Genomic DNA, 253,549 nt, shown 5'->3' on the forward strand with positions numbered 1-253,549 from the left:
GCAGCTCTTCTCTTGAAAAGCCAAAAGCAAATTAGACCATAGCTCGGTACACAGCGTGTTCTATTCCCCGTGCCGTCCCCGTAGCACAAAGTCACCCCTGTCTGTCACTACTGTCCTCCTCCACCAGACTGAATCAGGCTCCTCCAGGGCCTCCGGCGGAGCGCACAGTCAGATGACGGAGCTTCGTCTGCCTCTGACCCCTCGGCTGCCAGCACCCCCGGTTGGACAGTGGTGAGGGTGCCGGCCTGCCTGGCAGCCATAGGGACCGTACGGCTGTATTCAGGCCTTACAGGGTATGAGCTTTTACTTGGCCGTAGCTGGAGGTACCCTGGTGCCCAGCGGATATCTAAGGAAACCACAGCAGGAAACAGATTTGTGCCCAGCTCCCTGCACAGAGGATGGTTCAGGATAGTCAGAAGGCCCCTAAGCCATGGCTGTGTGTGCCCATGGGGTCCCGGAGCTCAGTGTGTGTGTTCTCTGCTCCGGCTGTCCTGGCCTTCTCGAGACTGGGGCTGGCCAGGGGAACATTCCACAAGAACATTCCAGAGCTGCCTCCACAGTGAGGGAAAGCAGATAACACCACGGGGAATGGTGTGGTGACACGTTGAGAAACGGATCAGGCCCTAAAGCTGCTTTGGGTTCTGATGTTCCTGAGGCCAGCTGGGGGGTGGCCTGGTGTTCTCCCAGGGGCTACAGGCTGGCCTTGCCTCCCACACTTCTCAGAGCTGTGCTCAGGGGTGCTGGAGGTGGTCTGCGTTGGGGTGAGGCTTCCTACTTATTGAGCAGACAGCGTCCAGGCCGTGGTCCTCCTGGTCAACATCAAAGGCCCCAGGAACTGAGGTTTCACTGCCCTGATGGACAGTGAGGCTGTGTCCTGCAGCCCTGAGTCCCAGCTGCCTGGGAGCCAGCAGAGGGGGCCCGGGTTTAGGGGTCCCCTTATGCTATAAGCAGATACATGCATCCACCCTGGCTGCAGACTGAGAGTGGGGAAGCCCACAGCGCTGTGGGAGAAGGCCCTTCCCCTAGGACCTTGGCTGGAGATGGACAGCTCATGAGGACGTAATCGGTCAGAGCTGCCCAGGGACAGCCCAGCATGTGCTCTCTGGGGACATGGCTTCCCTGCGTACCCTGCTTCTCCTGCACCAGCCTGGAAAACCACCTGAAGAACCTCTTAGACTAGTTTTCTCAAGGCCCAAGTCAATAGAACTTCCATCCAGATGCTGCCACACATCTCGGAAGACGATAGAAAGGACACAGCTGGGCAGGCGATGGTAGTGTCTGTGGGCAGGCCAGGGAGTGCTTGAGGGCCTGGTGAATGTGCCAGGGACCCCGGGTCGGCCTCAATGGCCAGGCCCGTGAGAGCCTGTGGGCCTTCCTGTTTCCATGCCCCAGCACCTGCCATCTGCAGCCATCATCCCCATGATGAGCTGGCCAGGGAGGGGTCCCTCCTGGTGGGTGTCTGTGGTGGGCGGCCCCTCCAGAATCCTAGAGACCCCTTCAAGGGTGGGCCAGCTGTGGCTGAGGAGGGGTACTCATCTGCTCCCACCGGGGCACATTTGGGGCCCACGTCCTTGAAGCCACAGGCTGCTTTCTAGAAACCTGAAGGGGGTCTTTCCTCCTCTGTGCTGCCCGGCTCACTCTGCTTCCTGCCCTGTAGCTGTGGGTGGGCTCCTCGGTTTCTGTCCTTCCTTCTGCACCTGCTTGTCTGCAGGTCAGTACGTGACTTCTGGACTCACGGTCTGCTGTCAGGCACCAAAATCCACGCTGCTCCGTGCTTGGCTGACGCTGCTTTCACAGGTCACTCTGTACTGAGAAAGGACAGGGCTGGGGGATGCTTTGCCGCCCTCCTTGGGGCAACCCAGACCTGCCCCACAGCCTCAGGACATTCGAGGTTTGGAATCTAAGAACATCTCAGTTTTGGAGGAGCTTTCCGGTCATCAAGCGTGGTCTCCAGCGGGTGCCAGAAACTTGTCTGGTGTGTTATGCATGACCGTGACGGTGACCGCCGGCCATCCCGTGACCGTCGCCGCCCCGATGGTGACTGCCGGCCATCCCATGACTGTCACATCAGGCAGACAGACCTGCCCTGCCAGAGCTCCAACCTCAACACTGGCCTCCCCACCAACCCACCCCCGGGCCTCTGCGACCTGTGTGTGCTGGTGGCCCTGGGGCCCCAGTGCATTTTCCTTTTGTGTCCTCTTGGGGTCAGAGCGGCGTCTGCACCCCCCACCTCACAAAGCGGCAGGTGTACCCGCGTAACCAGATTCCAGCCGCTCCAGCCATTAGAGCTGCTCTGAGGAGAGAAAATGGGAGTCCGAGAGGGGAATGGGTTTGTGTAGGGAGAAGGCAGACAGGTGCGAACCTGCCCTGTGTCAGGAGGGGTGACAGGGCCCTCGCCTCCATCGGAGTTGTGTCTATGGCACAGAGAGCAGGGCAGCAGCGCCCAGAGCTGGGAGCTGGGAAGGGGTGCTGGGGAGGGGCTGGAGGGGGGCCGACCCGCTGCTGGGCACGAACGAGCAAGGAGCAGAACCCGCAGCACAGTTAAAAAGGGTTCTCTAAATATTTTATTTTTCCATACTTTTAGGCCAGAAAGAAGCATCGGTAATAAAATAACAGAATTATTTTCCTGGGTCCGCTCTGGCGTGTGCAGCCCTGGTCTCCGCTGGGGCTGGGACCGTGGCTTCGTGCAGCCGACATCAGCTCCTCGGCCATGTACACGTATGTTACAGGCACTGAACAGTCTCGGAGGAACCTCGGCCCGCGGGGGGCACAATGTCCACAGCTGCTCTCGCTGGGGGCAGGGGGACCAGCCATCCCTCCTCCTGCCGGCCTAGGGGGTGGCCTGCTCGACGGGGGGGCAGGAGTGGGATGTGATATCGCTGTGCTTGTAGACGGCCTCGTCCGGGTCCAGCGCCTTCCGGTTGACCTCTAGTGTCATGCAGCCGCGGTAAAAGGCCGTGACTGGTGCTGCGGTCACGGGCACATCTGGGCCAGTGGGGAGAGGACAACACTGTTTCACAGGCGAGCGGCCCGTCCGTCTGGACACCGGGCTCCCCGTCCTGCACGTCCCCCAGCACTGCGCTCCCGGGCACCCGAGGGCCCCATCAGTGCCCGGCCTTTCTCCTCAGGGGCATGGGTCCCTGTATGCCCAGACCAGCAGCAGCTCAGCTGCGGGCCTGCAGGGACACCTGCCTGCGCCCAGGAAGTGCACTTGGATAGTTAGATCAGTAAATCGCCCTGATCTCCTTCTTGGCCCAAAGGAGTCATTCACCCTGCAGGGCTCCTCACACCCCAGCCCCCCTTCTTCAAAGGTTTGTCTATGAAAACTAAATGGAGTGTGTGTCTGCTGGCCAAGGCAGGCGTCCGGGCGGCCAAGGGCAGACCTGCACTGAACCCTGGGGGCCGTGGGGTCGGGAGGGCTCACAATAGCAGCTGCCCTGGAACGCTTTCGGCCGCTCTGCCCTGATCACTCACGGCCACTGGCCAGCTCCCCTTTCGCAGTCAGACACGAGTCCCCAGTCTGTAGGAGGCAGCTGTCTGCTGCCCCTTCCTGGGCAGCACGGAGGCTGGAGGGGACTCTGGCCTCATAGGCTGAACATCGGGACCAGGGCACCCAGACTCTGGCACGGTCCCTGGTGGCCAGCCCTGCCCCACCGGCTCAGCGGAGCCTCTGCCTGAAGCATGCTTGGGGGAGCTCTTGGAGGATGCAGGGACAGCAGCTTCGGGCCGAGGCCTGTCCTCAGCAGGTGTGGTCTCAGCCTCAAGCCTGGAACTGCTAGGCAGGCACGATGGGCACTAAGGCAGCATCAGGCCAGCCAGGAAGTTCAGCCTACAGGGAACGCCCAGGCTCCATGGGGGGCGAGCACCCTGATGGTCAGAGCTGCGGACGTCCCACCCCGAGGGCATAGCCGCGGGACCCCTACCTGGCAGTCCGCCCATGAAGGTGAGCACAGAGCCCTGCAGGTGCGTCGCGAGCGCGGCCAGGAGCTCCCGCAGGTGTGCCGCACTCACTTCGCTCTGGCCCTTGGTGCCGTCGACCTCCAGGGTGGCCTCATCCTTCCGCACGGAGATGGCCACACGGTGCTCCTGGCCGTCACAGACCTTGATCTCCATCAGGGCCAGGGTGACGCTCTCCACGGCCAGGATGACCAGCTGCGGGGAGACGCGCATCTGAGCACGAGGGCCTCCTGCCCTGTCTTCCTGCCCCCTGAGCCCTCTGTGGGGGCAGGGCCTCCTAGGGCCGGGTCTCTGCATCCCATGGTGCACAGGGGTGGGGCTCAGTTTCCACGTGTGCAAGGTGGACAGAGAACAGCGGGGAGAGCAGTGTCATCCCAGGCGCCAGGGGCACCGCACTCTGCAGCCATCTCAGTGGACATGCCGCCCACCCATCTGTGATCCGGAACACAGGACACGGCCACTTCTCCACGTCAAAATGCTACCAAGCCAGAACAGAGGGGCTGGCGGTGCGGGGCCAGAAAGGCCAACATCCCAGGAGATAGCCGGCCACACGCACTTGGTGTTCATGTCAGACAGAACTTACCTCTGATAACGTGGGCCAGAAACACAGGACGGACACACAGTCTGACAGCAGGGGACGGACACACAGTCTGACAGCAGGGGACGGACACACAGCCCGACAGCAGGGGACGGACACACAGCCCGACAGCAGGGGACGGACACACAGCCCGACAGCAGGGGACGGACACACAGCTTGACAGCAGGGGACGGACACACAGCCCGACAGCAGGGGACGGACACACAGCCCGACAGCAGGGGACGGACACACAGTCGGACAGCAGGGGACGGACACACAGTCTGACAGCAGGGGACGGACACACAGTCTGACAGCAGGGGACAGACACAGCAGGGGATGAACAGACAGCCCGACAGCCTGGGATGGACACAGCAGGGCAGCTGACCCAGCGCCCTTCACTCTCCGTGCCCTGGGAGGGCTGGCAGTGCCCTTCGCGAGCTCCGTTTGCCCACATGTGCACATGGTGTGTGGACCGGTGCTCCGTGGAGGAGCGTCTGCTGCGGTCTTGGGGACCAGACCAGTCTGGGGAGCCTCGAGCAGCACCAGCTGGGGGCAGGCTGGCCGCTGTCCACACACACTCCCAGCCAGCAGGCCTGCCCACTTCGGACAGAGGCCAGTGCGTACAAGCTCCTTCCTCTGCCCCTTGGCTGTCCCCGAGCAAACTGTGGGTTCCACACAGGGGGTGTTGGCTTGGCTGGGTGTGCGGGGCCGGGGGTATGTGGGCCCCTGGCTCAGGGCTCAGCCTGAATCTCCCAGGGGCGTGGGCCAGGCAGGCACATCTGGACGCAGGAAAACCAGAAGCATTTGCCGGGGAGACAGTCTGACACACGTGGTTCTAAATTGTCCAGCAGGACCCCCCTTGGAACGGCCCAGGCCACCATCCACACGGCTCTGCCCCTAGGCTGTCAGGTGACCTCGGGCCAACGGTGTCCTCAGCCACGTGGCTGTGGGACCCTTGAGGGCCGCGCCACAGGGGACAGAGCTTCCCGAGGTAGGAGCGGGGACCCGCCCGGGACGGCTACCTGCTGTTTGAGCTTCTTGGTGGAGTGGTAGTCAACGAGGGCTACGGAGAGGGCCACCGTGTGGTCACCACCCACCAGCGCGAGCAGCACGCCTGTGTCCGTGGCAGGGCGGATCCGAGCCGTGACCTCTATCTGCCAGGTTGTGTCCGTGCCGGCGTCCGCGGGGTTCCGAGCTGCAGTGAGGGCGGCACGTCAGGAGGCGGGGCCGGCCGTGGTGAGTGGGGAGGCAGCCCCCGGGAGGACACGCCTGAGTGCCAGGGGCCTATCCCCAGGGAGCCGATCGTGGGGGAACATGTGGGCCCTGGGGACGACAGCCCTGCCACAAGCCCCTGGCATGGCCCCCGGGCCACACAGGCCTGCCAGGACTGAAGGCAGGCGTGTCCCGTGGGCCGCAGGCACCCTTCCCTGGCATCCCCTCTTCCTCTCCCACAGGACACACTGGAGCGCACGGCCCCCTGCCCCGCCGCGTCTCCCGGGTGCCCTTCGGGCGGCTCGACCAAGTCGCACGTGGTTGGAAGCCCTCAGAACGCGCCCTTCTCGGACCGCATGGCTCCATGCCCCACTGAGCAGCTCCGTGCTTAGGCGCCTCGTCTACGTATGTGACGTGGGTTTATGATGCGCGGACGTCCGAGGGACAGACACGCAGGCTTTCCCCACGGCTCCTGCATGGACAGGTCCAGAGAGCATACTGTGTGGGAGCATCGTGGTTCTCTGGGGGTCGCTACAACACCCATTTCCTCTGGACATGTGAATTGTCTGCTGACGGTGAGGCCCGAGGACCCCCTCGGCCCCACGGCCCAGGGGCTTCTGTCTCAGAGACCGTCGAGTCTTGAAGGAGCCGCATCCGCTGGAGCTCAGATGCCCTCGCGGCAGGGGGGTCAGCGCCGAGGTGAGCCACGGCCTGGGTTCCCGAAGGTTTCCAGTGGACCGTGAGCACCGGAATCATCTGTGGGGGCCCCGGACCTAAGAGGGTCTGCTATAGTCCATTTCCAACAGCCGTCCAGTGACTCGAATGCACGCGAAACTGGAAAAAGCCCAAAAGCCAAGAACAAAAGCCAAAAAAACATGGCCAGTGCAGCCTCCTGTGTCTCCTGGCCCTGAGTTTTCCTGTGACGGGATCGTCGGCCCCGGCTGTGCTGGGCGGTCCGTCAGCGGGGAGGGGTCTCCCAGCTCCAGATGCTGCTGGGGGCTGACTCGGGGACGTCCCGAAGACGCTTCTCTGAGTTCGGGAACGGTGTCGTCGGAGCTCTGTGAGAAACGCAGAGACTTGAGCAAACACCCAGTGGGCTTCACGACCGAGGCAGTCCACAGACACGTTCGCAGACCGTGGAGTGTGCAGTAGGGGACAGGGCCACCATGGCTTCTGCCCAGGCCTGTGTCCCCACACAGGAAGTGTGGATGCTGTTTGAAGGAAAGGTCAGGAAGTGTTTTTTACGACGAGACTTTATAGGAAACATCATGATGACGTTTAGACTTTCCCGTGTAACCATGAAGACTAAAGGAATAACATGTGTGTTATACCGGTGGTTCTCCTCCCAGAAATCCCTCTTGTGGCACAGGGATGCTTTGACAGTTTTTGCAAAGATAGAAGGGGCGGTGATCCCAGGGCTTGAGAGGATAGCCGCCTCACAAGGAAGGAGGAGTGGGCCCTGTGTCCTCCGCGTGGGGGGCCCATACGGGCTGGAGGGGATACATGGCTGTGGGGCCTATGGCGGGGGGTGTGGCCCCAGCCCTCAAGGCCAACGAGCCCAAGGAGAGGGAGTGTGGGTGCTTAACCAGCTCGCCATCTGGAAGAGAGGGGCTGCGAGTGTCACCTGGAGACAGACCAAGCCAGAGATGGTCCTGGGGGGCTGCGGCAGCCCCCCAAGCCTACCTGCCGCAGGGTGCTGGCCAGAGGAGAGGCAGGGAGGCCCCCGGAAGCCAGCACACAGGCAGGCGCCTGGGCCTGCACACCTGCCAGAGACCCTGCAGGGCCGTGGGCCTGGGCGCTTTGCTGGGCCAGGTACCAGCCCTCCCCGGACTGCAGGCAGAGTGGCCAGTAAGGGCTCCAGTGTGAGGGAGGATGAGGGAAACCAGTGGAGCCCAGAGTCGAACAACAGAACCACTGAGCCATTGCCATGACCCGCGTCGCTCACGCCGGCATCCCAGAGCCGTGCTCCCACAACCTGGCCGTTTCTGACGTGAATGCGTGTCACGTGAAGGGTGACCGCTCCTTGACCAGCATATTAGGGCTCTTTGTTTTTACTGGAAAGTGAATTTGATAATAAAAGGAAAGAGACGTGTGCTCTGTGTGAAGGGAGGGTGGGCCCTATGTTCCAGGGTCGGGAGGGCCGCCCCCTGCACCCTGTGACTCCCCTCGCTACACCGACGGCCTGACAGCTGCGTGGCCAGACATCTGCCGCACGTGGACGTCAGGGGAGCTTCGGGAAGGGCTGGTCCCGCAGGCCTCGCTTCTTCCTCCTGTGCGGCCGTCAGTGCTGGTGTGGCCGGACCCAGCTCTGTGGAGAGCCCCGCGTCCCGGCAACGTGGCCGGCCAGCCCCGTCCTGCTCCTCTGGGTCTGCTCTTCCCGCCAAACGTAAGCTCTAGAGCCCCGGAGCCAGCCACCCACCGTCTCTGGACGCCGCCCTGCTCCACGCCTCGCCAGGCTCCGGGAAACGCAGTGTCGCGCTCGTTCTCCACGGGTGCTCCGCCAACTGCTCGTCCTGTCCGAGGACGTCCCGCAGGTGTCCCCTTGGACCCTCCCCGTAGCTCCTGCTCCCCCCACCCCGCCGCCGTCCCGGCGTAGGCACGGTGGACGTTTCCTTGCTGGCTCACCCCACGCGGTGGCCCCAGAGCTGTGGGGTCATCGGCTTATCCTGGACACCACCATCCGAGGAAGTGGCTTCCTGCTCTGTCCGCAAGTGCGGCCACAGCCGTGCCCACGCCGGGGCCGAGACTCACCGAAGTCCAGGCTGTAGAAGGCAAACCCGGTCCCAGGGAAGAAGGACCCTCTCGTGGTCGTGGAGAAGCACTGCATCTTGGGGTTGGCCTTCACTGTCTCCTGGATGGTGGTGTCCTCGCCGTTCAGCCAGTTCCAGCTCCTCACGCAGCCGTCCAGACGGGGGTTTATCTGGGAGGACAGAGAAATCCCAGTGGCTTCTTGGGACCACATGGCCACGTCATGGGCTCCCAGACAGCACGGCGGGAGGCCACATGGCTGCTGCCACGCTGGTCAGAGGAAGGGATGCGTGGCTCAGGTAGTGGAGATCTCCTGGAAAAGGGACAAGTCGTGGATGCTGTTTCCTGAAAGGGCTCCTCAGGGATAGAACGAGTCCTTGCAGGGTCCCCAGTGGCCACACTGGGTCTGCCCACTCACTCCCAGAGCAGAATGTGGACTGTACACCGGAAGGACATGGACGAAGGCGCACATGGTGCCTGGTATCCCCCCGAAATGTGAGTCTGGGGGCCGGGTGGCACACCTAGCACCATGCTCTGGTCTGCAGCAAATCAGGTCTCCCCTGCCTGGATTTATAAAATGGAGAGATGTGAACAGCACCTGTGGGACCCATGGGGTCTGACGCCCCAGGTCATCTGCAAGACACCGCCCTCCACCCCTGCAGGGAGGACCGGGCCAACACCTCCCACGGGGACCTCCACATGCCCAGGATCCTCTTCTCCCACTTGTGTGGGAGTCACCACAGATGGAGGGCTCTGGCCTTGCCATCACACGCTGGATGACGGAGGGACCTGAGGAGGGCAGGGCCGAGGCCACGCAGGGCTTCGAGGGACGACGAGTACTGACCTCCCCGTTAGTCTTTCTCCCCTGTGGAAATCCCGGCAGGGTTAACAACCCAATTGTTCTCGGGAATGGTCCAAAAAACTTGACTGTTCCTTTTGTTAAGAATAATTTCATTGTGTTTTATCTCCACTGCAAAACAGGCGCTTTTGTTATCGCTTCCGATGAAAACTCAAGTGAATCTCACAGGGACATGGTGTGTTGGGGAAACGGCCACCGACCCGCGGCGAGTGCTCAGCACGGCAGCTGGCGGCCAGGCCTGTCCTCTGCGGGAGCCCGGGCTCCGACGGTACTCACAGGCTGCACCAGGTCTCTCTCCTTGAAGGGAATGCCTCCCACGGTCAGGTTCAGGTGGTACAGCCCCCTGTCCAGCTGAAACAGATCCCCGGCCACTGCGATCTTCATGACCGCATCTTTGTTCACCTTGACGACCAGATTCCGATCGAGCTCCTCCACAGAGATCTGGAGAAGACCAGCGCCGTGAGGGGAGGCCTTTCCGAAAGGACCCTGTCGCCCCCATGGGCCAAGCCACCCCCGACCGCGGGGAATGTTCATGCCCTACACACCTCGTGGTCCCCCTCTGTGACACAACCTCCCTCCAGGCCCTGACGGTCCCCCCGGCACAGGCTTCTCCCTTCACTCTGCCTCCTCCAAGTGGGGCCACTTGGGGCCACTACTCTAGCCCCATCCTGGAGCTTCTCTAAGCCCCCAGGAGCTGCTTCCAGGGGCCGGGAATCCCACTGACGTCACCGCCTCCCACTTGGTGCTCCACTTCCCCAAGCACAGCCGCGGCCCTGCGAAGGCAGGAGGGCACACTGTCACCAGGTGCCTGGCACAGACGGGACGCTGCACGCACTGACTCCGGAGGTCTGCGCTCTTCCCTCCTCTCCACGCAGGAGAATTAAAAAACCCATCTCTCTGCCCTTTGTGCGTCCTGCCGCCCTCCAGAAGTCCGTCGGTTTCCCTTCCGGTTCACATGGGAAACATGGAGGTGCTCAGGTCAGGTGTGGCCAGGAGAAGAGAAGGAGGGGTCAGGAGAGGGAGGACAGAGGGGCTGCCTCTGGGCTGACCCCGCCTTGGGGCACCCGTTCATGCCTCGGGTGGGGCAGCTGTGCTGACCGCAGGTTCTGGGTCCCCGGGTTCCTCACCTGGACACTGCCCCCCCGGCCCCGCCCAGGACCCCTCCTGCTGCTGGTGCAGAGCGCGTGCCCCGGACCGTGAGCGCGGCCACTCTGGGAATATTCGTGCTTTAGGGGCTGAGGAAAGTAGCGTGCCTGAGTTCACAGGAGGGAGATTTGCAAACGTCCATGCTGTTTTCATTTCCCCTCTTCTCTGAACTTCCAGAAGGAAAAAGAATGCTTTTCTCTCTCAAGGGCTTACTTCTAAAAGCCCACTTCCTACCAGGGGCCCCTGAGCTTCTGGAGGTTCCTGTGTGCCCCAAGCTGCCGTGTTCTGGGCCTGGGGTACAGGTCTCATCAGGACCGACAGGTCAGGCTCTGGGTGACTAGGGTGTTCTCCCAAAGAAGACGCCCACATGTGAGCACAACTGCGGGAACAGCGCCAGCCCCAGGAGCCGGGTCCCGGGATGGTATGGACACACGGAGATGTGAGCCTGGCCCAGACCTCAGCCCAGGGGCCCCAGCCCCGTCATGGACCTTCTGAACTGGGCAGTTTCTGCGGCAGGCCATCCTGTGTGCTCCAGGGTGACCAGCAGCCCCCACAGCTCCTGGCAGCTGTGACCAACAACCATTTCGGGACAGACCACAGCCCTCGCCCCATCGACTATGAATGTCCTGGAGCAGGGCCTCGTGCAGTGGCCACTCACAGCTGCGTGTGCAAATGCACGGGGAAATGCCAGGGCCCCCCCCAGGAGCCCCCAACCCTGCCAGCCTGGGGGTCAGTGGGGGCCACACTCACCGTCTGCCACATGCCGTGGTTGATGACAGGCCCACTGCTGGTGACGCGGCCGACACCATGGTAGCGGAGCTGCAGCTCCAGCCGGCCGGCCCGCAGGCCCAGCACAATCCAGGAGCTGTCCTGATGGCCTCCAGCAAAGAAGAGGACGCCTTCAGGGTCAAAGGTCCTGAAGTCAAATTCGGCGACCAGCCTAAGTGCCAGCACGAGAAACAGGTGACACACGGGCAGGTTCCTCGTGGCCTCCCGCCCCAGGGGACCCAGGGCAGCAGGTGCACAGACAGCCTGGGACTCTGTCCTCGATGCCAGAGGCAGCACCCTGCGGAGGCCCAGAGCCAGAGACCGGCTGCCGTCACTGGGCAGGGACGGGGCCGGCCACCAGGCCAGGGATCTGCAGTCCCGGGGAGCTTCAGGCTGGCCCTTGGGCCCCCGTGCACCCGGTTTCGCTCCCAGCCCTTACCTGGTGGGCTGTAGCCTTTTGAAGCGCAGCCTGATCACGGGCGTCCCACTGAACATGCGGCCCAGGTACAAGGACTTCACGCTTTTGGCCACATTGAAAGGCACGCAGGGCAAAATATCCTGTGGAAAGGGAGCGAGGGCTGTCAGGCAGGGCGTACCTGGGTGCAGCCCCCCAGGCACACAGGGTCAGAACACAGTGGAGCCTCCCTCCCTGCTCACCGGCCAGGCTCTGACCGAAACCCGAGGCTGTGACAGCTCGGAGAGACCACAGTAGCGTGCCGAGCCGGGGTCAGGCTGGCCGTGTCTTGGAGCCTGAGCCAGCCGAAAGGGAGGGCAGCACGTGCTGCGGGCACAGGCCACCCGCTCCGCTGTGGGTGCGGAGCTGCCCTCAAGATGTCATGCAGGGGACAGACACGCCTCCTGTCCTGCATTCCCACCAGCTCCGTGGGTACTGGGCCCTCTCGCAGCCCCGTTAGGGACTGTTGCCCTGTGGTCACACCTCACAGGTGTTCATGTCCGGGGACAGCTTGAGGCCTCCGCGTCCGTCACAGTGGCAGGCGTAGCCCCCCGGGGAGTTGACGCAGGCCTGCTCACAGCGGCCCTCTGCACACTCGTCCACATCTGTCACCACAGGGGAGACGGGAAAGCTCAGCACACGCGGCACCTCCGAATCTCTCCGAGCACAGTGTGCTCACCCTGAGAACGAGCTCCAGAGCATGTGACCAGGAGGCACCCAGCCCAGGCCGCACCCCACGCTCCCCGTGCTCCCTGCAGGGCTGGTTAGTGGTCTCTTCCTCTCCTCCTTCTTGGGTTAGAGGAGGAGGTGGGAATAGCCACTAGGTTAGGGCACAAAGCCCGTCTATGAGGGTCTGAAGGGTCTGCAACCATTGGCAGGTGTCCCTGGGGCTGCTTCGGGGGCCCAAGAGACACACCACAGCGGGTATGGAGGAGGGCATGGAGGGTGTGCAGGCGGGGGCCACCCAGCTTCCTCATAGAAGCGCGGGGCAGGAAGGCTGAGGAGAAAACCCGCCCTCTCTGTGCCCCCCGACACAGGGCGTGCTCGTCACCTGCCCCCAAGCACAGCAGGTTGACCTGAAGATGGGCTAGGGGTCCCTGTGTCTGTGGCATGGGGCCCCCCCCTCAAATCTGTGCTGCGTCCTGGGCAGTTGGGGGAAGTGGCCCTGTTGCATGAAGAGACACCTGGGATGCGCGAGTGCGGTATGCACGCGTGGGTGCTGTATGTGCACACGCAAAGACATGCACACACACATGCACTCGTGTATGTGCCCACGGCTGTGTGCACACGTATGTGTCACCCACATGTGCGACGCGTACACGGATGTTCACACGAGCACACGTGTTCACAAGGGTGTGTGCATGTTACCCACGTGTGCCGTGTGCACAGCTGTGAGTGCAGCTCACGGTGTGCGTGCTGGTGACAGTGGGCAGCGGGGGCGGGTACCTCGGCAGGCCTTGTCTGGGGAGCTGAACACGTAACCCTCGTCGCACACGCAGGAGTAGGAGCCCGGCAAGTTCTTGCAGTGAGCCTCCCCACAGGCGCCTCCATCTGCACACTCATCCACATCTGCGAGAGAAAGCAAAGCCCTTGACCAGGGCTGCGTCTGCCGGTCGCCAGCCCATGGTTGGTCACGGAGCAGCAGCAGCCCGAGCCACTGCAGTGGCTGAGCCTGAGCAGTGCTGAGAGTGGCTCTCGGGCTGCCGGGACCCTCCTCCCCTCCTCCCACCCACCGTGCTCTGCAGCCCCAGGCTCAGGCGTGGGGGCATTTCTGACCAGGGTCCCAGGTGACAAGGGTGATCTCTGAGCACTGGACAGAGCCATGTTTATCCAGGGGTGAGCACCGGTGCACGGGAAGGTGGAGGAGGAACCCCTGGGAGCCTTCCAGATGGAGGCGCCCCGTGCCGATGGCTGCCTGGGCTCCGCTTCCACCACACTCATACCCCCGGTCTTCCCGATGACAATCAGACGCCACAAGGGTCAACTGTCGAGGCTCTTCCTGAGGTGCCAAGCACCCTCTCCCCTCGGCGAGCGAGCAGCCCAACCTCTGCAGTTACGAACCCGTCTCCTCCAGGACAGAAGGGGTGTCTGGCACATGCACTGATGACTTCCAACACCAGGGATTCCTCACGGGGCCTCACAACTGCCCCCAACTTGTGATGACGGCAGCACACAGGCCCTCAAACACGGAATCCATAAGGCACCCCTCAGGACCGTGGGAAAAAGCCAGGGTATCACACGCATCCCTCCAGAGGCAGTGTGAATGCCACGGGGTCCACGGGTCCGTCGGCCTCTGAGTGAGTGCTACCGATCCCATAGTACAGCCCGACACCCGGGCTGAGCCTGCCCCAAGTCCAGGAGCTCAGGAACTTCATTCCCCTTGGCAGTGGGGTGCTGGGGGGCCCAGGACGGCACTGGCCACACCATGGGGACACTGCATTTCTGGGCAGGTGGACACGGGCCGCCCCACACAAAGGATGCCTAGTTGGGGCAAAGCTTTTTTTTTTTTTTGGTGCAAAGCTGTCTTAGCACAGCCTTCGAGGCACTGCCGTGACAGCAGGCCACCCGCAGCAGCTCACCGAAGCCCCGTGGCACTCGTGATGGCCAAGGGACAGCATGGCCAGGGCCTGAGAACCCACATCTCCCCAGATCTGGGGCCCTGCGAGAGGGCCCATGGCATCACCGGGGAGGGCCTCCTGTCCTTGGCTGCTTCTAGCACATCAGGCATCCCAGGCCCCCACAGGAAACGGTGCACTGAGCTCTGCACCCCACTCTCCCACTTGGCCCCATGCCACCCTGCCTTCTCCCACGCCAGCCATCAGCCACGGCCGCAGAGCCACGGGGGGTGGGGCTGGGGTCCATATAGCCAAGCGCCGTCCGAGGGTCCTGTGACCCCAGCCAGCACCTCGCCAACTGAAAATGCTGCTCGTCACAGCACGGAGACGGGACGGCCATGAAGCAGGCGGGGTGGGGTGCTGGCACCGGCCACGGGGCCCAGGGAGTCCACACCCAATCCTACTGGGTACACTGTGGCCACAAGGCCCTGTCCCCCACCCACCCTGAGGCCCTCATCAGCTCTCCTCCAGGAGAGGGCCCCACCCGGCCCACCTTTCTGCCACGTGGCATGGAGCTCCCTCCTGCAGCCACGCAGAGATGACGGAGGCCTGACGCTGGGGGCGCAGGGGTGCGGCACGACCCCACTCCCTCCTTCCCAGCATCTCAACGGACGGAAAGGCTGGTCTCTTCCGTACCATAGTGACAGACCTCATACAGCACAGCCTCCCTCGGCTGGGTCTGGGGTAACCAGGTCCCCAGAGAAAGAGGTGGCGGTTAAGAGAGGGTGTGTGTGCGTGGGTACAGGCAGGAACAGCCGGACTCCCGGCAGCGCAGGTGGGGCACCCGCCCATCACACTCACGGGGTGTCAGTCATGCTACGGGAGCAGTGGCCCATGGTCCCCCCGAAGCAGTGGGTGCAGGCCCTGCCCTATCGTCTGTCACGCGGTGCTGGGGGCAAGGGCAGCGGGACGCAGAGAGCCCTCTGGCTGTCTCATGCCTCACGACTCGGTGAGTGGGCGGGAGGTGGGCTCCCGTCACTCGGGCTCGCAGGGAGGCTAAGCAGACCTTCCTGTGCGGCACTGTCGGCCCGTGGCCCCGAGGCCTCTCCCGGCAGCCACAGGCACACACGCCAAGGGCTGAGAGAACGGGGAGGGGATCCTGGTGCGGCTACACGCTGTACTCAGCGATCGCACCCGACGTGGGGTGCCCTCGGCTGCTCCCAACACGGCCTTTCCTCAGGCCGTTGCTGCGCGGGGTCTGGGAAAGGGACCCCTTGTTCTGTCCAACTCAGAGGTTCACCTGGGGCTCCGGCCACTGTGCGCCCTTGCTCCCAAGGCTGCTTCTCCCTCAGCACCTCTGTCCCATCCCCAGGTAGGTGGGCAGCTCGTCCTCTGCAGCCGGGCTGGCCACAGCCTGCAGACTTTCTGGGGAGGTCAGGGCGGGGGGCCCCAGGGAAGTAAGCAGGGTGGGCGTCAGAGGCCTCATCTGCTCCTGGCCCTGCCCCACTGTCCAATCCCCGTCCCAGGCTGTGGTCACACAGATGCATGGAGCTGCCCCCCTCCCTGGGGCGGCGGGGGAGGTCCCCTCGGTGGGGCTGGCCGGTCCACAGATCCCGGTGAATCATCCTGGGCCGGGGGCTGGGGCAGCTCCCCGTGGCTGCTGACATGCCCAGGCATGTGCTCGGCACGGCGTCCCTCCACCCTCTTCCTGCCCCCCCAGGGCCTCTGCAGAGAACAGCCGGGACTGCCGACCTCAGCAATCTGGCCATCGGGCTGACTCTGGCAGTCTGGCAACTGCACAAACACAACGGGGAGGAGCCGAGGGGAGAGCGCACAGCGGGGGGGGCGCAGCACAGGCCTTACCGTGGCAGGTCCTGCTGTTGGGGGCGAGCGTGTAGCCACTGTAGCAGGCGCAGTAGAAACTGCCTGGCTTGTTGGAGCAGATCTGGCCGCAGCCTCCGTTCTGCTGGCTGCACTCGTTGACATCTGGGCACAGGACACAGAGACCCTGGGGAGTGCCCAGAGCCGACACAGGACCCCCAGCGAGTGCACGGGGGCGAATGCAGACCTCAAGGCACTGTGGGTGGTGATGGTCCGTGGTGCCAGCTCCTTGGCTGCTAGCGCACCCGGGAGGAGGGTGAGGGCTGACAGGGGACAGACCTGGGCAGAGAGCCAGGCCAAGACCCACACACACAGCCCCCCTGCCCCGGGGTGGCTTGGCACCGCAGAGAAGGGGTCACCCGAGGTAACTGGGTCCTGGGGCATTTTTCCTGACCTCCCGTCCCCCCACTGCAGACAGGGAGGCTGGCCCTGAAACTCTGTCGTCCCCACAGGCCAAGCCCCAGGGGTGGCCCTACACTGGCTCCTTCCTTCCAGTCCTGCAGGAGCCAGGCCACGGGCACCCGAGGGCTCCCCCAAACGGCCAGCACCCAGTGCTTGGGGACAGGGCCTGGAGGGGCCCAGGGGCCTGCCTGCCCCTCCTCTCCCTCCACCTGAGTGGCCAGGTCACTGGACAGTCCCTGTATCCCCCGAGGTGGGGTGGGCTGGAAAAGAGGGACGGGCCATAGCCACTCCCCCAGGAGCACCCCCAGCCCTCGTCCTGCAGCAGCAGGGCCTCACCTCTGTCACAGAGCCGCCCGCCCCAGCCAGCCCTGCACTGGCAATAGAAGTTGCCCATGAGGTCCTGGCAGACCTGGGTCCCCTCCTTGTTGCAGGGGTTCGGGGAGCACTGGTCAGGCAGGTCTGTGCCGAAAGAAGGAAAAAGAGGGTCAGCTGGGAGGGAGCAGCTTGGGGCGGGCACGAGGGGGCAGGCCCAGGCCGGCGGCCCAGACGGCAGCTCCAGGTGGGAGGGCGGTCATGAACAGCCTGGCCAGACCCTCCTCTGGGGCCGGGAAATCCAGGCTGGCTGGGACTGAGTGGCCCCCTGCCCACCGGGCCCGAGGTAGCTGAGGAGAGGGAGGGGCCTGGCCGCTCAGGGAGTGGGCCCAGACCCCTGGCTGGCCCGAAGGGTTGCATGAGGTAGACGCCCCCACCTTCCCGGCCGGGCGCCCTGTCCCCTCAAACCCTACCATCGACCTTTGCCAACACCTTCCCTGCTGCAGGGACACCGCCACACCATCACTGGGTGGGGGGCTGCCCTGGCCCTTCCAGAGAGGGGCACCCGCCCGCTGGGACCTCCTTGCTCGGTGGGGGAGGGGGGACTGTCTACCCGGCCCAGAGTGTTGATCACCAGACAACTGCCAGCTGCTTCAGGGATGATGGTGGACACCGTCCCAGGGAGCCCTCCCGGGGGCTGGGTGTGGGGAGAGCTGCTCACGGGCCACCGAGGCTCCTGATCTCAGAGACGGTCCCTGACTGCAGAGCCTGACCACGGGCAGCAGCGGGCTCCAGGGTGCTGGCAAGAGAGCAGAGCTCCGAGAACCCTCTCTCAGGCTACAGCTGTACTGGGTGGGCTGGGCAGGAAGGGACGCCTCTGTCCTGGAGCCGCTCGGCCCGGAGCCGCTCGGGCAGAGAACCCAGGCGGGCTGGCATGGTGGGCACTGGAGCGGCAGGTCGCCGGGAGAGGGCCGGCCCTGGCTCTCCGGGGCTCACCCCCCAGGTCTCCAGGGAACCCCAGAGAGGAGCGGATGCCTGACGCCACCAGACGGTCCTCTGCTTCGCCCATCATGCCTGTCACGCCCATCATGCAGAACCACGAGACGGCCTGGCTCCGATCAGCCTGCCGGCTGTCCCTCCAGCCCTCGTGTGGGTGCGCTCGTGCCTCTGTTGCTTGACAAGCCATGGCGGCCTTTCTGCAAGGCCCGTGCGGACTGTAAACATCTCCCGGGGGCTCCACGGGCTCCCGTTCTGTCCTGTGCTCCAGCAGACACGTGCCTGTCCAGACCCTGGGCAGCGTGGGGCCCTGGCTGGGGTCCGAACCGAGGGCCAGCATGAAGGGTAAGGTGACACCAGAGGGCCCAGGGCTGCCTCGCAATCCCTGAGACAGGTGCTCTTTAGAGGCAGTGACGATCGTGGCCGATCTGGCTGCTCTGGGTCATTGTCACCCGAGGGCAACGAGGACGTTTCCCCAGCAGCTTGGTGGATTGTGGGCTCCCAGGCCAACTGGCTGATGTCCATCCCCAGACTCGGCAAGGGCCCACCTGTGGAGGGCAGGTGACACCCGGCCTGCCACCAGGGCCTGGCCCAGACCAGCCACAGGCCAGTCTCACCCTGTGTCCCCTTCTCCAGGGCCGCGCGTCCTTGGGCCCCTCGTCTGGTACAATCGCTTCCGTTGTATTTACGAAGTGATGGGCCCATCGCAAACTGCGTGGTGGACGGGCGGCACTGGAGAGGACCGTCTGGTTCCCAGGTGACCCAGGACGTGACAGCAGCCAGCTTTTCTCTCTGCCCGAACCCATAGGGCCACCGAGAGCCCAGCGCTCAGGCCTGTGTCCATCCTGCTGGCCAGGTGGGCACATGCCACCGACTCATCTCTTCTTTCTTAAAATGACCAACGTTGCCAGCCTGACGCCAGTTTGGTCTCCGCACTGCTGCCCCAGGGCTTGCTCCCGGCCCATGGCCGCAAATCCCCAGATGAGCCGGGTCTCAGCCTCGCTGGCCCTGCCGTCCCCCGGGACTCCTGTCAGCCTGCTGTCTCCACTCTGCCGGCTGCGACCCTCAGCCCCACGGGGCTCTGGGACCTGTCTCTGAGGGTCCCGATGTCAGGGACCTGCATGACGGCCTGCATCTGAAGAACCAGACCGTGTCCGTCCACGGCTCCTCCTGCAGCCGGAGCTGAGGAAACAGGGCGTCCCCGAGGGCTGTGTGACACCCGCATGGTTGTTCTTGGCAGGGCGAGGGAAATGCCTTCTGCCCGTAAGCGTGGAGGAATTGGGTGCAGGAATGAGGAAACCGGGTATGGGAACCGCGCGTCCCCCAGCTGCTGGGGACGGGTGGGTCAGCCCTGTGGTTGCCCATGCCGCCGGACTGGCTGCGCGCGGTGACACTCAGGGGTGCAGAGGGGCCAGGGAGGGTCAGGTCGACACCACAGACAAAGGGCCCTGCGGGGGCGGGGTGGCCGCCAGCTCACAGCAGGAGCCCAGAGGGGCCCCGGGGGAAGGGCCTGCGTCTCCACTGGCCGTATTTGGTTCAAGAGCTGGTTGTTTGAGAAACGCATAACCGTGCATTCGGCATGAGGGTGGGTTAACTCTAGAATCTGCCTAGAACTCCCAACCCCCTCAGTAAAACCTCAGGGTCCCCACGTTCAGGGGCCCAGACTAGCTCCCGCGGGCGGCACTCCCGTGGGCTCCCGTAGAACACACAGCCCAGAAGACTCCACTGCGTCTGGTCCCTGCGTCCTGCCCAGTCTTCACCTCTGGCACCGGAGGAGGGGGGAAGGGCTGCATCGGGGTATCTGGCCCTTGGCAGGGGCCCCGCAAACTCGACAGAAAGAGCTGACATCCTCGGTGGGTACGGATGAGAACAGACCTCTGTAGCTGAGGGCACCGGCTCCCTGCCCGGAGGACACGGGGCTCCCCTTGCCCTGAGGCGGCCGTGCTGCCTGTTGCGGGCACATGGATCCCACAGGGAGCCTCTCTCAGTGGCTGCTGATCCCCAACCTCGAAGTCCGAGGGTGACGACCAGTTCTAACCTGGATGACAGCTCCAGGTGGTGCCCAAGGTACCACGGGGAAGGGGCCAGCGCCCTGAGGTCTGCCCGCGAAGGTGGGACGGGAGCAGGAAGAGAGCCCCGGGCCCTGGAGCCCATCGGGGTGAACACTGAGAGGCTGTTGCGTCGATCTGAACGATAATGTACAGTCAAGCACTCAGCTGCACCGCACTGTCTTTTGGCCCCCAAATCAGAGGGTTTTCAGGACGGAAGTGATGAAAACAGCGTGACGTTGCCAGCGCTGTCCCGCGTGCACTGAGGCCGGGGGGTCTGGCTCCGGGGGTAGGGGGCGGGCAGGGCGTGCATCCTTCCTGAGCCACGGGCCTCTGGCTCTGTCCCCCGTGAGGATGGCGCTGCATGTGGGGGTGCCTCAGGCTCCGGAGAACTGACCGGCATAGACAGCATGCGGTCACACAGCGGTGCGGGACCATGTGCCCGCCCCCGGAGCGGACAGCTTGAACTCATTCAGAGTCAGTCCTCGCTGGTCACACAACTGGAACCCCTCTAAGGCCACACGATCCGTCTCACGGCACAATGTGGGCCGGGATGGCTGCAGCCTCCCTCGGAGGCAGACCTCGGTGATTCCCCGTGAGCGCCGTTACGACAGGGGCTGCCGTCTGGCGCGGGCGCTGTCAGGAGGCATGAAGCACCACGTAGCTTTTTATGATCTTTGGGATCAGCTACAACTGTCTAATCCACGTGGCCACATGATGTAAAAGAAGGAACTGGTTTAGCAAACTGACACCTTAAAAAAATTGCTAAAAACAGAAAGCCGAAATGACACGAACCTAAACTGTTATGACCCCCCTCCCCCGCCCAATGTCTGCTTCAGGCCCCAGTGAGGTCGCCAGGCCCTTGGAGAGGCCAAGGTCACAAGCTGACCCCAGGGAGACCAAGGTCACGGGTTGACCCCACGGAGGCCGAGGTCACAAGCTGACCCCAGGGAGGCCGAGGGAGGGGGCCTGCTCCGGGTTGCCCAGAAGCACGGGCACGGGTTCTGGCCACCCTGACTCAAGAGGTACTTCTGCCCCAAATCAGAGAGGCCGGTCTGCTCTGTACCTGTGTGGGGCTGCCCTGGGTCAGAGGGGAGCGGGGGCCTGAATGGTGGAACCACTTCCCTCTCCTCTTCCTGCGCTAAATCAATCATTTCCCCTGCTCGTCCGGGACGGGGCTTGGGCCTGTGACCAGCGCGGGGATGGGTGGGTGTCCGGATGCAGGGGCACTGCCCAGCCAGGCCAGCCGGGCCCTGTGAGCAGCGCCGGGGGCCCCTGACTTCTTGGTACCCCAGAGGGAGCAGGCCCCACGCGAAATGCAGGAAGGGCCCACCCCGCGGCGGGGCCGTGTGCTCGGAGCCTGCCTGCGACATGGGGGGAGCACGCGGACACCTGGCTCGGGGCCGCCGGCAGCTCCGCGCTCAGACCCCAGCCAGGCCCACAGTCCGGCCCGGCGGCCGTGCTCGCAGCTGGCTCAGACGCGACAGGACAGCGGCAGAGAGTCCGCTCTCCTGCGGGACATGTTAAGTGACGTTACCACCAGCACGAAAGATGCGTGAGGGGCTGAGGGAGAACCGCGCTACCTTTAGGACAAACAGCGAATCAAGAACTACGAACTGAGAGAAACGGGCAGAGCCCAGACACGGGTCACTTGCGGGGAAAGAACACAAGGTTCTAAGCACGTGACTGTCCGCCTCACTCGCTAGTGAGAAGAACAAACAGAAAGGCCAGCTTCACGCCTCACCGTTGACATTGAAGGAGACCGAAACGGAGAAACACACGTGAGCCCGCAGACACGGGGGCGGGGCTGGTCACCCGGCCGGTGACTGGTCTGCATGGAAGTGAAGGACGGCGCAGGCCAGGGCCCGTCCCGCAGACACCCTCCACCACGTGAGATTTGTTTGTGAAAATAAGAAACCGGGAGGAGCCTGGAAGACACACGCCAGCTCCCGTGGGTGCGCCGTGAACCGGCAGGCGCTCTGAACGCGCCGAGGGGAGGATGCCCTGCTCGGGGGGGCGCGGCAGAGTGGGGTCGGAGCACGTCTGCGGTAAGCCGGCGTTTGCAAAACCAAGAGACTGTGCGTATGAGGTGACAGGTCTAGGACTCTTCCGGCAGCCCGGCTGCTTGACAAGGAGGCACACCCAGAGACGTGGTCGGCCCCACAGCCCTGACCGGGGTTAGCCGTCACAGGGCTTGCGTTTCTTGCCTATTTAAAAAACCAAACCTCACTTGCTTAAGGGAGAAAGTCCAGTGGAAAGGGAGCAGGGCTCAGGCCAGTGCTCCACCCCCCCACACCCAAGACCCCACAGCAAAGCCTGAGGTTACCCCGACCCACAGGGCTTTGGGGCACAGGAAGGACACACTTACTTTGAACGCATGAAACGAAGTCGGGGCTCTTTGTGTACGGAGATCCGTATTTACTAATGCAGTCTGCAAGAGAGAGAGGGAAGCCCGTCACTCTTGTCGCCGGAGACAGGACAGACCTTAGAACTCGCATGTCGGGTCTGAGACCCTCTGGAAAAGGGTATTATTCGCGCTTACTCGGGCTGAAGCAACAACACAGTCCCGATCCCTTGAACACTGGCAAGCAAGAAGATGCCTTCACGAAAGGGCGGTACTCTGTGTGCCAAGGTCTGTCTGCAGCCTCTCCACAGACGCCTTCAGCTACGGCCCCAAAGGATCACTGGTCAGATTCAGGGAGTTTTCTGACCACAACCAGAGGGTTAAGCTTCAGTTTCAAGTGGACCCTCATTTGGAAACACTGCCCTTCATCCGAAAGTCATTCTGCTTCGGAGTGTCCCCCCCGCCCCACCCATCTAACGAGCGGGGTGTACACACGGGAGCAAGGGAAGGTGCCCGGAAACTTGAACCTGAGCACAACAGTGTTGAGCCACGTCCCACCTTCAGCAGGGTCCCCGGTACTACACCACGCCCAGGAGGACAAGGGCCCAGGCCGCCTGGAGGGGGCTCCTGGGATAGCTGGTCACTCTTCGCCTCTGAAGCAAACCCCAGTACCCGGGAGCCAGGCCTCTGAGGCCGACAGGGAGCCCGGGAGCCAGAAGGTTCCTGGCTTTTTAGGGCCAATTATAGGTCTACCTGGCTTCTTGCCAGATACCAACCCCAAGAAGGAACCCTAAGAGGATATAAGGCCAATGGAAAATTTACCAAAATGCACTTTACAAAAATAAAAAGGGAGACCCTGGATTAGATGTATCTTGTTACAAGTGATATGCATCCCAAAACTTCTTAAAATGAAAGTCAGGGCCTCTTTCCGATTGTCATTTGTCCTTTCACTTTCTCTCCCCAAGTGCACAGGGGAGCTGCCCAGAGGCTACCCGCATGGTGACATCCCTACTCGGTAGCCCGGGTGTCCGCTCATACATTCCTCTTGTTCCAATAAAACAAAAACGTTGTTTACTGTTCTCAGTTCTGACTGGTGACATGGCCGATACCAACGCGTGCAGCCCCCACGAACAGGAGTTCTCTGGGATCTTCAGTCATTTTGGGAGTGCCAAGACCCAGAGACCAAAATGTCACAGACCCACTAAGTCAATCCCAGCCCCAAACAGGAAGTGAAGCCTGGAGTCTGAGCAGAGAAGCCGTTTGCCAACAATGGCGCTGGACGGAGGCTAACACGGACCCTGGGGCGTGAAAGGCACAACAGGTGTCCAGCAGGTGAGCTCCGGGAGCTGATGCAGGACGCGTGTCCCCCTCTATTCCCTTACGACGACCACAGAGGCAGGGACTCAACTTACCTAAGTATCTTGGATAAAAATAGTCCTGCAGAAGAAGAAGAAGGGGTAACAGTTACTGGCACAGCACAAGGCTCCCCAAACAGCCTCACCTTCCTCCCCAGCGGGCAGGAACAGATGTCTGCAGAGGCAGGTGTCTGAGGAAGGTGGGCAATCCCCACAGCTGGCCCCGTAACGGCCAGAGAGAACCACCCAGAAAGCCACTTTCTGCCAGAAGACCACAGCGTGAGGAGGGCAAGTGGCAGGGCCCAGGCTGCTCACGCGGCCTCTACAGGATGTTCTGCATATGACCGCAGACGTGATCGGACCTTCTGGAAGCAGCACAGTGATGTCATTTACGGGACCTTGGTGGAGCCGTGTAACGTGTCTCACAGGACAAGGCGCGTCCCGGGTACCATCATCCAGACCCTCCCTGACGCCAGGCCCCTCCCAGAGCTGAGCAGACCTCGATGGGACAGTCGCTGCATGGGCTCTGATTTGCATCTGCTCTATTTGTAAAAGAAATGGGTGCTGGATGAGGCACGGAGGGTGTAAACGGGGCCCTTCTGTCTGCGGGCGCGAAGGAAGAGATCTGCAGGGCGCAAGCTGGCTGTCCAGCGCTAGGACCACCTGACCCTCGCTGGCCAGCAGCAGGGAGCAGCTGGGACTGGGCCAGGGTCCATGGCCCCAGCCACAGATGCCAGGCCATGGGCCACTCAAGGCAGCCTCCACCCGTCCACTGTCATCTCCCACGTAGGGTCCGTCGTGGAGCGGCTTGGCCCCGGACACCCCCACCCCCATGGAACCGAGTGACGAGGGAGCAGCCCCCACCAGCTGCTGGGCCGGCTGCACATGAGTGTCCGCCGCTCTGTCCAACCCGTGCCATCATGGTGAGGTCGGTTAAGTGAGCCCCGCTAGCGGAGATGAGGAGACGGGCGTTCACGACATGCTGTGGCCCGTGCCTGAGGTCAGGACGCCAGGACGAGCTCTGGACAGTACACGGTCACCCAAAACCATGCTGACGAGAGCTGGCTTGTGTTTGTAGTGACAGGCAGAGGGGATCCCGGGGCTGCCCATGCACTGGCCCAGCTCAACCCACGTGTCCCCTCCCCCACCACTTCCCGCAGCCTGGGCCAAGGTGCCAGGCACACTGTTTTCAGAAAGTAATGTTTTAGTAAAGATGTGGTTTAAACAGACATGTAACTGCTTTAAGAGAGAAGCAATGGTCAGAGCACGTTTGTTTTTCAGCCTGTGTGACAGTGAAGGGGCCATTCAGGCAGTTGTGACAGAGGCCAGGACTGGCCAGGCAGGGACGTCCCTCCACACCAGTGTTCGGAGGCCCCTGACCTTCTGGCCTCACTTCTTTGTGCTGCTTTTAGTCATGGACTGGCAGCTCCCAGACAGGAAGGCCAGGTGAGGAGGGATGCTCTAACAAAGACCCCAGAGCTGAGGTCAAGTGAGCCGTGACATCTTCTGGGTCTTAAGGGATAACTCAGGCCACAGACTTTGTAACAAAGGGAATGGCTCTGGTTCTGAAGGAAAGATTTAGGGTGGAAGCGTGACATACCCACTCAGGAGACCAAGAATCAGACTGGAAACAACGGGGAACCATGAACAGAGTACCCCAAGTCATCATAAATGGTGGCATTATCACAGTTTTCCAGAAAGCTCTATCATAGTTTCCAAACCATGACTGCTGCTAGTTACGTGTCGTATGTTTTGATAACGAGGTCTACCATGGAAAAGCATCACTGACCGGAAAACCGCACGCACCCCCTGCAGGCAACCACATCCGCGGGAATGCGGGTTCTGAGACCATGGGCCGTAACCTGGTGAGTTTATCCTACTTTGTGCGCTTGATTTACTTGGGGTGGGGAGAATGCTGACCTGATTGCCCATCTGGGGACAGGATGGACAACCTAAAACCCCCGGGCACTCCCCCTGGAGAAAGAGACATTTCCAGCTGTCCTCTGATGTTCTCACCAGAGAGGAGGAAATAAATCTCCACGCGCTAAGGGCACCAAACACAGAATGCGCGCGGGTCCCACCTGCACCACACACCGGCCCCAGAAGCCACAGCCTGAGGTTCAGGAGCTGGGCTGGCTCTTAGGAGCATCCCCCACAGGGATCCACGGGGCCTGGCCACAGTTCAGAGAGCCAAATTCGAAACCAGGCATCAGTGGCCTACAAACTTACCCTCTTTCTTTCTGACCACATGAGCAAGGCCTGTTTGTGGGGCTGCATGTGGGCTGGGGTGGGGTCAGGAGCAGGGAGTAGCCAGGACCACTGGGCTTGGAAATGGGGCCATTTGTCATCTGGCAATCATTTTTCTCACGGGTTTGCTTCTGCTTTAAACAACTAAAGATAGAAGAAGGGAGTGAGCAAAACTGTAGGCCACTGAACTCTAAGCTGAAGCTCCAGAGGGGAAGGACATGTGTGTGCCCAGTGCCTGGCCTGGTGCTGACTGTTCCCCTGAAGGTCCTCAGGAGCCACTGCCCAACAGGTGAATGAATGATACATGAATGGAAGAGTGAGTGAATGGATGGATGGATGGATGAACGGATGGACAGATGGATGGGCGGGTAAGTGGGTGAATGGATGGATGGATGGGTGGGTGGGTGAGTGAATGGATGGATGGATGGATGGGTGGGTGGACGGATGGATGGTGGGTGGACGGATGGATGGATGGATGGTGGGTGGACGGATGGATGGATGGATGGGTGGGTGGACGGATGGGTAGGAGGATGAATGAACAGGCAACCAGAGTCCTACAATTTTCACTGACTTGAACAAAGCACCGAATTCTTAATTTTATTTATAACATCAATAAGCACACTGGGGAAAAAAATCTCAATCAATGCTCTTAGCTTGTCTCTTTCCACACTTGGAAGTAGCCGTACTATCATTCCTTCAGCTTCTAAACTGCCAGTACGTTTTTAAAACTCAGAGGCTTAGATTAACAGCCATTTGCCTAGCTTTCCTTCTGCTGGTCCCTCCAAGGGCCCACCCTCCCAGGGGGTGATGAGCCAACGAGCATGTGAGACTTAACAGCTGAGCTGTCCCCACTCCTGGCAGGACGACCCATGGGCGGAGCAGCCGTGTAGGGAGCTCACACCCCATCCGGGGAGAGGGCTGGTTCCAGGAGGCTCAGCGCGTTGGTTTTGGCCAAAAGCCACCTGCCAGAGCTCATCCCGTGTAAACAGAGCCAAGCGCTCCAACGAACAGCTTTTCCAGCAGACGCCACTCTCCCCTGCTCCTGTTCCCTGGGGGCTCATCAACACAGGAACTTGTGCCCAGGGACAGGCTCTGCCCACCTCTGTCTGCTGTGAGCTGAAACCACAGTGTTTCCGTGACAGGACCTCCCCGTCTCTGCTCCCTAATTATGCTGTCACCCACATCGCCCCTTCACTAAGAAAGGGACCACAGGAAAGGGCATACCAGGTGGCTGGTGAAATCCTTGAGAATTCCCATTTGTGGATAGAAAATCCCGTCAGCCTCTGCCCTGCATGACCACTGCATCCCCAGTCTGCCTGGCAGGGTCTGCGCCCCCAGAGTCCCCCATGGGGCCAAAGTCAAGAGCAGCAGGGAGCTGCCCACCCTCCCCACATGGCAGTCACCTGCCACCCACCTCCTTCCCTGGACGGTCCCTTCCGGAATTCTAGCCGAAGTGGCACTGGTGACCTAGGCAAGCTCGCTCGCCCAGCAGCCTGCCCAGCCCATCACTCCGGATTCCCTCCAGGGGCCACCCTGCACACTTCTTCCCCTGGGCCTCCTTCAAGGCTTGGTAGGGTCTGTGGTCGTCTCCCCACAGCTGGACTGTGCAAGCAGATCTGTCTTCCAAAAATGGCCGGGAACCACACAAGCCTTGTCGGTCCACATGTGCATTATCAAGACAGAAATACGACCTGGCCTCAGCATGTGGACAGAGCATGGCCACCCCGGTGCAGGTTACAAATGGGACCACGTGCTGATGGGAAGGGACAGCTCATAAGGACCTTCCTGTCCAAACTTCCTTTAACCCTCTGAGCTCCTCAGAGGCCAGTGAGGTCCTTGCAGGGATGCGGTGAACCAGGGGAACTGAGGCAGCATCTAGCACTGAGGGTATGTCTCCCCGTGGACACCGCTGTCCGAGAGTCCTCCCCTGACACATCTGGGGACTCACGGGACACTCACGGCCAGCCTGGCTGAGACGCGTCCCCCTCAGCCGTGCGTCACACGTACCGAGGACTTCTGGTGTGCCACTGCAATTACACGCTGCAGGCCAACATGGGCCACTGTTTCTCAGTAAATTAAGAATGTGTCACTTCCTTTAATAAGTAACAGCCTGAAATTTTGCTTCCCCAAATTTTAAACTATTTAACAAAGCTGGCTGGGACTTGTGTGTCACAATAACTCGGCTTTTTTACATGATACAAATATAGGGCATTTTCCATGAGAAAGAGTCAAAAAAGCCTGAATAACCCTTTGACCTTAGTCTTGTCCTGTTGGCGAACTCGACGTCTTACTTGTCAAACTCACGACAACTTGAGTTGCTTGTCCAGAGGCTTTTGCTTCCAGCTCCTGCCCTGACTGGAGGAACTCTCGGCCAAGGTCTCGCTGTTACTGCGATGGCTCTCCAGGAGAGTCCCTGCTCTGGGCAGGCGAGCTCAGGCCCCTCAGCCTGCACGGAGGCTCCGTCCCCAAGGCCAGCATCACTCAGTCTCTGCATGTTTTTCTAAGCTCGGTTCACACAAACCCCTTCCTTTCTTCTGTCCCAATCCATCTCTTGAGTCTCCAAACTGAGCGCCAGCTTATGCATGTTCCCTAAGACAGAAGGAAAGTCGACACCCCTACCCTTGCTGGGCAGCTCCCCAACCCCTGTCGAGCTCAGAGCTCCTCCGGGCCAGCCCTGCAAGGGGGGCAGGTCCCAGAAACACCCCCCAAGGCCGCGGTGCCCCTCCTCTTTCCCCAGACACTCATGGGCACGTTTGTTGTTGGGAAATCCTGTGGGGACAAAATCCTGGGCATCATCACCCAGCAGCAGGGCCGAAAAATGAAGGTTAGGGTTAGGGTTAGGCAGTCCGCCACAGTCCCGGGAGCAGCGCCTGGTGTCCGGCACACGCTGGTGTGACAGGGCCTGAGGCAGCGGGGCCCCAGGGAGCGGCTGAGGCCCACCAGGGAGCTGCAGCCTTGGGGCACTTTCCATAACCAGTTTCAGGATGAAACGTAACCATGTGGGAGTCACCGCAACAGGTGGTGTAGATGCTTCTCACCTCCAGAGGTCAACCGCTTCGGTGCTAACATGCTGACCTTGGGGCCCCGGGAACCCGAGTCTTCATCTGCGTCCGCCCACTGAAGAACTAACCTAGACAAGTCACCCCATAAATTCCTGGGCCTCTGTCTCCCGAGCGTCTGGAGCGAGGGCCCGCCACATCCTACGACGCTGTGACAAACACCCTGCAGAGCCTGTTTGCTCCTGGCCGAGGAAGGAAGTTCAGCTGCGTTTCGGTGCCTTTCCAGGTTCATGCGAGATCACGGCGTGCACGCAAGGGCTTTCCCCGCACAGGCGAGGCGCGGCTGGACGCGGAGCTGCCCCCAGCGCGCATCTGGGGAACGCGACTGTGCGGGCGCTTGGCGCAGACCCAAGATGGTCCTGGGGTCCGCCACATGATGGTGTGGGGGGAGGCACGAACTCCCACCCCAGCCCCTGACAACTGCCAACAGCAACGTCCTAACGGGCTCCTCCCTCTTGGCCGGAAGCATCGCGCCCCAGAGACGCACGTCCAAATCAGACGGCTGCTCAGGGGCCACACCTGCTGCGGCCAGCCATGCCCGCCATGCCGAGGGACGTGTCAGCCCAGCCTCGGTGGCCCCCATGTGGACGCGCCCAGCTGCAGCGGTGACCCCCGCGGGCCCGTCCCCAGGGGCTGCCTGCGTTCAGCTGCATGATTTCCCCGCGGAGCTCAGTGTCCCAAGAAGGGGCCCTCACCAACCGGGTCTAGATGGCAGGTCTGGGGGACACATGTGGACAAAATGTGTGTTATTAGCATGGGCGCTAACACCAGGAACAAACAATTCTCAAGTTTGGAGAACAAAGTCTGAGAAAGCAAACGCTAGCCGCACACGTCTCTGTCTCATCCGGACGACACGCTCGTACTTGGTGGATCACTTGCAGCCTGATGTGGCTCCCAGATTCCTCCACTTCCAACTGCTCCTGAAAAGTCATACAACGTCCAACAAGCTGCACCCTGTGGGGTCAAAACTTAGGTGCACACGCCCCGGGTTTGCAGGGGCTCCCGGACATGCGCTGTGGAGGCCCCAAGCTCTGCCGATGTCCTGCACCGCGCCTGAACCCCGGTAACTGCTGCGCACAGAAACAGCCCCCACCTCCAGCCCCAGGGACAAGCAGAGGGTGGGGCACCTGCCGGCGGTGCCAGAGCAAAGGGACGGCCGGGGAGTGCTCGGAACGGCCTGGCCCCAGCTACCCTCGATCTCAAGAAACGGGCCGTAAGCCTCCAATTCTTCAAAGGCTGTTTTGTTCCTAAATAACGAGGGCAGACGTTCCGTGTTTTCCAGGACTGTCTGTAATGGCCTTCCTGCAGATGCCGGGCCTGCTGGCAAGGGTGACGTGCCATCCACAGGGCCTGTAGGCCGGAGAGCCCAGGGTCCCTACAGACTCCTGGGAGAGAACACGTGTGGGGGCAACAAAGTGGGGCAGGAGGCCTGCTGGGGCCGGTCCCGCTCTCACCAGCCCGACGACAGGCCTCCGAGCCACGCGGGAGCCCACTCAGGCAAAGCAAAACCAGCCCCTGGGATGGGCACGGTCTTCTGGGGGCGGAAGCCCATGAAGGAGAGGGTCCAGGAGGGGGGCTCCGTACACAGGGATTGGTGGGGCAGGAGTTCCTTCCCTGAGAACCCAAGGAAGGAGATGGGCTGGGCCTGTGCAGGGTGGGGTATGCCCATACCCCAAGGTCACACAGGGAAGAATGTGTGTGTGGCTGTTCTCAGGGCAGTTGGGGGGGGGGTCGTGAGGGGCAAGGAGGCAGCTAGAGGCTCTCCTGGAGGTCACAGCCAGGGTGTCACCTCCCCAGCCAAGGCACCCGCATCCCAGAGGCAAGTCACTGGGGGTAACGAGGTCCCCGTCCTTCCTCTCCACCCTCTTGCCAGGGCCCTCCTGAGACCCTTCCGGGCCACCCCAACAAGAGACGACCTGCAGGAGAGGCTTTCCTCTCCACAGGGATGACTGTCCCCACCCTGTCCCCAGGGGAGGGGGGGGTCTCAGGAAGACAGGTGTGCTTGGAGGCTGGTGCGCAGCACTCTGAAGCCGACTGGACCCCTAAAGGCCCCCCTGCCACCACTGGGTCCCCCCATACCTGAGGACAGAGATGGAGGGAGACTGGGCAGAGTGGGCTCCTGTGAGCGCACGCACAGCCCAGGGGTCGCACACCTACACCGTGAGGCCCTCCAAGTGTGCTCTGGCCTGTGCCCTGAGAGCTGTGAGTGCTGTCTGCAGCCCCAGTGAATCCAGGTGAAGAACCCGGCCTGGAATTTTCCCTGTACCACAGGCTGCAGCTGGCCTCGAGGGCCAGACACCCTGGCGCTGGGAAGCGGAGACACGGCTCTGCGCAGCAGGCCAGGCGGGGCGGGCTGTGTCTTTTGTCCAGAACCCTTTCCGGAAGCAAAGCCTGATTATCGAGATGGCATCCGGCGTCTGGAACCCGCCTGCCTTCAAGGATTTAAGTGGAAGGTGACTCCGCTGGGCTGGCCTCCGGGAGTTTAGGAGAATCCCAGCACAGACAGCCAGGGACCGTGTGGGACGCGGGACCGAAGACAAGCAAAGGAGAGGGAAATGCCACGCAGGGGAGTAACCGCGTGAGAGGAAACAGATAAGGGGAGAATCGAACTCGCCAGAGCCCTGCAGAGGAGGCCTTGTGGTGGCAACAATGGGGAGCCGGGCCCCAGGGGAGTGTCGGGGGAAGGCCATCTGCCCCCAAGAGGGAAGCAGGTGGGTGGCCAGGATGCCGGGGAGTCAGAAAGGCGCCCCAGGTCCCCTTCCTTTCCAGCATAGGTGTGTGATGACCCCTGGAACCAGGAAGGAGCCACTGTGCCCGTAGCTACCTGCTGTGAAGGGCACTTCCCCTCCCCAAGAGAAAGAGAGCCCGGTCTGGAACAAGCCAGACCAAGCAGGAACGCTCAGCCAGCAATCCCAGCTCCAGCAGAAGCCTCCAACACCAGAAAGTACTCAGCTGGGGGGAGCTGGCTCCCGGTGCTCCCGCCCACCCAGCCTGGGGGGCAGGGCCGAGCTCTCCCCTGCGTTCTGTCCCGGGGCTCGCTCACCAAGGTGCCCCCAGAACCCAGGAATAGGCCAGGAGGGCAGCACTGCCTTCTGCATCAGCAAGAAATCAGGAGGAAAGAGCAGCGTTGCCAGAGCCGGAGCCAGGCTGGAGGTCGTGTGGGGCTCCCGCCGAGCCACGGGAGACAGGCTGCTTCCAGAGTCCCCCCGGATGGTGGGGAGGGTGACCGCCGTCCCTAGTCTGGCTGCTCCTGCCTTCCACACGCCAAAGGCCAAGTCCAGACCACGGAGCAAACATCCACACGAGAACAGGTTAAAATGAGGGGTGTGCAACCCAGCTGACCTCCACAGAAGATGCTGAGGGGTCTAACCTGGGAAGCCGGTAACTGAAGGGAAAGACGGGCTCCTGCAGCTGGGGCTGGTAAGGAGGACGGAACCTTGGGAAGGTAGGGATGGCTTTGCTAGGAGCAAATGACAAATCCCCACTAGGGATAAAGGCCTGGGAGGCAAGGGCGGCCATGACCTCCCGGGCAGGAACGCACCCAGAGGGCACTGCTTTGCGTTAAAATCCGGTATCTTAAGCAGGCTTTCCTTTTCTTGCCTTTGTAGCAGACATTTGTAAATAAAGTTATAACTAAAACATAAAAGCCATTAAAACCAGGGAGGGGATTAAAGCTCTGGGAAGGAGGACACTATGGTTAAAGCATAGTGTGTCCAGGCAACAAGGAAAAGCCAGGCCAGGGCCTTGGCGAGTGCAACCTGACTGGGCAGGGACTGGTTGGGGGTGGGGTAGCCCTGTCTCCCCGAACTCCTGTCACCGTAAGCCCTATCCCATGGTCTGTGGACGCCAGCACCTGTCACACAATTCTACAGCTGCCTGGTGGCCAGCCTCACGGCCCTGCCTCCGGGCCCTCAGCAAGCCTCTGCCGGGAATGACTCATGGGGCCACCAGGATTCATCAGTCCAGAAACCGGAAGACAGGCCAGAGAAGACCAGCAACGCTGTTCCTTACAGCAACAGTGAAACTGTGCTGCTGTGCGAGGGCAGTGGCCCTGGGGAAAGCAGCCTTCCCAGAGCAGCCCCATGGCAAGGACCGGCCCAAGGAGAACCATTGGTGGCTGGCCATCCTGGGAAGGCTGTCTTCAGAAGGGGCCGCAAAGGGGTTGTCATGCCAATGGATGAGAAATACAAGTGAAAACAGAAACCTGTACGGGCCACACACGCCGTCCATGTATCGCAAGGTTTCTTCCAATCCCAGAATTCCCAAGAAGAACCATTCCGGGAGAACCAAACCCCGCTGTGCCATCACCCTGACCTCACGGTACAAAGTGCATCCAGTTTCCACACTCCCAGCTTCCAAAGGCATTTGCCCCGGAACAGATAATGCACACAGGGTCCCGTGGGTCCCCTCCAGCAAGACGGCAGACTCCTAAGCCGATGCCCAGTCCACACTCGGGCTGTTCCCCGCAGCCGGCTGCTTGCCGCCCAACAGTCCCCAAGGACATTATTAATAGAAATGTGTCCTGAGCCAGCGCAGCCCAGCTCCTGAAGTCACCAGCTGCTTCGAGAGAGCACCTCGCTGAGAGGTGTCCCACGCAGGTCGCCCTGGCCGGGCCCCCTGACCCCAGCCCTCCTGCCCAGCCCTCCCACATATGTTCTGGTCCTATTCCTGTGGGGTATTTTGGGACCTGCTGTAGCAAGCAGTTCCAGGCTCCGTATCTCTCAGTTCCCCTTTCAAGCACACACTCTCCCCCCGCCCCAGGCGGCTGGGGGCTGTGGGCAGCCCACACCTCACTTCCAGTCCAGCTGGGGTGCAGGAGCAGGAACCGGTTTGGCTTTTTAAACATCGCAGTTGTTTCACGTCTTAAAGCCCAGAGGGGCTGTGTGCCTCTCTTTCCCTCAAAGGACTGCCTTCAGGGGTGCTGTGGCCCAGCCGCTGTGATCACTGCCTCTTGTTTCTGTTAGGGTGGTGACTTCAGGGTCCTGAGATCACGCCCTGGCAGGGCCTGGGGCTCAGCCGGAGTCTGCCTGACATTCTTTTTCTCTCTTTCTCACTCAAATAAGTAAATCTTTGAATAAATAAAGTGGCTGCCTCCAGAGGCCTGCTGGGGGAGATAACAGGGGACCCACTTACACATCCGCCAACAGCTGTGGGAGCACCCGGAGTCACCAGGAGGCCTGGGGCTTAGAAGCCACGGAGGAGGCTGGAGGGTGGGGCTGGGGGACCCCTCTGACCCTGCGCGCCCACCATTCCTGAAGGCTTCTGGGTGGTAGCCTTTCCTGCGGCGCGGTCCCCCCACCCCGACATAAACGGCTCCCTGCGCAGTCGGGGAAGGGAAGCCTGCGTGGGGAGCGGCCCCGAGGCTCCCCGGCTGCGCGCACGGTCCCTGCGTTCCCGGGGCGGCGCGGCGGGGCCCAAACCGAACCGACCCCCAGGCGCCCGCGCGCTCACCGTCTCGGGGTCGTTCTCGAACACCTCGCGGGCCTCCTCCTGGCTGCACAGCTCCTCGATGCATTCCCTCTCCAGGTGGCCCTGCTTGGCCTCCTCGAAGACCTGGTAGGCGCGTCGCTGCCGGGGCCGCAGGAACTGCGCCGCCTCGCGCGCCCGCAGCATCACGGCTGCCGGGACGCGGGCGGGAGGACGGCGCCGGGAGAGAGCGGGGGACGGAACGGGGGACACGCCGTCAAGCCCGCCCCGCACGCGCCGGCCTCCCTCCCGGCCGCCTGCCCCGGGGATGCTGCTGCAGCGCGCGGGCCGGGGGGTGCGGGCGCGAGGCCGGGACGCGGGATGCGGGGGGCCGGGACGCGGGCTGCGGGGGACGAGGGGGGGCGGGACGCGGGGTGCGGAGCCCAGTGTGCGGGGGCGCGGGGCCGGGACGCGGGGTGCCGGGGGCCGGAGGGCGCGGGGAGCGGGCACCGGCGCTGCCCGGGCACTGGGGGCGGTGGGTCCTTGGCGGGCGGGGAAGGGGACTCCCGGGCCGGCCGGCGCCGCGGCCCCGCTGGGAACTCACTGTGCGCGGACTCCGAGGCCAGCAGGAGCAGCAGCAGCGCGGTGCCCAGGGCGGCGGCGGGCCCGGGCGGCGGCGGCATGGCGGGGCCGGGCCGGGCCGGGGCGAGCGCGGGGCGAGGGCCGCGGGGGACGAGGGCCGGGCCGGGAGCGCGCGCTCAGAGCACCCGGGAGGCCGTGGCGAGCCGCGGGCGCCGCGGGGCGGTGGCTCCGGTCATCCCGTGCGGGCGGCTCTGAAGGTCACATCGCGGCGGCGGCGGCGGCGGCGGCACCTCTGCGCTCGCGGCCGGGGCTGGGGCGGGGCGCGCGGGCAGGACCGGCCTCGGGGCCGCGCGGGGGCGGGGCGCGCCGGTTTCCACCCGCGCCGGGCGCGGGAGCGGGTTTTCGCGGCGGAGACCCCGGGGCAGCCGGGCCCCCGGACGGGGCTGCTTCGAGCGGGGCGTCCCGGGGACAGAGCTGCCCCCAGATCGCGGCGCAGGTCATTGGCTCGGGGCGGGGGCCTGCGGGGCGAAGTAAGAGCGAAGTGCGGGGGGGACCGGCCGCGCTCGCCCCCAGCGCTCGCCGGCGCAGCCCGAATGCTCCGCATCGTTTCTGGGGTCTCGAGACTAGAAACCTCCGAAGAAGAGGGAAGCTGAGGTCACGCCGAATCCCCGCGAGGTCGGGGCGTGAGATGGAAGGAGCCCCTTTTGGGACCTGTTTCCCATAGCGACGACACTGAAAACCTTGAGGTTTCCCAGTACGTAGTTCAGCCGAAAGCAGCGCCGTGCCGGGACTCCGCGGCGTCAAGGGCGACACACGCGCGCGCACACGGGGTCGGAGCGTCGTGGGGCCCAGCAGGCAGGGAGCCCAGCGGCGCGGGAGCGGAGGCCTGGACACCGCCCTCCCAGGGCCGCGCTGCGCACCTGCCCCACCCCCCAAATGCGGGGTCATTGTACTTGAGGGCTCAACACTGAGAGTCCAGACCTCAGTTTCTCCTCACCTCCGGTAATGGGGGAACGAAAGGTCATCGCTGTGGAGGCTTTGAGGTCAAGGTCTGAAGGTGGGGTCAATGAGCATTAATATGTTAAATTCCGGGAGGCGAACTTTGATGAGAGGCTCTCCAAAGCGCATTAACAATTTAATAGGTAGGTCGTGGGCGCCCGTGATCCGCAGCTACAAAGCTCTCCCTCCTCGGCCCGCCGGTGATGAAAGGGTCCCGCGTTGCCCTGGCCGAGAATGAACAGCGCGTTAATTTTCCGGCTTGTTGTTCTTAAGGAGAAGCGCTGGTTTCAAGAATCAGGGTGGGGCCCTACATTCTGCAGTGCGTATTTACGCAGATCTTTGATTAGTGCATGGCACTTCTGTTATTTCCCAGAGTTCCAGAACCCCGGCCCATGGGTAGATTTCAGGAAGTGTGTGCAATTACTTCTTCCTGGTGTGTGTTTGGTGAAGAGAGTTTGTAGAGTCTGAGTCTCTGAGTCTGATCCCAGTGAGAGTGTGTCCCTCTGTGTCCCTCTGGGAGGGCCACTGGGTGTGGACTCACCGCTTCAGGTGACCACGCATCAGCATGATACCTATGGGAAGGGGCCTTTACCTGTTGGCCTGGACCGCAAGCCCCTCCTGCCCTTTCCTATTCACCCCTTGTACCGAGCTGGTATCTCCAGCTCCGACACCTCCCGTTACGCAGAGACTGGGTTTAATAAAATGCCTTCACAGTCACCCATTTTGGTCACAGCAGAAAGCAAATGCAGGGAACAAGGGAAGAGTGTCTGGCCCAAGCTAACCCTGTTACTAATGTAGAAAATTCGCTCTAAGGCAGAAATAGAAAATAGTTAAGAAACCGTTTGGATAATGATTTCCAAAACTGGAAGGAGCTGTCAGGCGCTCTGCGACATAGCCTGAAATAGCAAAGACGTCGCGGCCAGCTTGCCTCCACAAGGGGCAGGTGACGCACCTGGTAACAGACCTGCCGTATGGACCATCGGCCGGTGTGTGGTCAGAGATGGAAAGCCAGTGGTCCTCTAGCCAGGGATAAAGTGGGGTCAAAGTGGGGGTTTAGGAAACGACGTATTGGTGGGGAAATAAAAGTTGCTCCCTCCCCTTTCCACCATCACATCTGTGGGTGGCGATGACTTCGGGGCGCTAAGACCATTCACTTACGTATCTGTCAATAAATCGAGTTGGGTCCTTGCCATTTTGTCTTAAAAGGCAGCGAGCGGGCCGATGACCAAACCAATCATACTGGGTTTTCTTGGCTCTTCAATCAGCCTTATTGAGGCATACAGAAATATACTGAGCTGCGTAATAAGTTTTGACATCTGTGGTAAACGGGCACATCTGTAAAACACCCCCATGATCAACGTGAGAACAGAGCCGTCACCTCAGAACCTTTCCCAATTCCTCTGAGCCGAGCGTCGCGGCCGTACCTCACCCTGTTCTGGGCCAATCACTGACCCACTTCCTGGCGCTACAGAGCACTTTGCCATCTCCGGACTCTTGCTCAACAGGAATCGGACAGAACCTGCTCTTTTGTCTTGCACGAGGCGTGCTCACTCGCAGACTCCCCCGCGGCGGGCCCGTATCAGTGGTGCACACTCTCTTTCCTTTCTTCGGTCGGGAGTGCTCCGTGGGACGGGTGGGTCAGCGCCCCCCGCTGCTGGCCTTTGGCTCGTGTCCAGTTGTTATGGACAGAGCGGCTGCGAGCGAGCGTGTGTAAGCTGTCGTGGGCGCATAAGCTTTAATTTCTCGGGCGGAAATACCGAGCACGGAACATCGGACTGTACCGTAGGTATTTAACTTTTTAAGAAACTGACAAACTTTTTCAAAGGGAATTACCATTTTGTGTTTCCACCAGAGTCTCTGGGGGTTTCAGGACGTCTCAGCCGCACTTGCCATGGTTGGTCTGTTTAATTTTAGCTGTCCTAGCCGGTCTGCTGTGGTATTCCCTTGTGACGTGAATTTGCATTTTTCTAATAACTAATCATGACCAAATTTTAACGTGCTTACTGCCATCCAAATGTTTTTGGTGAAATGTCCATTTTTATTTCATGATCTTTTGTCTTTTACTTGGGCTCTTTGCTTTTCCAATTATTGACATTGACTTATTTTCTGAGTTTTAAGAGTTCTTTAAATCTTCTGGAAAAAAAAAAAAGAGTTCTTTAAATCTTCTGGACACGAGTCCTGGGTCAGGTTGTGATTTGTAAGTATTTATTCCAGACCGTGACATGGTTTTTCATTCTATTAAACAATCAAGCTCTGCGCGTTCTCTTCTTAATTTTGAAGTACAGTTTATTATTATTTTATTATTTTTAATGCGTTCTCCTCTTCAAATTATATTTGCCTAACCCCAGGTCACTAATATTTTCTTCCAGAAGTTTTATAGATTTATATTTTACATTTAGAACTGTGATCCACTGGGAATTCATTTCCACATATTTCATATTTTACATCCTATTATATATGGAATTTTACAGTTTCCATTTCTGGTAGTTTAAATATTTGCTTTTTCAATATTTATCTTTTATCCCACAACTTTGTTTAATTAAACTACTAGTTTCAATGTTTTTTGGTAGTTTCAATATCAATAGAATTTTTTACATAGATGATCATGTTGTCTGTAAATATAGCAAATCAACTTTCAAATCTGGGCGCTGTTTACGTCTTTTCTTGTCTTATTGACTGTCTAGCGACCTCTGCTATGTTGACTAGAAATGGTGGCAGAGGGCCCTGATGCAAACAATTCAGTCTTTGACCGTCGAGTATGACGTTCACTGTAGCTTTTTATAGATGCTTTTCGTCGAGATGAGGTTCTATCTGTAATGTTCTGAGTTTTTTTTTCGTTAGAAATAGATAGGGTTTTGGCAAATGGTTTTTCTGCATCTGTTGAAACAATCATATTTTTTTTTCTTTTTCCACTCATTAATATGTGAGTCACCTTGATTGATTTTTGAATGTTAAGTGTCATGATGTATTGTTTTGCTAATAGCGGAGCGTTTATGAGTGTATTTTCTTTTCCTGGGTTGTCTTTATCAGGTTTGACCCGAGAAGTTCTGGCCCAACAGGACAAGTTAAGTGCTTCCTCCTCCTCCATTTAAGGGGAAGAGTTTTGTGGAATTTGTGTTATTTATTCCTTAAATGACTGACGAAATTCATCAGTAATGCTATGCAGACCTGGAACTTTCTTTGTGGGAAGGTACGAATTCAGCTTCTCTCACAGACTAATGGGTGTTTGGGTTACCTGTTTCTTCACGAGGGGGTTTGTGTAAACACTTGCTGCTCGCCCAGGTTGTTGACTGCACTGGCATAAAGTTACTCATGATAGTCCGGTTGTATTTGTAGAGCTGCCGTGATGACACCTCTCTCGTTCTCAATAATGATAATTTGTGTCTTTTCTCTTTTTGTCTGCCTCATTCTGGCCAGAGATTCGAGAGTTGTATTGATCGCAAATAACCAGCTTTTGGTTTAATGTTATTTCTCTATTATTTTTCTGTTTTCTATTTTATCATTATCCGATCTCATTTTTATATTTTTTCTTCTGTTTACACCGCATTTCATTTTCTTTTCTTTATCGAGTTTCTTAAGATAGAAGCTGAGGTCATCGATTTGAAACCCTATCTCTTTTCTAATACAAATCTTCTTCAGTTTACAATGGGGTTATGCCCTGATAAACCCAGCATACACTGGAAATATCATAAGTTAAAAATGCTTGTAATACACCTAAACTACTGGCCATCATAGCTGAGTCTGGCCCACCTTCGTCTCCTTGCGATGATTGCCTGAAGACATGGGGGACGGGGTCTGCGCAGGCCGCTGCTTGGCCCTCCCCTTCTCCGGCCGCGGCCGCTCCACACAGGTGGTCTCGCCACGCCCAGCAATCTCACCTGTCTGTCCCGCCAGTGACCTTGGCAATCCCAGGGCGACCTCATTTACTTCCTGTCCCTCCTTCGTTGTCTAATTTCCAGTTGTCCCAGGCAGGGATAAATCTAGTCTCTCTGACTCTATCTTGTCCAGGAACAGAAGTCCCCAGGCATATTTTAATGAAGGGTTTTTTAAAAATCATGTTTTGCAACCCACTGGTTTAGTGGTCTTTGTTTTCGATGTTATTCATTTATTTATTTATTTATGGAGACCGCAAGGGCCGGAGGAGAGGTGGAGAGAGAGGGAGAGAGGCCCCCAGCAGACTGTCCACTGAGCGTGGAGCCCAGCGTGGGACTCAATCCCACGACCCTGAGACCACAACCCAAGTGGAAATAAAGAGTTGGATGCCCCGGCTAACTCAGCCACCCCTAGTGGCGCCCCTGGAGGGTTTTTAACTTAATAGAACTTAGTGTCTTGTTAACCAGTGGTTTTTAATGAGCCCGAAGAGCATAGAGGCTCTCTGAGTTTTACTGGATGTGAGTTCTTGATCTCTGCAACAGCTGATTTTGTGAGTGTGGACTGGATCACGATGTAAAGTGTATTTATTACTGTGGACTATGGTCAGAACGTTTGGAAACACTCCTTCCCGAGGTGGATGAAGGTGGGCAGCCCTCACTAAGATAAAAGTCCTTTCGTGGATAAGTTGTCTGGGCTCTTCCTTGAGGGGGACCAACTTGTTCCAGGTTTTCAAGGATGTTCCCAGTTTTAAAATCAAAAGTCCTAGGTCCCAGACCCCGTCAGCCCGGGGCATCCCAAGATGGTTACTGCCTCCTTGGAGATCCCTTTGCAGCCTGTGACTTAGAAGGGGTTTTGTGGCAAATGTTCCCACAGAAGTGGTTTTATGGAATGCCTCAGAAACAGCGTGTGTCCAGGCAAGGTTGACTGTTCCAGCCCGGTCAGCTCCTTCATCGGAAACATACAGCGTTGGGCTCACCTGAGACCCAGGCCTGGTGCTGGTGAGTGTACAGCAGGACAGGCCGGGAGGAGGTGTGTGCAGGCAAGAGAGGGACCTTGGGCCCAACAGATACACTTACTTCCTCCACGAAGAGAGATCTTGGAAAAGCCACTTTTCTTCTTCACCCCAAATTTCCTTACTTGGGGCACGCCTGGCTGGCTCAGTCTGTAGAGCACATGACTCTTGATCTCGGGGTCATGAGTTTGAGCCGCATGTTGGGTATAGAGACGACTTAAAAAGATTTCCTTATCTACAAAATAGCATAGCTTCCTGAGTCCTGGTCCTCCCTGCGACAATTCGGTGATGGTGGCTGGGGGCTCCCTGTCTGGGCTTCCCTGGCCTGGCTGTGGCCGCGCAGCTCCCACTCCTGACTCCCTGTGCGTCTTAGGAGAGAAGAGTGGAGCGACGGTGTCTCTGCGCTGGAGGGCTCCCGCTAACCTGTCCGGAGACGCTCCTGCCTTCGGGCCGGCACAGAACTGCAACGTTAGCAGCCTGGACAGGGGAGCCTCGTGGAGGCGGAGGACCGCGGCGAGGGCGTGGGTGCTGCTGGGCAGATAGGGCTGCTGTGCCCCAGACAGTCAGGTGGGGTCACCTCTGGGACCTGCAGGTCCTGGAAGGAAGCATTGCAGAGCCTCCTGTCTTGCCGCGGTCACCCCGATGCACTGCCCTCTCTTGTCGCTGCCCAGAGCTGCCCAGAGACTGTGCCTCGTGGGGACGTGTCCCGCCTTACCCGGACCCGGCACAGGTGTGCTGCAGGTGGGGGTGTGCTGTTGGGTCACTGGCCAGCCTGGCTGCGCTGACCTCCGGGTTCTGGCTACACCAGGCCCCAGCCTCTCGCCTTCCCGCGGGTCACGTTGCCTGTGTGAGCGGCAGGGACGGTGCAGCCACCAAGGCTGGCAACGTCCTCGCGCCCGGGGGGCTCCTCGGGCAGGTCTCGGGCTGCTATGGCGGCGGAGTCCCCACTCCCAGCCCGGCCCCGTGAGCACGCACCTCGGGCTGGGACAGTCCTTCAGGGCGGGACAGAGCTCTGAAAAGGGAAAGTGTGAGGCAGGCAGCATGCAGTGGCGCCCCTTACCTAGAAGAAGAGCGTTTGGTGCTGGAGGTGTGCGCCAGTGCACCGTAATATGAAAGCTGGCGTTTTTAGAGCTTCCAGAACAATAACTTTTTCAGAAAAATTTCTCCCCTCTGGTTGATATAAATATTTTTTGGAAAAGTGCAGAAGTTGGCGTAATGACCGGAAATGTGGGCGTGATTCTGTGGGGTTTCTGCTGCTCCTTCCAGTGGAGACCGTCCGGCGGAATGAAGTTTATGCAACTTCCTCGCCTGGCTTCTGCCCTGCCCCACACAACTACGCGTGCGCTTCCCATGTTATTATTGCGACAAAGATACACATTTGCAGAGCCCCCTCGAAAATGTTCATCCTTTTATACCCAGTCAGTGTCTGCAATGACTACGTTAGCAAGTAACTTAACACACTTCACCAGACCTTACATCGGAGTAACGGTCCCCGCTCGGGGGTGCTGCTCGGTCCGGCTCGGTCCCCGGCTGGGACTATACTAGTCAGACTTACGGTCTGACTATAGGAAGGATCCAGGAAGGATCTGCTCTTGTCTCCTCGGGGATCAAGGCAGCTGGGCCTGTAGAAGAAGAGCAGGGAGGGCTGGTGGCAGACCGCAGTGGAGGCCTGTGAAATCAGGGTGTAGGAAAGAAGGGAAGGCCGTGTGGCGGCTCTCGGTGGCTGAGAGCCGCTGTTCACTGTGAGTTGGTGCGGGAGAGAGGAGCGAGCAGGGCTGTGGTCCCGGCCCGTGGGGCAAGCTCGCACACCCGTCTGCACCCGCGCTGGTCTCCCATCCCCTGCTCGTGGCTCCCAGTATTGTTGTGGGATACAACCACCCGTTCTGTTGCTATTTGTTGGACTACTGACGCTTTCAGGACTCTCCAGGGTGCTGGTGTTGGTCCTGCCCCAGGACGTCAGAGACGTGGCTGCTCCCCTCGGCTTCCTGCACTCGGCCCAGCCCTCTGGTCAGTCTGGGGCAGATGCTGGGCGGCAGCAGGCAGGGCCCCCTCAGCCCTGGGAGTGGTTGGGTCCCCAGCAGAGAAGTGACGGCTTACATTTGCTCCGATCTCCACATTCCCCAAGACTGACGTATCCTGCTGTCGGCCGTGGCTCTGTGGACAGGAGGCAGGAAGATGTGGGATTCTCCCCAGCGGACAGATGAGAGACCTGGGGCCCCGGGGCCACACACACATGCACTTCCCTGTGTCATTAGCAACCCTCGAGCTCTGGGACATGCTGGCTTCTTGACCTCCGGCGACCCTGCTCTTTGTGCGGTGACCGGGACAGCTTTCTGCCGTGTGTGTCGTTTTACCTCATGGTCCCATGATGTACGGCCAGACTCCTTCTGCCTCGTCAAGGGCCTGTGTGCTGGTGGGCAGGTGGGACCAGCGGTCCTGTGTCTGTGGGACCCGCCTCTCCCCACCTCGGTGTCTCCGTTTGTAAAAGGGGCCAACAGTGCCGTGCTGGGAATGGGAACAGTGAGTGCAGATGGAGCCCTTGGCCGAGGGCCTGGGTTCAGCACTCACCATGTTACCCGTTCTGGTGACCACTGTTCTGACTGTTATCGTCACACTGACCTGCTGGGCAGGCTGGTTAAAAGTGAGAGTTTTAGGGATTCTGGCCACAGCGATCATAAAGTAAATAATGGGGAAGATAATCCAATGCCGGGTTTCCAGAGTAAACCTCAGTCTCTGGCTCAGGAGAAAGCCTTTTTGTTTTGTTTTGTTTTGTTTTGTTTTGAGAAGAGGAAGGCGAGCTGGGGTGGGGCAGGGAGGGAGGGAGAGAATCCCAGGCAGGCTCCTGGCTCAGTGTCCAGGCCCACACGGGCCGGATCTCACGACCCCAAGATCACGGAGATCACCGCCGCGGTTAGAATCAGGAGTCGGGAGTCTACACGACGGAGCCCCCGGGCGCCAGGAACCGTCCTGCAGCACAGGGCGGGGCCCTCGGGGCAACGGCGCTCTCTCTCCTAGCCCCTCCTGAGCTTGTTCTCTGCAGTGTGGGTGCAGGGATCTCGGTGGGGGGCCTGGGGACCACACGGGGCTGTCTGCAAGGGGCTTTGAGTGTCATGCCTGGGGGATGCTCAAGCTGGGGGGTGGCAGGATGCGCTTCGCACCCTCTAGCCCCCGGGAGGGCCCACCCCAGAGGATGGCCTGGCACCAGGCGGGGTGTGGGTGGGGGCAAGCGATCTGGCCCCCGGCTTCTGGAAGAGGCCCCAGCGGCCCGTCCACACAGGGCCATGGAGGCACTCGTTACTGGGAACTGTGGCCGAGGGGTGTGCTGTGTCCTGAGAGGCTGGGACAGGATTCCTGCCTGCAGAGTAGCACGACCCTGTGGGGCAGGGCTTGCACTGTGGCGTCAGGGACCTTGGCTTGGAATCCCAGCCTTGTCTTAGAGGTGAAGGGGCTGCGGGCCCTGGGGTGGGGACGCAGGGGGTAGGGCCACTTCCCCGTGTCTCTGCGGGTGCAGCACGGGCCCCATTCTGTTTTAATTTCTACCTTAGTTTCAGCACATGTCCGTGACGGTCTCTGCTTGCCTGTCGTGCGGGGTCTTCCCACGAGGGACTGGCTGACGTCCGTCTGTGCTGACGTCCATCAGGAGTGTGTCCCCCCACCTGCCTTTTCCCTGTCCACAGCGGGAGTTCGTTCCGCTCCCTGTGGCACACCCAGGCGCGGCCGGGCCCGCGTCTTCACCTGGCGAGGATGTGTCCGCTCCAACAAGGACGTGCTGGCAGGTGTGACGCAGCAGGAAGGGCCCTGAGGCCAAGAGAACTCCTTGGGGCCGCCCGAGGCCTCCCCACCCACAGATGGGGCGCACTGGCTACCTGCCTGCCTTGCTTCTCCCGGGCCAGCAGCCCGCCAGGGCCGTCCCGAGACCGGAGATGCATCCTGACTGGCTCACGGCTGGGATGTGGGAGCCGAGGAACGTCGGAGAATCAGGTGTCAGGGCAGGAAGCCCAGAGCACTGCCAACCACACCCCCGGGTGACCCAGAGGACTCGGAGTCTGTGCTCATGGGTGGGCTCAGGACGGTTTTGCCCGAGTCCTCCTGGCCTGAGGTGCTGGGAAGAGGACAGTGCTTGTCCCCCGAAGAGGCCACATGCCATCATTCTGGGTGTAGACAGCACACAGGGGCTTCCTGATAATGTCCTGAGGACCAGATGCCCCGCTCCTGTGGATCCTGGAGAGGATGACCTGGGGATGCCCCAGACAAAAGTTGGATCACTGCTCACCCGAGTCTGCAGCCCCAGGGGATGGACTCTGAGCTCGTGCTCCGTTAGTGTTTGGGCGCGTGGCCAGTGACCCGGGCCTCCCAGGCTGGGCAGACCGGAACACACACACACACACAAACAGGAGCTGGATTTGTCTTAAGCCGAGGTTTGCAGGACCTACTGCCCCCAACCCCTGAAGCCCCCTCTTCCCCACCCCTCTGACTGCCCACCCTGCCTCCCCAGGTCCCCCTTCCCATTCCACACAGTTTTCCTCTGGGGTCAGGGCACGATCAGGGAGAGAGGAGAGGAAGGGCATCTGTGCAGGCAGAGGCATTGTGGAGACACCCAGAGGGGACCCCAGGGGTGTCACTTCCCTGTGGCTGTGATTCGATACTCGGAGGACAGAGGCAGGGCACCGGACACCCCGCCTGACACAGACGAGCCCACTCACAAGCCGGCCCATGGAGAGTGGCCCGTCTGCGTCTGCGGCTGAGCTCCGACGAGGAGAAGCAGGGACGGAACACTGAGGGGTGATGTTCCTAGTGGGGGCGTTTGGGCCTTTTGGAGGTATGTGGGACCCCCCAGCCCACCATGGGGACCGGAAGCACTGTGGGGACTGTTTTGGTTTGGACGGAAGATCCTTCCAGCCCCAACCCCACTGTGACAGAGCTCTCCATGCGCAAAACACAGCTGCCATCCCCGCGGGAATTTACCATTCACGTTTCTTTGAGGCGCCACAAGGAAGGAGACAGAACGCCTCCCCGCCCGGGTGGGACAGCCTGTGGGAATTGCTGGAACCAGCCCGAGGGGGCTGTGAAGGCTTGTGCAGTCCACCAAGATGGGCCAGGGCAGGACATGCCTGGACTCCTGTGGGGACTTGGGCTCGCAGGCCTGAGAGAGACGCTGTATTGCAGGGAAAGACCCTCCTGGCAGTTGGCCCTGAGCAGGTGTTTGTGGCAGGGAGTCCGGACGGTGGCCTCAGAATGCAGGACTGGGGCAGAGCAGTAAGAGCCGGAGTCTCGGGACGCACACGTGAGCCCAGAGCACGGGGACCGTGGTCCCCGGGGCCTGCTCGTGGGCTGTAGCTTGGCCTGGGACGGGCAGCCATGTCTGCACCTGCTGCGGTGTGTGGAACGCACACGTCACGGCCACCCCAAGCCCGGCATGTGAGCGTCCGCCAGCCCTCCGAGGCTGAGCACGGGCTGTGGCATGAAGAGGGACATCTGGATGTGGGCAAGGCACAGCTGTGAGGAGGCCCTGTCCCCTTAGCGCTGCGGTGGCCCCATGGAGCGTCTGCCCTGGGCGGTCCCTCCTGAGGTCCCTGGAAGGGAAGCTGCGTGCCCGTCCCGTGTGCGGCACTGGTGACGTGGTGGGCGTCTCGGTCTAAAAAGGCCTAATTGCAAAGGTGATCAGGAATGTTTTCTTGCTGGGAGAATCACTGACTCCTTTTCCATCTTTGGCCATCAGGAGCTTTGAAAGTCACATGACTGACTTTATTCCTCTAGAAAGTCCTGCCGGTAAGCAGACAGCTCTAAAGACACGGACCGTTCATTTACTGTCACAACATTGGGCTGGTTTTCGATTTTTCTGCAGAAAGCACTGCAGCGAGTTCTGAGGCCCAGCCCAGGGCGGGAGGCGGCCTGGGTGGCTGGGGCGCTGTCAGCCTCCAGCATCTCTGGGAGAGTGGGCTCGCGGAGAGGGGGCTGTCTGCTTACCCTGGGAGAGTTAGAGGCTGTGAAGTGCTCCCTCCCAGTTTCCCCAGTAGAAATGAGGGAGAGCAGCAATCACCAGAGACTTACCAAGTCCCCGATACTCTCAAAAGCCTTCTTCTTCTTCTTCTTTTTTTTTTTTAAAGATTTTATTTATTTATTTATTTGTCATAGAGAGAGAGAGAGAGATCACAAGCAGGCAGAGCGGCAGGCAGAGGCAGAGGGAAAAGCAGGCTCCCCATTGAGCAGAGAGCCCGATGCGGAACTCGATCCCAGGACCCTGGGATCATGACCTGAGCCGAAGGCAGCGGCTTAACCCACTGAGCCACCCAGGCGCCCCTTTTTAAAAAAGATTTTATTTACGTATTTGACGGAGAGAGAGAGAGAGAGCACGCGCGAGCATAAGGTAGGGAGAGGGGCAGAGGGAGAGGGAGAAGCAGGCTCCCCACAGAGCAGGGAGCTGACACGGGACTTGATCCCAGGACCCTGAGATCATGACCTGAGCTGAAGGCAGATGCTTCCCCGATGGAGCCCCCCAGGCGCCCCAAAAGCTTTCTTTCTTTGATGAGGGAGGGGAACCAAGTAGGCAGGCCTGTGGCGGGAAGGGGTCAGGGCCCGTCTAGGAAGGAGGTGCAGGTGGCCGGTGGACTGAAATCAGCTTGGGCCTCCCTCCTGCCCATCTCCCCGGCCTGTCCTTCCAGGAGGGAGATTGGCACAGCTCTGCAGGGGCAGCAGCCGTCCCCCCGTGGCTTCAGACCAGCACATCGCGGTGAGCACGCTGCCCGGGAGGGTCAGAGCACTGCCATGACCTCAGATTTGGTCACTTCGCTTCAGCAGAGACCGGGCTAACAGAGGTACGTGTCCCCACAGGGGCTGACACTCCAGAGCCTGATGAGCTTGGCTTTAATTTAAAAACTCCTCTAACATCAGGCTTGAGAAGATCTCAAAGTATCACTTTAGAGAGCACCCAAACACGCTGAACAGCCGTAGGAGGCGTTGACATGGACCTGGCTGTCCCCTCTCGTCTCTGAGGCCGGCCACCTAGCTGGGACTTTCCAGTCTCCTCGGTGACCTGCACCCCTCTCCACATGGCCATCCGGGCTCTGGGAGGTCGTGCACACTGACCTGCCAGCATCTCGGGGCCACCGCAGCCCAGGACCAGAGGCAGGGGCGGGAGGCGGGGTCCTAAAACAGCGGGACTGTGTGCTCTCCTGGTTCTGGAGGCCACCGGTCCAGAATCAAGGGGTTGCAGGGCCGTCTTCCCCCTGGAGCCTTGGGGAGACTTTCCTGGCTCTTACGGCTTGCTGGAGCCCTTGGTTTGGAGGCATGTAACTTCAGTCTCCCTCTGACGTTTCTTCCTTCCTGCAGGACACCCGTCCTGTGGGATCAGAGCCCACCCACTCCCTGCTCTGGCGAGCAGGTCCCCTCAACCCCTGAGCTTCTGGCGGACAGGACTTCAACAAGTCACGTGGGGGCACTTGTAGCCGATGCCAGGGGTGGGTGGGACACAGAGCAGGGAGGGTCCATGCCTTTCCCAGGGACAGCGGAGCGCGAGTGGACCCCTCTCTGGAGGCTGCTGCCCCAAGCTGCCTTCGGGTCATGGTCTGTGTCTCGGGTCTAGGACAAAATATCGCCTTCCAAGTGTCCAAACCTGACGGTCCCACAAATGCGGAATGAAAAGTGTCAAAGATCTATTAACTCACTAAAGTGGGCATCAGGAAGTCGGTCCAGCTCGTTCGAATGTGAGCTGGAGAGGCCCAGGGAGCCCTCATTTCCACAGAGGGTCTGTTTATTTGAGGCTTAACCGCAGAAAATAAGGGGATTCCTGACATTTCCCTTTGGCAGCCAAGAACAGACACTCGGAATGCGGTGTCTAGGAAACAGCGCCAGATGCGACCAAAGAGTCTGGTCCGGTTCTTAGAATTTACCGTGAGAGCCGTCCCTGTGACCCATGACCCTGTCATGGATGAAGGGGATACGGCCAGTGAGTCAGGGTCGGGCAGAGCTGCCAAGCCCTGAGTGGCCAGAGGACAGAGCTGGGGGGCGCTGGGGGCCCGCACCGACGAGTCAGCTAACGACGTCCAGGGACTTCGGGCACTGAGTGGCCAGGCCGATTTGTGACCTTTGAGATGCTCGGTGCGTGTGAGGACAGCAGAGGCCGGAGCCCAGGAGCGAACGCCAGCCTCCCCTCCTCCGGGTGCGGCCAGCTGCCTTCCTACAGCCTCAGGGGTCCCCGGACCCGGACGCCCCTCAGGGTTGCAGGTTGATCAAGGCTGTGAAGATGTGGACGGGGGTCCTGAGAGACATGTGTGCTCCTGCGTCTTCCCACGCCCGCTCACGCACCTTCCCGTCCTTCCACATGTCCCCATGTGCTCGTTTACATGTCTTGTTTTCAGTCCATGGTTAATTTCTTTCCAGAAGCCCATTTTGAAAATATCATGGATTTCCACTCCATTAAATCTGATAAAGTTAAACGATTAAAAATTTTCTTTTTGGTATAAATAAAACATTTAAACTTAACCTCCTTTTAAGTCATTCAGTATCTTCTCAAATACTTCAGTGTCCCAGAAAAATGATTGAAAACGTGCATCATGGTGTCCATACGGGTGCACGCTTTTCCTTTGGTCTCAGGTCCCAGCATGGCGACACCTGGCCCTAGTCAGGGCCGGGTGTCGGGGCCCCAGGGTGGGGGGTGTCCGGTGGACCCCCCTGCAGTGAAAAGTCATCACCATCGTAGCGATGGTTGTGATGATATTGTCTGCTAAGGATGGTGTATGTTTCCTCAGCGCCCCGTAAGGAATCGGTGATGGACAGTCCTAAGGACACTTTGCTCCTGTATTTATCTGACCAGGACTGAGCAGACTGCGTGCGAATCTCCAGGCTGATCGCACAGGGCTGTTGCCCTCCCCTGCGGACCTACCTCCCCTCTTTCCTCCCTCCCTCCCAGGTGCTCAGGCCTGTGTCGTCAGAGCAGGTCTGGGGTGGGGACTTGGGGGCTCTTGACTCATCCTGGGTCCCGGACCCTGAGCAGCTGCAGGGAGGAGGGGCAGGGGGCGGGTCCCCGGGGTTCTGACCATCTCTAGACTTGGCCCTAAGCCCACCCAGCGGTGGGGGAGGTGGGGCATCTTTGATGGCAAGGCACAGGGTCCCTCCTCTGGGCCGTGGGGACCCCCGGGCAGCCCCCAGGCCTCTCCCTTAGGCTTGTGGCCTCTGCCCAGGTCCACAGTCCAGAGGCCTTGCCAGGGAAGCTGCTGTGGCGTCACTTGAGGTCAGACCTGCCCACCCGGGCTGCGAACTCTGGGCCACATCCTGGGCGAGACTGTGTCTGAGGCTTCCCTGGCCTGGTCCTGAGATCGGTTCCAAATGCAACTGAAGGCGGTGAATGGAGGACCCACTGCCTGGCTGACACTCGCAGGGGTGCCTGGGACAAAGGCCACACCCACGTTCTAAGGCGGGGCCTGCAGGTGCTGCCCCAGTCTCCTGTCTGCTGATAGTCCTGGAGTCCCCAGGTCGCCCAGGCCAAGCCTCACAGGGGATTGCCGGCGAAGGAAACGCTTCTGTCCAACCTTGCTTATCTGATCTCAGCAGCGGGTCCCACGATCACAAGTCGCTTCCTCTCTCAAACAAGGCAGGGGTGTTCGCAAACACCGCGGGGGCTCCTTCCCCGGGGGTCTCCCTCTCTGCTCGGGAGAGGACTCCGCCAGCTGGTAGGCACCGCGTCCTGTGTCGTTCTGGGGACCTGCGATTCTCTCTGGCCTTTCCCTCAAGGTCGTTTGAAGTGCACGGTGTCCTCATGCGTTCCCAGGCCCCCATGACGGCAGCCTGAAGAGCGACCGGCCTCCAGCACAGCGGGGAGGAAAGTCACCCAGAGCAGTGGACACCGTCGAACGCTCGCGTCCCCTGAAGGCCTGCGGTCTAGACCGTAGCAGTCCCTTCTGTGACCTCCCTGCTCTTCCTGGGGGTGGAGGCTGGGCCCCGGATGCCCGGCTCAGCAGTGGCCCCTGAGAGACCTCCGCAGGGAACTCACGGAGCACCCCAGAATCCCCGTGTCTGCGAGGTTCTCACGGAACCTTCAAGTCCGCAGGGAGCAGTGAGGCCGGTAGAGCGAGTCCTGTTGTCCCGGGGCCCTGGTGGGGATGCCAGCCCGCACCCCGGCCTGATTTGTCTACACCCCACCCATTTCCTCACTGCGTTATTTTAAGGCAGTCCCAGACATGATATTGTTCTATCCCGAACACTCCAGAAAGTCTTCACAAAAGATAAGAGCGCAGCACGACTCCGTATTTGCGCCTAGAGAAACTGTCAGTGACCCCTCCAGGTCACGCTCACTGGGTTTCCACGACGTCCTCCGAGTCTGTTTTAATCTTTCCATCTCCCTTCCCCACCCATTCTTTGTGATTTATTTGTCTGTGGTGGGTGGGGTGGGGTGCTGAGCAGGCCCTCCCTCTGCTCAGCACTCCCTCCTCCCTGGACCCAGGCTGTAGGCCTCTCCTCGCCCTCCCCTGTGCAGCACTCCCTCCCCCCACCCTCCCAGACCTGGGGTTCTGGCCTCTCTGGCTGCCGGCCTGGGGCCCCCCCCGATCTCACTGGAGGGGCTGCACGGGACGTCCTGAATCTCCTTCCTCCATGTCTCATCATTACCTACTACTTCTCTGAGCACAGAGGCCCTTCCTCTGCTGTGTGGCCCCCGGAGGGCAGCCCGTCAGTCCATCAGGAAGCGCGGGGACAGGCTCCCTCCTTCCCCCGCGCTGTACCAACTTTCGGAAGGGCTGCTGAGGGTCTTAGCATGTGCCAAGGGGACTTGGGGGGTTATTTTGAGCATTACCAGGATCAGGGTTTTACCACCGGGATGTGCTTCTGCCTGTCACACAGACCATGGGTGGGGCTCCCGTGCGAGCGTCCACTGTGCCCCCTGTGTCTCTCCAGGCCCAGCCTCCCTCCTCGTCTGTCCTCCATGGCCTTGCTTTGATGAATGACTTGTCAGGTTTAGTGACTTGTCCTGGTTGGGGTTTTTATGGGAGAAATGGAATGAGCAAATGGAATTATCCGGAAAGGGTTCCTCTTCCTGCCTTAATTTCATTCCGCAAAATGTTACTCTGAGAGCAGAACAGAGAAAGCTCTCTTGCCCGCCGCCCGACCGTGGTTTCTTCTCACGTGGAAGTGTCATTCTGCAACTCAACACACTTGCTGAGAGCAGAGGGAGCCAGGACAGAGGCTGGGCGGAGGGGGCGGGTCAGCTTGGGCCCCTCATTGCAAAGCCTCAAATACCGGCCACCTGGGTGTGGGTCCGGGTGGTCAGGCCTGCCCTGCCCCTGCTCTCCCACCGTGGCTGCACCCTGGGGCCTCCCGTACCCCAGCATGGGCACCCAGCCCCACCCATGCCCTACAGGCTTCCTCACAGGTGCCCTGCCCTTGAGCGTGGGACCAGGACGCGCCGGGCAGGCCCCGGAGGCGGGCCTGCGGCTGTGGGCAGGGAGCCCGGGGTCCTCAGGGAGCTGTCAGAGGGTCAGAGGTCGAGCTGTTCTCTGCTCAGGACCTGTGGCACCGGGCGGGAGCTCGTGGTAGGTGGGGGCGCCTGCCGATTTCATCTTCCTCTGCCGTCACAGACCTTCGCCTTCCACCTGGGGAAGAGGCCCTCCGAGCTGTGCTCCCCAAGGCAGAGGAAGGCCCATCCCTGGGCCCCTCCCTGTGCCCTCCTGTCCTGCCCACAGAGGCCTGGGCACAGCGAGGCAGCAGCAGGAGAGGGCTCCCCGGCGCCGCGGGACGGGTGTCTGTGAACATGGGCAGAAGGACAGGAGGGGCCACCAGAGCCTGCCGGCTGGCCCTCCAAATGAGGTGGCATCGGACAAAGAAAGGAGGAACAAGAGGGAAAGGAAAGCGCTTCCCCCCACCCCAGGGATCTGTGTGCAGAGGAGCAAGGCAGCCGCGTGCTCGGTGCAGAGTCTGGAGACGCCTGTGGGGCCACCAGGTGCCGCTACCTGGAAGGTTTCTTCCCAAGGTCTGCGTGTTCCTGCCTCTGGCCCTCGACGCACCTGCTGCCTCCACCCAGCCCCCCACGGAACCCCAAGACCACACGGCTAGCTTGGAATTGAGTCCAGGACAGGCTGTCCTGTCCCCGCTGAAAGGGGTCTGCCTGTGACCCACCTTCCAGGTGCAGGGACCTCCCCGGTGTGGCTCACGTCTCTGGCACTGGCTCCGCGCACCACGGACGTCCAGTCAGCGCTCCTGAAGGCGGGAACAACACAACGCGTCATCTCTCGGTTCTGGAGGCTGGAAGGCTGAAAGAAGGTGTCAGGCAGCTGCTTCCTTCTGGGGGTTCTGAGGGGCCCGTTCCCTTCCTTTTCCAGCCTGGGGGCCCCCGCGTCCTTCAGCCCGCAGCCCCTTCCCTCACTTCCAACCAGCAGCCTCTCTGACCCTCCTGCCTCCCTCCCTCCCTTATAAGGACCCGCTTAGACACCCAGGAGCGTTGCCCATCTTAGAGTCCTCAGTTCTGTCTTGCGGGAGGGTGACGCGGTGGGGACGGGCGTGGAGGTCTCAGGGGTGTGGCTCTGCCGACCACATAAGCCACGCAGAGGCCATCACCTGTGCTCGCACTCTCCGCCTCTCCGTGCCCCTTTCCAGACGGAGCCCGCGAGGACCGTCAACGCAGGCACAGAAAGTGCAAGAACACAGCCGTCCGGGGTGCCGTGCTGTTTCTGGTGTCCGTGGTCTGTTTGCTCAGGGCAGCGCCAGCCGGGAGCAGCCTTGCCTCAGTTCCCAGGTTCTCAGGGCCAGTCTGCTGGGGCTCCAGGCTGGGGTGGGAGGTGGAATCTGGGGTCCGGGGGTCCCAAGGAGGCTGTATCGCCTCTCCCTGAGGGTGGGGAGCACGGTCCCCAGAGAACTGGGGGTTGCCTGGCCTTGTTCCGCACTCAGCCCTCAAGCCGGGACCACCAGCTCGCTGGACCCCTGAGACTGGAGGCCGCATAACCCTCCCACCCCGCACCCTGGGCTCCCTCCACCCAGGACCAGGCAGACCCTGCCCTCAGCCTGAAATCCCTACAGGTTCTCTGGGTCGTCCGTCTGCTCAGTGAGGACCCTGAGGGAGCCGAGGATGACGGTCAGGGTCAGGGTCCCTCTGGGCTCACCCAGCTCGCGTTCCGCAGCCATAGGGCCCTCATGCACCAGATCCGGGACCCGGAGCCACTGTCAGTAGTTTCGGACTTTCCACTGCCCAATCACGTCACCTGCAAACAGAGATAGTCTCACTTCTTCCTTCCCAATTTGTATAATTTTTACTTCCTTTCCTTGTCTTAATTGCAGCCCTGTAGGACCTCCAGTGCCACATTAACTAGGAGTGGAGATGGGGACCTCCTCGCCTTGTTCCTGACCTTAGGACCAAAGCTCTGGTTTCCCAGCGTGAAGTGTGATGTTAGCTAAAGGTTTCTGTAGGTGGCCTTCATCAAGTTGAAAAGTTCTCTTCTGGGGACACCTGGGTAGCTCAGTCGTTAAGCGTCCGCCTCTGGCTCAGGTCATGATCCCGGGATCGTGCCCCGCATCGGGCTCCCTGCTCGGCGGGAGGCTGCTTCTCCCTCACCCACTCCCCATGCTTGTGTTCCCTCTCTCGCCATGTCTCTGTCAAATACATAAATAAAATCTTTAAAAAAAAATTTCTCTTCTATTCCTAGTTTGCTGAGTCTTTTTCTCATAAATGAGATTTGGATTTTTGTGAAATGCCTTATGTCACTGTGGTTGTGATCGTACGATTTTTTTCCTGCTCAGCACACGCGGGTAAGTCCCACTTGGTCCTGGTACACGGTCCGTTTTCGCGTTGTTGGATTCTATTTGCTAATATTTTCTTGGCGATTTTGCACCTATGTTCGCGAGAGATGGTGGTGTGTACTTTTCCTTTTCTTACGTTTACATCAGGGTAGTTTGCCTGATAGGCGAATGGGTTCGAATGTTCTCTGCTCCTAGTTTCTGGGATTGCAAAGTATCAGTATCATTTCTTCCTTAAACATCTGGCACAATTGGCCAGTGGACCTACCTGGTCTGGTGTTATTCTGGAAGATTATTAATTATTGATTCAGTTTCTCTAGGGTATATACACACATACACCACCTGAATCATCTGATTCTCTGCGTGCGTTCCACTGGGCTGTGTCTTGCACAGAACTGGCTCATTTCAGGTGGGCAGGCTCAGACTGATTTATTATTTCTTTTTTTCATTTTCTTTTTTTCTTTTTTCTTATTTATTATTTCTTTTTTCTTCTTACTTTGGGTGTGATTTGCTCATCTCTCTCCAGTTTCACAATGGGGAAATCTAGATCACGCACTCGAGACCTTCCTTCTGGAATCGTTCTCAAGCCCCCAGGCATCACCACTGCGCTCCCCACACACGGGTGTGATAAGGGACATTTTCTTTTCACTTAATCAAGACAATTCCTCATTCCTCTGGAGGCTCCTTCTTGGACCCATTTATCCAAATGTTCTGGGCCCCGACAACCCTTCCCTCATCGCCAGACCGAGGCCACCCGGGTGTGCCTGATTTCCACAATCCCGTGTGTCTTGTCTTGCGTTTCTTCTTTGTTCTTTCTTGGAGTTTCCATCTTTCTGTTTACATTATTCATTTATTGTTGCGTGTTGTAGACATTGTCCGTGAGAGCCCTTGGCTTGTTAATGTAGAGATTCTAAATGACTGGTCCAATCACTCCAGAGTCCCCACTGGGCCCGCACAGCTGGGGCACGTGTTCGAGCTGCCTGTGGCCACCTCGTGACTTTTCGTTGGAAGCTGGACACGATGGATGAGGCAAAGAGAGCCAAGACACTGCGTCCTTCAGGCTTTGGTGTGAGGTACTTGCTTATCTGATGTTCTTTCTGGCTGGGTTTCTTGGACTATAACCTCCAGCACATGCTGGAAATAGTTGGAGCCACAATTCTCCAGTTGTTTCTTTTCTCGGCTGGAAACTGGCGTCTCACTGTTACCATCACACCAGCTGTGTGTTTCTGAGTGACCTTGGTTCTTCTAGTATGCTTGTTTTTAAAATTATGAATATTTGCTGAATTTTGTCAACTGCTTTCTGTACATCTGTTGAGACGATCGTGTGAATCCTTTATTCTGTAATTCTGTAAATTACAAAAATTGATTTTTAAAATTAACTCTTTTTGAATTTTGAGATAATTGAAGATTCACACTCAAATCAGACAGATTTCATGGGCCCTTTCCCAGTGTCCCTGCAATGGAACAGTTTGCAAAACCGTGAAACAGTGCCACGAGTAGGGTGCTGACGTGGCTGGGCCAAAGCACGGACCGCTGCCATGCAGGGACCTTTGTCAGTCACACTCCTCCAGGCAGTGGGTTTCCATACTCTGTCCAGAACGTGTGGCTGTTATCTGTGGGCAGGCTGGCTCTGGGGTCCTCTGCATCCTCTCCATGTGATAAATGTTGCCCGTTTGCCGTGTGCACAGAAAGCTTCCCCAGCTTCTCCTTCATGATCATGTTTACTTCCATGAAGAGTTCCGAGTGTACAGACGTGCTTCCATCAGCCTTTCTCACAGTACCCCCGGATTTTGTATCCGGAAGGTCCAGATCCCCCAGTGCTGCCTTCTTCGTTCTGAGATCACAGAAGTGCGTGCCTGCCTGCTCTCTGCCCAGTTCTGTCGCATGTAAGTCCTTGATCCGTCTGAAATGTATTTTCTACATCTACATTCCTACTACATGGAATGGAGAGTAAAGAGAAGGAATATTTTCTTACCCCAATGGATAACCGGTTGCCTCAGTATCGTTTCCCGAGTAATTTATCACTTACACGTTTTATTTTGAGTCTTCAGTGTTCACCCTTCAACACAAGTATTTCTGTCTTTAGTTCACAGACCAGATTGGTGAAATCAAGTTACGCAAGTGATTCCAGGTCACACAGCAAAAAACTCTGAAAAGCCGGAATCCAATCAATGTCGCAGAGCCCTCGGCCCAGGCTCTTCCGTCCCAGTTGTAAACGCCCTTGTCTAAAGTCAGGGCACTGGGGCCGTGGGGGCCTGTCTTCGGGAAGCCTGTGTCTGGACGAGTTGCCCAGCAGCACAGTCTTTGGTTTGGGGCTAGCGATGCTTTGTGGGAACCATTGTCTAGGTATGTCTCTACAGCACTGAGACAGCCAACCCCTCCCCCTGGCTGATCCGGGCCCCTCTGTCTACACCGCATTGGCCACCGTCTACACCGCACAAACAAGAGTCTCCTGTCTGTTGCAGAGTCACTGCTGCTCTTTGAGATGCACCAGTGGGACTCAGATGGAAAAGCTGAAGAGGAAGATTCTGCTCCGGAGAAAGTCGGCTGGCGGCTGGTCCACTTCCCCCCCGTATCCCTCAGTTTTGTGGGAAAAAGCATGCTTTGCTGAAAGGTAAGCAGGAGGGAAAGCCCTTGGCTGGGAAACCAGGACAGACCCTTCCCAGCCGGGGCCCCTGGGGAGGGCTGGCTCGCCTCATTGCCTGTCACACTCCACAGAGGAACATCAGCAGGGGAACATCTGAACAGTGACACGTCTACGAGCCACTGAACGGTTCCGCGGCTCCTGACCTGGGTGGACACAGGCACAGGTTGTCCTAATGTGGAGCCCGGGCTCCCAGGGTCACCACCACGTCACCCCTCCCTGGAGCGCCCCAGAGCCGGGCACACAAACACATATGTGAACACCTACCAGGTGCCAGAGACCACGGTGGGTCCTTGTCTCAGAAGCGCACACAAGTCGGGCTAAGGATGGAGCATAGCCGGGGCGGGCGGGTGGCACACAGAGCTGTGCAGTTCCTGAGGTGTGGCGTTAGGAGGCCGTACGACACCGGCCGGGGCTCACAGTCTCACTGAGCTGGGTCGGCCTGTGCAGAGGCTGCCGCGAGCCTGTGACCCAGAGGGGGCCCTGCGCGGCCAGGCGGGGAGGTTAGTAGGCAGCGGGGGACGTGTCTGGCGAGCTGAGAGGAAGCCGCAGGAGGCTAAGCGGAAACCAGGTGTCACCCAGGGTGACGGTGACCAATGAAACGCTTGCAGACAGAGAAGGCTCCGCGGCTTGCTGGCAGGACTGCGGGTCCCGACAGAGCTTCCCCACGGCTTCCCGTGGCCCTCGGGCTGGTGGGCTGGGGCCTCTCGTGTGGCCCAGGGGGGCCCCTGGCCAGCATTCCCGGCACACGGCGGAGGAGCGCAAGGGCATGGAAGGACCGATCATGCGGAGCACGGGGTAAGCTGGGAGAAGTTGCCCATTTGGGTGGTACTAAAGCTTCTCCTTGGCTGAAGACCCCTTCCCAGGATAAATGTAAATGAGAGAAAGTATTTGCAAATCATGGTTCTAACACAGGACTTGAATCCAAAATATACTCTACATCCAGCTACCAGAAACAAACAAGCCATCTAGAAAATGAGCAAAAGGTCTGAACTGATGCTTGGCCGCCATCATTGGCCACAAGGGAAACGCCGATCAAAGCCACACGGACAGCAGGGCACACCTGTCGGCACGGTGACGAGGCCACATGCCGTTGGGGAGAGCGGGAAGCTGGTCTCCTACCGGCTGTGGGAGGAGGTCAGGGTGCGCAGGCCACTGGCCCACAGCCCCGCGGCCCTTTCTAGAGTCGAGCACAACCCGTTGGTGTTTATCGGGGAAACAAGATCGTCTGCACAAATGCTGGTAGCAGCGGCGGCTTTACGTGGTGTAACTGTGGGCCTGGAGAAGGCTCAGTGGGGCCCAGAGTTTGAGCAGGGGTTCCCACCCTGGCCTGGTGTGACGGCCGAGCTGGACTTCATTCTTTATGACTTTGTGGGGCGGCAGACTTGTGGGAAATGCGAGTTCCTTGGTTGGCCCGTGGAGCTCAAAGCCTGGGAACGGCGCTGGCAGGTGACTGGACATGGGCCTCTCCGCTCAGACCGCTCCGGCCAGGTGGGCCCCCGGAAGGAAACCAGGGGCTGCCTCCCAGAGGAGGCCGTCTGTGCAGGAGCGTGGGGCACGGGCCACACACACCCCTGTTCCGCCCGCGGCCCGCAGTCCTGTCCGCAGAGCCGGCTTCTAGAACGACACCCGACCCGAGGTGAGCTCGGGTGGGGCTAGAGGGGTTGGCTCTGGGCCTTCAGGGAAAGGCCCACAGAGACCACAGCCTCGGGGGCCGCTTGGATGGTGGAGCCGAGCTCTGCCGCGGGAGGGCTCGGCGCAGACCCGGCCCAGCCGCCCCACACGCTCGCTCTCCCGGCCACGCCCTGCTTGCCCGCCGGCAGCGAAGGTGGAAGGGTCCGGCTCCACCGGCTGCGGAGGCTGTCACACGCCTCCGTTACTAAAAGCTTGGGCCTAAGAAAATAGAGCAAAGCTGAGGAAGGGAGGTGTTTGGCGGAAAATTGTTTCCAAGGAATTCTGACGGTTTGGAGCGTTCAGCAGAGTTTAGTTTTGGTTGAGAGAAGCCACCCAGGAGGAAAGAATCCCAGAAATTCTTCGCGGGCTGAGTCTGGGCATGTCACTTCGGCGCGGTCACAACGCGCTCTCCTGGGCTGTTTGTCCTGGAGGACGTGGGGCTTTGCAGGTGAATGTGCACGCGGAACGACTGACGGAACGACCATCCTGTGTGACCCCCACCTCGATGAGACACAGGAGCTCTCCATCTTGCCGAAGGTCCCCCTCCTGCACGGCCCCCGCTCCTGCCAGAGGCAGCTGCGGTGCTCTCGGCTCCGTCACTGTCACGGATCAGCTTGTCCCCTTTGAGCTCCATGCGGACGGATGCCCCCCGCTGTGGCTCTCTCCGGGTCGCGCGCATCATCCGCCCCTGGAAAAACAGGCTGGTCCATGGCTGTTTGGCAAAATGCAGACGAGTCCCCTCTTCCGTGGGGAGGGGGCTTGGGTCCGGGATGAGGGGCCCCAATTTCCTGACCGCTTGTAGATGGAGAGTGTCTGCCCCCTCCTGCCCGTGACCCTGTCTGTGGCCCTGGGGAGGCCTGCGCCAAAGGCCCCAACCGGGGGGACGGGAGTCACGGACAGAGGGGGCCTGAGGGAAGAGCGGAGTCCAGGAACCCAGGGTTGCAGGGGTTTCTTGCGACGTTCCCAGGCCCTGCCTGTAGTAGGTGCGGACGAGGTGACGAGGTCAGTGAGATTCTCCCCCGCGGGACAGGACACGGGACCGCAGGCGGAGGGCGGGCAGGCGGGCTCCGCAGGGGCAGCCCCACCACCAAACAGCAGCGAGTGCGGCTGGCGCTGGGTGCTTGCTGCTGAGGTTTTGTTTTCCCTCATGGAGAAGCAGGAATTTGGATGCTCCGAACCGCCAGCAAACTGAAGGTTGAGGCCTTGGGGCGGGGGAGGGGCTCGGGGTTCTTATTCCAAACTTCAAAGGCCTGAAATCAGACTAGATGATCACTGGTTGGACCTCGGGCTCCAAGCTGGTGAAGCCCGGCTTCATCGTGGCCACCCAGGGCTGCGGCAGTGAAAGCCAGTCCTCTGCAATGAGGGACCACAGGCCAAGTTGCCCAGGGGTGCAGCCAGCTGGACGCCAGCCCTGCAGATCACAGGATCTCAGTCTGGGGGAGCAGAGAGGTCCCAGTCAGCTCCCACCCGCCTCTGCAGCCCCAGCAACCCCCTCCCTCGTCCCGCTCCCTGGAGCCTGTGTGGTCCGTTCAGGAAACAGATACACGAAGCCGTCCAACCTAGAAGGAATGAAAAATGGAAAATCAGAGCCAATTGTCCGGGAAAAAGATAAGGAATGTGGTCATGCCTCCGGAGAGTCCTGTTTTCTGTGCAGCATGAAGAGGGATGGGAGAGAAACCGCGGTGGGCTTTCAAGGCCTTCTCCGCTGTTCGGCTGCTGAGCAGTAGACACGCTTCGAGCCTTTCCTGCCTCGGGACCCTGGGCTTGCCCATGCGTCCCACTTCGCCCCAGGCCAGCTCTGTGTGACCTGGCGGGGTGGGGGGCTCAGCAGCGGGAGGGTCTCCTCCAGAATGGAGCGCCAGCCTCGCCACCACGGGGCTGGAACTTCTCGGAGAGACCCTGTGGCGCCCGGAGACTTGGGCCCATTCTTTCCTTACGTCGTTCCCTGCTTCGGGTGCGGACAGTAGGTGCTCCTGATTCCCGGGATAAACAACTCTCTTGGCACAGCTCTCGCGAACACCGAGCGCGGTGCCCCTTGGCACCGTTTGCACAGCTCCTTGAAGCGCAGAGCAGACACCTTCCTGCCACTCTGCAACAGAGGCCGGGGTTCTGGCGTTGGACGTGGTAACTGAAAGCACTTGGTGTGAGTTCAGCAGGTAACGTGTGTCAAGAGCCTTAAAGACTTCCATATCCTGTGCCAATATCGTACTTCTGGGAAAGGAATTCAAAGGAAAAAATTCAAAAAATGGAAAAAATCAATATACCCCAAATATGCATCTTGATAGCCTTATCTGTTTGTTTATTTATTTAGGATAGCCTTAACTGTAAGAGCGAAAAATATCAACGCCCCGCGTGCCCAAGAGGGAGGCTGTTGGGTGGGCTGCGTGGCCAGCCCTCAGACCTCTGGGCCCTGAGACAGTGACCCAGTCAGGAGCCGAGAGAGGCGCTGGCCTACCCAGGAGCTACCGTAGCATCTCCGCTCCAGAGCCAGGAAGATCACAGGCACATATGAGAACAGGTGTTTTCCTTACCCTACAAAGATGCTCACCATGGTTTTCTCTGGGTGATGAGACTAAGTGATTTCTTCTTTTTTTTCCGTTTGTTTTTTATTTCCCTGATTTCCTATAACGAGCATGTCATAATGGAAAATTCCCAATACGCTGTTGGCTTCCTGTGTTCATAGCTTCTGCCCGCGTGTGTGTTGACCACCTCCCGTGTGCGTGAGCTCCTCCCACACGGCAAATTGTTGCACAGACCAGTGAGGACCTGGGGTCCCTGGCGGGGCACAGGGCTCTGCACACTGTCACCTCACCTTCCTGTCTTCAGAGCAGGACGGATGACTTACCTGTGTACTTCCCCTCTGCATAGAGGACACAGAAAAGGATGTCAAGTTGCCAAAGTACATGGTGCGGGGGGCCGGGTCACCCCCACATCCCATGGATGAACTTTGGCAGGGGAGTTAATGTTTGGTCTGTTAATATCACTCCTGGTTGGAATGCAAACCATTTCCAACACCTCCATCGCTCCTGTGCATACTTTCCCTATGAGGTCGCCTGTGGTGGCCAAGGGATTTGCATGCTACGACAAAGTCCTCATGAATTTCCAAACAATAGTCTCTGGTGTCTGTCTCTCTGGCTGAAGGACAGACATCGCAGTTTTGGACTCCCTTTCTCCTAACACACATACTCTGGAAGACAGGGCCTGTCAGTCCTCAACAGTCAGGATCTTACTGGAATGGGTCCCTTTGGTAGCATCTAAGAAAAGCAGACTTTCAGGAAGATGGGCAGAAGGACAGCTTTCCTTGGGCTCAGTGCTCAGACAAAGTGAGAGTAATGCCCCAAATAAAGGACAGCAAATAAAGTGCAGCGAGGGGCTCTCTAAAAATAACGGGGAGATTCAGAGGAGAAAGACCATCTCTAGTCCGCTTACCCACACTTGCTCCGTGGGGCGGTGGGGAAGGGAGAGGGAGAGGACCACGGGGCTGGGACGGGAGCGCCAACTAACCTGTTGCTCGAGTGCGTCTGGATTGACACAAACTGTTTTAAAAAGAGCGAAAAATGTAAATGCCTGTAAAGGCAAGACAGGTTACTGGTATTCGAATATGAAGCTTGTCGCCGTACTAGATATTTTAGAAGTTCAAGCGAGACGCCGTGTGGATTGCAGTGCAAAAGCGAGGCAGAAGCCGGAAAGGACGAGAATGCCGAAGGCGCCGGAGACTTGGGGAAAAGGGGTCGCAGAGGTTCCCTTGCCGACTCGAGCCTGGGGCCAGCAGCAACACTGATTGCGGGAAATAACCCCGTTCGTGGTGCGTGTGTAGACATTGTCCCGTGGAATGTTACCAAACCCAGGGAGACGGGCGACGTGTGCCAAGTGCACAAGGAGGGAAACAGGCTTGCAGAGACGCAGTGTTCGCACAAGATCACACCATAGGCAAGCAGGGCCACGTCGCAACCCAGATAGAACTTTCGAACCCTTACAGCAATGTGGAAATGAATAATTCAAAAGCAAATTCCAGAAACTCTCCAGACCAAGAGTGAATGTTGGCGCTGATGCTGCGCGGTAATCCTTTTGCCCAAGAGCAATTTTATTTATTTATTTAAAAAAATTTTTTTGAAGATTTTATTTATTTATTTGACAGACAGAGATCACAAGTAGGCAGAGAGGCAGAGAGAGGGGGAAACAGGGTCCCCACCGAGCAGAGAGCCCGATATGGGACTCGATTCCAGGACCCTGAGATCAGGACCTGAGCCGAAGGCAGAGGCTTTAACCCACTGAGCCACCCAGGCGTCCCGAAATTGTAATGTATTTTATTTTAAAAATTCTGTTGTACTTTTTACAGGAATCAAAAAAATCCTTCATTAATACTAAATCTATTTTCAAAGCATATTTGCGGTCTGAAGGTTACATGCGCTAAAGAATTCCAATGATTCTCATTAGAAAAATTTGACAGGAACAGTTCAGAGCTACCAAATGTGACTTCATTTTCAAAGGTACGAAGATGTACTTTTTTTTCCTGCTAAAGATTTTTTTTATTAACATATAATGTATTATTAGCCCCAGGGGTACAGGTCTGTGAATCATCAGGCTTACACACTTCCCAGCGCTCACCGTAGCACACACCTTCCCCAGTGTCCGTCCATCACACAGCCGCCCCATCTCTCCCACCCGCCTCCATTCCAGCATCCCTGTTTTTTTCCTAAGATTAAGAGTCTGTTATGGTTTCTCCCTTTCTGGTTATGTCTTGTTTCATTTTTCCCTCCTTTCCCCTGTGATGCTCTTGTTTCTCAGATTGCTGTTATCAGGGAGATCATATGATAATTGTCTTTCTCTGATGGACTTATTTCGCTCAGCATAATACCCTCTAGTTCCATCCACATCATCGAAAATGGCAAGATTTCATTCTTTCGATGACTGCATAGTATTCCATTGTATATATGAACCACATCTTCTTTATCCACTCATCTGTTGATGGACATCTAGGTTCTCTCGATAGTTTGGCTGTTGTGGACATCGCTGCTATGAACATTCGGGTGCACGTGCCCCTTCGGATCACTACATTTGTATCTTTAGGGTAAAAACCCAGTAGTGCGATTGCTGGGTCATAGGGTAGCCCTATTTTCAACTTTTTGAGGAACCTCCAGAGTGGCTGTACCAGCTTGCATTCCCCCAACAGTGCAGGAGGCTCCCCTCTCTCCACATCCTCGCCAGCATCTGTCATTTCCTGACTTGTTAATTTTAGCCATTCCAACTGGTGTGAGGTGGGATCTCACTGTGGTTTTGATTTGTATTTCCCTGATGCTGAGTGATGTGGAGCACTTTTTCATGGGTCTGTTGGCCATTTGGATGTCTTCTCTGCAGAAATGTCTGTTCATGTCTTCTGCTCATTTCTTGATTGGATTATTTGTTCTTTCGGTGTTGAGTTTGATAACTATTTTGGATTCTAGCCCTTTATCTGATGTGTTATTTGTGAATATCTTCTCCCATTCTGTCAGTTATCTTTTGGTTTTGTTGACTGTTTCCTTTGCTGTGCAGAAGCTTTTGATCTTGATGAAGTCCCAACAGTTCATTTTTGCCCTTGCTTCCCTTGCCTTTGGCGATGTTTCTAGGAAGAAGTTGCTGTGGCTGAAGTCAAAGAGGTCGCTACCTGTGTTCTCCTCAAGGATGATTCCTGTCTCACGTTGGGGTCTTTCATCCATTTTGAGTCTATTTTTGTGTGTGGTGTAAGGAAATGGTTCAGTTTCATTCTTCTGCAGGTGGTTGTCCCAATTTTTCCAGCACCGTTTATTGAAGAGACTGTCTTTTTTCCATTGGACATTCTTTCCTGCTTTGTCAAAGATTAGTTAACCTTAGAGCTGAGGGTCCATTTCTGGGTTCTCTATTCTGTTCCATTGATCTATGTGTCTGTTTTTGTGCTGGTACCATACTGCCTTGATGATGACAGCGTTGTAATAGAGCTTGAAGTCTGCAGTTGTGATGCCACCAACTTTGACTTTCTTCTTCAATATTTCTCTGGCTATTTGAGGTCTTTTCTGGTTCCATATAAGTTTTAGGATTATTTGTTCCATTTATTTGAAAAAAAATGGATGGGATTTTGATAGGGATTGCATTAAATGTGTAGATTGCTCTAGGTAGCATGGACACTTTCATAATATTTGTTCTTCTAATCCATGAGAATGGAAAGTTTTTCCATTTCTTTGTCTCTTCCTCGATTTCTTTCATGAGTACTTTATAGTTTTCTGAGTACAGATTCTTAGCCTCTTTGGTTAGGTTTATTCCTAGGTATCTTATGGTTTTGGGTGCAATTGTAAATGGGATTGATGCCTTAATTTCTCTTTCTTCTGTCTTGTCAGTGTATAGAAAATGCAACTGATTTCTGTGCATGGATTTTATATCCTGACACTTTACTGAATTCCTGTCTGAGTTCTAGCAGATTTGGAGTGGAGTCTTTTGGGTTTTCCACATAAAGTATCATATCATCTGCAAAGAGTGATAGTTTGACTTCTTCTTTGCCAATTTGGATGCCTTTAATTTCCTTTTGTTGTCTGATTGCTGAGGCTAGGACTTCTAGTACTATGTTGAATAGCAGTGGTGATAATGGACATCCCTGCCGTGTTCCTGACCTTAGCGGAAAAGCTCTCAGTTTTTCTCCATTGAGAATGATATTTGCAGTGGGTTTTTCATAGATGGTTTTGATGATATTGAGGCATGTGCCCTCTATCCCAACACTGTGAAGAGTTTTGATCAGGAAGGGATGCTAGACTTTGTCAGATGCTTTTTCAGCATCTTTTGAGAGTATCATATGGTTCTTGTTCTTTTTTTAATGTATTGTATCACATTTATTTGGGGATGTTAAATCAACCTTGCAGCCCTGGAATAAATCCCACTTGGTCATGGTGAATAATCTTTTTAATGTACTGTTGGATCATACTGGCTAATTTTTTAAAAAAGATTTTATTTATTTATTTGACAGGCAGAGATCACAAGTAGGCAGAGAGAAGGCAGAGAGAGAGAGGTGGAAGCTGGCTCCCTGCTGAGCAGAGAGCCCAATGCGGGACTCGATCCCAGGACCCTGGGATCATGACCTGAGCCTAAGGCAGAGGCTTTAACCAACTGAGCCACCCAGGCACCCCTGGCTAACGTTTTGATGAGAGTTTTTGCATCGTGTTCATCAGGGATATTGGTTTGTAATTCTTTTTGGTGGAGTCTTTGGTATTGGGAGCAAGGTAATGCTGGCCTTATAAAATGAGTTTGGAAGTTTTCCTTCCATTTCTATTTTTTGGAACAGTTTCAGGTGAATAGTTTTAATTTTTCTTTAAATGTTTGGTAGAATTCCCCTGGGAAGCCATCTGGCCCTGGGCTCTTTTTTTGTTGGGAGATTTTTGATGACTGCTTCAATCTCCTTACTGGTTATGGGTCTGTTCACGTTTTCTATGTCTTCCTGGTTCAATTAGTGTGGCTACTTTAAATGGATCATCTATCCTCATCTCTGCTACCAACTGGTTATCGCTAGCATCTGGAAGCACCACTGGCTTCTTGTATTAATTTTATTGTATGTCATTGTAACTTCCTCTCCTAGTTTTACTAATTTGAGTCCATTCTTTGGGTGTTTTAGGTACGTATTGTGTCTCCAGTCTCTGATTCTGAAGTCGAACAGACCTGTGCTTGCATTCTCGATCCACCATCTAGATCTGGGTCTTGGACAAGTCACTATATTCTCTTTTTCCACGTTGTATTGATATATAATTGACAACACTGTGTAAGTCTAAGGTGTACGACTTGATGATTGTGTATATATATTGTGAAATGGCTACATTAAGGTTAGTCAGCACATTTATCATCTCACAGAGCTACCGTGTGTGTGTGTGGGGGGGGGGTGAGAACATTTAAGATCTACTCTCAGCAAATTTCAAGTATGTAATATAGTGTCATGAACCACAGTCACCATGCTATGTGTTAGATCCCTAGAACTTAGTCATCTAATAACTAGAAATTTGCGTGTTTGATCAGCATCTCCCCATTCCTCCCCACCCCTGCCCCCGGCAACCACCAATCTACAGTCTGTCCCAGTGAGCTGGACTTGTTTACACTCCACATACATGTGAGATCATGAAGTATGTGTCTTTCTCTGGCTTACTCCACTTAGCATAATCTCCTCGAGGTTCATCCATGTTGTTGCAAATGCAGGATTTCCTTCTGTTTTTCATGGCTGGATAGTTATCCATTATATATGTATATGTGACTATCCATTACATGTATGGACATGTATATATCCATTATGTATTTGTACATGCATACACATACATTATGTATTGTATGTTGTACGTAGATGCCCGTTATGTATACATATACATATATGTAACTACTTTGGGGTTGATTTTTGTGAGTGGTGTAAGATAAGGGTCCAAATTCATTCCTTTGCATGGACATTCAGTTTTTCCAATGCCATTCACTGTCTTCTTAAAGGTCTCAGGTTTCATTTTTGTAAAATGTACATGTGCATTTTGTAAAATGTGCAATAAGGTGCACTACCTCATTGAAATGGTGTCACAGTGAAATGAGATAATGTGTTTAAGAGTGTATTATATACACACTTATATGTATGTATTACATATGTAAATATGTATTCCCAGACATGTCATGTGCAAAAAGTGGTAGTTTTGTTTTTGGATGTTGTATCTCTTTTTTCTTTTTTTGGTCTTACTACCTTAGGTAGATCTTTTGGAATCCTGAGTAGCAGGAGAGACAGAAGGTCTCCCTGCCATCACCTGTGATGCTGGGAAAGCTCAATGCTTTACCACCAAGGGCACTGGCACCTGCTTCTAGTTCATGGTCCTTGTCAGGAGTTCTGCCAAGTACCAAATTCATGGCTGTCTCCTCTCCCAGATTTTGGGAGCCTGAAGTGCTTCCATGACCAACGTGGTCTGGGAGCACTATTAAGGCAAAGTCAGGGAGTCTTTCAATGTTGCAGGGTTCAGATGTTCACTTTTAAGCACCTTATAATGATCTTGCTTGGCAGAAGTCCAGGGTGGTCTCCAGACCAGCTGGGCCCAGGGCCCGAGACTCCTATGTGGTTCCAACAGTGCAGTCTGCCCCTGCTGGTGCTCTCCGCCTGAGGATGCTTGCCCTTCCTCCCTACCCTCCCAGGAGGAGGGTCTGTTCTGGACAGCTGGCCTAATAACACAGTATGAGTTACCTCCTCCTCTCCCACCTTTCCCTCTCACTTATCTCAGAGTCTAAAGAAGTGTTGAAATGTGTTGAGCAAACACATCTGGGCAGCTTCCAGGTACAGGCATCCTGTCTTCATGAAGAGGATTTATGACTTTAGATGTACAGCCAGGAAAGGAGAATAAACATGGGTGTGTAGAACATATTCAAAATTTCCCACCAACTTAGAAGAGCAAAAACATGAAGGATGTTTCCTTCTTTTTCTGTTTATCAATATTTACTTTTAAAGACCCTATTTGCTTTTTTCAGAGAAGGAAGGAGAGAGAGAGCATGAACAGCAGAGGCAGAGGGAGAAGCAGGGAGCCCAATGCAGGACTCAATCCTACGACCCTGAGGTCACAACCTGAGCTGAAGGCAGTGGTTCAACTGACTGAACCAGCCAGCGTGTCCCTATTTATCAATATTTTTATCAGATATGTTTGCTAAATTATATCAGTGTGTTTTTAGCATAGGTGAAAAAATAAAGAATTGTCCTTTTTTTTTTTTATCTACTTCTTTTTTGTTTTCTTGAGGGTGTCTTTCCAAAAAAGTACAATTTATTAAGTTTTCCTTTTATGGGTCATGCCTTTTGTGTCCTATCTAAGAAATATTTGCCCACTCCTAAGCTTCAAAGGTTTTTCTCCTACAAGTTCTGTAGTTATAATTTTACTCTTAGGGCTATAATCTATTTTGAGTTAATTTTTGTGTATCATGTGAATTAAAGGTCAATGTTGCATTTTCCCCCTCCATATGACTATCTAGTTGTCTTAGCACCATTTGTTGAAAAGACATTCTTTTCTTCATTGAGTTATCTTAGCACCTCTGTTGAAAATGAATTGGCCACATCTATGTAGGTGCATTTCTACAGATAAGATGCAGTTATCTTTTTTATTTTATGCTTGAATCTGCAACACGGCCAAATTCATGTATACTTCAGTTGTCTGATCAAGCATGAATAGGTGTTGATTTCAAGTTTTTTTCTTCTCAATTGATATGATCATGTGATTTTTCTTCTTTGGTCCATTAATATGGCGGATTACACTGTATGATTTTCAGATATTGAACCAGTCTTACATCCCTGGAATAAACCCCATTTAATCATGGCATAGAATTCTTTTTTATGTATTGCTGAATTCTACGTATTAATGTTTTGTTAAGAATTTGAGCATCTAGATTAATGAGAAACATTGATCTGCAGTTTTCTTTTTTGTACTATCTGTCTGGTGTTGATGTAGGCTTAATATGAGCTTCATAAAATGAGTTGGCAAGTTTTTCCTTCTCTTCTATTTTTCAGAAGACATTGTGTAAAACTGGTATTAATTCTTTAAACATTTGGTACAAGTCTCCAGTGAAACCATCTGGGTCTGGAGATTTATTTTTTGGCAGTTTTTAAGTTACAAATTCAATTTCCTTAATAGTTAGGTATAAAGCTATTCCAGTTATCTAATTTCATATTGGGTGAGTTGTGGTACTGTGTGTGTGTGTGTGTGTGTGTGTGTTATGAATTGGTCCATTTCATCCAAGTGGTCATATTTATGTAGAGTTGTTTGCCCTCATTTTGTCTCTTGTTGCTGTCTGCAGGGTCTGTGAAGACAACCCTTGTTATTTTTGATCTTGGTAATCTGTGTCTCTCTCTTTTCTTTGTCAGTCTTGCTAGAGATTTGTCTACTTGTTTTTTATCTTTTCAAAGAACTAGTTCTGTTTCATTGCTTTTCTCTCATTTTCCTGTTTTTAATTTCATTAATTTCTGCTCTTACCTTTGTTATTTCTTTCCTTCTGCTTCTTTGGGTTTATTTTGCTCTTCCTTTTCTGGGTCCTTTGGGTAGGAGTTTCAACTATTGTTATGTTATGAGACACTTCCTCTTTCCTAATGGATGTAGTTAGTACTAATTTCTCTCAACATTTCTCTAATCATATTCCTCAAATTTTGACATGTTGTCATTCAATGTGATGTATTTATAAAATTTCTCTTGAGACTTTGCGACCCATAATCTAGAAATTCAATGTTTAGTTCTCAAGTGTTTAGAGGTTTTCCTGTTATCTTTCTATTATTGATTTCTGTTAATGATTCCATTTGTTCAGAGAACACATTCTGCATAATTCCAATTTTTAAAAATTTGTTGGGATTTGTTTTATGGCCCAGGATGTGGCCTACCTTGATATATTCCCAAGAGCACTTGGAAAGAAAGTATATTTGGTGTTGTTGGCAGGATGTTTGATGAATGTTAATTCTGATGTTGATAATGTTGCTGAGTTCTGTGTTCTTGTGATTTTCTGTCTAGTTGTTTCATCAGTTGCTGAAAGAGGCAGGTTGAAGTCTCCAACTGGAATTCTGGATTTTGCCTGTGTTCCCTTTATTCCATCAGTTTTAGCTTCACTTATTGTGTAGTTCTGTTGTTTTATGCACACACATGTAGGATTCCTATGACTTTTTGGTGGATTGAGATTTTTATCATTATATAATATCTCTTTTTCCAGCAATTTCCCTGCTCTGAAGTCTATTTTATCTGATATAATATAGTTACTTCTGTTTTCTCTTGGATAGTATTTGTGTGATATATCTTATTCCACTTTTAACTTTCAACCTGCCAATAGTGTTATGTTTGAAGTGAGGCTTTTGTTGGATGGCATATAGGTCCCAGTTCTTAATCCATTCTGCCAATCCTTCAGTGTATTTCCTTCCTTAGGCCATTTACATTTAGTGTAATTATTGATTTGTTAGTGCTCCCATCTATATTTTATTTTATTTTATGTTTGTTTGTTCTATTTTTCACTTCTGTTTTCTTTTTTCTGCCTGTGGATTACTTGAACAATTTCAAGAATTCTATTTTGATTTATCTGTAATTTTTAAAGCATATTTCTTTTGTATAGCTATTTTAGTGGTCCCTCTAGATGCTAATTTATACATGATTAGCTTATCACAGCATATTAATGTCACCATTTTACCAGTTCAGGTGAAGCATAGAATCCTTACCTCCCTCTATGTATTTTTACCCTCTTCGGTCTACAGTGTCATTGTCTTATTTCCTCCACATCAGGCAGTGATATAATTTTTGCCTTGCTTGTCAAACACAATCTAGAAAACACAAAAGGACAAGGAAGGCCCATTGTATTCACACATATTTTTGTTTGACATGTTCTTTCTTCCTCCTTGATGTTCAAGTTTCCTCCTTGGATCATTTCCTTTTGGTCTAGGGAAATTAAACATTCTTTTAGGGTAAGTAAGTGACAAATTTTCTAGTTTTTCTTCAGATGAGAATGACTTGATTTTCTCCTTCAAGCCTGAAGGTTATTTTTGCTGGATACAGGCTTCTAGGTTGACAGTTCTTTGGGTGTTTGAAAAATACTGGGCTACTTCCTTCTTTTCACTATGCTTTCTGATGAGAGATATGCTGTAATTTGAATTGTTTTTCCCCTATGGATAAAATATTGGTTTATTTTGTATTTAGTTTTCAGAAGTTTGACAATGCTGATTTTTTGGTGTGGATTTCTTAGTGTTTATCCCGTTTGGGAATTTCTTCAGCTTCTTAATTTTGTAGGTTTAGGCCATTTGCAAATTTGGGGAGTTTTAATCCATTATATATTTATTTACTTGTATTTTTTTCAGCCCCATCCTTTCTCTCCTCTTCTTCTAGGACTCTGATGTCATGAATGTTGGATCTTTTGTTGGAGTCCTATAAGTCTCTGACTTTTTAAAAAGTCTGTTTTCTCTATGTTGTTCAGATGGCATGATTTTGTTTTCCTTTAGTTCACTGATTCTTTCCTCTGTCCCCTCCTTCCTTTTCTCTGTTGAGCCAATCTATTAAGGTTCTTTATTTCCATTCCTCTTGTCAGTAGAGCTATCTGCCTGGCTGGTCGTATGGCCTGCTGAGTGTCACCTGTCTGGGCACAATCTGGAGCTCAGCTTATGCAGCTGGAACAGGTCACAGGAACCAGGTTGTGTGGTTAGATGCCAGAAGGGCAGGACTAGGTTCTGGCTGGCGCAGTGTAGGCCAGAGTCTGGCAAGTCTATCTTCAGCTCTAGAACTAACTAAATGTTCAGACAGAACTGGAGAAATGCAAATTCGAATAACATTCTGGATGTCCCTTCTTTTTTCTGGTCCTTGATTACCACTGGTGGCTGCAGCTTCCCATATAGACCTCAGACATGTGCTGGCCCAGGAACCCACCCACTTGCCCCACCCTCCTTCCCAAAGGGCTACTTCCTAACACGTAGACAAGCCACCTGGGCTAGGGTTGGGCTGTCTGATCTTAAATATCTCATAGGCTCACAAGAACAGTTTCTATGTTCTGTTTTTGGATAAAGGATCTTCTTTGTGTACTGGTCATAACACACACAATCGCAGTGACTACGACTTTGTATTCTGCCGACACAGTTCCTGTATTTTAGAGGCATCAACTCAAGTCCCTGTGCTCAAGTGCCCTGTGAAGTTGTTTCCACAGATGGCAAGGTCAGGTGTCTCACCTGAAATGCTGTGTTGGTATGAGGTGCAGGATCCCCACTGAGCCAGTCTAACGCCAGCCTCAGGCTTGCAGCCATTGTGATCTGTGCTGACCAGTCCAACACCTTGAAGGCACTCAGGTGTGGGACCTGTATGCAGCACCAGCCTCAGCAGGATGGCCAGTCCTGACAGAATGAAGGCTGTCAGGCTGCCATTTACCCACCAGCAGCTTGTGAGCAATACGGTTTCTCCTCCTCCTGTCAAGCATTTGGATTCTTGGCACATCAAAGGGTTAAAGGTGTCTGCTTTTGGATCCACAAAATAAACATAGCATATTTTCCTAATCCCTTTCTCCATGTCTGTACATGGCATTTATGTGCTAATTGTGTTTAATGGAAGCAGAACTCATGCTTGGTTCAAACAAATCCTTAAGTTGGAAAGAATGTTCTCTCCTGTGGTGCATAAGAATGCAGAGTGAGTGCTTGGAGAGTCGGGCAGCCCGGGTGGGAGGATGAACAGGCTGGCACACCACCAGTGTCGACCAGCACAGACTTGCTGTTTGGGTGATCAGCAGCCCTCGCAGCATGGGCTGAGCCTTCTACAGACACACCGTCAAGGGCATTTACTTCCTGGCCGAACGTAAACCAGTTAGTTTTTGTGTTTGCACTTAAAGAACCACCCAAGTGTTCCCCCTTGGTCACAGCCTCTCCTCCTTTGAGAGCACAATCCCGAACATTTCCAGCTCACAGGGCAGCAAGCATGTCCTGATACACTTTCCGTCAAGATGTCTTTCCTGGCGTCACAACAGCCAGTGCTGGCGGCTCAGAGGAATCACGAATGGACTCCCTCGCTGACTGTACCTTCCCAGACCTCCCTCGCTGACTGTACCCTTCCCAGACTGTCTGGATGGCTGCTGAGGTTTTGGCCTGTGACAGGGTTGCAGAAAACTACAAGAGGATTTTGGGAGACCACTATGTCCTTGACTAACAAGTTAGGTAATCCTGCTATGTTTCCGTGACTTTCTTCTTTGCACTTGTGGTTTCAAACCGTAGAGCAGTTTCCTAGGAAACAAAGAGCAGGGAGGAGAAAGAACATGGGAGCCCATCGGCGGGTTGATACGGGGTGGACAGCCCCACTGGGCAGGTTCGCCACACATTCTGATGTCCGAAGCACGGTGTTAAGCCGTCTTCACTGATGTGAAGTTACTGGAGCAGCTACAATGGCAACAGGCCCTCGGAGATGCCACTCTTTCAACATCTTATTTATCATACGGAGAAAGTGCTTGTAAAATCTGGAAACTTCGAAGCAGAGCTTAAAAAGTCTTGCTAATACTCAGAAGTCCCTGCTGAGCAAAGCCCAGGCTTGCAGCAGGGCTCAATTACCCAGTGGAGGGTTTCGGGACAGTTAAACCAGAGGGGACAACGGAGCTTTGTGAATTATGTTTTATATCCTGTCTCTGCTTTTCTCTTTCTCTGGATCCAGCAGTTGAAAATGGTTTCAACTAGCACTTGTGTTTACACAATGGCCTCAGGACCCTGTCATTTCTGAGAGGGGTTACAAAAACGCCTACTAGCCTCCACTGTAGGAAAAGAGAGAAAACTCCTTAATTTTGCTATTTCTAGACATGTCAGGGCCCAGGGGATTGCTATTTTTTTTTTTTTTTTTCAGTTTCTTCTTCACATGGTGAAAAGAAACCTCACACTGTGGGTTTGAAGGGTGGGAATGAAGAGAAAAGGAAAGAAAAGCAGGCCCCACAGAGCCTAGAGGCAGAAGGGACACAATCCCCAGGTTCAGGGCTCCTGTGTGGCCAGGCCCCCACCTGCCACCTGGGGGAGGGGAGCGGCATCTACAGCTGGGCCCAGGGGTCCCACCTGCCTGGAAGGAGGCAGCTGCCAGCCTTCTCAGCAGAGCCCACCTTGGAAGGCACTCTAGAATGGAATGACCTCACTACCCTGAGGTCTGGATGGAGCTAGGGTGGGGGCCCTTTGGAGTAAAAGCAGAGAGCGGGCTCTGTGGAGGCAGAAGTTCCAAAGCCACGGTGATAAGAAGCCTGGTGTCTGGAAGGAATGGCTTGGCCGTGCTGCGCCCGACGCGACAATGTCTGACAGGAAGCGATGGGTGAGGGTCCAGGCTGCCCTCCAGTAAATACAGCCTCAGGGTCCCCAGCAACCACTGGCTCCCAGGCGAGCTTGTTCCCACCGCCTGGGGACAGCTACCCACAGAGCTGCACACACAGGGGTCGGTCGGTCTGTCCTTCCAAGGACTTCCGCTTCTCCCTGCCGCTGCGCTCAGGTTGGTTTGGCTTCGGGACTGGTTTAAGCGGATGAAAGGAGTCGCATCTGAGCAGGTTCCTTGTGGCCAGCGTGTGCCCCACCAGGGGCCCTTCCTCTCTGCTGGGGGCCCCCCTTCCCTGCAGCTGAGGCCCCTTCAGCCTGAGTCTCAGAAAGCAAGCGGGTGGGGACAGAACCCCACAAGCCCGCTCAGATGGCTTTGACTCGAGGCCTGGGTCCAAGGCCACTGCCGCAGCTCGGGACAGGCGCCCGAGGCCCCACAACGAGTGGAGAGAAGGATGGCCGCTGGCCTCTGACCGAAGGAAGCTGTGCGTTAGGGCAGCGACGGCCTGCTCTGGCCTTACTCGGCCCAGCGCTGCATCAGGGAGCCCGCCCCGGACCCCACTCCACACCCCACCGCTCTCCGACCCCAGGGCTGCACCGGGGACACGCTCTCCCGCGTCCACCTCGCGTCCACCCCCGCATCCACCCCCCTCTGCCGGTCTTCTGCAGCCAGATCCTAGCCCCGCAGAGGAGCCCTTCGAAGGACTGGAGCAGCCTGGCCCCTCCCGTCCGTCTTTGGCGCCGAGGTGGGGACGTGGCCTAGCCCTGGCCATCAGGGAGCCCCTTTCCGTGGTCCCAGCAACTGGTGGGCGGGGGGGGGTGCCAATCGGGGCATGGGGGGCTCGGCCCTGCGGGCTCCTGGGTGAGCTTGATCTCACCGCGCCTGCGGCCGCAGGTATGTGCCGTAGTGGTGACAGGTCCACTGCATCTCGGTGGGGGTGGAGTGGGCTGGTCCCCGTCTCGGCTGCGGAGGGTCCCGAGATGATGTTAGCTGCTGAGTCGTCTCACCTGCGAGACCCAGGCCGGCTGTGGGGAAGCCGGTGCAGGGGTGTGGGGCGGGTCCGTGCCAGAAGCGGTGCTGCAGCCCGGCCTGCTGCGGAGGGACAAGGGGCGGCCCCCGGGCCGGGCTCCAGGCTGCTGGTGCTCCTCTGGCGCTCGCTGGGGTCAAGGAGCTGGGTTCCCGAGCGTCCTCGGGGCAGTGCCCTGGCGGGTCCCCGTCCCTCTGGGTATGCGGCATAAGGGCCCTAAGGGTCATGGCCCCAGAGGCCACCTTGGTCAGCATCCCGACCGTTTGCAGCCGCGCCAGCTCGGGTTACCGACCCTCCCATTCATTCCTCCTCCAATGCTACCCCAGGGCCACTGGGCAGGATGTAAAGGGGAGGTCCCGGCAAGGAGCGCTGGGGCTCTTACCTCTCATTGCCACAGTCTTCCAGGGTGGAGGGCCAGACTGCTTCCTGCGCGAGGCCCGGGCAGCTCAGCGGCGCGGTGGAGGGGCCTAACGGAGAGAACTTGTGGAAAGGGCTTGTGTAGTTCCTGGCTCGTGGCAAATACTCAGTAAATGCCAAAGATTACCCCCAAACACTTCTATTGCTGTTGAAGCGTTTGAAAATGCGTCTTGGAGCACCTCCAGCAAATGGCACCCCCCAAACTGGGTTTTAAACTCTGACCTGGGAGCCGGCCCACTGAGGGCTCTTCTGCAGGACATGGCCAGGCTGTCTGGGGGAGGCTTTGGGATATTCTGATCGGTTCCTGGGGCCCGGCCAGGAGCCCTACACCCCGTGTCCCTGGGGCCAGCAGCCCAAAGTGGTGGGTGGGTGCCCAGACAGAAGCCATAGTGCTAGCGAATGTCGACATCCCAGACTCTGCACTGAGGTGATCCTGGTGCCAAAAAGCAGGCATGACTGTTTGTTTGCCGGGAAAACCCGTTTTAAACCCAGCGTGTCGCAATACGCCTTGATTCTCTCACTGCTGCCCGCCCCCCGAGCTTCAAGTAAATAGTCATATGCCCCAGGACAGAGGCTTCTGTTTTTGCTCACTGGAAACGCGACCTCCTGGTAGAGCCCCACCCGCTCTATCCCTCTTCTTTGTTAGAACCCCCAATCCTCCAGGGCCTGCCGTGCCTCAGTGCCTCATCCCAATCTCCAAGAGGGCAAACTACCCAGCAGAGCCTCTTAGGAAGAGGATCTATCTAATTAAACTTTAAAATGCATACATGAGGGGCGCCTGGGTGGCTCAGTGGGTTAAAGCCTCTGCCTTCAGCTCAGGTCATGATCCTGGGGTCTTGGGATCGAGCCCCGCATCGGGCTCTCTGCTCAGCGAGGACCATGCTTCCTCCCTCTCTCTCTGCCTGCCTCTCTGTCTGCTAGTGATTTCTGTCTGTTAAATTAAAAAAAAAAAAAAATGCATACATGAGAGGTTTCATCCTTTAGTTTTTACTGTTTTGTAGAAAACACACATCATTTCCTAAATGGAATGTGAGTGCTCCCCCTCACCTCCTCCGGGAAGCCTGCCAATCCCTCTTCTGCAGCCCTGCCCTGGACAGCCTGCCACTCAGGCCACCACTGTTAAGGTCCCTGTGTGGCCACCTTTATGTTCCTGTCACTGCTCAGGCCCGCCCGTCAGCTGGCCTGCAGGAGGAGCTTAGGGCTTAGGGCAGGAAATCCACTTGAAATTTTGTTGGTGTCTTTGTTTCTGGGTGGCTGTGGGATTTAACTTGATGGATATTTACTAACTGACTACTAGACCCCATAGGAAGGTGCTGGGGTTCATCCTTCTGCAAGGGAGATACAGGGAGATGCAGGGATGCGGCTCCACGGACACAGAGGAAGGAGCAGCCTCCCCCGGCTGGAGCCAGCAACCTCGTCCACCCTGTTTGCCCCAGTCCCCCTAACTGTCCAGCGTCGTCCACCCTACCTACCCCATCCATCCCTTGGACCCCACCATAGAGCGTGGGCAGGGGCAGGGGCGCCAGTGGTGAGAAGAGTCCCCAGATTCGGGATGAGCAGGGCTTTGCCTCACCACTGCCCACATTATCCTGGCCTCCCCCGCCCCCAGAGGAGGCCTCACTCACAAGCAGGGTGGACGACGGGGGCGAAGGAGGGCTAGTGAGGGGGGCATAAAACTCCGGAGGCAGAGACTTCGTCTTCGCAAAGGGTGAGGCCTCGCCCTTCGTGATGATGTGGATGGACATCCACCAAGGTAAGTCACACAGAGCAGACGCCACAGGCTCTCTCTCATGTGGGACGGAGATGCGTCTACAGGCAAAACCCGAGCTCAGAGGGACAGAGAGAGGCAGGGGCTGGGGGGGAGGAGCGTGCCAACTGTTTGTGCTCAGATAAATAGAATAAAAAACAGGACATCTCGGGCACCTGGGGGGCTCACCAGGTGAAGCTTCTGCCTTCGGCTCAGGTCATGATCCTGGGGTCCTGGGATCGATGCCCGTGTCAGGCGCCCTACTCTGCAGAGGACCTGCTTCTCCCTCTGCCCCTGCAGCTCCTCTTCCTCGTGCTCTCTTGCTTGAACTCTCTCTCAGATAAATAAATCTTAAAAAATAAAAACCAGGGCATTTGGAGATGGTTGTAATATTCTGTGCTTGGTGAGTTGGACAGGATTAGAATTACAACTTTGAATTTTTACTCCAGTTAATTCTGTTGTGATCACAAGTTGCCTCTTGTAAGGAATGGAGTTACTATGTGACATGTCAGCTTTAACATTTATAGTTCAATGAACAGGACAATTTTTTTAAAAGATTTTATTTATTTATTTGACAGACAGAGATCACAAGCGGGCAGAGAGGCAGAGAGAGGAGGAAGCAGGCTCCCCGCTGAGCAGAGAGCCCGATGCGGGGCTTGATCCCAGGACCCTGAGACCATGAGCTGAGCCGAAGGCAGAGGCTTAACCCACTGAGCCACCCAGGCGTCCCAGGACAATTTCATTTTACTCTTAAAATATTGGAAACACGGGGTGCCTGGGTGGCTCAGTCGGGGGACATCCAACTCTTGGGTTTGGATCAGGTCATGATCTCAGGGTTGTGGGATTGAGCCGCACGCCGGGATGTGTGCTCATTAGGGTGTCTGCTTGGGATTCTCTCTCCCTCTGCCCCTCCCCCACTCTCTGTCTCTCTGTAAAACAAAACAAAACAAAACAGTGTTCTGTTTTTTTCAGATAAGAAATTTTTATTTGCATCCTGGAGTCATGCCTTCTGCATCTTCCCTTACTGTGGCCGCCTGACCCCGAGTGCGCAGTAGCAGTGCCGTGGGAATGGAGCAGGACAGGCTCTATTTGCATTTCCTCGGTTTCTAGCGATGGGCTCTGTCCCCCGAGTGGCGTGTTTACCGGACCTCTGCTTCCCACATAGGTGACCCCTATTTGGGTGTGATTCTTTGCATTCAAAACCCTCGCTCAGTGACTTTGCACATGAACACCTGGACAGACGTGAAATCTGTAACTACCAACGTTTCGTGTCATATTTACTGCAAATATCTTCTCTGTTCTGCGTCCTGGTTTTTGTTGTGATTTGGGGATGACCCTATGTTTGGGCTAATGCACCGTGGCAGTGCGAGTGACTCTGCCACCTGCCGCGGACCGGGCGCTCCCAGCCTCTTGTCCCCTCCCCATTCTCCTGCTGGAACAGGACGCCTCATTTTATTGTGAATACTTTATCTTACCATACTACATTTTAATTAATGTGACTGCATATATGTAACACAAATCACACTGTAAAATAAAACAGGGTCAAAGAGCACATGTGGAACTGACAATCAGGCGTTTCCACCTAGTCACGTTCTAGTCCTCCTCGTACAACACAGCTCCACGCTTTTAGGGAGTTTCCTCTGGAATTACTTTTATACCAGTGAGCCCTAGGCTTCTGTTTCTATTTCTTGATCGATTCCAGACAATGGCTGCTTATGCCCTGCCATGACAGAGGTTTTAGCTCCATTGTGCTCTCTCCCGTGTCCCCACCGCCACTATGATAGCACGATCTTTAAGTCCGTTAAGTCCGTGAGGAGTGTTACATTTCCACAAGACACCTTTCCCTGCTGAGCCAGGGAAGCACTGGGCTTATTTTTCCTTTTGTGAACACAGTCCCCCTGCTTTGTCCCTCTGACAGTTTTAAATTTTCTCTTGATATGTTCTCATATTTGTTTGTGTGTTCTTAATACAGCCTCTGTTCTCCTTCTGTTGGGCAGCCCACTGACTGGTTTTCCACGAGAACAAGCCCTGTCCCTCTCCCATCAGGACCGCTGCTCCAGACCCAGGGCACTTCCTGCCACAGTTTTTCTGAGTTGGATTCACTATTTGGAACCCAGTCTTCCTCTTTCTTTATTTTCTCCTTCATTTATCTGGAGCATATCCTCCAGTAACTTTCTTTAGAAAGTGTGTGTCTCAGAACACATAGTTTTATCATCACATTTGACCCATCATTTTTTTGGAATCAACTTCAAAGTTGAAAATAACTCCTCAAGAGTTGTGACTTGAACCCAATCTGCCTGATAGAAAAAGGAGAGTCCTTTTTGGCGGTGTACTCTCTGGCTGAGAAAGCAAGTCCAAGGGCATTATTATCACTGGCAATTAACTTGACAGGATTCCTTTGAAATGTAGTCTGTGATTCACAGTCAAAATAGTGTTTTCTTTTTCATTCTTCTTCTTCTTCTTCTTCCTCTTACAGCTTCTTCTTACGATAATCTAAATCTCCCTTTGTAAAATGGAGCCCCTCTTTCAACTGTTTGCTTTGCCTCTGGTCTGTCCTTTGAGGAGAGCAAGGCAGTGTGGCTGAGGGTCTCCAGCTGGGGATGGCAGTATCCTCACTGACACACCTGTTCTGAATCACCAAAACGCCACACTCTGGGCCTTAAACTCTAGGGATTTATTTCTCAGGGTCCTGGAGGCTGGAAGTCTGAGATCACGGTGATGTGAAGAACAAAGGCAAAAGAAACATAGAAAAAAGGTGTAAACTTCCTTATAACTTATAGCCTGTTGACAAGTACTTGGGACGGCAGAGTGATATTCCTCTGGGATCTCAACTGCCTCAATGTTATTACTTTGCTAAGGGTCAAGCTTGGCATTAGCCTGATCAACCAGATCCTGTGAATCTTCTTTAATATTCAGAAATTCTTTTGGAAACTTCCTTTACCTCTACCTCCACAAGATGTATGTCAGCAATCACCCTGTGGCCCACTGATGGACATCTGAAGGGTCTTGTGACTGCGGGTTTGCTGAACAGTAGTAAATGGCCTTTCCCACCAACAGCGAGCCCCCTTGGGGTCCTGGAAACTTTGCTTCCAAAATTCCTTAGAGACTTACACTCTCCCTAACCACCCCCCCAACTTGAGAAGATATAATGGGCCACTCCTCATGACCCCCGTGCAGCCCTTTCTGCCCACAGGTCCTATCCCTGTGCTTTCATGAGACCACCTTTTTGCACCAAAGATGTCTCAAGAATTCTTTCTTGACTGTTTGCTCCCAGACCCCACATTTCACATCAAAGGGGCTGGCAGATTTGCTCCCACCAGGGAAGCCTGTGTCCTCATGGGACAGTGAGTGAGCTCTGGTCTCCCCACTTCCTGTTAGGACATTGGTCCCCCTGGGGCTCCATGCCCTTGGCCTCATCTCAGGCTGTCCTTGAGGCCCCACAGCCCAGCAGCAGCACGCTGGGTGAGGGCTCTAGTGTGTGAACTCGGAGAACACAGTTCGGTCCCCAACAGCAGGCTCTCAAAAGTGGGGCTGGTGTCTCTCTCATTGACTCCTTGTCAAGGTTCTGGGTCCGTGTGACAGCTGACAGTGCTCACACTGTCCGGTGTCTGCCAGCGAATGGCATAGCTCTGGCCTGGGGCCAGATAGTGACAAGAATGGGCCAGGCACTCACAGAGCTCACGCTGAGCCCTGAGCCACCAGGCCCTGGGGCCCTGGGGAAATTCTCCCTCACGTGCCCACACCTCACCCTGCTGTGCAGACACGAGGTCCTGCATGTGTCCTTCTACCAGCAGAAGACTTAAAACGGGCTCAGAGGTTTTTCTTAAGGCTCTTCACAAAGTGGGTATGTAACTTCAGCTTACATTCTGCAGTCAAATTCAGAGCATGCCATTGAACTTGGTCCCATGGTCGGTGACAGAGTTCTCCAAGACAAGCTATTACTTGCTGAGAAACAAATGCATCCTTTCATGGCCTCCCAGCATTCACTCCTTCCTTCGGTGAAAGGACTAATCTCCTGGCAGCTAACTCACCTGAGTCCCCGCAGACACTGCGTCCTTTGCTGATGTGGCTGTGTCCCGCACTAGTACACAACCACCCTGGCTCTAGACTGCTCTGCGGTGAGAACCTGCCTCTCGGTTGGCTGGTCTCACATCTCCAGGCTCTCTCAAGTAACTCAAATAGACAGAAGTTCTCTCCACAATGCTTGCTTGCACCGTGCCTACCGAGCACAAAGGCATTAAAACTGGTTTTTCCCAAACTCTTCCCAAAAATGGAAGAGGGGATGCTTTTTAATACATTTCATGAGGCCAATATTACTGTTATGAATTTAGAGGTAAAACTTCTCAACAAAATATTAGCAAACCAAATCCAACAGTATGTACAAAGGCTTAAACTCCACGACCAAGCGGAATTGATCAGGAACATAAGGGAAGTGCAACGTAAGAAAACCCATCGATGTAAAACACCACGTTAGTAGAATCAGGGGCAAAGACCCACAGTGTCTCCATACAGAAAAGGCATTTGACAAATTCAACACTCTTTCATAATTCTTAAAAAAGCAACACCACTCAAGTTAAAATAGAAGGCAGGATAGAGGGTATTTACCAAAAATCCCCACAGCTAACATTGTATTCAGTGGTAAAAGACTGAAAGTTTTCCCCCGATAATCAGGAACAAGACAAGGCTGGCCACTTCCACCATGGTTAAATGGAAGTATGAGACGGCCCAGCCAGAGCTGCCATGCAAGAGAAAGTCATCAAAATTAGGAAGGAAGAAGTAAAACCATTTCTATTTTCAGATGACATGATTCCATACGTATAATCCACAAATAACCCACAAAAAGCTACTAGAACTAGTAAACAGATTCAGTAAACTTTTAGGGTATAGGATCAACTAAAAAATGAGTTGGGTCTCCATATGCCATCAATGAATAACCCAAAAAGAAAATTAAGAAAAGGATACCACTTGTTGTACAACCCCAAAGAATAAAATACCTAGGAATAAACTTGACCCAGGAACTGAAAGATTTGTAGGCTGAAAACTGAAATGCGTCGCTGAAGGAATTAAAGAGGCCGTCATATCAATGAAGAAACACTGTAAAGAAGGAATACTTCCCAGTGGTTTACAGGCTCAAGACAACCCCATGACACACACAGATTACAAACATTTCCAATGTCCTTTTTTGCAGAAGTAGAAAAATCCTCAAATCCATATGGAATAGTGAGGGATCCCAAATACCCCACACAGTATTGAGAAAGAAGCACAATGTTGCAGTACTTACGCTTCCCAATATCAAAACTGAGACAAACTACAGTTGTTCAAACAGTGTGGTACCAGCATAAGGGCAGACCTATGGCCCAAGGGAGTAGTACCGAGAGCCCAGAAAGAAGCCCGAATGCTGAGGACCGAGAGATGGACAGGGAGGGTGCGAAGACCGTCCAGCTGGGTTAAATGGGCTCTTCGAGCAGTGGTGCTGGGAGAACTGGGTAGTCACATGCCAAAGAATGGCCCCTGTCTGACTCTCTCTAAAAAAGTAACTTGAAAAGGATCGACGACTTAAATGTAAGAGCTAAAACTTACAAAGCTATTAGAAAGAAACAGGAATCAATCTTCATAACCTCCAGTTTGTCTGTGGATTCTTATATTTTACGGGAAAGCAGAGGCAACAAAAAGAAAAATAGATATGCGCCCCTCCTGAAAATTAACACCGCTCGTGCGTCACCATGGACGGGACTGGAGGAGATGATGCTGAATGAAACAAGTCAAGCAGAGAGAGTCAGTTGTCATATGGTTTCCCTTACTTGTGGGCATAACAAACAACATGGAGGACAAGGGGAGATGGAGAGGAGAAGGGAGTTGGGGGAAATCGGAGGGGAGGTGAACCATGAGAGACTGTGGACTCTGAGAAACAATCTGAGGGTTTTGTGGGGGGTGACAGGTTGGGGGAGCCAGGTGGTGGGTATTGTGGATGGCACGGATTGCACGGAGCACTGGGTGTGGGGCATAAACAGTGAATTCTGGAACACTGAAAAGAAATAAAATAAAATTGAAAAAAGAAGAGGCATCATTAAGAAAGTAGAAAGACAACTTATAGAAGAGTGGAAAATATCTGCAAATTGTGGATTTGGTCACGGTCTCGTGTCCAGAGTATAAAGAGCTCTGACGACTCATCAGCAAACAATTTGATTTTTATAAAACAGGCAGAGGACGTGAACAGACCTTTCTCCAAAGAAGATACACAAAAGGCCAACGAGCACATCGTTAGTCATTAAGGAAACAGAACCAAAACCACAACGAGATGCTGCTTCACACCCTTGAGACCCGTGGTAGCTCTTTTCGGTGGGAAAAGCATCCACGTGCGACAGTCCTTTCGGGAACTGCTGAGGCCAGTGGTTTGTGCTCCTCGGAGAAGCCGGGCACTGAGTTCACGGGACCCAGCGGCTCGGGTCCTCAGTGTGTGTCCAGGGCAGACAGGCCCACAGTGTCCTTGCAGAGACCCGAGTGGGCACTGCTCACTGTGGCCAAAGGTGGGGGCCGCCCGAGTGGCCGTGGTCGACGAGTGATGCCAAGTGCTGCGCCGGCCGCCCGGCTGGGAGACGGCAGGGAGCGCCCGAGCAGCGAGTGCGAACCTGGAAGACAGGCCGGGCGGGAGGAGCCCGCAGTGGGGCCAGACCCACAAGGACCGCGTGGACCCGCGGGCGGGGCTGGCCAGAGCCGCTAGGAGGTCTTGAGAATGTTCCAGAAGCAGGGAGAGCTGCTGGAGCCCAGGCGGGGAAGGCGTCCACGCCATGCTAACAGGTGGCTGTCCAGGAGGCCCCTCGGTGAGCCCCTGTCCCCGCAAGGGCCGTGCTGAGTCACTGACATTGTCTCAGGGAACTGCTCACACCTGCTTCCTCACCAGAACCTTCTGCTTCTGCTGCCTCGGGGGGCCCCGGGGACGGGGCCGCCCCGGAGGCTGAGGCTTGTGGAAGAGCGTGTCCTTCCGCACCTGCCGCAACCTCTGAGCAGCCCCGACCTCCTCTGCCCGGGGTCTCTGTGCCTTCAGCCTCAGGGCGAGGTGGGGGTTGGGACCGGGCTGCGGGCCGTCACTGCTGGCTGCCGGAGGCCGGCAGGGTCCTGTGTGGCAGAACACCTTATCACACCTCCCAGGCATCGCTGGGAGGGTGTCACTGCTCTGACCTGAGCCCACGGAGGCGGCTTCGGGCTGCCTGCCATCACCCCCGAGGGGCTTGGAGGGCTAATGGCATGGGCAAGCCGCTGGCCTACTGGAGCAGACCCGAGAGGCCTCTGGGGCGGGAGCGGGTCACGCGTCCGCTCACCTGGGCTCCTCCCACATGGCCTCCCCTGCAGGCCCCCCGGGTCTCAGCCCCAAAGCCCGAGGACTGGGCCTTCTCTCCCTTTCCCTCCCCTCCTCCTCGTGTCCCGTCGAAGGCCTCAAGACACGCACCCCACCCTCGCCCCCACAGGCCACCCCTGTGCGGCAGGACGGGCCCCCACCCCGTGGTGGGGGGCAGCAGTCCTTCCTGCACCAGGGGGACCCAGGCCATGGGTGGTGACGACTCAGTCAGCGGACTCGGTCATGCCTGAGTTTGCCGGAGCGTCCCGTTCCCGAGGCCAAGGGCAGCAGCACACACTGGCGTCAGCCAAACAGGCCCCATGGGCGCCTCCAGGCCCATGTTCCACGGCAGGCTCCATCCGCCTTGGACGGCCACCGCTCTCTGTGTCCAGCTCTGTCAGCATCCCAGGACAGTCCTCTGGCCAGTCTCTGGGAAATGCAAGCACGTGGCCCTCGGAGAAGGGCCATCAGAGCTACGGTCCCCTTGGGTCTGTCTCCTGATAAAAGCTGGTGGGACATGGCACAGTGAGCTGCGGAAACTCTGTGAGGCTCTCGGAAGGAAAACGGCCGAGTTCCTCCAGTTGTTCTGAAACGTGAGCTCTAAACGTGGCCCAGAGTAGTTCAAAGGGGAGTGGAACTCTTGTTTATTCTCTGGAGTGATGACTGCTTCTCACGGCTTTCCAGCCACAAGCACACTCAGAGCTGTCCCAGTGCCCATGAAGCTCGAGGGCCTCTGGCCCGGACCCACCAGAGGTGGAGGGTTTACCATAGGGCTGGTGGTCAAGTTCCCGGCCTGAGAGGCTGGTGTCGTTGTCCTTAGGCCTCATTAAAGGGGCTGAGCTGCGGATGGAGTGACCAGTGGGGACGTTCATCAGCCTCATGGGGTCCAACTCAGGGGCCCAGCTCTCTGTAGCAGCACAGAGGCCACATGGGCCCCCAGGCACCTGTAGGCTCCTGTCCCTCATCAGTGCAGTGGACACGGGATGCCAGCCGGCCCCAGGGGACACTGAGTGAGGCAGCACATTCCTGCCACAGACAGCGTCCCGACATGAGAAGGCACCACTCTCAAGGGAGCCCACGCCCTCGGCCTCCCCCACCCTGTCTCGTGCCTTTGCCCTGTGGTCTGTGTGCTGACACTGAGTGCTGTGTTCTCTGGGTCACCATGCCCGGCTGCTCTGTCTGGGATGGGAAAGGGCTGGTGCCAACGAGAAAGCCAGCATTTGGTCAAGAAGAGGTCTGGGGCCGTACCTTCAGAGGAGTAGAACCGAGAGCCCAGAAGGGAGCTCAAACACTGAGGATGAAGTGACTTACAGGGAGGGTGTGAAGACCATCCAGGGAAGCTGGCCAAGGGCCCGGGTGCCACTGGCAGGGCGGGGCTGCCGGGGGAGCCCACGGCCCTCCTCCCAATGCGGCAGCATGGAGAGCAGGGCTGGCGTCTCCTGGCGATCCTGGGCACGTGTCGCAGCTTTTCCCTGTTGCCCAGAAGGAATGACAGCTCCTATCCAGCTGGATTCATTGACGAATCAGTTTGTTTCTCATTCACCAGACAACGTAAGCCCCCAAGGCTGTATGTCTCTTCCCAAACGCTGGTCATTTCCTTGTGCCCTTGAGGACATGACGATTGTGCCACACGCACCTGTCTCTTTCTGGAGATGCTCTGCTGGGTCCCCGTGGTGCCTGAGGACCAAGGGATTCCATGGTCTCCTGGGGTTGGTGTCCCAGGGCTCTCTGAACCCAGACATAGCAGCCTCCATTTTTGGACTGGATGACCGTGCCTCTCTCCAGGGTAAGTCCCCCAGTTCCTTGTTACTGGGGGATCCTGAGCCCCAGAGCCCCAGACCAGGGTGAGGACTCCTGAGCTGCAGCCCAGTGCCAAGGAGGGGAAGATGCTGGCCGGGCTTTACCCGGGATGATCCCGGGGAGGTGAAGCCCAGGTGGGCCTTGAGGGCTGGCAAGTGGCCACAGACAGCCGATGCCCAGATGCACTGACCAGGCTGGGAGGTCCCCACACACTGGCTGGGGGCCCGTGAGTGCCTCTGGGACACACTGGGCGATCGTGCACTGTGGGTAGGACCCAAGAAGCCTTCTGGGGAGGGACAGACTCAGACATGTGTGTTGTGTACTGATGGACTACACGTGTCTGTTGAAACACACGGCATACGTGTCTGCAAGGCCTCCAGAGACTTACCCCAAGGCCACTGTTTGCAAGTTTCCTTTCAGCTGTCCTGAGCCTTCGTGCAGACTACCCAGCCATGCTCTCCTTGGCTGAGAGGGTCTGACCTCTCCTGTCCTTTACTGCTCCCCATGTGATGAACATTGGTTTGTCTTGCTGGATGGAGTCCTGCTGGGCAGGGGTGACAGACTTCGAGCATCCTGTCCCAGGTCGGGGACTCTCAGAATGGTCCAGAAGTGAGAAGGTGGGACCTTACCTGTGCAAGAGACAATGGAGACTAGACGGGAGATGCTGCCCCTTTTGTGGGGAATCTCTGAGCTGGTGGGCGAGCGTGTCTGTCCCAAGAAACCTACGAGCCCAACCTTCCTACTGACACCGCCTCCCAGCAGTGACATAAAGTGATTCGTGGTTCCGTGGCACAGTCAGTGTTCTCTCACCCTTGTTCAGTCGTACAGAATAGAGCTAAACTGGTGAGTCAACATCGGTCCCCAGAGACATTTTCCCTTAAGGAATTCGTTCTCTGGCCCTGAGCTCCTCTTACTACAGCTGAGTAGGATTTGATGTAGATGTTGTAGGTTTTTAAAATCCATTTTCCAGCTTTATTGAGATGTAGCTGACCAACAAGAAAATGCATAGTTAAGATGGACAGCTGGTAATTTCTGACATGCCCATGTGCCCACAAAATCCTTACTGTAATCAAACAATCATGACCTGTCTGCCACCCCCCATACGTCCGTCCGCCCCATCCTTGCTCCTCTGGCCCAGGCATCCCCGATGGTTCTGCTGCTAGAGATGAGTTTGTATGTTCTGGAAGTTTCTGTAAGTGGAATAACACAGGCACGCCCGGTGCCTCACCTTGTTTGTGCCGCACGACTGTTTTCAGAGGAACCCGACGGTTCCTCTCTTCTTAGTGCCCAGTAGAGTTCTGCTGCATGAACATGTCATCCTTTGTTTTTCTGCTCACCTGCTGGAGGGTAATTGGGTTGATTCTAGAATTTGGCTCTTAAAAGTGAGGCGGTTGCGAACATTCATGTACCAGGAATGTCTGGATCACATGGTCGGAGGTTTAATTCTTACCGAAGTGTCTTCCAGAGTGGCTTTGCGATTTTGCAGTCCTGCCGGCAGCAGCTGGAGGTGTAGGTGCCCGAGCGCTTGCCAGCCCCGGGCCGGCCTGTTCCATTCCAGCCGCTCCCATGGTTGGGCTCAGTGTCCCGTTGTGGGTGTGTTTTGCGTTCTCCACGTGCCTGCTTTGATGAAGGATGCGTTTAAATCATCTGCCTGGTTTTTTAAAAATTTTTTTGAAAAGATATTTTTTATTTTTTTGAGAGAGAGAGAGAGATCACAAGCAGGCAGAGAGTCAGGCGGGGGGTGGGAGGGGAGCAGGCTCCCCGCCGAGCAGAGAGCCTGACGTGGGGCTCGATCCCAGGACCCTGAGACCATGACCTGAGCCGAAGGCAGCGGCTTAACCCACCGAGCCCCCCAGGCGCTCTTCGTCTGCCTGTTTTTAAATTGAATTGTCTTCTGGTTATTGAGTTGTTAGAGTTCTTCATAAATTCTAGGCAAAAGCTTTGTGTTGGATGTAAGTTTGCAAATATTTCCTCCCGCTCTGTTGCTCACCCTTTCATTTTCTTTGGTGTCTTTTGAACGGCAAAAGCTTCCGATCGAAGAAACTTGATTTGTTGATGGTTATCACATAGTTTGAACTTTCGCATTGTATTTAAGAAATCTTTCCCAAACTAAAGATAACTATGCTTTTGTCTTATATTTCTACTATAAGTTTATCGTTATAGTTCATACATTTAGGGTTATGACCTCTTTCAAGTTAATTTTTCTATTTGGTGTGAGGCAAGACTTTTGGGGATTTCTCTTTGTTTTGTTTTATTGCACAGGAGTGTCTAAGTGACAAGCATCATTCGTTGAAAAGGTGTTCTTTCCCCGTGAATTGCCTTCACAGCTTTTTCAAGAATCAGTTGACCCTAACTGAGCAGGTCTGTTCTGGGATCTCTGTTCTGTGCCACTGACCTGCTTGCCCGTTACGGTGAGGGCCTCACAGCTGCCACCTTGCTAATAAGCCTAGAAATCAACCTATATAAATCCTCTGGCTTTGTTCCTTTTCATGTTTGGTTGGGTGACTTTAAATCCTTTACATTTCTGCATAAACCTTAGAATTAGTTTGTCAATTTCTGCTAAAAACATGCAAGGATTCTGATAGGGATTGTGTCGACTCCAGAGATTGATCTGGGGAGACTGGCATTTTAACAATTTTAACAATATCAAATCTTTCCTGCCATGAATTCCATGGTTCCTCATGATAGGTTTCCTTAACTTCTCTTGGCAGTGCTCTGAAATACCAGTATATAGGTTTTGTGTCTATCTTTTGATAAACCTGTTTGTGAGTATCTGTATTTTTAATTCTGAATTTTGAATGAATTATAACTTCACAGGAAGTTACAGAACAGTACAGAACGTGTCCACATAACCTGCATCAGTGGAAACGTGCATGAGATGAGCGTGAATTATGAGCAATGAGAGTGAATTATCAGGCCAGTGACTCGACGTAGGTACGACACAGTTAGTGAGCCGGCGGTGTTGCGTGATTTTAGATGTACGCGTTTATTTGGTTATGTGGCTGTGTGTGGTTCTGTGATGTGCAGATTCCTGAAACCACAGCCCCGCTCAGGACACAAAACCGCCCTTCCCTCGAAGGACTCTGGCATGCTGCCCCTTTGTGACCCCTGGCACCCACCGGTGTCTGCTTCATCGCTGGGACTTGCTGTTTCGGGAACACTGTGTACAGGGAATACAACCATCTTTGAGGTCAGACCGTCCAGCCAGAGCAAGGCCCTTGAGATACACGCCGACTGCAGGCATCAGGGTCGGTTCCTTTTTATCTTGGAGCAATGTTCCCCTCTCTGGGCGGCAGCGGTCCGTGTAGTCACTGTAGGACGCCTGGGACGTTTCCGTGATTTTGCTGCATGAATAAAGCTGCTCGGTGTGCAGTGTCCATTGAGACTTTCATTTCTCTAGGGCAAGTGCCCAGGAGCGTAGTCGCTGGGTCATCCTGTGGGCACACATCTCACTTTTTAGGACACGTGAAGGAAGCAGTGTGGTTGACTAAGCCGTGGAGCAGGGAGGCACGGAGGGGGAGGCGAGGGCGGAGGGGAAGGCGCAGAGAGGATCCTGGACAAAGAGTGGAAGCAGAATTCTATAATTTTCAGTTGAAAAATCACTTTTGAAGAAAGAGGCAGACCTATGTAAACATGGTAAGTTAATTTTCAATATTGATGTCCAAACAACTCTGTGGGAAAAACAGTCTTGTCCCCAAGGTGTTGGACGCCCTGGTATCTCGGTGGGGAGGCAGGCTGGTCCCACGCGACACACGCGCTCAATTAGCTGAACAGGGATCACAGTCCACGTAAATTCCAAAACTATAAAACTCCTGCGAGTAAACAGGCATTGTCTTGTGCTCAGGGTAGGCAACAATTTCTTAGAACACAAAAAGCACGAACAAACATGCAAACGGCTAAATTTGCCTTGACTGAAGTTAAAAAGACGCTCTTCGAAAGACAGAAAGGGACGGCCAAGCACATACACATACACCACTGTGCAATCCAACCATTCCACAGGGAGACCTTTACCCAGAAGAAACAGAAAGGAAGTCAGCACCTGGGCGTGTGCAGGAAACCACGGCAGTGCCCGCGCCCACCGCCCGGCAAACCCACTGTACGGCGGAGTCAATTCTGCGACAAAAAGGAAACACGTGTAATTGCCCGGATGAATCTCAAACGTGAGTCCAAACCGTACAATCCCGATCATATAAAACTTGCAGCGTCCAAACTAATCTCCAGTGACCAGGGCAGATGACCGGCTTCTGGGGACGGCTGGAGACGGGTGATGGGAATGTTCATTGCCTCGTGATGACGTTTTCCTGAGCCTACGCGCTTGTCCAGAAACAACTGAATTACACACCCTAGGTTGGTGCAGCTTCTTGTACTTTAATACAATAAAGTTATGCCAAAGGAAAAAGTCATTTAAGCACCGTGACGGGAGGGCCCAGGTTAACCTCCTCCCAGCCATTCCTCAGATCCCCTGTGCTCCATGCGGGAAGGCCAGCATCCGTCCTGGAGCTGCTCAGTGCTAGGTGTCCTGTGGGTTCTGCCCACAGGTTCCTTCGCGGCACCACCTTCCACCAGAACCCTCCCTGCTGCCAGCTCAGGGTAGAGCCAGCTGTGTGGCCCTCTAGGCCCTTGGCCGCCTGGTGCTAATCTGATGTTTCCACCTGATCTCTGTGCTTCTGGCTGACCTCAGGTGCAGCAAGTGCGACCTTGGGGGCCACTGACCTGCCCCCTCCGGCTGCAGGGTACCTGTCTGAACCCTACCTTCCTTCACACCACTGGACTCAGCCTTCCAGGAGGCCCTTGTGTGGGTCACCTCCTCTGCACAGCACCCCTACCTCAGGTGACCACCTCAGGCCCCAAGGTCCCGCAGAGTCACGCATGAATGAACTCTGAGCTAACTGATCCGTCCTATGGTGGAACTCTCCAGAACCAGCTGGGAGGGGCTGTCACAGGAAGAGGGCCCACATCCTAGCATGGGACCTGAACCTCCACGGCCCTCCAGAGGGAGGATGGGGCATGGTCCCGGGGGGATCGTCTTTGAAGTGAGCTGGCTTCCAGCTCTTCCTTCCTTGCCAGGCCGAGGAACCAGGCCCTTCTCCCCTCTGCCAGAACCCTTCGAGGCTGACCTACAAGAGACCCTACAACCCTTCTCCCAGCCTCACCCAAGGTCCTGGCTCTGTGGTCTCTCCTCCCATCGGGCCTGGTCCTCCCTCCCAAGCCCCGGGGACCATCAGCCACTTGGCCAGAAACAGGAAAATGGCCCTGAAAGTCTCCCTCGGCCCGGGGCCCACTTGGCCAGAGTGTGCGTTTAAGCAGCAACCCTTTGGCTAGGGTGGGCCTGCTGGGAAATAGGGCCCCAGCCGGCCCAGAAGGAGCAGTGCCCGGGCCTGGCCAGCCTCCCCGGCGAGCCGCCTCCCTGATCCCACCAGCCCTTGCTTTTGTTGGATTTCAGATCGTCCGCTAAGTGCCTCTCAGGAAGTTAAGCTCCTCCTCTTCTGTGAGGAAGTCCTGGCGGAGAGGGTCCCCCGACAGCCCTCTCCCCTCCCCGAGAGCTGGCTTCCAGCTTTCCTGTTCCCGTGGCAACCACTGTTTGGGGGTAAACTGTACGTGCAGTGCCCTCCGGGGTTCCTGGTCAGCTGCCGCGGCTGGGAGTGCTGGCTCATCCGGCCTCCTCCCTCTCGGCCCGGGGCCGGCAGAGCCTGGCAGAGCGCCGGGCACTGAGCGGGGGCCGCTCCGCCACCAAGCCGGGCCGTAATCCGCGGCGCCTCCCTGCCCGGCGCTGGGCCGCGTGTCCGGGAAGAGCTCCCACTTCCCAAGCCGCACTCACAGCCAGTGTGCGTGTGACACCACACACCAAATGCTGTTAACTCGGGGCCGTCCTGCGGGCCAGCTGCCTGGGAAAGGCAGGGCCCCCGAGCTCGTGGCTGCTGCCGGCTGGACTCTAGTGCGTCTCAAGTTTAGAGCCTTTTCCAAAAGCTCCGAGTCAGGAAGGGCAGACACACACTTAGGAGCCGAGAGATGGAAGTCACTGGGGGACTGGCCTGCGTGGGCGCCGCTGGTTCCCAGGCGGGAACTCGGCAGGGTGCATGCACGGACCCTGAGCCCGGACTCCCGGACCCCTGCTCACGCCCGTGCAGTGGCTGCAGGACAGGAACAGGCCCACGTCACAGCCACAGGGCTGGTGGGCTCCCTTGTGGTGGGACAGGTGTGTGCCTGAGGCCTGGCTGCTGCTGGAGGCCCAGACTCACTGACCACGGACTCACCCGGAGGCTTCCCCTCGGTCGGGAGTGGGGGACTGCCCACGGCTGCTCAGAGCCATCGCACGGATGTAGACGTGGAAGCCCTGGGCCTCTGTCGTCTAATCAGTCTGGAGGGCAGAGCCGGTGAGCTCGCCGGGCCCCACAGTCCAGCTGCTGGAAGCCCCTCACTGACTCGTGGAGGCCCCACCCTACCTCTCAGCCTACAGGCGGCACCTTCTGTCTCCCTCTGCCTCTTCCCACCCTGCCCCCTGTCACGAGGCCCCTGGGATCATCATCCAGGGCAATCTTCCACCTGAAATTCCTACCCGAACCCCCAGCCCCTCCAAGCCCTTTTACCAGGAAGGGACATGTCCACAGGTCCCTGGACTGGACGTGGGTGTCTTGGGGGAGAGGTGAGCACACAGCCGGTGACACTGGGCTCACGGTCCTCCATGTCCCCAGCTTGGACGACATCTGCCGGAAATCACAAAGCCTCCTGCCTTACATCTGGGCCCAAACATCCCTGCTGCCCAGCACCCCTCCCAGGCTGACCCTACGCCCTCAGAAACTTGGCTTCCCTTATAGCCAGGGAGCCTTCCTGAACCTGCCTGGTGTGCTGATGCCATGATGGGGTCACCTTTTAGAACACGGGGTGTTGGGGTTCACCACCCAGAATGGGGGTGGGGGCAGGTTCAAGGGAATCCTGGGCCTGAAGTCTTGAGTTGGCCTTGGTTCCATTTTCACCTGTGAAGTGCGCACAAACACACGTCTTAGCCCCGGAGAGAGGGGAGTGGCCAGGCCCTGACCTCATGGCCCGGGGCCCCAGGCTCCCTTTATGTGCCATGTGTCTCAGGCCGGGTACCAGGCTCTCGATGTCCTAGCTGTCGTTTGCAAAACAGAGCTGACAGCAACACCTGTTTCTGAGGCTTGACACGGGACCAGGTGGGTCACAGACTGAACCCTGTAGGTGTCAAAGGTGGTTCACTGTGAAAGGGTTGGGCCGCAGCCCTACAGAGCCTGGCGCTGGGCAGAGGGGTCTGGGGGCAGGGCACGCAGACCCCGTGAGCGAGCGGACAACGGGGTCGTGGTTCTGACACTGCAGGGCCAAGCTCCAGATGGGGCTCTTGCCCCGGTCCCCAGGGCCACCTGCACGCTGAGTGGGATCCGCAGCCCTGGGGACACGGCGGCTTCCATGAGTCACCTCTCCCGGGCCCGGCCATGACTGGCGAGGACTCAAGAGTGGGGGGGACGGGCGGGTCTTCGGCGAACCCGAGTAGAACCTGGAGAGGAGGGAAGTAAGAGGGGCCGACTGGCCAGTCCGAGGATCTCTGCTCCCCAGAAACAAAGTGCAGAGCCAGCAGCAGGGCCCTCCCACCCCTCCACCCCCCAAGATAAGTGACCCTGAAGGAGAAGACCCTCCTGTTTTCAGCCTCCCCCGCCTCCCGACCGAAAATGCTGGCTGGGACTATGCCAGTCGTGCATTTCCTTAAGAAGGTTTTTTGGGGCACCAGACGGAAGGACAGCCTCTGCCAAGAGGGAGAGTGTCCGTGTGTCCTGGTCTAGAAGTGTGCCAGGACCTGACCTCCGCTGTCCCCTGTCAGCTGGAAAGGGTGGCTTGCACCTCACAGAGGGGGGCCTTGAGAGCATGTGCGGCTCGGCACCGTCTGCAGTGAAGGACCTGGCCGCGTTCCTTCCAACCGTCTCCCAGCCGTGGGCTTGGCGTCGGTGCCCCTGCGCGGTGACGGCCTGGGCCTGCTGGCCTGCGGAGAGGGGTTTGCCCTCCTCACCAGCATCCTCTCAGGATGTCTTCTCCTGCTGTCTCTGTCTCCTCTTGGGGCTTTGACATGTGACTGGGACCCGGTCCTTGGAGAACTGGCGGCTCACCTCTGGCTGATGCAGGGAGACGGCACGACGAGCTTGTAACATCCTTGGGGACGAAAACCAGGAAATGCTTCCAAATATAATTAATTAGAAAAGTCAGAGCTTGTTGAATGACACAGGGCACAGCCTGAAGGTGCTGTGGTGGCTGTGGGAGGGACCCTGTGAGCAGCCAGCCGTGCAGTGACGGCTCCGGATTCTAGCCCATGGGGTCAAACTCACGTGCTTGCATTCGTGCCGAGGTGACCAGTGAAGACATCAGTGGACACCTCTTTGTTCAGAAGGACATCGGTCAGCTGATAGTTCTGGGCATGGGAGACAGCGAGCCAGCAAAGCCACAGCAGCCACGACCACCGTGGGACACTAATCCCCAGGGGACAGTGTGTGTGGAGACTCGGGGTTTGTGCCCCCAGAGGACAGCTGGCTTCAGCGTGAGACTTGGCAGGCAGTCACCTGGACCCGAGGCCGACCCCTTGGGGCCTCTCTCCCCGGCTCTCCAGTGGTCCAGTCACGATGACAGGCATGACCCCACAGGTGCTAGGACACACGCTGAATGGGTGTCACAGCAGGGGGCGGGGGAGGCGACATGCATGTGGGTCAAGGCACACGCAGCCCTCTGGAGCCATGTGATCTGGACGGCCTCAGGTTTACACAAGATCCAGGAGCCCTCACGTCCATGGTGTGGCCGGACCCTTCTCTGGGCGGGGGGCAGCCTGAGCAGCACAGCACCCCAGGTGACACACAGCACCTTCTCCCAGAGAGCCCCTCCTTTTAAGAGACAGGTCAGGTGGTCAGTAGGATTCAGGAGTCTGCTGGGTGGGTAGTCAGCTGGGTTAGAAGGTCTGCTGGGTGGGTAGTCAGCTGGGTTAGATGGTCTGCTGGGTGGGTAGTCAGCTGGGTTAGATGCTAAACGAGCACTTCAGCCGGGCCAGTCTATGTCTGGGGCTGTTCTGCTGCACCCTGTCTAGGAGGAGGTGGAAGCCAGAGCACGGTTGCTGCAGAAATTCCTAGACCCAGTGGCCACTCTGGAACGAAGGCCACCGGGAAGGGAAGCCTGTGCTGAGAAAGCATCCAGCATCTGGGCCGGGCAGGGCGCGGAGTGACCCGGACGGCACCACGGCTGCCATCGCTGCACCCTCCCCAGTCCTGTCCAGCAGGGCACCTGCTGTCGTGGCCCTGCGCTGTAGGCCAGGCCAGGGCAAAGGCGGGATGGCGGGTAGACAGGGGCCTCCGAGGCCGGGTGGACACAGAAGGGGTCGGGCTGTGTTTGTGCCTGCGTGCCTCATCAGTGCGCGGCGGTGGGTTCTCTGGGGAGCACCAGAGCACGGCCCAGAGGCTGGGTCATCCGAACAGGTGAGGAGGCCACTGGGCATAACGGTCAGATGCAGTGCTCAGAGGAGGGTACAGGGAAACCATGCGCGCCCCTCACTCTGCAGCCCTGGGCAAACAGGAGGCAAGAGGGCTTACGGGGCTGGAGCCGATGACCTGGGGGCACCACCCAGGGCTCAAACAGGGGCTCCTGCATGGGCACGTCGGTGGGGGGGGCAGCCCCTGGGGCCCTGAGAAGCCCAAATCCCCAGCCCGCTGGGGCAGATGCTGCTGTCGCCGGTTGCCATCCGCAGAAGCGGGAGTGAGGGTGGCAGGAGGTTTTCCCTCCTTCGTGTGGTCACCATGGCTTGGGCAGGCGACCCCCTGGGAAGCAGGGAGCTCAGAGTCTAATAGGCCTGATCATTCATCCAAGGCGATGGGACCCAGGACCCGCAAGAGCTTGCCCAGATTCGAGAAGTAGCGCCTGGGGGGCCGAGAGGGTCTGGCAGAGCATGTGTGCAGGGGGACCAGGGGCCAGGACGGGGAAGACTTGACGAACAGACCAGGCATCCCCAGCAGGCGCCCCGGCACACTTGTTGGGCTCCCCGGCTGGCTGTGGCCCTGGGCATCCCTGGTTGAGTCTCAAACTTCCAATGCGTGGGCCTGCCGAGGTTCTCCGGCTGGCAGGGGCAGATCCCTGGACACACTGTCATGTGTGTGAGCAGGCGGGGCGTAGGGGGTAGCAGGCTACAAGAAACCCAGAGCAAGGCCACTTTTGGCACCGTTGGCCATGCTCAGCTTGGGGAGGATCCCGAGTCCTTCCTCCCCCAGCAGGAGGCCCCTCTCCTCCCCAAGCTCATGCAGGACCCAAGGGTTGCGGGCATGACTTGTGCCTTCCTCCCCCGTAATTCTGGACTGTCAGCCCAGACGGCTCGTCCTGCCTTTTCCATGTCGGCATCCCAGAGAACCAGAGCCCCCATGGGGCAAGGCTCAGGCTGGCTTCAGATGTCCCGCCGTGGAACCTGGGGCATTTTCATCACTCCTGGGAGCCGGTGTGAGGTTCTCAAGAACCCGTCCAAGTTACATTCGTCGCTGGAGCGCCACACGGTGACTTAGAGGGACCCCTGCCGGACAGATGGTCCAGACACCACGTGGCTGAAAACGCTCCCTGCTTCTCCAGAGAACGGGCAGCGCCTGCAGGGCCAGCGGGCATCTGCTGTGGGGGAGCGGCCCCGGGACAGTGAGGGTGAGGGCAGGGGCGAGGAAGGACCGAGAAGGTACCGTCTGGGAAGTCACAAGTCGTCGGATACCGAGAGACGAACGCGATGCCGGCATGAGACATGCAAGCGGCGAACCGGACCTCGGCCGAACCAGACCGCGGCTGAACTGGACGACGGCCGAGGGACTTGGCGGAGCCAGGCACGCTGAGGGCTTTGTCCAGACCCGGGCACGGAGCTTGAGGGCCCCCTTCAGGTTCCCGAGGGAGAGGAGCATCATCTGCTGTTCCCAAGGACCCTCTCTACCACACTCGGACTCCTGGCTCCTAGCCAGCTGAGTGTGACCCCTGGCCTCTGACCTCTGGGGAGCCAATCACCAATGGCCAGTGACTGGGTCCATTGTACCCACACAACGGAGATAAAAATGTTTGGACGGTGAGTTTCACCGACGCTGCTTTGTGTGAGCAAAGCCCCGGGGGCCCCCAAGGCAGTCAGCTATGGGCAGAGGGTGCTTGGGGGGTGCTTGGGGGACGGAGCACCCTGACTCCTGGCATTAGGGCCAGAGTGGGATTGTTGGACCGCCGGTGGGTGCCAGAGTCGGCGAGTGCTGCTGGCCCTGTCTGTCCCAGCTCCCCCCAACCCTGGGCAGGGGTGTGTGGGAAGGAGAGGTCTCCACAAAGGGAAGGGGGCTCTGTCCTGACCTCTGACTGGCAGAGCCCAGTCCCTTGTACAGAGGACAGATGTGAGCAAAGCTGGGCCTGAGCCTCCCCCTGACTCCTGCTCCAAGAGAGGGCTTGGGCTGGGTGAGGGGGCAGCCCCTCAGGCTTCTGGGTCCTGGGGAGGTCGTCACAGTCACAGGCTGGCTAGTGACTCTGCTCACCCTACAGTCACCCGCCTTGATCTGCTTTCCCCCCACAGAGAACACCTACTGTGTCTCTGGGCTTCGCCTCAGCCCCCTACCCCCAGCCCTCACTGCCCACTAATGGACCCGTAGCCAGGGTGGGGGGTAAGGCCCTCACTGGGGTAGGGGGGTGAGTGGCCCCTGACCCCACCTTGTGTCTCCAAGCTGGATGTCGGTTTGCAGTTGGCAATTTTGTTCAGTTGCTAAAACAGACCTGTGTGTATCAGAGGGGTCAGGGAAATCACATTTCCCTGTTGTTTAGAAAACCCTGCCAGAGGGGCTCCTGGGGGGCTCAGTCAGTGCGGCGTCTGCCTTCGGCTTGGGTTGTGGTACCCGGGTCCTGGGATTGAGCCCCATATTGGGCTTCCTGTTCAGCGTGGAGCCTGTTTCTCCCTCTCCCTCTGCCGCAGCCTCTGCTCATGCTTCTCTCATAAATAAATAAAATCGAAAGGAAGGAAGGAAGGAAGAAAGAGAGAAAAGAAAACCGTGCCAGAGCCTGGAGCCCAGACTGTAATGGAGGCATCAGGGCCGAGAGGCAGGCCCCGCAGCTGGGAGACTGAGACCCTCAGCCCCGGGTCGAACTTTCGGGCTGCAGAGAGCCGAGCGGGCTGGGACGTCTGAGCCTCTCTCTCAAGCCCGTTTGCAGGGATTGGAATCCCCATTCCGCATCGGGAAGGGAACAGCAGCAGGACCGCGTGTTGATGTCCCTATACTCGTTCTGCGAGGCCCAAAGGGAGGGGACAGCCCCAAATCATCAGGAGCCGGCCGTGCTCTGACCGCCTGCAGGCTTGGTGGCCAGGCCCAGGAAGTTCTGGAAGGGCTCCTCCAAGGCTCTTGTGTGGGGTTGGCTCGAGCAGCACCCCCTCCCAGATATCCGTGGGGTAGGGGGAAGGGGGGGTCCTCCTGGCTGGAATTCTGCTCTCAGCCTGCCCAGACTCTTGGGGCAGTGATTGGGAAACATGCTTTTCAAGGTCACAGTTTGGGGTGTGACTCAAGGCAGGAATGCACACGCCTCCCTCCCTCCCAAGACTCTGCCCCCAGCGGGCCCGTGGGGGGACTCAGGGGTGGGTCCCGGGCTTCGGAGCCACTTGCTGAAGACAGGAAACTGTCTCCTGGTGGCCGGCAGTGAGGTTGTCTGGAAGCCAGTGAGACGGTGAGCGGAGCACACCCAGGAGTGTGTTCAGACAGAGCGAGAGGGGCAGGAAGCAGCTCGCAAACGGCGCGAAGAGCTCCCCCAGTGGACGAATCCAGAAGTGGGGTGCATGCCCGCTGGGGAGGACAAGGCCGGCTCCCCAGGGATCCACCAGCTGTGGGGGCAGAGGATGCAGTGGGGGTGTTGGGGTGTCTGAAGGACCCCGCGAGAGCATTGTGAGAAGCCTGCCTGGGCCAGGTCTCTGCTGAGATGGGACGCCAGGTGACATGGGCCCGGGTTCCTGGCTGTAGGGGCAGAACGAGGGCTGAGAACCTGTGCACCTTAGTTCTATCATCTGTAGAATGGGATTGCCCACCCCCTCCTGGTCTCAGGGCTCTGTCAGAATGGAATCCTTCTAACCTACAGCCAGAGGGCCCACTCCCCAGCTCCCCGCAGAGGCTGTGCTGGTCAGAACCAATAACGGCTTTCCCACAAACTGCCCTGCTGTGGCCAGGGCCTGGGCCAGTTAAGCCCAGCGTGACCCAGAAAGAGTCGCCAGACCGAACCTCCTGCTTGTGCGCATTGTACTCCCCAGAAGCCCTGTCTCCCGAACACAAGCGGGGGGAGACTTTGAGGAAGTCTAGCCAGCCCTGATTAGGGCTCCCGCCCCCAGCCCCTAGCACAGGATTCTCCCTGTCTCTCCTGACCTCCAGGGCTGCCCTGCCCCTTGCCTTTGTCCTGGGGCGTCTGGGGGGGGGGGTTCTCAGGCAGGCTGCGTTTTGGGGCACCAGACAGGGCTACAGGAAGAGTGCCTTTCCCTCTGCCCAGGCTTGGGCTGTTCCCAGACAACCCTCATGGCTTGTGCACTGGTGGTCTTCTATCTCTGGCAAGCTTCTCACCTCCCAAGGCCTCAGCAGCCCCCAGACGCCCATGCCGTGGCCAGGTCATCCTGACTCAGCTCCTGTCCTCCCAAGCAGACCCTCCACAGCCCACATCACTGGAGACTAGGGCACCCAGTGACTGCAGATGGAGTTTTGCCCTCTGTTTTGTGGAGGTCATCGCGGGAAGGATCTATTTGGGGTAAGTTTCCACATGAACCAAGAATTGTCCAGCCCTGGGAGGCACCCGAGATGCTCTAAATGGAAGTGGCAAGGTCTGTCTGCCGGTCTGTCCTACAGAGCTCATGGGGTGATGGGTCATGGGGTCAGAGGGCAAGGAGCGCCAGCACCTGGGAACCTGACCTCTGGGCAGCGGGTGTAAGTCCCCAGCCCTAAACTGGAGGATCGGAGATGCACAGGGTCTGGGTCAAGGCCGTCCTGCCCACGAGCTGGCGGCCAACAAAGCATTCGCATTCCAGCCCCCCCTTAGCAATGACCAGACTCTCAATTCTCAGGAGCTAAGGAAGGGACTCACCATCGCCGCCTCTTGGACAGTGGTGGTGACCTCCCCGCTGGGGAATTGGGTGATGCGCCGCAGCAGGCCCGCCACCAGGAGGCGCACTGGACAAGCGTCTTTGCGCCGCTCGGGGCGCACCTGCCGGGGTCCAGGGCAGGCTGCGGGAGACGCACGTTCCACGCCGAGGGTCATGGAGGCCCGGAGAAGGGCCAGAAGCCAACTGCCCAGGAGCAACAGCATATTTAGGTCAGGGCTTGGGCACGGTGATCTCTGAGGGCAGCAGCCGGTGACCGGCCGCTGAGGGTCCCTCACGCACACACTCTCAGCTACACAGAGGGGCTGGGGCAGAATCTGTAGGTTGTGGAATTAATGACTTCAGATTTTCAAAACACTCTGGACAGCTTCCCGTCCTGGCGCAGAGCCAACGCCTGTTGCCTGCTGTTGCCGCCGCTGTCCCGGGACTCTTGGGGGGCCCGGAACGTTATCCCTGCAGTGCCCTGTGCCCTGGGGTGCAGCTGCCGGAGGTCGCTTCTCAAGGTGATGAAGTTCGTCTCTATGGAACTCCGTGTTCCGCGGACGCCCGCTCTCTGTGCCCCACCGGAATGGAAGCTCTGAGAGGAGCAGCGTTGGTCTCAGTCACCGGCGTGGCCCATGGCAGGTGTCCTGCACACACTCACGGAGGACACTGGGGAAAACGCACGTGACGGTGAAAACTTGTAAACAAAGAAACGGTGCAGCGCGATGCCGAGCTTGTGAAAAAGCTATATATATCCCTCTCTCCACGCATAGCTCCATGTTTATCACATGTACATTTTATTATATATTACATAGAGAGAAGTATATGAAAATTCTAGCACGGAAAATAGGAAAGAGGACAAATTAAACGGTTTTTGTGAGCTCCCGTATTACCCCCAAGGAAGACGCAAGTGGGATTTGGGTGGGGGGATAACGTTACTGGAGAGAAAAGGCTGGAGGCATTGCCAGGGGGTAGGGGGTGTTGGCGGCACAGCAGCAGCGCCCGTACCTGGTGTCGCTCCATGAGCTGTGTGTGGGCGGGACGCTGCCTGTCCTGTCCCTACCCCAGGAGGGCTCTGGTGGCCTCTCCCACTTACTGGTGTCTGAGGAGGTGGGGGCCCCACAGGGCCAAGGGGGGAACCAGGCCTGGGACCGGGGATGATGGGGCCACCACCTGGGACCATGGGTCAAGCCTGTGTGTGACAGAAAATGCCACCAGTGAGCTTCCTCAGGGCCCTTGACAGGTGGAGGTGGGGGAACCCGAGGACGGGGGTGCCTCTGAGCAGGGGGAGGCCAGCAGAGGTCGGAAGGGACCCTGGCACCAGGGCGGCCAGGGGCTCAGGCTGAACACTGTGGCTCCCACTTGCTGTCCAGCCTGCTGTGTTTCCAGCTGCCAGCGAGCGGGCCCTACTGCTCCATGTGAACCCACCTCCTCTAGGCGGCCCGTTCGGTGTCCAAGTTGCCTCCCCCGCCCCCCTCCTTGGGGCTGGTGCACTTTCCAGGCAGGGCAGACAGGCCTACCCACAGGCAGTGCCTGCTCCATGGAAGCCTCAGCAGAGCAAGGTCCAGCCAGGCAGGGCTGGCAACCCTTGACATGCCCAGGATGGGGGGCTTGGCGCTTTCCCCGCGTGTCCCCTCCCGCAAGAGCCCCTGGCTTCCAGGGCCACCCCTGCCCGCAGCTCAGGGACGTGGCATGGAGTAGGAGGCTGGACAAAGCCCCCCCCCTCGCCTGCAAGCCAAGCTCCTCCAGTTACCCCCGAGGCCCTCCCTGGCCCAGGTCCCGGGCAGATGCCCCCAGACGATCCCTGGCCCAGCTTCCTGGAAGACACCCCCAGACCTTGAGGTTCAGAGGCCCAGTGAGAAGTCAGACATGATCTGATTTGGGAGTTTATACCCTAACCCGGTGAAAGGCTCAAGCAAGCTAGCCATACTGTGCACACTGTGGCCTCCCCGCTTTCCAGCCCTGAGAAGCCGGCAGCCACACACCCTGACAAGGGATGGACAACTGACAGAGAGAGGAATGGACGCCAAAGGGCCACCCAGGCCCAGTCACCCTCCTGTCCTGTGGCTGAGCCTGGGCACAAAGGAACCTGCAAAGCCACTGTGGTCAGTGCTGCCCTGAGGAGAGGGCCCTGGGACCCGAGCATGGAGGTCTGCTCCTCCCGTCCCGGCCACAGGGCAGACCGGCTGTGTCTTCATAAGCTTCCTGGAGGCCTCTGTAGTAGGTGGTGTCAGGTAGGAGCTGGGTGGGGACAGGTGCTGCCTGTCTGGGGGCTGGGACAGGGTCCGAGCAGCGACCTGGCCTCCGTGCACAGCACCTCTGAGCCCACGGAGTGCTGGGAGCACTTGGCAAGTGGCCCGCTCTGTGATCCGGTCATGTGACAGCTTGGCCCCGTGCCTGGCCAGGGATGACAGTTCCCGTGGTGGATCTCAGCATTTTCCAGCTGCCTCTGAGCCTCCCTGTTCTCAGACAGACAGCGCTGCCCCGGGGGGATGGTGGGCGTTTGAGGGTTTCACCTATTTGACTGCTCCAAGCTCTGAGCCCAGATACTCTTCACCCCGAGATGCTGCTTCTCATGGGCCAACGTCCCCCTGAGCACGTGTGTGCTGTATGTGCATGCATGTGAGAGGGTATGACTGCCCACGTGTGTGCTGTGTGCAAGCATACACATGCACACGTGTGCGTGGTGTGCATACATGTGTGTGTGTGTGAGTGTGCATGTGCACATGCTCATGGGGGTGACAGTGCGTGCGTGTGCTGCGTTCTCCATCTTCGGTTGGACTGCTGGTTGGCCTGTGGCAGTTGGCGGAGACTCAACTGTTTGAACAAAGATACTGTGAACCCCCGTCATGCCTCCCTTTGCGTGGCCCTCTGCTCCCGCCCCATCGTCCTGTGAGCACCGTCTCCCAGAGCCTTGATGTGTGACACAGTGTCCCTGAGAGCCCCTGGCCCTGACAGCTCCCACACACGGCTGAAGGGCTGGTGCTCTCCCGGTCAGGCTTGCTTTCCAGGGCCTCAGGGAACACACCTGGCCTCCCTCAGGGCTCCTCTCCCTGGGGCTGGGACTCCCCCCAGGTGCACTGGGGGCCAAGTTCATGGGCCATCGCTAAGAGTAGAGCCCTTTCCAGGACCCCAGGGGGATCTGATTTTGTTTCTTGGTGTTCATACGATCTGAAGGGCAGGGCTAGGTGGTCACGGCTGCCGTCTTGCACATGTGACCTGGGAGGCTCCACCTTCTATCCCGGAGCTCACCTCCCTCCCCCCAGTTACACTTCAGGGAACAAGATGCATGGAAGGAAGAGATGGGAACCCCTCAGGGGGGACCAAAGAGGGAGAACAACTTCTGTTCACACTTTATTGTGTAAGATGGCCTCGTCGCTTAGCCGGCAGACCAGTGGGTCACACCTGGGTGGTTCGCAGTGCCCTGAAATGGTGTCAGTGTCACTTCTCAGGGCTGCTTGTCTGCAGCCCCAGTCCCTCCCTGCCAGGTCACTGCAGGACTGAGGAGGCCGGCAGGTCAGGAGAGCAGCTTTCCGTCCCCTCCAGATGCCCCCTTGGCCTCCAGCCCCGTCCCTATGCCAACTACCTTGTCCACGGCGGCTACACGCTCTCCTTCGCCTTCCTTCTGGTGGAGTAGGGGATGCAGCACACCCAGCTGGTCCTGGTCCTACAGCCAGGAGAGACAGGCACGCCCACCCGAGCTCAGGGCCCAGGACTGCAGGCAGCACCCCTTTACCACAACAGCCTGCCCCTCCTCAAGCCCGGGGGCCCAGGGCTTGCCAGTCAGAGGGCGACAGGGCCCTGCACACATGATTGGACTCCGGGGCAGAGCTGGGCTTGCCCTCCCCACAGCAGTCCGAGCTTTCTCCCGCCCACCCCGTGCTGTCCTCTGTGCTGAGAGGTCGAACCAGAAGGGGCTGTTGATCATAAGCTAGCTGTAGACCCAGGCTAGCTGAACAAACCGCTCCTCTTGGCCCCAAAGCAAAGCCTGCTCCAGCCGGCCCCGCTCCCAGCCCTGCCCATTTCCTGAACACCGCGGCCTATGCTGTTCCCTGGTGGGTGGTCTCTGGGGTCTCCACTTCCTACCAAAGCTGCCTCTGGGACAAGTCATCTGTACCCCTTCCCTCTGCAGGGGCCCCACAGCTCAATGTCAAAGCACCCACTGGACGCAAGCAGCAGCTAGCCCATGGGTGCCCAAGCCCACCCTCTGAATGGGCCCAGGGGAGAGCCTGCATGGAGAAGCCTCAGCTCGGAGGAAAACGGAGACGGCAGGTGAGCAGGGCCGTGGGACAGACGGGTGACCCCGAAACTGCCCAGCAGGTGTGAGGGCTGGGCCTGCCCTCCAGAGTCCCCCTTCCCACTGGCCGAGCGGCTTCCAGCAGCCTGGGCTTGGATCTGCGTGCTGGCCCCGGCTGGCTGGTTTGCTGGGGGCAGCAGAGTCATCGAGCTGGCCCTTGGGGCAGAACACAAAGCCGCCAAGCTGTGTCCATTGGAGCCCACGAGCCAGTGCCATCCTCGCTGTTGCCGGGAGGGGCCTGGGTGACTTAGACGTTTTTGTGTTTCCTTACTTAAAAGGACCATGTGTCGGTTTTACAAAGGAATTTACTTTGTATCTAAATATCTCTATTAGAGCTATTTTTCTTTTATGAAGTGTTGCAGCAGATAAGCCGCGCACTAAGGCAGTGCTCGTCCTGGGGCTGGATGAACTCCTACTTTCTTCCTAGCGCTTCGCTATGCTTGAAAGAACAGATCCGGGGGCGCCTGGGGGGCTCCGTGGGTTAAGCGGCTGCCTTCGGCTCAGGTCGTGATCCCGGAGTCCTGGGATCGAGTCCCACATCAGGCTCCTTGCTTGGCGGGGAGCCTGCTTCTCCCTCTGCCTCTGCCTGCCTCTCTGTCTGCCTGTGCTCGCTCTCTCTCCCTCTCTCTCTCTGACAAATAAATAAATAAAATCTTAAAAAAAAAAAAAAAAAAGAAAGAACAGATCCGCAGCCCTTGGGTGACACAGAGGCCTGCTTCCAGTGCCCTTTATGGCCTCAGGACTTCGTGGGACTTGGCTGGCCCTAGCCAGTGCCCACCCTGGCAGGGTGTGGGTGGTCAGAACAAACATTCCTCCCACCCCCGCGCAGAGGCCTGACCCACTTCGCAGAGTCTCTGACCGGTGATGGGTCCTCCCTCCCGGCGAAACCTCAAACCAAGAAGCTGGAATCGTCCCCACAGACACACATCCCTCTCACCTTCTCTGCTTCCTGCCACCTCTCCCATCTCATAGTCTGGCCAATGCATTGGCTGATGGGATGGGGAGAAAGGGTCTGGCTGTCGGGTGAAGGGGACCCAAGCTAAGGGTTGTCCCTGAGTCCCACGGCTCGCCTCTCAGCCCCTCCAGGCTTATCAGAGCTTGGGTCTCTGCGGACCCAGAAGAGGAAGGAAGGCAAGCAGTGGGGTCCTGCCCATTCCACATGAGGCACAGTGGGCCCACCAGACGCCATGGTAGAGGAGAACCCCCAGTCTCTGTGGATAATGCCACAGGCATGACTCACTCATCTTCTGACAAATCCCCCATGTCCATCTGGGACCGCTTCTCTTCTCTCATGGCACCTGTGACCACCTGTGGGAAGTGACAGGAGCAGTTTAGGGAACAAGTAGAGAGAATCAGCCCATCAACCACAGCCACCAAGGCCAGATTTGCTAGACAGGCCCAAGGGCCAGACGGGGCCATAGAGACTGTGCTGGCACTGAGCCCCTTCCCATGAGTTGGGACAGTGTCAAGTGAAGATTTCCAAAAAGGGGGGGGCACCTGGGTGGCTCTGTCAGTCAAGTGTCTGACTCCTGATTTCAGCCTTGTGTTGCGCTCACGTGCTGAGAGCAGAGCCTGCTTACGATTCTCTCCCTGCCCCTCCGCCTGCCCCACACTCTCTCTCATTCCATGTGTCCCTCTCTAAAAAAAAGAAGGGAAGGGAGGGAAGGAGGGGAGGAAACTTCCAATTAGGGGACCCTGACCAAGGAACTCTGCCCTTGAAGTGGGTCACCGTGACCTCTGGAATTTAATCCCAACTCTGCCACTGGATGACCCTCCTTGAGTCCTTAAAACCTATGTTGCCCATGAGACAGCCTTGTGAGGGGTAATAGCCAGCACTCTTCACTGTACCACATGTTCTGAGGGCGAAGAGATAGGAGGTGCAATCTGGAAAAGGACAATCCCCAGGAAGGAGCTTAAATTTAAAACACTTCCAGAGATGGCTGCCCACTACAGCTGAGAAATGGAGGACACCCTAGGACATTTGTGCTGGATGGTCCAGACAGACCATTTGTCAACACCTTCCTTTTACAGAAAATGATGATGCTGTATGATGATGGTGATGGTGATGATGATGATGGTGGTGGTGGTGGTGGTGATGGTGATAATAATGTTATTATCACCATTAATGTTGAGTGTTGAGCTGATGGTGATGGCTAATGGTGATACTGATGGCAATGATGATGGTGATATGATGGTGGTGATGGTGGTGGTGGTGATGGTGACTTGAATGGTGGTAGTTATGGTGATGGTGGTGATGTGATGATAATGGTGGTGATGGTGGTGAGGTGGTGATGTGATGATGGTGATGGTGATAGCAATGGTGGTGACGGTGATAGTGATGGTGACGGTGGTGATGGTGGTGATGGTGGTGACGATGGTGATGGTGGTGATGGTGATGATGGTGATGGTGGTGATGGTGACAGTGGTGATGGTGGTGGTGGTGATGGTGGTATTGATGGTGATGGTGGTGGTGATGGTGGTGATAGTGGTGATCACAGTGATGGTGGGGTCATGGTGGTGATGGTGGTGATGGTGGTGATGGTGGTGTTGATGGTGATGGTGGTGGTCATGGTGCTGGTGATGGTGGTGATGGTGATGGTAATGGTGGTGATGATGGTGATGGTGATGATAGTGGTGAAGGTGGTGATGGTGGTGGTGGTGATGGTGATGGTGGCAATGAGATGATGGTGATGATGGTAATGAAGGTGGTGATCGTGGTGATATAGATGGTGGTGGTGATGGTGATGGTGATGGTGGTAATGAGATGATGGTGATGATGGTAATGAAGGTGGTGATCGTGGTGATGGTGATGGTGGTGGTGGTGGTGGTGTTTATGGTGATGGTGATGGTGGTATTGGTGATGGTGATGATGGTAATGAAGGTGGTGATGGTGGTGATGGTGATGATGGTGATGGTGGTAGTGGTGGTGGTGATGGTGGTGTTGATGGATGGTGGTGGTGGTGTTGATGGTGATGGTGGTGGTGGTGATGGTGGTGTTGATGGTGATGGTGGTGTTGGTGGTGATGGTGGTGATCATACCCAGTATTGAGGCTTTCTGGGTACAGGCACCATTCTGAGTGCTTTACAGAACAACCTGGAATGTAGGTACTACTAAGATCTCCATTGTATGGATGAAATAACAGAGGCACTGAGAGACATGGCGACTTGTGTATCTCTTGGGAGAGCCAGATGTGGAGACCTGGTCTCCAACTCCCAAGTCTATGCCCTTTGTACCACCCCAGTAGGATCCAAGAAGGGTTGACCCTGGCCTGAGAGTCTCAGATGAAGCCAGAACGCATGCAGGGTGGAGGATAAGAAGGAGCCAAGGGTGGATTTCAGATTCCCAGCATCCAGAGTCCTGGAACTCTGGCCCGCCTCTGCCTCAGCCTGCAGTACATTCTTGTGGGACAGGCTCCCAGGACAGGCCATGTGGGCCTGAGCACCAGCATTCCCGGCAGATGGTCTGGCTCTGTGGTCTGAGGGCTTTTACCTCCTCGGCATGGTCTCCCAGATCAATCTCCACAAACACAGATGGTTTCTGTGAATGGAAACCAAAGAGGTGTGGATGGGGTGAGCTGGAAAGGAGAGGAGGCTTCCTGGGAGGGGCTCCCAGCCCTGGGGCAGCCGGGTCTGCACCACCACTGAGACCACCAGACAGTGGCTGTGCTCAGAGGGGGCTCCTGAGGAGCTGGGTAGAAAGCTGCTGGCAGTGTGGATGGCAAGGAGTCCATGGCCAGCTCTGGCAAAGAGAAGGAGAGTCCTTCCTCTTCTCCCTACTCACCCTGACAGGTCCCTGAGACCCCAGGGTCTCCCCGGGCTTCACCCTCTGAGAACCAGGGCTGCGGGTCACAAGCGGATGCCCAGAGCTGGCCCACAGCAGCATGTTGCCCACCAGCCTCCTGGGACCCACTCTGCCCCCGCACTGGTGCGGACTCACACTGAGGCATGAGCGGCTCAAGCAGTTCCAGGGGCTGCTGCCCACCGGGGCTGGTTAGAACACCTACCTGGGGTGAACCCCTGGACCCCCAGCAGGGACTATTTGTTGTAGGTCCTGCTAAAATGGGTCCAGCTCCTTCTCTGTTTCCTCCCACGATCAGGAAGAAAATGAGAGCCTCCTTCCCTCAGAAAGTGCCCAGTGGGAAGTCCTACCACACCTCTGATGGGTCTCTGGCCAGTGCTCCAGGGCACGGGCCAGCGGCACTCCTCTGGGCCACCTCCTGTCAGGTCCCATGTGCCTTTGGCAACTGCACTGTTTGGGAAGCTGGGGCGAGGTTGCCCAGTATCAGCCGGGAGCCCAGGGCTTGACCTAAAGGATCTTGGGTTGAGGCAGCACTGGCCCCAGCCTGTGGCATGGCCCTGCCAGGAGGACTCCAGGACTGTGTGTCCACAGCCTGCTTGTGGTCCTGCAGGACTGTGCCTGCTGGGCTGCCCTATTACGAAAGTCAAGGCTCTTGCCTCTTTTCCGGGACGGTCGTCCACCTTGACAGACTCTGGTTCCTGTTCCTGGGGAGACACCGGCAGGTGAGCACCAGCAGGACCCAAGGGTGGCGGGCGCATGTGCCTGGCCAGCCCTCCCGCCCTTGCCCCTCGTCTCCAGGCAGCTCCTCTTCACCTCTGGCTCTGTCCTTCCACCGTCTGGGTCCAACTTTCCCCGGGCGTCCTGGTGCTTTTCCTGCGTGTCTTCCTCTGGGTCTGCCTGACTGTGGGGGGAGCGGGGCAATGGATGTGGCTTCGGGGTGGCCCTTTCTCCCCTTGGGCGTTGGGAAAGTTCTGGGATGTGTCCCCAGCAGAGCAGGGTGGGACAGGGTGTAGAGGCCCTTCCTCCTGCCTGGCGGTGGGAGGGTGGGGGGCTGGAGGATGAGGCAGAGATGTTCAGCCCCAGGCATCGAGGATTGGGTAGTGCTCCTCGAGGATGGTTCTGTGGCAGTGACGGGGATGCAGGGAGCCCATCGGCCTACCGAGCTGCACACCCAGACCTTCCCAGACGAGATGAGACGTCTGGCCCAGCAGCCTGGAGAGTTGAGTGCAAACGTTTGCCGCAATAGGAGCCGCCCTGGGACTCGGGGCCATGGCCGGCTCCAGGGACTGCCCGGGGAAGCAGGAGCAGGGGGCAGGGCAGGGGGTGGCTCGCATCCCTGAGACCCCCTCCCATCTGAGCCCTCGGGGTCGTCTCAGGGCACCCCTTCCTCCCAGGGTTCCTTCGGGATCCTGGGTGTCGACTTCGGGGCTGGCCCTGCTCCCCGCCCCACTGTCTCCTGTGTCACCCCCCTGTCTCTGCTGGACAAAGACCTCTTACAGCCGGCGTCTTCAGTGTCACTCCGTGGGTCCTTTCCCTGGTCTTCGGACTCTGGGGAGAAAGGAGAAGCATTTGTCATCAGCACTCCCTGGGCCCGTGGCCTGGCCCTGCGAGGGCAGAGAGGAGCACAGCCCAGCCCCTCAGGGAGTGATGGGCCCGCGGCCTGGCCCTACGAGGACGGGCAGGCCTCCCACTGGTGATGGTCCAGGTCCCATTTCTGTGTGGCCACATTTGGGCTCAGGATGGCAGAGGTGGCTGGTTCGCCATAGCTGCTCCCCCCTGCCGCCAGCTTGTCCCTGTCCCCCACCCCAGCACACTTGGGGCCCAAGACGCAAATGCAGTGCAGCCTGGGGAGAAGTGACAAAACCTTCAATCCTGCTCCTGACAGGAGGACTGGGGCGGCGCCCCTGAGCACCCCGATTCTAGGGAAAGGCTCTCCTCACAGACCGGCGCTCGCCTGTCTCAAGCTGGGAGCACCTGCAGGCCTGGGAGGGGGAAGCCAGGCTCCAGGGGGCGGCTTGCACACCAGCCCTGCTTCTCTGCAAGTCAAGTGGCCTGGGTGGCCCTTGAGCTTCCTACGCCATCCCTGCCCTGGGCCTGCTCTCGCAGGAGGCCCTGCCCCATGTCAGGCAGTCAGCCTTGGTGGGAGACGCATCCCAGCCAGGCCTCCCGGGTGCTCAGGGCACGTGGCCTCGGTTGTGTCGTGCGGACCCCCTCTCTGACTCATCTGAGTCCCCTGTGGGTGAGAACAAGGGGTCCTCCATCCTGCTCTTGTCGGCCGCACCCACACAGGCTCAGGGATGCTGAGGCAGAGGCTGGCCACCTCAGAGACAAAGCTCTAAAGGCCATGGGCGGGGGTCTGAGGGAGCAGCGTGCAGCGTGGGGGGTGGGGGCAGCCCTCGGGCCTTCAGATGGTATTCTGGAACTTGGTGGCTCTGGAGACATCCCAGGGAGAAAAGGCAACACCCAGTCTCCAGCTCAGAGAACAGGACCTGAGTGATTGAGAAGCAGTTTTCTAGCAGGAATTTTAAAATCGATTTCTTTGGAAAATCTTCAGCAGGCCCCTACCTGTGGGCACGCGTGCGCACACGTGTGTACGTGCGTGTTTTGAAGACCCGGGGCTGATCTCTAAACCTGCTTCTTCTGTGGTATGTGTCTGGCAAGAAGGAAGAGTCCGTAAAAAGAGACATGATTTCTTTTCTCCAAAGTAGACGCCCCGTGCATCCTCTGACATAAGGCAGGACAGTAATACTAAGCGTCTGCAGGTCTCGCCCCTTTCCTTTCTCCAAGAAAGTGTCTGTGTGTATCAGGACTCTGGCACATGGAGGCAGCGAGGGGCCCCTTAGTGTGAAGGGCTCGGCCAGCCAGCAAGCGGCAGGGGGAGGGCTGAGAGGTCTGAGGACAATGTGGCGGGGTCTCTGGAGGGCTCCCTCTGTTGCCTCCTCTTCCTCAGCCGCAGTGGGTCTCTCCAAACTGCTTACAGATTACTTCTTGGCTGTGAGACAGCCCTGGGCCCAGTGGGGGCAGCGGGTCTGTAGGCGGAGGCTGGGGGTCAGGCCGTGGCCGCATCCTCTGGACAGTTAGTCCACCATCACAAATCACGGAAACGGCGGTGCGGAGCTGGCTGGGGTGGGGAGTGACAGTCATCGAGACCTGCTTCATAACTGGCCTTGATTCTGTGATGGTGTTGCTCCTTGCCCCTTAGCAACACGGTTGAAGACCTCAGCAGTCCCCACACACCTCAGAGGAAGGCCCCTCCTCCTCTCTGGACTCCCCCGCCCAGCGTGCACAGGTGTCGGGGGGAGAGCCGGGTGCCGCTCGAGGGTGGCCTGGTTCGGGACGGGTGGCATGGCAGGCCTGTGTTCCGGGGTCCAGGCCGGGGGGTGGTGGACACAGCTGTGTGAGCCTGGGCTGGTCCCGTGGGGGGCCCTGTGCAGGCCAGGGAGGGGAGCTGGGCTCAGTGTGTGGCCATCCACAGTTCCAGCACACAGACCCCGGGTTCCCGCTGTTCCCTCTGACGCTGGGCTCACCCTGAGGTCCACTGGGACTGCCGGCTGCAGATGTGCTCCGGCCGCCCCTTGTCCCGCCCATCGGATTCAGCAGCCCAGCTCCTGTGTCCTCACTGCCTGTTCCCAGGAGGTGTGTACCGGCAGGGCCCCTCTTCTGGACGTACTTCACCACGTGGACAGTGGGGCTGGCCGGTGAGCCTGCTGCTCCCGCTGGCAGGCTCTGGGGAGACAGCAACACTCTGCTGCGTCCCGTGCGGGCTGTCAGGGCCAGTGCGGCAGGCGAGGCGCCACGGGGATGTGTCTGCCGCTCACCCAGCTTGGGGCAATTCCGCGGTGCTGCTGGGAGTATCCGGCAGTGGGACCGGCACTGTCCTCCTTTGTGGCCGGCCTCGTGGCGGCATTACCAGATCCCCTCCCACCTCACTGTGTGATATTGCCTGCGTGGACTTAGGTGGGTTCTTCTTTGGGAAAAGTTGCTCCTCTTTCATGAGCCTGTGGAAGGCGCCCCCTGCTCCAAGGCTTCAGGGGACGGAGGTGGCCCTGAGCCCAGCCGGCCAGCACCTCCTCTTCTCCCCAAGAGATGTTTACCCTGAGAGAGCAAGTCTTCGTCCCTTGGGCCTGAACAACAAACCATATTTCCCGCTGACCGCGTCTCATTTCCACGGCGTCCCGACACCCTTGTAAAGGGCCCCTTGCTGGGTGAGCTTCCTGGGAGAACCAGGACCGTGGAGGGCCTGGCAAATGACCAAACCAGTCACCAGCAACCCTCAGTCACCTCGGGGTCCAGCCCCTCCAGGGAGAGGACCCTGAGATGTCTGCTGTTGGGGAGCCTGGGGGGGCGAAACTCAAGGTTCACACAAGGATGGAGTGTCCCACCCCTGCCCCTGGGGCAGTGCATTTAGGAAGAGCCTGGGGTGTAGCCCAGCCCTGTGTAAGTTCGTTGGCCCGTACCCCATGTCCACGCCCCACAGGGGCTCACGGGTGGCCCTCCCCTCATGTCTCCTGAGCAGACCGCCTGGAGACGTTCTATGTGGCCACGGCCCTTGGGAGGCACAGCTGGCCTGGCCCCACTCCCGGCCGCAACCCTGCTTCCCGTGGCCCACTCCAAGGGGCCCCAGTCTGGCCATCGGCAGACCCTGGGTCTAGCACACTCTGCCAGGCCTTGCAGATTCTCGGCGGAGGCCATGGGGCCGGGCAGGAGGGAGGGATGCTGCTGGGGACCTACCCGGTTCCTTGGACAGTTTCCTGATGCAGCTTGGAGGGTCCCCCTTCTGGTGCAGGCCACCCATGCTCCTGCTCCTCTGGAGCTCGGCCATCTCGCTGGCTGCCTTGAGGTGTCCAGGGGCCACCCCTGAAGCAGGGACCCCGGGGCCTGGCCGGTGCCTCCTGTGTGCTGCCGCGTCCTTCTCCATCCTTCTCCCCTCTGTTAGGTTTTCGGAAAGAAGAGGGACGCGGGCTCCCCAGCACACTGTCAGATGGAGAGCATGGCTTCCGACCTCCGTCGGATGAGCTGCCCAGTGTGGCCAGGGGGCCCCCGTTGCCAAGTGGCCCCTGTGACATCACTGCACTGTCAGAGGTCAGAAGTCAGCCCAGCGAGGCTCTTCTTCCGAGGCCTGGAGCAGCCGCACGGCCGGGGTGGGGTCTGCCTCAGGCCTGCGGATGAGCTCCTCAGGGCGAGATTCCATCTGTTCTGCTTAGGACAACGTCCCCATGCACCAAACTCAGGCAAAGGGACCCAGGGTCGGACGTGGCCGTGGTGGCACCCCAGGCCTTCATCCATGGCCAGGAGGCCCGAGCGGAGGCGGCTCCAGGTGGCGTCAGGTGTGGCCGTGTGGGCAGGAGCTACACTGATGGAACCAGGCGCTGGTTTGCCGGCGCGACTAGCATGCGGCTCCCACAGTCGGCTCCCACGCGGGTGTAAGGGCCTACTTAATCAGAGGGAGCCATTTTGTTGCAGGAAACTTAGATGATTGACCCGCGCCTCCCAGAGGAACTTCCAAAGCCTAGATACAAGGGCGGGTCAGGCCAGGTGACGACGTCCAACCAGTGGGACGTGCATATATCTACGAGGGTAAATTGAAATTCGACTGGCCGCCCGTGTTACCTGGCAGTTTTTCTGTAGTGGCGGACCTAGCATGACTGAGCAGTGTTCTCTGTGTTGCAGTCTCATTGGCCACCTGTGCATAGCCCAGCTAAACACCTCTATGAAAGTATGTCTGTGAGGCTGGGAGGGGTCGTGTCTCTGCAAGAGACGGCCCTGGCCGGTCAGTTTGATTCTCGATGCTTGGCACGAAATAAAGCTTTGCTTGACCTTTGCTTTGCATCAGTCTCGCTCCTTTGATTACGGACCCTAACAGGGGGCTCCCACAGTCGGAAGGTGGAAAGGCCCAGGTGTGGGTGCCACGAGGGCTGGGGTCTCTGCAGCCGCTCAGCCAGCGTGAGCCTTGACCCCGTGTCCTCCCACGTCGTCTCTCCGCACAGCCCTGCCCTAATCTGCTCTTTCCTCCGAGTCTCGTGACACGCAACAGTGCAGTAGCTTCAGGAGGACATCGCAGCGTCTACACTCCTCTCCCCGGGCAAGTGCAGAGCCGCCCTCTGCTCTCAGGCCACATGCTCCCCGACCGCTCAGCCCCGGGTCGCCCTGTGACCGAGACCCCCTCCCAGAGGCCCCCACTCCGCCCCGCTGAGTCTCTGTATCTGTGGCTCTGGTTCTGGTTCTTGTTTGCTCATTGGGCTCGTCGTCGTCGTTTCGTGCCCACTTCTCTGTGGACTCACGCGGTCGTCCGTCCGTCTTTACTCATCTGATTTCGCTCACTTAGCAGCAGGGCCCCTGGGTCCAATCACGTCACAAGTGGCACGATCTCCTCTTTCTGATGGCCGAGTCGTGGTCCGTTGCGTGTGCACCCCCCAGCCGGCATCCTCTTTCTCCATCCGTCTCCGCCGACACTCGGCTGCTTCCGCATCGTGGCTACTGTAGAGAAGGCCGCTGGCAGCGCAGGGGCCTGGGGCCCTTGCACCCGTGTTTTGTGTCCTCTGAGTTCATACCCAGTATTGCGGTTGCCGGGTCGTAGGGAAGCTCTGGTTTTGACTGTTTGGGGAGCCTCCATGCTGTTGTCCAGAGCGGCTGCGCCAGCCTGCGTCCCCACCAACACATGGGGCTCCCCCTTCTCCGCGTCCTCGCCGACACCCGTGGTTCCCGTGTTGTTGGTTTTAGCCGTTCTGCCGTCTGGCCGGTGGGAAGTGACACCCCCTGTGGTTTGGACTCGTCCTTTCCTGACAATGAGTGATGCTGAGCATCCTCTCCCATGTCCACCGCTGCGCCCCAATCTGAGAAGGACTCCGGTCGTACGGGATTAGGGTGCGCCCTAATGACTTCAGGTGACCTTAATTACCTCTTTAAAGATCCTCTCTCCAAATACTGTCACAGTCTGAGGTGCTGGGCTCAGGACTTTGCCATGAGGTTTTGGGGGACACATAATACAACTTAACAGAAATTGTCTGACTTCATCCCAGCAGACACTTTCTTTAATCTCCAAGCACCCAAGGCCGCAGGACATGACACTTAGGGTCCTCCCGGAGCAGCCAGCCGATTGTACGTATTCAGAACAAAACAAAAGGGACCCGATACCACAGGTACATCCCTCCCTCCGACATGCCTCACAGCACATCCACGGGCGAGCTCTGCACCCAGCCGGGGACTGGCACTGCTGCTGACGTGCAGGTACCTGCGTGCCGAGCTGCTGGTCAGGGAGAGGCCGAGGGGCTATGGCCAGGGCAGGGGGATGCTTGGGCTGTCTGGAGGAAGAGCAAATGGACACACAGAGGCCTGAGAGATACTGTGACCTATCAGGAATCCCAGGAGAGGGACTTCTGGGTCCCACGTTCCCTGAGGCTTTCTCCCTTCTGTCCTTCCATGGGCGCAGAACCTCCCTGGGTCCCGCATGTGTCTGAGTTGGCCAGTACCCCAGGGCCCTGCTGTGGATGCTCCTGTCCTGGCTGACGAGTGCTGGTGGCCTCTGACCTGGAGGCCTCGTGGGCAGGTGTGCCCCCTCTGTACCCATCAGCCCCCCACCTAGCCCTGGGGCCATCCGCTGCTGGGAGGGGCCAGAGGAAAGCAGCGATGGTGCTTCCAAGTCCATGTCCCAGAGGGGCTGACCGCCCCCTCTTCCCCCACCTCCCCCAAGTCCAACTGAGGTCCCAGAGTCAGCTCAATGATCCTTTCCCAACAGCTGACTCGGCTGGAATTAAAACAGCAACATGGAAGGAAGAAGAGGGAAACGATGCGCCCCTGCTCTGGAGTCAGGTCTCCTCCAGGCCCCCTCGGTGCGTGCGGCCCTTCCCTCCGCCCGTCCAGGTGGGGCAGGGCCCTCAGCACCTCCGGCCTCCCCATGGCCTCTCGGAGACAGCAGCACGTGCGGGAGCCCACCTGCCCTTCCTGGGCTGATGCCCGTTTCTACCCCCACCGGAGCTTCCAGCAGACGTGCTTGGACGCGCTTAGAGGGCCCGACCCCACACTTCCCATCCCACAGAGCACTGTGGTTTCCGCTTGATCCAAAGGCTCGCAGCTGAGCCTCCCCACCACGTGGCCTGCCACCCAGCCTCCCACAGGCCCTGCTCTGCCACGCACCCCATCGCCCACGTGCGCTGTTAATCAAACCGTCCTCAGAAAGAATAAAACGTCTGTTTTAATTGGCCAGTAAAATACATTGCAGATCATTAGTATCTTATAAACAGAGACATCAAGTTACAAATCCGAGTTAAAAACGGTAGTCCGGTGTGGCCTGCTAGCTGTGTGTCCCTAAGTGTATTTTCTGCAACATCGTCCTCCACCATTTTTGTGACAAGTCCTATCCATCATGGTTCAGAGTCTGGACAGTATTTGCAAATAAAAGCAGAGACAGGCACAAGGTCCGAGCATCTGAACAGTGTTCTCCAAAGCTCGAAGGCCGGCTGCCCCACGTCGGGACCCCCCACCCCCACAGAAAAGCACCCCCGCTGCCTGGCAGCTTCTAGGGGCCTCACAGAGACACAGCAAAGCCCTGCTCCCTGGGGCTGGGGATCTGCACAGCTCAGGACGCTCGTCCCCTGGGGCGCTCTGGAGGGCCATCCACCGGCCTCCCAGAGAAGCGGCTCGTGCCCGTGTGCCTGCCGTGCACCCTGCCCTTGGCGACAGGCCTAGATGCTCTGAGGTACTTCATCAAACAGCTCGTTAGAAACGGTCCTCTAAAAACATTAAGAAAAACAGCTTGAAAATAATGCACATTTCTATTTTTAAAAACCTTCCCCAAACTCCCAGAAGGGCAGCCGAAGTAGACCCTGCTCTCAGTCCCACCGACAGCAAACGACAATTCTGCTTGAAGGGGGGCGGCTGGACTCTGCACGGTGCGTTGCCCGCTCTGGCAGTGTGGCAGTGGCGGGACACCAGCGTCTGCAGAAGCAGATGGGAACCCCCGGCACTCTCGGCAGAAGGGCCCTGTACCTCCGAGTCGTCAAGGCATTCGCACACAGGGGCCTTCGTGTGGTGACGCTCGAGGAAGCGAAACTGACCTTCCGCAGGAATAACAGCAGGGCTGGAAGCGGAGGGCCAGGGCCGTGGCCGCCGGCAGGCGACAGGACACGAAGCACTCAGCATGCTGGTCCCGCAGGGCATGTGGGGGGAGAGAGCTGGGGGCTCCACCGCACAGGCCGCATAGAACCCAGCAGAGGCCCAAGGGTCCGGGACAGGAAGCACGAGTTCTGCAGTGGGCACGGCGGTCCCGGCCCCTCCTCCCAGAAGGACCAGCCCAGGTCTCCTGCCACCAGTGTGACGATGGGGCCCCAGCAACCACAGACGAGCTCCGGGAGGGTCTCAGCTGCCCAGTAGGCCTGGCGTGGGTCAGAGGTGAGCTGCGAAGTGAAGGCCCCGTGCCCTATTGTCCTTTCTCTGTTCCCTCAAGCCCGAAACTGTGGCTTTCCTGCCGCAGCCCAGGGCACCGTCCTGGGACAGGACATTCTGCTTCAAATGGAATGGGTGGAGGTCTCCGACTGCTGCCTGATATAGCTCTGGAAGCTCTTGTCTCCGATGGGGTGCTCCCTGCAAAGGGGAAACAGGGGAGCAGAGAAAGTGAGGCCGAGTTCCCAACCGCCAGTGCCCATCTGCACGTTTTCTTATCTTTTTGTCTGTCTTTAATGTGATACATGTTCATCGGAATAAATGTGAAAAATACAAACAAAGGAAAAAGACTTAGGCAGAAGTCACCTATAGAAGCGTACTTGTGGCCTAGAGAGAGGCAAAGGGTGTGGGACTTCTGGCCGACTGAAGCCTAATTTTGGAAGCAATGGGTCAGGAGGTGGAAGGTTCTGGAGGAAGGAGGGACCGGGAGGCGGGAAGTTAGGGAGGTGCCGTCCACGGGGCACTGCCCGACAGCTGGAGAGTACAGGAAGGCTGCTCTGAGGAGATGGGGCGGCTGCCCAAGCCTCACGGGTGCGTGCAGGTGGCTTTAGGGTCGGACTCTGCACAGGAAGCTCCTTGCAGTCCCTTCCCGGTCACCTTTGCCAAGGGCTCCCCTACAACCCAGACGCCGTACTCACTGGCTCCCATACTTGGTCTTCTTGAACTTGTCCCTCTTGTACTGGGCGTGCTCCTGCTCCAGGGCCCCGACCCCGGCGATGACCTGCTTCAGTGTCTTGTAGGTCTCCTGGGGGTCGTCGATGATGAACGTCGAGTACTCCTCCTGCTCGGGCCCGTCGTACACAGATCTGCTGCCACAGGCCTCTGCGGCGTTGAGAGGGGCCAGAGGTCAGGGCAGCGTGCATGGCCAGCCTCCTCGGGGAAGGGCTGACCGCTCCCACACAAAAGCACAAAGAAGCAGAAGCCATTCCCAAGAGCCAGGCCGGAGCCGAGCCCCGGAGAAGCCAGGGTCTGACGCCCCGTCTGACCAGCTTGTCTCCTGAGCACCCGCGTCTGTCCACACCCCACTGCTTGCCAGACCAGCGCTGGCAGATGTCGCTTCCTGGACATAGGGCCAGGGGGCTCAAGGGCCTGCGGGGTCACCCAGGGTCAGTCTGGGGAGATGACCTCAAGGAAAGCCCCATCTTAGAAAGAGGGGCCAGGGCGTCACTGACCTGGCGTTTACGTGCACACCCTGTGGCGGGGACACAAGGACACTGTCCTCAAGGGTGTCACCTCTTGGCTGGGCTGCACGAGCAGCTTCCTAGGACCTCTGTCACCCCCACCTGCTGGACACGTGACTTTCTCATTGGACCACCTCACTCCTGCTGAAGACCACGCCGTCTCCTCCAGGCACCCACGAGAAGCACCCAGACACCGCAGCTGGGCCTGGGGCCTCCCAACCTGTTCCCCAAACACCTAGGCTGGGACCAGGTCTACCCACTAGTCCCCAAACACCTGAGCTAGCCCTCCCCCGACCTGTCCTCAAACACCTGAGCTGGACCCTCCACTCCAGGGCCGCGGAGGGTCTGTGTGGGAAGACATGCCATTTGGACAGCACTGGGCTGAGAGCCCAACCTAGGGAGCTCCTCACCCCACCTGCCCTGCTGTTTCATTATCACAGAAGTTCTAGTGTCCATCCCCTGTCTTTATCTCCAACCCGGAAAACTCGAATTCTTACTGAAAAATCACGAGTCTGCACAAAGGAAGACTAAGAAGATTCAGTTAAAGATTCAAAAACAGAGAATCTGACGCGAGAAAGACGAGCAACATGAACGTGAGGGACGAACGGACAGAGGAGGAAAAGGAGGGAGGAGCCCAGTGCGCAGCCAGTCTGAGTTCAGCCTTCCTCTCTCCACGTCACATGCAGGGTCAGGGTCTCGGGAGCCAGACTGCCTGGACCCCTCCCCAAAGTCCCCACTTATGGGAGCTACTGGGCCCAGAGCAGGTTACTTGCGTCTGAGCCTCAACAAACCCTTTGAGAAGCGGGGGCACCGGTCTCCCCGAGAGACTCCTGCCTGGGGGCCTGGCAGGACCTGTGAGCTGTGCTGTCACAGCCAGTGCGGACAGGTCAAGAGACATGACCCCAGAACAAGCACATGTCTGCGACCCTCGCTAACAGCCACCAGACACGAAGACTCACGGTGCTGGCGGAGCATGGCACTGGTGGAGAAGGGACAGATGCAGAGGCCTGCGGAGGGGGAGGTTCGGGGAGGTAGCTCAGATACGCAGCCGGGCAGCCTGCCTTACGGGGGCTGTGTGGCTGGCTCCTGGGCCAACCCAGACAGTTAGCCCGTGTCACGCAAGAGGACATGATGGGCTACCCGGTGGTCTCACGGCAGAGGCCAAAGCTGTCTCTGGATTGAGGCCTGGGACTTGCGGACTCATCCCATGTGGGGTGCTGAGGGGCGCGGCCAGAGGGCCAGAGCGGGTGAGTGCTGGGAGGGACCCAAGAGGCGCAGGCCAGGGAAGAGGCCCGAGGCCAGACGGTACGTCCACGGTTGTGCGGGAGACACGGCTCGGTGCTCCGTGGGAGTCCTCTCTCTAACCTTCCCAGTGCCCTGATAAGTGGGCACTCGTGCCTGTTCTGCAGAGGGGAAAGCATGTCACAATCTCAGGGCTCATCACGGAGCGGGGACCCTGCTGTCACCTGGAAAGTCACCCCTGCGTTACTCTCAGCCCCGTGGCCCCCGTTCCTGCCAAGCCCTGGGCTAACCCTTCCCTGCCTCAAGTCCCGGGTTCCACTGTCAGCAGACTTCAGGGGGCCGGGGGGAAGAGCCAGGGTGGGCCCAAGTGAGAATGGCCAGGCGAGTCCACGCCACATGCGGGAGGTGGAGGGGACCCAGTCTCTCCTCTCGCACACACAGCCCAAGCACAGCCGCCTCCAAGCGCCAAAAGGAAAGGACCGACCACGTCAGGGGGAGACAAGCTCCGTGGTCCTGGCACTCAAGAGAACAGCCGCAGGAGTATAAAGGAAGTGTCTCAAGACCACCAGATGCTCCGAGGACAAGCTCTCGGCCTCAGAGAAGCACCGAGACTCCAGGCAGAGGCCTGAAGACAGCGCTGCGGTGGCCAAACGAGGGACACTGTGAGATCCAGTTCTGCTGACAGTACGGACACTTGCCCAGATGATTCCTACCCTGGGAGGGAGGCTCGCTCATCCATGCACCCTCCGTCTATCTCTCCCTCCACCCATCCTCCACGCATCCACCATCACCCGTACACCCATCACCACCACCCACCATCCACCCACCATCTCTCGATCCATCATCCGCCCATCACCCATCATCCACCCCTCTGCCGTTCACTGCCCATCCATCTGTCATCCAGAAAACAGTATTCGTTCCTCCTTCATGTCAGGCACTGGGGCAAACGACCTGCTTCTGCTCTCAAAAGGTCAAGCCCACCGAACGTGAACAGATCAGAGATGGTCGTCATGGCAATGACAGAGATACACACAAGGTTAGAAAAAGCTCCCCAGAGAAGGACACTCACAAGACAAACAGGTATCAGCCAGATGAAGGGGGCAGAGAGTGGCTCTGAGGGACAGAGGCATGGGGGCCTGTGGTGGTGGGGTGGCCCCAGGCTGGAAGCAAGAGGGAGATGGTGCGTAGAGAGAGGCCGCTGGAAAGTGGCTGACCACGCAAGGCTCAGTCAGCCTCCCTCATGAACCTGGACCTCACAGGGTGGCTTCACCCTAAGTCTCCTGACCATCCTCTGTTCTGGTCACCCTCTCAGTGTGCTGGGGAGGGGCTGCCACCTTGAGGCCGGCTGTAGCCCCAGGACCACTCCCGCACGGCCTCCGGAGGAAACCTCAGGGCCAAGTGCCGGGTGTGCACACTTGCTGGGGGAGGACCCAGTGGGGCGGGGGTGGGTGTGCGCATATGCGCGGGGGTGGGTGTGCGCATATGCACGGTTGTGTGCGGGTCTGCACAGGAGCATATGCTCACGCATGTGCACCACGTGGGATAGTGCCTGGGCCTGGAGCCTGGGCGTGCACCCAGAGGCGGCCCCCAAGGCTGCAGGAAGGGACCCGAGGGCAGGTGCGGTTGAGCTCCCGACAGAGAGCTCAAGGCAGAATGCTTGCAGGGCAGGACTGGAGTCCGTCCTGGGCTGAGGCCCACCCCTGAGCCTGCTGGGTCGGATCAGAACAGGAAGAATAGGACGGTGTATTTCCAGGCCCACTCAGCTTCCTTTTGTATTCAGAGGGGGCTTCCGGGCCCTCCTCCGCGTCCCGACCGCCTCTCGTGAATCTCAACCCAATCACTCCCACGTCACCTACTGTCCACAGAACACAAAGGAGAGGATAATCCACGTGTGCACACATCATGTCGGCCGCTTCTGGGCAGGAACACGGTCCCACGTGCACGCGCACACACGTGTCCACACACCCATGTGCCCCCCCACCCCCCCGGCAGGCAGAACGAGTCCGCGGTCTGGGCTGTGGGAGGTTGTTAAACACAAGATCTTCTCAAGAACTTGGTGGCTTGGAGGTCGTGGCTAAATTCCCTCGTAAGATTATGCAGAGAATCTGTTCCTACAGTCCATGCCCCACATCTGCTGGCCTGCGGGACGCGCTCCCCCTTCAGCCCATGTGTGGGAATACGCACAGACCACAGGGGCTCCGAGGGCTGGGAGTCTCTGAGGGATGCTCCAGGTGTCCCCGGGACCCCGGCAGGTGTCTCCGCAGCCACCTGCCACCTGCAGAGACGGCGCGCCGGCTGCCGGGCCTACCTTGCATCTTCTCTAGTTTGCTCATATACGAGTGGAAGAGGGAGTAGATGCGCTCTGTCTCACGGTCCCCATCGATGTCCAGCTGGATGTTTGCCGGGAGGCCGCTGCCCGAGCACCATGACACAACAGAAAGAATGATGATGTCAGTCATTGCCTTTCCGAAAGCTCACTGGATCACGGAGTGATCTTATGCAGTGAACTTATCCCCGATGGGGCCGGGACCCAGTTCACAAGCACTGAGGGGAGCCTGTCCACAGGCTCGGAGGACCGGAGGCCTATGGACCTGCCGAGACAGCAGCCGACAGGCCATGCTCGTTCTGCTGTGACAAGAAAGGACCTGGAACAGAAAGAGCCGCTCCTGGTGCACGTGGGCGGTGGGCCCTGCAGGGCCACCCCAGGTGAGGATGGCCAGGTGCTAGCTCTTCTCACAGCCTGTGGCGGCTCGGGCTCCAGCCCGAGGGTGTGGCAGGGTCCCAGCCCCCGAACACAGTACTCAGCCTCTCCTGGGTGGAACCGGCGGGGACATGCTCGAGTCCCGGCCTTTTCAGCTACGAAGCCGGACCCTCTGCTCCCACCTCGTGAGCTTTGGGGTATCTCTCACCCCTGCACCAGACGGCATTCGTCACTGTCCTCACAGGTCACAGGGGCACCCTGAACACATCCAGGCCTGCTTCCGGAAGGGGCCGAGTGAGCCTCTCATGACCCCCAGGAGGCCCAGCTCACAGTGGGGCAGGAAGGGAAGGGAGAGGGTGTCAGATGGCAGCTGCGGACACTGAAGGGGGTGTGAGCAGGATGGTGGAAGGCCTCTGGGCTCTTCTGGAAGAAACACGACAGCACCCCACCCCTGGGAGTCCTCCCTCAGCACGGAGCACCCTCCCCACTGCTGTCCACCCCGAAGGACCACTAGGGCCCCTGGGAGACAGAGCACCCATGACGGCTCACGGCCCCTGCCAGTCTACAGGGCCTTCGCAAGGGTGAGCCTGGCCTTTCTGGCATGGAGGCACCTCAAAAATTGCGAGCACAGCCTAGGAGACGCAGCTGTGCGTGTGCAGCTCGCCAAGCCCCAGTGCGGCCCCTCGGCCAAACTTCTCTGTACAGTGCACAAACCGGACAACTGTGCTTGGCCACACAGGGTGGATGTGAGTCAATGACTGAAGGAACCCCATAAAAAAAAAGAACAAAAAATGTTTTTTATTTTTTGCTTCTTTTCCAGCTTCTGTTCTTGCTAGGCACCCACGCCCCACTCCACACATGCTTGAAATGCACGTGGCCTACGTCCTCCTTGTAACAGACAAACGGGCGAGGGTATCTTCGGAGTCTTCCAGCACAACAGAAAAGAGGAGTGAGCAGGCAGGGTTGTCAGAAATGCTAAGACCCCTCACTCCAAACACCTCGAGGCCAAGACCCCCAGCTCAAAGGAATGAGTAACTTACAAAGGACATCTGGACCCTGTCTTTGTGCTGACCAGTTCCTGGACACCTAAGGGGACACATGCCCCAGACCACAATCCCCATGAAAAACCCAGACCCCAAGCAACGAGGAGACTCCCGCTGTTTTCTCTTCTGTGTTTCTTGGATGCTCTGTCCCCATCTCCCCCCACCCCACTGTCTATATTCAATACACTCTGCTCTCCCTTCCTGTTAGTTCAGGGCTGATTTCTGTCCCCTTGGCTGGTCCTGTGGGACCCCCTCTCTGCCTGCATTGGCTGGAGGGCCTCGGGGGAGGGAGGAGGCACAGACCTACCCAGTGCAGGGGAGCAGCCCGGTGCTGTGTCCGAGGAGGCCCTACAGCACAGCCAGTGGCCATTGAGGTAGGCAGACGGGTGGTAGACGGCGAGGCGCTTCTTGTTGCTCTGGCTGACTTTGGTGAGGATGTCGATCCAGGCTTTGGCCTCCACACAGTTGTTGGCCTGGATATACAGCGCTCGCTCCGGCTGGATCACCTGAAACATCTGGGGAGACCGCAGTCAGGGTCAGAAAGGCTGCTGGGCAAGGTGTCCTGCCTAGGCCACGAGGGTCCTCAGTGTGGATGTGGACAGGCCCAGGAGGGACCGGACAGGCCCAGGGGCCGCAGAGGGAGGGACCGGACAGGCCTGGGGGCTGTGGAGCACACAAAGGGCTTCCTGCTGTTCCTGAAACTGAGAGAGCCATAGCCTACCCCCTAGGGGACTTGGGACTAACACGACTCAGCTGGGTCACCCCTGGTCAGCCTGGCCAAGGCACTCTGTGTCCTGGGGTCTCAGGGAGCTCCATTCCAAAAGCAAAGGAGTAGCACTGTTCATCCCCCTGCTGTGGTCACTGTGGTCAGGACAAAATGTTTCTTTGAGTCTCCTGGTTTTTTTAAGCTGGGGCGGTCTTCTGTGCATGGTACATCAGAGCTTATCGTGCCCATGCTCCTACCCTCATCCCACACTGACCTCAGGACCTTTGTATGTGCTGTTGTGTTCATCAGAAAATCCCCACCCACCCCACCTCACCAGGAGGCTCTTCCTCCTCCTTCCAGGTTAGTGTGACTTGCTCTGAGGCTTCTCAGAGCCTCCGCCATCTCTCTCTCATTATTCATTCGACAACCATTCATGAATACCAGGCACTGCCCTAGGTTCTGGGGACAGAGTGTGGCCCAAACAGAGTTTCTCTCACCATGAACTTCCAGCCAGAAGAGGATAAGACCCAACACAAAGTGTAAGGTCTGTGTACGTTGGAGGAAGGGTCAGGCAAGAGCCTTTTAAATCAATGACCCAGCTGAAGTCAGAAAGATGACTAAAGCAGCAGTAGCTGAGTGGGAAAAGCAGAAGATGGAGAGTCCCAGCCAGAAGCACAATAGGTACAGAGGTCCTGGGGTAGTGGGGATGAGAGGTGCGGGGGTCCTGGGCAGTGGAGGTCCTGGGATGGGCATAGCAGTGCAAAGGCCCTGAGCCCAGGGAGGGCTGGGTGCCCCAGGCCCCCATCCTAGAGAGGGCTGAATCCCAGGCCTGGGAACAGATACCCCACGCTACAGCATGCCTCCACACGGGAGATGGCATTCCTCCTGGGGCGGGCACTACATGCGAACATCCCTCAGGCCCAGGGAAAACACCGTCTGCCGTGGGGCCATCTGCCTGCCCCAGAAACCCCCTCCAGTAGTCCAGGTGAAGGGACAGTGCAGGCTGAGTGGGAACTGCTGTGTGTGAGCTGGGCTGTCCAGCCAGGGGCAGCCTTCCCCATCTATCCAGCCAGGGCCACCCACACGGGCCACGATGTCCATCTTTGACCCAGACAGAGACGTGAGCTCATCGGTCTTCCTCCTCAGTGACCCTGGGCCAGAAGCAGCCCCATCATAGCTGAAGCAGACCCGCTGTGTCCCCCCACCACACAGTGCGGCACAGGCACCTACTGGGTACTAGACGACTGAGTTGTGACTGAGTTGTGATGACAAGAGGTGGAAGACAGAGCCCTTGTCAGCTCCTGGGAGGCAGACCCAACTTGGGGACCTTCCTCTAAACCCTGCGCCCAGCATCTGTAGGAGAGCCCGCGGGGTGAGACGCTGTGCAAGGACCGTCCTCCTAGAGGGGTGGCTACTGGGGATGGTTCCCAGCATCTGAAGAAGGTTCTTAGGGAATGCAGGGCTCCAACATCTGAGCTCCCTGAAGCCCGTGGTGTTGGGGGCGATTGGCAACACTCGGGAAGACACAACCAGTGAAGCAAATGACCAGCGACACGGGGAAGGGGGGCTGGGCCTGGGGCCACAGCAGACGGACCATGTGCACAGGCCTTCGGACGCAAGGGCGGGTCTGAGCTCCTGCCCCACAGGAGACACGCGAGCTCCTTCCACCTCCGTGAGCCCATTTGTGCCTCCGGAGACTGGGCCAGAGTTGTAACCCCCTCCCAGGCCACGGCAGCCATGGCGGGCCACAAGCATTGGGCAGCGGCACTTCCTCCCCGACTCCAAGCTCCAAGGTGTGTGGTGTGTGGTGACAAGGAGACCTGGACATGCCTTTGCCTGTGCCACACAGATGGTCCCCGGAGGTCTGTGCTTTTTGAAAAGCGTCAAACAGTAAGCAGACCTGATGTGTGGGCTCCCCCGCAGGACCCTCCGTGGGGACACACAGGAAGTCTCCCCTCCGAGCCTCGCCCCAAATCAGACCAGGTGATGTCCCTGGCGGCTCCCTCGGAAACCCCGCCTGCGCTTGGCCGTGTGTGCTGGTGATGGGTGTTTTGACGACGCGGGCAAGAACGCTGTCACGTCCACACCCACTGGGCAGTGAGGGACGCCCAGCCCTGAAGAAGACGTGGCCCTGACAGACAAGGGTGGAACCTCTGTGGGACGGAGCTCTCCACCGCAGAAAGCCAAGAAGTACTGAACGGACCAGGGACGCCAGGAGCCAGAGGTGGACACAGCTCAGCGTGTGTCCCATGGTCACCGTGAGCTGTCCTGACAAGACACACCCAGGGGACGCGGTCATCTCCACGGATTCCAGGCAGGAGAGGGCACCTGAACCTGCCACCCAAGCTGAGGGACACCCACAACACCTGGCCTCTGTGCTTTAAGAACACCAAGAAAGGCTGAGGAATGTTCCAGGTCCTGAAAAGGATGGAGAATGCACCATGTGGCGCGTGGCTGGCGACACATAGCAGCTACAAAGACGGCCAGGAGCTCAGCTGGCGGAGTCCCAACACGGGCGGTGGTCAGAGGCAACGCTGCACCAGTGTTGGGGTCCTGCCTCTGGACCTGGGGGTCTGCCTCCACACCAGAACGTCCTTGTTTGCAGGGAACACACTTGAGTGTTTATGTGGCTCAGAGAAACACGTGTGTACGGAGAGAGACAAGGAGGCGGGACGTACACGCTCAGCAAACAGACAAAGACAAACCACATGCAATTCTGGGTTCAGGGACACGGGGGTCCTACTGTATTCTCGCCACTTCCCTGTCAGTTCAAAACCAGATCAAAATTTGTTTCAAAGAAACCCAACGGTCCCGGAGCTGGCCCTCTGGCCTCTGGAGCTGCCAGGAAAGCACTTCCAGCAGGTTCTTTGCCTCCGGCCAGCTTGCAAGGACCCCAGTGACGGGGCTGCAGGAGGAGGGCAGTGGCAGCGAGCGCAGAGGAGGGAGAAACCTCCAAGAGCACCGCGGTGGTGCCTCACTCACGTTCTTCATCTTGAAGGACTCCTCCTCCAGTCTCTCCACGGCCAGAATGTTCTCGATGGGAATGCTGCACAGAGGCTGGTCTCCTGCCATAGAAGGGGTTCATGACAGGGTGGGCGAGAGGCTCCCTGCCTTAAGGGGTCTCAGGGGAACCGCAGAACAGCGGGCCTCACGCAGCAGGACCTGGTGCTGCCTCCCGGGAACCCTGACCTTCTGGCCACGTGCCTTCTCGAGGAGCCCTGTCCCCACCCTTTACTTCCCAGTGCCATGTCGCCGAGACCTATGCCCCCTCAGACCCAGAGGACACGGCCCATGCAGGACCCCGACTCCCACGCCAGGAGCCCAGGGGCACAGGCCCACCTGCTCCCCCCCCCACCCAGGCCACCTGGCAGGCGGACGTCTCCCACGCACTCCTGTGACCAGAAACTGCTCACGCCCCGGGATACTTACTCTACGCGCTTCGTTTCATCCAGGAAAGCAGGCAGGAACCCCATCAGGGCCCCAGTCCAGGCTCTGGCCCCTCAGAATAAACTATGGGAATCCAGTAAAAAGCCAGTTTCTCTCGTTACCTTTGCTTCTCTGGTAGGTAAACTCGTGGTTGGTCAGGCGGAACCATCTTTTCTTAAAATTCTTCATCCCAAAGCGTTTTCGCCCCTGTGCCCTCTTGATCATGAACCTGTGTGAACAGGGCACGTCTGTGGGTGAGTGTTGGGGCTCGGGGCACAGCCAACAGCTTCCCACACCACATCTCACTATATTTCCAAGTGATAGGGTAAAACACCAAAAGGCAAAGGTCTCTACTTTTGCAAAGTTTTAAAAAAAGATTTTATTTATCTGATGGACACAGATCACAAGCAGGCAGAGAGGCAGGCGGGGGGGGTGGGGGTGGTGGGGAGGCAGGCCCCCCGCCGAGCAGAGAGCCCGATGCGGGGCTCGATCCCAGGACCCTGAGATCACGACCTGAGCCAGAGGCAGAGGCTTAACCCACTGAGCCACCCAGGCGCCCTGTAAAAGTTTAACTTTAAGTCATAAGTCGGCAAGGACAGCAGGTTCATCAGACCTCCAACAAAGCAGCCGCCCCCTCCCCATCTCCCACACTGGGAATACCAACAAGGGACGCCTATACGAAGGTGGGCAGGCCTGCGGACCCGGGGCAGAGGTGCTCCAGAAAACAGAATAATGGGAGCCAGAGATGTTTCAGGAGTGGGGGGCCTGGTGGAGTGGAACAGGGTCTTGAACTCAGGTGTGAGCCAGCCCACATGCAAGGCTGGGTCAGCCTCCCATTCCCCTCTCCCACGGACAGATGTTTCTCCACTCACACAACCCGCAGGGCAGAGGCACAGAGAAGGCAAGCCAACACCACGTCTCAGACTCGCACTGTGAGCAGTCTTACTGGATCAGACATGTGGACAAAGGCCATGATGTCCCAGGCCAGGACAGCCCCTGAAGGGTCTGGCTGCCTCTGAGTTGGGAGGTCACCAGCCACGTGGGCAGAGATGCCCCAGTTCACGGCAGGGACGGTCAGGAGCGCCGCCCCCGTGTCTCGCTCCTGCTGGCCCAGCAGCAGACGTGGGCCTTACCCTTCTTTAAGCAGGATGGGCTGCTCTATGCTCTTGGGGTCTCTTCTCCCAGAAGATGAGATCAGATCTAAAAACTAAGGTGGGAAAGACAGCAGACAATTAAGGGGGAGATGGCACACTTGGTTAGGTTCCTTCTCACACACAAACAGCAGAACGCGACATCTCTCCTGATGCCGGGAGCGAGGAATCTGGGTCCTTCTGCAAGAGTCAGGGTCCTAGGCGTGTCCCTACCGCGGCCAGGAGGGAAGGGTCCGACCCTGAGCCCGGGCTCCCAGCAGACACCCCCCCCCCCGCCCGAGGAGGTACCCCGCACCCGCAGCCACCGCTCTGCCTGGCTGCCAGGCTTCTGGTGGCCCTGGGAGGCCCACCTGCATGTCAACAGGTGACCCAAGCATGCATCTCTGCAGGAGGGGAAGCAGCAGGGGCTCTCCTCCCGGGACGCCCTCCCCTCCTAGTCCATGACCTGTCTGGATTCCCTCCCCCAACTGTTATGTGCCCCAGCTCCTCTCCCTTCCTCCCCTTCTGGATCCTGGTTTTTATGATTTCCGAGAGGTAAGTAGGTGTGAGTGTTTCTAATCACAACAGAGAAAGTAAAGCTTTAGGATCCAGAAAAGATTCTCTCCATGAGCCATGTCCCTGATTCCGGGTGCCCTGGCTCCATGACTCAGGCATCTGTGGGGGCCCCAGGAGTAGACGGCCAGAAGGGCGAGGAAAGGGATTTGCAAGGAACACAGGGCGGTCTTTGAGAGAAGTACAGCACCCAGCACTGAGGGAGAACTCGTGACAGTTCCAAAGAGGAGAGTCTGGAAGGGGTCCACAGTCCCCAGGGTGTAGGGAGTCTGGGGACCGTAGGGGGTGGTCAGAACAGAAGGAAGTGCAAGGGGATCACAGGGTCTGGGGTGCAGAGAGTCCTGGGATCGTGGGGGGTTTGGGGTGCAGAGTTCGGGGACTGTGGGGGGTGTCACGGACTACCAGGGAATGATGCTCTGAACTCGGGACAGTGGGTAATGGTCGGTTCTACATTCTGCGAATTTTTACTCCATTTTCTGCAACTACAGTAGCATGTCAGGCCAGGGGGCAGTCCGTCCATGTTAACTGATACCCGCACTCACATTTTTTACTGCATCAGCATATTTTTGCTCGTTGAAGAATTCATAAAATGCAGCCATGTAGGATTCCTTGAAACTCGCCTGAAATGAGACAAGTCACTGAACAAAAGCCTATGGGTCTGGGGCACATGGCTCCAAGGGGAACAATCTGGAGGCACGCGTCACGACCGGCTCCGGTGGCGGTCACTCAGCAAGTGCAGATGCCAGTGTAACTACGGCCCCAGGGTCAGCCCGGGCACTGCCCACGGAAACCATGAAAGCAGGCACAGCCACGCAGACGAAACCCCGGAAGCCGGGGTCTGGACCCTGATAACAGGTCGGGGTCCCTCAGCGAGCATGGAGGCTGACATCTGGGTTCCAGGTCTCTGTTGCGGACACGGGTCACAACGAGGCTGCCACACGGGAGCCTCTCCCGGGACCGGGGGCTGGCGAGGGCCCTGACAGGTGGACGTCGGAGCACCCCTCAGGGACACACGGAGGGCAGCCCTCCCGACACCGTGCCTGCAGCGACTGTGTCGCGGAAGGTCGCTCTGCAGTTTCCGGACGCACAGAGGTGGGTCCGCGCGGAACTCACAGCCAGCCCAGACCTGTTCATCCAGGCTCTGGCCGGCAGACCGTGGGGCGGCCACTTGCTGTGGGATGCCACATGCTTGGCTCCGTGGCAATCCACCCAGCATCTCCCACACGGGGGCTGCTTGTCGGCAGCGATGGGACCCCCCAGACAACAGAAGGGGGGGGCTGTGCTGGGCTGGGCTGGGCTGTGCTGGGCTGGGCTGGGCTGGGCTGGGGGCTCCTGCAGGTCCAGGCACAGGGGAGACCTCACTCCACCCCACTGGCCCCATCCCTGTGCAGCCGGCCTTGGCCTTCAGTCCCCAGGGCACATGCCCAGCTGTCCGCATGTTGACATCGCTACACACAGTCCCCAATGTCCTCAAACCTGCATGTCATGACCCGCGTTCTGGGGGCTGTGAGGGCCGGGACAGACCCTCGGGATCCAGGCAGGACATGGCGTGCGGTAGGCGGCCCCCGGAGGAGCCCCTGGCTCGCTCCAGGCTGCAAATCTGCCTCAAGCACAGACAACCTCAGAGGCTCGCAGCTGAGGCCCCCGCAGCCCTGAACCCCCACTTGGGAGTTGGTAACGCACCACGTGCTCCTATGACTCCCTCTGCCATAGGTTGGTCTGACGGGGTTTCAAACCCACTTGTTCATGAGAAAAATGAAGTGAGTTGTGAGGGGAGCATGGCCCCCACCCCATGCAGCTGAGGAGCCCTGTGGCCGAGGGCCCTGCCCTGCTGGGCACGTTGGCCCAAACACAGGAGCTCTGGTCTGGCCAGGGGACTGCTGGGCCCTGGGAGGGGCAACTCCGTGGTACCCCAGGTCACCCTCTTGCCCAGCAAGACCTTGGCGTTCCCTACCAACAGGGACTTTGACTTTTGGCGGGGGCGATGTCATCACTACCCCTTCTCTCCAGGGAAGACTCAGGATTTGAACTCCTCCCCACTGGCCTTGCCTGCAGCATAGCGGGGTGAACCCACCACTGGTCTGGGGATGTTGTGTCTTCACTGCTTGTTAAGAGACATCATCCCGCACGTTGCTGGCTTGTGAAGATTTGTGGTGCGTGGTCATCCCCACAGCAGACCTGAGCGGAGTACAAGCTCAGAAAGCAAGCCCAGTCTCTAAGGCTAATGTGCCCCCAAACAAAACAGTCTTGAAACGCAACGTTTCACGGATCAGGAAGGCAGAGAGGAGCCCGCAAGCCGCTGGAACGTTCTCTCTGCTCAGATGGCGGGTGGGGGCCGTGTGGGTTTTATTGCTTCTTACCCTGTCCCTGTGTTGAGCCCACACTCTCTCCTGGGACAAGCAGACACGGTGAAAGTAAACGACTTACGGATTTCGACTTGGACAAGCTGCCCAGAGTCTGAATAGTCTTGGAGATGAGCGTCAGCGTCCTCGACGTCTGTGGGTCCTGTCAAAGGGGAATGAGAAAGGCAAGTCTCGTTTCGGTTCCACAGAAACGTTGCGATTGAACGCAGAATCGCATGGCCGACGAAACGGCGACAGCACGTAAAAGTCCCCCAGCCCCCGCATACTGCTGGCGAGCAACAGGAGGCTGGCGAGCGCGGGACACGGGACGTCCCTCTAGGCTCCTCCGTGGCGCTCTCGGCCCTGCGGGCTGGACCCCAGCGCTTCCCCAGGGCGCCGGCCAGCGCGCAGGGCAGGGTGAGGAGAGCAGCTGCCCACGGCAGGCACGAGGGCACCTTTAAAGGAGGAGCCTCCCCGCCCTGCCCGGGGTGCCCATGGCGGGGCTCGCTGGCCTGTCCCCTGGCCTGGAGGGTTCATTTGACCCCTTGAGTCCCCTGGCCCCGGGCTTCCTGCCGAGGTCAGTCACTGCCAGGCACGCTCCGCTGGTGCGTCACTCGGAGCCTGACCTGAGGGGCTTGGGCTGCACGTGCTGACCGCGCCTGACTGACTGCACGGCAGACCGACAGCGCTTGCTCTCCCGAAGGTGGGAGTGAGGGGCCCTGGTCACGGCGGCCAACCGTGCTCGACAGACGCAGCTTGGCCAAGGCGCCCCCCTTCTCGTGGATAAAGGAGTTCACGGCTCCCCCGCCTCCCAGCAAGGTGCCACCAGGAGGGCGGGTTGGCCAGTCCACGGGGCAGACGCACACTTACCGTGTGGTGAGGTGTGAGCTGGAAGAGGTTGGGGGACAGGATGGCGGGTGCGAAGAACCTCAGGAAGATGAAGCTGCTCACGGCCGTGTACCTCACGTCCAGGTCATCTGCAGCCAGAACAGGGCGTCCAGTGAGGGCGCGGAGTCCCGGGCCTGGCCCGAGCCAGCGCACCTGCCGGCTTGTTCTCCCCTTCGGCACCACGAATAGCTCGGCGCCTCCTGGGGACGGGGCTGTGACAGGAAGGCCCTGGCTCGCCGACCCTGAGTGACCCCGAGTGTCTGAGGGCCGGGGCGCCCCGAGCTTGAAGCCCATGAGCTTGAAGGCAGCAGGGCCTGTCCACAGAGCTGGATGTGAGGCCCAGCCTCCACGGTGAGACAAGCTAAGAGGCGTCCCCACCGGCGGGCAGGAGGGGCTCCCGGCAGGGTCTGGGGACTGCTCAGGGGGCTCTGCAGTCCCTGGAGACAGCAGGACACATCTGGGTGACCCACGGGCTCCTCAGGAAAGGGTGCGGCAGGGCCATGGTCGGGGCCTGCTGGATGGCGTGGGGACCCAGACACCGCACTGCCCCCTCCTCAGCCTGGACCCCAGGCATCAGTCAACCTAACACTTGCCGCCCAAGGAGGCCACCTTTGTTCCGCCTGTGGGCATGTCTGCACACGATGAATCCCCAACCAACAGGCACGATTCATCCCCGGGACCCCTCCTGTCCCACGTCCACAAAGCGGTCATCCTATCTCTCTTGAAGGTGCAGAAGACAGATGTACACAACGTGGGGTGCTGAGTGCTGCCTTGACCTTCCAGCCAGAACCACGAAGAACCGGGAGGGCGGCTTCTCCGACTGGACAGGCCCAAACGCACAGAAGTTACCGCTGCGTCCTAAACTAACCACTGTGACAAAATCCGGCCAGCCGGCCTTCCCACCTGGGGCCTGGGCCGGGTTCCCCTGGGGGCCACGGCAGGCACGACCTGGAGCCCGGTAGGGCAGGAGAGGGATGCTGTGTGTGCACGGGCGCCCACCCCGCGGCCACAGCTGGAACCACGTCTACATGGACTCTGCAACGTCCCTTCTTGGCTTCGAGGAGCCTGGCAGCGGGGAAAGGGACCTCCCCGTAAGGAGCCGGGGACGTTTTACACACCAAAGACTCACCCTGGAAGCGTTTGGCAGCCGCCTCTCGAAGAGAGAAGAAAATGTCACACATGACGGTGGGGCAGCTCACCCCCGACTTGGTGATGGCGCTGAAGATGTGGTCCACGTACTGCCGCAGGTTCTCCTGCAACGGGTGCAGCCCGGTCACCCCGAGGGCCCCTGTGGCCCAGGCCGCCCTGCCGGCCCCCACGGCAGTTGAGCACACCAGGGAGGGAGCAGCCGTGGAGAGCCGTGGCGGCCACAGACGCACGTCCCCTCAGCAGGCCCACGGGGCCGTAGCGGTCAGCCGTCAGTGGGCGAGCACCAGGCGAGCCCCTGCAGCTCTGTGGGGGGCCAGCCTCGCGGTTCCCTCCCCAACGCTGATCTCACTAACTGGGACAGGGACGAAACCCCCCAGAATGCACCTTCCCGACAGAGAGCCCCGTCTCTTTCCCTCACAGGCATGAAAAAGACTTACTCTGAGGAAACCCTATGGAAGATGACAGCTCCCTGTCCCAACAGAGAGTCTGGTTGTCCTAAAGACAGACCCTCTTCAGGAGAACACAGGGGGACATGGCCAGGGTTTGGGACCCACATCTGCTGCCACAGGAGGACGGACCAGACTGGGAAGAAGCTGGGTCACGGGCCAGCCCGGTGGGGAGGCTCCGGTCACCCCAGGAGAAGGGATGGCACCGGAGTCAGCAGCCAAAGGGCTGGTCTCCCTGCTGCCGGCCCTGGAGGACACGCCGAAAGAGCGTCCCAGTAGGGTCCCACCCCAAACCCGAGAGAGAGGCGGAGCCCCCAAGGTGGCCATGTGCCCAGCTCCTGTGGCTGGGCAGCCAGCTCTGGAGAGTGCTGAGCAGACGAGAACGTCTCACCATGTTGTTCTCCAGGTTCTCCCCATCCTTCAGCTTCACAGGGTCGATCTCACAGGGTCTGTGGTCCTGGCATATCTGGAAAGTGCATTTACAAGGAGTGAATGACCATTGGTCCAGGATCCCAGGTGGGTGGAGGTCAGGGGCCTCGGGCTTGGGAGCGACCTCAGGAGCCACAGCCAGGCCCTCCATGGCAGGGGGAGGAGGGCCTTCAGTGCGGCCACGGGTGCCACCACGGCCTGTGAGGAATTCTGGACCTTCTCGAAGACTGCTCCCCATCAGTGCATGTGACCAGGTTTCATCAGGGTTAAAAACGTGGTTCCTCCCAAGTGCTGGCAGGTCTGTGCCCACGGATCAAACCAGAAGGCGAGTCTAAACTTCCTCACGTTCCTGCACTTGACGAAGCTGCTCTGGGGGAACTGCTACCCCTCAGGGACCCCACAAAGGTCGGGCAAGGCGCTCGGGGCCAGGGGGAGGAAGCATGTGGGGCCTCGGCTGTGCCTGCCCCCACGTGAGCGGTACCAGAAGGCCACGCACAGCCGAGAGGACCCTAGAGAGAACACTGCACGCGGGTTCAGGGGACACACAGCTGAAAGAAAGGGGTGTTCTCCGAAAAACCAGTGTTTCTCTGCGTGTCTTTCTGTCTTGAGTAGAATGAAGAACTTTCTGAAGTAAACTTTTTTTAATTTGAGACAATGAGAAAGATCCTGGAGCACACAGGGCAGGTCCCTGCAGTGAGGCTGGGGAGGAGGTGGCATGAGCCCCTCTGTCAGGGGCTCCTGCGTGCCACCCATTCTGCACGGCTGCCTGCCATCCACGTGCAGTGTCACAGCGGGGAGGGGATCACGGCTGCCTGCCGTCCGTGTGCAGTGTTGTGGGGAGCGTCACGGCTGCCTGCCCATGTGCAATGTCATGGGGAGGTCATGGCTGCCTGCCGTCCACATGCAATGTCATGGGGGGGGTGTCACGGCTGCCTGTCGTCCACGCACAGTGTCATGGGGGGAGGGGGTCTCAGTTGCCTGCTGTCCACGTGCAATGTCTTGGGGGGCAGGGGTCGGAGCTGCCTGCTGTCCACCTGCAATGTCATGGGGGGGCGAGCATCCCTCACGCCCCTACCCAGCAGCACTGGGCCTGCTGGAGACCCAGATGTGCCCAGTCCTTGGGGGCCGCAGGGTGGGACCCCCCCACTCACCTCCTCTATGGCGGGCTTCAGGGTCACGTGCAGGTAGTGCATCCCGGCCAGCTTCATCGTCTCGTCAATGCATTTGGAGGTCAACGAGTTTCCTCGGAAAATGGTGTTGGGGTCCCTGTAAAACAGCGTTGGAGGCAAGTCTGTCTTGGAGAGCAAGGGGATGATGGACACCGAGCGTGTCCTTCGGCACACGCCCAGCGGATGCAGAGACAGACCCAGCTCACCCTGCTCGTCTGCTTCCAGATGTTCTGAGAGGAAAACGAGACCCAGCCAGATGTTTCTCATGGGGACATCCTGAGCCCCTCAGGCGGGCATGTGTGACACACCTACCGTATACGGCCGTTTGACCATTGGACCGTTCAGCAGAACCTCCCCACACCCACAGCCCCGCCCCTTTGTGAGGCCCGTTTTGCACCAAGTTATTGCCTCTAAGGACCAGACCCAAGGTCAGCTGGGAGGTCTAGCAGGATCGAACGTAATAGGACGTGCTTCACACCATCTCTCCACTCGGGTGCAATCTGGATCTGAACCCAGATTCTGAACCCAGAGCTCCAGGGACAGACTCTTCTTGGCAGACCCATCCCCGCAGAGTGGGCACAGGTCCTGGGGCAGCCGTGACCTGGCCCTCTGCTGTGGGCCTAGTACTGAAGCTGCTGCCCTCTGATCACCCCCGGGGCAACCGCGCCCTGTTCACCTCCTTCCTGCACTCACACCTTGGGATTTCCCAGAAAAGGTGCATTTTTAAGAAACAGCGTGTCTCGGACAGAACACCTGAGCCCGTACGGGTCTCTTCTGCTGTCCCAGCTCTGCACTCTCTTTAGCGCTGAGGGCACCACCCCAGGCCGGCCCTCACCACGGGGTGGTCCCTGGCTCAGGCTGCAGCCCTCGGGGAGGTGAGGTCACTCACTGGGTCCTCTGGACCTCGGCGCTGGCGATGGCGCTGATGAAGGGCACCACTCGGCCATAGTGCAGGAAGAACCTCACGAGGGGGACGGCCGCCTCCTGCTTCTCCCTGCAGACCTCTCCCAGGACGTGTGCGGCGGATGCTGACACTGGCTGTGCGACGGGAGAGACCGTGGAACCCCAGCACGAGCCCCCCAGCTCTGGGGGCTGGCTGCAGACCCCCACTCCCCACCGGGCATGGTCAGTGAGTAGGTGGTTCAGGGTCCCCACGCTGGGGGCCCGGACCCCAACTCTGTCCCGTAGTGCCTCTCCCACCAAGCTAAGCAAAGAACCACGTCTTTTCTAGAGCCCACGTCAAACCCTCTGATTTGTACATGAGCTCCAGGTCCGTTCCTCGGGGTCCTTCCACCCGATTCCACCTCTGGAACTAAGGTCGATGACCTCAGGGCCTCATACAAATCTGAAACCATGAGCCTTGCGGGGCCCCCGCAGGGCTCTAACTGCAGGTGGGGTGTGGGGTGGGAGCCTCTATCCCTCCAGCAAAGGGAGACGCAGGTATTTCCGGACACAGAGCAGATATGGGGACAGTAAGCAGGGAAGTCACCCACCAGGAGCCGGCTGCCCAGATGCAGGGCCAGAGGTGGGCTCCGTGCCTTGTGGGGGTGGATGTGGGCGGGGGGAAGCTGGGAGGGGCTACGGGGTGGAGCCGAACAAGGATGAGGGAGCTGAGGGCTGAAGCTGGGGTCTGAGCCGGGGTGAGGGGGGAGCCAGACCGAGGCAGGGGACTCAGAAGTCAGGGGCAGGGTTGGGGTGGGGGGCTGGAGCCGGATAGGACTGGGGGACCAGGGTCCGGAGCTGGGGTCCAGAGCCGGGAAGTGGGCGGGGGGCCGGAGGAGAGGAGCTGGGGTCAGCAGCCAGCCGTGGAGGGCCGTGGGGGTCTGGAGGGCCACGGGGGTCTGGAGGGCTGTGGGGTCTGGCTCACTAGCGGGGGCTGCAGGCAGCCCAGGACACAGCAGGAGCCCGCGCACTCACGCACCTCCATGTCCGCAGACCTCAGCAGCAGGTCCCGCAGCGGGCGGTAGTAGTTGGACGAGAAGACGTGGTCCTCAGTGTACACCACGTTCAGCCGCAGGGACCCCAAGTCCCCCGGCTTCAGGCTCTTGCTGCCGTTGTCTCGGGGCTGAAGGAAGTACCTGGACGTGGGACACAAGGGAAGGGTGGCGTGAGGCGGCAGCACCCTCCAGGGGCCGGTTCCCTCCAGGATGCATTGGTCGCCTGTCGTGGGCTGTGTCGGGGTCTGAGGCAGGAGGGGCTCCAGGAAGTTCTGCTAGACTCCTCTCTGCCCCCTGCGCTGGGCTACTCCCCTGTTGACCCCCCGGCAGGGTGTTTCTTGTGGGAGCCCCCCACCCCGCAGGGTCCGGGTGTGGGGGCATGCTCGGTCGTTCCCCACGGCACCCCCACAACACACAGGGTCCAGGCGCCAGAGCCCTTCTCAGCAAGAGACCCCTGCGGGGTGCGTGTCGTGGGGTGCCCCCCACCTTATCTTCCCTCTGGGGGCTGATTACACAGGAAGGATGGAAGGAGTAGGAGTTTGAGAAGAGGGAAATGAGAAAGGAGCTAAGGGAACCCCGTCTGTGGAGACGGGCCCCGGACAATGGAAGGCAGCGAGAGCAGAGCTGACATTACTCTGGCAAACGAGCGCCGGAGCTCCCAGTGGCAGAGGGGATGCTGACGGCGCTGGGAGCAGGCCGGCCACTGGAGCACAGGGTCCCATGCTCGGGGTTTTCTCACTGGACACTCCTGTCTCAGTCCCACCCTGCAAGGCCGCGTGGGAACCCTGGCTGCTCTGAGCTGATGGGCCACGCAGCCTGCCACGGGACGTGGGCACCCTGCATTGGGCAGGGCACCTGAGGTCCTGGGTGGACATCCACTGGGCTGCCCTGTAACTGTCCCTTCTTGGTGACAGGACTAGGAGTGCTCCCAGCAGGAACAGAACCCGCTGTCCTCACGGAATTGAAGACAAATTCCCGTGTCCCGGTGACTGTAAACTGCCGTGAGGAACAACACACAGAAGCCCGCCCACATGGTGGGTCTGGCCTGTGGCATATGGCCTGTGACCACGCCATGTCCCCATCGTGGGTGTCTGCGGTCATAGTGATGACAGTCGCTGCTGATTTACGAAACGATCAGGAAATGAAACAAAGGCACTAGGTGAGCTTGGAGGCAGAGCGTGGGGAGGTTTGCCTGGAACAACGCCTTTGCCTTGTTCCTCAGCAGGTGACTCGTGGGAGGATGGGCCCTGGGGAAGGCCTCGTGTGGTGGGCCCTCAGGAGCACGTGGCCTGCCCTCCCTGCCCGGGCCTGTCCTCAAAGCTGCAAGGCTCTCATGGCCCTGCCTCTGTGTCTGTAGAGGGCCTCAGCCACCATTCTCGTGACGTTCCCCCCGCCCCTGCCTGCCAAAACGGCAGCCGTGCACCATCTGTTTCTCACCGGCAACCCTGTCACCTTGCCAGAGCAAATAGGGACCATATGCAAAGCCACAGCGTCTGGCCAGTGGGAGCCGACCTGCGCCACCACACTCTGGCTGCTCACGGCAGCTCTGTCTGTTCACCCTCCAGGACGGTGTGGGCCATGCACAGACACCTTACCAGGCCTCGTAGCAGCTGGACTGGCGGAGCACATTCAGTGGAACCCTCAGCTCTCCCAGAAACTCATCTCCAAATTTCAAGTTGCTGGCATTCCAGAGGTCAACTCTGAAAAACAGCCAATGGTTCACAGATCTCCGTATGGGGTGACCTCGGGAGGGCAGGGGACAGCAGCACTCCTCAGCATCCCCAGGGGCGTCTGGGGCAGATCAGAGCCCCTGGTCCCATGGCCCCATCCCTGTGAGGAGTGACACCGACTGGGGATGTCTGAAATGTGTGGTCAGCGCAGGATGTGCCTGGCACGGAGACGGGGGTCTCCCTGGGCCTTGGGAGCAGGGAGAGGAGCTGGGGGCCTGGTGTCAGGTGTCAAGGCCTTCGGTCTTCTCAGCAGCATGGGAAGACGGTGCCCCGGGGCGGCACTCTCGGTGTTCCCTCTGATGTGGGACCACAGCAACTGTGCGTGTGTGAGGATGGGAGCACGGAGGGAGGAACGGCGTCCCTGGTGCGAGGCAGCAAACATCCGCGCACCCCACGGTAAACACCTGCACCAGATTACTCCAGGAGCGGACAGTCCAAGACCAGTCCCCTCTCACCACCCTCGGCAGTCATGGGGAAAGTTCTAGAAGGCCGCGTCAGCCCTCTGTGGCCCCCGAGGTCCAGACGGGAGCCACAGGTGTCTGGAAGGTACAGGGTTTACTAGAGGAGCACGTATGCGTCAGGGACATGAGGAATGGTGGCCCCGTGGCACTTTCAGAATAAGGAAAGCAGAACCTTTAATTCGCCAAGCGACCCCGTAGCAGAGCCACCAGGCTGTCTTTTCTTCTTTTCGATAAGGGCAAGATTCAAGAGCATTTTTGTTCGTCTGCTTAAAATGCAACAGCTAGGACTCCACTCTCAAAGTAAAGCCCAATCTTATACGAACACTTCTGTTTCTGGTCAAGAGAGAGACTTGTGTGTCCGAGGATGGCTGGGGCATGGCCAACCTCCAGCACGGCCTCTGACCGCCACCAGCACTTTCAGACACGCAGCCGGGGCCCCCCTGGCCGCGGGTTCTCTGTAATGGAAGACTTAAAGGGGAAACACCTCAACCCGTGTGTGGAGACTGGCCTCCCTCAGCGCTCGAAGCTGCGAGAGGAACAAAGAGCGAGCCCGAGGGTCCCACACTGGGTGGGGGGAAGGGCCTCCGGCTACGCCCCCTCCCGCCTGAGCCCCATCTTCCCAGTGGGAAGCCTGGGAGCCCACAGGAAACCAGACTGCAAGCCAGCTCAGATCTGCAGGGTCCCTCAGGGTCAGCCCCAGGCCAGAGCGACGGGAAAAGATGCCCGGCTAGGGTGTCTGAGGGCACCAGGTGCTGGGCGTGAGGTGAGACCCCGAGGCTCCCAGGACCGATGGGGCTGGAGCTGCGGTGGGCTCTGCTGCAGACCACACACACCCAGGCCTAGAGCGTGAGGACCTCCGGGCAGCAGGGCCAGGTGCGGGGGGCAGCATGAGGCCGTCGGCCTCCCCTCGTGGAAAGTACGGCACTAAAACCACACCGTCCCTTGCCTGAGTCAATGTCCTCTCAGCCACCCCGCGAGCCCCTGGCAAGTTCCTGGCTCTTCCTTCAAACCAACTCCCCATGTCCTGGTATTGAAATTATCAGAAAACTGAAAATTCCTTTCTTTGCATTCCCTTCCTTTTAAAAGCACAGAAAACCAACAGACGAGGTGGGCTCAGGCTGTAGCCGCCAGGCCAGAGCCCAGAAACCCTGCTTCTCGCTCACCGGATCTCAAGTTTGTCCACGTCCTCCTCCTCGAAGTCAAAGTGGGACTTCCGGCTGTAGCTGCAGGGTCTGGTCACCTGGAGGGGCGGACAGGAGGAAGCCCGTGTGTGCCACGCCCTTGCCCGCAGAGCACCCTGTGTCCTGGCCACCCCAGGCCTGGGAAAAGGCTGCGGGTCCCCCACCCAGAGCAGAGGTGGGGTCTCAGCCTGCAGGCACAGCTGAAGCCTCTTCTCCAGGGGGCTTGGGGCACGGGTGGGGCTCTGCCTCCTCACCCCCCTAACACCACCGCCTCCCCCCTGCAGGCACCCAGCCGGCTCCCTCCCTCTTCAGCCCCACAGCTCCAGGCGGGTCCCTTCCCATCCTCCCCGTGTCCCGAAGTCGCTCCTCCCCAACCTTCCCATCTCAGCACCTCGGCCCTTACGGCTCGGTGGCCGCCCGGGGTGCTGACACCTCGCAAGCAGGGGACCCGTCCAGCCGCCAACCGGCTCAGGCCTCGTCCACTGCCAGCTGAGGCTTCTGAAAGCCCCGTGGAGCCCCCACTAGTTCCCCTCACCCAGCACACAGCCTGCACCCCTGCCCAGTTCACCACCGGCCTCTTCCTTGCTCAGGCCCGTGTTGGGAAGCCTGAAGGTGACTCTGAAATGCCACCTCCTCCAGGAAGCCCCCCAGAGCCTCCACCATCTGACACAGCTCACGGTCTGGCTTCTAGTGAGGCGGTCACAGGGCTTCTGCATGGGTACCTAACGCATCTAGTGAGGGAATGAAGACGGCTTCCGTAGAACCTCAAATAACTTCGTTCAGATACTGAAGAGTTTTTAAGGAAGCCCAGGCATTACCCTGGAAGCAAATGATTCGGACACTACTTCCTTGTGAAACCCCTATAGGAGGCTGCCTATGACCCCAAAGCCAACCACTGGGACTCAGGCTAAGTCAGAACTGTGGGGTTGTTGGCAAGAGAAGAAGAAAGCAGGTGCAGAGAACCCAAAGGGGGATTTAGGTGTTAAGCAGGGCTCAGACCTTTGAGTCTCAGACCATAAACTCCAGAGAGAAGCACATTCCAAGGTCCTATGGTCTGAGGCTGTGAAGGAGGCAGGTGTCAGGGAGGTTCTAGCCACAGCACCAGGGCCCAGCTCTGGACCGTCCCCGGGACCCTGCAGGATGCAGGTCTGTGCTCAGCGGCACGTGGGGCTGGCGAGACTCATCTAGCAAGTGGAGACCCACGCTTTTGCAGAGTAAAAGAGAAGAATATGACACAGAAAGTGTGTGTCGCTGTCCAGGAGGACCACAAGGCAGCGAAAAGCCTGGGCCTTACTGTGTGCAATGCAAGCTTGGGAGGAGCTGACCTCAGCCATTCCAGGCTGCAAGGACGATGCAGGCCGGTGCGGCTCTAGTACAGAATTCAGACCAACAGCTGTCCTTACTCTCTGTCCCAGACCCCTTCCCTGCTGCTGGACCCCACCATGCCCCGCCCGCCCCCCCCGGGAGATAAGGCTGACCGCATCAGCTTCCTGACCAACCCTGAGTCTTTTAACCACTTTCTGCACTGGGTGATGGAATAAGCATGTCTTTCTGGGACAGAGAACAGCGCTGTGCCCTTGGCACTCCGACTCCACGCCCCCCTCACCATGACCCAAGAAGCCTGACCGCAGCCTCCAGTGTTTTAGAAACCTGTGGGCTTCTGGATCTGTCAGAACATGTCCAGGTTCTCCGCACGTGAGCTCCTCGGTTCTGAGCCAAGTCCCCAACTTCCAAAACTCCCCCTTCTCACCCCAACCTCACCCAACGTTTAGAGACGCGCTTCCTTGCAGCCTCATAGTGCCCCCTCCCAGACTGCACCCACGGGTCGCCGTTCCAGGAAGACTCCTTCCAGGCAGGACTGGGGGCTGTTTGCTTGTGGCTCCCCAGGGCCACTGACTTAACAGTCATTTCCCCACGTGCACAACCCACCCTGCGCATGCTTCCCTGCTTGGGGCAAACTCGGGAATGCAGGGGTAGAGGCTCGTTCACTCTCAGCCCCCAGGACCCGGTCCACAGGAGACCCTCGAGAAACCCTCATGGGTGGAAACAACATCACCCCGAATACGCTGCCTCTGGGCCGGGGTCACACTAAAGCAGCCACGTCTGCTACCGTCCTGTCGATGGCCTTCGGCCCGTAGGCCTCCCATCTCACTAACGTCAGCGGTTCCCAGTCCTGAGAGGACACCAGGGGATCTCTGTGTTCAAACGCATTTGCTCTTCTGCTTCAAAACACCTCACTATTTCTGGGGAGACAAGTCTCCCTCCATTGCTCAGGAAAGACCGGGTGAAGCAAGCCAAAGCCAAAAAACCCCAAACAGGCTAACGGTGAAAAACACGCCGATCGTGACAACTTGGGAATTACAACTCGTCAGGATTCAACTCAAAACCAAGGAAGCAACAAATGGCCTTTCACCCCAGGGGCCAGAGGGGAGTTCCTGGGAGCCCGGCTGATGCCGCAGGCTGGGAGGGAGGCCTCGTGCCGGGGTCATTCCAGAACTTGCAGGAGGAAGCTGGGGCCCAGGGCCGGAGACACGCCTTCCCCAAGGGTCTCATGTGACATTCACGGGGCTCAAATACCAACCTCAAAATAAAACACCTCATCAAACTGGGGGTTGTTGGTCTTCTTTTTCACTTTTGTCTTCTTTGCTTCTGATCTGTAACCAAGGAGGAAGGGTTAAGGTTAAAACCAACGCTGTTGACACCGAGTCTTTGCACCTTCAGACTGAGTGATCAAATGCACCAGTAACCTCCTCCTGCTACTTATACATATTTCTGTTTGTCTCCAACCCACACAGTATGCAAATCAGGAAGCTTTCCTGAGCCAAAGGCACCCAGCGTGGAGAAGAGAGGGGCTGTTTCCAGAAAGCAATCTCAGGGCCACAGAGGAGACCAGAGTAAGTCAGAACGCCACATCCCAGCGCACAGTCCCTCCTGTATTTCTGTGGAAGCCCCAGCATCGTCACAGCAGGCGACTTACCCACCTGCCCCATGTGCAGAGTACTTGCCTGCAGGGTCCGGCCAATGTCACAGTCGCGTAAGGATCACACTGCCCGTTCACGATGGGGAGGCCTTGGCACTCGAGGATGCTGAGGAGAGAGACGGGGTGTCAGGAGTGGGGTGGGAGGGGCCCACAGGCAGGTTCCCCAGGTGGCTGTGAGGCCGTGGCATGTGGCTGTCCACAGCCAGGGCCAAGGGCCATGAGCCCTGGGTGGCTTCGGTCACCCGTGGCCCAGACGCTCCTAATAAACACGGACGGGTGCACCGATTTGCAACAGGAAGACATGTGGGGGCAGGAGAGTGTAAGCACTGCCCTCAGGACACGGCTGTCTTATCTGAGGGGCACAGGTTGCTGGGGCCTCCTGGGGGCGAGGCCGCTGCCTTCACGTCCTGAGAGTTCAGCTCCCCTGTGAGCTGATGGACCAGGCGCTGCGACGAGGCCATGTTACAGGTGGGAAAACGGGGGCCCCAACAACGGAGGGGCCTATAGAGCCAGCCTGTGCATGAGCTCCGTGCCACGCACGCCGCTCAGCAGAAGACTCCCCGATCCCTCCCAGAGGTCCCGGCACAACTGTCCTGCTCCCTGGTTCGCTTCAACTTCTGGAGCCCAGCTGGTCACACAAGCTCCGGGACCACCATTTCCCCTCATCCTGTCACCCCTGCCATCCGGCTGTGCTTCTCCCGACTGTCCCTTCTCCAGGCCGTGGGTCCCATCATCCTGTTCCTGGCACGCCGACTGGGAGCACCGGCTGGACGTTAGGAATTTCAGGCTGCTGGTGTCCAGATGCCGTTGCTGTCCAAAGGACAGAGCTGACTGGAGGCTGAGGGTCTCTGGGTGCAGACTGATGACGGAAATTCTTGTCTGAAGCTCTGTCAGGGGAGGCGCCGGCCGCCTCTGTCCAGGGACTATTTGTCCCACCACATAGGTGCGGCCCTCCGAGTCCGCATAGAACCCCCAATGGGAACAAGGATCTCCACCGGGTTGGCAGGGGTTCAAATGCCTCCCAGCCCCACACGGGCCCCTTCACCTCCGCCTGAACCCAGGGCATTACCCCTCTCTATTCTCACAGCTTGCAGGAGTGCTGGCAAGTCCCTTCCTCTCCAGAACCCACCAGCAGCGGCCTCAGACTCCCAACAGCAATCTCTGTCTCCCCTCCCACCTCCAGGCCCCACTTGGGAGCCCTCCCGCCCCTTGCCACCCACACACCTGCAGGACAAAATCAGGACCACTGCGGCTCCTGGGTCTGCTTCCCTTACTTGGGGTCACAAAGCGAAAATGCCGTTTGCCCAACTCCAAACTGTTCCCCTCGCCCAGCATCCAGCTCCTTAGCTGTCTGTGTGGGAGAGGGGGTCCGGGTCCCAGGACTGCATCATGGCAGGACAGTTGTCCTCCCAAAGAGGAATGTCCGTTTGGCTTCACGGACGTACGGTCACTTTCCCTCGCAGAGCTGAGCGTTCCAGCTTCTCCTGGGCACCAGGAAGTCAGGAAACAACTGGGTTCCGCACTCCTTCATAAGCCAAGCGATCCTGTGTCCCTCTTGGGAAGAAGTTCGCTTCTAGCATTTTACCAGAATATTTCTTTCTGGTTGCAGGGTTTTGTTTTCTTCATTTCTCCTTCATGGTGCTTATAGCCCTTCAAGTCACGTCCACGCCAGTCCCACGATGTGAGCCTTCCCTAATTTTTCCAACTCTTTACTCCTACTCTACTTTACGAAGTATTTCTGGGTTTCTTTCCTAGATCACTGACTTGGTCTTCGGTTACCTTCCGCCCTTCATTAACTCATCATTAAAGAAATATTTCTTCATGTGTTAAATCATCGGGAAAGAATGATTTGTTGCGATCTTATCCGTGGCAAGCACGTTTCCGGGAATGGGTGCCGTGGGGCAGCTCGTGCTTACTCGGCTGCGGCTGCAGACTGAAGGGCAAGACAGGTGGGGGAGAAGAGGACCCGACAGGACAGCACCTGTGAGAAGTGGGCAAATGGCTTGCTCAGGGGACGTGCGGGGAGGCTCCTGTGCTGACCCGCAGCAAATGACCCAGCTGAATGCAAACACGCTTCTTCTACATTCACTGGTTCATCAGGAAGGCTTGGACAGTAAGTGTGCCCACATTTCAGATCCTCAAAGACCATGGGTTTCCACGGCCAGAAACTCGATGTCATCGCTAAGCACCAAAGTGAAAGCGAGTTTCCCCACATCTGATGCCCTAGAGAAGCAGCTGCTTCCAGCGCCTGCATGTCCCCGTTGCTCCTTCCTCTGAAGAACGACACGAGAAACACGCTATTCCCTGACTCAAAGCAAAGACTGGGTACTGACTGCACCTGCACGAAGACACCTGGGAGGAAAAAAGGACCCTCCCGCCTGGCAGGCCCAACACGCAAACCGGAGGACGTGGGCCAGACCCCCTCCCGCTCCGGCCCTGGGCAGCTCCAGGAGGGCCACAGCCCAGCGCACGGCCGGTGGGCGCTGTTGGGGGCTGCCCGGGGCACACAAAGCCAAGCCCCCCTGTACTTCACACAAAACGCATCTCTCCAGGCTTACTGTCTTCGGAACAACTTCTAGTGACTCTTTGGAATGTTCTAGATAAATAGCAGAGAGAAGTAAAGTATTTACTCTGCTGGGCATTCCTACCTCCAGGAAAGGACACTGTGACATACGCAGTGACCCAGTCAACTAATCTGGAACCCAAGGCACCACAAGCACAAGGTTTCGTACACATTCTAACATCTACAGGACTTTGTATTCGAACTGACCCATAAAACGTGGTTACGCCTCCCAGCTGGAGTACTGGTCTGCAGCTCCGGGACCTTGTCTCATCCCTCCCCACCAACCCCCACTGTGGCCACAGGCTGGTGCTTCCGCTTCCCGCCCCCATGAGCAGGACACAGCCTGCCTGCAGGACCACTGGCTGCAGAGGACCCGGCCGTGCAGTGACAAATCTCACCGTGGCGACCAGCCACCAGCCGGCCAGCTGCTCTGCCTCCACTCATGCTTGGTCCAACCTCAGACAGAGCCAGGGTTGGTAGCCTGCTGCAATTCCCTAATAATAGAAAACAAGATCTTTATTGGATTTGAGATGCTGACGGAAGTCCGGAAGCAGGTAACCCTCACTTGGATGCACCTCAAGGTGGAGGTACAGGTGGTTGGTGCCTGCTTCCCCGGCCGACAGCCCTGCAGCCTGGGTCTGGGTCCGGGGGACTCCCCAGCAGGTGCCTGCAGGACCCCAGGACCACAACCCCGGTCCCCAGCTGCCTGGCCCCCGTCCCGGTCAGGGAGGCTCCCCAGCGGGTGCCTGTGGGACTCTCAATAGGACTCTTGTGTGGTGGGAGACGGTGGAGCTTAGAGGTGGCAAAGTGCAGGAACCCTAACTTTCTGACGCAGCAGGTGGCCACAGGACACCCGAAAGAGACTGCCCACAGCGCCAGGAAAGGCGGCGAGCCGAGCAGAGGCCAGCGCTCTTGCAACCCTGAGCTCGAGCGAATGAAATCTGGAGATGCTCACAGGCAAACATGTCTCCCCGCGAAGGTGGAGGCCACAGGAGGCCGCGCAGCTGTTGGCAGGGAGCAGGAGCTCAGGACAGATCTGAATGAACGATTAAAAGGTTTATTCACCCTTGTCGGGGATGAAAGAAAAGCATAAGACAGTCCAGCCTGGGGTCTGGCTGGAAAGACGAGCCGCTCCCACGGGAGCAGGCACCTGTCGGAGGTGCGGACTGGTAGATGCCCTCCACTCCAGCAAGAGCAGCAGGATGGTGGGTCCCCGAACCACCTGAGGCTCACGCAGATGTCCCCGCAGCAGACATGGACATACGAGTGAACAGACGGAGAAGTAGGCTTACAGTCGGAAAGGCCACCGCGGAAGGATCGGGGAGGTTTCTGTGAGCCCATCGCGCAGACCCTCTGCCCGCACACCCACCAGAGCGCTCAGCCGACAGCACCGTCTTCCCCAGCTCTCACTCTCCGCCCAGCCCGGGAAGGGAAGGGAGAGATGCTGTCCTGCCTGCCTCGTAGCCGGGAAAGCCCACAGGAAGCGTTCCCTGGCCCATAAGGGCAGGGAGGGAACTTGCAGGGAACGGACGCCCCCGGGAAGAACCAGAACCTCACAGAGGGCGACCTGCCATTTGGGGAAGGTAGACGAGGCCTCGCCTCACTCTTCGGACGGCGGGGACGGGAGCCCCTGGCGGCAGAGAGCAATACGCCGGAAGTAGGGAGAGGGAAGGCCGGGGTGAGAGCTCGGCCTGGCCAGAACACCCCAGGCCCCCCACAAAAGACCACCAGGACAGAGGAGAGGTGAAGAAAGCCCAGAAGGATCTGAGAGTGCATGTAGGTCCTGTAGCCTTTGGGGGGAGGATGGTGAACCAGTAGGAGTCACCTGCTGTGAGGGGCTAGTGGTGGGTCCCCAAGGAGATGTGACCTGGTTTGGAAACAGGTTTCTGCAGATGTCATCAAGCTAAGGCTCTTGAGACGATGAGCTTATTCTGGATTCAGGATGGCTCTAAACCCGATGACTAGTGTCCTTACAGGAGGGAGATCGCTCAGACGCAGGGTGGGGGTGGGGGGTATTGTGAAGAGGGACTGCCTGGGCGAGGAGGAGGGGACCATCCCCTGAAGCCTCCAGACAGAGTGTGGCGTGGCTGGATTGCAGAGCCTTCAGAACTCGGACAGAATCCGTTCCTGTTGTTTTAAGGCACGTGAGACTGTGTGTTTGGCTGGAGCAGCCCTCAGAAAGTCACGCCTGGCAAGGAGGGAAGGACGTGTGTCGGGGGTGCTGAGACAGGTCCCGGCAACAGGTGCAGGCCGAGCCTGGCCCCGGTGCTTACAGTGAGGGCGTGGGAGTATGTCACGGCACTCCCGGGCAGGAGGGAGGGCTGAGGCGATTCTCGGGCAGCAGGGAACCCTACTGGAATGAATCTGCTTTTGCGCAACTGACTTCTCAACGGTCTCGGCCCAGCTCTTAACTTCTGCCGAGCCCTTGACACACCTCGAGGTTGGCCCAAGCCCGTGTAGCCTCTGAGGGGCGAGGGCCTGAGGCAAAGACACAGGCATGAGCACGTGTGATTCCGAACAAGTGCAGGAGAGATGCGGAGACGCAGGTCGGTACAAGGAGACGACATGCGGAGCAAGTCGGGGTTTGCGGCCCACAGCGGGTCTGGGAGAGGTCTGCCAGCTCTGATGCCGGGATTTCAGGTCCAGAGCCTTTCGTATCACAGGCGGAGTGGCCATTGTCTCCTGCTCTGTCCCAAAAGTCCCCGATGCACACAACTGACTTGGCTCTGAGGAAGAAAGTCGTAAAATACAAATGCGACTGCAACATTAGAGGAAAACTTGTAGCTATAAATGCCTACGTTAAAAAGGAATGAAGATCACAAATTAATAACCTACACTTCCACCTTAAGAAACCAGAAAAAGAAAAGCGAAAAGCCTACACAGGCAGAAAGAAGGAAATCACACAGATAACAAAGGAGAAAACTGAGGAGAGGAAAAGCGGGACCTTTGAGAAGAGCCACAAACTCGACACACCTGTAGCGAGACTGACAAGGAGACTCAAGTCTTTAAAATCAGTAACAAAAGAGGGACATTTCTAAGATCTTACAGAAACAGAGCGACTCTTTAAGAAAATTACAGAAGAGATGACCACAAGGACGGACTGTTTTGGGGCTGGCAGGGCTCGAATTGCTAATTCCCCAAACGGATCTGCAGATTCAGTACACTTGCTACCAAAATGCCAGCTGCTACTCTTGCAGAAATTCACACGTTGATCCTGAAACTCATATGGAAATGAAGGAGCTCAGGAGGGCCAGGGAGTCACGAGAAAGGGACCAAGATGGAAGACTCACACTCCCTGACTTCCGAACCTGCTGTGTGCTAAAGCACGGGGATGGGACAGGCACACAGGTCAGTGGAAGAGAACAGGGTCCACAAATAAGTCTGACCATTTACTACGACCCAGCGGCAGCTGGCAGGGGCAGAACGGACCTTTCCCCGAGTGGTGCTGAGACAACTGCATCTTCGAAAGAAAAGGAACCAACGCTGACCCCAACTGGACACCACACATAAGACATTAACTCCACACGTACTGAGGACCAACAGGGTGAGAACGAAACCCTAGAGATATTGGAAGGAAATGCAGCTGTCAATCTTCACGATCTCAGATAGGGAAAAGATCTCTTAGAAATCGACCTAACACAGGGAAACAACAGGTGCGGCTGATGGAGATTTACGATTCTTGTTATCACAAAGGACCTTAAGAAAGTGAAGACGGACAACAGAATGACAGAAAACGTCTTCAAGTTATATATTTGACAACAGTCTGGTACCCAGAATACATGGAAATTCTTACAACTTAATAATAAAATACTAATAACCAATTAAAAAATCATAAAGGACTTGAACAGACACTTCTTTGGAGATCCAGAGCCGGCCAACAAGGACAGAAAAGGACGGTCAACGCCGTTCAGGGAAACATGAGTCAACACCGCTTCACACCACTGGGAGGAGACAAGCAGACAGCTCGGGAGAGGGTCTGGGCTGAGTGAGGACACAGCAGCTGGAGCCCTCACACGCTGTGGCCCCTGCAGATGGGAAGCCTCATGAGAAGCAGCCTGGCACTTTCTCAGAAACTGAAACACAGTTAAGATACAACACACCGATTCTACCCCTCCACTATGTCCCCAAGGGAAATGAGAACTAGTCTCCTACTCACACGCGAATGTCCCAGTAGCAGTATTCACAACAGCCAAAAGGTGGGACCCACCCAATGGGGATCTGTGGGTGACAGACCAGAAAATGTGGTGTACCCACACGGTGGACAGTGCCCAGCCTTTAATAGGGTGGGAGCAGTGACACCCGCGACAGCGGGGATGACCCCTGAAGACCTCCCGCTCGCTGAGGGAAGCCAGTCACTGAGAACCACAGAGCATGTGATTCCATTTACATAAAACATTCAGAATGCGCAAATCCGTAGAAGCAGACCAGTGGTTGTCAGGGGCTGGGGAGGGGGATGGGTGCGACGGGGGATGGGATTTCATTTTCAGGATGATGAAATGTTCTGGAACTGGACAGTGCTTAGGGGTAACCGTTGCACAACCTTGTGAATGTACTCAAAGTGTACCCTTTAAAACGCTGAATTTTATGGTATGTGAAGGGTATTTTTTAGTGAAAGAAAAATTGACGGACGGAGGCGGGATGAAGAAAGAGAAGTCCGTGGTCTCACAGTCACTGATGACTCCCTGACTGGAGGACCTGAGCTGCTATGTGACTGTGGCACCCCCCTTTCCTCCTCACTGCATCCCTGTGGGGGACCCCTCGGCCCTGGGATTCTGAACAAAATGTACTCGTGTGTGTGATCGTATGTACCAAAGGATGTGCCAGCGTGCACCAGTGTGTGTACTAGCAGTGTGCTGGCATATGGATTAGCGTGTGTCCATGTGCACCGGCATGTGCACTAGTGTGTACTAGTGTGTGCTCATGCGCACTAGCCATGTTCGTGTGTGCTAGTACAGGTGCTAGTGTATGGTGGTGTGTACTAGCAAGTGAACTGGGTGTGCTAGTGTATCAATGTTCTGTACCAGCATATACTAGTATGTATATTAGTGTGTAGTCATGTGTGCTAGCATGTACTAATGTGTGTGCTAGCATTATGCTAGTGTGAGTACTAGTGTGTGTTAACATGTGTGCTGGTGTATATGCTAGCATGTATACTAGTGTGTGTAAACATGCCAGTGTGTGTGCTGGTATGCAAATGTGTGTACTAGCATGCATGCTAGCATGTGTACTAATGTGTGTACCAGTGTGTTAGTGTGTTCTAGTGTGTTAGCGTGTCTACTAGCATGAGTAGTAGCATGTGTGGTAGCGTGTGTGCTAGTGTGTATACTAGGTGCGTGCTAACATGCGTGCTAATGTGGGTACTAGTATGGTGCTAGTGTGTGTACCCTGGTGTGTGCTAGCATGTGTGATAATGTGGGTACTAGTGTGTTAGTGTGTTCCAGTGTGTGTGCTAGTGTGTTAGTATTTGTGCTAGGGTGTCCTAGCGTCCGTAGTAGTGTGTGTACTAGCATGCATGTTGGTGTGTGTGTGCTAGCGTGCATAGTAGCATGTGCTACTATGTCCTAGGGTGCATACTAGCATGTGTACTAGTGTGCACTAGGAAGAAGCAAGAGGGATTACACCACAAAGATGCAGGAACCAAGCAAATCCCTGGTGCTTTAACTAAGATGACTCCACAGGGAAGTGTCTGAGGTGCTCCTGTGGTTGGCAGGACAGCGTGGGCGGGGGATCTTGGGGGTGGGCAGGGACAGGTAGGGACAGCGTGGGCGGCAGAGACTCTGGGGGTGGGCAGGGACAGGCACGGACAGTGTGGGCGGGGGGGATTCTGGGGGTGGGTGGGGACAGTGTGGACGGCGGAGACTCTGGGAGTAGGAGGGGACGGCGTGGACAGCGTGGATGGTGGCTGGGGACAGGTGGGGATGGCAGAGTGTGTAGCTGTGATGTATGACTTAGTCTTCTGCTCTGGGTGCCACACCCGTGGTTCTCCGATCAGGACGACAGATACTCCTGGCCAAATGGTTCACAGCCCCCTCCATCAGGCAGATGTGTGGCTGGACGGGGCAGCCCTCAGGACAGGGATCCTGGCCCCCCTCTCCCGCATTCACCCGCCTCAGCTCTCTGCCCAGCCTGGTCCGTTCTGTCCCCGTGCCACTAAAGCACATTCCTTATTCCATGTAAGGCTGCTTTTAAAAACCCTTAAGTTGTTTTGGAAGAAGGGACAGACCAGTAAGTAAACAAGAAAACTGGTGACTCTCTGCTCACTGCTACAGGGTCCTGGAGCAACTACGTTAAGAAGAGTGGGAGGACCTAAAGGTGAAGGCCAAAGCTCGCTGTGTCCCACACGGCACCCCATGCTACACGGCATCCCATACACGTTCCCACGTATGTCCTCCTGCGTGTCCCATGGTGACAGCCCCGTAGCCTCAACGGACCAGAAGCCACCCTCAGCCAACAGATGGTGAATCCGAACAGCACGGTGGGTGGCGGGGCAGAGCCCTCTGAGGGCGGCAGATGACAGTGGGAACCCTTGCACTGCCACCACACCTGTGACGGGATGGAGGGAGCCCAGTGCTAAGGCAGAGCCTGCACTTGAGCCCAAGAAAGGGGCATCACCCAATCTCACTGAAGCCCTTGCTTGCCAGACACGGTGAAGACGGGAAAGCTTCTGTCCAAAAGACGAGGAAAGCTGGAGCGCCTGGGGTCTCATGGGTCCTTAACACCAGAGGACTGGTTTCCGAACACCTTCATGTCCTCTTCTCAGGAGTCCCTCCTGATGGCCCTAGACTTCCGACACCCCAGCAGCCGCCTGCGGGACCCCAGCAGCCGCACGTACTGCCGGCAAAGGCACACGTGGGGCCCGCGGAGGCAGGCAGCATGGGAGCGGGAGCCCGGCGGGGTGTGCACCCTCCGAGGCCTCGCTGGGCTCAGACGGCAAGGACCCTGCACACGTGTGTGAGCTCGCGCACGTGTGACCACCCCGAGAGTCCTCAGCCCCCTCCAGACGATCTACGGGATTGTGGACCGAAAAGTCAAGAGCGCGCCACAAGGTTCGGAGATCAGGTGTAGACCACGCGTAGACACAGGCACAGCCACATGGTTCGGAGACCAGGTGTAGACACGGGCACAGCTGCTAACACTCAGCAAGCGTGACCGGGGGAGGAGCTCCGGATTCTGGGAGGGGGGTCCTGAGTTCAGGCTGCAGGGCTGCCGACCGGCCTCGCACATGCCACCTGACAGTCCCCTTATCAGGATGGCCCAGGTGCACACAGCACCTGTGTATAAACGTCTCCCTGACCACGGCTGTTTGAAGGAGGGTGTGAAGACGATGCACCCGCCCCGCCAGAGAAGCATCTTCGTGGGGGATCCGCGACTCCAGAGTTCTGAGTCATGTGTTTGAAGAACGACAGCCCGCCCACTGCCGGGGCTCAGAGTCACTGGTCCCGAGAAGACTGCTGCCCGTGTCTTACCGCGTGGCCAGCTTGTGGCAGATGGCGCCCGTGTCGGTGATGACCTCGCTCAGCCTCAGCTCCAGGTGGACCTTGCCCTGGAAGACCCAAGAACAGAGGGTCATGAGGGGACGGCCACGCGCTAGGGGCGCTCCCAGCAACTCCGCTCACAAACGTGAAGCTGCCTGACCCCACGTGGCAACCCCAGCACCGCCCCACCCTCACTCAGATCCCAGGGCCGGCCGAGGGCACGGCTCCCCCAGAACGCTGCTTCAGAAGCCAGCGGCCAGACAGTGCGAGGGAAGGTCCTCAGGACACCGCCTCCCAAGCACATTCGCTTGCTTGCTTTACGTTTTGTCCCTGCCTCTGACGCTGAGCCCACGCGCAGGTACACACAGCTGTGGACCATCTCATCCTTCTGTCTGTGTATGAGGCTCGGACCCTAGGCAGGGGGTCTCAGTCCTGGGCCCCAGACAGGAAGTTAGTGCTCACGGATGCTTCTAAGGAGACGGGAGCAGAGGGGACTGGAATTTGGAGAACAAGACCAGTGCTGTGTTTCTGCCTGGTCTGCGTCTGTGCAAAGGGCAGATCAGCTGCAGGATCCAATGAGGTCACCATCAGGGGTCGGGGGGAGTGGGAAGGGGCTTCAAGGAAGAGGAACCTGCTCCCTCAGAAACATCCAACAGCAGCAGGCGTGACGCACTGACGGTTTATAGGAGAACGCACTACAGCGTGAAAATGAGCACTTCTCTTAAATAGGCTCAGACCAGTGTGGAGCCCAGTGTGGGGCAGAACTCACAGCCCCGAGATCAAGACCTGAGCTGTAATCAGGTCAGATGCTCAATGGATTGAGCCGCCTCGGAGCCCAAAACCGTCTTTTTTACTGGACAAGAAGGCTGACTGGGAGCACCTCCAAGGTCCTTTCCGACTAAAACTTCGTGACTCTGCAGCCTGGGGAGGAAAACTGCTTGTCCTAGAAGAATCCAGGCCCAAGATGGTGGGCCAGGCGGCTGGGCCGGAGGAGTGCGGGCAAGACCCCTCAGCAGAGTCCCCTGGCCTCCTGAGTTTGCTCCTCTGAACGTGGCGGCCACGGCCCTGCTCTTCCTGCAGCTTCTGCACCCCTGGACCTCTGGCTCACCCAGGACAGAAACGGGAGACCTGACGCGTGTGGGCGAGACAGGCACTGAGGCCCCGGGGAGCCCACCTCTCCCCTGCTGCAGGCAAGGCTGGGTGCGGCCCTTTCTGGCCCTTCCTTCCACAGCAGGACCAGTAGCCTCAGAGGGTGTGGCAACATCTCCTGGATGGGAGGACTGGACCAGCATCACACCTGTGTGACCCTGGGCAACACCCCGTGTCCAGAGCACAGACTGAGGATCCACTAAGGGCTCTGAGGGGTTCCTGCCCCACGCGGCAGGGCTGCCTTCAGAGGGACGCACTGGCCAGGAGCAGCTGGTGGCCCCAGGGAACCAGGAGCCCGTCGCACACAGCCCAGGGAGTGTTGGCCCCGGAAGGCCCCTCCTGGAATGGGGGTGCCAACGGCAGTCTCCCTGATGCATCACAACCCTCTGGGCCCGCCCAGCCCATGTGAGGGGCCCTCAGCGTCCGTCAACCCTGCCGCAGGAGCACACACAGCCCTGCGGCCCGCAGTACCCCCTCACGCGGCCGGGCCAGGCTCCAGGCTTCCCCAAGCATCACACGGGGCAGGCGCTGCTGTCCTTTGGCTCCGGGGAGGACGCTGCAGCTGGGTGGCAGCCTCCCTCTATCTACAACCCAGTGCCAGTGAAGGCTGCAAATCAAGGAGGACAGCAAAGGCCTGTCCACACGGGCTCCTGGAAAGCCTGTGTCCTCCAGTGGTGTCCTCCCGCGCGCTGGGCCCAGCTCTCTTCTGCCTTCATTTTCAGGCTGGCCACAGCCGTTGCAGGGACAGGGCCCTGTCTATTTTCAGTGGGCTCTGAGAAGCAAGAGAGCCTGTTGGGCCAGACGGACCCCCACTGTGGACGACCCGAGGCGCGTTTCCTGTCCCCCACCGGGAGGAGAAGGCACCCGCAGCAGCGGACCCCATGGCTGCCGCTTCCTCCCGAGGGCAAGCCCTTGCCGGCGGAGGGGCAGACACTCTGCACTCAGGCCCGGGGCCACTACTTTTCACAGATTTGGGAGAGGAGGGTGGGCAATGACCCTAACCACCCAGATGCCGCCTGGCACAGAGAGGACGCCCCCACCCCCACAGGCGCCCCAATACGGCTGCGGCTCAGAAGTTCCCACGAGTCACTGCGCAGCAGCGGACTGGACGGAGTGTCTGGGCGTGCCCCGTGCCCTGTGGGTGACACGCCAGCTTGCTCACAAACAAGCCAGCCACAAACGCGCCGACACCCGACACCCGGGGGGCAGGGTGCTGGGGCCGGGGCCACACCCGCCACCGCAGGGCGGCAGGAAATGCGGGTTTTCCAGCTCAGCCTCTGCACAGCTTCAGAACCCACAGAACTGCCCTCTGCCCTCGAAGGCTCTGGCCCCGCGGTCCCAGCCCCAACGTGCTAAGCTGGGGGGGTTGGGGGGGCGGCACCCAGAGCCCAGGCGTGGCGTCAACACTCAGCTTCTCTGAGGAGAAAACAGTCTTAGGCTGGTGCATTAAAAAAGGCTGATTTGGTAGCTTTTCCCATTTTTACTTAAGGTGAATGACAAGCAACTGGGAGGCGAGCCCCCGCCCGCCCCCGCTCCGGTGGCCGCCTGGGGGCTCCCTGTCTTGCGGCACAGGCAGCGGCCCGCAACGGGAGGTGCATCACATGGCGTCCGCTCTCGGGAGAACGGAAGGGAAGCGGGAAGTCAGGGCAGAAAGACAGCTTCATCATCCCAGTATCTAAAGGTGAACCAGCATACTTCCAAAACGACCAAACCCAAAACGTTTCAGGAGAAATGAGAGATATTTTTAGCTCATTTCTTTTCATAAGTGAAATGAAAATAAAACTCATCACAGCACGTGGGATGCCGCAAAAGCAGTGCTTACGGGGACTTTACAGCAGTGGCCGCGCAGGTCGGAGGAGAGATCTAACCTCACTAATGTAAGGGATGTCAGGGCGCCCGGGGGCTCTGTTGGGGAAGCGTTTGCCTTCAGCTCAGGTCATGATCTCAGCGTCCTGGGATGGAGTCCCGTGTGGGGCTCCCTGCTTGGCGGGGAGTCTGCTTCTCCCTCTGCCCCTGATCCCATTCGTACATTCTCTCTCACTCTACCAAATAAATACGTAAATTCTCTAAAGAAAATAATGTAAGGAGTCTAGAAGGAGACCAAACTAAATCCAAAGTGAGCAGAAAAAAGACGTTACAGAATCATAAAACCGATTAACCTTCTAGACAAGCTAACTAAGAAACAAATAACAGAACGAGAGAGGAGCCATCTCTGGTGACCCCACGGGGCCACCCTGCAGGACTCTGCAGGCAGGACCCCATCCTCTGCCCGACCCAGGGGGTGCACAGCCTCTGACCCGCGTCTGCTCACCAGCTGTAGCAAATGCACCACGGGATGTCAGCCACAGGGGCCAGGTGGGGCAAGGACATGGGAGTTCCTTCCATTTTCTACTCAATTTTCTGCAAACATAAAATTGCTTGAAAAATAGGTTTAGTAACTTAAAGAGAAAAAAGCACCAGTCCTGCTCACTTCGGCAGCACACATACGAGAAAAGCACCGGTGGCTCCCATACATTTTTCTCAGGAAAGCTTCAGATCCTGGCCTGCAGAGAGGGTCTGTGGTCACAGCAGCAGGGCCCACCATCCCTGGCCCATCAAGCCCTGGTCTGCATGGGCCTCAGGGCCAGGGTGGGGGTCAGTGCACAGGGACCCAGACCGCTGAGCACTTGGACCTTGGCTCCAAGAGCAGCAAGACGACCGTGAACACCGAAGATGAGAGAATAGGTCAGAAATGATGCGTGGAGGAGGACAGAGGTCCAGCCGGCCCTTGCCTCCCTCGATCCCCTAAACCCGCAGAAAGGTTCAGAGCTGAGTCCTCGTATATGCAGACAACTACAGATGTAGCCTGTGGGGAAAGACAGGAGGACCGTCAGACACACAGGGCAGACGTGGCTCCCAGAGCTCCCCGTCCCGCTACGGAAGGTTTGCTGTCAGAACTCACGGCCCTTCCCAGCAGGTCTACTAAAACAGAAGAGCTCACAGCAGAGCTCAGCCGGGTGTCCTCGGAGGAGCAGGGGAAGGACCTCAACACAGCAACCGATTCTTTTTAATAAAGTGATTTTCCAGAGACCTTTAAAAATATCGATTACAGAAGGAAGAAGAAGTTCTTTAAATCACATTTTCCCACCGCAGTGACTCCATCTCTCACTGGCCCCAGTTTTGTGACACTTTCTTTCTGACATACGCCTTTCACTGTCAATGACAGAACAGGTGGATTCACGAAACCACATGCCATCCTCTGCCCTTCTGAAACCGTAAATGTAACATTTCAGGATGAAAAGATAGCTGTAGGGAAAGACTGTCATGCACTGTTCAAGGCAGCCTGAACCCAGGGCAGTTCTGCTCCCTCTGTGGGACGGCCACTTCCTCAGGCATCACTCTGAGAAGGAGCCACCCGCACAGGGCCCAGAACTCGGCAGGCCACCCGAGGCCACACTGTCCCTCCTCCTGTCTTCAGAGTCCTGGCAACACCCACTCTCTGTTCATGACTCAGAATTCGTATTCTTAGGACACTGGCTGGAAACAGCAGCCCATCTCAAAGATGGTAGGAATCAGGCTCAGAAGGACAAGGACCTTGTCCACAGGCGCACGAAACACATCAGGTGGATGCAGCCCAAATATCACACAGTGTACGACCAGCACACACCCCGTTCATAAGTTTTGTGGTGGCAGAGTGGTTCTGCATCTTGACTGCGGTGGTGGTTACACAGACCTACACACGTGACAGAACGCACAGGCCATGCATGCACGGTACATGTGCACAGGCGCACACACGTAGTACACATGCAGGAACACGTGCACACGTGTGACAGGCCTGCCCAGGTGCATGCACAACACACGTGTGGTGAGCCCGTGCATGTGTGCACACATGTGGTACACGGGTGCACATGCGTGGTACGTGTCTGACACAGGCACACACGTGGAATACACATGCATCGGTGCACAGCTGTGCACGCTCGCACACTGGCACGTGTGCAAACATGTAAAACTGGAGACCTTCATGAGGTCTGTGGATCACAGGAATGTCCGTGCCCCGGCCATGGCGCGAGCCGGACGCTGCCACAGGGAGAACAGGTGGAGGAACACGGCCTTTCCTCATTGCGCTCTCTTGAGGTAGAAACAGGAGAGCACACGATTTGCTCATCGCTCTTCCCTGTGCACAATGTTTTGCTACTTCCCATGAAACTGAAGCCATTTCAAAATTCCAAGTTAAGTTTACAAACAAGGCGAGAACAAAGACAAGTCACACGTGATGTGACATCCGATTTTGATCAGAGGGGACAGTGTGGCGAGCGTGGTAAGGACACTGGGGCGGGCTGCCGGAGGGCACACCCACATGCTCACCACAGTGCTGGGGCTGTCCCCCTGCAGAACCAAAGGGACGGGAATGGCCGCAGAACAAAAGGCAGGAATGCCTCCTGTCACGGCGCCCACGACCCCCAGCGCCCTCCTCCTGCAGACTGAGCGGGCGCGGCCCACCGTGCCGTCATCGCTACGGCAACTGCTCTTGTCCGGGCACAGGCGCCGATCCCGTGGGAACTGTCACGTCCGCTCATTTCTGCAGCACACGTGGCCCCATGGCCAGAACTCCGTGTGTGGCACGTGACGACGTCTCTGTTTGGCTCAGCTCCTCAACCCTTCCCTAGCGCTGCTTCTCTCTCTGAGTGTGTGGCTTGATCCCAGGAGCCCCACGTGCTCTGCCCTCCCCCCCAGAGCTCTGCTGAGCCCGAGGGTCTCCCAGGAAGCGGAGGGCAAGCAGCTAAACGGGTGTCTGGGAACAGGCGCAGCAGACGGGGTGGAGGCAGGCCTCCTGGGCCACAGACGTCGAGGCTTCTGCTGCATCGAGCACCATTGGTACTCACAGAGGAGGAAACGGGCTTGCTGGGGACCACTGCTGGCGCTCTGAGCCTGGCCTGCCGGTGCCGGGCCCTGGACTGGCTCTCACACCCTGCCCACGCCCTGGCAACTCACAGGACCACGGATGAATATCTCGTGTGATGTCAGGGCACTGTGCTGTGGGTCAGGGCTCCCGTCATGGGCTCTAGACACCAGCAGGGGGTGAGGAGCTCGGTTGGGAGCCACACAACCAGGCTCGCCCTCCCAAGAGGTGTCCCAGATGCTGGGCATGGGCAGTGCCCCCAACACGGGGAAGGGAAGGTGGGAACTGGGGTCTCCCGGTCTCCTCTGCCGGGGGAGGCCCGCTCCGCTGGACGGGGCGGGGTCAGTCCCAGGGGATACACAGCCCAGGGGAGCCCCGGGGATGCTTCAGATGATGGGAGCTCAGGGACTGGTCACTTCTGTTCACTGCAAACGCTCATCCGCTGCGTGCAGGGGCTGGACGTGGGGGCAGGCCCCTCTGCCTCCCGCATCGCTCCCAGCCCAAACCTCACTTCAATTATGGGTAATTATTGTCCTTGTTGTATACTTTTAAAGCCGTTTCCATCACGCATGACAAAGTGTGGCGATAACCAAGAGAACACACAAAGCCAACAGGCCTGTGTCGGTGTCAGAGGACTTGCCAAGTGCCATCCCATGAGGACCGAAGTCCCTCCACCCCACAGGGCCCCGCGGGGCTCACCTGCACTTCCGAGTCGGCGTCCACGTGCTGCAGCTGGAACCAAGTGTCCCTGTTATGGTACTTCGGCAAGTCTTCCTTCTGGATGGCCACCTTCCCTGCAACACAGACGCAGAAGACCAGCGATCACAAGGCAGAAGAGATCCCCCAGAACACGCGGGACTCTCTCCACAACTGGTGCCCGCTGCCCGCTGCCAACACCACTGTCTTCCTTCCAGGAAGACCGCCAGCGGCAATGTCTCATCGGGAAGGCCTCTCGTGGGACCTGGCTGGGGCCAGAGCCCGTTCTGCTCCGTACAAGGTTTTAGGAGAAAAGGCTGCCATTCTGTTGGGTCCTTGGGAGCTCAGCACAGCACACCCCAAAATAGGCCACTTTGAGCTGGGGGCAAATGAGATCCAGCAGGTGCAAAAGAGGCCCTCCCAGAGCTGCCCCCACACGGAACTGGTGAGGATTGAGGGCTGCCGTGGACCCTCTCTTGGGAGGTGTTCCGTGAAGAAGTCAGCTGCCCAAGATGGTCCTGCACGGACGAACCTGACCGCGCTCACCCCCCGTGCTCGCTCCCCACAGCCTTCCGCCCTTGGAAGCCTAAAACCTGTCCCCTTGTCGGGTCGCTTCTCTGGGTGTGGACTGCTCCTCTGCCCAAGTCCGGCCAGCTCTTTGAATCCTGGTCAGGGAGATGTCTCCCGCCTGCCATGACCTGCGGGCGTGAAGAAACTATTCTCTCTTCCTGATGTTATAGGCCCTGCCGGAGAACCTCGGTGGGTAGAAAGCAAGGTTACCTCCCTGATGGGTTTCCATCTTGTTCCAAGAACTCAGCCGGACGACCTCTGCCCTCCAGACCCCGGGAGACCTACCCATGAGGCACAGATGGGCTTCGGATGGCAACATACGTACAGAAAATCCATTCCATGGGCAGAGAGGGCTGAGCCTGGGGAGTTAGGCCGACGGACTGACTCCCACCGTCACTGCTGTCAGCCCCCATGTCCCTGCTGGTGGAGCCACCATTTCCATCCCTCATACTCTCCAACGGAAGAAACCTCACACTTCCCAGCCACCAAACAGCCTTGGGAAGGACCCTGGGATCACCCCACGAGGGCTCGTCGGTAAGGTGAGTACTTCTGTCCCCCCTGGGGTGGATACAGCCCATCAGCAGCCCCAGTCCATACCGCTGCCCACCTGGACCTGCCACTTCGGCTCTCGCCTCCAGGAGCCATCTGGAACCAGAGCCTCCGACGCCACAGACTGCAAGACCCGTTAAAGCCGCTGCTCGAAGCTGGCAGGTGGGCATGCAGGGAGGAGGCAGAGAGCAAGAGAGGCAGGTACAGACAACGTGGCAGGCACAGTCCACGGAGGACACCCCACAGACATGCACAGAGAAGCCCAGCCTACAGGCCACGTGGGATTTCCTCCAGCAGAGCCACGTCACAGGGCCGATGGCTCCCACAGGACCCCTGCTTCTGCCGGGCCCCTGTCCTCCCCGCCCCCAGCCCTGGCCTTCCCAGCGCACCCCCAGCAGAGCACAGACTGTCCTTCCTCTCCTGGCAGCTCCTGTAACCTCCATCCTTTTGCCCCCAGTGGGAATGTGGTTGTTAAGTCTCAAGGGAATAAAGCCACATGAAAAAAATTCTTGGAATTGAATTGGGCAAGATATTTCACTGAAAAAGATAAAGAAATCTTCAGACTGCGATTCGTTCGGCTGGATAAGAGGATTACATTTGAGATTAGAAATGTTAAGTCCCGGGGGGCGCCTGGGTGGCTCAGTGAGTTAAGCCTCTGCCTTCGGCTCAGGTCATGATCTCAGGGTCCTGGGATCGAGCCCCGCGTCGGGCTCTCTGCTCAGCGGGAAGCCTGCTTCCTCTCTCTCTCTGCCTGCCTCTCTGCCTGCTTGTGATCTCTGTCTGTCAACTAAATAAATAAAATCTTTAAAAAAAAAAAAAAAAAGAAATGTTAAGTCACTGAACTGTTTTTATGAGCTTTAGCTGAAATAGAGAGGGACTGCATGTTTAACGTTTATATGAATCCCACAACTTATATATCATTACTTAGTATACAAATGTGTACTTTTTAAACACATATGTTAGTGTTTCTAAATGTTGTTCGGAGAGAACACCTGACCTCTGAACTATAATAACTACTTATATGTATGATGAACTATGATAACTACTTGTCCCAGTCTATCCGAGTGACACCCAAAGGTCACCAAACCGCTCTGGGCCTCACTGTCTCACTTGGACAGAGGTGGTGCCGCCCGCCTTCGCACAGGAAAACCCCCTGCCTTCCAGGTCAGCTCAGAAGAGAGAGTGTGCCAAGGAGCACACCAGAGGCAGGTGACGTGGGGACCAGCCCCAGGGGATGGGGGTGAGAGCTACAGGAAGGCCGGCTAAGGTCAGACTCAATGAGAGACGGACAGATGTCTCCCAAGACAAGAAGGGGTAGAGACGCCTGTAGAACGGGCTCCAGTTCCAGCTGGTGTCCTGTGAGGGCCTGGCCACAAGGAAAGGCCAGGAAGAAAGGAAAGGAAGAAATAGAGTCTTACTCACAGAATCTACAGGAAAATCTACAAGAAAAGCTAGCTCAGGTGTGTTCAGCAGGACGACAAAATACAAAGCCCATACACAAAATCAGTCATTATTTGTGCATACAAGCTATGAAAATAAGGACTGAAATTGAACAACAACAACAACAACTGAAGCTCCACAAAAGGATGCTTTGATGGCTTGTGCCTCTGGTGTGCTAACTTAAGAAATCTTCATCTACCCCATCGAAAACATAACATACATAGGAAAAATGTAAATTACATATGCCAGATGCGTATGCTGAAAACATCACAAACACTGATGAGAGAGATTTAGGAAGACCAAGCACATGCCCCACTGGAGGGTCTGAAGACTCCATTTTGTTAAGACGTTAATTCTCCCTCGAATTAATCTATATACCTGTGTAATCTCAGTGGTTTTGGAAATTGAGAAGCTGATTAAAAAATATAAGTAAAAACCGAAAGAACCTAGAATAGCAAAACAAGCTTGGAAAAGAACAGAGTTGGCTCACACCACTGACTTGAGCCCAGCAAAGGCCACAGGTGCTAAGGCCACGGGTATCAGAGCAAGGAAAGGGGTACAGGTGGGTGCGACAGGCTAGGAAAGCCAGAGAGGGCCCAGACGCATAAAGTTGGGTGATTTTCAAGAAGGCACCAAGGTAATTCAATGGAGAAAGGATAATTTTGCATAAAAAACGCTGGTATAACTGACATTTATAAAGAAAAATGAACTCTGTGTCAGACGTACAATTCATCTGACAGAGATCTAAATGTAGGAGACAAAACCATTAAGCTTTCCTTTAAAAAAAAAAAAAGAGAGAGAGAGAGAGAGAAGATAGAAGAAAACTCTATAACCCTGGAGTAGGCAAAGATTTCTTAGCCATGACACCAAAAATACAAGCTATAAAAGAATTCTGACAAACTGGACTTCATCAAAATTGAAGACTTCCGGGCTGTGAGAAACACTGGTAAGAAAATGAAAATAACAAAGAGGAAGAACGTATTTGTAAAACAAGCATCTCATGGAGAACTTGTATCCAGAATACACAAAAAACTTTTAAAACTCCATAATAAAACAATTAAAAGGACAAAACATTTGGACAATTAACCGAAGAACAGGTACAGACAATTAACAAATGAAAACATGCCCAGCCTCATTCCTCACCAGAAAATGCAATAAAAGAGTCAAGATGGCGGAGGAATAGCAGACCGAGACGACATCAGCTCGTAGGCGACCAGCTGGACAGTTATCAGACCTTCCGAACACTGACCCACTCAACAGGAGATCAAAGGAAGAGGAGCAGCAATTTTAGGAACAGAAAATTGACCACTTCCTGGAAGGTAGGACGTGCGGAGAAGTGAGTCCAAAGCGATGGGAAGACAGACTGTGGGGAAGGGGCCAGCTCCCAGCAAGCAGTGGAGCAGTGGAGCACAAGATCCAAACTTCCAGAAGTCGGCTCCACTGAGGGATGTTGCTCCAGAGGCTAAGTGGGGGGTGAAGCCGTTGCGGGGACAGCGTGGTCTCAGGTCTCGTGGGGTCACACAAAGACCCGGGGTGTCTGAGTTTGGCAGACTTTGCAGGTGTCAGAGCAGGGAAGCCAGCTGCAGAGACGGAGCCAAGGAATGAGCTCTCAGCTCAGGGTTACCTTAAACTGTGATCCATGGCACAGTAAGGCCACTGCTTTTTGAGCAGGGACTCCACAAGTGGCAGATCTGGGGAAATGCCCCTGGAAGAGTGGCAGGGATCTGCTGGGTTTGGAGACTCCAAACGGGGCTGTGTGCCAGAGACAGAGACGCTTGGTCACAGGCTGGATGAGCTCCGAGTGCAGCCAGAGACCAGGGAGATGGGAGGGACTGACTGTTTCTTTCTGAGGGTGCACTGAGGAGTGGGGGGGCCCAAGCTCTTGGCTCCTCTTGCCAGAGAGTGGGAGGCCAGCATCTTCATTCCCATCCTCCAAAGTGAAACGAAAGCATTCAGGGAGCAAAAGCCCTGAGAGTGAACCCAAGCAGATTACTTAGCCTGGCCCCTGGCAAGGGCGATGCTGTTCCACCTCTGGCAAAAACATTTGAGAATCACTGCAACAGGCCCCTCCCCCAGAAGATCAGCAAGAACATCTAGCCAAGACCAAGCTCACCGATCAAGGAGAACAGCGGAATTCCAGAGGAGGGGAAAGCAACACACAGAATTCATGGCTTTCTCCCCAGGATTCCTTAGTATTGCAAAGATAATTAACTTTGTTTCATTTTATTTTTTCTTATTTAATTTTTTTAACTTTTCCTCTTTCCTCTTTTAACGTTTTTTTTTTTTTTTTAACTAGTTTACCTTAATAATACCTTTCTAAAAAAATGTTTTTAAACCTTCATTATTGTGGTCATATTTAATCCTTCATTTTAACTAGCTTTATTTTTTGTATACACATAGGGTTTTTTTCTTCTAAAAAATGTTGGGATACAATGTCTAATAGATCAAAATATACCCTAATCTAGCACATGGCTTTTGATCTAGTCTCCAGCCTGAGCAAATTCTCTCCACTTTCTTTTTCTTTCTTTTTCCAACCAACTTATCAATTCCTTTTTTAGAATTTTTAAAAAATTTTCATCTTTACAGTCATATTCTATCCCTTCATCATGTTTACCCTTAGTTTTGTATATATATAAGTTTTTCTTTCTTTAAAATTTTGGGAGGTAGTTTCTTCTAAGAGACCAAAATATACCCAAAATCAAGTAGGTGGCTCTGTTCTATTCACCAGTATAATATATATATATATATATATATATATATATATATATATATATACACACACATATATATATATATATATTTCTTAATTTTTAATTTTTAAATTTTTATTTCCTTTTTTCTCCCTTTCTTCTCCCCCCAATTTGCTGTCTCCTCTGATTTGGTTAGCGTACATTTTTCTGGGGTCTTTGCCACCCTTTAAGTATTTTATTCTCTCGTTCATATATTCTTATCTGGATAAAATGATGAGGTGGAAAAACTCACCACCAAAAAAAAGAACAAGAGGCAGTACCGATGGCTAGGGACCTAATCAATGTGGACATTAGTGATATCTCAGGCCTAGAATTCAGAATGACGATTCTCAAGATGCTAGCTGGGCACAAAAAAGGCATGGAAGATATTAGAGAAACCCTGTCTGGAGAAATAAAAGCCCTTTCTGGAGAAATAAAAGAACCAAAATCTAAAGAAGCTGAAATCAAAAAAGCTATTAATGAGGTACAATCAAGAACGGAGGCTCTCACTGCTGGGATGAATGAGGCAGAAGAGAGAATTGGTGATACAGAAGACTAAATGACGGAGAATAAAGAAGCTGAGCAAAAGACAGACAAACAGCTCGTGTACCATGAGGGGAGAATTTGAGAGATAAGTGATACCATAAGATGAAACAACATTAGAATAATTGGGATTCCAGAAGAAGTAAGACAGAGGGGGGCAAAAGGTATATTGGTGCAAATTATAGTAGAGAATTTCCCTAATATGGCAAAGGGAATAAGCATCAAAATCCAGGAGGCACAGAGAACCCCCCTCAAAATCAATAAAAATAGGTCCACACCCTGTCATCTAATAGTAAAACTTACAAGTCTTAGTGACCAAGAGAAAATCATGAAAGTAGCTCGGAACAAGAAGTCTGTAACATACAATGGTAAAAATATTAGATTGGCAGCAGACTTATCCACAGAGACCTGGCAGGCCAGAAGGAGCCGGCATGATATATTCAGAGTACTAAACGAGAAAAACATGCAGCCAAGAATACTATATCCAGCTAGGCTATTGTTGAAAATAGAAGGAGAGATAAAAAGCTTCCAGGACAAACAAAAACTAAAAGAACTTGCGAACACCAAACCAGCCCTACAGGAAATATTGAAAGGGTCTTCAAAGCAAAGAGAGAGCCTAAAAGTAGTAGACCAGAAAGGAGTAGAGACAATATACAGTAACAGTCACCTTAAAGGCAACACAGTGGCACTACATTCATATCTCTCAATAGTTACCCTGAATGTAAATGGGTTAAATGCCCCAATCAAAAGACACAGGGTATCAGAATGGATAAAAAACAAACCCAAACCCATCAATATGCTGTCTATAAGACACTCATTTTAGATCCAAAGACACCTCCAGATTTAAAGTGAGGGGGTAGAAAACAATTTACCATGCTAACGGACATGAAAAGAAAGGGTGGCAATCCTTATATCAGATAAATTAGATTTTAAGCCAAAGACTATACTAAGAGATGAGGAAGGACACTATATCATACATAAAGGATCTGTCCAACAAGAAGATCTAACAATTTTAAATATCTATGCTCCTAACATGGGAAAAGCCAACTATATAAACCAATTAATAACAAAATCAAAGAAATACATCGACAGTAATACAGTAACAGTAGGGGACTTTAACACCCCCCTCACTGAAATGGACAGATCATTCAAGCAAAAGATCAACAAGGAAATAAAGGCCTTAAATGACACACTGGACGAGATGGAAATCACAGATCTATTCAGACATTCCATCCCAAAGCAACAGAATACACATTCTTCTCTAGTGCTCATGGAACATTCTCCAGAATAGATCACATTCTGGGTCACAAATCAGGTCTCAACCGGTACCAAAAGATTGGGATCATTCCCTGCATTTTTTCAGACCACAATGCTCTGAAGCTAGAACTCAATTTCTTTCTTTAGAGGAAACTTTAAAGGAAAGGAACTTTAGAGGAAAGTTGGAAAGAACTCAAATACATGGTGCTAAAGAGCATCCTACTAAAGAATGAATGGGTCAACAAGGAAATTAAAGAAGAATTTAAAAAATTCATGGAAACAAATGATAATGAAAACACAACTGTCCAAATCTGTGGGACACAGCAAAGGCAGTCCTGAGAGGAAAGTATATAGTGATACAAGCCTTTTTAAACAAACAATAAAGGTCTCAAGTACACAACCTAACCCTATACCTAAAGGAGCTGGAGAAAGAACAGCAAGAAAGCCTAAACCCGGCAAGAGAAGAGAAATGATAAAGATCAGAGCAGAAATCAATGAAATAGAAACCAAACCAAACAAAACAAAACAAAACAGTAGAACAAATCAACAAAACAAGGAGCTGGTTCTTTGAAAGAATTACTAAGACTGATAAACCCCTGGCCAGACTTATCAAAACAAAAACAAAAAGAACCCAAATAAATAAAATCATGAATTAAAGAGGAGAGATCACAACCAACACCAAAGAAATACAATTGTAAGAACATATTATAAACAACTATATACCAGCAAATTTGACAATCTGGAAGAAATGGATGCATTCCTAGAGATGTATAAACTACCACAACTGAACCAGGAAGAAATAGAAAATCTGAACAGACCCATAACCAGTAAGGAGATTGAAGTAGTCATCAAAAACCTCCTAACAAAAAAGAGCCCAGGGTCAGACAGCTTCCCAGAGGAATTCTACCAAACATTTAAAGAAGAACTAATTCCTATTCTCCTGAAACTGTTCCAAAAAATAGAAATGGAAGGAAAACTTCCAAACTCATTTTATGAGGCCAGCATCACCTTGATTCCAAAACCAGACAAGGATCCCATCAAAAAAGAGAACTACAGACCAATATCCTTGATGAACACAGATGCAAAAATTCTCAACAAAATACTAGCCAATAGGATTCAACAGTACATTAAAAGGATTATTCACCACGACCAAGTGGGATTTATTCCAGGGCTGCAAGTTTGGTTCAACATCCGCAAATCAATCAATGTGATACAACACATTAATAAAAGAAAGAACAAGAACCATATGATCCTCTCAAGAGATGCTGAAAAAGCATTTGACAAAGTACAGCATCCCTTCCTGATCAAAACTCTTCAAAGTGTAGGGATAGAGAGCACATACCTCAATATTATCCAAGCCATCTATGAAAAACCCACTGCAAATATCATTCTCAAAGGAGAAAAACTGAAAGCTTTTCCGCTAAGGTCAGGAACACCACAGGGATGTCCATTATCACCACTGCTATTCAACATAGTACTAGAAGTCCTAGCCTCAGCAATCAGACAACAAAAGGAAATTAAAGGCATCCAAATCGGCAAAGAAGAAGTCAAACTATCACTCTTCGCAGATGATATGACACTATATGTGGAAAACCCAAAAGACTCCACTCTAAAACTGCTAGAACTTGTACAGGAATTCAGTCAAGTGTCAGGATATAAAATCAATGCACAGAAATCAGTTGCATTTCTCTACACCAACAACAAGACAGAAGAAAGAGAAATTAAGGAGTCCATCCCATTTACAACTGCACCCAAAACCATAAGATACCTAGGAATAAACCTAACCAAAGAGGCTAAGAATCTATATTCAGAAAACTATAAAGTACTCATGAAAGAAATTGAGGAAGACACAAAGAAATGGAAAAATGTTCCATGCTCCTGGATTGGAAGAATAAATATTGTGAAAATGTCTATGCTACCTAAAGCAATCTACATATTTAATGCAATTCCTATCAAAGTACCATCCATTTTTTCAAAGAAATGGAACAAATAATCCTAAAATTTATATGGAACCAGAAAAGACCTCGAATAGCCAAAGGAATATTGAGAAAGAAAGCCAAAGTTGGTGGCATCACAATTCCGGACTTCAAGCTCTATTACAAAGCTGTCATCATCAAGACAGCATGGTACTGGCACAAAAACAGACACATAGATCAATGGAACAGAATAGAGAGCCCAGAAATAGACCCACAACTCTATGGTCAACTCATCTTCGACAAAGCAGGAAAGAATGTCCAATGGAAAAAAGACAGCCTCTTCAATAAATGGTGTTGGGAAAATCGGACAGCCATGTGCAGAAGAATGAAACTGGACCATTTCCTTACACCACACATAAAAATAGACTCAAAATGGATGAAGGACCTCAACATGAGACAGGAATCCATCAAAATCCTTGAGGAGAACACAGGCAGCAACTTCTTTGACCTCAGCCGCAGCCACTCTTCCTAGAAACATCGCCAAAGGCAAGGGAAGCAAGGGCAAAAATGAACTGTTGGGACTTCATCAGGTTCAAAAGCTTCTGCACAGCAAAGGAAACAGTCAACAAAACCAAAAGATAACTGACAGAATGGGAGAAGATATTCACAAATAACACATCAGATAAAGGGTTAGTATCCAAAATAGTTATCAAACTGAACACCAAAAGAATAAATAATCCAATCAAGAAATGGGCAGAGGACATGAACAGATATTTCTGCAAAGAAGACATCCAGATGGCCAACAGACACATGAAAAAAAACGCTCCACATCACTCAGCATCAGGGAAATACAAATCAAAACCACAGTGAGATCCCACCTCACACCAGTTGGAATGGCTAAAATTAACCAGTCAGGAAATGACAGATGCTGGCGAGGCTGCAGAGAAAGGGGAACCCTCCTGCACTGTTGGTGGGAATGCAAGCTGGTGCGGCCACTCTGGAAAACAGCATGGAGGTTCCTCAAAAAGTGGAAAATAGAGCTACCCTACAACACGCAACCACACTACTGGGTATTTACCCCAAAGATACAAATGTAGTGATCTGAAGGGGCACGTGCACCCAAATGTTCATAGCAGCAATGTCCACAATAGCCAAACTATGGAAAGAACCTAGATGTCCAACAACACATGAGTGGATAAAGAAGATGTGGTTCATATATACAATGGAATACTATGCAGCCATCAAAAGAAGTGAAATCTTGCCATTTGCAACGATGTGGATGGAACTAGAGGATATTATGCTGGGCGAAATCAGTCAATCAGAGAAGGATAATTATCATATGATCTCCCTGATATGAGGAAGTTGAGATGCAATGTGGGGGGTTTGGGGGGTAGGGAAGGAAAAAATGAAATGAGATGGGATTGGGAGGGAGCCAAACCGTAAGAGACTCTTAATTTCACAAAACAAACGGAGGGTTGCCTGTGGGTGGGGGTGGGGATAGGGTGGTGGGTGATGGACACTGGCGACACTGGGGAGGGTGTGGGCTATGGTGAGTGCTATGAAGTGTGTAAGCCTGATGGTTCACAGACCTGTACCCCTGGGGGTAATAATACATTATATGTTAATTTAAAAAAAAAGAATCACAGGGCATAGGGTCGGAACAGTACATACAAAAGCCTGGGTCACTATAATTAGCTTGCAAGTGGAAGAAGAGAAAAAGAAGCAACTTCTGGAACCAAGCTGAATATTTAGGCTCCATATCAGCATGGAGCCCAGTGCAGGGCTTGAACTCATGACCCTGGGATCAAGACCTGAGCTGAGAGCAAGAATCTGATGCTTGACCAACTGAGCCACCGAGGCTCAGAAAGAGCCTCAGAAAGAGTATTTTATACAGCATCAGAAGCGTAATACCAAAATTAACAGTACCATACAGAACTGGAGTCTAGATTTTCTTTAGACTTGATTTTTTAGGGGCACCTGGGTGGCTCGGTGGGTTAAGCCTCTGCCTTCAGCTCAGGTCATGATCTCAGGGTCCTGGGATCGAGCCCCATGTTGGGCTCTCTGCTCAGCGGGGACCAAGATTCTCTTGCCCTCTCCCTCTGCCCCTCCCCACCCCATCTGAAATAAATAAATTTTTAAAAAATCAAGTCTTTTTTTTAAAGATTTTATTTATTTATTTCACAGAGACAGAGATCACAAGTAGGCACAGAGGCGGGGGGGGGAGCAGGCTCCCCGCTGAGCAGAGAGCCCGATGTGGGGCTCGACCCCAGGACCCTGAGGTCACGACCGGAATTAAAATCAAGAGTTGGACATTTAACTGAGCTTCAGGCACCCCTTAAGATTTTATTTTTAAGTAATCTCTACACCCAACTTGGGGCTCGAACCTATGACCCCGAGATCATTCTCGCCTGAGCCAGCCAGTCACTCCCATAGTCCAAACTGAAGGATGTGTCCTATTTTGCCAAACAACCAACTAAAGAGATTGGACAACGGTAGATAACTTCTACTGTGATTTCAAATTTCACTGGAGGTGAGGTTGTTGATATTGTGAAGCTACGAGGCTTGTATAGAAAAAATTACCTAGTTCAACTTGGGAGGAAGTATTTCTCAAGGTACGATGAGAGCTATCAGCGACAGCAGACGCCCCCTTGTTCTGCCGACTGGCAGGGCTGTTTGATCTTCGAGGACTACTGAAGCGAGGGAACGCAGGAATAATTATTGAGTCTTGTAGGGCTGAAGCAGTATAGTGGGATAATTCTTCTAGGATATTTGTTAGATTACACAGGGTAGTTTCATGATAAGCAAATTCTTCCCAGGGGGCCAACATGCCTATGGCCAATTCTAGCAGTTATCATACCTAAAGCCCTTTTGGTTCTATGGGAACTGTGGGTGTGTGGGCAAGAGGATGGACAGATGGGTTTTTATGAATCCTAGCATGCACTGCCTACTGACCCAGGCATTGTTAATGCATTTGAAGGGTAGGTTTTGGCTAGTTATTTTTCCACAGGGGTTTGCCAGTATGGGAAGGTAATTAAGGGGCTGCCATGGGAGCACAGCAAGACTGACTGGCTCCTGCGTTATTGTCCAGCATGGTGCTACTGATGACTGGGAAGAAGAACTGGCACAGAAGGAAGATGGGGTCGTGCAATGTAAGGTTTATCGAGGTCACAGGAAGGCTAGAACCTAGCCCTGGTTTGATTAGAGCAGAAGCTCTTCCAAGAATTCCAATGACAGGGCTTTTTATGAATCATTCCCCTGCAGATTAGTGAACCCAAGCACTGGTGGTAAGTTTCATGGTTCATCTTCTGCTCTGGGATGACCTGGCAGAGGGCGGCAGCATTAGGGCAGGTGCACGAGATGTGGCTGCAGCTTGACAGACTGTAGTGAAAGGTGAGACTTAACATCTGTAGGGACCACGCTAGGTCCCAGGTGGGCATATCTTACACAAGAAATGAAATTATGGGCATGAAGAACATCAAAACAGGGAGAGGAGGTTAAAGCAAACGGGGTTAGGGTACTTCTGGGGTGGAGGAACAACGGTGCTGGGTTAGAGGCATTGCACATGATCTTAGTCTGCGGACGACGTGACTGCGCGGAGAGGAGTGAGGAGGGAGGATTTTGTATTTGGTTGGAGTGTGTGTCGTGACACGCCCAGCAATTCTTAAGGGGGTTGTCCTGGGCTATGGCTTGGAGAGCTTAACAACAGAGCTGGTATTCCAATCAGAGGGGGTTCCCTCTTTGATGAAACATAGTCGTAGAGTATTGTTATCTGGTTTTTCATCTTGAATGTATATAGGAACTGAGAACAAAGGGTAGAGACTCGGGGAACCTGGGTGGCTCAGTCAGTTAAGTGTCTGCTTTTGGCTCAGGTCGTGATCTCAGGGTCCTGGGATCAGGCCCAGTGTCAGGCTCCCTGCTCAGGAGGAGCCTGCTTCTCCCTCTCCCTGCACTGCTCCCCCTGCTTGTGCTCTCCCTCTCTTTCTCTCTCTCTCTCTCAAGTAAAAGAAAAAGAAAAAGAAAAGAAAAAGAAAATGCAATAAAAACCACAATGAGATACTACACACATCAAGACTGCACAAATGGATTAAAAACAAAAACTGATAATCTGAGCGCTGTGTGGCTCCCGGGACTCTCACGTGGCCGGGGAATCTCAGGATGGCACGTCACTCGGGAGAAGGCTTGTTAGTCCCTAACAGAAGTCAACACGCACAGCAGCAGAGGGAAAACCTTTTCCCTCCCACCTTCTAGGTTCTCTCAGACTCTGCAACAGAAGACTGACAAGAAAACAAGGGAAGTTTATTAACACGTCTCAAATGTACCCAGGGGCAGGGAACTCAGCAGTGAGCCAGAACTTGCACTTCTGTAGCATCTTAACCTGAAACAACAAAAATTTTCAGAGACAAGAGACAGACCAAGGGAAGGCCACCGGGCTTCCAGGACACAAACTGCAGGAAGGTGCCAATGGCAGACAAAGGTGGGTCACGTAGACCCCTCCAGTGTCACCGCCAGCCTAACAGGGCTCTAGGGTGGTCCCAGTGGTTAACTTCTACACAAACTCATGTCCTGCTTTTCGGGCAGGCTGGAGAGCTTCTCTTGTGTCCGCTTATTCTCAACTGCCTTCAGCTCCAATTAAACCCTGTGCCAAAGGGTGGCAGATTCTGCCATCTCTCCATACCCTGCAGATACCCCAGCAGTCTGCCTTTCAGGTGTCCTCTAAGAGGAATGAAATCACGTGTCAATATAAAGATGCAGAAGAGTGTTACCAGAAGCCTCACTCACAACCGCTAAAAACTGGAAACAGCCCAAACCTCCACCCAGGGATGAAGGGGTCATGAGCAGCACACCCATCTATGCTGCACTAGGAGTGCAGGCACTGGGGCACATGCTCAAGGAGGCTCCCACCAAAGGAGACACAAGGTAAGAGGAGCTTCTGGTGCAGCAGGAAGAATGCTCCCTCCCAACCAGCAGGTGCAGAAAAAGGGCCTCCCCGGCCTGGGCTGGTGTCTGCTGCCCTACGTCCAGCACTGTGCAGAGTGACCCTCCCACTCACATGCTTCCATTCCCCAAAAAACGTGCAGTGTGTGCCTGGGGCTAGAACAGATCTGAATGAGTACAGCTTTATGGGTTTACCAAGTGGGTTTCAGGTGGTGAGGCAAATTTGGGGCTGGAAGTGGTGGACAACAGTGGTGGAAGGTGGTAAACAGACTTGGTGGGTGAAGAGACAGGATGAGGCTGGAGAACGGTAAGTGTCATGTGACAGTGCAGGATGTGGAGAACATATGAAGGATGATGGACGGTAGGTAATGGTGAAGCAGGTGGTGATGGAGGAGGGTGGATGGTGGTAGTCTAGTGGTGGAGGAGGGGATGGTGGTAGTCTGATGGTGGAGAAGGGTGGACAGTGGGTAGCAAAGGTGCAGGAGGGTGGATGGCTGGTGGTGCATGATGGGTAGAGGGTGGTACATGGTGATGATGGGTTTCTGCTCTTGGTAGGAGATGGTATCTCGTCCTGGCATGAGTAACTCATTCTTCACCATGTCATCCCCATCTCCCCCCACCTCATCCTCCACTAGGACGACCCCCACCATTTTCCAGTCCTGTGTATGTCCCAGCACCCACCATCCACCTGGTGGTACAGACCCATAACGAGGAGTCATCCTGGACTTCTCCCTTCCCATCAGCCTCCACATTCAACCGATGAGGCCAACCAATGACGCCTCTAAGTGAAGTGTGCAGTGCGCGATCCACAGCGAGGTGAAGACTTGAGACCCTGGCTGGCTGCAGGTGTGAGCGCCAGGCGAGCCCTAACAACTGTCCAGCTGGTCTGCACCAGTTCGTTCAGCTGAAGACGTGCCTACAGGACAGGACGGTGACATATCCCAGCACACCCAGAGAACAGGCTCCCGCACCTGTTAAATGCACTCAGACATGTTTCCTTCTGACTGAGAATCAGCCGAGGAATCCCACAAAACTGTGGAGCTCCAGGTTTAGCCCCGAGACTGTGGGTCTACCAGCATGGACAGGGGCTGGGTCCTCCGCAACAGAGGACAGAGGCTGAGCCCGAGCTCATCGCTGCGGGAGCAGTCCCAAGTCAGAAGGCAGAGGCATGCTTAAAAGCCTCCTGGTGTTGGGAGTGCATTATCGGAGCCCCATGCAGGTGGTGGTGTACGTGAGTGCCCAGCGGAGCCCACACCCAGGCACCTTCTTGTTCGCAGGCTCTGCTGTCCCGCCCCGCTTCTCCCTCTCCAGGAGCACCCCACTGGCACACTCACACCTCTCACCTCAATCTGTCCCAATCCCCATAGAGGGCTGTCAAGAGTCAGGACAGGTGAGGTCTGGGGATTTCGAGGGGGGTGTCCTCTGCACACTGACCCCTCAGAGAAGTCACCTGGGAATAGGTCTGGTGGTCACTGTAACCTCACTTTGAAGGAGAACTCTGAGGCCCTTCTTCCACGTGAGCTCATGCTGTGAAGTTCTCTACACGTTGACGGGGCTGGGGGACACTCAGGCAGCTCATTCCCACTACGGGGTGCTCAGGAGGCCCATTCAGGGCATGGGGGACACCACTGCCAGGCCACCCAGGTACCCACTGCCGCCTCCCAGAGCTGCTCAGCGCATCCAAAAAAGCCGGGCTGAGAATGTTTTTGGGCTCAGGGCAGAGAGCTGGGAGGAAATGCCACATGCCCGACAGAATGAGGCCCCGCCCAAAGAGGCAGAGAGAACAAGACAAGACCCATCTCAGTACCCACCTATGATGGAGTCCCTGCGGAAAACATCTCTGTCGAAGACATAAAAGGACAGGTGCCGGAAGCTCCGAGGGATCTCGCAGTAGAAGTCTTCTCCATAGAAGGGGCTGAGAAGCAAGCAGAACGGACTCCATTAGGTGGGCTGGCCAGTGTGGGGCGGCCCACTGAGCACTAGCCTCGGGCGCACACGCAGAATCACGCTCTCACGTGTGTCAGCAACATGCCAGGCCATATCTCACGTGTGCGGTGTGGAACTGTGGTTTGCTTGCTGGGGTGCAAATGTGGTCCCCACTGTCGGCCCCAAGGCCCATCACCCGGAGTGATCAGCTGCGGGCAGAGAGCTCCACGCAGGGAGCATGAGTCCGCTGTGTGTGTCCAGGCTGGACCCAACACTCCAGGACCACGAGGACATGTGGGACATGCGGGCGGGCCTCACTTCATGTGTGTCCATCAAACTCGGCTTGCCAGGTGCAGACCCTGCTGCTCTCCTTCCCCAGAAGTCGGGCTGAAATCTGCACCTGTCACTGGGGAGAGGACCCCTGGCCACGGGTTGACCCTCCACACAGACCCCGCACCAGCATCCCTGTGCATGGAGACCCAATGTGAACCACAAACCCCAGTCAAGGTCAATAAACAGGCCCCCAGCTGCTCGGCTGGGCCAGGCCGAGTCCGCACGTGAGGTGTGCAGAGAGCAGACCTGCTGGAAAGGGCAGGGCCCCCGACCGGCCGCAGCTGGTTACAGGATGGCCCGCCACTCCCTGCGGCACCCACTGACCCTACCCGCCCCCACACACGCCATGGCCAAGGTCCAAAGTCGGGAAAGCTAACGGGGTATGCTGTGCTGGTTAGGGGAGGAAGAACGCACAGTCCTGGCCAGGCTGGATAACAGCGGAGAAGGGGACAGTGTGCTGCCCGGCCATGGAACCCCCCTGCGAGGGACACGGATGGCGGGGCGCTCCAGCCCGTGTCTGGTCAGTCCTGAGACGACTCTCCCCACCACGTCTGAGCATCTCTGAGATCAGAGGGCGCACTGCGGTCAGCGTCAGAAAGCACTGTTCTTTCTCAAGGGCCCCAAGGTGACAGGGCCTCTCCATCTGACCAGTGCCACGGCCCCACAGAACAGTGTTCTTGGTGCCATGACATGGGGTCACCCATGTGTCTGCCTTCCACCACCTGCCTCAGCAGCAAAGAGTCCGCTCTCTTCAGACACAGGCACGTGATCTGTCAAAATCACCAGCTGGTACCGCACATGCGTCTCGACTCTGTCCCTCGGGATCAGCTCAGCAAGGCCCGGTGAGCCCAGAACGGACAGAGCATGTGGACCCTTCCCGGGGCCTGAGGGAGGCACCACCCATGAGGAAAACAGACGCAGGACACGGGCAGGCCTCTGCCCGCGCTCCACGGCCCGGACGGGCTGCTGGAGTCCCAGCCCGGGCTCGTGCGGCCAGGCAGGGAGAGGGAGCCGAGCGGAGGGGCTGGGTGCAGCCCACACCAGGCAGTGGCTGAGGAGGGTGGCCCGGCCTTCGAAATACGGAAAAGGCAGAGCAGTTGTCTCCCCGTCAAGAGGCAACGTGTCCACAGTCTGTGGCCGTGCAGGCTGACCTGCGGACAGACAGGGGCACAGAGGTGCCGCGGTCACCCTGTCTCCTCTGGCCAGTAGCTGAGGGCTGGCCTGGGAGGGTGGGGACAGAGGACGTGAACCGTCACTGAGCAGACTGCCTGAGCCCACCTGTCTGGACACAGCGCCCAGCACCGGCAGAGCAGACCGGTCGGGTGGGAAGAAGAGTCAATGGTGGCCCCTGAGGGACCGGGGCTGTTGGGGCGCCGGAGGGAATAATCCAGAAGCACGTGAGGCAGGCAAGGGTCTGGGGTCCTGAAGGACCAGGCCATAGTGAGTCGGACAACAGCCAAGAAAGCAGCCACAAAGGGGAAGGCATTTGAGCCACTAGGGAGCTGCCGTGCGGCAAAGCAGAGCGTGTTAGACCCGGGACTGCGTCTGGAAACACCAGATGGCTGCGTGTGTCCCGCTCACTCACTGAGCAAGACTACAGCCAGGGGCGGGGTGGGGGGGACCCTGCTGTCCTGAGGGTCCAAGGGTGCAGAGAGTGCCATGCCACCAAGCCATCATCACACAGACGTCACCACTGCCCTCGCAGGCCTCACACGGAGGCCACACACCCACACATTTCTGTCTGTCCGGGCATCGGCATCTCTAGGGAAAGCCACGTGTGAATCTGTCTGAGCTCTCTCCTCTCACCTCCCGGGACCCTGTCTGGGTGCGTGGGGCTCTGCTCGTCTACTCTCCACTCGGAGCCAACCGTAATTCGCTCGGGCTGCAAAGCAGAACCACTGGGACGGGGTTTTAGAAAACACGGGTCCCTGGGCCTCACCCCAGACAACCCTCTCCGGGGTTTACTTCCTTTAATTGCACAGCCACACGGTCAACACGAGCTGCAAGGTCATCGCAGTCCCCAGATCATTCTGTGTTATGCATGGGCCGCACACGGATTGTCTTCAGAGACACAGAACCCCAACCCATACCCTCAGACATGCCACTAGGGGCTGCCCCCAGAGGCCACAGGACACAAAGGTGGCACCTGAGCCCAGAGGAGAGAGCCAGACCACAGGGAGTCACGTGCCACGCGAGTCGTGGCAGCAGGACGCCCAGCCTTGGTGGCAAGCACATGCCCTGAGGGGCCGACGGAGTCCCAGACACAGTACGGGCCTGACCTTGCAGGCTGTGTCTGCGGACGCCCACTACCCACGGACCACACCTCGTCCCTGCCCCCTCAGCGAGGTGCCCCAGGAAGACAATGCTTCCCTGGGGCCCTGACTCATAATTACACTCAATGGCCTGTTCCTAGAACCTCCCTATGCTGCCTTACTCCTTCATGCTCTCAACTGTTTGCTTAAAAAAAGGAACATGCACGAATAAGAATGTTTCCTATAATGTGTAACTAGAAATAAGGGTGACAAGTGTGAGATGTGGCGAAGTCGGAGCCTGCAGGACGCACAGCGGTGCGGCCACTCGGCAACAGCAGCACTTCCCTGAAACGGCCAGAGCAGGGCGGGGACACACATCCCCACAGACAATGCGGCCCTCGAGCTGGCGGCCGTGCTCACAGCAGCTAAGAAGCAGCAGCAGCCTCCGTGTGCGTCAGCAGAGCCGGCGCGGATGAACAAAGTGGGGTCCGTCAACCCGGACAGCGTGGAGCTCAGACGCCTGCTGTCACGGACGAACACTGAAACCACGGTGCTCAGTGAGACAGGCCACAAAAGGCCACACACAGTGCGACTCCACGTTCCCCCGAAAAGGCAAGTATGTAGAGAGAAAGAGGCCAGAGCCGCAGGAAACGGGTAGTGAAGGGTCACGAAAATACTCCAAAACTGACGGCTACAGCTCCAAATGTACTGAAAGCCACAGAATTACACATCTGCTGTAGTTACTTACAGGGAATGTGAATCAGATCTCAATAAAGCCATTTTTTAAAACCAAAATTTTAAAAATACATAAGGATGTCAAAAGTGAAAACCAGAATTAACATTACAGGGTATATGCTAGATTTTTTTCTCTGAAGATCTATGAATATAGAACACAAGTAGATACAGATGGAAATACATATTTTTACAATAAAAGTAGGATCCCGGGGCGCCTGGTGGCTCAGTGGGTCAAGCCTCTGCCTTCGGCTCAGGTCATGATCTCAGGGTCCTGGGATCGAGTCCTGCATTGGGCTTTCTGCTCAGCGGGGAGCCTGCTTCCCCGCCCCTGCCCCCGGCTCTGCCTGCCTCTCTGCCTGCTTGTGATCTCTGCCTGTCAAATAAATAAATAAAATCTTTAAAAAAAATAAAAGTAGGATTCCATTACACATCCCCATACACCGTTCACTTTTTCCTTTAATATCATGTCATAGATCACTTTCCAAATACATATGTAAAACGTTAGTTGCCAACAGGCTTGAGGTCTGAGCGGGCACGTCTGCGGGACTCTCCTATCCCAACCCTGACAGTGCCTGGAGCACAGTGGCCCGTGCACGGCCGCCCACCTGTCCCAGAGCAGTGCCCACAGGCACATGCTTGGCTCAAGGCTGCTCGCTGCGGAAGGCGCCGGTGTGGGACACAGTGCGACCGTCCAGAACGTGAGGACAGATTCGGCCCACACGCCCACCAACACACAGTCTCACCGGCATCTACAAACTTGGCTCACGTGACGGCAAAACGACCTCCTGCTTCGTTGGCAACGTTTAAGACGTCGGCGCTGCTCAGAGTCAGGCACGTGCGCTTTCGCGGCAGCGCTCTGGCCCGTGTTCTAGGTACGCCCCCCTTCTTGTGTTCAGGGTAGCAGTCCACTGAGAACTCCCAAGTTGGTGTTACAGACTAGATGATGGATAACTGATAGAGCAGATAAGAGACACCTTTTCAACTGGAAACACCACGAAGCTGCTAGTGCCATCTGTCATCAATGGGCAAGGACTGGCGTGCGGTCCTCCCTTCTCCAAAACGTGTCCCAGCACAGAGCAGCCATGTCCCTGCACTTGGGAGCTGAGGCTGCCCAGGGAGGCGGTGACATCTGTCTGGGGCAGGAGGGCGGACGTGGGGTGTCAGAGCAGCGGGCACCCCTCTGCTGAGGGCCCCCACCCCAGGGCACACCGACAGGGTCATCCGGACAGCCCCACCCCCATCCCGGGTCAACAGGAAAGTCCGTGCTTGTCTCTTCGAGGCTGTGGAGTCGGAAGCATGTTCCCAGAGAGGAGGGAAACCAAGGCACTCTCCCATCCCCTCTCCATGTGCTGGGCCAGACAATGTCTCCTTTCTGGGGAACTCAGAGGGGGGCCCAGCCACTGCCTCCCCTTCCTTCCCATTAGCGCCATAACCTGGGGTCTCTCTCCACACAGGCCCCGCTTTGTCCCAGCCGAGGTCAGCAGCAGTCAGATGCATGACTCATGCCCCACTCACAGCCTTAGGGCTCCAGAACCCTCCTTCCAAATAAAGAAAAAAGCAGCCCCAGGACTTGGCTTGCCTTAAACACTGCCGTGTGACAGGAGAAGATTAATGCGTGTGGTAGCATCCGCTTGGAGGCCGTCGGAGGGCGGCCAGAGTGACAGGCTCTTTCCCTTGGTAATTGCTGGGAGGAGCTCAAGTGAACTCTCGCAGAGAGAGAAGAAAACCCCCTCCTGCCGAAAATGGAGCTGATCTATCTATAAGCTCTGACAGGCCAACCTCCCGCCTTCCTCCCACTCCTCCCAGAGCCCAGATGTGCCGCCCGGGGCTCAGACAGGGCCTCCTCTGGGACCCGCGCAGAAACCACCGAGTCTCCATGAGTCATTTCCCAGCATCTGCTGAGGCGGGCGGCGCCCCACCCCCACCGGGGCGGCCGGCCCTGCGGCCACACTGTCTGCTCAGGAGAAAACAGCTGCACGCCTGGTCTTCTCTGGGCTCAGGCTCTGTCGCAAATGCCGGAGTCCATTTCCCAACATCTGGGCAGGGAGCGGAGGGGTGGGTCTGCCTGGGCGGCTCCCGATTTGGGGTAGATGGAAAGGCAGCGCGCCCAAGAATAAAGAACCCCACTCTGAGTCTCTCTGTGAGAGGGCCGTTCTGACAAAGGCTGATGCCACAGAGAAGGCCACCCTGGGGGCCGAGCGTCCAGGCTCCCAGAGGGAGCTCAGGGCCCACCCCACAGCCCGACACGTCCTGGAAGCCTGGCCAGCAGGGCGGGTCTTCCAAAAAGGGCAACCGCCCATCTCCAAGCAGCTCAGAGCTCAGCTAATGAAATGTGCCTTGTACGCTGCGAACCGAAAGCTGGATTAAACTTTCATTAAACCAAATACTGTTCAACTGTCTGCAGGAGAAGAATGAGAAATGCCAAGGAGTCAAGGGCTGGCAGGGCCCACGGGGCCGCTGAGCCGGAAGCGTCCGTGTCTCCCTCTGCAACAGGCATGGGCAGCAGGGAGGCCTGGGATACACAGAGCCAGAAAGGAGCCTCGGAGGCACAAGCCTCCGCTGCCAGTCATCCCCACAGGTCCTCAGGCAGCAGGACACCTCTGGGTTTCTTCTCACTTCCTCCAGACCTCCTTTAAATCCCTGCGTGGCCTGGCTCCCTGGCACCCGGGAGCCTTCCCCACAGAGCTCTCCCTTCTGATCAGACGCTGCTCCTTGGGAGGACGGATGCTCAACCTCTGTGGGAGCCCCAACCCCAACTCACGTCACCCCGGGGATGGGCAGCTCCTGGACAGAAAGCTGCTCTGATCCCACAAAGGACATGTGTCATGTCATGTGGCACTCTGCACGTTTGCAGCAGGGACAGGAGGGATGTAGCTAAGCCTCTACCAGGAAGGAGAGTCTGAGGTCAGATCCCAGTGTCTGTCCCAGTGCTGGGCAGAAGAGTCACGGGGCCAGTCGCTGCCTACACTCGTGGGGCTCCGGGCAGAGATGTGGGCATAAACCACCATGTGTCAGTGGTGGCTGCGGCACAGCACAGAGAGACAGGGCCTGGCAGGCAGGGCCAGAGGGCCCCAGGTTAGCACAGGCAGGCGCTAGACCAGGCAGGAAATGTTCTTTTTTTTTTTTTTTTTAAAGATTTTATTTATTTGACACAGAGAAATCACAAGTAGGCAGAGAGGCAGAGAGAGAGGAGGAAGCAGGCTCCCTGCCAAGCAGAGAGCCCGATGCGGGACTTGATCCCAGGACCCTGAGATCATGACCTGAGCCGAAGGCAGAGGCTTTAAACCACTGAGCCCCCCAGGTGCCCCCAGGCAGGAAATGTTCTTAGAGGGGCTCACACTCTTCCCCAAGCACCAGGACCCAAACTGGGGATTCCCCCTGGAGCACCCAGAACAGTGGGGGCACAAATTTACCTACTCCAGCTGACAAGGACTATCTGAGCCAAAAGCTTGAATTTATGTCCCAAAGACTTTTTTTTAAACTGGAGAAATTAGACATGAAAGTAAGTATTAGGAGAAACCGTACAGCCTCATAAACCAAAATCAGCATTTGCTCATCTACAACTTGGGTTTTACTGAAAACCTCCAAGAAGATGGAGTCTGTCCTCCTGAACCACAGACTCCTCGCCATCCCTTTCGGAGTCTAACCCAGGCAGCGTGTTCCCCCCCCAGGACAGGAGCTGCAGGGTCCCCCTGGCAGGAGTTGGGTCTGGCACACAGCAGCGCTGGGTTCGGAGTGACGGGCATTTTTCAGGAGCAGAAGGGGGCTGACTCGTCACAGACCCACACGCTCTTTAATTCCAGTTTGGAAGCGCACACCCGTCCTGCCTGGGAACGGCCTCTCCTTTGGGAACGTTCTCAGCAGGAACGACAGGATGTGAGGGGCTGTAATTACGCTGTGTAGACAAACACGGTGATGCGCGAGCTCCTCCTCACTTTGCTCCAGAAAGTGGTTATTTTACTGTCTAACTTCTAATCTTATGTAAAAAAGCAAAAACAAAAACATCCCCCATAATCCCACTACCCCCCCGAAAATAACCACATTGACATTTATGTCCACATATTCCAGACCATTCTGGAACAATCCCAGTTTTCAGAACAAGAGGGAATCTTACTGCGAACACAACTTTGTGACCATCCGTTAGCAGTCATCAGACACCAGCACACTCTGGGCCGAGCGGCCACTGCTCCCACTGGAAGGTGAGAAGCCTCTGTGGGAAGACAGGCCAGCGCCAGGGGGTGGCCCCTTCCCCACAACAGAAACCAGGTGAGAGGAGGCAGACGGAGACTGCCTGTGGGCGGGGGTCTCGGAGTGGCCCTGGGGAGAGGTTCAGCACCCCAGCCCCGTCCCAGTGGCCACTGGGGAAGGTGCAGGTCAGATCAGGAAGTTTGGGGCAGCTCCTCTTCGGGCCAGGAGCTGTGCCCACACTTTGTAGGCATTTTGTGGGAAAAGGAGGCAATTCCATCCTTGAAATAATCACATGTGTTGACAAAAGGAATAACTATGGAGTACTCTGGGGAATATTCTTGCAAATGAGCAGCCCAGCATTGAAGAGGTCTTGTTTTTAACTTGTGTTCACGTAACAAGAATATGCTTCTTTCACTGGAGAAAGTGGTGATTTCCTCCGTGATGTGACCTTCCCCAGCCCTGTCTGGGAAGCAGGAGGCGGACTCTCCAGGTGGGTCATGCACGTGTGCCGTGCTGTCTGGGACGGCAGCTGCCTGTGAGCCCCGATGTGACAGCCCAACACCCTGGAGCCTGAGTTTGCGCCGGCCGGCAACGAGTGGCCAGTGAAGTGATGACACGACTAAAGCCACAGAAGTTACGAGTGGACAAAGTTCACGCTCAACGTCAGGAAAGTATTGTCCTAGTAAGATAGAAACTTTGCCCCAAATCACTTTTCTGGATAATGGACAAGCCCAGGAGGAAAGGACTGGGGCTCCCCAGTGCCAGACCCCATAAGCCCTTCCAAGAAGGTCTACAGCCGCGCCTCCCCAGCACCCTCTCCCACAGCCGAAGGAACGCAAAGAACAAACTCGGGCCTTTCCCTAAGTTACCCACGGAGGAGTTACTCGTGAGGAGCAGCCTCATGCGAGTGCCGGGGACACCTGGGCAGCATGGTCCCCCCCAGGGGCCCCAGGATGGCCTTCTGCTGAGAAGGGAGGGAGACGCACGTCCCCGTCTCTCCGACACATTCCATCTGTACTCGGTCTGAGTCCAAACATGGTGCTGGGCAGCAGCTGAGTTCGGGACTGACCCTGCCCCCGAGGCCCGGACAGGCCACCAAGCCCTCTGGCTCTTTTGAGTTCAGAGACCAGATGGAGGCTCCTACTTCCCACAGCGACTTTGCCAAATGGAGCAGCCGATCTGAGAGCAAACGCTGAGGCCTGCAGACACGAGCTGGAGAGAGGGAAGACTCCGCAGCGATGACATGGGTGGGCGGGCACTCCTCGCAGGTGATGACTGAGTGCTGCCCACACTGGGGGCCGTTGGCACGGCCGGCCTGGCTCCCAGGGCGCCCACTTCCTTCGTGCTGGCAGCTGCCATGGGAGCCTCGGCCTTCCTCCCCTGCCTCAAAGCCGGCAAAGCCTGCAGACGGGTCATCTGCTTCTGGCCTCCAGCCAAGGAGCATCATCTTGGAGCCGCATCTTCACGTGTCGCCTCCCTCCAGCTACCCTCGTGCACGGGCCTCTTCCCACTCACCTCCGAGTCCTCGTGAGACACGTTTGGACATTCTTCTGCTCTGTCCCTAACCCCCTCGTCCTTCCCACTTCCTTGCGTGTCTGGGTGTGTCTGGAGCCTTCCCATTCACCCCTTCTCCCTCCAGCGAACCCCATCAAGCCGTTTACTCACCCAGTGACGTTTTCATTCAAGTTCTTGTGTCCTTCATTTCCGGGAATTCTATTTGGTTCTTTTGGAAATTGGGTTCATCGTTCTTTATCATTCCTCATCCCAGTCATGTTTTCAACCTTGTCTCTTATTACTTCAAAGTCATTAAACCTTGTCGGCGGACCTTCTGCAAACCCTTCAGGTCTGATTCTGTTGTTTTTCTTGGCAAATGCACCGACACTTTACCTCCTTGGGTTCTTCTGTATTTTCTCCTCAGAGATCACAGAGGAAGATTCTTCGAGGCCTGGACTGAGGGGTACGTCTGGATTTGCTTTGATTGGCATTTCGTCACCTCTGAGGACGTTACAACTATCCAGGACTACAGCAATGCCTGTGCATGGACTGAGGCTTCTGGATTCAGGCGTGCAAACTCACAAGAGAGCTAGTTTTTGGTTTCAAATATTTGGCACCAAGTGGAGGCAGCACTTCACCTTGCTAACTTCTTTTATACGGTGAGTTCATTTGCTTTTTTGCCCTGACACTACGGAGCAGAGCTCTGGGGCTACCCGCCCACAAGGTCCACCAGTGTGAATACAGTTTTTGCCTCAATACTAAATGGTGAAACACACCCATATTTTTTTAAGTTCCTGGAATTATTTTGTGTTAGCATCTTTCTTTGCTGTCACTTTTAACTTTCTGTTTAGAGCAAGCCCCCTCTCCTTGTCAGTACATTAGAGAAGCACTCAATAAATTTTCACTGAGGGGCACATGGTGGCTCACTCAGCTAACATCTGACTCTTGGTTTCAGCTGAGGTCATCATCTTGGGGTCCTGGAATCACATCAGGCTCCCCGCTCATCAGGGAACCTGCTCCAGATTCTCTCCCTCGGCCCCTCCCTCACTCACGCACATGTATGCCTGCTCTCTCTCTCTCTCTCAAATGAATGAATAAATTTTTAATACATAAATAAACAAACATTCATTGAGCTAATAAATAAATAAACAAAAATAGCCAAGCTCATTAAAACTGTCCATAAGGAGAGCATGAATTTTCCAAGTCAGACCATTACCTCAGGGCACTGACTACTGGTAACTGGCTCCTTGTGACAGCATTTTGGGGGCTCCCACCTGATTCTGGCTGTTTCTCAGATGGCTGATTTTCTGAACAGCCAGTGTGACCACATCGTTACCCTTATTTAGCTCTGAGCTTCCCTTTCCTACATCAGAAGCACATTTCCTGGTATCATCAAATCCAGGAACCACAGTTTCCATTTCTAAACTTGTCTAAAATGTTTTGAAGATCAGGACCCCCAGTCTCAGCCGTGCCTAAAACAGAGGTTCCCAAGCAGACTCTCTTCCTAGAGGTCTGGGCTCAGCAGGTCTGGGGAGGGCCCAGCTTCCCTGAGACCACAGTGACTTTCCAGGTATAGGACCTCCGGGCATCAATGCCAACTGTGCAAACACAGAAAGGGTTCACCCGGCATCAGGACCGTGGAAGTAACCCAGAAGGTTACAGTGACATCATGAGCCCTGGCCTCACCTCCATCACCAGCCCCAAAGCCAGGCGCAACTCCTGACAGATGACTCAGGAGTTCTGTTTTCCTACAACGAATGATTCCAGAGACTCTGCAGCATGCCCGGCTCACACACTGTGGCCACTTGGCCTCAGGGGCGCCTCCCAGTGCTGGGGGGCCCTGTGCAGACGGAGAATGGAAGGAGCAGGAAATCTCTAACAGGTCTGTAAAAACTAAGTCCGGTCAGAACGTGCGGCTTGTGCCCTCTCAGAGAAAAAAGTATGAAGGATACACTTGTTCTGCAAAAACCGCTCTCAAACCGAAAACAGCTGTGTGCGCGTGTCCACACCACCCACACTTGTAAACACGGGCTTCCTGGAGGACCCGGCTCCACTCCACCAGCCACTTGGTAATAAATGACTTGCTCAGGACCCCCACTAGCTGTGTTGGCTTCGCCCGGCGGCAAACCACGAGGCCCGCCCCTGCTAACACTCGCGTTCTCTCTCCCCACCCTCCATGGAAACTGCTGCAACTTTTAGGGAGCCCTCCTGTCCCCGGGGTGTGGTCCAGGGGTGGCATCACGGGGAGACTGTCAGAGATGTCTGGGCAGACAGCTGTCTCGACAAGCCCTCCAGTGGTGAGTGGCCCTTAACAGCTGACCCTCCAAGGTGCTGATGTGTTCATCGCATGGCAAACTCCCCAAGGACCTGAGGACCTATTAGGTGCTGCTCCTTCCAAATGACCTTCTCTAGCTCTCTCAGCGAGTGCTGTCCAGGCCCCTTTTCCTCAGGGAGCATCACTTCCACGCCCATCTCAGATTTGTCTCTCTGGGAAAGTTTAAAGGAAGGTGTTTTAAAAAAAAAAAAAAAAAAAAAGCTTCCCAAATGTTCACCTGTCAAAATGCCTGACCGCTGCTATGTCCGGTGCACACCTTGACCTTCAGCTCATCTCTGACTGGAAGGTGCCCACACATGCCCCTGCAGTGGGTGACCACTCCCCCTGCACCTGCAGGCTACTCAGCCTGGGCCAGCATGAGCATCTGGGGACCGCCACCAAGACGGCAGCCCAAAGGCCCCGGCAGACGGGAGCTCACAGAACATTCTAGTGCCTCACGCACGCCAAGCAGCATGGACGGAGGCCAATGGCACCTGCGTTTGGGCATCTGCCACACGGAGGAAGCGGACGGAGGAAAGCAAACAGCAGACATTACCAGAGTGACTTCTCCACAATCTTGGTCCTGAAAACCTCCTCCCGGTCCAGGTTCACCGTGCAGTAGCAATCCCGCATCTTGTTCGGCCCCGGGTAAGTGGGAAGATTTTTGGCTTCACCTAAAAGGCAAATGTAAACATACCATCGACTTAGCATACAGTTACCGTGTTCCCTTGCCAATCACAGGCACTTTTCCAAGTAATGCACTTATTTCACAGCAATGCACCTGCTGTCCCTTTTATACACTCATTAGCTCTTTATACATCTTTCTTGCTGCCACAATCAAAATATCAGAGAGCATACTACGTGTGGTGTTAGAATGAGAGGTAACATCCACATAACCTCCAAAACAAACTGATCAAAGTAGGAATCCATTAGCCTACGAATCAGGACTTTACTCATACTAGCCCCCTTAATTTTTTTTAATGTGTAAATTATGGTAAGATACATATAACTTAAAATGTATCATCTTAACCACTTTGAGTGTAGAGCTCGGTAAAGTGTATTTACACTATTGGGCAACCAATCTCTAACTTTTTCATATTGCAGAACTGAAACTCTGCACCCACTCAACACAACCCCGTCCCCTCCCCCAGCACCTACCCTTCCACTTTGTGTCTGAGGCTACTTGAGGTAACTCACAGAAGTGATCAGTATTTGTCCTTCTGTGACTGCCTTCTTTCACTCAGCAAAATGCCCTGAAGGTTCATGCGTGTTGTAGCAAGTGTCAGGATTTCCTTCCTCATCAAAGCTAAAGATTTCATTACACGGATGGACCACATTTTCCTTATCCATTCATCTCCCAGCTCGCTTTGCTATCCTGAATTTGATTTGTCAGTACTAGGTCAAAGTTGGGGCAATAATTAAGGAGAAGGACCCTTTTCAAAGGAAAAAAAACCATGGACTCCAGCTGTTTATTTTTTAAAAGATTTTATTTCTTTATTTGAGACAGAGACAGTGAGTGAGCACACAAGCAGGGGTGGGGCGGGGGGAGGAGAGAAGCAGGCTCCCCGCTGAGCAGGGAGCCCGACGCAGGGGCTCAATCCCATGACCCTGAGATCATGACCCGAGCAGAAGGCAGATGCTTCACCAACAGCGCCACCCGGCACCCCTCCAGCTGTTTAAAACACAGAGCGACTCACCAGTTAGAGGTAAGTCCCGCGGGGAGACCTCTATTGGTCCAGTGTCCTCCCCCCCGACGGCCCCTGCTCCACACGGAAGGAGAGAGCCTCAGGCAGCGGCACGCCCAGCAGGCCCCACAGAAAACACCGTGGATACCCGGCTCCTTGTGGGCCCCGGGGTCTGTCCACGATCGCCGACAGCACCGCAGTCTGTGTCCTCTCCTGGAGACTCACAAGTGCGAACAGGGTCGACAGCCCTGTCCACGGGCAGCTTGTGACGCGGACACCCAGGTGGAGACGATGTCTCCTCTGCAGAGGAAAAGCCTCGGGCCACCCCTCGCGTCTCAGAGGCCTCCGCTGCGTCCCGTCTCCTGGGGCGCCTGCAGGCCCCCGACCCTGCCTCAGACGGCAGGGCTGCTCGAGCGCCCAGGCACAGCCCGAACACCGGCAGCTCCACAAAGGGCCAAACTGCCTCACTCTTGCCAAAACTGAAGAAAGCAACAGACACCGACCCGAACCAGAGCACCAGCTCCTCAGAACTCAGCACCAAAGCCCCCCGGGCGCACCCTCGCCCGCACAACTCCCAATGGAACAGACATTCTGACTCCCTTGGGGGGAACCAGTGCGTTTAAAAAGATGCCAGTTTGCAAACGGGCCCACCAGAGCCTCCAGGAGGGCTGAGACGAGCTCAGCTTGTTGGAAGCTACTTGACTTTTCAGTTAATGTCACTACAGACGCCCACACAGCGGGGTGGGGTTTCCGGGCCGGTGCACCTTATTTCTGACGAACGTGTTCCTCCAGGGTTCCAAAGAGCAGCGGTGGAGTTGGCGCACATGGTCCTTTCCTGCACACAGCGGGACAGGAGACCCGATTCTCTGGGCCTCAGTTTCCCCCATGGGAGGAGCACGAGAACACATGAGCTCTCCACAGCTCCTCCAGCTCCAAGAAGCTTTTACTTCAAAAGATTCCAGAGATGTTCCTTTTGGGAATCACCAACGGCTCTTGGCGGGTGAAGAAAGAGAAAAACAACGAATGTTCTCCGGTGGAGCCACCGAGTTACCACGCTCCAGAACACACCACGTGCGCGCGAGCCAGGCCCATGGAGACACGGCCAAGCTGGTGAGAGGCACGGGAATCTGAGCCAAACCCGGCACATGGGAAAGGTCCTGTGCACACGCATGCAGGGGTGCGACCACATTCCACAGGGGCCAAAGAGTACGTGGCCCACGGGCCTCTCCGCTGCGGTGCCCGATGAGGCAGCCCCTCACATGCCAGGCCCCAAACAGATGCTTTCTGTCTTCCAGTTCTGGTTTGGGAGATCACCTGTGCAGCGTTCACAAACCTTGACACTTAAAACCAGCCCGACGTTGAGAACTTCCCGGCTGACATCTTGATGGTGAGAATTAGGACTCACCATGCTTCCCCTTGGAGTTTGTCTTGGTGTTGCTGTTGTTGTTGTTCTACAGCAAATGAGATATTTAGCTGCAAGTTCCTGCGTTTCTTAAAAGGAGAAAAGAAACTTATTCGAAAGTCTCATGGGAGATGATCACTGGGGGAAAATACAGAACTGAAATTTTCTTCCTGTTGATTCTCCAAAGAACCTCAGAACCAAGCAACAGTTGCTGACTTCCACCAGGTGGGTCCCGTGAAGAGAGAAGGGAAAGATGTGCCTGAACCAGAGACACCCGGGGCGCCTGGGTGGCTCAGTCGGTTAACTGGCTGCCTTGGGCTCAGGTCACAATCTCTGGGTCCTGGGATCGAGCGCCGTATCAGGCTCTCTGCTCAGCACAGAGCCTGCTTCCTTCTCTCCCTCTGCCTCTCTGCCTACTTGTGATTTCTGTCAAATAAATAAATAAAATCTTTAAGAAAAAGAGAGAGAGACACCTGACACCGCGGAAATGCCGGTGTGAGCACAGACGGAGCCTCATTCCGCCGTCTCGAGGCCCCAGGCGGGGGCTGTGAGGACAGTGCCACAGAGAGCAGCGGGCCGACCGGAACCGACGCTGACGAGCCACTCGGACCAGGAGGGCTGGGAGAGCGGGCAGCACCCGCAGCCACGTCCTGCCCCAGGTCCTTACTGTTGGGGACCGCTCTGGGCAGAACAGGCTGAGAATGAGGCGTTTCCCGGAGTCTGCTTGGAGCCCTGCCGCAGAATGGGGGTGGGCGTCTCAGCTCGCCTGTGTCCCACCCCGACCACCTTCAGAACAGATGACCACTCCTTCCATGCTGACTGCTTAGCCCAAAGGCTAGAGGCCATCTCCCTGCCTGGCTGCATATAATGGGGCCTTTTGTCCCTAATGAGAAACATGTCCCTCTTCCCAGCACGTGGAGACGTTCTTGTAGGAAAGCAAAGCTGTCCCGGTATACAGCAGGTGCTGATTTATCTGCTGAATGAATGAATGAATAAGCGACCACCACATCAAAGAAAAGTAAACCTTGGTTTCATTCTAAGAACCCAACCAGGGTCATTTTCCATGACTCTTTCTCCTACTGCCTATGTCTGGAACAGACGCTGTGCGCCAACCAGATTCTATGGAGACCGCACATCTGGAACCTGCTTCCACCTCCAAACGGCCAACCTATTAATACAAGTGCAGCCGTGGACAGCAGTAAAGTAAAGACACTGAATGAGCAGACTCTGGCTCCTATATCCAGGAAGCAGGCCCTGGGTAAGGGGGACAGAGGTTGTGATCTGAAAGTGTCATCGTTCCTGAGCCACACACTTTCTCGTGCCAGGAAAACCAAACCCTTGTGCCTGGCGTCTAGCGCTCCACTGGAGGGAGGGAAGACCCTGTGTGGACGCCCACACCTCACTGCCAGGCCGGGGGGTAGGGGGCCAGCCTGATAAAGAAGCCTCTGTCCTGTCTGGAGGGCCTCGAGGGGGCCAAGGAACAAGGCCGTCCACACCTGGAAGGGGTTGCTGGAGGTCACAGAGACCAGCACCCGAGGAGTGAAGCTGGTGACCACGCTCAGCTGTGCCACCCCTGAGGGGTCGGAGGTGGTTGGCTGCCCTCCAGCACCCAGTACAGAGGCGGCTATGCCCTCCACATCCCCAGGAAGAGCAGGATGGAGGAAGGAGGGAAAGAGCATCGCAGGGAAGCGTGCGGACGGCTGGCTCTCCCGACAGAGCCCCTTCCTTCCGGCCGTGAGCCTCGGGGGCGCCCCTCCACATGCTCAGACCGACCACACCCACACGGCGCTGGCGGGCCCTCCCCAGCCCGGTGGCCTCCGCTCTGGAAGGGGAACACTGTGGGAGAATGCAGGCAGGCCTTCGGGCACTCTGGCTCAGAATACCTCCATGTGCCCACAGATTCTGGTGGCCAGGTGGCTTATCATAACAACAGAAGAGTCTACGTCCCCCAAAAGATCGACTCCATGACTGAATATTCTATCTCCCTAAATGTACATTTTTGAATACATTTTTTAATACCTTGCTAGTTTACCACTTCATAGTAAAGAGAATAAAACTCCACAAAAACGATGAAACTGGGTTTCTAAATCGAGTTATGAGCAGCCGCCCCTACTGCGCACTGATTCGGCCCAAGAACTCCACCCTGAGCTGCTCCTACGCCCCAGCACGGCACACCTGCTCCCTCTGCCTCCAGGGGATCACGACCTGGGAAGGGCTGCTCCGAACACCGGCCGATTTCCGCCCAGAGGTCGTCGGGGCAGGTCAGAGACAAGCATAAAATAAGGCTGTTCTCGGGGCGCCTGGGTGGCTCAGTGGGTTAAGCCGCTGCCTTCGGCTCGGGTCATGATCTCAGGGTCCTGGGATCGAGTCCCACATCGGGCTCTCTGCTTGGCAGGAAGCCTGCTTCCCTCTCTCTCTCTCTCTCTCTCTGCCTGCCTCTCCGTCTACTTGTGATCTCTCTCTGTCAAATAAATAAATAAAATCTTAAAAAAAAAAAAATAAGGCTGTTCTCAAGGCACCTGCATGGCTCAGTCCGTTGAGCGCCTGACTCGGTTTCGGCTCAGGTCGTGAACTCCGGGTGGTGGGATCCAGCCCGGGGCGAGCTCCGCGCTCAGCAGGGAGCCCGCTGGAGGGTTCTCTCTCCGTTGTTTCTTGCACGCACCCTCCCAAACAATAAAATCTTAGAAAGATAAGGCTGTTCACATGGAAATTAGAAGTTCAAAATAAAATGAAAAGAAAGAAAATGGATCTATCCAGCCCCAACACGAGCGACTTGGTGATCCGTTGAGCTCGAGCTCCCCAGGAGCTAAGGCAGGAATGGGAAGACAGCAGCGGGCACGCTTCCCGGAATTTACTTGCCGGGGAGGGGCACTGTTTTGGAGCAGCCCTCTGCTCGCCTCACGCAGGAGACAGGAAGAGAGGGGCTGGGCACATGTCCGTGTTCGCTCTGTAAGAGGGGCGACACCCCGTGCGGTGACCACAAGCAGCAGGGCACAAATTGCGGACCCTGGGAAGAGTCTCTGCAAGGGGGGCTCCTTCTGTGCCCCCCACCCCCAGTTCCAGGCTAGAGCCCCGCCTACTGTGGACTCGGACCAGCATCGCCACCCCTAACCCCCTCTCATGGCTCCCGGAGATACTGGATGGCCCACGTTCACGGAAGAAGCCTGGCAAGACCCCCAAGGATGACAGCAGAGCCAGCCCCCAGTCCTGGGACTGGGACACCGCTGAGATCCTCAGCCAGGCCTCCGCCCTCAGACCCACAGCCTCCAGCCACACGGCCTGCTCGCTTGTCTCCTCCGTCCTCCCCATGCAACCCCCGACATGACTGGGTCTCCTTTCTTTCTTTGCCTCCAGCATCTGAAACAGCACACTAGTCTGGCAAGTAGTGAGCGCCCGATAAATGTTCGCTCAACTTAACAGACCAGTGCATACAACGATCAAACGACCGGCTGGGTAGGGGTTTCCGAGTGCTGATTATGCATTTCAGCTTTCAAAGACCCACCAAAACCCAAAGAGAGACTCCACCCTCCTGCCCCCGAGATGTGAGCCCAGGGAGCCCCCCCCCCACCCCCGGGGTTCTGGGCTCTCCAGCAGTGACCGGGCAAGGACAGAGCCTCGTGGAGTCCACTTGGTCCCTGGAATAAGAACTTGCCCTGAGCCAAGAAGTCAGAGCCCTGAGGCCACTGCTGGAGGGACAGCATGAAGGTACAGGGCAGGGGGCTGTCAGAGCATAAATGACCTCCCAGTACCTTTGTGGACCTATAACCCATGAGGCACGTATTGGGGACCTGCAGCCCAGCCTATCAGCCAGCAGACTGAGACAGCCCCATCTAGGCCTTGGTGTACAGAAGATTCATGCAGCCAAATCCAGCCCATCCTGCAGGCCCCAAAGCTGTGAGAAACAACTTGTTTCCAAGCCTTAGCGGTGAGGAAAACTCTACCAGGACACACACGCGTCCTCAGGTTCAGGAGCTCCCCTGGAACTCCCAGGACACACACACACATGTCCTCAGGTTCAGGAGCTCATACATCAGTGGGTAAAGCATCTTCTTCCTTCCGTCCAGGTGCACTGGTGATAATCTGAGTCATGGGATTAGTTTGGTGACAGAGCGTCTGACACCATGCGGCCGTCACACTGCCAACTCTGTCACAGGCCTGAGGTGGCTAAGTACACCCCGGGCTGTTTCTCAAGCAGTTTGCATTTTGTGGTCAGGGTGGTCTTTGATGCTGAAAGTCTCCCCAAGAGTGAAGGCAATTATGGCAGCTTAGTATGGCCTGACTTCACACACAGGTAACATCCATGTTAGTGCGTGTAATGGCAACAGTGCTGTGTCACACCTGTGAGATGCATGTGTGGGAAACACCTATTTCTGCACCTTGGTAAGGAAAGCAGCATTACTGAAACCCCAGCAGGGCTAACCTCCATGTGCACAGGGCATAGGGGCTGGTCCCCCCAACAAACCCATAAAATCCCTTCTCCTTTTCCTTGCTCAGGAGCCAGAAGTGAGGGCACAGAGAAGACAGATGGTGGCAACAGAAGGCAGCTGATGGTAAGAGGAACCGGTCACCAGGAGTGCCAACACCCCAGCAGGGGTGAGGTGGGGGTACTCTGGGTTGGAAGAACCCCTGAGCAAGGTGCCATGACCACCACGCTGACTGACCCCTTTCCTCCAGCTGTAACATAAAAAGAAACAAGGTGATGCATCTCAAGGCCTTGAGAGCAAAGATTGGTGGCAATGCAGACTGTGGGAGACAGTTAGCAACAAAGCGGGAGAAGATTCCAGCAAGTCACATATCTGATGAGTCTTCTGAGATCCAAAATATATAAAAAGCTCCTGCAACCCAAAAACTAAAGACAAACGACCCACTTAAAAATGGGAAAAGAACCTGGAAGACATTTTTTCAAAGGTCCAAACTGTCCACATGAACACGAGGAGACACTGGGCAGCACGTTTCATTATGGAAACGCAAGTCAAACCCACGGTGAGATACCGCTGCCGTGAGATGACCAGAATTTCTGTCAAAGGAAAGTAACACATGTTGGTAAGGATGTGGAGAAAGTGGGGTGCTCATACGCGGCTGGGGAGCGTGCAGTGCAGCAGCTGTGTGGGAAACAGCTGGGACGGGTGCCTGCAACCCCTCCATGGGCCACACGCTCCCAAGAACCCAACACAGGAATGTGCACATGAACGTCCACAGCAGCCGGCCAGTGGAGACAACATGGTCACACACTTACATGCGGGCGGGGGGCAAGAGGACGGGGTATCCCCGCTGCCCTGGGGGGGTTACCTGAGGATCACCCGGGGTCCCTCCAGGCAGTCACAGGTGGTGAAACCAGAGGTGGTGCCACTGTAAGTGCCACTGATGCACACACTAAAAACGTCTACACATCCGGGACCTGTCCTCCACAAAGCCATTCCCATGCTGGTCAAAAGAACACCCTTGCCCCTAAGCGGGAACCACCCAGAGGCCAAAAGTCCTGGGCCTGCCAAGATGACCTCAGACATGTCACCTGTGGAATGTCCTGGAAGACAGACTTCTTCGTGACAAGCCTGTAAGGACAGAGGTGGCTGGAAGGTGCATGGGATGGGGAGGTGGGACCTATGCAGGGATTTAATGAAAGGTGTAATAAATTATTTCTAAAGGCCACAGGCTGCTGTGTTCACTGATTTGGGCACAGGAGAGGGCAGAGCTCCACCAGGCCTCCAGCCGCGAGAAAACAGAAACGGCTGCGGGGTCCCAGACGCACCCAGCTTTTGCGGACTGCTGTCCCGACCTAAGCCTCTCCCCAGAAACATCCTAGGCCGTGGGGCCCGCCCGCCCTGGGGCCAGAGCAAGGCTGCTTCAGGCCCAGCGGGCTGCGGCACCCGAGACAACCCAGAGATGTCTGTCGAGCTCAAGTAGTTCCAACTCCCGAGTCCTCTCTAACACTGCTCTTGGTCTGAGCAGGCAGCGGACCGGGGAGCACCGCACGGAGCCAGACCAGACTGACATACACAGGATGCGTTCTGAACTTTGTTGAAATAGTGAATAAAAGAACTTTCAGGAGAGAGACCCAACTCTGACTTCACCTCCCCATTCAGATCACCCAAGCCCCTCCCCGGTGTGGGACTTCTGAACAGCCCCCCCCAATCAAAATCGGGAGTGAAGGGTGGATCGCACGGGTCACAAGGCCCCCCACAGACCTGAGCTGCCCGGGGCACCACGTTCGGTGCACGACGCCGTCTCTGAGTGGAACGGGGGCCCAGAGCCACGGGGGGCAAGCCGGCAGGTCTGTGGCCCTCAAACTTGCTGTCCTCGGAGCACCGAGCAGAGCACTGACTTCTTCTTTTCGGGGCTTGACACTCGGACCCTCTCCCTGTCCAGAGTCTATTAGGTGTGCAAGAAACAAACAGCAAAGGCCACGTCTGAGGACCGGCTTCCAGTGGAAGGGGTGTGTTGCTCTGGGTCCTCAAGAAATCACCAGTCCAGCCCAGAGTCAGAGCCCAGACTGCGGCCCCCAGGTCCTCAGCACCCTCACTCGCCACAGCAAAGGCAAAGCCGTGTCCCCCAGTGACGAGCGCACCCGGCACAGGGAGTGACCACTGGTTCTGCCTGCTGCGGACGTCACGGGTGCACCTGGCAAAATGAGAGGCGGTCCACCAGCTCAGGACTTAGGGTCCCCTAGGCTTCCTCGCGGGACAGGTGCCTGATGGCCTGGTGACTACTGGACTTGGGGTCTAAGTGAGTGCTCCAGAGCAGCTTTGGTCGGTCAGTGGTGTCCTGGGAGAACCCAGCCTCCTCTTTTGTGGTGGTTCCTGTCTGACCAAAGCACAGGGATCTAAAAGGCCCGAAGGCACCACCATATGCACTGGGAACCCCAGAAGCACATTATGTATACTCCAGAGACAGCCGTTCGCCAAAGGGGGCTGCAGGGACACGAGTCCTGGAGAGAGCTCCGGCCGAGAAGTGGGGCCACAACCAGGCCAACTGCCGGACGCAGCCAAACCTTACAAAGGGCCCGCGGTGCCCACCCCACACGGGGAGAGCCACCACCAGCATCACAGCCCATGATCCCCGGGGTCCCAGCCAATGGCCCTGCGTCCAGTGCCAATAGGGCGAGTATCTGCCTACGCCCGTCACCAGCCATAAGACTCCACTGTCCCTGTGGAGACCCACAAACCAAACAAACGTGAGCACTGGGAGCTGGCTTTGAGTCTTAATGGCAATTTTAGAATAGGAAGAAACTGAAAGCATAAAACTTTGGTTTTCCCTTCCTTATTTATCACTGTAAGAGATGGATGTACCGTCTTCTTCAGGCCTCACACCACAAAACGCCGGCCAACCAGTAGCTCACACAGAAACGCATCCCGGTCGTGGCACCATCTCGCGCTTGGAGCCACTGCACCGACGAGCTCTGGCCCTTCCCTGCAGCCCAATCCCAAGGACGCCCTGCGGAGAGCTTTCCACCCCGCCCAAGGCAGCCGGCCTCCCTGCAGGTCTTCCCAGACCACAGATGAACAAGAGGTCCTAATTCCCTGAAAGGAAAGACAACTAGCCCCTCCTAGTGGAGGGGGTATGGGAACAGCCCCTCTCCCAGGTGTTCCTGGCCCTGTCGCTAGTGGGCCACCAGCCATCTGACACACCTGGGCCTCCTGCCTGAGTCCCGACACCCTGGGCAGCTGAGGCTGTGCGGAGCAAGTGGGAAACAGGTTTATTTCCAACAGCAGCTGAGTGGCGCCTGGTGGCTCAGTCAGGTAAGCGTCTGACGTGGGGTGTGAGATCGAGCCCCATGTTGGGCTCTGCACTAGGTGTAGAGCCTGCTTGAGATTCTCCCTCTCCCTCTCCTTCTGTCTCCCTCTCCCCCTTCACATGCACGCACTTTCTTTAAAAAAAAAAAAAAAAAGTTGAAAAACCATGAATAAATCAGTATCTAGGTCTCCCAAGAAAACACAGCTGAACCTTGAACAACAGGCACTACAGCGACCACACCCTGCACAAAACATCCACGTGCTGGTTTTGATTCCCCCAAAACTTAACTACTCTTCTCAAACTATTTCAAAAAATAGAAAACAAGGAAAACTTTCAATTTCACTCTACGAAGCCAGCATGACCCTGATGCCAAAACCAGATAAAAACTCCACAAAAAAGAAAACTACAGGCCAATATCCCTCATGAACACAGATGCAAAATCCTCTACAAAGTATCAGCAGACCAAATCCAGCATTAAAAGAACCGCTTACCATGACCAAGTGGGATCTAGTCCAGGAATTCCACATTTGCAAATCAATCAACGAGATACATCACATCAGTAACAGAAAAGATGGGGTGCCCGGGGGGCTCAGTTGGTGAAGCTCCTGCCTTGGGTTCAGGTCATGATCCCAGAGTCCTGGGATCAAGCCCCAAATTGGGCTCCCTGCTCAGTGGGGAGCCTGCTTCTCCCTCTCCTCCCTGCTTATGCCCTCTCTTGCTATCTTTGTCTCTCTCTCTCTAACAAATAATCTTTTTTAAAAAAATAAAAGAAAGGATAAAAACCATCTGATCACCTCAACAGATGCAGAAAAAGCATTTGACAAAATACAGCATCCATTCATGATAAAAAAAAAAAAAAAAAAAACCAAACCCTCAACAAAGCAGGTCTAGAAGGAACACACCTCAGCATAATAAAGGCCATACACGAAAAACCCACAGCTAACACCATCCTGAGTGGGTAAAAACTGAGAGCTTTTCTCCTAAGGTTAGGAACAAGACAGGGATTTCCACTCTCAACACTTTTATCCAACATAGAACTAGAAGTCCTAGACACAGCAATCAGACAAGAAAAAGAAATGAAAGGCATCCAAATTGGTAAGGAAAAAGTAAAACTTTCAATATTTGCAGATTGAAAGACTCCACCAAAAATCTATTAGAACTAATAAATGATAATGAACATAATAAAAAAACTAATAAATTCAGTAAAGTTGCAAGATACAAAATTAATATACAGAAATCTGCTTCATTCCTTTACAGTAATAACGGAGTGGCAAAGAGAGAAATGAGACAACAGTCCCATTTCCAACTGCACCAAAAATAATAAAATACCTATAAATAAACTTATTTAAGGAGGTGAATGACCTGTACTTCAAAAACTATGAAATATTCATGAAAGAAATTGCAGATGACACGAAGAAATGGAAAGACATTTCATGCTCATGGATTAGAAGAATGAATATTGTTCAAAATGTCCATTCTACCAAAAGCAATCTACAGCTTTAATGCAATCACTATCAAAATGCCAACAGCATTTTTCAAGAACTAGAACACATAAAATTTGTATCCACAAAAGACCCCAAATAGCCAAAGCAATCTTGAGAGAGAAAGACAAAGCTGGAGGCATCACAATCTCAGATTTCAAGATACACTACAAAGCGGGAATAAAACAGTATGGGACTAGCACGGAAACAGTCGCACAGAACAGCAGAACAGAGCAGAGTAGTAAACCCACACTTACATTTTCAATCAATCTGTAACAAAGGAGGCAAATACACGCGAAAAGACAGTCACCTCAATTAATGGTGTTGGGAAAACTGGACAGCACCACACAGAGGAAAGAAACTGAACCATTTTCTTACATCACACACAAACTCAAAATGGATTAAGGACCTAAATGTGAGACCTGAAACCATTCAATTCTTAAAAGAAAACATGGGCAGTAATCTCATGGACATTGGCTTTAGCAACCTATTTATGCCTCCTTGGGCAAGGGAGACAAAAACAAAATTAAACTATTGGTGCGACAGCAAAACACAGAGTTTCTGCACAGCAAAGGACACCTCCGACAGAACCAAAAGGCAACGTACTGAATGGGAGCAGATACCTGTAAAGGAACTGTAGAAGGATTAATATCCAAAGTACATTAAAAAACCTTGTAAAACTGAACACTAAAGAAACAAATAATCCAATTAAATAATGGGCAGAGGACATGAACAGACATTTCTCTGAAGAAGACATCCAGACGGCCAACGGACACAGGAAAAGAGGCTCAACATTCCCCATATCAGGGAAATACAAATCAAAACCCCAGTGAGGTCCCACCTCACACCTGCCCGTGTGGCTAGAATAAAAAATACAAGGAACGACAGGCGTTGGTGAGGGTGTGAAGAAAGGGGAGCCTCGCGCATGGCTGGTGGGATGCAAGCCGGTACGGCCACTGTGGAAAAGAGTATGGAGGGTCCTCAAGAAGTTAAATATAGAATTACCGTAAGATCCCCTAATGCCACTACTGGTATTTATCCAAAGAAAATAAAAACACTAATTTGAGGGGCACCTGGGTGGCTCAGTGGGTTAAAGCCTCTGCCTTCGGCTCAGGTCATGATCTCAGGGTCCTCGGATCGAGCCCCGCATCGGGCTCTCTGCTCAGTGGAGAGCCTGCTTCCTCCTCTCTCTCTCTCTCTCTCTGCCTGCCTCTCTGCCTACATGTGATCTCTGTCTGTCGAATAAATAAATAAAATCTTTAAAAAAAAAACAAACACTAATTTGAAAAGGTATATACATCCCGATGTTTACTATGATATTGTATTACTTTTATCATCATTTTATAATTACATATTATAATGTTTATATTATTATATAATTATATTACATTACTTATTTTATCATCATATACACTACTCAGCTACAAAAAAGAAAGATATCTTGCCATTTGTGACAACGTGGATGGACCCAGAGGGCACAATGCTGAGTGAGATATGTCAGAGAAAGATAAATAGCATACAATTTCACTTATATGTGGAGTCCTAAAATCAAAGCAACAAGCAAAAAACACACTCATAAATACAGAGAACAGGGCGTCTGGGTAGCTCAGTCGTTAAGCATCTGCCCTCAGCTCAGGTCATGATCCCAGCATCCTGGGATCGAGCCCCGAATCCGGCTCCCTGCTCGGCAGAAAGCCTGCTTCTCCCTCAAGCCCGCTTCTCCCTCAAGCCCGCTTCTCCCTCAAGCGCGCTTCTCCCTCAAGCCCGCTTCTCCCTCAAGCGCGCTTCTCCCTCAAGCCCGCTTCTCCCTCAAGCCCGCTTCTCCCTCTTCCATTTCCCCTGCTTGTTTTCCCTCTCGCTGTGTCTCTCTCTGACAAATACACACATAAAATCTTTAAAAGATAAATAAATACAGAGAACGGACTGTGGTTGCCAGAGGGGAGAGGGGTGGGGGACGGTAAAACAGGTAAAGGGCATTAAGGGCCACAAAATTCCACGTATAAAACAAGTAAGTCGGGGAGATGGAAAGGACAGCACAGGGAATGACGTCGATAATATTGTCATAACCTTGCACGGTGACAGACGGCGACGACACTTGTGGAGCTGAGCACGGAGCGGTGTAGAGGGTCACGGAACCGCTGTGTTGTGCGTCTGCGACACAATGTTACTTATACTTCGACTTAAAAAAAGAAAACAATAGTCTACTGTTGACCAGGAGCCTTACCAATAATAAAGATAGTTGACTAGTACATACTTTGTATGCATTTGTATTGTAAACTGTGTTCTTACAATAAAGTAAGCTGGAGAAAAGAAAATGTTATTAAGAGAATCAGAAGGGAAGAGGAAAAAGAAGAATCATAAGGGAGAGAAAATACATCTACACTACTGTGCTGTATTTATTGAAAAAAATCAACACGTAAGTGGACCCATGCAGTTCAAACCTATGTTGTTTAAAGGTCAACTATAATCCATAAAACAAAAATTTATAAATGATCAATGTTTATTATAACAATATTTACTTTGGCAAGAAAACAAGGAAATGCTTAAACATTCAAAAACTGGAGAATCCACAGATAAAGTGCCTTCGACCTCACTGGGCCCAGACGCAAGGCTGTGGGGGGCAGGTCAGACCACCGCCCCCAGAGCTGCCTGTCCACGGGGGAGACCGATGGGAAGCCACATGGGTCCTGAGCGGCACAGAGGGCTGGGGCGAGGAGTGCATAAGGCTGAGCAGAAGGCCACACAGCAATCAAAGCAATTTTCATGAAGAACTTCCAGAAATACATGGAAATGTTCAGAGTGAAATTTTTAAAGGATCTATGAAATATATACGTGTACACATGTGTAATTAACATCTAATAAGTACACACACACACGAGACATCTCCGTATGAAAAATAAACATAGAGAAGAAATGGTTGAACAGAAGAACCAGAATGTTACCCAGATGCCGACTGTACGAAGCCTCTTTCTTGGGGAATGAGTCACTTTTTTCTTATTCTTGAAAATTTAGAACTAGGTTTTTCAAAATCTCTATAGAGCATGTTTATAATTAAATAGAAATGCTTGTAAATTTAATAGCCAATAATTCCTTCACTTTATATTAAACACTGACCATGTCAACTTATTATGTGTAATAATAAAGGCAATTTCCATTAGAGTTTAAATGTAAAATAAACCGTAATTCAGAGCTTTGTGATTAAATGCCCACTTTATTTACTTAAGTTAGACACTCATTCACAAACCACATTTAGACTGGGTGCTTCCTACAGCAAGGGTCTGGAACGAGCAGATTTGCCATTATCAATCTGCTCAACTAATCACTTTAATTATTTTATTACTTATTTTATGTTTAACTCCTGAACCAGCTGGGTCCGTCCAAGTTGTAACACATGCTACAAAATCATCGACCCCATTTCTGGGTATACAGTAAACACATAATTCATGGTAACTGAGTAATAAGCATAGTTCCTCTCAGAAAGTTCCTTGCTTAAAGAGTTTTAAAAGGAAACTATTCTTTTTCTTCCTTTTTTTTTTTTTGAAGATTTTATTTATTTATCTGACAGAGAGAGCTAGCAAGAGAGGGAACACAAGCAGGGGGAGTGGGAGAGGGAGAAGCAGGCTCCCCGCTGAGCAGAGGGCCCGATGCCCAGGACCCCGGGATCATGACCTGAGCCAAAGGCGGACGCTTAACCACTGAGCCACCCAGGCGCCCCTATAGCTAACTTTTTTAAATGATAGGCAGGATATTCTCAGGTTTCTAATAGACAAAAGGTATCATAGAGAACACAGAAGGAGATCGGAACATGTATGTGAGCCTAATTTATGATAAAGATAGCGTTTTAGTTCACGGAGGAAAAGAGGTGGTATATTTAGTAAGTGGAGTTGGCTTAATTGGCTGTCTTGAAAAAAATGACATCCTAACTCCCACCATACAAAATAAATTCTGAATGGATTGATGGTGACAACATGTCAAAACAGGAACATCTCGGAGACTGCTGTGCACAACCTCGGAGATGTGGGAGAGCTTCCCGGGGAACCAGCAATCAGGAGGCTCAAGCGGAAAGGGTGACGAGTGTGATGATGTAAGAGGCAAAGTCTGAGTGTGGCCAGAGACACCAAGTAACGAACAGCTGGAAGGAAGCGTCTGGGCTCCTGCTTGTGACCCACCCTCTGGTGGCCCAGCCAGTGCGCTCCCCTGGGACAAACCAGCCACCAGACACACAGGGTCCGTGAGGCGGGAGCTCGGCCCCACGTCCAGGACCTGTGCCGGGACCCCGTGTGCAGGTGCGTGTCGCGTGCCGGCTGCGCGGTGCAGGCCCTCACCTCTTGGGGCGGCCCTACTCTCCTCCCGCCGGACAGGCGGAAGCCGGAGCCTGGTGCGCTGTGGGCGCCCGGGCCACCTGGCTGACCCCAGGCTGTCTCCTGACAGCAGGTGGGTGGACCCGTCCTCTCGGTGCCGCCTGTGGACACAGCGTCATTCCCAAAAAGGACGGAGACAAATCCACAGATGGTGCCAGATTTATCACAGGGTGAGGAGAATGAGCTCGGTGCTTCCGCCAACAGCTCAGAACCACCCCTCCGTGCACACACCCCTCGAACGACTATGAGATCACAGAGAATGCTCTGGAAGCCATTGAACCAAATGGTCAGCTCAGCACGTGAAGGGAAGGAAAGACAACTTATGGTTTCTCTGTACGCTTTTGTCTCATGGTTACAACGGATATTTCCTTTGTCATTAGAAATGTTTAAGGATAGAAAAAGAATAGTTTCGGGGCACCTGGGTGGCTCTGTCATTGAGTGTCTGCCTTCAGCTTGGGTCAGGATCCCGGGGTCCTGGGACCGAGCCCCGCATCGGGCTCCCTGCTCAGCGAGGAGCCTGCTTCCCGTCCCCCCGCCGGCTGCTCTGCCTGCTTGTGATCTCTCTCCGTCTCTCTGTCAAATGAATAAATAAATAAATGAATGAATCTTTAAAAAGTCTGCTAGAAATCAAAGATGACGCTCGCAGCAAACACCGCGGCTAGAAATCCCAGCACTTTTGTCAGTGTCCCAGTTGTTTCTTTAAAGACAGAGAGAGAGAGTGAGTGTGTCTGTGTGTGTGTGTGTGAGAGAGAGAGAGATTTCTTAGACAGAGGGCGGGGGAGGGGCAGAGGGCAAGGGAGAGTTCTAAGCCATCTCCCCACGGAGCATGGAGCTCAACGCGGGGCTCGATCTCACCACCCCAAGATCATGAACTGAGCCACAACTGAGAGATGCTCTGGTGAGCTCTGGCTCTCCGGTGAGCCCCCCGGGTGCCCCAGGTCTCCGAGCTGTAATCATGTTTCCACACGCTGACTTACATACAAAGCACGCATCTTGCCCTCTGACTTGAACGATTTTTCTGGTCTGAAGTCTGGCTTCACTAGTAATAAACCAGCACTGAAATGTTCACATTTAGTCTTTAATCTACTGTAATTTAAACTTCAACTGTCCCCTCTTAACACACATGGTTACTTGATTCAAACTCCTGACTGCAGAAAAAGCTCTCTGGCCAAACCTGGGCCTGGCCCACATCCTCTGCCAACTGCCTGGAGTGTGGGCTCGGCGGTCACCATGAGTGCCAACTCGCCACTCCCATTCTGAGTCTCTACCCTCCGCCAGCCTGCCCTTTACCCATCACTCTATTTTTAGCTCCTAGAATCTGAGGCTTTGGCTGGCCTGGGCAATCTGCGTATTATTCAACGAAGGGCCACTTCACAATTTTCCATGAATCAAAATAAGTTGAATTCCTATAAAACCCCCCAATCTTAATATCTCCCCTTGTGTCTAAGAAATGAAAAGTACTTTGAACCACCAAGACCTTCTGTGGGCCTGACCCCGGCAGAACACTGAGGAAGAAGGCAGGCCCCGGGAGGCCAGGGTCGGGGGCCTGGGGGGCAGGGAAGAGCGAAGAGGCAGAGGTCAGGCCTGGAGGGGGAACAGGACAAAGGCCATGAGGTCAGAAGGCAGAGAGCCCAGTCAGGGTAGGCGGAGGCACAAGGGCAGAGAGCAGCCTGATTCGGGAATACAGGAGGCCACAAGCCTCCTGTAAAGGCTAAAACAGAAGACGGCCCAGGACACCAGAGTCACAGGGAAGGAGGCAGTGCCACACAGCCCCCTGGGCCCCACGTGTTTCGAGTCTTCTCACACTGGCAGTCACACAAGTGACACCTTGTGTCCTGCCTTTTTGTGCTTTAGTTCTACAGGTTTCACTTTCCACCCTCGTCAACTGCTCTAGGAATGTCCGCATCTCATATCCTGGCAAAGTGAGCAAGTGTCCCCACGGGGCTGGGCCACCCCCGACCTGGACACCTCCTGTGGCTGGGCAGGGGCCTGGAGCCTGTCCAGGAGGTTCCTGTGGCAGCAGCTGCCCCTCGTGGACTCCACTCCCATTAGAGGACATCCTGCCCCCACACCCACCCACAAGCCAGCCCACCTGAGAAGCTTCAAGCCCCCAGGATGAGAGGAGAGAGGGCCCTGGAGGGCACATGAACCTCAACACCTCCAGAAGGGCTCGCGCTGCCACTGCTCTTCCCAGAGCAAGGCTGAGCACAAACCTCCCGGAGACAGAGACTTAGAGTGATGGCCCGGCGCCTGGCCAGATCGTCCTCCTCCCCGCTGTCACCTCAGACTGGACAGGAGCCTCTTGCTAACCCTCAGTTTCCCCATCAGCGACAGGGGGATAGCAGTGCCTGAGCATGTGTGGCGTGGTTCCTGGCCTCCCCACAGAGTGAGGATCCGTGCTGACCGTCCTGAAGCTTTTCATCCCGCCACACCCAACACCAGGGTTCCAGCAGTTAACATCTGACCAGGGGCCAGTCACCATCCTCACCGCAGGGCCTTCTGGGAGCCACAGCGACATCTGACCAGGGGCCAGTCACCATCCCCACGGCAGGGCCTTCTGGGTCACCGGCCGAGGACACAGTCAGAGGAGCCCCAGGGACGCGGGTCTGTCTGGACACGGTTGCAATCGGGGGCTGCACCCCAGAGAGGGGCGTCAGTTCCCCCAACAACGACACTCCCTGCCCCTGAGGGTTATTACCACCCCCCGGCTCCCCACAGTAAATCATGACCTTCCCTGGAGAACCTAGTTCCCTGAATTACTGCGGCGTCTGCACGGTTTCGCAGCGGGACGCACTGCGGGGTGACATACAGCAGCACACGAGATGCCCCGATTCCAGCAGCAGCGAGGACAGGAGGCCACAGGGCTGCAGACGGCGCACGACAGCGTGAAGACGGGGCTTGGCCAGCCCCAGCTCAATGTGCTGACAACTTCCAAGGAGATCAAAATCCAGGTTTCCTGAGGAAAGCTTCTGAGAAACCACCGATTCGTCCAGTCAGACAAGAGGCCACCTAGAGCAGGCGGACCGGCGGGCTCCTGCGGCTTCAACTCGGCTGCAGGACACTGGCAACCCCGTCAAGCCAGACCTCGGGCCCCGCAGTCCCCTCTGCAGAAAGTGGCTGTGCACGCCGCAGCAGCTCTGAGCACTGAGCACCTTCTTCCTGCACGTCATGGCCCCAGCTCCGTCTAGCGCTCCGCTCGGGTTTTCCCCCTCGACGGCAGAACCGTACCCCAGCACCGGGAGCCCTGCCCACAGCCTCCTCTCGCCTCCAGCGTGGGCTGCACCCCACACAGGTTCACATAGCCCCGAACTGACGACAGCCCCGGAAGGCAATGATAAACCCAACTGACATTTCCGTCAACCTCCTCCCAGGCCACGTGATTTTTAAATTGTCCTCGTAACGCTGCACTGAGGTGTTGTACACCCACCTGTGAAACTAAAGCCGGGCCCTCCAATCTAAACACACTGGACAGTCCCTTTCCAGCTTCTACAGCGGAGACTGGGGTGGCCCCACACACCTGCTTTAGGCCACATGGACTGTCAGCCCCAGGACCACCCAGCAACACGTGCCCCATGAATACACCCATGTCTTAGCCACTCACACACCGTAGCGCCAGGGCAGTCTCGCCCCAGAAAGGAAGCATCTGGGTGTTACCCACAAAAAGGCACCTGATGTAGCGTTACAACTTTTCATATTCTAACTTTGCTTTTCTACATCCCCCTAATCTTCTCCAGTGAAAATGTTTACTTCTGTAAACACAAACAAGACATCCAAAAGACACAGAGTGAGCAGCTGCTGGAAACCCTAGGAGACCAGAGACCCCGGGAGCAGATGTGGAAAGGTGGGCACCGTCCTCCGGTGTCGGGGTACCACGGCATGCCCTGTACAGCCCATGGCAAGATTCCCACACCAGGAAGATGTGTCACACAGAAGGCTGGCAGCATGTCCATGGGAGACACGTCCCTGGGCCACAGTGCCCAGCAGGCAGCCTCATGGCACAGGGACACGCTCCACTGAGAGCTGACAAGCTGGACCCTGGCTCCTGCTTGTGTGAGGAATCACCCCAAAAGGCCAACTGGCCAGTGGGACTGACCCTGGACGTAGGCTGCACCAACACGCTCCCACCGAGAGGCCCCAGCAAAGCGGCTGGCCCAGCCCCATCATCACGGCGGCCCGAGGAAAACATTCAAACTGTAGTTCAGATCGGCAAATTGTTGATGCCTCAAGTGAGCTGTGACTTCAGGGGAGAAAGCATCGCGTCCCACCCCCACACAAAGGGCCACCACCCAGCAACTCCCATGGAGAGGCCCAGTATGTTCGATGACATTCCTGACAACCTTCCTTTCAAAATAGCCTCCAACCACAGAAGTTGTTCAAAAACCCTCAAACATGACAGCAGAGGATGTAAACCCCTCTCCACGGTCAGTAATTAGGGCTCTCCCCGGTGTCATTTGAGCAAGACCAGTCCTGCTCGGGGCGCAGCAGACCCAGGCTGCGGCTGTGGGAGCGGTGGCAGGAATTCAGAGTAGAACACGACCAGCTTCAGAGACCTTCTGTTCCTGCTGTGGTGGGAGGCGCACATTTCCCCACACCCCGCAATTCCAGAGAATGGGATGCAGGTGTTACTGGAAGAAACAGAAGCAAAAATCAAAATAAGCCCCTTTGTGGGGCCGGTGCATGGCACCACCCTAACCTCTTCCCTCACCCCTGGCCGCACGCGCCCCACAAGCCCCTAGTCTGGGCACACTGTACAGTCTACACCGGACAGGACACTGCGTCATCAATCTGGCATCGGCCAGTGCAAACAGGGGAACAAAACAGTCCGTCTATGTGAATGGGTGTTCACATAGCTCAGCACCCGGATGGGCTCCCGCAAAGCTCCTTCCCTGAGCTGCTGCTAGGGCCCCAAGCAGTCAGAACATGGTTCTGGCAGGCCCTCCACCAGGGAAAGTGAGGGCCTTTCCCCCAGAGCCCGAGCACCTTCCACAGATGGCCATTCGGGAGGCGATGCTGGGTTCTCAGCTCAGCTGCAAGGACCAGGGGCCGCGAAACTCAGGCTGTGCAGGACCCCCTGCAAACAAGGGTCTCCAGGCCCTGCCCAGAGTCCCCAGTTCATAGGTCTGGGGTGGGGCCCAAACAGCTACACTGCAAACCAGTCCCAGGTGTGCTGCTGGCATGAGGACCCACTGGGAGCACCCTGGTGAAAAGTTGGAGGAGGCTGTGATAGGCGGCCCCCTCTTCTCCCACCTCTGGGGGTCCAGCAGCCTCCTCTTCCTGCAAGGCTGAAGAGCTGAACCAGCTCAGCCACAGACTCCACAATCAGTGCCAAGTATTTCAAAAAGAAACCTCAGTGGGAAGGAGATGGTTATCTGGGGGCGGGGGGGGTGGGGGGTGATGGGACATGCAAAGGGCCAGGGCAGGGGGGCTGGGAGGAAAGGGGGTGAGGGGCTTGTCAGGGAGGCCTGGGGGTTGGGAGGGCCCATGAAGACAATAAGTGGGAGAGAGCCAGGACCCTGGGGGGAAGGTTGAGGGAGAGGGGACTAGGCACTCAGGGGAGGGTCCTGGGACATCCCTGATGAGCAGGTGAGCAATGCTAACCCCAAAGATGTCTGCTTTTCCTGCTCTGCTGTCCTGGGTAGAGCGTGCTCAAGGAGAGGCTCACGGGCGGCACTTGGGGCACAGAGGTCCCCCTTGGCAGGGGCCCACCCCAGCACACCAGACATCCTAAACCAACAGGTGTGGCCCACACCCCACCATGGCCCCCCACACTCTCCAGGCAGGTCACATGGTCACTCAGCACATGGCCCGTGGCTGCAGAATGGTGACACCTGAACACAGAGGGGTCCAGGCTAAGCCCACCCGGGGAACCAGGCTGCCTTAGAGAGATGGCTGAAGAAGACAAACACTAACAAGGAAACCGGACCCGGGGTTTGTCACCTGCCTTTCAAGACTGTAGAAGTTTCTATTAGAGATTTGCACAATGTACTCCACAAACCGTTATCAGGCGTGTGCAGAGTGGGTGTGTGCGGGAGCCCGCTGGGCACCAACAGGCCACATGGCAAGCTCGTCTGTGCTGCTGAAAATGGATTTCCTCCCATCACCGTGCGAGCTCCCTATTCTGCATTTCCAGGCGTTTCCTTTCTTAGACTCAAGTCCAAACCAGCCAGCGAAGGACACCGGGTCATCGGGGCCTTGCCCACATCGGGGTGAGCGGGGGGGGGGGGGGGGGGGCGGGCGGGGAGGGCAGGGCAGACTATCGCCCAGGGGGCTCATCACACAGGGCCCCGGGGGCTATGTGGTGCAAAACGGGCCAGGACCCTCATTCCATGTGTAACAAAATGACACCTTATTCTGGCTGGTCTTTCAACCGCACAGGCCAGAGCAAGTGCAACGTTGTCGTGCATTTAATTTTACTTATAAAAGCAACTTGTTTTTCTTCATTCTTCACTGAGCTTTGTTTACTCTTCTCTGTTAATAAAATGTGGGCAGGTTTTTAGTATAAACCTAAGAGTATGTAAACGCTCCCTCCAAAACTTGTTTGGTGCTGACCCCCAGCAGCCCCATTTCCATACACAGGGAGAAGCCAGACTCCCTAATCGCCAATGAAGTTATCCAGAAGTCCCAGGGAGTCCGGGGCGGGGAGAAGTCGGCTCGGGTGGTGGGCTCCTCCCGCTCGGCCACCCGGGCCCGCACACAGAGGTCATGCCTCCCCACCTGAAAACACCTCCAGCCCATGAGGGCCTCCCTTGCCAGTGGGTCACCTGCACCTGCGTCCCGTGACCCAACATTTGTACCTCGTCGACTGCAAGAGAAGTCACAGTTGTCCTGGGTGAGGTCAGCACGTGAGTGTGAGGCCTCGGTGACAAGCACCCACGTCAGGAGAATGACAGCAGGCGCAATCAGGCCCCACCAGGACCCCGGGAGGCTGCTTGGCACACAAAATTGCTTGTTTTTCTGGGGCAGGGTGGGGGGTCGCCTGCAGGCCCTAAGTGCAGGCTCATCATACGATAACTTCCTGTAGTTTCCAAAAAAGTTAACGGATTCATTAATATACTTCCCACCATCAGGCCTGTGCCACGGAGATAAAAGCGTGAAATGCTGCAGAAAGAGGCCAAAGTATTCAAAACAACGAGCCGAAACCTCGAATGCCACCAGAGCGTCTGTGCGCCAGCGCGGCCCACTGTTTTCACAGCTTCTTTCCTAACGCGCACAGCCCTGGAGGAATTTTTTTAACTGCACCAAACCCTTTATAACTAGCCGAGAATCAGAAACACCTCCTGCGTCCTACTTGTACCGCATCCCAAGGGAACACACAGCCTCCAGCTCCGTGGCTCCAAGGACAGCCGTCCCTACAAACTACATTTATGTGCAAGACTGTGCTTCTTGGTTAATGGTTTACTTTTAAGTCCTAGGCAGCTTCAGGAAGAAACAGACGTGCTCTGTGAGGAGGACAGACAGGCTCAGAAGCAGTCTGCCACGGGGCTGGAGATGTCCCTGGGGCCCCCCAGCCTGATGGGATGAGTGGGGCCAAAGGCCTGAGACACAGGTCAATGCAGGTGAGCCCACCCCACCAGGAGCAGGGGGGCCAGACCCCAGGTGCCACTAAACCCTGCCCTCCCAGCCCGGCTCCTGCACACGGCCACGTCCCCTCAAGGAATCCAGCCGGTGGTCCTGCTTTCAACAGCTCATGAAAATGCTGGTGGTTGCCCATCCCAGCCCCATGAAACCTTGGGCTCCTCCTCACAGTGAGGAAGAGCTGGACGACACAGGGACAGGCTTGCACAGGTGAGGTACAGGCAGGCCCCATATCACCACCGTGCTGCTCAACCCACTTAAGAACCCAATGAAGCCTACTGTTATCCTCATTTTACAGACACAGAGAGGTTAAATGACTTGGCCAAAGTTCACGCAGCAGGGAAGGTGCAGAGCCAGGAATGTCACCAGCTCAGCCCCAGGGCACTGCCCTTGTTGCTCACAGTCTAGACCCTTGGGCTGTATTAGTTTGGTCCACACTGCAGTGGGGGGTGGGGGTCTTTCCATGAGGCGAGCATGAGACATCTACTCCCTGCCCTCAAATGTGACTCACAGTCCTTCAAGGCCATATGCTGAGAGAAGCATAGAAAGCTAGTCAGACGCACCCTCCTTGGTGTTCAAGGTGCCCTAAGCTCTCCCACCCAGTGTGGACATTCTCAAAGTGGGTTCCCTGGGCTGTCAGGTGCTGAGCTGGGGGCCACCCTTCCTCTCCCAGCTGTGACAAACAAAAACATCTCCAAACATGCCTAAATGTCCCCGGAATAAAACCACGGTGTTAAAGAAATGTTGTGTATCTGGACACACTCACTCCCAGGTGACCAGCACGGTCTGGGACCAGACGTATGTGCCTGGGAGGGGTCCCACAGAGTGAGGTGTGAAGACGGTGGTGTGCCCATCCACGGGGCCAGTCCTGCTCTCTCACAGAAGGAACAAGGTTCACGAGTCGCCCAAGAATAGAGTAAGGAAAATTCACAGGGCCCCTCCCTCCTCCGGTTTTCTACTCCCTTCACAGGATCGAGGACTTGAGTAGTGCTGAGCAAAAACCCAGGAAGCTGGGGGGGCTGGGGTGCCAGGGAGATAGCACTAGGCCTCCCCACTATGCTGTCACTCATGGCCAAGGGGCCAAGACTCTTGGGAAACCCCAGGACCAGGAGGACCTCCCAGAAGGGGGCGAGCCTTGCTGTTCCCCCACTTCCCCAGTTGGGAGCCTTGTTTCTGAAGCACCTGGAATGTCTGCATTCTCACTCTCCCTCCCTTGCCCTCCCACTAAGGGCCCTGCGAACCACAGACGACTATGGAGAGGAGAAAGGCACAGAGGACCAAAATCCGTGTCTGGGCACCGCCTATTGCCCGTGGGTCTCAGCTGTGCCGTGCCACCCTCCCCCGTCCTGCAGGCCCTACTGTAGCCAAAGATGGTCCGCAAGTCCGAAATGCACATATGTAAATATGAATGTACAAAACAGTGTCCGATCTGGCCTCCCGGTCAATCTCTAGACCCGGTCCCTCGCCCTCCCTGCTCCCAGTGTCCCAGAGAGACCCTCGCCATCTCAAGGAGCCCGAGAAGCTGCTGATGTAAGGCAAGCCGCTGTCACCTGCTTCCAAGGAAGGGGAAGCAAATCTTCAGAGCTGGGAGCTGTGGGGGAAACTGCACTTCGAACAGATAAAATCTCAGAATAGGTAAAACACGGAGTTGATTTTTAATTTATTTCTAAAAATGAAAGTAAGTGCTCTTCTCATACATGGGGACCACTGTGCACAGTTAAAACTGACCTCCACTGGTTTGGGCATCCCACGAGGGCATACACTCCCCAGAGGGCAGGAGGAGCCGCTCAGACCCATCCTGGTCTCCTTAGCACAAAGGAAATCTCGCCTCCCCAAAACTGGAACGGTCCCGTTATCACTATCCCCATAAATACGACACTATGTCTTACCCTTTAGGCCATACAAACCCAGAAATCGAGGCCCGGGTTTTCTCCATGTGACGAGACAGACCCTGTGCACGGGCCCCACAGCCCCATAGAAGCATCTGATGGTGGCATCCAGTGGGCGAGAAGCCATCAGAAACAGCAGGCCCCATGCACTGACTTCCTCAACAGTTGACCCGTGTGACTCAGAATCACCGCCTGTGAGCGCTGTACAGCAGGAGAAAATCTTCTGAAAACCAGCTTTTTCCCAACAAGCATTTGTGATTGACACATCAAGTTGAAGTTCCTCCATCGCCTGTGGTGACCCGAAAAGCCTTCGGTCTCACTCCCACTTGTGGATGCCACCCCTCGGGGCCTGCCCCGTCCTGACACGGAGACTCAGCACGCACTGCCACGCCCCGCAGCAGCGCCCACCCCCGGGGCACAGGAGACTTCCTGGGGACTCCTGAGCTACTTTATCTGAAGATGCCATCACCGCTTTGAGGTCACAGCAAGAGGGAATTCTGCGCCAGCTCCCGGAGCGAGGCCGAGCTGCAGAAACCCTGCGGCTGAAGGCCAACAGGCACCTCGTGCTTACGCCGGCGCCCCTGGGTTCGCAGTGCCCGCGGTCCTCCTGCGGGTGCCCACGGGGAAGCCGATGCAGGCTGGGGAACGAGCGCGGCAGCGGCGCGTCCCAAAAGGAGAGAGGCCGAATTTAAGTGCCCCTAATCCGAGTGAATGACGGCTGCGTGAACGGGCAGGAAGCGTCCAGCTCCTGGGACCATGGTGCCTGCCCCTCTGGCTTCCTCCTGACCAGCCCCTCTGCTCCTGTGACTCAAGGCTCCGCCGGTCCAGGAGGACAGGAAAGGGGTTCCCTGAAGGGATCACTGGAAAACACTTTATGAAACAATAACAAATAGAAAATCAAGATACTGAGCAAAAACATAATGACAAGTGGTTTTTTTCTTTCCATGTGACCCTTTATTTCCAGTCAGGACGCGCATAAACACACTCTTGGGTCCAAATGCTGAGAAACTCTTTCTCCAAATACTTGTTGCAAGCTGAGCAGAGCAGGAAGTGATGAAGAGAGAAAGGAATGCCGCAGATCCCAGATGGACGGAGCCAGCTGGGGACTCAGGAAGCCAAGCGAGGTCTCCTGACCATCCCCTCCCACGACTGCTCAAGGAGTCACCGTCTGCAGCAGACCCAGCTCTGCTCTGGGGGGAAACGTGAAATCGTCACCCTGGCAAGGCTTCGCCTCTTCCAGATGTGTGTGCACTGGCTGCCACTCAGGAGGGGTGAGAAGAGGCTCCCCCAGCAGCCTGGCTCCGGGTTTGCCCCCACGAACCTGGAGGGGCACAAGAGCCCGTGTGTGCACCTGCCCCAGGTGAACACGCAGAAGGACCTTCTCATCCAAACCCACAGAACTGCCCAAGGTTCGCCTTCTCCTCGGCGGCACCAGACGCCCTGAGGGGCGCAGCTCACCGTCTGCGGCCCCAGTGCCAACGCCAGCAGCGGCCCCCTTCTGCTCGTTCCACTGTACCCTCCCGAGTGGCTCTGCCCAGCCAGAGTCCCCGGAGCCCGTCAGACGGGGAGGCCCGAGAGCAGCCAGCTGATAAACAGGCCCAGCTTGTGGGCCCGGGAAGCGAAAGTCTTCTGATTCAAATACAAAAAATTAAAGACTCAAAAGCAACTGTAAAAAAACTCTCAAGTCATAGAAAGTGGAAAGGTAGGGGTCCAAGCACAGAGACCCCGGGTGCCCCCAGAACTCACCCACGGCCCCCTGGGAGCAGCTCATGGGGCCATGGGACTCGCTGCAGCGCATCTGTGGCCTCTACCATGTCAAACAGAAGAAAAAAGACAGGGCTGCTTGAGAGACAGGAGCTCCTCTTAAACGCCACGCAGCCCACCACGCCCTGTGTGGCCAGGCCCCAGTGCCACAGATCTCAGCAGGGGACAGAGCCGTCGCAAGGGCTGTGAGTCTCCCTTATGTCCCCAGCCTCCCACCACACCGGGTACACGGCGTCAGGCACCTCTACCCCGAGACAGGCCACAGGGCCCCGTGTGTGTGAGTGGTGTATGCCCATGTGTATGTGTGTGTGTGCGGTGTGCCATGTGTGTACATCAGTACATCTGTGTGTGCACCTGTGAGTGTATTCTGTGCGTATGCATGTGTATAGAGTGTGCCCATATATACACATGTGTGCACCTGTGGTCTGTGCATGTATGTGAGTATAGTGTGCCCACGTGTACACACGTGTTACCTGTGTGTTCTGTGCCTGTGTGTATGGTGTGCCATGTACACGTGTGCACCTGTGTGTGCTCTGTGAGTGTTTGTGTATGCAGTGTGCCCATGTGTATGCACGTGTGCATGTGTGCTGTGCCCGTGTCTACATGTGTGCAAACATGTGTTCTATGCACACATACGTGTGTTCTGTCGTGTGCCCATGTGTATACATGTGTGCAAACATGTGTGTGTTCTGTGCACATCTGTGTGTGCACACACAAAACCATGTTCCAACAGGAGGCGGCCTCATAGGAAAGTACAGATGGATGACTGCCTCCCTCAATTAAACCCTCCTCCCCATGGGATGTAGCCGTGAGGAAAGTTCCAGAACACCTGTGTAAGTCTGACCAACTCTTGGACATACTGCATGTTGTGCTAAGGATCTCCCATGTAAACATCATACGGGCAGAGTTAACTGCCCTTGAAACTCACCCCGTAAAGTAATAAAACAGCCAATTATTGTTCCTAAGTAAAAAAGGACTCGTGGGGGGACACACGGGGGGCTCAGTCATTAAGCATCAGCCTTTGGCTCAGGTCCTGAGCCCAGGGTCCTGGGATCGAGCCCCACATCGGGCTCCCTATTCAGTGGGGAGCCTGCTTCTCCCTCTCCCTCTGCGTGCCACTCCCCTTACTCATGCTTTTTCTCTCCCTCTGTCAAATAAATCAGTAAAATCTTTAAAAAAAAAAAAAAAAACTATGCCTGGCAGTCAGCCCCAGGACAGACCGGCAGGGCCTCATGAGTAAACAGGGCTTCCCAGCCTCAGCCCCACGTGGTCTGGAATTCCCCAGTGGGACCCTCACCCCAAAGACCATGGGAAAACCAGCCGGGTCACAGCACACACCCCAGACCTCAAAACAAGTAGAGGGCTTGGCCAGGTCCCCTAGGGTCTTCACACTGATGGGTTTTCCAGAACCAGCTCATATTCCTGGATCTCTGTCTGACCCCAGACTTGGAAAGCCCCAGTTTAGCTGAGCCAAAATAAGCAGGTGCTCCGAGGCTTAGGGGCCTGGGGCTGACCTACCCTCTGAAGCCCCACTGGACCCATCTTCCACCTGCCGCAAAGCCACGCCTTCTCTGCCTGCCTCACCCAGAGAGCTTTCCCTGCACTAGGTAAGGTCGGCACCTGGGGGGGTGGGGAGAGTGGGAGCACCCGACCAGGAGGAGGGATGATCAGACAGAAGCCTGAGGGCGGGAGTCAGGGAGAAGAAGGGCTGCCCATGGGGGCACCTTCTTCTGAAGCAGGTCTCAGGTGCTCCAGGCAGCTCAAGACCCGACTCAGCAGGGAAGTGGGTCAGCAGGCTCTGAGCCCCTGGCTAGCCACACATTCACACGACAGGCTCATTCTGCTAAGTCCCCTCAGTGCTCATTTAAGGGTTCGCTAAGGAGGAAGGCATGGGTGGGAAGGCAGCTATCTCCTGTCTGAGGAAGTAATTTGGTAACACACCCAAGAAGGCAGTTCCACCCGAACCACAAAAGTGCTGGGTCTTGGACGTGGCAAGTCCATCACGAGCCAACTGGGCAGCCACAGGCTCTCTTGCTAGTGTGCTTTTGGAAAAGTCACCAGCTTCTCCGAGCCTCAGAGGTGGGAGCCGGTTAGAGTATCTGTCCTGTGCACTGCACAGAGTCGTTAGAAGATCGGATAGTGTGTTTGCAGCTCCCTAACCAGTGACCAATCCGGTGGACTGAAAACGGACAAAATCAAACAGACCTTCTGCTCTTGTACCTCCCAGAAGTGGATTCAGGACTGAAAACAGAAACCACAAGAGCTAAAAAAGGAAAACGAATCTTTTTCCTCAGACGAAAGGAAACATACAACAAAGCCACAGAGATCTCAAGGCACACGTCACAGTCCTCACCCACAGGGTGCATTTTTATTAGGATGGACAGGACAAGAAAGGAGGAATCAGCCCTGACCCAGCCAGCACACTAGACAACTGGTCCACATGGAGGGCATACCCAACTGGGCCCACACTGTAACTCAGAAAATCATGGCATCCCAAAAACAAAGCTCCAGAAAGAAATAGACGATGAACACTCTCAACTCTGCTAAATGTCCTGAAGACTCCAGAAGCCAGACCCCCATCCCAGGAGGCCGCCCACCCTAGAGACTGAGAAAGGGGGAAGGTGGTTCTCAAGAAAAGCCTGGTGACCGGGTCCTGCTCCTGGTGCTAAGGGAGTCCCAGAGGCAACTGCAGCTGCAGAGGACATGGGGGCTGGGTGGCCTGAGGGGAGAGCAGCCCCAGCCACGGTCTCCAGGCCGAGTTACCCCTGAGTCTAAGAAAGATCTGGCCACTTCGCTTACTTTTGGGTTTTATCCCACTGGCAACGGGGGCCAACACAGAATAATGCTTCACATTTTGGATAACAGGAACAGAAACAATGTGAAGAGGAAAAAACAGCCACGAGAGTCATTCCTTGACAGACTAAGGAGTGAAGGGTACTGTTCTGTTTCTAGAAAAAGTTCTGTTTTACTGCATAACTTGAGCACAGCCTCCAGCCTCCTTCAGAGGAGTGTGCTGCCCCTCACCATGTGGTTCAGATGAGAGATGCACCACGTGTGCCTTGTGTGTGAGATGTATCACGTGAAGTTCAGATGTGTGAGATGCAGCACGTGTGGTTCGTGTATGAGATGCACCACATGTGGCTCGTGTGTGAGATGCACCGTGTGGTTCAGATGTGTGAGTTGTACCACGTGTCGCTCAGATGTGCAAGACATACCACGTGTGGGTCAGATGTGAGATGTACCATGTGGCTCGTGTGTCAGCTGTACCACATGTGGTTCAGATGTGTGAGCTGCACCACGTGTGGCTCAGATGTGTGAGATGCACCACGTGTGGCTCATATGTGAGATGTGCCATGTGGTTCGTGTGTGAGATGCACCATGTGTGGTTCAGATGTGACATGCAGAATAACTGACCAGCTGTATCGGGATGCAGCAGTCCCCAGAGAGGGGTTAAGCTTACTGGAAAACTGAAACCAGGAGCACCTTAGTGTCTCAGTCAGTTAAGCATCTGACTCTTGATTTCGGCTCCGGTCATGATATCAGGGTCGTGAGATCAAATCCTGGGTCAGGCTCCTCACTGGGCAAGGAACCTGCTTCTCCCCCTCTCTCTCTCGCTCTGCCCCTCCCTGTCCACAAGTGCTGGTGTGCACACTCATGTGCTCTTTCTCTTTCTAAAAAAAAGAAAACTGAAGCCGGCAATGCTAAATTTCAGAATGGACAGACCCACAGCCCCGGGGAGTCCAGCCCTGAGCAGAAACACACCTCGTCAAACAAGGAATCACTATCTTTGGTCCCACAGTCAGCTTGATGGACCAGCACTCCTAGCAAAGACAAAACATACACTCCAACCAAAACCTGTCCAGACACCGAGGCCCGGGTGGGCCCGAGGGTTGACCCGACGAACCTTGCGTCCGGCCGTGGCGCAGGCCGGGCAGCCGGGACCGGGGACGCTCCTCTCCTGATTTCTAAGGGCGGTAACGGGACCCGGACTGCGCGGGAGTCTGAACGTGTTCACCGGTCGTTCCGCACGCCGCCTCACGCTTCGAGAACAGTGCGGGCCGCCTGTCGTGGAGGACGTCACTTTAAACACCCTTCCATCGGCGTCCGGCTCTCCACACGTCGGAGCGACCTGAGGACACTCACCAGCGGCCCGGCCCTGCGCTCCCCCAGCGCCACGTTCGCTCCAGCACCCGGTCCGCCGTTTCCGGACTCCGACGGCGGCCCCACTCCCAACGCTCCCGCACCTGTCAGCGATCGAGGCCAATCATTTTACCTTTCTGGGCCTTTCCTCTCCGAAAGGTTATTCTTTCCATTTATTTTTTTAAAGATTTTATTTATTCATTTGACAGAGAGAGAGAGATCACAAGTAGGCAGAGAGGCAGGCAGGGAGGGGGAAACAGGATCCCTGCCGAGCAGAGAGCCCCATGCAGGGCTCGATCCCAGGACCCTGGGATCATGACCTGAGCCAAAGGCAGAGGCTTAACCCACCGAGTGATTTTTAAGCTCTTCATGGGCCCATCTGTGTGTGTAATTCTATGTGTGCCTCATGGCAATACCCTCGAGCTTCCGCGGAGGCTCTTCTCCGCTCCGCCAGCCTCGGCTTCCACGCTCCCCGCCACAGCGGTACGGCTGGCAGGCTGTGTGCACCTCTATGTCCACAGCCATGCATGTGTGTCTCCGTTTGACTGTTCTTTGAGGGGTGACCTTAGGTAGATTTTTCTGCGTTTTGTTTCTTTTTCTAGGCCTGCCCCTTGGAGCTTCCTGCGCATCACCCAGCCCGGCCTGGCTCTAAGTCTTCCCTCTGGAAGCTGCATGGACTCCCACACTCGGGAACCCACGGTACAATCCCCCTTTCGGTCAGTGTTTACTCTGTCCACTCTTCACTAGTGTCCATTTGCTAGCAGATCATTTCGTGTGGCAGATCCCTCCTACACATGACCACCCGCTGCTTAGCGCACATCAGTCCATCATGGTGAACTCCCCCCCCCCCCCCGGCCGTGCAGACACAGACCCCCTCTCCACCGTCAGGGTGTGGAAGACCAGACCATCAGGGAAGACCCCTGCTCAAGCATGGTGGTCCCCCCTCTGTTCTTGAGCCTCAGACCTTGCAGGAGCAGCCACCCCTGCAAGACAGGACATCAAGTCCCCACAAGGCTCACCCTGAGACCAAAGGACCAGCCACACACAGCACCGGCCATGCCAGCCGCGCCGGCCACCACATTGTCCCCCCAGTGGCATCTGTGCAGATCTACACCACACACTGGCTCCCCCCCTTCTCAAAAACTAAGGCCGGCTCACAGCCACTTTCTCCCTACGCCTTTCCTGACCTCACCCACGTGCAAACACACACCTGAAGTCCAGCTCTCTCTTAACTGATGCGCCCAGCTACAGTGGGAACGCCACTTTGTCCCATGACTAACAGAACAGCCACAGACTGGCCTGGAAGTCACCCCTTCCTGCCTAGAGAAATGGAGCAGGCAAGTGCCCTTAATCACACAGGCTTACTAACGCCACAAAAAAGGCCTTACTCTCCACTTGGACAAAGAAACTGAGGCAGACAGGGTTCAGAAGATTTGCCTCAAGTTGTAGAATTAGTGAGAAAGACAGTCTTGGGTCCGGGCCCCCAGGTGCTGTCAGTCACGCCCGCCTCTCCTCGCAGGCTCCCGGGGACTCCTGTCCCTCCCACCACCTGACTGAGCTCTCCTGTGCCTCAGACAGCAGGAACCCACCTCCAGGGTCACTAGGAAGGGGGAGGTGCACTCACAGCCTCACTTTCAAGGGCAACTTGCAAACCTCAACTCTCAAGTGTTCGCAGCTACTGCTTCTGTTTGCTTCCGGCAAACACATCTGTCTCCTCTCCAAACATGACGAAAACATGACAAGCCGATGCCCTGATTCCCCAATGCCTTCAGGGAGGTGTGACTGCCTATATGCTCGGAGGCCTCACTAGTTTCAGAGAAGCAAATCTGAACGCTCCTTCCAAATGCGACCTTCCGGCCACATGAGTCCGCCCACAGGAATCCATGCTCTGCTCACCTGCCCGACACCTTTTCCCAAAGCGTAAGTGTTGCCAGTGGCCCTGCTCAACAAACCATCCCTGGATTTCTGTTCAAGACCACATCTCCACAATTCCTCGCCTCTCCAACATCCACCCTGGAAGCCCCAGGCAGTGACTACAAGGCTCAGGACAGCAAGGGCAGTGCCCTGGGCCTCCAGTCCCAAGAGACAGTGGTCCTGTTACCTCTTGACCCCAGAAATCACCACTTCTGTCTTTCCCAGCCCTTCACTGTACCCCACCATTCAAATCCAGGGTCACACAGAAAGCCAGACCGGGATAAGTGGTGAGAGCAAGACCATCAGCATCAGCGTAAATCCCAGCTCCACTCGTACAGACTCGGTGACTCTGGGCAGGTAAACGAAGTCATGTGGTCTCCCTTCCTCAACTTCAACGTCACAGGCTCGTGAGAACGTGCATGAAAATGACATAACACCTGCAAACCAGATCCCGAGAGTCTGCAACTCTGCCCACACCACACATGGGCACAGCAAGCCCAGGCCTTCCCACGTAAAACCCGGAGACGCGAACTAAAATCACACTTGGCCCCTGAGCCCGGCTGCTCCCCTGACATACCCCAGATCTGCACACTAGTCCTTGGGGGTTAAAAATAGCACAGGCAGCTAGCTGAGCTCGGTTAATAGAATATCCAGGTTAATTTTAGCATCAGAGTGCTCAAGAGAATACAGAATCCCTGATGCCAAGAGCCGTGTGTGGCCTGCCCCTTCGCCCACTGTCAAACACACACACAATGAAAAAGCCAACATCACTGATGTCACTGCCTTATATTCACAAAATGTTTTCTCTCATTGGGAAAACCACATCTTCCTAGCCCCATGAAGACCCTACTACCAACAATAACTACTCTAACTTAGCAAGCAGGCCGCCACCACCTCTGACCCTTACAGGACCCTGTGAGGAGCACAGTACTGCTTCCCATGTAGGAAATCTGGTTAAAGATCCCACTTTTAACAGAGCCCCTGTGGTCTGGGCCATCTCCACCACACTCCTCCAAAGCAGCCATCTGGCCAAGGGAGGTGCCGGCCAGAGACCCTCAACCACCATTTCCTGCTCTCACCTCCCTCAGTTCCCTGCCAAGGGACCTCTTGTTCTGGTGGGATCGTGTTTGTGTCTGGCTGGAGGGAAGGCACAAGGCTGGGGCAGGCTCGCCTGGGCCCACAGCACCCACACCCTGCAGGGCCATGTTTTTCTGAATAGGAGGAGCTGTCAGTTCTGATGTGCCATCGATCTTCTCGGCCAGACAAGTTGTACTCTTACAGAGCAGGAACGCTGAGAGCATGCTCGGAGCCCAGTGGAGCCTGAGAGGCTCCATGTAGATGGAAGGGAGAAACAGGGAATAGAGGGAATCCTGTGGCAAGGAATCAGGCAGAGTGGCTCATATGGAACATACACGCCAACACACCAAGCAGATCCAAACTGGGCCCTCAAGCCTGATGATGAAAACCATTAACAAGGCAAGAGGGCTTTTCTCACTCTTGAGTTCAAGGATAGGATTTTTTTTTTTCTAGCCCAAGAGAAAAACCTTTGTATATTGCTCTTAATTGAACACTTTATAAGGATAAGATGATACTTTTAAAATCCAGAGGTAACTATTATGGGAAAAGAACATACCCCTGGGAAGCAAGGCTATACCACAATGCCTAAAGGGGCGTCATGTCCAAAATAACACAGAAGAGCTCTGGCTGTGGTCCCCCGCACACTCCCTACCCACAGTCGTCAAGCTGCTTCCCCTCTGGCACCAAGGCCCTGACTCATGGAAAGTCAGAGAAGCAACTTCCTCAAAGTTACCACCTCAGAGGAAGTGCATTTGGCCTTAGCCCACAAGAGATACTAGTACAAAAACAGTAACAATTGTTCCCAAAGGTAGACAATGTTTCAGATTTTTAAGTGTGTGGAAGAACTACCCAAAACACCTGCAAGATTTCAGTGGAGAAAGCCACAGGTTCTTCAAGACAAGGACTCAGAACAGTTACAATAAAAACGCCTCAGTCTGATGTGGCTTTTGCAAAAGGTGGAAGGGCGAGAGAAAGGGGAGAGGAGAACAAGGAACAGATTCTTCCCATTGTCCCCAGCCTTCGCCTGTCAATGAGACAAGGACCACCACACAATCCAAAACTATTTAAGAATTAAAGGCCAAGGCCCTGATACCTAAAACACGCTTCATCCCCCCAAAAATGTTCTGCCTTTTTTCTTAGCAGCAGGAGTAGTAACATTGCTTACTAGTCTAACTTCAGGGAGAAATTTTCTTTCTCTGTTTTCTGACAGCGAGGGGTGCGCATTAATGCCAGCCAGAACAATCCCGTCTTGTGCGTCCCCACCGGATGCAGCAGACAATTACTGCGTGCATCTTGCAAATGGAAAAATGAGGCTATGGACGGGGAGGCCACTTGCTCTGGGCCAGCCAGCCAGCCAAGAGCACACGGGCGTGCGGCCAGCTAGCCTGGAGACAACGTTCAGAGATGAATGGACGGCCTGGCCAGTGTGTCCCCAAATGAGGAGAGGCCAGTGTGCATGTGACCATGCGTGTGTATGACTCATGCGTGTCTGCTCCTCTCCCAGATCAACTCTGGTGTTTCTCGTCATCTTGTGCCTTTAAGACCAGGGCATTCAGGCAAGTCAGAGGCAACACTGGCCACAACAGACAACCAAGGAGAGAAATCAAGAGCTCAGCACACCACCTTCCATGCCCAGAACCATCCTGATCCCATTCTATTAAAGGCTCTCCCTTGAGTCAGATGAGACTAAGCCCCAACCCAGTGCACCCAGTTCACCCTCAGGGCTGCAGCCCAGCCTCGAACTCAGAAGCCTGGCCAAGACCACCCAAACACAGAAGTATGCCGTGCCGTGCTGTGTGTAGCCCCTTGCTCTCTGACCGCCCCCCCCCCCCCCCCGATAACAAGGGGAGACACTGTATCTCCCTCTTACAGCTCAGCATTGTGCACTGTGATGAGGACCCTCGGAGGAAAGAGAGACAAGAGCTTCTTGGAGATGGAACAACACCCAGGGAGTTGGATGCTGGTGCTGTTCTCACTGCTACAGCCCTCAGACCTGGGGAAGGGGCTCCAAAGCTCCCAACAGCACCTTTTCCCCTTGGGGTTAGAGATGGCAGATGTTTCCATCACTGCACTACTCCAAAGCTGAGCTGGGTGGTTCTCTCCCTCGTTGAAAGTGGAACACAAAACACAGAAAGCCTAACCAAGCGGTGTCTCCAAACCCTCTTCCTTCCACACGAGGCCCCTCTCTTTCAGATCCAGAACCCACCCACAGACAAGGCCAGTGGGGCTGCTCTCCCGCATCTCCAGGGGTCTCCTCACTCCCCTGCCTCCTGTACTGTACCACTCTGGAAAGAAATCAACACCACTGTTCCAGAACTCTCCTGGAATTGAATGTCAGAATGACAGTGCCTGGCCTGAACCACAAGGTCCTCAGACCCACTCCTGCCTGCTGTACGCAGAAAACCTGGCACACTCCTCCACAACCAGACCCCCACGCCAAGGTCCCCCTCCTGCTCCCTTGATCCAGGAAGCATCTGGAACCCTCGGGGGTGATGTCCCTCACACTCCCGGTTGCTGAGTGAGGGCTCTGGGCCAGAGGGCCTTGGCAGAGGCAGTGTTCCCGCCCCCGCTTCAGCGGCTTGCCCCGTGGAATCTCTCAGTGTGAAAGTGACAGCAGATTTCACCCGAGTGAACACGAGAAATCGGCTGCAGGCAGACTGGAGCCCGAAGATCTGCTACATCCAGTCCCCAGTGCTTCTCCGCCAAGTATCCACAGTGTCTCGGTGATGATCCTCGAACCAAAATAAAGCCGACAGGAAACGACACGCGGATTGGGGCGGCTGGAATTCCTCCGGCAGCATCAAATGTCATCAACAACGGACAGTCCCTGGGTGCCTGGCTCTGTTCCCAGCGGCCCCTTTTCACGTGGGGAGAGCAGGGACCGCGGACGCCAGGGGACCCCGAGGACGAGCAACACTGCGGGTCCGCCGAAGGCTGTTCTCTCTCCCGGGACGTTTACGGCATCGCTGTGTGACAGTCACTCCGGACAAGGATCTTGTTTTTAGGAGGCAAAGCACTTGCCCACCGCCCTCCGGAGACAAACAGCGGCGGGCAGACGCGGGCCTCTCCGGAAGGCCCCAGCAAGTGCGGACGAGCCTCCAGCGCGCCCTGGAATCCGCATTTCACGCCCTCCCCAGGCCCGGACGGCGACGCGGCCTGCACGGCAGGCGCCGGTGGCCCTGAGCCCCTCCGGCCGGGTCTCAGCGGAGGGGGCCTGGGCGCTCCCCGCCTCCCCGCGCGAGGAGCTGGGGCCGGGCGTGCAGCGCACATCCGCCGCGGGCCGCGCACGCACAGCCGCGAACACGCACAGCCGCCCCCAGGCCGCGCGCCCCGCACCGCCCGCAGACGGAGCCGGGCCCACGCCCCCGGGGCACGCGTGGAGGGAAGCGTCCGGGAGCAGCCGCGGAGCGGAGACGCGACTCCGCGGTCCGCCCAGCCGCCCACGGACACGCACGCCCGCAGGCTCCCGCCGCGTCCCGCCCCGCACTGCCCCGCACCGCCCCGCACCCGCGTCCGCGCTGCCAGGCCCGCCGCCGGGGAGGGGGCGCGCGGCGCTCACCGATCTTGATCTTCACGCTCTGGAAGACCCGCAGCCCCTCCTCCTCCACCGCCATACTGCGTCGCCCGCCCGGGAGCCCGCGGGCCTCCCCGGATCCGCGCGCCAAGCCCCGCGGAGCAGCCGCAGCCCGAGCCGCGGCGCAGTCCCAGCGCTCTGCGCCAGACCCCGCGCGCCACCGCCGCCCCGCCCCGCCCACCGGCCTGCCCCGCCCCGCCCACCGGCCTGCTCCGGCTCCCCATTGGCCGCGACTCCAGAGAGGCGGGGCGCAACTGTTCCGCCCGCAGCGCGGTCCCAGCTGCCCATTGGCTGAGGCCTAGGAGGCGGGAGCGAGACGGCTCCGCCCGCGGAACAGCGCCAGCTCCACATTGGCCGAGGCTCGGGGAGGGGCGGAGTCGGTCTCGGGAGGGCTCGGAAGGGACCGGCCGGTAGAGGGACGCGAAATGGGGAAGAACCGCGCGGGGAGGCTAGAGAAGGGATGGAGAACCGGGTGCGGGGGAGGCCCGAGGAGACCGGGGGGGGGGGACCGGGAGAGGGGATGGTGGGGACCTGGCTGGGGGTGGGGGTCGGGGATGGGGGAGCTAGGAGGGGGAATGGGGGAAAACGGGCGGGGAGGGGCTAGGGATGGGGAGACCCCGGTGGGGGACCCGGTGTGGGGCGGAGCGGGGAGGGGCGGGGAGGGGCGAGGAGGTGGAGGAGGCCGAGGAACCAGAAGCGGGAATGGAGGAAATGAGGGGGGAGGGGGAGCGAGGATTGGGGGAACCCCGTGGGGCGAGGAGCCCAGGATAGAAGGAAGCCAGATGGGAGGGCTGGGGGTAGCCGGGCAGCGGAATGCAGTGGGACGGGGCAGGGGCACGGGGGAAGGAGGGAGACCCTGAGGCTTGGAAGAGCGTCGTCTAGATTAATGTACTCAAAATCCTGAATCCCAGACATCCCTAAATCTTCTGGACCTGAGAGGCGTCCCACCTCTCCCTGTTACAGACAAATGCTCTCTGTGTTTGCTGGTGACTGCGGAGACCTGTGCAGGACGGTGGTCCACCGGGGGCCTCCGGCTCCACGCCTCCACCGTGTCACCATCTCCCCACTGGAGACAGGCGGGATCAGACAAAGGAAGAAGGTCTTGTCTGCAAAGGAGCCTCACAACCAAGGGGACGTGTGCGCAAAGGGCTGGAGGAAATAAACCCAAAACCAGATCCAGAGAACGTTGGATTTGGGCAGGGAGAACAAAAAGGTAGATCAGGTTAGAGTATACTGATATGGGGTCATTCAATTATGGGAGAGGATTTGTCACTTGGCAAGTACCCCGCGCCTCTGGCATGGCCTTTGGAAGCTCGGAACAAGTGATATCCCGCACTAAGTGGGAATGCCATGGTCGTGGCAGACAGCAGGGGAAAGCACGGCAACGCTCAGAGAAGCCACACAGGAGAGTAAATACACTCCTATGACTGGGAAAGCTCGTTGCGAACTAGGTTCCCTGGAAAGCCTGGAGGACACTTCATGACAAAAGTGGTGAGGACTATACAGGTGAGAGTCTCCGCAGGAGGTGGCCATCGTAGGACTGACCTGAGGGTACAGATGCCAGTATAGACAGCACTGGGCTCGCTGATAGCAGTGCCGGTGATCAGATAGTGACATACTAGAGGCCAAGCCGTGGTGTTTCACCATCAGAAGCAAGCCAGGTGCTATCATATACTGAGCAGCAGGACTGGAGTGACAGCCGGGGCACTTCGAACTGCACAGGGCTGCCGAGATGGTCAGCCGGACGTGCTGTCAGGAGCAAGGCAGTTGCTGGCCGATGAGAGGGTGGTTCCATCCATACAGCCAAAAGCAATCAAAGACAGGTATCAGTAGCTGAAGAAATGTGCCCAATAAAACATCACAGTCCCTTGCCCAGTTTTCAGATGTGAGCCTGTTTTCATCCCCAGAGCCCACCAAGTGGGAGAGAGGAGCTGGCAATACATATGCATGGTAAGGGTTCCCCTAGGACACCTCCCCCCAGCAAAGGCACCTGTGGCCATTTACCTAGACATTTCAAACACTACTGGCCTTCAAGTCATGAGACACAGGGACCCAATGTGTAGAAAAAGATTTGTGAGGTCTAGGGAATGAGTGGAGCCCTGGCCCCAGCAGGACTCACAGGGAACACTCCCCCTCCCACCCTGCCCCAGTTACCACTGATTTCCTCTGGCACTGAAGGTAAAATTGACGCAGACATATGTGACAGTTGTCAGAAAGCCCACATTGGTTCCTTGGTGTGGGGGTGAAGAGTCATCCCAGGAAGGAAGGCCAAGTAGGGTGCTAGGATGGAAAATAAAAACAATAACACATACTGCGGAAACAGACCAAGACTGCCCTTAAAGAACTCATGGGTTATTTAATTGGCCAGTTCCCCCTCTGAGACCAGATATGTTCTGGGTGGTGACAGTAGACCAGCTCAACCACACAGCAGTCCCAGCCGTAGCTGCTGTGCCACCTCAGCCTCTGGCCGGAGTGTGTGGCCATGGAGCCAAGATGTCCACGCTTCACCACCCTCAAGAAGGAGAATCCGAAGCAATTTACATCACATGGTGTAGACTAACACATAACCTGTCCCACTGGGAGGCTTTCCTGCCCTCTGTTACAGTATAGTCCAAGGAGACCTGGACCATCCGAACAGGCTTCAGAGTGTTAACTTGGGGGACACCTGGGGGGCGCAGTTGATTAACCGTCTGCCTTCAGCTCTGGTCACGATCTCAGAGTCCCAGAATGGAGCTCCACATCGGGCTCTCTGTTCCACGGGGAGTCTGCTTCTCCCTCAGCTCTGCCTGCCTCTCTGCCTGCTTTTTCTCTCTCTCTCTCTCTCTGTCAAATAAGTAAATAAAATATTTTTTTAAAAAGTGGGTGCGCCTGGGTGGCTCAGTCAAGTGTCTGCCTTTGGCTCAGGTCATGATCCTAGGGTCCTGGGATTGAGCCCTGTGTTGGGCTCCCTGCTCTGTGGAGAGCCTGTTTCTCCCTCTCCCACTCCCCCGGCTTGTGTTTCCTCTCTCGCTGTCTCTCTCTCTCTCTTTCTCTGTCAAATAAATAGTCTTTTTAAAAATTAAAAAAGAATGTTGATTTGGTTCAGTATGTTGATGACATTTTAGTCTCACCAGATGAGCAAGAAGCTGGTCGTTCATTGGAGGCTTTGGTGAGACATAAGCACTCTAAGACACACGTGCTCAGACTTTGTAGAGATTCAGGGGTTCCACACATCAGTGAGGCATCATGTCCCTGAGTATGTACTTTTCTTTCCCTCTCAACACAGAGATCCACACAGCATACTTTTAGAATTCCTCCCTCAACAAAACTCAACCTCCAAAGAAATGTGCCGTACCATGTCTTCTCAAAAATGTTCTGCACAAAGGAAGTGATCATTAATTTTCTAAATTAAAATCTGTTCTTTTAGAGTTTTGATGGAAAGGAACAGGAAGACAGGGGCATCTGGCTGGCTTAGTCGGTGGTGTATGAGACTCTTGATCTTGGGGTTGTGAGTTTAGGCCCCACATTGGGTGTGGAGCCTACTTAAAAAAAAAGGAAAGAAAGAAACAGGAAAACATTGGGGGATTAAAGGAAAAGATGAGGGTTTTGTTGAAAGTTTATAACTTTGTTTATAACTCACAGTTACACTTTCTCTCTTTGACAGAATCTCTTCTGCACTCCCCCAAAAATATTTCTTGAAAAGTATCAATCTATCAATAAGTAGATATTTATGAATTGCTAAGACATCATAATTACATCATCTATTATTCATATTTGACCAAAATACTTTCAAAGGATTTGAAGTGGCATAAAATAAATGACCAGTATATAACAGAATGATTTTTAAAGGGGCAAAGAAAGCATTGAAGGAAGAAGCTGTTGTGTCAAATGTCGACAGTGGAAACAATCAGTTATATCTTATAAATGGAAGTATATCCATTTTTCTGGAAAAACATAGCCAACTAAGCAATATGGAATTTTTTTCCCTAGGGATATTCAGCACGTTAGGGAAGGAGGTTTCCAATCTCAGGGACTGACCTTCGTGGACATGCTCACGGCAGCAGCGGGCAGACAGCAGAAGCTCCACTAACACTTGTGGACTAGATGTACTGGCTTCTCCCGCTGCCTCATGGAGAACTCAGGGACATACTGTTAATCCATAACTCTCGAGTAAGGTCTGCTCAGGCTCTCAGGAGTCATGGAGTACAGCTCTCGAGGCCTGAGCGTCCAGGAAAGAGGGCTTTCCAAGAGTCTAGACGGACGAGCCCTGAAACACCTTTGAAGAGCATTTCTCAATTATTAGTTGCTTGGGCCACACAGAGGACAGAAGTGGGAGAGTGGACACGTCTACACTAAGATGCCTTCTGGATGCTTAGAGCCCAGATGGTGTCTGGCTGGTAGAAAGCAGGCCTAGTGCTCCGAGAGCAAGTGGGCCGAGCGTGGACACTCGGCCTGTCCACCCTGAGGAGGCACCAGTAGGCCAGGCTGCGCACACCACCAGCCCTTGGGGAGCACGAAGGCCAACCCACCCGCCCTCATCACAGCGAGACAAGGAACTGTGCGCCTGGAAACTGGAAGGAAGGGACATCCTATCTGGCTGGAAGCAGAGAAAAGCAAGTGGGATATTTTCCAGTCTCTCCTCCTGCTGTGGCAATTGAAGATGCCTTTTGAAACCCAGAGATAAGAGGGAAGTGGCCAGGATCCGTGAGTCACGTTGGAGGGCCACCGGGATCTACAGCCGTGAAAGTGAAAGATACGAAAGCAAGAAATGAACTTCCCACTTCTTATTGGGTAAAACCAAACCAACTAAGGAATCCACATAGCCCAGATCCACGTCCTGACCAATAAAATCCTCACTTGGGCTCGGCACCCAGTGTGGAACCTGATCAAGATTCTCTCTCTCCCTCTCCTTCTGCCTCTCTCTCTCTCTCTCTGTAAGAAAAAAAAAAAACCTCCATCAATCCCAAACCCCAACCCTAACCCAACCCTGTCCCAGAAAAAGCTCAAAGGAAAAGGGTTCCTGATTTACACCATTTGGGATGGGGATTTGCTGTCAAGACTGTTCTGACTCTCAATACTCAGCAGGATCATGGCACAAACTCCAAAGGAGAAAAATCCCAGGGCTCTGGAAAATTCGTCTGACCCACAGACATGTCCTCCGGGAAACCAGCACTGGAGACCCAGAGCAAGTGTAGCAGCAAGTCTCAACCTTTTGCCCACATGGTCCCGTCAGGCAAACTGATGGTGTCAGTGCCCGGGAAGAGCTGGTCCTTTTGTAAGACATTAGATTCAGAGACCCAGCACAATAGGAAAGACTTTAAAGGGGCCAAAATGGGGGCACGTGGGTGGCTCAGTCAGTTGGGCATCAGGCTCTGGGTTTCAGCCTGGGTTGTGATCATGCAGTAGTGAGGACAAGTCCCGCATTGAGTTTGGTGCTTGGTGAGGAGTCTGCTTCAGAGTCTCTCTAAAATAAATAAATAAATAAATAAATAGATTGATTAATTAAGTCTTTAAAAAATAAAAGTGCAAAAATATACATGTGTGCCCATCATTATAGCACAAGTATTTTTATTTCTCTGCTCCTGTCAAGGTTTTATTAGTATTTACATACAATCCCACACAGTGGCCCAAGAATTTGTACACGTAACTCTGTTTAGCAATTCGTTTATTCAGCCTTTAGTGAGCACCCAGCGTGTCTCTGGAAGCTGCTGGGTGCTGTGGAATTATGGGAGAAACACAGCACACCCCTCACCCCAGGGCCTTGAGTCACCCACACAGTTTCCATGCCTGCGCTCCGCTCAGTGTGGACCCACAAACCAGAGAAACAGAAGAAAAGGTCCAGGGAGCAGCGCCTCTCCTCAGCGGGGAGCCTGGAAGTCGCCAGCACTCCCCATGGCCTCAGGGCGGCACCAGGGGGAGTGGATGGTGGTGGCCACTGAGAAGGAAATCTGCCAGAGTGCGTGTTACCGGGGCCAGTGACCACAGAGAGGAAGAAAGACAAAGCTGGGGGCTCGGGAGCAAACACAGGACGCGTGGGTGTTGGTACATCTCATGTACCTTCGAGCATGAAAAGTGAGGGACTGACTGCTCAACCCCACGCGTGGGCTGTGACGTTCCACCCATTTTCAACTCTTCCAAACACAATGATGTGAACATAACGGGTGCCCCAGGATATTTCTAAGTGTCTTTGTGAAGTGGGGACAGGTGGCGCCTGGGACCAGGGCGATCAGACCGGACTCCGCCAGCCCCCCTCCCCCAACCCGGGCTCCTAGTGGCTTTTTCATCTCCCCCCTCCTCCCCCCCCGTAAGGGTGGGGCTCCTTCCTCTCCAGCTGGAGGATGCTGTGAAGGCGCTGAGCCCCAGGTGATGCGAGCTCCCCGTCCCCCTCAGCCCTTCAATTGCTCGATTGCTCGCTGCCACAGGCCCCCACCCCTCTGTCCTCCCAGCTATGCTTGGAGCCAGTGCTGAGTGTGGCCTCTGGTGCCCAAGGTGACTGTGGGCCCACGTTCCTCTGCAAAGACAAAGCCACCAGGGCTCCCTGAGCCTGTGAGAGATCTGCAAACCCAGAAACAGCCTCCAACCTGTCCTTCCACAGCCGGGAGGTCCAAACTCCACTGAAAAACCTGCTCATGTGAATGAGGTCAGCCTGTCACACGGGCCCCATGACTCCTTTTATACAGCACTGCGGAATGACACTCTGTGGAGGGGGAGAGTGGACAGGGACTGTCAGGGCCCTTGGTGTCTTGGCAGGTGTCTTGGCAGCGCTGGTGGCCCCAGGAAACCAGGCGTGACAGACTCGCACAGATCTGAGCACACACACGAGTGCACGCAGAGCGTGCCGTCTGCGTCGGTGGGATCGGCTGGAGGCTGTCTTGGCTGGGATCTTGGATACGGGCAGCACAGTCCCACAAGATGTGGCCAGTGGAAGGAACAGTGACCAGCACCAGGGATCTTTGTGTTACTCCTCATAGTGCTTGTGAATCTGCAGTCCTCTCGAAAGAAGAAAACCCCAAAGGAAGGACAATACGGCAAGAGACACCAACTCGGTGACTGTCTCTCCTGCAGCAGCCTCACGTGGGCCGACATCCTCTCCTGTTGGGGGGCTGGTTTCTGGCTCCCCACAGGAAGGGCGTGACCTCTTGTTTATCAGCCACACCTGAGGAAACGGTGCCCTCTGCCCTCAGTGTCCTTGCTCACAAACACTGCCAGGGGGTTTGACCGCAGCCGGCCCAGTGAACCAGGGAAGGGTCCCTCGGCGCCCCCCCCCCAACAGAGCCTCCCCTGGAGGGCAGGCAGACATTCCCAAGCTCCTTGCCCTAGAGGGCCACCCTCCTAAGTGAGATTACAGCCTGACCAATGGGTGGGGCGGCTCCAGTCACTCTGAAACCCACAGTGTACAGAAATGCAGCTGGTGGTCCTGATTCCAGGAACTACTCAGACTTCTTAGTAAAGACCCACAGACGTAAATACATTTCAGGTCATGACCTGATAGACTCTCACACATTTTATGAGATAATACCTATCCTGACTAGATATAATGTGTCCTAAAATTTTATATTCTATTCTAGCTTCGCTTAAACTCCCCCTTGTTTGTTTGATTTGGAATTGATTTTGGGATCCTCAATCAGGTGGTGAACCGCTAGAGTGCGGGAGGGGACCAGCTCACAGGGTCCAACCGTACATTTTCAGGAGTTTTGCTCGCTGATTATTAAACAAAACCATTATTAAAAATCGAATTATAGGGGCGCCTGGGTGGCTCAGTGGGTTAAGCCGCTGCCTTCGGCTCAGGTCATGATCTCAGGGTCCTGGGATCGAGTCCCGCATCGGGCTCTCTGCTCGGCAGGGAGCCTGCTTCCCTCTCTCTCTCTGCCTGCCTCTCTGTCTACTTGTGATCTCTCTCTGTCAAATAAATAAATTAAAAAAAAAATCTTAAAAAATCGAATTATACAGGCTTACAAAGCTTACAAAACCACATACGCCTATGCTCTTGATGCTCATTATGTGGTGGAAATGCTACACGAGACGGTCACTTGCTTCTCTTCCCGCCTTGCAGAGTTCACACCGTGGAAATTGACGAGCTCCACACACTCCCGCCCTTCGTTTCCGGTCAGTTCTCCGGCACTTCTCAGCAGGGCCAGCTGGGAGACTCCGTCTGAGATGCCCTCCACTACACAGTCCCTTCCCTGTCCCATCGCACCTCGTGCTTGATTGTGAAGACAGGAGAGTCCAGGCCGGGACCAGCTGGTGTCGGAGTGGGAGTGTGCCCTCTCTCCCCATTCTAGGTCCTGTGCGGTCACCCAGAAGTCCTGCCTCTCACCCCACACTGCAGGTCAGGGCTGTCCGCGTGCAGTCAGACGGCGAGACTCTGGGGCTGGAAGCAGAGCCGTCTCCCATCCAGGCCTCCTCATCCTTTCTGAGATGTAGATGTGTGGGTGGGGAGCGGGTCCCAGGACCCACAGTCAGCCGGACGCTGCTCTTCTTGGCCAGGCAGCTGATGCCCAGGGACAGTCATGGAGACCCAGCACCCAGCTCTGGGGAGGTGCAGGGCTGTTTGCTTTCAGCCTGGCCTGCTGGTGTGGACTTCTCCTCGGCGTGCTTCTTCATTTGCACTCACAAACTTATCCCAGATGTGTTATTAGGGGGTGGGGAATATAGAGCTCTTACAACCTTTCCTCCAAGGCTGTCCCTAAAGAAAGAGAAAATCTGACGGGAAGTGCACACACAAGACGCTGGATGCAATCGGTCCCTACCTTACAAAATATGCTTCATTGCGTTACTGTTTTTCACCCAGCGCTGGTTTTTATCACTAAGGGAAATATAAAGGAAGGTGATCCCGGTCCCACTCCTCTTTCATGAAAGCCGTCTTCATGTTCCTCCACTTGTGTCCCCGAGCAAGTGTTCCCACCCAGTCAGAACCAAGAGCGGCGAGAACACTTTGCCACCCATGTGGAAGCCACTAAGAATCCCATGTGTTTCCTAACCGGGTGGGCACTGAGGCTCTGCTCCTCTCCTGTGTGCACGTGAAGGGGCGAGGTTGGTGAGGGCGCCTTCCCACCGCCTGGCGCCATTCCCTGCCTGCATGTCGCACATTTAAATAAGAGCAGACACAATTAGCAAGGCCTCTGGGGGCAAAGTTCTGTGTGCTCAAGGGAGACCACCGGCTCAAAGCCCCTTGCCTGCCTTCACTGTTTTACCTCTCCACCCCCATGGACTGCGAGAGTCAGCAGCCACTCGAAGCCTGGGCCACAAGGAGGAAAGGGAGCTGCCGGGCCCCAAAGGACAGACCAGCCTCCTGGGCTGGAAGGCCATGTTAGGTGGCAGGAAGCCACAGGATCCCAGCGGGTATCTTCCGTAAGCCAAGCTAAACTCCAGACCCCCCTTGAGGGGATGCAGAGCGGACATGTATGGTGATGAATTCACTAACGCTGGGTGCTCCCTGACCCTGCTGCCTTCTAAGAGTTACCCTGGCAGTGAAGACGCAGCATCACAGGGGAGGTCTGGGGCTCATTGAGGTCCCTTGTTTAAAACACCATTTTTTTTCACCAGGTGAGAAATTTGGGATGAAACAGAGCATGGTCACCATGACCCACCCTGCACAGGAACAAACATCTATTTTCCACTTCACAGTGTGAGCCGTCCTCTGGAAACTCAGCTCACGCTATGTCAATCCTCTGCCCACACCCTGGCCTGTCCTCCCGTCCAAAATCTCAATCCCTACATACAAACAAGGCCTGTGTGCGCCTGTTCTGCCATCCTCTGGCCTCACCTCCTGGCATGCCATTTGCTATTTCTCAGGGCTCCAGGTCCATGGCCTCTGTGTCCCCCCCAAGCATTTGCCAGCCTCAGGACCTTTGCACTTGCTGTTCTCGCTGCTGGAGTGTTGCTCCGTAGACACATGCTGCTCTCTCTTCTCCCTCTGAGATTTTGCTCAAATGATCCGAGAGGTTTCTCTACTTCACATCACATAACTGCCTCCCTGCCCCCTTCATTCTCATCTTTCCAGCTCACTGTACTTTATTCGTGACACTCTGAGTGCACTCACTCAGCTGTGTGTCTTAGCCACATTCGACCTGAGGTAGGACTCATGGTTCCCACTGTGGCTTCTGCAGGCTGCTGTGACTGACCAAGTCTTCTTCTTCTGCTCTGCTGCCCACAGCTGGGTTCATGCCCAGAGGCCCTGTCACCACAGTCCTCCACCCCTTTGCAAAAGGTACTGAGACCCAAAGCTATAATCGCACACAGAGGTCATAGAAGGTTGATATCACATGGGGTAATTCCTTAGGTAACAGGAAATAACCTATACTATGTGCATTTTTTGTCAAGACACCTGCGAAGTAATGGGGATATAACAAAATTTATAGGGCCAGAGTCTTTACTTTGTTTCAAATTTTCTCCTTAAGAAAGAAAAGCATCAGAGCATGAGTGGCTTAGTCAGTTAAGCATCTGACTTTGGCTCAGGACACGATCTCAGGGTCCTGGGATCGAGTCCCATATCAGGCTCCTTGCTCTGCAGGGAGCCTGCTTCATCCCTCTCCTTCTGGCTGCTACTCCCCAGCTTGTGGACTCGCGCTCTCTCTCAAATAAATAAAAACTTTTAAAAAAGGAAATACAATATCCTAAGGGAGGTACAAATCAAAACCACAATGATACATCACCTTGCACCTGTTCAATGGCTAATGTCAGAAAGACAAGAAATAGCAAGTATTGCCAAAGGGAAATGAGTCAGATGGGGACCGATAGCCTGTGACCTCACCTATACGTGGGGTCTGAGAAACCAAACAGAATAGAAACAGACTCATAAATACAGAGAACAAGGCTGCAGTTGCCTTGTTGGGGGTGGGCGAAACAGCTGAAGGGCATTAAGGGGCACAAACTTCCAGGTATAACTATGTCGGGGAGATGGACATGACAGCACAGGGAATGCAGCCGGTGATATTGTCATGACCTTGTATGGTGACCATGCTTACCGTGAATCGTGTAATGCACAATTGTTGAATTGATATGTTGTACACCTGAAGTTAATATATCATTGTACTGCAACTGCACCTCAATTGAAAAAAAGAGAGAGATTGCATTTTTGGTCACATACACATCCCCAAAGCACCTTATTTTTTTCTCTGTCCCAGTCAAGGCATTTCAGAGAATTGTTACCAACTGGGCAGCACCCGCGTATCACCCACAAGTAAATCTGAAAATGTGATTGAGCAAACAGGTGCTGAACATTGGAATATTCCTTCTATATTGTTTTTCCTCAAAAAAAAAAAAAAAATCTGTGATTACCAGTGTCAGTGTGACTGGAGCCAGAGAGAATATTTTTAATTACACAACCCTGCACTCGAGTCCCAGTGATGCCCACTACAGGCTTGTCTCCATCACTGCTGGTGGCCGAATCTGACCATTGTGTTACACGTGGGCACGGGGCCACTGGGGAAGGCCCATTAGCCTGTGCCACCTGCTGGGGATAATGACAACATCCCCGAGTGAGCAGAGAAGCTGTGAAGGCAGCCCCAGAGCAGCTCAGGCAAAACCGGCCTCCTGAGTCTTGGCAGATCCCAGCCGAGCCCCAGCATGGACCACTCCCTTCGGCCGGGGGTGGGGGGCACAGGGCTGGGGGTGGACCAGCTGCTAAGGGCAGCGCTCCACATTTTCTCCAGCAGCTGGGTTACAGAGGAGGCCCCTCCCTGGACGAGCCTGGACCCCGGAGCCTCCTGGAGTAGCTTCTCTACGACACTGCACTGCCACATCCTGAACGGCCAGATTAAAGCAGGCAGTGGAGCCCAGCCCTGACGTTCTGCGCCCGCAGGTGCACGGAGGCCTGGAGTTTGGATTTCTGTCGCATTCCAGGAGTGGGTGACCACCAGTCCCAGTCTGCCAGGGACTAAGGGGCACTCTCAGGACGTGGGACTTCGGTTTTAAAACTGGAGCATTCCTGGGGGCAAACCAGGACAAAGCGCTCTCCCGGGACCGCATTTTGGGAGCACCCACTGCAGTGTGTACCCTGTGACGGGCTGAAGCTTCTGATACTCATCGTCGTCCCAGACGTCCTCCTTTGAGATGTAAGTGCCCAAGGAAGAGAGCACGGTGGACTGTGTCGTCTGTCACAATCTCTTTCTCCCAACCAAAACTTCTTTGAATTGTCTTCAAAAGTGACTTGTGAGACATTCTCCTGCTGAGTCCCTGTGTCTTGGACGCTGGAGAGTCGATCCAGCCCTGGACCGGCCCTCGACAGGCCCTGGTTTAGAAGGATGAGTGGAGCCGTCGTCTGCCCTTTCTCAGGCCCTGGCGGGAGAGCCCCGACATGGCGAAGCGGGCGCAGGGGGCAACACCGTGGAGGCCGCCCGGGAGCGGGGCGCTTCTGAGCCGGGCCGGCGCGGGGAGCTGGAGGCTGTCCTCGCAGAACCCGGTGCAGGAAGGGAATCTGGGGCTCGAGAGTGAAACCCTTCTGCAGCCCGGCCCGAAGCAGCCGCGAACCGCGAGCAGCCCGCAGGGCCAGCGTCTGGGCCCCAGGCCTGCTGCAGCTCCCGCCCCTAAGTTCCCTTCTCCCCGGGAGCCGCGCCAGGATCGACGCGCTCCCTGCTTCGGGCCGGTCCTCCCTTGCCTTCACGAGGCACCCGGAATCGGTTGTTCTTCATAAACAAATATAAATCAATAAATAGCGAGAAGTAGGGAAGGCTCGCTAGCGGAGCCCTCCCCACGGCCACGCGGACCAGCCTTCCCTGCCTGCAGGTGGCCTGGGTCCAGCCGGCGGCGCTGCCCGGGGCTACTCCGCGCTCGCGGCAGAGGACACCCCGCAGGCCTGGGCGGACTGAGACAGCTGGCCGCCCTCGGATCCCTTCGCGGGACTCAAACGATCTTCGGCCCATTTTACAGATGCTCTTGTAAGCGAGCAGCGAGGCTGAGGCTTCAGCCAGGGCGCTGCGACCTCTGGGACAGCCGCCCCGGGGCTCCCACCGCTGATGCGGCGCGGCACTTCGGGTGAGTGCGACCATCGCCCTGGGCTCATCGTTCGCTTCGTCTAAAATAATCCAAATTACTTCGGTTGTGTTGAAAAATAAAATGCAAATTTACCTTAACGACAAAGACTTGCTGTATTTGAGGACTTTCCCAAGAACGGGTCACTGTTCTCAAGAGCAGCAGAATCAGGTGTCCTCCACCTCAGCGCCCGGTCTCAGCGGTCGTGTCCGTGTCGCAGCCCGCGGGCACGGCAGCCGCGCGGAGCTGAGCCTGCGCTGACTGTGCGTGCGGGCTCGGTGCGCGTCTCCGCCCGGCGAGGCCTCTGGGTTCTCCGGGCGTGCGGGCTCCGTGAGACCATGGGTTTTCGATGCGTACCGCCACCGTGCAGGTCTCCGCGGGTGAGAACATCAGTTCTCCCTACGACGAGACAGACATTACTGCTGGCCCCTCGGCCACAGCTCTGTAGCCAGTAAGTGGCAGAACCGTGGTTGGCATCTTTCCCTAGGCCCAAGCCCATGCTCTATCCCCCAACACAGGGGCCCCTCTTCTTAGGCACAAAGTTCCAGAGTAGGTCCCAGGTCCCAAAGCGCAAGGTCTTTCCACTACACTACTTGGAAGAACCAACCTCATTTGGCTGAGTAAGTTGTCATTGTTTGGTTTAAAATCAGGTGACCCACCGGGTCCCACAGAGTCTTCTGTCGGTGGAGATATGACAGTTCAATGGAGCATGGGCAGGGCCCTTCGGCCTTGGGACTGTGTGTGAGCAGAATCAGCAGGGCCTGGGCGGTGCTCTGAGCAGCTCCACGACGAAAGCGCCAAGCCAGTGGGAGCTCTTCCTTACTCAGCGGAGGTTTGACACCTTCCAGAAACAAACGGAGTATCTTGGGGTGTGCCTGGGTAAGGATTTGGAAAGCTTGTTCTATGTGTCGAAATATATGCGCTTATTTAAAGAAAATCAGTCAGTGCCAAGGACCTCTCACAGGAATCCATGGTGCCTGCCGCCCCTTCCCCATGCCCCCGTCCAGGTGCAGGGCACACTCCACCTCTCCAGCTGGCCAATGTTTCCCACGATCCAGCACTAGCCTCATACCGACTGTTCACACCACTCAGTGTTAGAACGTGGGAGAAGAGTCCAGCCTAGGTCTCTCACCATAACCAGTGAGAATTCAACCACCTTTCTCTCAACTTTCTGAGTCTGTAGCTCTCACAAGATCTTTGACTTTATTATCGTTTATCTGTGCACTTGACCTAGACCCTAGGTTACCACCAGGGTTCCCTTCCAGTGTTGGACTGGGCCTTCCTCCTCTTCCTGCTGGGGCTGCTGCCAGCATCACCTTTGTCCTCCAGGTGCTGCTGCCCCCCTCCCGCTGGAGGAACACCGTTCACAAGGACAGACACTTATCCATGCTGTCAGCTCTTTTATTCAAAAGAGTGTCACCCTCAGCTTTGGGAAATATTCTTGTATTGTTTCTTGGGTAACTTCCTTTGTGTGATTTTCATCTGATTCTTTTCCCTCAAGGCCTATTAGTGGAGAGTCGGAACTCTTTGCCTGATCTTCTCTGTTTTCTTTTATCTCAGAATTTTTATCTTTCATTCTTTTTTAAAAAATCTTTCATTCTTTTTACTTTGCAATTTCTTCAGTTTTATGTGCCAACCTCTGCTGAACTTTTTAACCTGACTTTCAGAAAGGTCTTTTTTGTTCTACAAGAGCATCCTAGACTTGAAGATAGTGATGGAAGGTTTGGAGGGTTTCTGTTTTGTTTTGTTTTCATGCTTTCTTGTGTTCCTGAACAATCTCTCTTTCTTCAGGGTCTTCCCTTGGAGGTCCGGTGTGCCCTGGGAGTGTGCACACTCCCTGACTCCCTCCTCGCCCTGTGCCCCTGCCCCCATAGGCCTCCATCTTCAAGCAAGTGCCACAGCCTCTTGTCTCCTGATCCATTCGTGGCCCTCATTTGACACATATCTAGTTCCCCTGCAGCATTGTAAGAGGGTCTCAGGAAAAGAAAAGACAGAGAGGGTGTTGTTTTTTGTTGGTAAGAATTACTTGCTTTGCTTTTTCCATAAAGGTCACTCATGTGCCTGTACAAAGTTCAACAGTGATGACAAGCAGACCCTTTGCTCACCCTGTGCCCCAGCTGGAGAGCACCTTCCAGGACCAACAGAGCAGTCTGTGCACGTGTGAATGGAGACATGTATCTGGTACCCTTTCTATCTGTAAAGAGTGTGCCACTCAGTGACCCCCATGCTGCTTTCTTCCTATGGCATGTGCTTTCATCTTTCTGAGTCACCAAATATACAGCTACCTGCCCGCCCCCACCAAAAAAAGAAGTATCTGCATTGTTTTCCATAGTAGGAATGTGTCAAGATGTGTCGAGGGGCTTGGCATTTTCTCCTCCTGCAAACACCATCTCGTGCACCTTATTTCTTTCTCTTTCAAGCAGGGCTTGTGTTTACACTGGTTAGCAGCTCTGCTCCATGTGTTCACTCAAGCACCTGCGTCCTCTGAGCCTGTCTGTCTGTGTGGTCACAGCTGTGTCACCAGCCCTGGCCCCACCCCAGAAAAGGGCAGAGGAGGCACCACAGTGGTCTGAAGTCCTGATCTTAGAAACAGCGCGTGTCTCCTGCACTCAGTGGGGCCACCGCCCACTTCAAAGGGACCCACAGATGCCTTTGAATCTGGGCTCACAGAGGAGGGAGGGTGGTTCTACACAAGTCTCATACCCCACTGCCGTCCTCATCAGCTTGCATTTCCTACTGTCATGAGCGCTTTCCCAACTTTAAGGTCCATGTATGTATTTCTTTTGCTGTGAAACGTCTATTCAACTTATTGCTCAGTTTCCTATTGGCTCTGTGGTCTTCTGTGTTGATTTGCTGGTACCCAACCTTTGTCGATGATTAGAGGATATGAACACCCGGATTGTTATTTTGTCATTGGATTGTGTTTATGCTGTTTTTTAGATTGAAGATATATTCTACATTTATGTAAAGAAATTAATTAATCTTTTATCTTTTGGAGTTTTGTCTCATATTTAGAAAGAACTTCTCTTGGTTTTTTTAATCACTCATATTATCATTTACTAACTTCATGCTTTTATTCTCTCCAATTAAATTTTGATTTATCTAGAATTTATTGCAGTGTGAGTTGACAAGTAGGGTGAACCTAATTTTTCTGACAGCTGTTTAGTTGTCATAAGACCCTTATGTACTCACCCTTTACCTCATGATTTGAAAAGTCATACTTATCATATTTATACTATATACTAACATGTCATAGTTATGCCTGGATAGTTAGTATATATCAGAGCTTTCTTTGATTTCCTGATTTGTCATTCATATGATGGCATAACTCTACTAACATGAGCCTTCTTCTCTGGCTATTTTAATTATTTACCTCTCCAATTAAAAAAAAATAAATTCTAAGAGAGGAACAAGATGGCGGAGGAGTAGCAGACTGAGACGACATCAGCAGCAGGCGATCAGCTAGACAGTTATCAGGCCATTCTGAGCACCAACACACCCAACAGGAGATCGAAGAGAAAAAGAGTAGCAATTCTAGGATCAGAAAATCAACCACTTTCTGGAAGGTAGGACGTGTAAAGAAGTGACTCCAAGGTGACGGGAAGATAGACCACGGAGGGAGGGGCGGCTCCTGGCAAGCAGCGGAGCAGTGGAGCACAAAATCTGAACTTCTAGAAGTTGGCTCCACGGAGGGACATCGCTCCAGAGGCTAAGTGGGGGTGGAGCCATCACGGGGAAAGTGTGGTCTCAGGTCCCACAGGGTCACCAAAGGATCAGGGGTGTCTGAGTGTGGCAGAACTCCCAGGTATCGCAGCAGGGAAGCTGGCTGCAGAGACGGAGCCAAGGAGTCAGTTCTCAGATGGGGTCACCTTAAACCATGATCCGAGGCACAGTGGAGCCATTGCCCTTTGAGTAGGGACCCCACAAGTGGCAGATCTGTGGAGACTTGTCTTCCTAACTCCGGGATGAGTGGCGCGGGAGCCTGCTGCAGGAATGTGCTGGGTTTGGAGACTCCAAATGGGACTGTGCGCCAGAGATAGACACGCTCGGTCACAGGCCAGCTGAACTCGGAGCACGGCCAGAGACCAGGGAGACGGGAGGGACTGACTCCTTCTCTCTGGGGGTGCACTGAGGAGGGGTCCCCAAGCTCTTGGCTCCTCCAGGCCAGAGACTGGGAGGCCACCATTTTCATTCCCGTCTTCCAAAGCAGAATGGAAAGTGCTCAGGAAACAAAAGCTCTGAGAGCAACCCCGAGCAGATCGCAGATTGCTTAGCCCGGCCCCTGGCAAGGCAGTACAATTCCGCCTCAGGCAAAGAAATTTGAGAATCACTGCAACAGGCCCTCCCCACCAGAAGATCAACAAGAACATCCAGCCAAGACCAAGTTTGCTGATCAATGAGAACAGTGGAACTCCAGACTTGGGGGAAAACAACACATGGAATTCATGGCTTTTTTTCCCATGATTCTTTAGTCTTTCAAAGGTAAATTTTTTTAATTTTATTTTTTTCTTATACTATTTTTAAAAAATTTTTCCTCTTTCCTATTTTAACCTCTTAAACTATTTTATCTTATCAATACCTTTTAAAAAGTCTTTTAAAATTTTCATTGTTATAGTCATATTCTAACTCCTTGTTGTATTTAACCTTACTTTTTGTATACGTATAAGTTTTTCTTTCTTTAAAATTTTGAGACACAGATCCTTCTAATGGATCAAAATATACCCTAAATCTAGTGTATGGCTTTGTTCTAGTTTCCAGCCTGATCACATTCTCTCCTTTTTTTTTTTCTTCTTCTTTAAAACAACTTCTTATCTTATCAATTCCTTTTTTTAGAATCTTTTTTAATTTTCATCTCTACAGTCAAATTCCATCCCTTCATCGTGTTTAATCTTATTTTTACATAGTAAGTTTTTCTTTCTTTAAAATTTTGGGAGGCAGTTTCTTCTAACCGACCAAAATTCAATGAAAATCAAGGTGCCACTCTGTTCTCTGTTCTGTTCATCAACTAATTGTGTGTGTGTGTATGTATGTGTGTGTTTTGGTTTTCTCCTCTCTTCTCCCCCCACTTTCAGGTCTCTTCTGATTTGGTTAGTGTATATTTTTCTGGGGTCATTGGTATCCATTAGTATTTTGTTCTCTCATCCATCTATTCTTATCTGGATAAAATGACAAGGTGGAAAAACTCACCTAAAAAAAAAAAAAAAAAAAAAAAACAGGAGCCAGTACCAACAGCTAGGGACCTAATCAATATGGACATTAGTAAGATGTCAGAACCAAACTTCAGAATGATGATCATCAAGATGTTAGGGGGGCTTCTAAAAAGCATAGAGGATACTAGAGAATCCCTTTCTGGACAAATAAAATCCCTTTTTGGAGAAATAAAAGGACTAAAATCTAACCAAGTTGAAATTTTAAAAAAGCTATTAATGAGGTGCAATCAAAAATAGAAGGTTTTACTGCTAGGAAAAATGAGGCAGAAGAGAGAATTGGTGATCTAGAAGACCAAATGATGGAGAATAAAGAAGCTGAGCAAAAGACAGACAAACAACTACTGGGCCAAGAGGGGAGAATTAGATAAGTGATACCATAAGATGAAACAATATTAGAATAATTGGGAACCCAGAAGAAGAAAGGGGGAGGGGGCAGAAGGTATATTGGAGCAAATTATAGCAGAGAACTTCCTTAATTTGGGGAAGAGAACAAGCATCAAAATCCTGGAGACACAGATAACGCCCCTCAAAATCAATAAAACTAAGTCAACACTCCATCATCTAATAGTAAAATTTACAAGTCTCAGTGACAAAGAGAAAACCCTGAAAGCAGCTTGGGACCAGAGGTTTGTAACATACAATGGTAGAAATATTAGATTGGCAGCAGACCTAGCCACAGAGACCTGGCAGGCCAGAAGGGACTGCCGTGATATATTCAGAGCACTAAACAAGAAAAATATGCAGCCAGGAATACTATATCCAGACAGGCTGTCATTGAAAATGCAAGGAGAGATAAAAAGCTTCCAGGACAAACAAAAACTGAAAGAATTTGCAAACCCTAAACCAACCCTACAGAAAATATTGATAGGGGTCCTCTAAGCAAAGAGAAAGCCTAAAAATAATAAGCCAGAAAGGAAGAGAGACTATATACAGTAACAGTCGCCTGACAGGCAATACAATGGCACTAAATTCATAGCTTTCAATAGTTACCCTGAATGTAATGGGCTAAATGCCCCAATCAAAAGACACAGGGTATCAGAATGGATAAAAAACAAGAACCATTGATACACTGTCTACAAGAAACTCATTTTAGACCCAAAGACACCTCCAAATTCAAAGTGAGGAGGTGGAAAACAATTTATTATGCTAATGGACATCAAAAGAAAGTGGTGTTGGCAATCCTTACATCTGATAAATCAGATCTTAAGCCAAAGACTATAATAAGAGATGAGGAAGGACACTTTACCATAATTAAAACTTTGTCCAATGAGAAGATCTAACAATTTTAAATATCTATGTCCCAACACGGAAGCAGCCAATTATATAAATCAATTAATAACAAAATCAAAGAAACACATCAGCAATAATACAATAATAGTAGGGGATTTTATCACACACACACACACCCCCACTGAAATGGACAGATCATCTAAGCAAAAGATCAACAAGGAAATAAAGGCCTTAAGTGACCTACTGGACCAGATAGACATGACAGATATATTCAGAACATTCCATCTGAAAGCAACAGAATACATATTCTTCTCTAGTGCACATGGAACATTCTCCAGAATAGATCACATCCTGGGTCATAAATCAGGCCTCATCTGGTACCAAAAGACTGGGATCATTTCCTGCATATTTGCAGATCACAATGCTTTGAAACTAGAGTTCAACCACAAAAAGAAAGTTGGAAAGAACTAAAATACATGGAGGCTAAAGAGCATCCTAATAAAGAGTGAATGGGGTCAACCAGGAAAATAAAGAATTTTAAAATTTCATGGAAACAAATGATAATGAAAACACAACTGTTAAAAATCTTTGGGATACAGCAACAGTGGTCCTGAGAGGAGAGTATATGGTAATACAAGACTTTCTCAAGAAACAAGAAAGATCTCAAATACACAGCCCTACACCTAAGGGGGCTGGAAAAAGAACGGCAAAGAAAGCGTAAACCCAGGAGGAGAAGATAAATAATAAAGATCAGATCAGAGGGACGCCTGAGTGGCTCAGTTGGTTGAGCGGCTGCCTTCGGCTCAGGTCATGATCCCGGCGTCCTGGGATCGAGTCCCACATCGGGCTCCTTGCTTGGCAGGGAGCCTGCTTCTCCCTCTGCCTCTGCCTGCCACTCTGTCTGCCTGTGCTCACTCTCGCTTCTCTCTCTATGACAAATAAATAAATAAAATCTTTAAAAAAAAAAATCAGATCAGAAATCAAAGAACTAGAAACCAAAAGAACAGTGGAACAGATCAATGAAACTAGGACTTGGTTCTTTGAAAGAACTAATAAGAATGATAAACCCCTGGCCAGACTTACCAAAACGAAAAGAGAAAGGACCCAAATAAATAAAATCATGAATGAAAGAGGAGGGATCATAACCAACACCAAAGAAATACAAACAATTATAAGAACATATTATGAGCAACTATACGCCAGCAAATTTGACAATCTGGAAGAAATGGATGCATTCCTAGAGACATATAAACTACCACAACTGAACCAGGAAGAAATAGAAAACCTGAACAGACCCATAACCAGTAAGGAGATTGAAGCAGTCACCAAAAATTTCCCAACAAACAAGAGCCCAGGGTCAGATGGCTTCCCAGGGGAATTCTACCAAACATTTAAAGAGGAATTAACAACTATTCTCCTGAAGCTGTTCCAAAAAATGGAAATGGAAGGAAAACTTCCAAACTCATTTGATGAGGCCAACATTACCTTGATCCCAAAACCAAAGACCCCATCAGAAAGGAGAATTAGAGACCAATATCCCTGATGAACACAGATGCAAAAATTCTTAACAAAATACCAGCCAATAGGATCCAACAGTACATTAAAGTGATTATTCACCACGACCAAGTGGGATTTATTTCTGGGCTGCAAGGTTGCTTCAACATCCACAAGTCAATCAATGTGATATAATACATTAATAAAGGAAAGGACAAGAACCATATAATACCCTCAGTAGATGCTGAAAAAGCATCTGACAATGTACAGCATCCTTTCTTGATCAAAATTCTTCAAAATGTAGGAATAGAAAGTATATAACTCAATATCATCAAAGCCATCTATGAAAAACCCACAGCAAATATCATTCTCAATGGAGAAAAACTGAGATCTTTTCCCCTAAGGTCAAGAACATGACAGGGATGTCCACTCTCACCACTGCTACTCAACATAGTACTAGAAGTCCTAGCCTCAGCAATCAGACAACAGAAAGAAATAAAAGGCATCTGAACCAGCGAAGAAGAAGTCAAACTCTCCCTCTTTGCAGATGATATAATACTTTATATGGAAAACCCAAAAGATTCCACTCCAAAACTGCTACAACCCATACAGGAATTTAGTAAAGTGTCAGGATGGAAAATCAATGCATAGAAATCAGTTACATTTCTATACACCAACAACAAGACAGAAGAAAGAGAAATTAAGGAGGCAATCCCATTTACAATTGCACACAGAACCATAAGATATCTAGGAATAAACCTAACCAAAGAGACCAAGAATCTGTACTCAGAAAACTATAAAGTACTCATGAAAGAAATTGAGGAGGACCCAAAGAAATGGAAAAACGTTCCATGCTCATGGATTGGAAGAACAAATATTGTGAAAATATCTATGTTACCTAAAGCAATCCACACATTTCATGCAATCCCTATCAAAATACCATTAACTTTTAAAAAAAAAATGGAACCAATAACCCTAAAATTTATATGGAACCAGAAAAGACCCCCATAGCCAGAGGAATGTTGAAAAAGAAAACCAAACCTGACAGCATAATTCCAGACTTCAAGCTCTATTACAAAGTTATAATCCTCAAGACAGTATGGTACTAGCACAAAAACAGACACATAGATCAATGGAACAGAATAGAGAGCCCAGAAATGGACCCTCAACTCTATGGTCAACTAGTATTTGACAAAGCAGGAAAGAATGTCCAATGTTTAAAAAAAAAAAAAACCCAAAATATTCTTCAACAAATGGTGTTGGGAAAATTGGAAGTTGGGAAAATCTTCCACAAGTGGAAGAATGAAACTGGATCATTTCCTTACATCACACACAAAAATAGACTCAAAATGAATGAAAGACCTCAACTGAGACAGCAATCCATCCAAATCCTTGAGGAGAACACAGGCAGCAACCTCTTCGACTTCAGCCACAGCAACTTCTTCCTAGAAACATTGCCAAAGGCAAGGGAAGTAAGGGTAAAAATGACCTATTGGGACTTCATCAAGATCAAAAGCTTTTGCACAGCAAAGGAAAGAGTTAACAAAATGAAAAGGCAACCAACAGAATGAGAAAAGATATTTGTAAACGACATATCAGATAAAGGGCTAGTATCTAAAATCTATAAGGAATTTATCAAACTCAACACCCAAAGAACAAATAATCCAATCAAGAAATGGGCAGAAGACATGAACAGATATTTCTGCAAAGAAGATATCCAGATGGCCAACAGACCATGAGAAAGTGCTCCACATCACTCAGCATCAGGGAAACACAAATCAAAACCACAATGAGATCCCACTTCACACCAGTCAGAATGGCTAAAATTAACAAGTCAGGAAATGACAGATGCTGGTGAGGATGTGGTAGAAAAGGGAGCCCTCCTACACTGTTGGTGGGAATGCAAGCTGGTGTAGCCACTTTGGAAAACAGCATGGAGGATTCTTCAAAAAGTGGAACACAGAGCTATCATATGACCCAGCAATCACACTACTGGGTGTTTACCCCAATGATACAAATGTAGTGATCCAAAGGGACATGTGCACCCCAATGTTCATAGCAGCAATGTCCACGATAGTCAAACTATGGAAAGAACCTAGATGTCCATCAACAGATGAATGGATAAAGAAGATGTGGTGTGTGTGTGTGTGTGTGTGTGTGTGCGCGCGCATACGTGTGTGTGTGCGCATGCGCATGCATGTGTGTGTATAATGGAATATTATGCAGCCATCAAAAGAAATCTTGCCATTTGCAATGATGTGGATGGAACTAGAGGGTATTATGCTGAGTGAAATGAGTCAATCAGAGAAAGACAATTATCATATGATCTCTCTGATATGAGAAATTTGAGTGGCAGGGAGGGGTGTCGTAGGTGGAAGGGAGGGAAAAATGAAACAGGATGGGACCAGGGATTGAGACAATCCACAAGAGACTCTTAACTCTAGGGAACACACTGAGGGTTGCTGGAGGTGGGGGGTAGGGACAGGGTGGCTGGGTGATGGACATTGGGGAGGGTATATACTATGGTGAGTGCTGTGCATTGTGATAAGACTGATGATTCACAGACCTGAGCCCCTGAAACAAATAATACATTATATGTTAATAAAAAAAATTCTACATGATAACTCTTTCAGGATCTGGTGTGGCTGTGCCCATCTTTTCATTGCACACCCTCTACGGCCCTGTGCGTCAGCCCTGTTCCCGCAGACTCTGTTCCCTCTGTGTCAGCCCTGTCCCTGCACATTCTGAATCTCTCTCATTCTGGCCTGTTCCTGCATACACGGAATGCTGGGTTTTGCTCTGTGATTCAGCTTGACAGCCTATTTATTTTAATACCCAAGTTGAGTTCATTTCAGGGCATTACTGAGTGTCAGAAAGTGCACGTTAGACTTTGTTTTGGGAATGTATTTCACATTACAGTCTAGTCATCTTGATTTTCCTTTAAAAATATCTGGTTTGCTGTGTGTGTCTCTCTGAGGTTGGAAGGGCAGAGTTTCTGTCCCAGCATATGTCTTTGGTCCATTTTCACTCCCTTTATGGCCACACTCCTGTGCTGCTATTGGTCTTACTTTCTCCTTTCCTTTTATTTTATGTATTTTTTCTTACTCTATTTTTATGTGAATCTGTGCTGGTTTCTTTCTGATTATGACTCATCTTCTAGTATAGTGCATCCTCCCTGGGTCAGCTTTTTATAGGAAATTCAGTCTGGAGACCAGGTTGGATGTGAGGATGGACCCAAGCGCAGTACGCAGGCAGGCATGGGGACACTCACATTGTCCCCTTCCCCCTCCCTCCAAGGACGCCATTCCTGGTGGCTTGAACCCTGCTTCTTTTCTGTGCCCAGTGAGGCCGGACCTGCACCCTTTCCCTCAGGATGTGGCACTGACTGTAACGTGCTGTGACCCACAGCCTGCCGGGGTCTCCCTGCTCCCATCTGGCGTGGTTTCGACTGAGGGCTCTGTTTGGCTTTGGTGGAGCTGAAATGTGTTTCTCTTTCTCCTTTTTTGTTCTCGGAGGAGAGGGGGTAGCTTGCCATTTTACTGCATGACAGCCCGTTTGTCTTCCAGCTGTGGGTCTGAAGCCAGTGTAGTTCTGGACCCTCACATGTGATCTCGTCTCTTCCTGACCGGGCTTTCCAATGGGTTCCTCTTCCAAGTGTCCCTGGACTCCCACTGGCCGGGCCTGCATGTGGCTGGTCACAGCCTGACTTCTTCAGCCTGGAGTGGGGGCAGCCTCATGACTCACATCTTCTTTCTGCTCTGGGAAATTTTCCTGGTATGTCTTAATGATTAGTCACCCTCCTTTGTTTTTCCTGAAGCCCTGAGTGCTCAGACTGTACTCCTCAGAGGCGTGCTTCTGACTGTCTCTCTTGTTTATTTCTCATCTTTCTGTTTTGTGATACATATTCTGGAAGACTCCTTTGATTTTAGCCTTGAACTTCTCCAGGACATTAAGTTTAGCACTCATATTTTACATTTCTTTCCTGTTCTCTACCTGTTCATAAATACCATCCTGTTCTTAGATTATGGACATGCAATATTTTCTTGACTCTTTCCGAGATGATATTTAATTTTCTGTTGTTTTGTACATGGCTGTTTTCTCTAAGATGAGCTGTTTTTGTGGAACTCCATCTCTGGTTCTATGTTGCTGATTTTCTTCCAAAGGTCTGGAGATACTTGGATGCTTGCATATATTGAGAATCAGTGGCTTGTTCTGATGAGATGCTGTGGGGGCTCCAGAGACTTCTCTGAATGGGAAGGCAAGCTGGGGATTCTGTGCCCACAGATGGGGTTGTTGCTGTGGTTCATTCAGGGAAGATGAGTGAGGCGCCTGGCAGTAGGCTAGCAATTCCCTCTCCTTCCCACCCTCTGAGCTACCCCAACCCAAGCCAGAGTGAGGAAGATTTTACTGAGCAGCCCCAGACTCACACCAGAAGCTGGAACCCAAAGATTATTCATTCAAGGTCTTTGAAGAAGACCTCTTTGGTGTCTGCAGGCTGGAAACCCGCCTCAGCGGGTGAGGGGAAAGGACGGCGGCAGAGCGGACTGTAGGTGCAAGAAGCTTGTTCATGCACAATCTCAGCCTGCCTCTCAGAGCTGCTCCGGCAGCCCTTCAGGAGGATGATACCCCTCCACTGCTTGAGGGTAAGACAGATGCTCTCTCTAGTCCACAGTGCCCAAAACTTGGGGACATTCAACCTCTTAAAACACCTCCTTACATAGTATTTCTAGGATCCTTCTTAAAACATGGAAATGAAAATTAGGTCTACAACTCTTCTGAGAGCTTGGACGATGCTGAGCGTAGAGGGTGAATTACTGTCTTGGGTCACACTCTGCTGTGGGGCACTCTGTGGCAGGTGTCTCTAAAACCACGTCTATTCTTTAAAAAAA

At 55.5% G+C, this 253,549-nt stretch overlaps 3 protein-coding genes and 1 pseudogene across 7 annotated transcripts; 1 reads left to right on the forward strand and 3 right to left on the reverse strand.

Moving 5' to 3' along the window:
- Window positions 1-2,536: 2,536 nt before the first annotated feature.
- On the reverse strand, window positions 2,537-35,220 carry GAS6 (growth arrest specific 6). 4 transcript variants are annotated; one of them, XM_047720505.1, is made up of 15 exons: window positions 34,931-35,212; window positions 34,372-34,538; window positions 23,672-23,696; window positions 22,284-22,346; window positions 16,896-17,018; window positions 16,140-16,262; window positions 13,168-13,290; window positions 12,205-12,326; window positions 11,707-11,825; window positions 11,250-11,439; window positions 9,630-9,794; window positions 8,498-8,666; window positions 5,557-5,729; window positions 3,924-4,152; window positions 2,537-2,985 (listed from the first exon to the last, which is right to left on the reverse strand). In XM_047720505.1, the coding sequence occupies exons 1-15, from the start codon at window positions 35,007-35,009 to the stop codon at window positions 2,831-2,833; spliced, it is 2,025 nt and encodes a 674-aa protein (XP_047576461.1). In that variant the 5' UTR covers window positions 35,010-35,212; the 3' UTR covers window positions 2,537-2,830. The 4 variants fall into 4 exon arrangements, with proteins under 4 accessions (XP_047576461.1, XP_047576464.1, XP_047576462.1 ...); XM_047720508.1 differs by lacking the exons at window positions 16,140-16,262; window positions 16,896-17,018; XM_047720507.1 differs by lacking the exons at window positions 2,537-2,985; window positions 3,924-4,152; window positions 5,557-5,729 and adding an exon at window positions 5,736-6,957 and having other exon boundaries at window positions 34,931-35,220.
- Window positions 35,221-104,336: 69,116 nt separating this feature from the next.
- C3H13orf46 (chromosome 3 C13orf46 homolog) lies at window positions 104,337-114,123 on the reverse strand. Its single transcript, XM_047720509.1, has 8 exons — window positions 113,819-114,123; window positions 110,587-110,635; window positions 109,901-109,991; window positions 109,744-109,785; window positions 108,779-108,826; window positions 106,529-106,596; window positions 104,578-104,658; window positions 104,337-104,415 (listed from the first exon to the last, which is right to left on the reverse strand). The coding sequence occupies exons 1-7, from the start codon at window positions 114,003-114,005 to the stop codon at window positions 104,592-104,594; spliced, it is 552 nt and encodes a 183-aa protein (XP_047576465.1). The 5' UTR covers window positions 114,006-114,123; the 3' UTR covers window positions 104,337-104,415; window positions 104,578-104,591.
- Window positions 114,124-117,260: 3,137 nt separating this feature from the next.
- Window positions 117,261-227,904, reverse strand: RASA3 (RAS p21 protein activator 3). Of its 2 annotated transcripts, XM_047720511.1 has the most exons (24): window positions 227,761-227,904; window positions 189,739-189,856; window positions 177,752-177,855; window positions 162,005-162,099; window positions 155,269-155,345; window positions 145,265-145,345; window positions 144,841-144,913; window positions 142,242-142,318; window positions 140,483-140,587; window positions 138,872-139,028; window positions 137,840-137,988; window positions 136,933-137,047; window positions 135,744-135,818; window positions 134,887-135,010; window positions 133,740-133,846; window positions 132,955-133,032; window positions 131,070-131,147; window positions 129,958-130,031; window positions 128,947-129,053; window positions 128,381-128,463; window positions 124,996-125,207; window positions 123,257-123,360; window positions 119,164-119,347; window positions 117,261-118,666 (listed from the first exon to the last, which is right to left on the reverse strand). In XM_047720511.1, exons 1-24 carry the CDS (start codon window positions 227,813-227,815, stop codon window positions 118,591-118,593), a joined length of 2,508 nt encoding a protein of 835 aa, XP_047576467.1. In that variant the 5' UTR covers window positions 227,816-227,904; the 3' UTR covers window positions 117,261-118,590. The 2 variants fall into 2 exon arrangements, with proteins under 2 accessions (XP_047576467.1, XP_047576466.1); XM_047720510.1 differs by lacking the exon at window positions 117,261-118,666 and having other exon boundaries at window positions 119,211-119,347; window positions 125,000-125,207.
- LOC125094875 (uncharacterized) lies at window positions 182,645-187,776 on the forward strand (annotated as a pseudogene).
- Window positions 227,905-253,549: the final 25,645 nt, after the last annotated feature.

The sequence above is a fragment of the Lutra lutra genome, chromosome 3 (assembly GCF_902655055.1).
Source record: "Lutra lutra chromosome 3, mLutLut1.2, whole genome shotgun sequence".
NCBI classification, from domain to species: Eukaryota; Metazoa; Chordata; class Mammalia; order Carnivora; family Mustelidae; genus Lutra; species Lutra lutra.

What these genes read in the sequence shown, in the direction of transcription:
- GAS6 (XM_047720505.1), bottom strand. Translation starts at nt 35,009, where the DNA reads ATGCCGCCGCCGCCCGGGCCCGCCGCCGCCCTGGGCACCGCGCTGCTG. An exon ending in CTTCTACAGCCTGGACTTCG is followed by an intron (nt 5,730 to 8,497) that starts GTGAGTCTCGGC and finishes CCCTCACTGCAG; the next exon opens with CTCGGAACCCCGCGGACGCC. An exon ending in CCAAGAAGCTCAAACAGCAG is followed by an intron (nt 4,153 to 5,556) that starts GTAGCCGTCCCG and finishes GTCTCCCCGCAG; the next exon opens with CTGGTCATCCTGGCCGTGGA.
- C3H13orf46 (XM_047720509.1), bottom strand. Translation starts at nt 114,005, where the DNA reads ATGGAGAAGGACGCGGCAGCACACAGGAGGCACCGGCCAGGCCCCGGG. An exon ending in ACGACCGTCCCGGAAAAGAG is followed by an intron (nt 108,827 to 109,743) that starts GCAAGAGCCTTG and finishes TTCCATTCACAG; the next exon opens with AAACCATCTGTGTTTGTGGA. An exon ending in GGGGATTTGTCAGAAGATGA is followed by an intron (nt 104,659 to 106,528) that starts GTGAGTCATGCC and finishes TCCTGGCTGTAG; the next exon opens with GACCAGGACCAGCTGGGTGT.
- RASA3 (XM_047720511.1), bottom strand. Translation starts at nt 227,815, where the DNA reads ATGGCGGTGGAGGAGGAGGGGCTGCGGGTCTTCCAGAGCGTGAAGATC. An exon ending in GTGGACAAACTTGAGATCCG is followed by an intron (nt 140,588 to 142,241) that starts GTGAGCGAGAAG and finishes GCTGTTTTTCAG; the next exon opens with AGTTGACCTCTGGAATGCCA. An exon ending in AAGACCAAGTATGGGAGCCA is followed by an intron (nt 118,667 to 119,163) that starts GTGAGTACGGCG and finishes TCCCCTTTGCAG; the next exon opens with GGAGCACCCCATCGGAGACA.